At 41.2% G+C, this 288,358-nt stretch overlaps 1 protein-coding gene across 2 annotated transcripts; it reads right to left on the bottom strand.

Annotated features, from left to right (window-relative positions):
- Positions 1-59,760: 59,760 nt before the first annotated feature.
- On the bottom strand, positions 59,761-248,778 carry LOC132816009 (rap guanine nucleotide exchange factor 5-like). Of its 2 annotated transcripts, XM_060825412.1 has the most exons (26): positions 248,530-248,778; positions 229,621-229,677; positions 227,624-227,730; positions 224,685-224,806; positions 214,523-214,694; positions 208,890-208,974; positions 207,356-207,404; positions 205,702-205,778; positions 194,546-194,695; positions 138,989-139,104; positions 138,561-138,649; positions 126,127-126,205; positions 117,418-117,565; positions 117,237-117,334; positions 112,523-112,553; positions 103,776-103,848; positions 101,828-101,977; positions 100,807-100,904; positions 98,343-98,465; positions 79,559-79,728; positions 74,542-74,632; positions 70,119-70,169; positions 66,994-67,081; positions 63,898-63,962; positions 62,543-62,597; positions 59,761-60,842 (listed from the first exon to the last, which is right to left on the bottom strand). In XM_060825412.1, the coding sequence occupies exons 1-26, from the start codon at positions 248,701-248,703 to the stop codon at positions 60,724-60,726; spliced, it is 2,637 nt and encodes an 878-aa protein (XP_060681395.1). In that variant the 5' UTR covers positions 248,704-248,778; the 3' UTR covers positions 59,761-60,723. The 2 variants fall into 2 exon arrangements, with proteins under 2 accessions (XP_060681395.1, XP_060681396.1); XM_060825413.1 differs by lacking the exons at positions 194,546-194,695; positions 205,702-205,778; positions 207,356-207,404; ... (4 more) ...; positions 229,621-229,677; positions 248,530-248,778 and adding an exon at positions 162,723-162,756.
- Positions 248,779-288,358: the final 39,580 nt, after the last annotated feature.

The following is a 288,358-nucleotide window of genomic DNA, read 5'->3' as shown; positions in this document are numbered from 1 at the left end:
TACTCACTTGCCCAGATAACTCTCCATCTATTGACCAGCACCAGCATTAACAGCGGTGCCACCCGCTTTCATCTCACGCCATCCCTCCCTTTACCTCATTCCAGGAGAAGACAACCCATAACAGGGCAGAAAGAGCCAGGACGGGTGGAGGGGTGCCTGACATCAGACTCCAGGAGAGAATCCTGTCCCTCGCAGCAAAGACTGAGACCTCCCCTGAGTTAATGCCAAGATGACTATATCTTACAAACTGAATAAATATCATTCTTCATTCCACAGCCACTCTCAAATTAACCCTACTCTCAGTGTTATTCATTGTACACCAATTTACATTATTGGCAACTATGCCTTCTCTTCCTTGTGTCTTGCAGATACCAATGAAATGTACATCATCTCTGTGGTGAAACAGTCAGTTCTGCCAGAAGCTATGTCCTTGATCTCTAGGAAAGACAGTACAGGGAAATCAGAGGAAACATTGCATTGGCTGCATCCTGCACCCCGGCCAGCTGAGGTACTGACAGCTCAGGGTGAATGTCATATTGAGAACATTTGGGAGTACAGGCTGGTAAACAACTCACAGCACCAGTTCCACAGCTGGTCGATGCAGAAACACCCCTACTGCTGGGTTTCAGAAGGGTCTCAGAGATGTGACCCCTGCTGAATGCCAGGCAGGAGAGGATCCTGTGGCATCAGCAATCAGGGACCTCATCCACATACACAGGGAGGAGCAGGAGCAGCTAAATGGGAACCAATGGCTCTTCCTGCCAGAAACTGCAGGAATGTAGCTGCCCCATGAAGACCCATCTGCCTCAAGCATTGGCAACTGTCTGGCTGCCTCCATGAACAGGTTGGTGACTACAAGGAGAGCCAGGCCCTGTTGCCTCAGAGTCTGCAGGAAATGTGCTCAAATCTTTATTCCTTCAACCCAACCATTGGGACTCAGGACCGTAGGCATAGAACTTGGCACTCACTCCAGCTGTCCCCTCCTTACAAGCACATGGGCCAATGGCAGGGGATTCCGAGGCTCCCACGCTGGCCCCACAGATTTCTCATCTCTGGACATTCCAGAAGATGCTAGACCATTCACCTCCAACTGCCCTCCCACCCCTAAGCCCTGGAGGTTCAAGCTGAGGACTGTCCACTTGCCCCTGGCAAGGAGACCCTCAGCTTGTCTGGGATGTGCGGACACAAACATCCCTAGGGCTCTCTGACCAAACCTCCAAGGCCAACAGGCTTCAGCAAGCTCCATCAGTTCAAGCTGCAGAACCTGGGACAGTACCGAGAGAGGGTTCTTTTATGGCACTCTACATAAAGTCTCACATTTGCAGAAATCTTATTGGGCTTTGCCAAACTTTGTTTGAGTATCAGTAAAACTGTGCCAGCATGATGTCTAACTTCATGTCCCTAGAGGGTGTACTATGGATCGATATCTATGTTGGTTTTGCTGGCATCAATGTCCCATCTCTATTCTTTCCCTGTGCTCTGTGTTCAGAGGTATTGGTGCTGTGAATGAAATGGGCAGGGAACTGTGCAACACACAGGAAGCCAGTGCACTGAGGTGGCCAGGGTTTGTGGAACCTACAGCTCTGTGTCCTTCACATGGATCCAGGTGTAATTCTCTTGTCCTCTTGGCTTCACCTAGATGGAACTTGCAGCCCTGTCCCTCACAATTTCAGATACTTACTCCATTCGTTTCAAATGTGGTCATAGCCCTTTTCCTTCCCACTGCATAGTTTAATTTCCAGCATGATAGAAGGTCATGGGGAAGGGTCTTTGTGCAGTCATTACCAACTTCGACCTCTTTGTGTTAGTGAAGCCCTGAACATCCAACGCTCCTTCCTTCCCATGTATCCCATAGACTTCACACCTCCCCTGTTTCCCACCCAACCTGTCTACATGGGTGGCACGGTGACTCATTGGTTAGCACTGCTGCCTCATAGGGCCAAAGACCCGAGTTCAATTCCCACCTCAGGCAACTGTCTGTGTGGAGTTTGCACATTCTCCTCTGGGAGCTCCGGTTTCATCCCACAGTCCAAAAATGTGCAGGTCAGGTGAATTGGTCATGCTAAATTGCCAGTAGTGTTAGGTGAAGGGGTAAATGTAGGGGAATGGGTCTGGGTGGGTTGCTCTTCGGAGGATTGAAGGGCCTGTTTCCACACTGTAAGTAATCTAATCTAATCTAAAGATTCAGCAGCCCAATTCAGTCCCCAGCCCTTAGCTTATGAGATGACCACACTAGATATGCTCACTAACCTCTCCCCTTTGAAAGCCAGGTATCCGGACAAACTCTCCTTCCCACATAACAGGGTGACAGGGTGGCTCTGTGATCCCTATGCCTCACAGTGCCAGGGACCTGGGTTTGATTCCAGCCTCTGGCAATTGTCTGTGTGGAGGTTGCATATTCTTCCTGTGTCTGTGTGGGTTTCCTCCGGCTGCTCTGGTTTCCTCCCACAGGTTGGGTGAATTGGCCACGCTAAATAACCCATAGTGCTCAGGCATGTGTGGGTTAGGTACATTGGTCAGGGGTAAATGTAGATAATAGTGTAGGGGAATGGGTCTGGGTGGGTTGCTCTTTGAATGGTCAGTGTGGACTTGTTGGGCCAAGTGGCCTGTTTCCACTGTAAGGATTCTATGTTTACTCCATTCCTATCTATGCTTTATTGTATCCCTCCCTTTCAAGTACAGTTTACCCCACTTCATGTTTTTATTTGTTGCCCATGAATTAATTCAAATGGAGTAAACCCAATCTACTCATCAGGGAGTCTCTGGTATTGAACAAAAGAAAATCTAGTCTTTTTATCCCAGTTATGGTGGTATTCATGGTGGTATGCCCTGACCATTGTTTTCAGAGTCTGGTGGTTCCATTCCACTACCCCATGTGACTACAACAATGTGCTGAAGACATTTGCTGTCATGTCCAGGTTACCTATGGCTTCCTGGAATATGTTAGCATAAATTTTGAGCCCTACTCTGACTCTATATGGATAGACAGACCACACCATGTGAAGATTTAGAACAAATCACTCACCACTGCTTTGGCAGCAATGATTTTCAATTGACCATCCTGTGCACAATGGTTAGCCACATTCACGTGGTGAGGATATACTGGAAGGTCCTTTTCTGATTCGGGCAGGGCTCCCATACTAACACTTTCTTGAACAGTTTCCCAAACACCTGGATGGGAAACCTCAGTACAGGTTTTATTGCAGGTAGGTCAGGTTGTGCCAATATCATTGTGGATCCTGTGGTCAGTAAAATACTGGCTGATACAGCTGATGTGATTTGGAGATGCCAGTGTTGGACTGAGGTGTATAAAGTTAAAAATCACACAACACCAGGTTATAGTCCAACAGATTTAATTGGAAGCACTAGCTTTCGGAACACTGCTCCTTCATCAGGTGGTTGTAGAGTGGCTATCCGAAAGCTAGTGCTTCCAATTAAATCTGTTGGACTATAACCTGGTGTTGTGTGATTTTTAATTTGATGCAGCTGAAATATTGTGTTTATTGACATCCCAACCATTGGTATGTCATGAGCTAACTGCAATACCTCCTTGTAATACCTTGGCTGCACCACTCCCTGTCGGTTACTGTCCACACTTCACTTTCAGGTTTGTGAAGAAATCCCTGTTTCCTCATCAGCACCTCAGTTTGATTATAGGAGCATTCCATTTTCTGCCTCAGCTTCAATGTGAGCAGTCTGAGGTAGTGGTTTAATAGTGGGTCAGTTTTGTTGGGCTGCTACCAAGGAAATCCTATTTGCCACATCTTTGGAGTCTTCTAGACTACTGAGAAAGGTTTTAGATGTCTGCACCAAAGGGTTTTCTGTTTGCAGTGCAATGTGGGCCTTCACTTGCTGAGCTTGTCGAGACATGGACTATGTGCCTACACAGTCAGGGAAACCATCAGATACTTCCTGCTGCAGCAGTTTAGCCTCCTTGATCTCAAAGGATTTTTCCTGGAGATGCTATTACCTTCAATGTCGCCAGGTCATTATTCAGGAGTTGGTCAATCTCCTCCACAAGGGGAGTGGGAAGGACTGCTGCAGTCACAGGTCTTGACATAAGACACTTGGTAAAGAGGAATGTGCACAAACCCTTCTTCAATCCTTTTTATCAGCATCTTGACACTGACTCGACTGTCTGGTGGGAAAGTCATGCTTTTTCTCAGCAGTAGACTTTCACCGGTCCCAGTCTCCCTCAATATCACCTCTCTCTGGAGAATTGTGGTCAGCCTTCCATGTAATTACTGATGCTCACCGATGTCCTCTCACAGTTTGTGTGTTACACTGCCTATCTTACAGTAAAAAAACAAGCGTCACAAGTATCTTACCACACTTATCAGTGGAGTGGCCATCTCTGTCCAAAGCTCGGATGACCCTCATATGAAGTGTGCTGACAACCATACCATATGTGCCAAGTGTAGCAGATATGCCTTGTGTCTGTGAGTGATCATTTCCTTAGACTTGTACTCGATCCCTCAATCTAGCCATGTCAAACTGAATTTTGTGGAGCTGATTCAAGACCATACAGAGTTGGTGGGATAACAGAAAGGCAGCTGAAACTGGGATCTGGAAGTTTTGCCTCAAGTTCCATCTCCATTTGTTTTCAGAGGTTTGGGAAATGGGATGCATTGAAAACTCCACACATGGCTGTTTGAAAGATTCGAGCACCATTGTAGAACTGGACATTTTAGAATATCTATGATTTTCATTGTGCTCAAGTTTTGGAAAAACTTTAATAAAGTGAATTATGGCAGTACTCTGATTGGAAAAGGTGAAAAAGCAATACATCGTGCAGTTTCCAGATTGGACCTTTGACAACAAGTAAACTACATTGGAAAGGACAACATTGAATGGACTTATTAAGGATAATCTTTGTGTGGGGGAGGTCTTGCCTCACAAATGTGATTGAATTTTTGAGGAAGTGATAAAGGTGATTGATGAGGGTAATGCAGTAGATGTTACCTACATGGACTTTACTGAAGCATTTTCCAAGGTCCCTCGTGATGGATGGTCCAGAAGATTAAGTTATGTGGGATTAATGGTGAGTTAGTAAGGTGGACTTTGGCTTGGTCATAGAAGGTGGAGGAAAGTTCTGGAGTGGTATTTTTATGACTGGAAGTCTGTAGGATATAAATCAGTTGGAAGTTGGGAAAATGGCAAGAGAAATGGCAAATGGAGTTTAATCCAGACAACTGTGAAATGATTCTTTAGGAGCACTGATATATGGAGAAACCAAGGGGTGCAATCCATAGCTCGCTGAAAGTAGCAACACAAATGGATAAGGTGGTAAAGCTAACGTAAGGCATGTTTGCCTTCATCAACTGGGGCATTGAGTTGGCAAGTCATGTAACAGCTGTATAAGACTTTAGTTAGGCTACATTTGGAATGTTGTGTGAAAGTCTGGATACCACACTTCAGAAAGGATGTTGAGGCTTTTGAGTGGGTGCAAAAGAGGTTTACCATGATTAGAGTGTCTTAGCTACTTGGATTGTTTTTATGAGAGTATCCGAAGCTGTTGGGCGACTGATAAAAGTATATAAAATTGAGAGGAACGCGTAAGGTGAATAATCAGAGTCTTTCTCCCAGGGTGGAAATGTCAAATACTAGGGGCATAAGTTTAAGCGACAGGGAGAAAGTTTAAAGGAGTGGTGCAAGGTAAGTTTTTCACACAGAGGGTGGGAGGTGCCTGCAACGCGCTGCCAGAGGAGGTGGTAGAAGCAGATATGATAGCAATGTTTAAGAGGCATTTTGACAGACACATATACAGGCAGGAAATAAAGGTATACAGATCACATACAGGAAGCTAGGATTACTTTTGAATGTTATCATAGTCGATACAAACATGGTAGGCTGAAGGGCCTGTTCCTGTGCTGTACTGTTCTATGTTCTATTGTGAAAGCGGCATTAATAACATGGAAGGCATGGCCCAGTTAGCAGTAACATAGCTAATTGTTTAAACTTTTCTTATGATTTTCAAACATTCTTTAACAGTTACTCAGCATCCACTTGACTGCTGGAAGTGTTAGCATATGACTGAGCTTTTGGCTATCTTCCAAACCGGTTAATTCTGTACTGTAGGATTTCTCTAAACATCTTCCCAGGATCATGGAGTTTGTTTATTTTGACAGATTTATGAGCTTCCAAAATGATAATGGATTTTCAAATGCCTGTTAAACTTACAAAATTCTTCCAAATGTTTTGAGGCTTGCGAGTTTTATATTCTATTTATAAAGTGTATGAAGGTTCACAGGACTCATACATTGACTGCTATCTCTCCACAGGTTCTGCCTGATCTGCTGAGTTTCTCCAGCAATTTCTGTTTTGTAAACCTACTTTGTACTCTGTCTAAGGCCAATATATACTTTCTAAAGTTTGGTGCCCAGATGTGCTCTCAATACTCCAAGTGAGGCCTAACCAGGGTTTTGAATAGTAGTATAACTTCTGAGTCCTTATACTCCAGTTCTTTTGGTATAAAGGCCACTATTACACACCTTTGGGGCAGGTTGCACTTGAACCTGGGCCTCTTGGTCCAGGGGTGGGGATGCTATCACTCTGGATCAAGAGCAGTGTGAAAATGAGGAACAATTTGATGGAAGAACTTTTATACTGGAATGTTACAACAACGGATCAGAATCTGAGAACAGTAGACCAGAAAGTTCCAACAGTGGATCAGAATCTGAGAACATTATACAGGAATGTTACAGCAACGGATCAGAATCTGAGAACAATAGACTGGTGTATATTCAGGTCAAGTCAACAACCAATCAAATTAGTTTTACTTTGGTGTTTTTCTGTTCATCGATTTACATTTCTGAGCCTGCCAGCATTCCATTGGCTTTCTTAATTATTTTCTGTACTTGTTCATGGCATTTTAAAGATGTATGCACCTGAACGCCCAAATCTCTTTGGACATCCATGGTATTTAACTTCATACAATCTCAGAAGTACTGTTCCTTTTTTAAAATCTGCTCACCTCAACTTTGGATATTTTCAATAACCCACTTCCACAGCCCTCTGCACTAAACAATTCCATAAATTCTCTTTGTCCTAACGGGGCAAACCTTTCCTCTGAGATTATGCCCTCTGTTTCTAGACTCTCCCACAAGGGAAAATAATTTCTACACATCTATCCTGTCAAGTCGCTAAGAATACTGTATGTTTCAATAAAATCAACTCTCATTCTTCTAAACTGCAATGAGTACTGGCCCAATCCACTCAAACTCTCAACATAAGAAAACCCCTCCATACCCAGAATCAACTTTGTAAACATTTCCAGACTGCCTTCCTTACTTACCATGATATCATTACTTAGGTAAAGGGGCCAAAATTGTTCAATGAATTCCTGGTATGGTTTAAATAATGCTTTATGTGGTTCTAGTAAAACCATCTAATTTCCTTTTGAAATAAAGACCAATAGTTAATTTGCTTTCCCAATTACCTACTGAAGTTGGATAGTAGCTTTTTGTGATTCATGCATGGAAACCCCCAAAATCCCATTGTGCTTAAGCTTTCTGCAGTCTTTCTCTATTTAAAATAATATTCAGTTCCTCCTGCTAAATGCATAACCTCATAATTTCACCAATTGTATTCATACTGTCAAGTTTTTGTCAACTCATTCAACCAGTATTTCCTTATAGATTCTTTGTATCATTCTACATGCCTTCCCACTTATTTTTGTGCTATCTGCAAACTTGGTGACAGTATATTCACTTTCATCATACAAGTCATTAAAAATAATTTTGGCCACATCCCTAATAATGGGTCACCATCCTGAAAATGCCCTCTTTATTCCAACTCTCTTTTTCCTATTAGGAAACCAATCCTCTATCCAGGGTAATATACTATCTCCAATATCATAGCCCCTTATTTATTAAATAGCTTTATGTTCAGTACCTTATCAAACACATTTTGAAAATCTAAATATGTTACATCTACTGGTTTCCTTTATCTATCCTGCTTGTTACCACCGTAAAGAACTACAGTCAGTTCTTCTATAACACGACAGTTGCATTTTTGAAAAATTGAATTATAGAAAAATTGCACTTAAAGTGTTGGCGCTATAATCACATTACAGACAACACAAGTTTCCAAAGTTTGTTCTGTAGAAACAGCATTCCCAATTCATCAATAGCGTTACAGTGATTCCGCATTGAAGAAACACACATTATAACAGAACAATCTGTATAACAAATTTGTCAGGCATTATTTCCCCTTCACGATGCCATGTTCACTCTGCTTGGTGACATTAGGTATTGTTAAATATTTTACTTTTGCATGCTGACATTTTCCCAATGACAGATATTAATCTTCTGTGTTCAAACAAGAAGAAGCCTAACTTTTAAATTATTTATTGGTATTTCTTCATACCACTTAACAAATTTAGGCTGTAAACTTTGTCTTGCCTCAGAATTATTCCTTTACAGTTCAGCACAAAACTGCACAAAGTACTCCAACTGTGAGCTTTGCTAAGATTGTATTAAGATTCACTATTGTACATTGCTCTTGATAAAATTCTCTTGACAGAAAACCAATTTGCATCAATACATTATTGCCTTTTCCAATTAAAGTTATGATTTTAATGTTTTTCTGCACAGGTGCTTGAAACCCAACTCTTTGGTCAATTAAACCAATCAAAAGTATATTTATTTGATTTGTGAATTTAGATGTATTCCCTTAAATGTACAGTTATAAGTATCAATTACTCTATTTTATTTCTTACTGTGTTTTATCAATACGTATATCAAGCATCCTTTGATCCACAGAGATATTTAGATAATATTTCTATTTTAGTATTGCCTGCTATTGTGGACACCAGTCCCTCTGGCCCTATTTCCAAATAATTAATGTTATGTTCTGCTTGTTCCCAGTTGTTTATTCCCTCTGGTTATGTATCATGAAAAAAACATGGAGTGCCTTATTGCTGTGCCCTGCCCAGGTCATTAGTACGTATTGGAAATAATAGTGGCCTCAAACTGATTGCTGCCCACCCTGGCAGTTACCCTGTCCTTAAATGTCACACACAGTGGTAACGTCCAGCTGAATAAAGAGTAGGATTTGACCCATCAATTCTTATCATTGGCTAGACATCATTAAATCCCAAATTGCAACAGGACCTAACATGTCTAAAATCAGGAGAAATATTCAGCATAAGTACATGGATTATGCTTCTTATCCTGTTGACTGCTGTAATATAGTTGGTCATCGGCCTCGAGTTTGTGAATTCTTTTTTCAGATTAAATGTGTTTACATAAAGAAAAACACATTTTCTGTTAAGTGAGTCTTCGAAGAGTTTGACAGAAGAATAAATAGCAAATCATAAGCATCCATCTGATATCGAATACAAACCAAGGTGCCAATTGTTCTAAGTCAGGATAAAGACAGCTGAATACTTATCCTGTGAATCCACTGTATAGATGATGGCTCACGATGAGTATCTTCTTGCACAAATAACAGTTTTTTATACTTAATTTTCTGCTAAATTGGAAGCTAACTACTTCCCACATTGTTTTCCGAACACCTGCAGCTGCACTGAATCTCTGTGTTCTGTTCCTTTTAGGTAAAACAGCATTGCACTTCCGTCATCTCTTTATTATGCTTATCTCTTCTTTTCATTACACTGCGGAGCTAATGACTCAGACAGAATGGTCAGTCATTAAGTGACAGGCAAATGATACCATTTGCATGCGTGACTAATCGGTCTGAATAAATGAAATCACAGACTTTCATTCTCATCATTCATTTTACAAACATCGGCATAGGCGCACAGCAGGTAGTTTGTTCGAGCCAGCCTTGTAAAACAAATTTGTTGCAGCTGCTTAAGCATGTTAAGTTTGATTTGTAGGTTTAGGGTATTTTTTTCTCTCTTTTAAATTATAAGCTGAGTACTCAGGGAAAGAAGAACAATGCAATTGCGTCTTTGGTTCTTAAATACATCTTTTATATAATGTATTTTTAAATTGTTTCTCGTAATAAGGGACACTGTGTATGATCCTAAGTTATGCAAGATCAACATGTTACAATTTTTTTTAAAAGGAACCGGCATTTTTGGATGCATCTTTGTGTTTCATATCTTTGGGACCTGGCTTTGGCTAACAGTCTTGCCTCAATGGGGTCACTCTTATCTCTAAATCAGATAGTTGTGAGTTCAAATCTCACCCTGAAACTTGAGCGTGTAATCTCCATTGAAACTCCACTGCAATACTGAGGAATTATTGCCCGTTGGGTGAGATCTGTGATTAAAATATGCAAAAAGCTGAATGTATAATATGCCATGGCACTATTCTAAAGACGCAAAAGAATTCTCCTGACTGGTTAGCGCAGCTGCCTCACAGAGCCAGGGACTCAGGTTTGATTCCACCCTCGGACAACTTTGTGAAGTCTTCACATTCTCCCAGTGTCTGTGTGGATTTCCTCTGGGTGTTCAAGTTTCCTCCCACAATCCAAAGATATGCAGGTTAGGTGGATTGGTCTTGCCTAATTACCTATAGTGTCTAGGGCTGTGCAGGCTAGGTGCATCAGCCATGGGAAATGTAAGGTCACAGGAATGGGTTGGGTCTGGGTGGGATGTTCTTTAGAGGATTGGTGTGGACTCAATGGGCCGAGTGGCCTGTTTCCACACTGTAGGGATTGTATGATTTTTTTAAGATATGTATCACTCAGCTAATAGAATCATAGAGTTCAAATGGTACGGAAAGAGGCTGTTTGAACCTTTGAGTTGATGTTGGTTCACTCTAAAGCAATCCAGTCAGTTGCATTCCTATTCCCTGTCCAGCAAGCTGGACAGCCAGTATGAAGCAAATTGGTGCCAGGAGAAGGGAGTTTTATTCCCATTCTGACAGGCTGGATGCAGGTTCTGGAGCAGGAGAATCGACATTTCAGGCATGAGCCCTTCTTCATGCCTGAACATCGATTCTCCTGCTCCTTGGATGCTGCCTGACCTGCTGCGCTTTTCCAGCGACACATTTTCAGCTCTGATCTCCAGCATCTGCAGTCCTCATTTTCTCCTGGATGCAGGTTCTGCCTCCTATCCATGGTGGAGATCTTATTGTTGTGGGTCACACCTACCTTCAGACTGAGCTCTCAAGAAGGATCTCTTTATTGTTCCCCAGTGCAGATTGGCTACTATTTTTCCTCACCTTACATACTGACTATGGTATAAAAATATTTAGTTGCCTGCAAATGGGATGTCCTGAGGTCTTGAAAGGTGATAAATAAATGCATTTCTTTCTTTCTTAATTTCATAGGAGCTATTTCACGTGGAGCACTTAAACTTTATGTACAGATAAACATTGGCATTGGAGGAGATGCAGTGTGGATTAACCAGAATGATGTGAGGATGAGAGAATCAAGTTATACCGATAGTATGCACAACCATATCTTGTGATGTCATGACTATGCAAAATTGAGGGGTGATCTGATAAAGTTGTTCAAAATGAAAGCAAGATTCAATAGAGCAATTACGTAAAAACACTTCCTTGGGCAGGGGAATCAAAATCAAGGGAACATAATCTTAAACTTAGAACTGGGTCAGTCAGGATTGAACTAAAGAAGCATTTTCTTTTACCTGGAGTTTAACATTAATCTGGAATTCTGGACAGTTGGAGTTATCATAGCTGGGATAAATAGCTTTTATAGGGTTACAGTTGTTGTGGGATATGGAACAAAGGCAGAAGAATGAAGGTTTAGAGCTGCTGTAGTCTAATTAAGTCAAAGGCACTGAATGGGCTGACTATTTTGTAATGTTTTTTATGCTTCTAAACACAGGGACCCTAATCAAAATATAATGGTTAAATACTTAGCAGCTTCTAGATTTCTGGAGTTGGAAGTCAGACCCATTATCACTGCGGACTGATGGATTGGGATTTTATAGTTGGAATGCTAATTCCTGAGGTCAAAGAGAAAATCATTGAATCAGTTTGAAATCAACTGCTATGCAATACTGTAGATTTTTCAATCATTGTTATTACTTATCGAAATATTGAGTGTCACATCTATTTTTTTCAATCCACATTGACAGTGAGCCAGTCTTGGTTCTAAGAATGGAATCATATAAACATTACCCTCTAGTGTTTTGCACAGTAATTGGTGGCAATACTGTATTTGCAAACTCTCAGACTGGAAAATAGAAAACACAAAGTCAAATAATACATTTATAATAAAATTATGCTATAATATTGGCACACATTTCTTTTGTACTTATAAGGCCCCTGTTCTATAATATCATCGAAATTCTGCACCTTCTAAATATTTCATTTTTCATTGAATTTGACAAGAAAAATGTACAAGTGCCATCAGTGATACTTTTACTTTTTTTAAAAATATGTTTTTATTAAAAAAGGAAATTATTTTCTTTTGAATATTACAACAAATATAAAACCAAACATTTCAAAAAATGTTAAAAAACAAACCCACTAATTACATAAATAATAAATAATAACTAAGGTAAAAAAGGAAAATCTTAACAATAATAATAATGATAATAACCATAACACAGCTCAGCAAAACAAAGCAATAGCCCTCGATCATTGAACCATACGTTTATACATATTCTTAAGTTCACAGTTCCTCCCCTCTGGATACCAAATCCATTACAAAGAATTGCCATGGCTTTATAAAGGCTCTTATTAGTATGGTGGAAAAATCTGTACTCAGGTAGTCCAAAAAGGACGGTCACGTCTTATTGAAATTCTCAGTTTTATGGTGCACCATACTCGTAAGAAAGTCCAAGGAGATGTGCTCCATGACTTGCCTACGCCAGCCCTAGGGGATTTTCGGAAACCCACCTTAATAGAATGTTCTTTCTGACATAGAATAGTAAAAGCCTTTTTTTTGTGCATCTAATGAAAGAGAGTTAACAAAGCGAAGAAGAAGAGATACTGGATACACCTCCATCTCCAAGGCCTTCTCTATTTTGCCCAACACAGTGCTCCAGTGTGCCCACAGTCTGCGGCAGGACCAAAGACAATGAGTAAGTGTGCCCATGTTCACTTTATATTTAGGACACATTGGAGATGCTCCTGCTTTAAACTTAGTGAGGCGGTCTGGGGCCAGATGGACTCTGTGGAGGATCTTCAATTGCAAGGCATGGGTCCTGTTGCAAATCGAGATCCTACTTGCATTTTCCCCAAAATCCTCCCACGTTTCAGAAGAGATCTTAATGTCCAACTCCCTCTCCCATACCTTACAGAGCCATTCAGTCTCATCAGAGTAGATGATAAACATTGCTAATAGATAATGTACCCTCAGTATTCAACACTTTTTTCTCATGTTGGACCTATAAGAATCAGTTAGAAGTTGTGGTCTGTTTTTGTATGAAATTTCTAATTTGAAAGAAACAAAAGAAGTCCCTACTAGACAATTCATATTTCTGAACCAGCTGGTCAAAGGACATCAATATGTCCCCTTTGAATAAATCATCCAGGCAAGACACGCCCCCTAGCTGCCCATAGTTTAAACCCAGAATCCATCATCCCTTGCTGAAAGCCAGGCGTACCAACAATGGGTGTCAAAAATGATGTTTTGGCAATATTGCCCTCACCCTGATGCATTGCCCTCCATGCCTTGAAGGTATTGATGACTACTGGGCTATTGCAATACTCCTTAACTGTTCTCATTTTGTCTAAGAACAGCAGACTAATAAGGGGGGCATCTTGCCTGAGATGCTTCGATGTCCAACCAAAGTGAGTGAGGGTCCCCCCAGGCCCAATCATTCACATAAGATAACAACAGGCTTAACTGATAGTTTTTGATATCTGGGAAGCCCACTCCTCCCAGTCTGTAAGGTAACTTAATTTAGTCAATTTAATTAGGGGCCACTTGTGATACCACATAAAAGAACTGAACCAGCCATTCAGTCTTCTAAATATTTGCTTAGTAAAAAGCAGAGGAAGCATTCACATAGGATACAACAGGTGGGGCAGAATGTTCATTTTAATGAGGGCAATAAGACCTAACCAAGAGATCGGAAGCACCTCCCATCTACGAAGGTCCTGCATGATTCTGTTGAATAAATGAGCAAAATTGGCTTTCAATAGCCAATCAAAAACGTGAATAATAAATATACCTAAGTAGAGAAAGCCGTCCTGCATCCGCTAAAAGGGAACTTTAGAATCAGGTCCTCTCGGGAGGCCACCCATGGGCATTGCATCTGACTTCGCAAAATTGATCATATAACCTGAGACACCACCAGAAAACTGATGTATTGTATCAGGTGTGACACTGAGACTGTTGGGTTTGTTAAGACGAGAAGAACGTCATCCACATACAGTACGGTCTTAGTGACTTTGGCCCCACTTCTGGAGCAGTTATATTGGGATCCCAACATATTGCGTCCACCAATATGAAAAGCAATGGTGACAAGGGACAGCCCTGTCGACTGCCCCTACAAATATTAAAATCACTTGATCGTACACCATTACAGAGGACTGCGGCAGGAGAATCACTATACAAAACCTCCACCCACCTGATGAAGATCTCTCCCAGGCCAAACCACTTCGAAATATGAAAAAGATATGGCCACTCGACCTTGTCAAATGCCTTTTCTGCATCTAAGGAGATCTCCAATCCCTGCATCGATTGCTGTTGACTTACTTGGATCAGGTTAAGTAATCTCCTGACAGTAACTGTGGCTTTGCAACCTTTTATGAACCCTGTCTGGTCCTCCTTAATGATGGAGGGCAGTACAGTTTCTAGCCTTAATGCCAGAATCTATAGCGATACCTTTTCAATGTAAAACAGAAGTTCCTTATAGCTGAGTTGGGAGTTATTTGAAATCCAAGCCAGCACTTGATTCCTACCATCAAAATTGTTCCTCAACGCCCACTCTATGCCAGTTCAGACCAGGATATGACTGCAAGTCTTTCTAAATATACATGGAATTACTTTGCAAAGAAAGGGACTTTATAAAGCCTCAGTGTCTGGGTATTAGAGATGGTTTTGGCCCATTGCACTATTTACACATGCTTTCATGGATTGTAGGCAAACATGGAGAGGCCTTCAGTTATCCTGGGGGTACCACGGGTAAGGTATTTGGAGTGATAACTCATCTGTTCAACCACAAACTTTTTAATCAACCTCCATCCTCATGCCAGAAAGCTTGCTGGCCAGACTGCCACAGCAATAATGGGAAGATTCAATCTATAGCATAAAGCCCTCACAACCTAAGTTCTAAAAGTCAATGACAACAGTCAGTTGAATGGCCTGCATTGTAGTCTACACAGCCTTTCACCTCCCATGTTGAAGTTCCCAAAGTTGCAACATGTAGCAACAGCTGAATTGTTAAAGTTGGGGACAACAACCTTGAATCAAAATTATCGTTGAGTTTTGGCTATGTTAACATTCATTATTGTGGAATTTTACAGAATTCAAAGGTGTTTCATGTTTATAGACTGGTCAATATTATCTGATTGAAAGATCCATGCTGCTGTTGAAATTGAGGATTGTTCTAAAGACAGTGGAGATACTAAGGCTGACTGAATACTTACATTTAGTATTACCAAGAGATTATTCTGCTAATTTGCAGCAGTCACTTTAACATTAATATAAGCAAGGTCTTGGCAGCTACGCCAAATGGTTTTTCCAGAAGACTAGAAATGAATTTATTCATTGTAGGCAAATAAATTATTATCTTTGCACACTTCAATGACAAATGTCTTTTGTTGATCATGATGAAAAACTAGTAAACTATGGATGGACGTAGTTGATCCCTTATGATCCATTATCATGACTGTTAGATCCAGGGAGCTACATTTGCAGAGAGGTAAATATAAGCCTGGCACCAAGTCAAAATAGGAAATTCCAGCAGAATCTCAAATTACAGCTTGTTCAATTCATTCATTAATTGTCCTGTTTCCTTCTTCAATCTCCAATAATAATTCCCATCATCATTGTTTAGAGAGAGAAGGTGAATGAAAAAAATGGTATTTCAGATATACCATTCCTTCCATCCAACATATCTAGTTTCTTCAACAATTATTCTCCCAGTGATCATATGAAAGCAATATAAAGTAGCCAACAAAATGCGGCTGAAGTTTGATGACCTTTGTGTATTCTTACCGTTGCTATTTTAGCTCCTAAGACTTATGGTGTAAAATTACAAACCTGGAGATGGATAATTTATATCCTGTTGTAATTCATTGAGATACTTTCTCTCGTATAAATTCCAAATCAAAGCCACTTCACAGCTCAGATCAACTTCAAGGGCAGAGTGTTGAGATAATTTTGCAATAAAACTGGAATACTGTGTTGATTAGAAGCAAGGATATTCAGCAATTGATCTACAAGTCTGCAACAAATGTGCATTTGCATTTTAAGTACAAATCCAGTTTCTTACAATTTGCATAGATTGATGATAAATAGCTCTATTCTTTAGGGCAATTTATGAACAACACACTTAAAGGGAAAAAGATGAGAAAACTCATGAACCAAATAGTCATCGCTGTAATAATATCTAAAATCTATGTACTATTTTTCTCATGGTAAACACTGTAACCTATAAATATGTACTTGGTATAATTTTTGTTAGCAAAACCTAGTTTCAAAAAACATGCACTTTGCAAACAAATTTTAATTTGATGACTTGCAGGCAGACATCTAGTGGCATGTATTTAATCTGATAATAGATGCTGGCAGGATAATGAGCATTTAGCCATCTGAAATGGGCACACTGAGTCATGGTGCTCTATACATGAACAGATTTTTAAAACTGTTTTGTTGCCAGGTGTTGAAGAGGTTGTTGGTAATGGTCCAAAAACAGTAACCCTTTATATAAATGGAGAATAGCATTTATCCTAAAGAGATGGTGTCTCTGTTCTATACAAAATGCAATAAGGTGACAATATCTTTTAAATATATGAATGACCATTGAAGTGGTTCTTATAAGTATCTAATCATGCGATAATGGAATGTGAGCAACTGCATACCTGATTGAAAGGGGAAGCTTTAATGTCCTTTTGTCATTCTTTGTTGTTAATCTCAGCATAATCCAGACCTGCACTCAACATTTCTGGATAAATTAGAATTACGTTTATCAGGATTCATTGAAGAATAGAAATAATTGTTAGAAAGTTTTCTACTTAATGCCACAGCCCTATTTATTATTCTGTTTCCTTAATAGGAAGGCCTACATTCAATAGGTTGTGCACTGGTGTTGAAGGTTGGTCAATATTTTTAAGGAAGATGGTCCTTAATGAACAGAGTACACATTTGATGAAGGGATATATTTGGCAGTTTTCGACTGCTTATGAGAAATGAATTTCCAATTCCAGTTCTTGGTGTTTGTAAAGTAACAACACTTACATGCTGCACTTCTCGATGGGAAGAAAATTCAGGAACATCGCTGTAGAATGCATGCCACCTTGTGGTGCACTGAGATCTGATGTAGGCTGCCAGAGTTTCTACTTTATTGGACTGTGATGCCTTGCATGTGAACATCTTAGAAAGGGGACTCAGAGACTCATGAGGCTGTTAATTGAACAGAGAACAATAAAGGTTTCCAACATAAAGGAAGGGAATTTAGCCAATCACCCTTGTGCAATTTTTGAAAAATTGATTTTGAATGGATCTCAATGTTCTATAATAAAACAGAAAATGCTAGAGAAACTCAGCAAATCTGGCAGCATCCATGCAGATAGAAGTGGAGGTAATGCTATAAGTCCAATGTGGTTCTTGTTTGTAACAGTTTGTGAGAACTTGTGGTCCCTCAGCCACCCACAAAGATTTATTTTTAAGTTTCATTTCTGTAGAATTATGAGAGGCAGATATATAGCTCTTCTGGCTCTACAAATATGCTGATGTCTCTGCTTTGTTTCTTCCTCCTAATTCAGAGATAAAATTGGTATGATAAAATAACAAATTACTCTATTCTAAAAGAAACCAATCATAGACATTATAGGTTCCACCTACCCTCTATGGAGTTATGACAATCCAGGGTACACCCATCAAAATCCACATCACTTGAAGACCAGGGATAACAGCCAAATAAGAGAAGAGCAGGAGAAATACACAAACAAAAGTGTTTTTGTTTACATTTTACACAATTTATGTTCCTAGTTAAATGTTGAGACATTTGTTATTATCCTACTGAGAGTACAGGCCTTATTTCCAAGGTAAAAATCCAGGATGATATGTTGCCTCCCAGGTCATGGATCTCTTGATATGGCTACAAGACATTCTGGTTTGGGAGGGTGAACAACCTGGAGTCATGGTACACATTGGTACAAACAACAAAGGTTAAAAAATAGGATGATGCCCTGAAAGCAGAACATAGAGATTTAGGGCTCAAGTTATAAAATAGAACTGCAAACATGGTGATTTTAGGATTACTACCTAATCAGATGAATATGTTGCTGGAGAAATGGTGCAAGGGTGAGTTTCAGATTCCTGGAACAGTGGGATGGTTCTGGGGGGAGTGGGACTAGTACCAGCTGAGTGGATTGTACCTGGGCAGGACCAGACTAATGTCCTCGGAGGAGTGTTTGTGAAAGTGGTTGAGGAGGGTTTAGACTAAAATGGCAAGGGAATGGTAGACTGAAGAGAAGGAAACAAAGGCAAAAACAGAATGGGAAATAAGAAAAGTGATTGGCAGTGATTTCATGAGCAAGCATCAAACAGGACCACAGTCCAAAATAATGCAACTGGTCTAACAATGTTAAAAAGACAAGCCTTAATGCTTAAGCATTCGCAATAAGGTGAATGAGTCATGCAAAGAAATCTGATTGGGAATGATATAGTTAGAATTATGGAAATGTGGACACAGGGTGACAGGGGATAGGAACTGAATATCCTTCCTTTTAAGGAAGAACAAATGAAAAGGAAAATGAAGTGAGGTAGCATTACTATAAAGCACACCAACTGGTTGTAAAAAGCTTCTATAGGTATGTGAAGATTAGTGAAGACAAATGTTGGTCCCTCAGAACCAGGGGAAGTTCCCATGGAAGGCAAAGACATGGCAGACCAATGAGATACATGTTTTTGGCTCTGTCGTTACAAAGGAGGATTCAAATAATATCCCAAAAATGTTGGAGAAATGAAGGCTGTCGTGAGAGTGAGGAGTTGAAAGAAATCATTATTAATAGGAAACGATGTGATGTGTAAAACCCCAAAGCACAATAATCTACATCCCGGAGTACTTAAGGAAGTGGCCCAAGAAATAGTGTAGCATTGGCGATCATTTCTCAAGATCCTGTAGCCTCTGAAACAGTTCCTACAGATTGGAAGATAGCTAATGCAACCCCACTGTTTAAAAAAAGGAAGTATAGAGAAAACAGAATTATAAACCAGTTAGCCTGATGTTTGTGATGGGTGTAAATGTTAGCGTCCATTATAAAAGGTTTAATAGCAGAGCACTTGGAAAGCACTTGACAGGTTTAGACAGAATCATCATGGATTTATGAAAGGGACATCATGCTTGGTGATACTACTGGTATATTTTGAGGCTATAATAATATAAGCAGTAAGTGGAAGCCAGGGGTGTGTGGTTCACCTGGACTTTTGGAAGGCTTTTGACAAGGTCCACAAAAGGGATTCGTATGTAAAACTAAAGTTTGGACTTGGGGGTAATGTAATGACATGGATTGAGAATTGGTTGACAGATAGGAAATAAAGAGTTAGAATAAACAAGCCTTTTTCCAAGGGCCAGCCGATGACTAGTAGAGTACCCCAAGGATGAATGCTTGGACTCCAGCTATTCACATTAATGATTTAGATAAGGAGACTAAATGTAGCATTTCCAAGTTTGCAGAGGGTAAATGTGAGGAGGATGCAGAGATGCTTCAGTGCGATATAATGTGGATAAATGTGAGGTTATCCATTTTGATAGCAAAGTCAGGAAGGCAAATTATTATCTGAATGGTGATTCATTGGTAAAGGATGAGGTGTCGTCAGACCTGGGTATCCTTGTTTACCTGTCACTGAAAGTGTACATTCAGGTGCAGCAAGTGGTGAAGAAACAATTTTTTTTAGTTATGCATGGATATGGGCATCACCAGTTGGATCAGCATTATTGCCCGTCTCCAGTTACCCTTGAGGATGTGATGGTGAGCTGCCTTCTTGAATCACTGCAGTAAACATGCTGTTGTTGACCCACAATGTCATTAGGGAGGGAATTCCAGTATTTTTACCCAGCAACAGTGAAGGAAGGACAATATATTTCCAAGTTAGGATGGTGAGTGACATGGAGAGGATCTTGAACGAAGTGGTGTTCCCATGTATCTGCTGCCATTGTCCTTCCAGATACAAATGGTTGTTGCCTTGGAAAGTGCTGACTAAGGATCTTTGGTGAATTTCTGCAATGCATCTCATAGATAACACACACTGCTGCTACTGAACATCAGTGGTGAAGTGAATGGATGTTTCCTGATATGATGCCAATCAAGCAGATTGCTTTGTCTAAGATGGTCGAGGAGAAAGTGAGGTCTGCAGATGCTGGAGATCAGAGCTGAAAATGTGTTGCTGGAAAAGCGCAGCAGGTCAGGCAGCATCCAAAGATCAGGAAATTCGACGTTTCGGGCATAACCTTCCTGAAGAAGAGCTTATGCCCGAAACATCGAATTTCCTGTTCCATGGATGCTGCCTGACCTGCTGCGCTTTTCCAGCAACACATTTTCAGCTCTTGTCTAAGATGATGTCAAGCTTCTTGAATGGTGTTGGGGCTGCACCCATCCAGGCAAGTGGAGTATTCCATCACACTCCTGCCTTATAGGTGGGGTGAACAGGCTTTGGGAATTAGGAGGTGAGTTAGTCACTGCAGTATTCCCAGACATTTTCTAGTTCTTGTGTGACTCAATTTATATGATGACTCAAGTTGGGTTTCTGATGAATGGTTGATAATGAGAGATTCTGTAATGATGATGCCAGTGAATGTCAAGTGGCAGTGTGTAAATTGTCTCTTATTGGAGATGGTCATTGCCTGACATTTGAGTGGCATGAATGTTACTTGCCACTTTTCAACCCAAGCTTAGATATTTTCCTGGTCTTGTTGCATTTGGACATGGACTGATTCAATATCTGAAGAGACCTGAATGGTGCTGAAGATTGTGCAATCATCGGCAAATATCCCCAGTTCTGACCTAATGAGGAGGGAATGTCATTGATGAAGTAGCCAAAGATGGTTGGGCCTAGGACACTACCCCAAGGAACTCAGGGTGCACTGGAGCCAAGATGATTGACCTTCAATAACCACGACCATCTTCTTGCTAGGTATGACGCTTGGTACGGCAGCCTTCAAAGTGAGAGGATTCAAGTACAGGAGCAGGGATGTTTTGCTACAATTGGACAGAGCCTTACTGAGTCCACACCTGGAATATTGCACTGAGGAAAGGTCACTGGACCCGAAATGTTAACTCTGCTTTCTCTCCAGAGATGCTGCCAGGCAATGAACTTGTCCAGCAATTTCTGTTTTCATTTTTAATTTCCAGTATCTGCAGTTCTTCCAGGTTTTTACCTGGAATACTGTGTGCAGCTTGGTCTCCTTATCAGAGGAAAGATGTCTCCCTATGGAGGGAGTGCACCAAGAGTTTATCATACTGATTCCTGTGATGGCAGGATGGATGTATGAGGAATGTATGAACTGTTTCAATGGAATTTAGAAGAGAGTGGGAAGATATTATAAAAACCTATAAAATTTTCACAGGCCTAGACAGGGGCAAATGTAGAAAGGTGTTCCCAAAGGTCAGGGAGTTCAGAACTAGGCTACAATCTAAGGATATGGGATTGGCCATTTAGCACTTAGTCAAAGAGAAATTTTCTCACCCAGGGAGTGGAGAGCCTGTAGAATTCTGTGTTACAGAAGGTAGTTGAGGCCAAAACTTTGAATGTTTTCAAGAAGGAATTCATGATAGTTCTTTACGCTAAAGGGATCAAAGGATATGGAAGAAAGCAAGAACAGGTTACTGAGTTGGATGATCAATTGTGGTCATACTGAATGGCTGAGCAGTCTTGATGGTTTCAATGGCTTGATGGACTCCTGCTCCTGTTTATTATGTTTCTATGGCCTTTGAAGAGTTTTAATGTTGCTCTCAGACACTGTTGCCAGTTGGTGTTAGATCATTCAAATGACAAGGTAGTTCAAAATATTAATCATTGGAGATTTATTTGTGCAGTAGAAGACAGCATCAGTGAAACACTGAAAGTAAAGAAAAATATCTTTTAAGATTTTGAAGATGAAGTAGTGAACATTTAGCTTTTAAGCAAATAATAATAAAGCATAACATTACAACATTCAAGTGAGCATTGCAATATGAAAATAGAGTGTTTGGGATGATAAAAACAAATTTACTAGCATTGGCAGTAAACTTCATAAAATTGAAAATCACACAACACCAGGTTATAGTCCAACAGGTTTATTTGGAATGAATAGCTTTCAGAGTGCTTGATGAAGGCACAGTGCTCCGAAAGCTAGTGCTTCCAAATAAACTTGTAGGACTATAACCTGGTGTTGTGTGATTTTTAACTTTGTCCACCCCCGTCCAAAACCGGCACAACTGATTCATAAAATTGTAGGGAAAGAGTTAAAAAAGGTGACAATTATCTGTGTCAGTATAGTGTATCAATTTTGTCAAAACATACTTTGAACATAGGTACTTCAAAAAACCTGGTAGTAATGGTTGGCCAACCTTATTTTCCTTTGTTTTGATTTCACTGGATAAGATTTGTGCGCTGATCATTAGAATTGCTCCATTTATTCTCTGGTTGGGAAAGCCTCAAAATTTTGATAATATGGCACTGTATACTCTTATATATTTAACATTAGTAGCCACCAGTTTCATAAAGTGTCCTTTATTGGTCATGACAGTTATACCAATTATCTTTTGTAAAACACAAGTCGACAAAAATTCATTTTCTATGCTTCAAGTGAATTAATTAATTCTTGGTTCTGTAATCTGATACATGCCTGCTGTTAGAAATATGCAAAGTCAGTTAATGCAAAATGATTTCATATCTCCACAACTGATTCTTCCTTCCAGTCTTTTAAGAATCACGCCAAGAGCCCTTCACCATCTTTGTTAGACAAAGAAAGAAAGCAGTACTAACACTGCAGAGCCATTCTTCTGTTGTCATAAAACAAAAAAAATGGGTGAAATATGGAGCAGGTCAATCATGTCTATTGAGAGAAGATTCCAGTCTTGCTTTCCAAAAGGGCAAAATTGCCAGCATTTTCAAATTCTTGCATTTTGATTCTGCATTTGCATTATTTTCAAAAGGATCCTTGAAATAATACTATTTGTGGTACATGTTATCTTTCATAACATCAAACATCATTCCTCAAGTAAATTAATGATCAAAGTTGCCAATTCCAAAACCAAGCTAATACATTGCAGGGATTGATTTCTGGAAGATGATTAAGAGAACGCTGAATTCATCTGGTTTACAAAGAAAAACCTTGCTGCCACAGGAACATCTCTAGTCTTCAATTAACAATATCCTTCCAGTTTATGGGGAATTTATTGGTTACCGCATTTGAACTGTGCCATTTCCAGTTTTGTTTCCTAATTGTGGTGAGGGGTAGAATTTTATTTATTCAGAATCTTGTGTCAACTCATGAAAAAAGTAATACAAAATAGTCTTGTTTCAAAGCAGTTTAGTTTTAATTTATTAAGATGACACAAAACAAAAGCTATGATTATGTTTCCATACCAGGTAGAATTTTATCTAATATTCATGTATATAATTGGCCTTATTTAGTATTTCGTATTTCTGGTTTCAATTTCTAATGTCATCATGTGTAAAATCTTTGAAAACATCACATGACCACATTATCATTCTACAATAAATAACTTCAGATAAACATTTACCTGATAAAAGCATAATTTAGCTTTGTATTTAGAATAACAATGTACTAATTCACTTCCATTTCATTTCCATTGTTGAGAATTCATGATCAAAGTTTAACATTTAAATATAAGATCCTGATCTCAGCACACAATATTCCCAATTATCCAGATTTTAAAGCCCCCTGCCAGATACAATTCAGAGACAATAGCAAACGTCTAATCACTTTCTGTCGAATGTATAGCCTTTGTTAAGTATTTTCTTTTGGATTTGTTTGAATCAAAGTGTTAGATAAATATTCAATGGGCTGTGATAAAATTATGTGCTATTTTTATCTGCAGTTTGTAGATATTCTGAACCAACATCTCCATTCAAGCATACACTGTCTCTGCAAATTAGTTATCTGTTTGTCAGAATCTAACTTTAGCCATGCAGGGTGCAAAGGCAGAACAATATGAAGAAGATCCTTATGTAAGGACTAACCAAACCTTAATTTAACCAATACACTCAAGGCAGTTTTAATTCTCATTCATCAACAAGATCTTGCTGTCAAAATAAAAGTGAGAATAATGGCGCTCTGTTATTATTGCGTAGATGGTACAGGAACATCAGGAAAAGGACAGATGTACAGTTAATGCAAATATAAGAAAGCTGCTTTCCAAGATGTGATGCTCTGCTGTTAGTTTCATGTAAACGGCAGCTTACAGTCTGCCTTATCACTGGAAGGCATGAAGTAATATGAAGTTCATATATTTTTAACATAGATACAAGCTAAACCAGTCATTGATACATAGGGCATTAACTTTAACAAAATTAGCAATTGTCAATGAACTATTCTGACGCAAAACTTAATATTGGAAGTGTGGTGTTTAATTTGTTTTGGTTTTAAAATTTACAGAATGAAATTGAATTGATTTTTTTTCTTACTTTTCATTTCTGTCTTTTGTTTTATCTAATTGTTATTCCCCTCTGTTTATTCCTATTTTTGTATCTGATTAACCATTTAATTTGTCCCGTTTAGTTTACTTTCCTGTTCAGTCCTTCAACTGTTTATTCCCCAATCTTTTAGGTTAAGGACTACATAATTGGTTGCCCTCTTCATTACAGTTCTATCAGTGAATTTATCAAGCAAACATTTTGAACTGTTCAGTACAAAGAAGTCTAAATAACAGTGAATCAGGCAGATGACCTCCTACAACAAAAACTGATCCATTAAATCTTAGTTTATTTCATTAAATTGACTTTCTTGTTCAAAATATTCTGAAGTAATTTTGCCTCACTATGAGCACAAACTTTTAATAAAGCAAAGTAAGTGGTATGGTGATCCTAAAGAGAGAAATAAACCAATATGCTTTAAACATGGGAAAGAAACTTTAATCTTAAAATTCAATCCATTATATTTGCGTCTTTGAGACTGATTTTCAATCTGGAGGATATCAAACAGGCTTATCTCTTTTGGATCCCGGTGCCAGATATCATTATGTGAGGATAAACGACATCCTCTAAGTCTTCTGATATTATAGTTCTTGAATCGATCACTGGCAGGCACGTGAAAGCGTCATAGAGTGACTCACCCTATAATTTTTTCTCTTTCTCTGTCAGAAACCCTTAGTCTCCACTCAGCATGTCCTCGCATAACACAGCTGACATCTGGAGTAATATTGCAATTCTGCCATTAACATTCTGACAAATTATAATATATACACATTACAAACTATTGACCTTTTTAAATATAAAAAAAACTGATGCAATTCTTCTTCCCAGCCTACATCACCGTTTCCCTGGCAGATTGAGTAAAAGAAGTGTAACAGCAGAATTTCAGCTGCTGATAGTCTGATCCAGTTACCCAAATAAGCTGTGGCACAGGGCCAGATGTCTAAGAACAGAGTGGTATCTATCATTCAATCTGATTTGTAGGTGTGACAGAATTAGATAAGACCTGTTGGATCACATCCACTAATGTAACAACTTTAAAAAATGATTAAACCCCAAGAGATGTGGACGTAACTGAAGAAGCAGTTCTGTGCCATTGGTTCAAATATCCCTTCTGACTGGTGTGTGAAATTGATATGGTTTGAAACAAAAGTGAGATTGAAAATCTTTGATGTTGCACTATTGTTGTAACAGTGATGAAGCAGGACCTCAATTTCTCTATTGTAATTTTAGGAATCAGATCAGAAATCATATAATGAGTGCATTACCATTAACGATTTGGAGATGCCGGTGTTGGACTGGGGTGTACAAAGTTAAAAATCACACAACACCAGGTTATAGTCCAACAGGTTTGATTGGAAGCACACTAGCTTTCAGAGCGCCGCTCCTTCATCACAATCACCTCGTGTTGTGTGATTTTTAACTTCATTACCATTAACAATATTGTTGCCGCTGAAATATTCCCACGATCAGAAAGATGGAACATATGTTGAGGCAGAGCGAGACCCTTTGTGTCCAATGCCAACAGACTTGCTAGAAGGTAGAGGAGATACACACCACCCAGAGTTGCTTTCAGCATAGGTAGCTCCAAACAGCAATGAACTCTCCATCAGTCCTCACACTGGCTTTCTTCAGTATATATCTTACTGACCTCTCTTCCACAGCATCATATCTCTTTGCATATGATGATGACTTGGACCTGGTTTTTCCAGGCTAAAGAGCTCCACGACTTTGAGGAAACATTAATTGAAGATGTGTCTTCTCTGGAAGCCCACTACAGAAAGTGGAGACCAGGGAAGAACTTTTTGATTAGTTCTGTGATTGATGGCTCAACCCCCAATCTAATGCTACAATATCTTTTCAACACTTTTGTCCACACATTGACCTGCTTAGTACTAGGCCCAATATCAAGATGAATGTAAAATCTCACATGAAAACTGAGGTTTATTACCTGGAGCAGCAGAGCCAACACATTGTGCATTGTTTCATCTGTCTCTGAGTACGCAACAGCAAAGGAGTGCTGCTTAACCCATTTCAGGAGCCACTATACGAACCTGGTAGATAACCACTCTGAAAAGACATAAGGTCTTTTTCTGGGAAGTTGAGATCTACACGTTTTGGATGACTTGCTGCACTAGTACATATTAAATCTCCAGATGCCTGCAGGGAATGAGATTCCTCAAAGTACACCGATGGCTGACAGCTAACTATTGAGATAAGACCTTAACAAAGACCGACAACTTGCCTGATGTTCTATAGTCCCTTGTGGAACACATCCACATCATAAACACAGACGACATTTCAACTTTTCAATGGTGCACTTTATGGTTAACTGTAAAAATCAACAACAACAACCTGGTAGTTGATCTGTATAAAGTGCTAGATTTCAAATTTTCATGGAAGGTCTGGACAACCCTCAACACTTGAGGAAGTGTTAAAGATGATATAGTCATCTGCTCCATAAATGCAACATGCGAAACAGCTCAAATTGTGACTGTGATCATTCATGAGAGAGTCATTGCTCATGGCAACAAAACCAATCCCCTTGCATCAGCTACAGTGTTGAATGGATTGTCAAACTTGAGATCAAATATAACTGATTTCCCAAACCTACAAATTAAAAAAAAAGCTCCAAACATTATTCACCTTTGAAGACCGAGCATTTTTAGCTTGAGTGTGGCTCAAAAAGATATACAAAAATAAATAGTTACCTATAAACAGAGTCAGTCATAAACATAAGTGAAAATATGGAGAAGGTGTGAATATAGTGCATTAGAGAAAGGAGTTGTTACATTTTGCCTCCATTACCTGTATTGGTTCATGGAAGCTTGAAATTTTGCCCACTGCTGTGGTGCATCCAAGAAAAAAAAATCTTCTGATGGACTGAAAAGTTATATTTTTTATAGTTATTTAGTAAGACACCATTGCAAATTGCTACAGGAAGACGCATTTTATCAAAGCTGCATGCATGCATTCCTCAGGACAAGAAACACTAATAATAAGGGAAAACAACATTTTTATATTATTTGGGAAGAGAAGTTAGTAAGTTCTCTGTGTTTGAATGTACATGGCTTGCAGTACACACAAGTGTACCATGCAGTGAGCCTGACGGACAATCTCAAGAGGACTTTTAATTGTGTGATTTAGTTTCCCATCAGACCCTTATGGAAAACCAGAACAGGAGCCTGACATGATATCAGTTTTAGGGAGGGTTTACTGTCAGGGTGCATTCTCCATCTCTGCTTGGCTGGGGAAATTCCCATGTAAGATTCAAGATTTGGGAAAGATTAAATTCAATGTGATGAAGAGAGACTGGTTAAATCTGTTGTGGATAAAACAGCAGAAGGTCAGTCGAAGGTAATCAAAAACCAATTAATGTGACACAAACCTGATAAAAACCCTGAGGAATAAGTCATCTATTTGCCAAGAAAATAACAACCCTGGATAATTAAACAGACCAGAAGATCTGGGTCAATATTTTATTCAATTGTGTCTCAACTCTAATGGAAAGAGTGTGCTGGAAATCAAGGCTTATCATTCCACAAGTCATCACAAATGTGAAATACAACAATTTAAGCTCTCGGATGGGAAATGTCAGAATGTGACCACTATCTAAGATAAAAACAGCTCACACCAGGTCTAATTAATACACAATAGAACATAGAACATGGAAAAATACAACGCAGTACAGGCCCTTCGGCCCTCGATGTTGCGCCGACTGAAGCCTACCTAACCTACACTAGCCCAATAACCTCCATATGCTTATCCAATGCCCGCTTAAATGACCATAAAGAGGGAGAGTCCACCACTGCTACTGGCAGGGCATTCCATGAACCCACAACCCGCTGAGTAAAGAATCTACCCCTAACATCTGTCCTATACCTAGCAACCCTTAATTTAAAGCTGTGTCCCCTAGTAACACCTGACTCCATTAGCGGAAAAAGGTTCTCACTGTCAACCCTATCTAAACCCCTAATCATCTTGTACACCTCTATCAAATCTCCCCTAAACCTTCTCTTCTCCAATGAGAACAGCCCCAAGTGCCTCAGCCTTTCCTCATACGATCTTCCTACCATGCCAGGAAACATCCTGGTAAATCTCCTCTGCACTCGTTCCAATGCCTCCACATCCTTCCTATAGTATGGCGACCAAAACTGCACACAATACTCCAGATGAGGCCGCACCAGAGTCTTATACAACTGCAACATGACCTCAGGACTTCAGAACTCAATTCCTCTACCAATAAAGCCCAGTACACCATATGCCTTCTTCACAGCACTATTTACCTGGGTGGCAACTTTCAGAGATCTGTGTACATGGACACCAAGATCCCTCTGCTCATCCACACTACCAAGTAGCCTACCATTAGCCCAGTAATCCATCTTCTTGTTACTCCTACCAAAGTGAATGACTTCACACTTAGCTACATTGAACTCCATTTGCCACCTTTCTGCCCAGCTCTGCAACTTGTCTATATCCCGCTATAACCTGCCACATCCTTCTTCACTGTCCACAACTCCACCGACTTTTGTGTCATCCGCAAACTTGCTCACCCAGCTTTCAAGCCCCTCCTCTAGGTCATTTATAAAAATGACAAACAGCAATGGTCCCAAAACAGATCCTTGTGGAACACCGCTAGTAACTGCACTCCAAGATGAACCTATACCGTCAACTACTACCCTCTGTCTTCTTCCAGCCAACCAATTCCTAATCCAAACCTCTAATGCACCCTCAATGCCACACCTCCGTAGTTTTTGCATTAGCCTGCCATGGGGTACCTTATCGAACGCCTTGCTAAAATCCATATTCACCACATCTACTGCTTTACCCTCGTCCACTTCCTTGGTCACCTTCTCAAAGAGCTCAATAAGGTTTGTGAGGTACGACCTGCCCTTCACAAAACCATGCTGACTATCCTTGATCACATTATTCCTATCCAGATGTTCATAAATCCTATCCCTTACAATTCTCTCTCAGACTTTGCCCACAACAGAAGTGAGACTCACTGGTCTATAGTTACTAGGAAAACTATAGTTACTACAATAAAAGGAAAGTTAAAAATCACCACAGCAGGTTATAGTCCAACAGGTTTAATTGGAAGCACACTAGCTTTCGAAACAACGCTCCTTCATCAGGTGATAGTGGATGAAGAAGCATTGGTCCAAAAGCTAGTGTGCTTCCAATTAAACCTGTTGGACTATAACTTGGTGTTATGTGATTTTTAACGTTGTACACCCCAGTCCAACACCAGCACCTCCAAATCAATAAAAGGAAACATACTGATTATGACAAACTTGTCTTTTAACACGTGGCAGAAACAGATTATTAATGACTGATGTGCAAATTTAAACTACACCCCTTTAAAGTCTAATTGCACACATATTTATTTGCATGTAGGATGGACAGAACAGAAAAGACAAACATTTTTATCATAGGTGAAAAATAAAGACAAGTAGATCAGAGTCCAATCCAAAAAGGATGGGATGAGCTGACTTTCTCAGAGTTGTGATTTTGTTTTTAGTGAAATATCATGTTGCTGACTGCAGTGATCCTCAAATCGGTAACTAGTCAATTGGGCCTCCTCAGTCTGGCTTGAGTTAGCAGTTCTTTCTTGATAGAAAGTCTTTGAGTATTTTTGTATTTCCACTCACAAAAAACGATCTGACTTTTGGAAGTCTGAGTTTTAATTGCTCTCTCATCTGACAGTGCTGTGACAAACTGTCATTTACAGCCAATCTGTAAACTGTTGCTGGACAGTGACTTTATTTTTCTGAAAGAAACCTGGTGTCAGCATGTCTCCCAAAAGTAGTACCAAATTCAATTTCAGCAAAAGAACACCATACAGATAGAATTTCTTTGTGAACTTGTAAATTAGAAACTAATAACTCAATTTCCATTTTTATATTTCCAAACAAAATATGTGTAGTCCTCGTAATAACTTTATGGAAGAAGTGACTTGAAATTATTTTCCATTTATTACTGTCTTATCGGGATCTGGCTGACCTTTTGTGAATCATGCAGAATGCTGTTGTGGCAGCAATGAGTCTTTGCTGATTTTACCAAGGGTTCATTGATATGGAGGGTTCACTTCACTTTGGCAATGACCAAGAAGAGAGAGAGAGTGTGTGTCTGTGTATGTTTGTGTCCATGTTCATGCAGCTGAGTCTGGTCTCCAATTATCTCAGCTATTCCAGCTATTGGACAAAGCCTCCAACAGGACCATGTGGTCGGCTTTTAAAACAAAAACCTGTGTACAGGTATTTTCCACTTCCTCAAAATGAAGTTTACAATTTGGAACATCTGGACCATCACAGGCAACCCCAGCAGTGACAGACCTAAATGTTTCACTGCTATTTTAACCTGGAATCAGATTATGTGCTGGTGCTATGATATTGATATCACTGTCCTGCGTGAAACATGATGGGCAGAGGATAACTTTAAGAACAAGTAGGTAGTTTTACCTTCTTCTGAAATGTAAATCTGAGAAAGAATGCTGACTCCATGGGATTGGTTTTACCATAAGAAAATAACAAGTTGACGGTCTCAGTGAGACCTCTTGTGGGATGATTGTGGAATGACCCTCATCCTCACCCTGAAACCATACACTACCTTCATCAGTGCATGGAGGAATGGGTGAGATGAAAGAGGAATTCAGTTCTAGCCCTGATCAGGGTGGCTCAGTGGTTAGCATTCATGCCTCACAGGGACCCAGGTTCAATTCTTGCCTTGGGCGACTGTCTCTGTGGAGTTTGCACATTCACCCCTTGTCTGCATGGGTTTGCTCCGGTTTCCTCCCACAGTCCAAAGATGTGCAGGTTAAGTGAATTAGTCATGCTAAATTGCCCATTGTGTGAGGTGCATTAGTCAGTGGTAAATATAGGGAATGGGTGCAGGCAGGTTACTCTTTGAAAGGTTGGTATGTACCTATAGGGCCAAATGGCCTGTTTCCATAATGTAGGGAATCAAATCTAATCTCATCACTTGCTGTTCTGTGTCCCATAGAGAGAGAAGTGGATTCTTGTCAGTGACCTCAATGCCACAGTTACGAAAGACACAGAGCTCTGGAATTAGGTGTTTAGTAAGGAAGGCATAGGGAAGGTCAATCCCACCCTCTTCACTGAATGCCTTGAGCACAGCCTGGTCATCATAAACACCCTGTACCATCAGATAGACAAATACAAATGTCACAGTAACATCCTTGTTCTGGACTTTGGCTCTTGCTTGACTCTATCATCATCTTGCTGAAGGACCACAAGACTATTCACATCATCTGTGCGATAACAGGTCCATGAAGTGCTGAAGAAGGCATATGGGATACTTACCTTAGTTGAGGCATAGGGTTTAAAACAGGGTGGTTATGCTGGAACTATATGAAACATTGGTGAGGCTGCAGCCGGAGTATTGTGTGCTGCTCTGGAATCCATATCAAAAGAGGGATATGGTAGCAGGGAAGATTTACCAAGATGTTGCTTAGGCTGGAGAGTTTCAGTTATGAAGAGAGGTTGGACAGAATGGAGTTGTTTCTCTCAGAGCAGAGGAGATTGAGAAGGGAGATGACAGGGATATATAAAATTATGAGGGGCATGGATAGAATAGACAGGAAGAAATGTTTCCCCTTAATGAAGGGATCAATAACTAGGGGGCATAGAGTTAAAAGTAGGGAGCAAAATTTTTCAAGGAAATGTGAGGGGAAATGTTTTCACCCCAAGAGTGGTGGGAATCTCATTCTCTGGAAGGGTGGCAAAGACAGAAACACTCTATATTTAAGAAGCATTGAGATGCGCACTTGCAATATAAAGCTATGTGCCAAGTAAAATGGATATAGAATAGTTAGGTGGTTGTTTTGACTGGCGTGGACACTGTGGGTCAAAGGGTGTTTTCTATGTTGTAAATCTCTATGACTCGGTGGGAGGGCATTTCAGTGATAGTGATCTTTATTACACTCATGGAGCGGCTTAGGGGCAGACGGAATGGGGAAACATTTAATTGGGAGAGGAGGAACTACAATACTATTAGGCAGGAACTGGAGCACCTAAATCAGGAACAGATGTTCTCAGGGAAATGCATGACAGAAATGTGGAGGTCTTTTAGGAAGCACTTGCTAATAGTGGTGGACAAGTTTGTCTCACTGAGGCAAGGAAGGGATGGTAGGTTGAAAGAACCTTGGGTGACAAGGGATGTGCAACATCTAGTCAAGAGGAAGGAAGCTTCCTTAAGGGTTGAGGAGGCAAGGATCAGATTGGGTTTACGAGAGTTCCAAGGTAGCCAGGAAGGAACTAAATAATGGACTTAGGAGAGCTGGAAGTGAGCATGAAAAAGCTTTATTGGGTAGGATTAAGGAAAACCCTAAAGTGTTCTACATTTATATGAGGAACAAGAGGATGGCCAGAGTGAGAGTAGTGCTGAACAGGGTTAGTGGAGGGAACTTAGGCCTGGAGTCGGAGGAGGTAAGGGAGGTCCTTAATGAATACTTTGCTTCAGTATTCACTACCGAGAGGGACCTTGTGGTTTGTGAGGACAGCGCGAAACAAGCTGATATGTAGAACAGGTTGATATTTGGAAGGAGAATGTGCGTAAAATTTTGAAATACAGAAGGATAGCTAAGTCTCCTGGGCCAGAGAGGATATACCTTAGATTTCTATAAGAAGTGAGTGAAGAGATTGCTGTGCCTTTAGCAATGATCTTTGCATCCTTCCTGTCCATTGCATTAGTGCCAGATGATTAGAGGATGGCAAATGTTATTCCCTTGGTCAAGAAAGAGAATTGGGATAATCCTGGGAATTATAGACCAGTCAATCTTATGTTAGTGGAAGGCAAATATTATTGAGGATTATGAGGGACAAGATTTATGATTACTTGAAAGACCGTAGTTTGAGAGGGCAAGTCATGCCTCACAAACCTTATTGAATTCTTTGAGGATGTGACAAAATGCATTGATGAAGGTAGAGCAATGGATGTGGTATACATGGATTTCGGCAAGGCATTTGATAAAGTTCCATATGACAAGCTCATTCAGAAACTAAAGAGGAGCTGGATACAAGGAAACCTGTCTGTTTGGATGCAGAATTGGTTGGCTCATAGAAGGCAGAGGGTGGTAGTATATGGAAAGTTTTCAACCTGGAGCTCAGTGACCCCAGTAGTGTTCCATAAGAATCTGTTCTGGGACCTCTACTGTTTGTGATTTTCAAAAATGACTTGGATGAGGAAGTGGAAGGGTGGTTTAGTAAATTTGCTGATGACACAAAGTTAGTGGATTTGTGGATAGTGTGGAAGGCTGTTGGAGGTTGCAACAGGACATTGACAGGATGTAGAACTGGGCTGATAAGTGGTAGATGGAGTTCAACCTGGAAAAGTGTGAAGTTTTTCACTTTAGTAGGTCAAATTTGAATAAAGAATACAGGGTTAATGGCTGGATTCTTGGCAGTGTGGAGAACAGAGGGATCTTGGGGTCCATGTCCATACAACCCGCAAAGTTACCACCCATGTTGATAGGGTTGTTTGGAAGATGTATGGTGTGCTAGCTTTCATTAGCAGGGAGGTTGTAGCTCTATAGAGTCCTGGTTAGACCACACTTGGAATATTGTGTTCAGTTCTGGTCACTTCATTATAGGAAAGATATGGAAGCTTAGAGAGGGTGCAGAGGAGATTTACCAGGATGCTGCCTGGACTGGAGGGCATGTCATATGAAGAAAGGTTGAGGGAACAAGGGCTTTTATCATTGGATTAAGAGGATGAGAGGTGACTTGATAGAGGTGTACAAGATGTTGAGAGGCATATATAGAGTTGGTAGCTAGAAACTTTTTCCCATTACGGCAATGTCTATCATGAGGGATCATAATTTTAAGGTAATTGGGGGAAGGTTTAGGGGAGATGTCAGAAGTAGGTTCTTTACACAGAGAGTGGTTGGTACATGGAATGCACTGCCAGCAGTGGTAGTAGAATCAGATACATTAGGGACACCTAAGCGATTCTTGGATAGGCCCATGGAAGATGGTACAATGTAAGTTAGTCTAATCTTTGAGTATGAAAGAAGGCTGGCACAACATCAAGGACTGAAGGGCGTGTACTGTGCTGTACACTTCAATGTCTATGACTGTATATTTCTCGCCTCGTTTTTTCACTGCTGGACTCACAGTATTATTTATCTCTAGTCTCCTATTTGCAGTTAAATTTACAGTTTGGTCTGTGTGAGTTCCCTTTGCAGACTCACTTCAACAAACACTAATAACCTGAGTTTCTTTTGTAATTCCCAATATTCTGAACAAAAGAGACACAATTCTTATAATTCTTAGGCCTTTGATTTTCCAAATCACCCTTACTACCATCCTTTCTGACTGGAGGGAGAGATCTTATGGCTTTTTAGCTGCTTCCATTTTTTTTACTTGTCTGTTTCTCACTGTCTCATGTACCACCATTGTTGGATTTATGGCAAGCCATGGAGTAAAATGTTTACTGTAATGGATCAGCTCACAATCATCAGCTATTATTGCTGCCTTTCTAGCAGTTGTAACCCTTTGCTTTCAACATGGGTCCGAATTACAAGATAGGGAATGTGTTACAAAAATCTTCTAAGAGAACTCTAAAAAGATTTTTACTTGGTTTCAACTCCTAATGTTTATATCCACCTGTCAAAATTACCTTGGTCAGAAAGTAAGAAATTCTTCTGACAGTGAAGCATACATTTCCTGTGCTTTACCTACCAACAGGTTTCCTGTGACCACTCCATCTGGTTCACAATTTTCTCGAATGACATAAAGAATGCTTCCACAACCTTCTTTTCCAATTTTGACTGGGTCTGTAGCAGTACACACAACTTACGATGTGCTCCAGTTTATAAAGCTGCAAAGAGCTTCTTAAGCAGTATCTTTGGTTTAAAGCAGAGTCTTTTCCTAGTTTTAGTCTCCAGTCCAAAAAAAATAGTGATCTTTACTCTGGGATGAGAAGTTGTCTGACAAAGAAATATTAAATAAACTGGGCCTATGTTCTCTGGCATTTAGAATAATGAAGGACTTTCTCATTTAAACAAAGTTCATTCCAGGCATCAGCAGGACAGAAGCAATGATTTTTCTTCTGGTCTGTGCGGGTGGGGGTGGATGTGGGTGCTAGAAGCATGGAACACAGAATAAAGAGCAGACCATTTAGGACCATTGAATAGAAATAGCTCCACTCAGAGGACCTTTGGAATTTTCTTCTCCAGAGAGCAGTGAAAGCTCATTGTTGAACATGTTCAAGACTGAAATCGATAGATTTCTACATATTCAACACATCAAGGAATATGAGGACTGTGTAGTAAAATAGTGTTGAAACGAAACAGCAGTCAAATTCTCACCAATTTGTGGACAGGCTCAAAGGACTAGATGGCCTACTTCTGAACTTATTTCTTATGTCTTATGGTCAGAGAGAAAAGGAAAAATAGAAATGAGGAGCTAAGAGAGAATATAGAATAGACTGATGGATCAGTAAAAAGGGGATCCAAAAGTCAGTTAAAAAACGAGGGTAAAAAGAGGAGCTCCTAAGTAGGGACCAAAGCAGGAAGGTGCGAGTGTTAGTAACAGCTTGTGTGGAGAGAAAAAAATGGACACCATTTATGGAACATTAACATGGTGCATGGATACAAAATGACAGAAGGATGAGGGCACCACTGAGTGAAACATCAGTGGGCACATTACAAAAGGAGTCCATTTGCATGTGTGATAGCTTGATTTCTTTTTTCAAAACTGTGTTTGGTAGAGTTTTGTTTCATAAAAGGTTATGAAAGGTTGGTAAAATGCAGAAAATTTTTACAACATGGATAAATGGGAATTGATCAGCCATAAATGATAAAATTAGAACAGGCTTGAGGATCTGAATAGCCCATTTGTGTTTTTCTAAAATATATCTTATAAAGGACCATCGTCCCTTAGTAATGTCAGAGACTGTAATGTGCTAATGTTATTACTGTTGAATGTTGCTGTGGCAGTAATGACAATAACTATGTCTGTGTGCTATCAATATTGTCTATTTGGGTCGATTGCACCCTCACCACCAACACCCCCTCCCTCATGAAACAAAATGCATTATGTGCATTGAATAAGTCACCATAAGTCTCTGGTGAATATTCTGGAATGACTGGAAGTCATCAGGGAGGAAAGGGAATTAAATTAAAGAGAACTTACACCAAAAATCTCTGAAAATCTCTGCTGTTTCTGGACTTGCAAGACAACTTTCTTAGGGATGAAATATTTCCCCTCACTTACGAGCTAAATGAGATGAATGAGCTTGGTCAGCCTCGGAGTAAGATGAACCATACTGAAACATAAAAACCAGATGCAACATTAAAGCCATGCAGTCCTTCAGGTCTGCTCCACCGCTCAATATGATCATAGCTGATTCTCTATCTCAATACCAAATTCATGCTTTCTCCCCATACCTCTTGACACCTTTAAAATTTATAAATGTATCTATGTCTTTGTGGAATATATTCAGTGACTTGGCTTCCACTGCCTTCTGTGGTAGAGAATTCCCATATGTTCACTATCCTCTGAGTGAAGAAAGTTTTGTCTTCTCAGCTCTAACATTCCTAAATGGCCTACCCCATATCCTGAGACTATGTCCCTTGGTCCGAGACTCCCAACCAGACCTCTGGACAGGCAGTGGTACATTCTTATAGGAAGGGGTGGGAAAAGGAGAAGGGAGAATGACACCAGGGAAGCATCAGATATCCCAAGAAAATGGCATGATTGTTTCAGAAATGAATGTGCAGCAGCTATTTATACAGAGGATCCCAAGAGGCTGCATGGAGCTGGTTGGATGTAACTAATGAAATATAGGTATGTAGGAGGTCTGATAGGATGATGCAGAATCATCTCCAATATTACCTTGACCCCACTGCCCCTACTCCACTTTGTCTAAGGAGTCTATTCAATTATCTTCATTCCTCCATCTGTTAGAGCAGTTGTGACAATGCAACCTTCCAATATGCTCACCATTTTTCCCTCAACCAAGGATTCCTCCCACCATGGTTAACAGGGGCCTAGATTATATCCTTCACATTTCCTGTACTTCTGCTTTCACCCCTTCCCACCCCCTTCCTTAAACCCCAATAAGATACCCCTGGTCCTCACTTTCTGCCCCATCAGCTTTCAACAGATTATCCTCCACCATTTATGCGGAAAGTCAGGAGGCATGGGATAGAGGGAAATTTGGCCAACTGGATAGAAAACTGGCTAACCGGTCGAAGTCAGAGAGTGGTGGTAGATGGTAAATATTCAGCCTGGAGCCCAGTTACAAGTGGAGTGGCACCAACGATATAGGTAGGAAGAGTGGTGAGGATGTCAGACAGGCTTTCAGGGAGCTCGGTTGGAAGCTCAGAGTTAGAACAAACAGAGTTGTTGTCTCTGGTTTGTTACCCGTGCCACGTGATAGAGAGTCGAGGAATAGGGAGAGAGAGCAGTTAAATGCGTGGCTACAGGGATGGTGCAGGAGGGAGGGATTCCGGTTTCTGGACAACTGGGGTTCTTTCTGGGGAAGGTGGGACCTCTATAAAAAGGATGGTCTACACCTGAACCTGAGGGGCACCAGTATCCTTGGGGGGAGGTTTGCTAGTGCTCTTTGGGAGGGTTTAAACTAACTCCGCCGGGGCATGGGAACCTGGACTGTAGCTTTAGGGTACAGGACCTTGAGTGTAGGGAGGTTATGAATAATGCAGCGATCTCGAAGGAGGGTGCCTCTAAACAGAAGGGTGGATTGAAGTGTGTATACTTCAATGCCAGAAGTATAAGAAATAAGGTAGGTGAACTTGCAGCGTGGGTTGGTACCTGGGACTTCGATGTTGTGGCCATTACAGAGACGTGGGTAGAACAGGGACAAGAATGGCTGTTGCAGGTTCCAGGGTTTAAATGTTTTAGTAGGATCAGACATGGGGGTAAAAAAGGGGGAGGTGTGGCATTACTTATCAAAGATAGTATTACAGCAGTGGAATGGACGATGGAAGAGGACTTGCCATCTGAGGTAGTTTGGGCTGAGGTTAGAAATAGGAAAGGTGAGGTCACCCTGTTAGGTGTTTTCTACAGGCCTCCTAATAGTCCTAGAGAAGTAGAGGATAATATTGCGAGGATGATTCAGGAAAAGAGTGAAGGTAGCAGGGTGGTTGTTATGGGGGACTTTAACTTCCCAGATATTGACTGGGAGAGCTATAGCTCGAGTTCATTAGATGGGTCGGTGTTTGTCCAATGTGTGCAGGAGGGTTTCCTGACACAATATGTAGACAGGCCAACAAGAGGTGAGGCTATACTGGATTTGGTTCTAGGTAATGAACTAGGCCAGGTGTTAGACTTGGAGGTAGGTGAGCACTTCGGGGACAGTGACCACAACTCGGTGACTTTTACTTTAGTGATGGAGAGGGATAAGTGTGTGCCGCAGGGCAAGAGTTATAGCTGGGGGCAGGGAAATTATGATGCAGTGAGGCATGACTTAGGATGTGTGGATTGGAAAAACAGGCTTCAAGAGAAGAACACTAATGAGATGTGGGGATTGTTCAAGGAGCAGCTACTACGTGTCCTCGATGAGTATGTACCAGTCAGGCATGGTGTAAAGGGCCTTGTGAGGCAGCCGTGGTTTAGTAAGGAATTGGAATCCCTTGTGAAAGGGAAGAAGGTGGCATATGTAAAGATGAGGCGTGAAGGTTCAGTTGGGGCGATAGAGAGTTATAAGGTAGCCAGGAAGGATCTAAAGAGAGAGCTAAGAGAAGCGAGAAGGGGACATGAAAAGTCTTTAGCTGGTAGGATTAGGGAAAACCCAAAGGCTTTCTATAGGTATGTCAGGAATAAAAGGATGACTAGGGTAGGTATCGGTCCAGTCAAGGATAGTAGTGGGAAGTTGTGTGTGGAGGCGGAGGAGATTGGAGAGACACTAAATCAATACTTTTCATCAGTATTCACTCAGGAACAGGACACTTGCTGATGTGAATATGGAGTCACAAATGATTAGAATGGATGGCCTGGAAATATGCAGGGAAGAGGTTCTGGGAATATTGGAGAGGATGAAAATAGACAAGTCTCCTGGGCCTGATGGCATATACCCTAGGATCCTATGGGAAGCTAGGGAGGAGATAGCAGAGCCATTGGCCTGGATTTTTATGTCATCATTGTCAACGGGAATAGTACCAGAGGACTGGAGGATAGCGAATGTGGTCCCCTTGTTCAAGAAAGGGAGTAGGGATAGCCCTAGTAACTATAGGCCAGTGAGTCTGACTTCAGTGGTGGGCAAAGTCTTAGAGAGAATGGTAAGGGATAAGATTTATGAACATCTGGATAGGAATAACGTGATCAAGGATAGCCAGCATGGTTTTGTGAAGGGCAGGTCGTGCCTCACAAACCTAATTGAGTTCTTTGAGAAGGTGACTAAGGAAGTGGACGAGGGTAAAGCAGTAGATGTTGTGTATATGGATTTTAGTAAGGCGTTCGATAAGGTTCCCCATGGTAGGCTAATGCTAAAACTACGGAGGTATGGCATTGAGGATACATTAGAGGTTTGGATTAGGAATTGGCTGGCTGGAAGGAGACAGAGGGTAGTAGTTGATGGACTATGTTCATCTTGGAGTGCAGTTACTAGCGGTGTACCACAAGGATCTGTTTTGGGACCATTGCTTTTTGTTATCTTTATAAATGATCTAGAGGAAGGGCTTGAAAGCTGGGTAAGCAAGTTTGCGGATGACACAAAAGTTGGTGGAGTTGTGGATAGTGAGGAAGGAAGTGGTAGGCTACAGCGGGATATAGATAAGTTGCAGAGCTGGGCTGAAATGTGGCAAATGGAATTCAATGTAGCTAAGTGTGAAGTCATTCACTTTGGTAGGAGTAACAAGAAGGTGGATTACTGGGCTAATGGTAGGCTACTTGGTAGTGTGGATGAGCAGAGGGAACTTGGTGTCCATGTACACAGATCTCTGAAAGTTGCCACCCAGGTAAATAGTGCTGTGAGGAAGGCATATGGTGTACTGGGCTTTATTGGTAGAGGAATTGAGTTCCGAAGTCCTGAGGTCATGTTGCAACTGTATAAGACCCTGGTGCGGCCTCATCTGGAGTATTGTGTGCAGTTTTGGTCGCCAAACTATAGGAAGGATGTGGAGGCATTGGAACGAGTGCAGAGGAGATTTACCAGGATGTTGCCTGGAATGGTAGGAAAATCTTATGAGGAAAGGCTGAGGCACTTGGGGCTGTTCTCATTGGAGAAGAGAAGGTTTAGGGGAGATTTGATAGAGGTGTATAAGATGATTAGGGGTTTAGATAGGGTCGACACTGAGAACCTTCTACCGCTAATGGAGTCAGGTGTTACTAGGGGACACAGCTTTAAATTAAGGGGTGGTAGGTATAGGACAGATGTTAGGGGTAGATTCTTTACACAGCGGGTTGTGAGTTCATGGAATGCCCTGCCAGTAGCAGTGGTGAACTCTCCTTCTTTATGGTCATTTAAGCAGGCATTGGATAGGCATTTGGAAGTTATTGGGCTAGTGTAGGTTAGGTAGGATTCGGTCGGCGCAACATCGAGGGCCGAAGGGCCTGTACTGCGCTGTATCTTTCTATGTTCTATGTTCTATGGATCAGTTCTGGGTCCTCTGCTGTTTGTAATTTTTATTAATGACTTGGATGAGGGAGTTGAAGGGTGGGTCAGTAAATTTGCAGATGATACAAAGATTGTTGGAGTTGTGGACAGTGAGGAGGGCTGTTGTCAGCTGCAAAGGGACTTAGATATGATGCAGAGCTGGGCTGAGGAGTGGCAGATGGAGTTCAACCCTGCCAAGTGTGAGGTTGTCCATTTTGGAAGAACAAATAAGAATGCAGAATACAGGGTTAACGGTAGGGTTCTTAGTCAGGTGGAGGAACAGAGGGATCTTGGAGTCTATGTACATAGATCTTTGAAAGTTGCCACACAGGTGGATAGAGCTTGTAAGAAGGCCTATGGTGTATTAGCGTTCATTAGCAGAGGGATTGAATTCAAGAGTCGTGAAGTGATGTTGCAGCTGTACAGGACTTTGGTTAGGCCACTTATGGAGTACTGTGTGCAGTTCTGGTCGCCTCACTTTAGGAAAGATGTGGAAGCTTTGGAGAGGGTGCAGAGAAGATTTACCAGGATGTTGCCTGGAATGGAGAATAGGTCGTACGAGGATAGGTTGAGAGTTCTCAGCCTTTTCTCGTTGGAACGGCGAAGGATGAGGGGTGACTTGATAGAGGTTTATAAGATGATCAGAGGAATAGATAGAGTAGACAGTCAGAAACTTTTTCCCTGGGTACAACAGAGTGTTACAAGGGGACATAAATTTAAGGTGAAGGGTGGAAGGTATAGGGAAGATGTCAGGGGTGGGTTCTTTACCCAGAGAGTGGTGGGGGCATGGAATGCGCTGCCCGTGGGAGTGGTAGAGTCAGAATCATTGGCGACCTTTAAGCGGCAATTGGATAGGTACATGGATGGGTGCTCAATCTAGGATAGATGTTCGGCACAACATCGTGGGCCGAAGGGCCTGTTCTGTGCTGTATTGTTCTATTTACACCTCATCCAGTATAATCTGACTGCCAAACATATCTCTCTCTTGCCTTCCCTTTGAATATTCTGAAGCGGTTCTTTCCACTCTGACACTGTGGTCCACTTCTAAATCCAATAATACTCCTCCCTTCCAATGTCCCCTCCCCAGGCAAGGTGGAAGATACAACACCTGCCTTTTTACCTCAATCCTTCACATTGTCTAAGGCTCAAAGCATTTGTTTGAAATGAAATTTCAATTTATTTGTACTTATTGCAACATAGCATACTGTATTCAGTACTGATATTGTATTGGAATTCTTCCAGTTGATGGAGCCCGAACAGAGAACGAGTGATTTCTTCAGTAAACAGACCCGTTCAAATGCATAAATGTGACTCCTTGTTGCTGGTTTCCTGTCATTTTAATTCTTTGCTCTGACCTCTCTGTCCTTGGCCTCTGCACTGTTCCAATGAAGTTCAATGTAAGCTCTAGGCACAGCGTATCATCTTCTGTTTCTTTGTTTGTCCCTTTGCCATGTCCTTTGGTTTTGTAATTTACTGCTTTCCACAATTTAATTTCTCCTGGCTGATCAACTAACATAGATCTTACCATTTGTTAAAAGTTTTGTTTTGCAAGCAATACAGTCAAATCATAACAATCAAGGAAGTACATATCCTGCATGCCCTGTCTCTGTATTTGGATAAAAATCTATCCCTCTCTACCCACGTTTTTCCAGGTCAGATCATCAACCTGAAACATTAGACAAACTCTTCCTGGTCCTGTAGTGGTGGGTTTGAAAGCTGGACTGGATGAAAACTTGGAGATTAGGTCATCTCCATGGAGACAGATAACCATGCAAAAGTCAGCAGTACACCCTCTGATGCCATCATTCAGGAGACAGCCACTTAATTGGCTGCCACTTTGTCTGTCATCTAGTTAAAGATGGCAGATGGGTTCAGAGTCAGAATACAGAAAGGAAATAGAGTGCAATGATAACAATTTCGCTCTCAGTGTCAGCAAAACAACAGAACTGATCAGTGACATCAGGAAGAAAGGGAGAGGATAGGCCCCTATCTACATCAATGGAGCTGAGGTGTAGAGGATCAAGACCATCAAGTTCCTATGTGTGACGATCACCAATAATCTGTCCTGAATGTCCCACGTAGGTGTGACAGTCAGGAAGACACAACAAAACCTCTTCTTCCTCAGGTGGCTTAGGAAATTCAGCATGTCCATCAACTTTTACAGGTTCAGCATCGAAAGTACTCTAGCTGGGTGTATAATGACCTGGTACAGCAACTGCTCTGCCCAAGACTATAAGAAACTACAGAAAGTTTGTGCACAGCTCAGACCATCTCGGAAGCCAATCTCCCATCCATGGACTCCGTCTACATTTCTCGTTACTGCAGAAAGTCTGCCAACATCTACAAAACCCCTCCCATCCAGGTAATAGTCTCTTCCAATCTCTTCAGTCAGGCAAAAGATACAGAGGCTTGAATGTGTGCACCATCAGGTTCAAGAACAGCTTCTTCCCTGATGTTATTAAACTGCTGAATGGATCTCTCTAATTTCAATCTAATGTTGACTCTGCTTTTTTTGAACCTCCTATGTAGTTGAAATCTTGAATGCCTTGCTCTACCTAAGCATCCTATGATCGATATTTCCTTGTTTGTTATGATCTGACTGTATTGCTTGCAAAACAAAACCTTTCACTGTACTTAGGTACATGTGACAACAATACATCAAACCAAATCAGATTTGTGGCCTACCCAGTGAACAACACTGCAGAAGTGGGGAGGTGGAGCGGAAGTGAGTGGCAGGGAAGATTTGCAATAGAAACAAGAAATGTTGAAGAAACTCAGCAGATCTGGCAGCAACTGTGAAGAAAGAAATAGTTAATATTTCAAGTTGAAAATTACTTTTGATTAGATTCCCTACAGTGTGGAAACAGACCCTTTGGCCCAGCAAGTCCACACCAACCCTCCGAAGAGTAATCCACCCAGACCCATTCCCCTACATTTACCCCTGCACCTAATACTATGGGCAATTTAGCATGGCCAATTCACCTGACCTGTACATTTTTGGACTGTGGGAGGAAACCAGAGTACCTGGAGGAAACCCATGCAGACACGTGGAGAATTTGCTAACTCCACACAGTCAGTCACCCGAGGCTGGAATTGAACCCAAGTCCCTGGCGCTGTGAGGCAGCAGTGCTAACCACTGAGCCACTGTGCCACCCAGAACTTGCCTCTGTTGAGACCTTCTCAGTATCAGAACAGACTCCACCGAATGCCAAGTGTAGCAGGTCAATGGAGGACCTTCTCATGGCAGGCTGGGTGCCCATCAGGGCTTAAGGCACCAGGTCTCAATGAGAAGGAAAGATTAATTACCAGAGGCGTTTTCCATCCAATCCAAGGAGATTATCACCTTTGTGTCACCTCTGTATTGAAGGACGCTCAATCTCTCCATTCTATCTGGGCAGTGCCCAGCTTTCCCAGTAGGCCTGCCAGGTTTCCATAGTCTAGGTTTTCTGATTGGGCCTCTGGCCTCAGGAACCCATCTGCTAATTCTAACTCGACGGTGGATGAGGTGGCTGTCTCCTGGACGATGGCTCCAGAGTGTGTACTGCTGACCTTTACATGGTCAGGACTTGGAGATTGTCAGCCAGGAACTGCTCACATGTGAAAACAGCGCATGTGGACTGATATAACCCAAGCCCCAACCACTGGCTTGGTCTGGCTGGAACTTGTTCAGCTCAGAGGGAAGCAAGGAAAGTGACATAAAGTACAAATTCTTATTTGATGAAAGAGTAATGAGGTAATGTTAACGGTGTCCTTGGCCCAGAGCCTATTATGAAAGGACACAGGCTCACCAGATGAGCCAGAGCCAAAAAAAGGCAAGGTACCACAGTTTGAGAAGGTAAGGAAAAAGGATAAAGATGAAGGATTTTGGCCATGCAACCAGCGAAAACTCTGCAGGTTAACTTTCACAGAAATGGAGGACCCTACATTGGAAACATGGACCGAGGGATCACCTGGCCAGTGTGAACTCCTATTCTTGGGTATTAGCCTTTATGTTCTGTGACTGTTCAGGGAACGTCAGAGAAACTTAGTGGGTGTGATCATAGATTTTACTCTTGTATGAATTACCTGCCTGCTTTTAACCCTTTCTTAACCAAACAGGGTGAATTGTATAGGAGAAAGTGAGGACTGCAGATGCTGGAGATCAGAGCTGAAAATGTGTTGCTGGAAAAGCGCAGCAGGTCAGGCAGCATCCAAGGAACGGGAGAATCGACGTTTCGGGCATGAGCCCTTCTTCAGGGTGAATTGTATGCCTGTTTTAAATAAACTAATAAAGTTGGTTTTTAGTTGATACAGATTTGCCTCTCTTCCTCTTTGTGCCGAGCCAATAATTGTTGTCAAGGGTGGTAACCAGGCAACAAAGTTTACCTGAGTACTAAAAGAAAGCAATCACTTTAATGCTCCCATTAACTCTGTTTCCCTCATCGTAGTTGCTGTCTGATCCAAAGCATTTTCTGTTTTCATTTCAGATTCAGTGATAGCTGCTGAATACTCTAGAGGGCACTGATGAGCACAATTCCAGTATAACCACCAGGATACTGTCTGGTGGTTTTCGAAGACTCATTTTTATTATTTCTGAATTAAGCACTAGATGGTGCTACACTTCCCCATAATAAATGCATTTTGGGTGACACATTAGGCACAGCATGATGTTTAATTCAGCCAGGATTCTTTTACTAAATAGGCTGATGGTTGGCAGAATGCTTGGGTTCTCAATCTGAGAGACACAGCGAGTGGTCCAAATTATTTCTTGCTTTTATTTAATGAGAATATAAGCTATTAGAGCTTTCTGTTGCAAGTTAAATTAAGGGATGAGAGGGATTCTCACAGCCATTTAGATTAAAGGGTGAACACGGAAACTATGTGGAATACCTCCAAGAGGCTGGTATCTATCACCAAGTCACCCTTTATTTGCACATCAACCTTTCATCAACCTTTGTTGGCTCTGGCCCATCTGGTGAGCCTGTGTCCTTTCATAATAGGCTCTGGGCCAAGGACGCCGTTAACATTACCTCATTACTCTTTCATCAAATAAGAATTTGTACCTTATATCACTTCCCTTACTTTCCTCTGAGCTGAACCAGCTCCAGCCAGACCAAGCTATTGGCTGGGGCTTGGGTTACCTGCACATCCACTAATATCATTTATTGTGTCCATTGCTCCCGATGCAGTCTCCTCTACATTGGGCAGACTGGATACCTCTGAGCAGAGCGCTTTAGGGAACACCTCCGGGACACCCGCACCAATCAACACCAATGCCGAGAGGCCCAACATTTCAACTCCCCCTCCCACTCTGCCAAGGACATGCAGGTCCTGGACCTCCTCCACCGCCGCTCCCTCACCACCCGATGCCTGGAGGCAGAACGTCTCATCTTCTGCCTTGGAACACTTCAACCCCAGGGCATCAATGTGGACTTCACCAGTTTCCTCATTTCCCCTTCCCCCACCTCACCCTAGTTCCAACTTTCCAGCTCAGCACTGTCCCCATGACCTGTCGTACTGGTCTATCTTCCTTTCCACATATCCACTCCACCCTCCTCTCTGACCTATCACCTTCATCCCCACTCCCATTCACCTATTGTACTCTCTGCTACTTTTTGCCCACCCCCTCCCATTTATCTCTCCACTCTGCAGGCACCCTGCCTCTATTCCTGATGAAAGGCTTTTGCCCGAAATGTTAATTTTCCTGCTCCTTGGATGCTGCCTGACCTGCTGTGCTTTTCCAGCACCACTCTAATCCAGACCCTGGTTTCCAGCATCTGCAGTCCTTGTTTTTACTCAGTCTTTGACTTTAGTACTGTCTCTCCAGAGTCAGCTCTCAGAGTGTCAGCATCTCTGACACTTCCTTTTTAAATCTGTCAGCCAGGGATCCCTCATGGACCAGATTAACAGGCCCAATCAGGGGACTCATATTCTAGGTGATCAAGCTGGTTGACCTCGCTACAATCACTACACTGTGTGCTTCCACATCATCGCAATGATTCTAGTGCTGGCCTATGAGGTTTCCACACTGCTTCCACTTCTGAATGCAGGCTGTGACCCCTGTGAAAGGCAGGACGACCTGCCAGCATTGTTCATAGATTGCGTGATACACCTGGCCTTCTCTTCTTAAAGGCTGGCTGTATTGGAAAATATAACCACATGAACATTGTCTTGTAGTGTACATAATTTTAATAGAACTGTTCAGAGATGTTCTTACGCACCTCTGGAGCATGTGGAATTAGAACAAAGGCCTCCTGACTTAGAGCTGGAGACACTACCATTGTGCCATAAGAACCACAATGTAAACTACTACAAAGTGAACACCAGGCCTGGGGATTCCATAGTGATGGACGTAGTTCAGGAGGCATTAGTGGCGCAAATGAGCAGGAGAATAAACATCACCAATCAGGAGAGTGGTAAGTGCCTGAAGGGCCATCCTGCGAAGGGTTTGGAAGTAGGTGATCAGCAAGGTTAAACTGCCGAGGCTGGGTCGGGAAATGTGACAGCACTGCCACGATAGTCCAAGAATCTCATTTGGATGGGGTACAGGTCTTCGCATGACCTCCCCAACAGACCAGGTTTCTCATGGCTTAATGCAAATGTAGCTCCAGAGTAGCAGTCTCCAGGAGTACAGGGTAAACACCTAACATGACATTCTGCCTGCTCTCTTGCAAGATACACTTCCACCACATGGTGACGTTAGATATGATAGGATCTGTGGCATCCACTGCCAGTGAGAACGTTCAGAAGAACATCTGATTTTCTGCTTTAGCCCCTTCTTAACTCTTCATTTATCCTGCTATTACAATCAGACATATTAAGCAAGCTGCAGACGGTGTGACCAATACCATCCCACCCCCTCTGTTCCTTCACATAAACCTTTCCCTTGCCCAGACACAGTTCCAGGAGTGCAGATAAAGAGCTCCTGTCATGGATCTGACACCTTCAGCCACCAGCTCAGACACTAGCACTGTGATTCCCTTGAAGGCCAACGTAGAGATGTGGTCAGCACATGATGAGTCAGTTGGCCATGAGTGGACTACAGGCAGGCCAGGTGCAAAGGATGGTTTATTTGTTGCTCACCAGAGGGTGAGGTGGCAGACAAGTTCTGTTGAAGAGCACTCAATGGGGCAGCATACTGGAGAACTTTGCTAGCCATTCACATTAGGTTGCTAGGCACATTAGATGGGCCTAGGCAAAAGTGGGTACTGCAGATGCTGGAGAATAGAGTCAAGACTAAAGTAGTGCTGGAAAAGCACAGCAGGTCAGGCAGCATCCAAGTAGCAGGAAAATCAATGTATCAGGTAAAACCCCGATGGCCTGTCAGATGGCTTTCTGTCAGTATCAAAGAACATGGAGTATCCTCATATCAATGTCGGAGAGGGCATAGTGTTGTGCTTGCTCTCTCTGCCACCTTTGCTCCATTTCCCCGTTGTGTTGCAGATGCAGAGGCAATGCAATGGAGCACCTTTCCCCATTTTTCACAATCAGATTGTCTACTGCCCTACCCTTACTCCTCTGACCCTGTAACCCATTATCATTAGGACATGACCATACTCTGGAGAACTCTGGAACTCACCACCACACCTGCAGAAATACTGCAGTCCCCTCACAACTGAGAACATTGTGAAATAGTAACTTCCCTGCAGTCAGGGAACCCAGCCCATTAAATGACACTACTGCAATGCCCATCTCGTAGACATGCATGACCTTGTTTGTGTAACTAACAGACACTGATGTCAAGACATAGAATCAGGTTACCACATCAGGTAATTGGGTTGTGTGACTGCATACGGCAGAACCAGAGTCTTCTGGTGCATTCAAGAGGGGCCTCTGCATGTGTCTGTATCCTGGAAGTGTCAAAATGCAGCACAGGCTGAGCAGGAAGTGACCAGTGGCATGAGACAACACAGTTGGGGAGGTGCAAGGGATCCGTAGTGTAGCTACAGGTGGTGATCTGGGAGAAATGTCCTTGCACCCAGTTTGTGCTTAGGCCTCAAGCCATTGATGATAAAACATTGATATGAAGGTTCCAGCTGTCTCCAATTCCAAACAACCTTCCTAAACAATTCTCACTGGCTTCTTCCAATTTCCCATGCTAAGTTCACAGGAATTAAAGCCATGAAAAAAACCTACAGAAAAATGAGTTCCTCTTTGTGCCATTTTCTCTGGGCTTTGTTAAGAATTCTGTATCTACTGTCATCGTTTGCTCCAGTTTGCGCTACCTAAGAGTTGGTACAACTTTTCTGCTGGGTCTATTGTTCCCAAGGGTAATTCAGTCCCAAATTCAAGAACAGTGCAAGGAAAGGCTGAAACTGTTTTATGTAGCCTTTTACAACCTAATTTGACTCTGTCAACCTCTGAAGGATAATGGATGTCCTTCACAAATCTTGCTCCTGTCAAACATTTCTCACCATGCTCCTCCAACTTTCCCACTAAACTGCACAACCACACAGCCACTGGGGAGATCCATGCACATCAGTTGGCATTGCTTCCACTTCCAGAAGCTGCTGCTGTGTCCAGACCTGCAAGAAAAATGACAGGGAACGTCACATGAAAGTCAGGAATGTCACAAATAGCACGACCAGAGCCCTTATCTCGGTAAAAACCAGCTTAAACAACCTCTGTCATTGTATGAACTGCATTCTCCCTCTTTTTCCACTCCAATACCCCTCACCACCAGCAAATTATCCACACTCAAGGAACTGCTGTAAAGAATAGACGTACAACAAAGGTTTGGGATTGAAAATGTTCTATTTCCAGCTTGAACTTCAGGATGCAAATGACATTTGTGTGTGCACTCTGTCAGAAACAGAGCTCTAGTTCATTGTCAATTTTTTTCTGCAAAGCAAGGGAATGAGCATTCACTGAGCAGCCTGAAAATTGGTCCCCTTCCAAGCAACTTCCACAGAAGAACATTCACCCTGCTGTTACAGCAAGGTCGATGTGTGGCCTTCTCGACAGAGGACAATCTACAATCACATTAGTGAAAATTTACAATCATAGTCAAATATCGATTGTATGTTTAATCAAATTGACGTTAATGCTAGCCCAGCAATTTGTTGCCCATTTTTAATTATCCAGCCATCTCAGAATTCATAGAACTGGAGAGGAAGCAAACCATGCTTGATCCTGTGGCACTGCATAGGAAAGGGATAGGAGCCCAGAGGAGAGTGCTTACCTACAAAAATTCGTCAAGATTCGATTTTTTTGTTAAGAAAACCTCTTTCCTTGACTCAACAAATGATTCCATCACTCCCAGTGAAGTGGGAAACTTGTTGCTCTGAGTTTGTATCAGCTTGTTGGGGAACAATGTTTCCGATCTGCACGTACAGGTTTGGAAAACCTGATCCAGTGATTAAAATGTCCTCATCCCTTGGTTTTAGTACTGATTTTATTTCCCACTGTCATGATCCACTGAGATAATGCATTGGAACTCAAGACCCACTCTTCCCAGACTCACAATATGTGCAAAGTTTTAAGGAAGCTCCCAAATATCCCAATTTGCCTCTGACTTATGCTAACCAGGATAAAAGCAAACCACACCAGTTTTTTTCAGCAATTAAAAATCTCCATGTCGTGGAACATTCTTACTGGTGACGATTTGTGCTACAGTTGTCCAGACCAATATAACTAGTTGCTATCATATGACGATATGGAGTTCTTCTACCGCAGCCTCTACCTCTGTGCTTTCTCCTTTGACAATAGCTCCCAACCACTGCCCCCATCCTCCAAGCACTCCTTCTCCTGACTCCAACCTTCCTCTTCCACTCAGAAACCTCCCGCCAGCCTCTTACCTGCCCTAGACCTCTCTATTGCTGACTGCTGAAGTGACATCGGCTGCCTCAATTTCTCCAACCCCCTCACCCACTCCAACCTCAGCCCCTTTGAATGTGTAGTGCTCCACTCCCTCTGCACCAATCCCTGGTTCACCATCAAACCCACTGACAAAGGTAGGGGAGTGGTAGTCTGGAGGCCGGACCTCTATGTCGCAGAGGCCGAACACCAGCTCTCCAACACCATTGACCACAACCCTACCGTGACCCATCACTCACACTATCCATGACCTCATCACCTTCAGTGACCTCCCCTCCACTGCCTCCAATGTCATAATTCCCCAGCCCCGCGCTGCCTGGTTTATTTGCTCCCCAAGATCCACATACCTAATTACCCCAGCCAACTCATCATCTCCGCATGCTCCTGCCCCACCAAACTCATTTCTTCCTATCTCAACTCCCTCTTGGTCCCACTTCCCACCTACATCCACAACACTAACCACACACCCTCTATCTCTTCAGTAACACCCAGTTCCCATGCTCCCAGCGCTTTATCTTCAACATGGGCATGCAGTCCTCATACATGTCCATACCCCACAAACACAGCCTTCAAGCCCTCAATTTTTTCCTCTCCAAGAGATCCATCCAATTATCTTCCATCAATATCCTCCTCCACCTCACCGAACTAGTCCTCACCTTCAATAACTTTTTCTTCAGCTCTTCCCATTTCCACCAAATCCAGGGGTGACCATGGGCACTCAGATGGGCTCTAGCTATGCCTGCCTGTTGGTCTGCTACGTGGAACAGTCTCTCTTCAGTACCTACATGGGCACTGTGCCCCAACTCTTCCACCGTTAGATTAATGCCTGCATTAGTGCAGTGAACCGGACACAGGCTGAACTGGAGCAGTTCATTGACTTCACCCACATCTTCCACCCTGCCCTTGTATTCACTTGGTCCACCTCGAACACCTCCCTCCCCTTTCTTGATCTCTCCATTTCCATCTCTGGCAAAAGTCTCCAGACAGACATTCATTATAAATCCACAAACTCCCATAACTACCTGGACTACACCTCCTCCTACCCAGTATCCCAAGAACCCCATCCCATTCTCCCAATTCCTCCATCTCAGTCGCGTCCACTTGCACAAGGAGACATTCCACTCTCAAGCATCCCAGATGTCCACCTATTTTGAACAACGTGCTTTTCTGCCCTCTGTATCCCAGACAGCCCTCCATCGCACTGTCTCCATTCCCTGCTCCACTGTTCTAAACCTTCCCACCTCTAAACATAATAAAGACAGCACTCTCCTTGTCCTCACCTTGCATCCCTCCAGTCTCCACATCCAATGTATCATCCTTAAACACTTTCGCCAATTCCAACTAGACCCCGCCACCAAGAACATCTTCCCTTCCTCACCTCGCTCTGCTTTCCAAAAGGACCGTTCCCTTCGCCAATCCACCCTCCCCACCAACTCCCCTGAATACCCAGGTACCTTCCCCTGCACCCGGTAATCATGCAAGACCTGCCGTACACCCATCACCTCCATCCAGGGCCCCAAACAACAGTCCCTCCAGGTGACACAAAGGTTCATCTGCTTCTCCTCCAACCTACTTTACTGTATCCGATGCTCCCGATGTGGTCTTCTCTACATCGCTGAGACAAAACGTAAACTATAGATACATTTTTCCAAGCATCTCAGCTGGGCCTGCATGGGTTGACCTGACCTCCCAGTCACCACCCATTTTAATTCCCCTCCCCATTCCCTCTCCAACATGACCATCTCAGCCTCCTTCATTGCCACATTGAATCAGATCACATCTTTCACCTGGGCAGCCCACAGCCCAGAGGATTCAACACTGAGTTCTCCAATTTCAAATAACCTTCCCATCCATCCCCCAATTGCCTTACCAGCTCATCCTTCTCCCTTCCCTTCTACTTACTGACCCTTCCTTCCAGCCGCCAACCAGACTCATTCCTTCCATCGACCAATCAGGCCATACCCTTTACATGTGTTCACCTATCACTAACTCATGACTCTGCCTCTCTTCCCACCCAAAACCAATCTCCCTCCACCTTTATCTGCAGCTTCCCTTATACCCACCCCAGTCCTGATGAAGGGATACACCCAAAACATTGACTTCTCCACCTCTTGATGCTGCCTGGCTTGCTCTGTTAGTCATAGTCATTGACGTACAGCACAGAAACAACTCATCTATGCTGACCAGATATCCCAACCCAATCTAGTTTCACCTGCCAGCATCCAGCCCATATCCCTCCAAACCCTTCCTATTCATATACCCCACTCGGATGCCTTTTGAATGTTGCAATAGCACTAGCGTCCATCACTTCCTCTGGCAGCTCATTCCATACATGTAACACCCTCTGCATGAAAAAGTTTCCCCTTAGGTCTCTTTTATATCTTTCCCCTCTCACCCTAATCCATGCCCTCTAGTACTGGACTCCCACATGGCAGGGAAGAGACTTTGTCTATTTACCCTATCCATGCCCCTCCTGATTTTATAAACATCTATAAGTTTTTGTAAAGATGTATGAGTGCATTCTCAGAATCTCGTCTATGCTGAATTGCAGTACGTTAAAAATAATGCTGAACACAGAAAGTAAACATTTCTGAGCACATGCAGCTACGGTATAAATAAACACATTGTGCCTATTAACTATTTATTTGACAATGTCAAAGCATCAATGACATACACAGATTAATATAAAATAGAATCATAGAAAACCTACAGTGTAGGAGCAGGCCATTTGACCCATCAAATCCACACTGACCCTCCAAAGAGCATCCTACCCAGACCTACCTCATCCCTACAACCTTGCATTTCCCATGGTGAATCCACCTAGCCTACACAGCTTTGAATTGTGGGAGGAAACCAAAGCACCCAAAGGAAACCCACACAGATACAGGAGACAACACACAAACTCCACACAGTCACCTGAGGTTGGAATCAAACCAGGGTCCCTGGCACTGTGAGGCAGCAGTGCTGACCACTGTGCCACCCCAGAATATGACAGTAGTGCTTTTATTATTCATTATTACAGCAGCAAACACAGGTGTATCATTGCCTAAAATTTCACTTTTTAATTTAGGAACTGGTTAAAATATAATGGAAGCATTTCAGTTAATGTGTAAAGATTACATGTGACAAATTGCATCAAAGCAGACATAGCCCGGATGAAAGGTTATTGGCCAGCTCAAATCATTCTTGATGGTGCCTATTTTCAATTTATTATTAACTTCTTCAGATAAAAAAATAATGTTTTCCACTGGTAAAGGACATATTTAAGATTTTGCTACAGTTGTGGAGATCAAATCATCCCCAATTACATTATTCTGCTCCTTATTCCTTTAGTGGATAGAGACTTTTCAATCAATTGCATTCAGAAGTGATTAATTTGCGGAGTCAGTCATTGCAGTTGCTATTCTCCTTATGAAATGAAGCAACTCTATTCAAAAATGTTTAATAAAACATTATGCCTTGATGTTCATCACAAACTTTCAACTTAGTACCCGTATGAGGCAGAAACAAGTTGAATTTTGTCAGATCAATACCGCCTTGGCCATTTCCCATAACCACACCATGACTAGTTGGAATCAGCCAATTAACTAACTGGCTAATGGCTCCTGTCCCTTTCAGAGCAGAGATCATGTCTCCAAGAACTACCAGGCAGTTAGAGGATCAGAAGCTCTTTAGTACCAACAGGATTGATGTCCACTTTTGGGACTGCAGCCAGCCAGGAGCTTCAATGTGAACTTGAGGGTATTTTAAGGAGGGTGGCCTTTGGCAGAGTAGAGAATGGAGGTACCAACTGTAGGCTGTAAAGTGTCCAATCACGAAGGGCTTTGTCCAAGCCTGCAGGGAGTTTTAAGATAAAGACCCCTCTAAAATGGTAGGAGAACCTCCACTACTGGTAAAATGCCAGTAGCAGCAGGAAGAGGCCCTTAAGTGGTCCTTACTTATCATATAAGAGCCTCAGTTCATCCCCAGACAAAGATTGCTCTTGACCTGCGCTGCCTTTGAGGCAATTACAAAGCATTGGGAAGTGGCAGGCACATTCCCCTCACCCAACTTCCCCACCTCCCATTGCACTTCCAAAAGCACCAATACATTCCACTCAATTTTCTCCATAGCGAGTGACGGTAGTGAATATGGCTGTGCAGTGTAGAAGTTCTAAATAGGACTGACAACAAACTAAGTATTCAAAATTGGGGTACAAGTGAAGCATTGTGAATTTGCACGGTCCTTCTAAAATGTTAGAATTTCACAAAAGCCAATAATACCTCACCATTGTGCGCAAAATGAAACAAAAATGTATTTCTTCCAAGTAGGAGCAGGTCTTTAAAAATTGTTAAGGGTGAACGTTTCGCACGTACGTGAAGGAGGACAATATGAGAGTGGTGTTGGAAAAGCACAGCCAGCCAGTCAGGCAGCATCTGAGGAGCAGGAGAATTCATGTTACTGATGAAACGTCAACGCTCCTGCTCCTCGGATGCTGCCTGACTGGCAGTGCTTTTCCAGCACCACACTCTTCAAATGATTAGATTCCCTACAATGTGGAAACAAGCCCTTTGGCCTAACAAGTCCACACCAACCCTCCGAAGAGTAACCCACCCAGACCCCTCTGATTGATGCACCTAACACTACGGACAATTTAGCAAACCCAATGCACCTGGCCTGCACATCTTTGGACTGTGGGAGAAAACCTGAATACCCGGAGGAAACCAACGCAAACACGGGGAGAATGTGCAAACTCCACACAGACACAGTCGCCAGAGGCCGGAATTGAACCTGGGACCCTGGTGCTGTGAGGCAGCAGTGCTAATCACTGAGCCACCATGCTGCACTTACAGGCAGCCAGGAATCTTCCCAGGCCACTGAAAGACATGAGCTATGGCAAGAAATTGGGAAATCAGGTGACATGCCCGGCAAGGTTCTTCTTGACACTCAAGAGCAAAGAAGTCCTATTTTCTAACCAATTCTAGTTAGGATTCTCGAGGCCTATTTACAATGATCAATGCTCATTGAGCTGAGAGGAAGAAACAGTGATATGCAATCTCCTATTCTCCCACCTGCTAGCTAGAAACTAGAAGCCAAGAATTCCTGATATGAAAGACAGAGTTCCTCAAGATCTCCCCCACAGGACCCCCTCCTTGAGCAGTCACCATACGCTACCTCCATGTTCACAAACACTGGCATCTGGTACATACCAATCTCGCCATATCATCATGGCACAGCCCCAACCCAGTTTCTGCACTGCCATGCTGCATTTTGGAGTGCAGTGTTATGTCAATCACACGCCTACAGTATACAACTGCATACAATGTGACAAACACACTGCACATGCATCACGAAATAGCCACATCTCCAAGTGAGGGGAGAGTGGGCCTCAGTCAAGGGAGGTGAGGCTACCATCAGTCCTCATGCAAACAGTCAAGGGCAGCATCTGCAATCAGTCCAGGGGCATGGTCATGTTGAAATGATTAAGTTACCTCACTAAAGTCTGGAGATTACACTATGGTCAGCCCCCTAGTTCCAGCAGAAATAGTCAGCACTTTCATGGGTCAATCAAGAGAAACACAGATCAGTCAAGGGTTCGTGCAGTCAACTGTAAGGGCTGCCTGTTCAGCTTGGTTGGCTGTTGGGGGGGGGGGGGGGAGCGGGGGAGGTGTTGTGAGTCACAGTCAGCTCTAGGACTCAGTGGAATGAAACTCAAGATGGGATTTCAGGCCAAACTGTGGTGTAAGGAGATGGTGATTCAATGCTGGGGATTGGATTAGCAGAATTGAAGTGCAGAGGGGAGAAAGGTAATAAAGGAAGGAAAATTGACAACAAGTGTGGGGAGCTGGTTATATTTGGATGAATAGGGATGCAGTGGGGTGGGGTGTTGAGATATAGGCACTCAGCATTGTGGCCTTGATGGAGGGATGGGGGTGTGGCATGAAGGGTAGTGTGGAGCACTGGGCAGGACCAAGCTATGGGCATGGGGGTCAGGAGAAGAGGATGAGAGTTGCAGTTATAATTCCAGGTGGGGGTGTGAAAGAACATAACGGTGTTCAGGGAATGCCAGATAGAAAAGGACATCAAAGTCGAGGAGGAGGGTGGCCTGATGACCAGGCTGACCCTGGAAAACTTGGTGCCAAACAGAATCTGCATTATCTTTCATCATCTCAATATCCCTTAATACAACCTACAAATGGAGACTGGTTCAGATCAGAGCCAGAATGGGTGGACTTGGTGTTTGTTTGCTGCCCATAAAAGTGGATGCCATTTTGAGAGATTGGGGAGTCTACATGGGACATTTTCAACAATCATGCTTCTGCAGAGTCCAGGTTTAAGCCTTTTTCATTCATATCATAGCGCATGGGAAATGCAAGCTGTGTACCATATGTAAGGTGCAAATACTGGCTGCAGCCAATCTTGACTATGTCATTGGTCATTGTAGATTGCAGAGGATATCAGATGTGACCTTAAAAGAGTACCTGTGAGCCACAAAACATAGTTAGTTAATGCAAGGCCTCATCACTGAAAACTGTCAATATAATGCAGTATGCTTTCACATGCAATATCTTTTGTGGGTGATGTGGGCTGGGTGGAGAAGGGTTCAATACTCAGTACTTACAATCGCCACTTGCCACATTGCATCATGACTGCTGCTACGCTCATCACAATGAGATGCAATGCCAAAGTAACAAGTAGATTCACTCCATGGTGCTCCTTGTCTGAATGTCCCACATCACACTGTGAAACAGTAATTGAGGTAGGAATGTGCAATTGTATGTACAAAAGTGCCAGGTTTGTCACCTAAGTGTCAGGAGGAGCATTGCTTTGTGGCTGGCGTGCCACATACACAGCAAAGGGTAACTTTGGACTGCCAATGCATAACCACGGGTATAGCTGGGTTCCAACATGGAGCGGAGCCTGGGATACCCCTGCAGTAGTGAGTACTTCTGCCAGTTAGTGAAGTAAGTGGGGAATGATCACAAAGAAATATTAAGGGCATTAGTGAACCAATCTGAGTTTACAACAATTGATTATAGTTTCATGGTTACTATTACTGAGACAATACTTTCATAGTTGAGACTTAATAATTTAATTAATCAGCTGCCATTGTAGGATTTGAACCCATGACCCCAGAGCATTAGACTCTGGATTATATCAGAATAGCATTGCCATCTCCCTCAATGACACCAGCATATTCTTGCCTTGAGGTATCCACTGTTTATAACATCACCACCTGCTGGTCAAGGTACAGTATCACAAATGTGGGTCTCCACCATGAGATGTATAAGGGGTTTGGTGATAGTATGTAGTTATTTGCTGTTTCTGCTCTGGAGCTCTTTCTCCCAAAGGTGAACATTTGTCTCCATAGACTCATTTCTTCTTAACATGAACCCAATAACTCCTTGCTTTAAATGTTGTTACATGAATTACCCAAACAATACCAACAAGGTTAAAGGCAAACATTCATTTGTGAATGTTTGTTGAAGTTGCAGAAGTTAGGAAAAGTCTGTTACTGCAGGAATACATTTCAGTCTTGCCCATACAATGGAATACCTAGTTACTGAATTTAACAGACACCACAGTAAAATTATGGGTCTATTCAAGGTCTGGAGAGGTTAACTACATTGAATGCCCTATTTAAATCATATTGGGCTGGAACGTGCTGAAAAACACACCAAGCATGCCATTCTAGTCTACAACTTTGTCGGAAGTGCAAGGATTAAATGACTCAGTGTTTTCTGAATGACCAGAATTTACTGGTTGATTTATGCCCCCCTATTGTTTGTTTTGCACAAATGGCAATTTATCCTTGGGTTCCTATTATTCAAAAAAGGCTTCTGGATCTTCATATTAATTGCATATTAAATGCCACACAGAATATGGTGTCTAGTGATTAATAACATAAGCACCTTCCCAAATGTGATGATTATTAATTAGTGACAAACATACATGTTTGGCCCAGAAAGTATTTAACTGTCGACTTTCCTTCCTTCAGGTGAATTCTTGTCGGAGGTTTAAAAAATTTTTAAATTTAAATTATCTTTCTGTTTTTCACCCCTGTCTCATTTAATTTAATCTTTAATTCCCTCTTTTTATTTCTCTCTGTTCAGATTTGATTTGTATCTATCCACTCCAATTTATCCTTTTAAAAATAGCTCTGTTGCTAATTTCTCACATTTTAAAACTCATTGATCAAAGAAGGACACTGTTAGCACTATTGTTCACTCAGGTTCTAAAAGCCTGGTTTAATTAACTTACACTTTCAGCTAGTCAACATACAAAACCTTTTCAACTGAAGGTGCTGTGCAACAAATATCTTGATTAGTAACATGCAATGTGTGATGCCTTATTCTAACATATCCTGGCTGTTTAACTTTGCTGGAAATCTTCTGTTTAAATTGCAAGTGAAAGTTGGAGTTCTGAAAAATGGTGTAAATTGCATTTTTTAAAAAAGTTATCAATAACATTTTTCTGTGGCATCAGCTGGTCCCACTACAATATCTCTGGCAACATAACACAAGAAACCTGAAGAATTTCAGGGCCACTAATTCTATATACAGACTTTACAAATGTGTTTTAATTAGTTTAATTCACAAATACTCTTGGTACTGTTTTGACTATGGGACAATATGCTTCCACATCAAAGGAAACTGTACCATCATTAGGTATAAAATTTACTAAAATTCTTAAATCATTGGATGCCTTAAACTGCTTACTTAGCATGACATATGCTTTAGCACTGTAATACAGACTTTTTAATTCACTGAATTCTTCTCAAGAAGAAATACATTAAAAACCACTAAAATATCAGAGAAAATTTTCTTTTTCTGACTGCCCAATGGTGCCAGGTCCCACATTTCAATACTCATTAGGTTTTCAACATCACTGCTCCTAGAAACTTTGGCCCTGAAAAATAAATGGTGTTCGCTATTTATATAAGGTGATAACTTTAACATTGTCCACCACTTTGACAATACTGATTGCTGGAAATGCCTACATTCAATGGTGCCCAGTATTGCTAGGAGAGGCATAGCAAGTAACAAACACTTTTAAGCATAATGGGCTGCCAATTCTTATTGATAGATTTTGCTACCTTATTAGACCAAGGGCATTTGATTTTATGTTTAAAAACAACTGCCTAAGTTGTTATAGTTCAATGTCTTTGAAAAGTAGTCACCATTTCCTACTCTCTTCAAGCAGGTCCATTTCTGGATACTTTTCGAAGGCCAGTGGCAGTTTCATTCAATGGCTGCATGGTCCAATTGCCACAGGTCAGGGTAGAGAAGGTGGTCTTCTATCTCTGCTTTGAAAGTTTGGGACAAAAAAAGTGCATGAAAAATTGTCTTCTGAAAAATATGGACAGAATTCTATTCTACTTAATTTTAACAAACAGTTGATTGTTTCTTAGTATGTTCCCTGTTGAGTGCCTCTGCCAAAGGATCTTGCAACACGGCCTCTCAACAGACCACCACGAAAGTGCCTCATTAAACTCATTGTTGCTTTCGCACCATCTTGTGTCAAATTTGTATGTAAACTGTGCTGATGATTTCACAAGAGGCCGGTCATGTAGCACAACAGTCGAGTCACTTTGCCACAGTTGCAACTGCAGTTCTCTGTAGCTTTAACTCAACGTCAGTAGAGTGATCTTACAAATGGATGGAGCTTTGGTTAAGTTCTTGGCTCAAGTCTGTGAGAAAGCTGGAATAAGGTCTCTTGGTTTTCAATAATGTGCAAGTAGTGAACACAAGCTTTCACATCCTGGTGGTCTTTCTGATTATCTTCCATACCTAGAGTAAGGGGAGAAATCACTGAAATTACTGATCCAATGAAACTTTCTTACGAGTCTTCTAGTTGTCATTTCTGTGTGAACTATCATTGTGGGAACTTTGCTCACTTACATATCTATCTATATCACTTTGCGTAGCCTCCTTATGTCACCTTCATAATTTCGGTTCCTACCTATAGCCTGGCCTGTTCACACAGGCACGCTACAGCATTCTACAGAATTTTTTTTTAAAACTTCACAAAAACTGAAGTAATGTCTCCTGATGGAAGCAGGGTAATTTCTCTAGCAAAAGGCAGAGAGTCGAAGATAGTAACATCCCAATTCTCTGTTCTCTCCAAAAATAATTTCAGTCACTTGCAAACATGTTGAATGAGGAAAATTATCATTCTCCCATTCTGGTCAGGAGTACTGTTGTCACTATGAGCAGCTGATAAGTTTATATTTGCTTGAATTTCCATTTTGTTCTACAGTGCAGACTCTCACTCACAAGTCATACAGACCCTTCAGTCCAACCTGTCCATGCCGACCAGATATCCCAACCCAATCTAGTCCCACCTGCCAGCACCTGGCCCATATCCTTCCAAACCTTTCCTTTTATTTACCCATCCAAATGCCTTTTAAATGTTGCAATTGTACTAGCCTCCCCCACTTCCTCTGGCAGCTCATTCCATTCACATACCACCCTCTCCGTGAAAAAGTTGCCCCTTAGGTCTCTTGGATATCTTTCCTTCTCACCCTATACCTATGTCCTCTAGTTCTGGACTCCCCCACCCCAGGGAAAAGACTTTGTCTATTTATCCTATCCATGCCCCTCATAATTCTGTAAACCTCTATAAGGTCACCCCTCAGCCTCCGACACTCCAGGGAAAACAGCCCCAGCTTGTTCAGCCTCTCCCTATAGCTCAAATCCTCCAACCCTGGCAACATCCTTGTAAATCTTTTCTGAACCCTTTTAAGTTTCACAATATCTTTCCAATAGGAAGGAGACCAGAACTGCACGCAATATCCCCACAGTGGCCTAACCAATGCCCTGTACAGCCGCAACATGACCTCCCAACTCCTGTACTCCAGATCAAAGGTTTATAGGGATCCTAAGGGAAGCCAAATCACACCGGAGTATTCCTTAATGCATGCTGTATGTGTTGTGCTGAGCTGAAATTCCCTCAAATATGAAGTGAATTGGAATTTGCATTCCTTCTAGATAATAGTTCTCTTTGGAAAGCCTGAATTAAAGCTTTACACTATCTGAATTGGAGAGGGTAGCGATGGCTGTGGAAAGAAAAAAAGCTGGAATTAGATTGTGACTTCACAATCCTAAGTAAATTTTGATCAAACGTTAAAATTTAAGATGAGGATTTTTCATCAAGTGGTAATTTTTACTGTTTTTAACCCTGTTTTTATAAAACTAAAATGTTAAGGAATTAATTTGCTCTTCCATAAAAGTCAAATCCTTTTTTCACATGCAAATGTCCACAAGAACTGCACTAATGGTCAATTGAGGGGGAGTAGACTATTTTCGAAACAATCTGCTCCAAGATGTTAAGACACACTTCTGGAGCAGGTGGGACTTGAACATGAGCTTCCTGGTCTAAAGGTAGGGACACTATCACTACAATCCTTTTACTTTCTGCTTGCTGGTACTCTAATTTTTCCCCATTCCATGTCGCCAGCACTAAGTGCGCAATCACTGCTGATACTCACCAATCTGATTACTTCTGCAGTGTCTCAGCAACCTGATGGAGTCTGCAATCATGTGCTGGGAACAGAGAAAAATTATGAAAACACCAGCAGAAACTGTAAACTAGCCTGAAGTAAGACAAGAATTATTTTCAATATTTTTCCCATGATGACCATTTGATTGAATACTGTTTCAGCAGCAAACTTTTCCATTCGAAAAAAAAATGTTGAGCTTGCCAATAGAATATTAACAAACAACAGGTTACGTATGTTGATACAAAGATAAACTAGCTAAATTTCACTAGATATTGTCTTCATTGCCTGGCTACAGGTAAGATTAACAAAATCCTTGGAGAAACTGTATACAAAGTAATATTTAGATATTTACAATAGTCACTCAGGAGTTCTGCTGATCTCCCACTGAAGTTATAATGGCAGATTTCAATAACTAATTTAGAAATAAAATTAAGCCTGAACTTCTGAATGCAGCAGCAACTCCCCCTTCAAGTAAAGTAAACAAAACTCCAAGGTGTTGATCTATGCACCAGATACTAGTAAGTAGTGTTAGTGTAGCAGACCAACATTTAATCTACCTGTTCCAGTCTTTTAATGCAATTGAATAATTGTATTTTTACAGATATTCAACTTTGAGTTCTGCCTTTATTGGTGAACTACATACATTGGAATTGCTGATGAGAAAGTGGGAAAGTGCAGTTCACAATTCTTTGCCAACTGAATTAGGTAAAAAAATCATGTATTACCATTCCCTAGATTCTCACCATGGGTTGTTGGCTAGATGGCTTCCCATAAAGTAAAATAATATATTTTTAAATTAATCAATTATTGTGACCAAACAATAAATTTTAGTAAATTCACCTTTCACCCCCAAGCTGAACTGACTTTGCCATGATATTCTCAACAGAAGTAATCTAACATTGTTCAGATAATGTGAAAGATGGGACATTCCCCACTTGCTACATTATTTTTTACTAAAAATTAGATTGCACAAACATTCTTTATGGAAGGAAATCTATCATCCTTACCTGGTCTGGTCTACACGTGACTCCAAACCCGCAGCAATGTGATTGATTTTTAACTGCCCTCAGAAATGGACCTAGCAAGCTAATTACTCATGTAGCAATTAGGGATGGGTAATAAATGCTGGCTCGGTCAGTACTGCACTCATTCCATGGACAAATAAAAGAAGTAGCCAAAAATAATTTCTTAATTATGAAAAGACGACAACTGTTGATTGATAAAATTTAAATCCAATCGTCTTTGGATCTACTGTAGACTTATGCATACCAAATATTTAAGCATATTGCAAAGTGACAGTTGGCGGCAATCATTTGGGGAAAAAAAAAGTAAATTGTACATACCAGCTTTTCAAAGTTGACAAGGTTGTCCAGAAAGGTTTTGTTTCCTTCATGGATAAATGTTACATCTAACAGAGTAAAATAAAGAATGGAATAACAAAGTCACCAAAACAGTTAAATGCAGATTAAATTGACAAGGTCAAATTATGACTGAACACAGCAGAGAAATCAATACGATCTGCAGTGTTGATTGGGAAAGTTGTTACAACTCCAACTATTCAGATATCACAAGATGTAAATCAGGCATATACAATTTAATTAAAATATTTGGGAAACTTGCTTAAAGCACAATGAAATTAAATTGCACAACATAGATGTTTTTCTTAATATTCTGCACTAATTTTGTCAATTTCTATGGATAATTACACATACAGTGCTCAAGCATATTTTCATTTTCACTGCCCGGGTGATAATCTGATTAAGCACATCATCCAGCTTCTACAGGACCAGCCTGATTTTGAATCTATTTAATTCATGGTAATCAAGGGGATGTGTACTGGGTTGGTTCAGTTATGAGCTGAGATTAGTTATCTAAGATGATATATTAATAAAAGGCATTGAAGAAAACCATTGGGCTCCTGCAGCTCCTCTAAAGAAGAAGAGGATGCCCTCAGCAGGGGAAAAGTTCATTTGTGAGAGTGTGGACAAAGAAATGGTGAGAAAATAAAAAGTAGAAAGTTCAATAACACCAGAAATGTTAAGTTTGATTTTACAGAAAGTTCCGATGAGGTTCTTTTTTTCAAAATCGTCAGTTGAGTATCGCTGCAGAGGCCAATACTTATTGCCCTTTCTTAATTGTCCTTGGGTAAGCGGTGGTGTGCTACACTCTTCAACTGCTGCTTCCTTTGTGGTGGACATACCACCTACAATGGCGTTGGGAGGGTGTTCCAGGATTTTAACCCAGAGACACTGGAGGAACAGCAATATTGAACCTAGTCAAGATGGTGCGAGGCTTGGAGGGGAATGTGAAAGTGACGAAGTCCTCATGCCTCTGACTTCTAGGTGGTTGATTGAGTTTGCAGGTTCAGAATGTGCTGCTGAACAAAGCTTTACAAGTTTCTATAGCGTGCCTTGTACATGGTGCACACTGATGTCATTGAGCACTCATGAAATAGGGAGTAAATGTTTCTTAGCTGGTAATTAGGATACCAATCAAGTAAGTGCTGACCAGCTTGAGAGTTGTTAGAGTTGCACTCATGTAGGCAAGCAGAGAGTATTCCATCACAGTTCTGACATGTGTTATAGATTATGGAAAGGAATTGGCGGATCAGGAGCTATAGGACTCCCTGCAGAATCCCCACACTGGCTTGCTCTTGTAGCCGCTTATTTTTAATGGCTGGTTCAGCTAAATTTGAGTCAGGAGTGACTCCCAGGATGTTTATTTTGGGGATTCCATAATGCTAACACCACAGAATGCCAAGAGGTGTTATTAGATTTTCTATTGTGTAGATAACCATTTCCTGGCACTTGTGTGGCACAGATGTTACTTGCTACTTATATAAACACAGGATATGAACAGAATAATTCAGAATTGAGGTTAGAATGATGCCAGCTTTTGACATTAAAACATTTGAAGTGCCATGAAGGAAGTATCAAAGATCAAAAGCAAAATTGAAGTAATTGAGAATCAGAGGGGAATATGGCTAATTAAATGGTTATCTGACATCAAAGTAGATCAATTTAATGTAATTTACTTCAGCATTTTTTGATCTACATATTGGAAAATATGTGGAAAATCAAACTATAAAACCCATCAAGTGGGCACAGCTTCTCTCAATGTCTAAAGAATTGCAACTGGTGTAGAACACTGTGCAATTATCAATGAATATCCTCATTTTTGACTATGATTGAGGGAAGACCATTGATGAAGAGCTGAATTGGGCCTAGGCTGCTCCAATGAGTTCCTGCAGCAATGTTCTGGAACTGAAATAATTGACCTCCAACAATCACTTTCCCTTGTGCAACCAGCAAAGAAATCCCCACTGATTCCCATTGACTTCAATTTTGCTTTGGATCTTTGATACTTCCTTCAAGGCACCTTCAAATGCCTTAATGTCAAAAGCTGGCATCATTCTAACCTCAACTCTTCAATTCATATCTGGACCAAGACAAAAATGAGATCTGGAGTTGAGTGGTTCAGTTGGAATCCAAACTGAGCAGGTTATTGGTAAGTAAGTATCACAAGATGGCTTGGAGAATATTTTCTAGTACATTGCTGATGATTGAGAGTAGATTGATGGGTGGTAATTGGCCAAAAGGGATTTGTCCAGTTTATTGTGGATAGGATATGACTAGAGGACTTTCCATACTCTTACACAGTTGTAGGTTTATTGGACAGGGGTGAGGCTATTTCTGGATGACAAATTTTCAGTACCACGGGATGTTGTCAAGGTTACTAGCCTTTGCAGTATGTGACGCCTTCACCTGTTTCTGGATATCACATGGTGAGAATTGAATTGGTTGAAGATTGACATCTGTAATGCTGAGCACCTCAGGAAGAGGCAAGATGGATCTTCACTCAGCACTTCTGGCTGAGGATGCTTAAAATCCAAGAGCAATAGGAATAGAACAACATAAGGAGGGCATGGCAATTGAGTGCAATAGAGGTCAGATTCAATATTTAAATTGTTTTTATGTATTTTGTAACTGAATGTGATCTACGGTACATGGACAATCTTAAATTTTTCAATTGTTAAGCAGAGTTAAATACTGTCATTAGTGTACTTCTGATATTTAAATAAAAACGTAAGGTCATATCAGTAAATATCTGGCAATCTTTACACCTGCTCACTCAATCTAACCTTTGTAAATTATCTGTGGGCCTTGGTTACTGTGCAAATCACTTCTGTTCGAGAGGAACTCGCTTGTTTTCCATTCATAGGATTACGTTGCCTTAGAACCAAACATAAAGGGATCTATTGGCCCAGTAATAACTACCTGAAGACCCACCTGCTCCAAAGGTGTGTCATAACATCCCTAAACAAGTTGATTAGAAAATATGTAGATCAAAAAAAGGCCAAAGTAAATTATATTAAATTGATCTATTTTCATGTCAGTTAGCCATATTCAGTCTTAGGGAAGTGCCCAGTCTGAGATTACCTTTCAACAGCAGAGGCATGAAGGGAATCTTTGGTGGCTGCATCTTCTTGAAAGCATCTCTGTATGCTTTATGATTCAGCGATGGATCCTGCAAAATAGTCAGATGTTTAACCTGCCTAATATCAAAAAACGAAACAATAACCACACGCTACTTTTACAAGAATAACATTTTGACATTATCTGATTTCAGCACTTTTTTAAAAAAAAATGTTTTTACCAGTAATTTCCATGCTAGTTTCTTCATTGCCTGCACTAGATTCAAAGCAAACTCCAGAGAAATAACGGTAATGGTTATGTGCATTTTTTCCCTGGGATTTCTGCTGGTTTTCCAAAATGGGGAACAGCCATGGAAATACTATAAGAATGTAGGATACAGGAGTAGGCTATTCACCCTGCTCTGCTGTTCAATACCTTTTACTATACTAACCCTATAACTCTTTATGCCACTAATAATCAAAAATGTATCAACCTCTGTTTAAATATACTCAAAGACTAAACTTCTTTGCCCTCTGGGGTCAAGAATTATAATGATTTGCAACCCTCTGAGAAAAACATTTCTCATTATCTTGGTCCTAATGGCACCTTCCTTATTGTTTATTGTGCCAGAGTCTAGACTCTTCCACCTGAGGAAACATCCTAGCTGCATCGAACTTATTGATCCCTTTTAAGTATTTTGTGTCAATGAGATTCTCTCTCATTCTTTGAAACTCCAAAAATACAAGCCCAGTTTGCCCAATCTCTTTTCAAACAGCAGTCCCGTTATCCTGGGAATAAGTGTGGTGAATGCTTGTTGCATTCATCCTCTGGCAATAATACCTTTCCTGAGATAAGGAGACCAAAATTGCATACTGTACTCCAAGTGCAGTCAAACCAAGCTCCTATACAATTGAAGCAAGACTTCACTGTACTCAAATCCTCTTATAATAAAGGCTTTCTAATAGCCTGTTGCACCTGCATGTTAGCCTTCAGTGACTTGTTGACAATGACACCAAAGTCTCATTGTACTTCTACACTTTCCAAACTCTCACCATTTAAGAAATAATGTACACATGTTGTTCCTAGTAAACTAAATAGCCTCACATTTCCACATCATATTCCATCTACCATGTTTCTGCTCTATCACTAAGCCTGTCTAAATTCCTGAAAACATCTTTTATCTTATTCACAACACACATTCCAGATTAGTTTTGTATCTTCTGTAAGTATTTTCACATTAGATTCCCCATAAAGGAAGTGAGAAAAAAAATAAAATCTTTGCACTTATCAGAGCAAGAGACATTTATGTTGAGGACTGAACAACTTTCATTGTCAAAACCCAATTACTTCCAGGTCAAACCATTGGTGAATCAAAACTATTCCAACCATTCTGATGTCAGCCAGTGTGGGTTTGGAGTTCCACATCTGTAATGCCCCATTTGAGTCTTTTCTACCTGTCTTTAGCTGACAGGTTAAGCCTGCGTGGTTTGCAACTTAGTCATCAAGTTGGCTCACTTCAGTTCTCAGTTAGTCCCCCTTCCTGCCAAGCCAGTCAAATCTTGATTTTAGCTCCTCAGTTAACCAAACATCTCACCAGTGGTTCAAACTGTCAGGTTAGTTTTAAGGATAAGCTCTTGATACTTGATATCAAGAGCAACTTTAATGTGGATAAATGCTTCAACTTCACCCAATCATGCCTGAATTCCAAGTTAAAGGGAAGTGCACTGTTTTAGTAGTCTCCAGTGAGAAACTTTTCCATTTTACCTCTTTAACCATTCTTAATTTCACTGTCTGTGACTGGATGGTTAGAGTCATTGGTGGCAAATTGTATTTTTGTGTTGTGCTAATAAATCATATAAATAAATAGGAATGAGGTTGAGATTGCCTGTGTTTTGGAGCCAAACTGAAACATAACATTTAATCCTTGTGGTAGTGAATTACAGTTACAAATCATGGCCTTTTTATCAACAAAAGAAATTTTACAATGTGTTTCATGATTGTAAGATTGAGAGACATCATACAATCAATGACATACTTTTGATGGGTAACATTGTTGTAATGATGGAAATACAGTAGTCATGGCACAGTGGCTCAGTGGTTAGCACTGCTGCCTCTCAGTGCCACGAACATAATTAGATTAGATTACTTACAGTGTGGAAACAGGCCCTTCGGCCCAACAAGTCCACACCGACCCGCCGAAGCGCAACCCACCCATACCCCTACCCCTACATATACCCCTTACCTAACACTATGGGCAATTTAGCATGGCCAATTCACCTGACCCGCACATTTTTGGACTGTGGGAGGAAACCGGAGCACCCGGAGGAAACCCACGCAGACACGGGGAGAACGTACAAACTCCACACAGTCAGTCGCCTGAGGTGGGAATTGAACCCAGGTCCCTGGCGCTGTGAGGCAGCAGTGCTAACCACTGTGCCACCGTGCCGCCCTGGCACATTCTCCCAGTGTCTGCGTGGGTTTCCTCCGAATGCTCTGGTTTCCTCCTACAGTCCAAAGATGTGCAGGTTAGGTGAATTGGCCATGCTAAATTGCCCATAGTGTTCAGGACTGTGTAGGTTAGTTGCATTAGTCATGGGAAATGTAGAATAATAGGTTAGGGGAATGGCTCTGGGTGGGATACTCTTTGGAGGGTCAGTGCGGATTTGTTGGGCTGAATGGCCTGTTTCCACATTGACCAAATTATTAGTTGGAAGGATAAAATTGGCTAAGAGACTAAGAATTTCTCTGCTTTTCTTCACACAATGCTGTGGAATCTTGTGCGCCCACTTGAGATTGGGGGCAGGACCCAAAAGACAGCACCTCCTACACTGAAGCATGTCATGAGTACAGTACTGAAATGTCAGCTGATTACATGATCACGTCTTTGAAATGAAATTTGAATCCTTGATCTTCTCATGAATGTTCTACCACTAAACCAAAGCATGAATTTGTAAACGTCCAAGGAGCTCCACCCATTAATGCACTCAGGAAATTGGGCAGGGAGCATAGTGAACTCTGCATGATTCACCTTCAATTCAACCTTGGCAAAGATATCTGAATTCCCAATGTATGAAACTTTGAATGTAAATTTATGAAATTACTCTAGAAGTGATGTTCTGAATATTTTAAGTAGGTGTATAGGCACTTACCGTTAAATTTTCAAGTTCAGAGAATAGCTTCTTAAATTTCCCAGGCACTTTCTAAGGAAATAGTAAACAGCATAAATATGTCTAATGTGATACTGTCTTACAAGCAAAATGTTTACAACAGGCAGCTGTTTTCTCTCATGATTACTTCATAAATGGTGAAAATTTAAAAAAAAATCAGTTGAGATCCAACACATAGACACTGTGTTCAAATGAAGCTAATATAGCAGTTATTCAATATAGGGGTCTGCCCAGCAAAGATAAGTTGATTTTTACATTTGTCAGCATTGTACAGTGCTTGTCATATATTTCAATATTTTTGCAAATGTCAGTGCTATAATGCATAGACAATGGATAAAGTCATCCTGTCAGGCTCTACTGTCATGCTTTGCATGCGATTTAAATCCGTTCACAACTTTGGCTGTTAAAACAAGCCTTGCTTTTAAAATAAAAAAAAGCTATTTCAATATTTGCTCTCTCCATGAAGTACAGGCACTTTGCTTTGAAGTTGAAATAGGATAACGATCTGTTCTGTCAGTTTTTGGCAATGCAGCCAGATGTTTGTTGTTATATCAATATCCAGTGTGAATGCTTGGATGGATGGATGGATGGCAAAGTGATTAATCACTTTAATCATTAGGTGGCCTACTCCTTTATTAATTGTAAAGAGATTTAATAAGTTTTAATAACAGATTATGCATTGAATATAGTTTCCTGTTTGCTTATAATCCTAAACAGCATTTAAAGGATTACAATTTTTACATTGGAGAAGGATTTTTTCTTTACCAATGTAATTAATGTATTTAAACTCAGAGTTTTATTAGATTTTTAGAAATTTAACTTATTCTAATGATTCCAAAGTGATTTCCCACTGCATTTCATGGATTGGGGGACACTACGTAGTGGATACTGGAAGAATGGCTCTGGAGGGTACATAGCAGGCATTGAGGATTTCTTTTTATTTGTTTCCAGGGTATATACATCACTGACTAGGCCAGCATTTATTGCCCATCCCAACTGGAGTAGTGAACTTTCTTGGCCTTGTCCTGATCAACAATTGGGTGGTAAGCTGCCTTCATGAACTGTTGCATTACTTGGTTTGTAGGTTAATGCACAATGCTGTTTGCGGGGGAAGGGGGGGGGCGGGGTTGCTCTACAATTTTGGCCCAGCAACAGTGAAAGAATGGAGATTTTGATCTAAGTCAGAACGGTCTGTGACTTGGAAGGGAACTTGCAGCTAGTGGCACTAAATTAGATCTGCTGCCTTTGTGCTTGTACATAATGGAAGGTGTGGATTTTGAAGCTGCTGTTGAAGTATTCTGGATGAGCTATTGCAGATGATGGTACACACTGCTGCCACTGGGCGCCAGTGGTGAAGACAGTCACTGCCGTAGATGATGTGTGGGGTGCCAATCAATTGGTTTGCCTTGTCCTGGATGGTGTCAAGCTTCTCAAGTGTAAATGATCACTGGGGAGACTCAAGGTAAGTTATTCACCACAGAATTCCTAGCTTCTGATCTGTACATGCAGCCACAATATTGGTTGAGTTCAGTCTGTGGTCAATGTTAACTCTCAGAATTTAAAGGTGAATGAACCAGTGGGGGCAATGCCACTGACTATCAAGGCAAAATGATTCGATTCTCTAGTCTAGGAAATGGACATTGCCTTCCTGACTCGACCAGCTGTAAGTAGTGGTGAACGACTTTGAAGTTCCCCCACCCAAAGTACATTTGACACTCTAGCAATGCTCAGTGCCTCTTCCAATTTTTGTTCAACACTAAGCTGTACTGATTCATCAGCTGAGGGAAGGTGGTAGGTGGTAACCTGCTGGAGATGGTTGACTTTTTGCTATAATATATCATGGGGTCTAGAGTCAAGTTTGAGGACTCCCTTCAACTGTAAACCACAATGCAACCACCAGTGGGATAGGACATGCCTAGAAATGATGATCATGTTGTCTGTAATATTATAGATAACATTTTGCTGTTGCTTACCCAGTCTGTGAGACAACTCTCCCCACTCTGGCACAAGCCCACAGATGTTATAGAGGAGGACACTGTGGGGTCAAGTTGGCTGGATTTGCTTTTTCTCCAGCACTTACATTGTTGCTTGGTAGTCCATGAATTTAATTATTTTTATTGTACTTTGTATCAGCTTGATACAATGGAATGACTTCTGGAGTCATATTAGAACAGATCAAATGTTAATGGCTGATTTTCTTCTAAATTATATGAATGAATCAACAGGGCATGGTGTGTTGTAGGTGAGTGTCTGTGTTGAGTGGGCATGGGATGGTAACATGGCTGTGAGCAGTTGGGGTGGTATAAGTCATGGATGAGGAGTGCACTTTAGGGAACCTTCAAACAATGTTGGGAGATGGGCTACTGTTTTGGAGACCTGACACCTCAGTGCTGCGATTCCTGGAGCAATACATCCTTGTTCACAAAGCGCACTGTGAATCAAACCAATCTAAACAGACATAAATCCCTTAGGCAAAGGCACACATTGATTGGGTATTTGGATTTTCCTGAGACCATACAATAACCTTGTCACTGGACTCCAACCGATGTCAGGAGATATTACATGAACTGGAATTTAACAGGTTAAGGGAAACTTGATTTAAGGTACTGAAATATTAATTGAAATAAATGAGGTTATTTGGGATATGATTTTTCCTGTGTTTAGGAAGCCTAGAAATAGGAAGCAGTGTCTAAAAATGAGAGCTAGGATTGACAGGTGTAAACGTAGGAAGCACTTCTACCTGCAATAAATGAGTGATTGGAGTTGGAACTCAGAAATAACAACTACATTAATTATTACTATTTTTAAAGCTAAGATTTTTTTTGTTAACTAAAGGCATTACAGGATACAGGGCAGAGGTAGCTCTATGGAGAGGAGGTACAAATCAGGCACAGTCCCATTTCTCACTGGCGCAACAAGTGTAAGAGGCTAAATTACTTGATTCTGTCATGTTTCAAATGATTTATGGACATCTGAAGCCTGTTATATTGCCTCATATTCACAAGTTCATTATTTCATCACTAAGAGTTAAAAGAAATTAAGTGTGGGTTCAGGTAAAATTCTATTCAACCAAACAACAATTTAAATGTGGATTACTAAAACGCAAAGTCAATTTTGTGGTATCTCTGTGCACATGCTGGGGAGAGTTATTTTATTCTGGTGGTTTAACATCTGATATTATGGTCTCAATATTTATGGAGGGTCAAGGAGGAGCTGAATGAATGCGGTAATATGTCTGAAGTTTGAATGCTAAATGGATAGAGTCATAGAGTTGTACAGCAGAGAAACAGACCTTTCAGTCCTACTCATCCATGCTGACCAGATATCCTAAATTACTCTAGTCCCATTTGCCAGCACTTCACCCATATCTCTCTAAACGCTTCCTATTCTTCCAGATGCCTTTTAAATATTATAATTGTACCAGCCTCCATCTCCTCTGGCAGCTCATTCCACACATGCACCATCCTCTGTGTGAAGAAGTTGCCCCTTAGGTCAGGTTTGAATCTTTCCCCTCTCACCTTAAACCCGTGTCCTCTAGTTTTGAACACACCTACCCTGAGAGAAAGACCTAGTCTATTCAACCTACCCATGACCCTCCTGACTTCATAAATCTCTTAGGTCACCCCTCAGAGGCTCCAGAGAAAATAACCCCAGCCTATTCAGCCTCCCCCTGTAGTTCAAACTCTCCAACCTTGACGAATTGCATTTTGCCTCCTATTTCTCAACCATTCTTTGCAAGTGTGATCTAAATTGGCATTAAAGTGTTGAACCTCACCCAGGACACAGGCACACTTCCTGATCCAATACCACAAAAATGTAGGCTTGTATGCAGCATGTTCAGCTTACATTCCTGGATTTTAACATTTTGATGAGGTCAAGGTAGCACTTTAGCATCAAAGCCAAAATCCCAAATGTGATAATAAATTCAAATTATGATTGTTCTCACAACAGTCCACAAAACTTTATTCAATTGCCCTGACATCCTTTTGAACCGATCTATTAAGTATGTCTTCTTTTGGTAAAAAATATTTAAAGGATTGCAAAAATTAGTAAACTAATTACAGGCAAATGGTAAAAATATTACTATATTTCATTAGCAAATAGAATTCCAGAAATTATTTAAAATTTAGACACAAAGTGTTGCACTTCCAACACTTGAGACGCAGTCTAATGTATAACTCATTGCTGCTGGTTCATACCTCTCCAGGTCTTTCTGCCATTAAGCAGAGGGTGTGGTATAACTCCACCCTCATTGATGGTATGTCCCAGCATGTTAACTGGAGTTAATACTGACACCCGTCTCAAACTCTCACTGTCTTTCCATAATGTTGCATGGGTTTGTACATGATCATTTGGTTGCACAATGAGATTGCAGATCCCTGATGATAATAGTTTGAGTGCTTACCTCCCAGGTCTGAGAGAGTCGGCAGACTGCAGCACTGTTGAGACCCATGATTATGGCGAAGAAAGAGTTAAGGTTCCTCAATGCCCTGCAGCTAAGAAATGGAAGATGACACACATTAAACTGTGAAATTTGAAGTCTAGTGTCACGTACAAAAATTGTTATATACTGAAATGCTGCGAACTGCTCATGGATTAAGGACAGCCATCTACTGTCCAGTATCTTACTGTCACACATTGGCAAATTAAATTTAGATTTCAATTTAGTACAGATTTTATTTTCCTATTCCAACTTTCCTGTCACAATCACATATCTTGATAAATACAGTATGGGTTCATGTCATTCAGTCCTGCAGGATTCTTGATTAGTTTAGATAGGGTACAAGAGATTGACTATGCTATTATCAATTATTTTACCAATCTTACTATTCAACCTGATCTCTAAAAGTCACATCCCAAAGGTCAGGTCATATATAAGTTCTGATCTGCAGTTACCCCACAGTTACATTTGACTACATAATAGTCACCTCTGACTACATAATCATCACATCTTCATTTGTACCACTGTCATCATCCTAATGCAACAAAGGCTTTGCATGTCTCATTAGTGGTTACTAGCTATCGAAATATTAAGTACATAGATTAAAATGTGCTAACTGTAGCAAAATGAAAAGACAGTGATGGAAGCAATTTCTGTTCATAAGTTTCTAACTCTTCTTTGTCAGCATTTGTTACTTTACAGAAATGAGAGTTAATGCATGTGAAAGTTAAAGGTAACGGCAATACTTTGCAATGTATTCTTTATTTTGTAGTGCATGTGAGATTGAGTTAAGTACTTATTATGCATGCTTGGGGCTTATGTGGAGATTTTTGGGTTGTTGTGCAGCCACAAGGCCAAGCAACTTAAAAGCAACATTCCCACTTAGCATTAATAATAATCATCATAAGAAGGCACCCATCCAGAAACTAACCAGCTCCACAATATTGAGGATTTTGCAAAATCATGCAGAGTGTAAATAAGTTCTGCTAACCTACTGTTACATTTTAACACTTCCTGATGAATGTTATGAACGTTCTGATCAATCCCAAAAGCTTTAACTTTATTTCTCTTTACTGTTCCTATTCTGTTCCCTGAATTTAATTTTGGACTTGGTAAATGGTGGATTGTCATTTGAATTTGGTCACTTATTTGCAGGGTTGAGGTGATGTTTCCTTTGGTTGGGTTCTGTTTCTATTTTCACAGAGCTCATTTCTTTAAAAAAAACTACAGATTTTACTGCTAGGATTGATGGCTGGAGTGTTCAATTGTTTGGTGTTTGATTGTGTGTGTCTTTGGTAACTGTTTTGTGTCAGATTTGTTATTCCTGGATGTGGCAAGTTGGAAAGAGACTGACAGCACAGTAACAAACATTTCAAAGCACTGAATAAAAATCATAATATGGAGTGTATCATTTGCGTTATTTTGCACAAAAAACTCAACTGTATCCTCCTGACAGCTGACTTCTTCATTTTACATTATTCACCTTCATTGATCTTTGGTGGCATTTCTGCATTTAATATGTATGATGATGAATATTATCCACACAAACGGACATGCACTGCTTTTTATACTAAAGTAGGACCATAATTTTATAAAATGGTCCATCAGCACAGTTCCAGTTTTTAGTCTAACCTGAGCTGACTTGAATAATTTTAACTCCCTAGGCCCAACGCGTCAGGGAAGGGTAGTTCATAAGTCATAAAACCAACCCCAAAAAGTGTTTAACATCCACTTTCTGTTTTAATGGTGGACAGGTGGTAGAGATAGGTGTGGCAACTAACCTGCTCTCCAGAGAAAGGCCCGCCATATTAAATACAATTACTGAGGTAAAAAGTAAAAATGGTCTATAATGGGTTGGGGGAAAAAAATGAAGGGATAAGCCAGTGAATAAAGCAGAAGCAGACATTTTTTCAGATTTTTCATAATGGTCAGCAAAAAAAAAATTCCAAAAATAGTGGAGGCATCGACTGAAATATTCTAGACAGGATTCTGGAAAGGTTTCTGCAGAAAAGAAAATAATTAATATTGCACCTCTGTACAAGGGAGGGAGACTGAAAGCAGGATACTATGCACCATTTAGCCGCTCAAGTCTATTCATTAGGGAAGAAATAGCAGGACACTCAGAAAAGCTTCAGTCAAACAAAGTCAATATGGCTGTCTGAAAGAGAAATCATTTTTGATAGGTTTGATAGATCTCTTTGAGGGTAGAACAAGCAGAGTTGATAAAGGGGAAATCAGTAGATATACTGTTTTTGGATTTGCAGAAGGTATTTGGCAAGAAACCACAATTATTGCACAACATAGGGGCACATGGTATTGGGGGTAATGCAGTTAACACACAGACAAAGTTAGGATTAATTGGTGTCTTTGAAGATGCAAAGCTTTAAGTCATAAACTGCCATTAGAATCAGTCCTAGGGCTCAAATAATTCATTATCTACTTGTACTCCAAGCGACTTGGATGAGGGACAGAGTGTTACTTGTCCAATACTACTGATGATTCAAAATAGATGGGAGGACATGATGATGGAAGGAATTTGCAAGAAGATACAGCAAGGTCGAGTAAGTGGGTAAGAAACTTGGGAGATGGATTTCAATGTAGGAACATGTGAGGTCATGCATTTTGGTAGAAAGAATCAAAAAGTAGATTATTCTTCAAATGGAGAGAAAGACTTCAAAAATGTGCATCATAGAGGGATTTGGGTTTTCTTGTGCATGAAACACTAAAGGTGAATATTCAGATGCAGGAAATCATTAAGAGGTGTGATTTAGACTATAAGAGTTATAAATATAAGTAGGAATTACACAGCACGGAAACAGACCCCTCAGTCCAATTAGTTCACACTGACCATATTGCCAAACTAAAGTAATCTCACCTGTGTTTGGCCCAGATCCCTCCAAAGTTTTCTTTTTCATGACTTTTAAGTGTTGTAACTCTACCTGCATCAACCATTCTTACATTCTGCAAACAAACCATTGCATGAAAACGTTGCCCCTCACGTCTTTAAAACTTTCTTCTCTCACCTTAAAAAAAAATGCCCCCTAGTTTTTAACTCCCCCACTCTAGGAAGTCCTTTGCTATTCATCTTATCTACACCCCTCATGATTTTATAAACTTCTAGAAGGTCACTCCTCAACCTCCTATGCTTCAGTGACAAAAAAATCCCACCCTATTCCAGTCTCTTTCTCTAACTCAAACCCTCCATTTCCAGTTAACATCCTGGTAAATCTTTAATAATATCCTTCCTGTCATAGGGAAACCGGAACTACATACAGTACTCAAGTGACTTCAACATGATGTCCCAACTCTTCTACTCAGAACACTGTATATTAAATATCATTTCTGTAAAATTGGGCTTTTGAGTTAGTAACCATGGTTTTTTTGTGTGCCTTAAGTTTATAGCTTATAAGGATTTCTATAGCCATAATTTCTTTTAGAACAGTTCTAGAAGCCTTGCTTTCAAATTATTGTGTTTTTATATACATTAGGAGAGTAGATAATTACTCTTTTCTCCACCCATCTATACATTATAGTCTTTGGCTTTCATGGAAAGTGATAGTCAATGAGCAGGATGCTTTCTCCTTAATGCTTGATTTTATAATTTTTTTCTTCCAAACATGAATACAATGGTATTGAGCAGAAATGCGACTGCGGGTCTTTGTGCTTCATTAACACACATTTGCAGCTCTGATTTTCTGGTGACAGTCTGCTTGCATATATGATCCTTTGACTGAAAGTAAACAATTAGTGTTGCATAACAACAGAAGCCAAATAATTTCACAAAGCAAATTAACATTTAAACCCTTTCACCTCCTGCAGGGTACCTTATCTGCTACACCTTTGGAGAATGCAATTCTATTCTGCAGGATCTTAACAAAAGTGTGTTTTCTGGAGATTTTCATATTCTATAATTAGGCAATTAAAAATAAACATGCATTTGCTTGTTTTTCTGTCAAAATAGGATGCTCAGAGTAAATGAAAAAATCGTGGGAGTAGGCAATAATATATTTCCCCATTGGATGGTAATTCACACCAACAAAATATAAAACAATAATCTATCCATGTAATGAATTATCACCTGAGAATTGTAGTGTTCCAGTAATAAATCAAATGTTCCCCTAGCATCCCAGGGCTCATTTCTGTACATAGTGTAAAACAGAATTGCTCTCAGATGGCCATGAGTTCCAAATGTTCTTTTACTTGAGTTAAAGAGACTATTATAACTCATTCAGAACATTCCTCCAAGGGCTAATGCCAAGGCCCATGGCTGCTAAAAGAAGCCTTATCATCAGTATAATTAACTCTTAAGGTTCCAAGTTACAAGGAAGAACATTGATCAAATTTGCTGTACAGTAGTTTTCTGGTTTTTTAAAAATATTTTTCTACAGGGAATGGGTGATGATGACATCATCACTGAGGCTGACTTGTAGGAGCGACTAACCCAACAGGAGGAGGGAGCAGAATTAGCAAAGATATACTGATTAGCATAATAGCCTTCAGGACCCACTAGCTCAGTCAAATGCTTGTTAGTTACACTTCTCAGTGCTACAGTGCTCAGTAACTCTTGAGACAAATGCCCTAATTAGCTAAGGAGCTTTCTCTTTGCAAATAGAAAGTATGGAAAGATAATTATATGATGGTTCATTATTTTTCAGCAGAATTTTAAAAACGGTTCCCTCATTTTGGAAAAAGATGTCAAATCACCACAAGTTTCTCCACTACTCAGCATCAAAGTCAGCATCTTACAAATACAATGCAACTATGTAAATTATACCAAACTGCATTATTAGCGTAGGATATTATGAAAATGCCGAACAGTTCCTGCTTCCTAGCACCACAGAAAAGCTTCATCAAACACAGACGTCAATGACATATCCCTTTCAGAGCTGCAGATGTGTCCTGGAAACAGAGTGACCTTGGGTCGGCTCTTGTTTTTAAATCCATTTATGACCTATTTGTACAAAATGCTTTTTCCACTTACTGAGCAGCAACCTTTATGAACTTTTTGACAAGTTGCACCCGTTTGGATAGCTGACTACAGAGGAGGATTTCAGTAGCGACCCATAGTTGAACCTCATTGCACCGCTGCAACAGAAAGTCAAGGTTGGCAGTAGTGTTCCCTCTGTGGAACGTGTAATAGATCAGTTCCTGCTGCAAAGGGAACATAAGGAAAGAAAATCAGTGAATATCCTGATACGTGTACGGAGAAAGAAAATCTTTTATCGAATGGAAGAGGTCCACTGAACCAAGAAATATCAGCGTATTCACTCTCCTTTAACCAAAATGTTTGACTTCTTTATGTGTTAAAGCAAATTGTCCCAAATGACATTGTAAAACATAATTTGATGCTCATTTAGGCAGCAATCATGGCTCACTGCATAGCACATTCACTTCTGGCACAGGAGGGTATAGACCATGTCTTGCTGTAGACTGCTGAGCACAAAATCTAAGCTAACAATTGATGACAGTACAGTGAATGCTGAACAGTTGGCAGTGCTGTCTTTTGAATGGGATATCTAAACAATACTTCCACTCTTTCAGGTGTTCTTTGTTCCAACGTCTTGGCCAATATTTTGATTCCTTGAAGATTTTCTGGTTATTATCTAATTTTTCATGAACTCCCACTGCATACAAACTGGCTGCCATTTTGATATATTGCAATGTTAATTACAATCCAAATGTACTGGGATGTTGTGAGGCAATGAAAGTCACCAGTACTTTTTTCTTTATCTACTTTATAGAATTTACATGGTTCAATGTGACTGTAAGTAGAGTTTTCATTGGCTTGATTTGTAGAAAAGCCTCAAGATCAAATCTAGAGATGTTTCTTGCAGAGTTATTACATGAGCAACTTTTTTTTGGCTTTATATTAAATAACATTCTCTTTACATAAATGACGTTCTTAAATAATTAGGTCTAACATCCTAATGGTTCAGTAATATCTGGATTATGTTTGACTACAGAATTACTGCAACCTGGTTAAAGCCCTCCGAAATAACCTAGTAAGCCATTCAGTTCAAAGGAAACAAATGCTAGCCTTGACAGCACTGCCCATACCCTGTATACCAATAAAGAAATGCTACAATAATGAAATAGGGCAGAATCCCAGAGCCTGGATTGCTTGACCCTCCTCACCATGGGGAAGGATAAAAATAGTTGTAGGAAATGGCAACATTGATATCCCAGAGACATTCATAAGTTGAGGAATGAGAGATGCAACATAAGTCCCCAGTTCCTCCTTAAACTGAGCCACTGGCGTAAAGATTGAGGAAAGCTGTGATCATGACAACCACAAGAATATAGTTGTCACCACTCATTCTGAGCATAAGTCCCTGACCAATAGAAGACACATTTTGGTGATGTTGGGCCTGGATATCCTTAAATTGGTGCCTCCACCATCTTTCAGTCAGTTGAATAAAGTGACAGTGAGGCCTCTAGAAGTCTCATCATTCCCCTCCACCTCTTGGTCATTCACTTGCTCCTTCTCCCTCTGAAAGCTGTGCAGCAGCCAATGGAGGTATTTATTCTTGCTGAGCTTGCAGAAGTTGTAATTACAGTCTTTTTCAATATTGCCTACAGTATAGCACTAAGACCACATGACCTCCAGCAATGGTGTTATCCATGTGAGATCCATGAACACCATTTGTGGGTCATGTTACAAAAATAAAGCAATTTTCATGAACAGGTTCCATCACAAAGCCTCATGTCATGCTTTCGCAAAGTATAGGAGAGAAGCTCCCAGAGTTCATTGGCATGCCTCCATAGGGATCTCGGAGGTATGTGGCGTTCTCCAATTGTACATTATGCACCAAAGTTTTCATACAACATTGTGAGTAGAGATTCTGCTAGTAAGCCACAATGATAGTCCCTTCTAATACTTGCTGTGGATGTGACTGGGAAATAGGAAGTTAAGGTTTTTTTAATGACTGTTTTTAATACAGTTGTTTAGCTGATAATGACCAGAAGGTAACTAGTGCACACAATATAATTGATTGATGAACTTGATTGCCGGTGATCATAATTTCTTAAGCTGAATTTTTAGGCACCAATGTGCCAATAAAGTTCAAATTAAAGATAAATGGAAGGCACTTCGAAACCAATGGGCACTTGAAAACTGCAATTACCCCAGGACAAAATCCAATTCAAGGGTTTATCGGTTCCTCAAGAAAAAAAAACAGTAACTTACTTTGCCCACTTTGCATGTGGTGTCTGCCAGTTTGCATAGTTATTGTGCAACTGACTCTTAATTTGATATTGCAAGGTTCCAAATTTGTTTCAGAATGAGTAAGTTGCAAGCTTCACCAGTGATACTCAAACTTCCTTCATTCTTCATGTGTCTTTTTGCCATGCTGTTGCTTTGGCCCCTTTGGCTGTCAGTGTATCCCCCACTTCTGTTGTCTCCCTTTACATAACCATCAAGGTCCTCACTTGAACTACAGAACCCAGACATCGGAAATTCCTATGCCCATTTTAGCCCAACACCTTCCCCATGTAGATGCCAGAGTTACAGCGACCTGTTTGAATACCCTTGTCTGAACTCCCAGTTCCCTCCCACTCGCTTTGAGGCATCACCCGATACCTACAATCATCCCTTATTGTTGTCACAATTTTTTCAGTGGCCCAGTATAACAAAGCCTAACTAAAATTCAAGGATGTCTTCTTGCTCCAGGAATATTCCTCATAAGGATACTCACCATTAATGGGCCATCCCCAGGACTGACTTGGCAAGACAGCTGGGAATAAGCACTGTCCACTCCCTAACCCACCTGTAACAACCAGAATGTTTGCACGCATCCTCCAGGATTGACAGATCTCTGGGCCCCAGTAGAAACAAGCAGATGCCTGACCATGACCAAACCCCCGGACTGATGGAACACCTTTTGCCAAAATTGGGTAGAAATGAAACTTCAGAGTTTCTAGCATGGAAACTTTGCCAGCAGCCAACTATTTTTCAAAAAGGGTGTAATGAAAGAAATGTTCAGCAATTTACATGAATGTTGAGCCAGGAGAAATACTCAGGTCATTGTTAGTTCTCATTTGCCTCCTTTCGACCCTGTCCTAGCCAACTCCGCACCGCCCCACAACTGCAGAATGCCCTGCTGGGTGTGACAACTGCAGTCAGAATTTTGGTTACCTCATGATGACACAGGAGGATCAGTAGCACACCCTTATCTCTTCCATTTAATCAGTTAAGTGTTGTGCTGCTTGATCCACATCCAAAATTGGGCTCTGATAATTTTCCAGGCCGCTAGACTTTTAATTCCCTCAGCAGAAACTCAGCCCACTTCTATCATTTAATAATTAATTCACATTTAGTTGTAGATATCCTCAAAGAATGCCAAGGATCTAGTTTATTTTTAAAATGGAATCTATTTGCTGATACAGAGCAAAATGAGCTCATTTGCCAACATGGAGAAACCATTGGTCAATTATGGACTTGTGGGTGGGATTCCTTGAACAATTTTGATTGTGTTGTAACGTCAGGAGGAAGGACAGAGAAAAGACTAGTTTATATTCCCACAGTTTACAAGAGGAAACTGGAAAATGAGTCAGCTCAGATAAACCAACTTGACGTCTGTAAGGAAGCTACCGAGCAGATGAGATTGTACACTCACTGTCTCAGACAGAGAATGTACTATGGAATGGGGGAAGCCATTTAAAAAGCAGCAGTGGAAGTAATTATCTTCTGTTCCCTTTGAATTATTTCTCTTTGGCACAAGTGAATCATCTGGAGTTCAGACATTAAACATGGATCTAAATCAAGTCAAAGCTATTGAGTTAATTCTTTTTACTATAACCACAATGACTGCATCTTTATTTAAAAAATCAAAAAATGAGTTGAATTTTCCCAGCTCCTGAGTAGCATGGCCAATGGCTAGAAATGTGGGAAAATAAGGCGAATTTGAAATAATCTGAATCTCAATACACAGAAAAAAATTCTGATTTTTCCAGGTGGGCCAAGTAGTGGCAGATGAATTTTAATTTCGATAAATGTGAGGTGTTGCATTTTGGTAAACCAAGTCTGGGCAGGCCTTACATAGTCAGTGGTAGGGCCCTGGGGAGTATGAACAGAGAGATATTGGGGTGTGGGTTCACAGTTCCTTGAAAGTGGAATCACAGGTAGTTGGTGAAGATGACGTTTGGCATGCTTGCCTTCGTTGGTCAGAGCACTGGGTATTGGATTTGGGATGTCATTTTGCAGCTGTACAGGACATTGGTGAGGCCACTTATAGAATACAGCACACAATTCTGGTCACCCTGCTGAAGGTGAAACTTGAGAGGGTGCAGAAAAGATTTACAAGGATGTTGCCAGGACTGGACGCTTTGTTATGAGGTATGACTAGATACTTGGTGATATTCACAGTCAAAATGAATTGGCTGTATGGGAACATGGGGAGCCTGAAAGCTGATGGGGTTGACAGGCATGTAACACAAAATGGAACATGAAGAATTGTGGGCTGACTGCCAAATGGAGCATGTAACTCATCCACAAGAGCACAAAATGAACAGCGTGCCACCTGCAACCAAATCTCACCTCCACAATACATGGCTACTGGTCCATTCACAATGGAAGAGCAAGTGTAGTTTTTTGGTCTGTGGGAGTCGGGGCAGGCATAGGGATGGACGTGTTTGTGATATAAGACCTATCAGGGGACAATCACATGAATCACTCTATAGGTTCACACACTTGCTACAAATTTGCATTTCATTTGCAGCGCATGCATTAACCAATAATGCACAATACCAATCCTGGCCTCCAGCAATCATGACCATTTCATTGCTTATAATAATTCAATCCTTAACTGTAGTATGTGGCCAGAAAACATAGGAGGCAGTAATTACATCTCCCCTAGAGATGTGTGTACTCATGAATGATCACAGTGATACATGCAAGGTAGCAGACAATGTGCAAAGCGAATGGAGGCCTCGTCCTATTACAATGCAGGCACATTATCTTTGGCCTCAGTGATCTCTTTGTTAAAGTGCAAGGTTATGCACTCATGAATGTAATGGTTGCAGGATCCCTGATAGCATTGGTTTTTTTGGATTCATGCCAGAGACCACCAATAAAACGGTCATCTTCGGGATATAGGAAGATGTTCTTAACTCTGATATGATGGCCATGTAACCAGGTTCTACAGATAAAATGACAATCAAACACATGAAGATTGATAATGTTGTACATATGAACCAAAGTGAAAGGCTCTGTGCAATTATTCGCCTGCCCTATGTGCTCCTTAACCCTCCCATAATATCTACAGCTAGGGACCCTGCTCTGTGCTGGGGAGGATTTGGGTGGATAATCTTGGGGGGGGTCAGAAATCCTACCCAACTACAGCCTCCCCACCAGCTGTCTGGTGATACCAAACTGCCTCCCTGAGATTGGGGACCGTCATGCACCTCTTGCCTTTTTATTGTGCAGATCTGCGAGCATTCCCGGCAGTCACTGAGCATTCCATTGGAGCTAGGTTTCCATGACATCTGCCAGCCTATTCATGGAGACAATCAACCACATATACCCTGAAGCCAGCACATTACTGAGAACGTTAGTCGATTCGGACAACTATCAATGCAGTTTACTCTGACAAACTGGCCTGGTGTTCCTATGCCTGTCTGTGCACTCTGGCCAAAACCATTCTGCTTGGGTCTGAGCAGGTGCCTGGTTTTCAGCTGTTCTAAGCTCCAGTTACTGGCACATTGAGAGTCAGAGTCATAGAGATGTACAGCATGGAAACAGACCCTTCGGTCCAACCCGTCCATGCCGACCAGATATCCCAACCCAATCTAGTCCTACCTGCCAGCACCTGGCCCATATCCTTCCAAACCCTTCCTATTTATATATCCATCCAAATGCCTCTTAAATGTTGCAATTGTACCAACCTCCACCATATCCTCTGGCAGCTCATTCTATACATGGACCCCTCTCTGCATGAAAAAGTTGCCCCTTAGGTCTCTTTCATATCTTTCCCCTCTCACCCTAAACCTATGTCCTCTAGTTCTGGACTCCCCAATCCCAGGGAAACGACTTTGTCTATTTATCCTATCCATGACCCTCATAATTTTGTAAACCTCTATAAAAGGTCACCCCTCAGTCTCCGACACTCCAGGGAAAAGAGGCCCAGCCTGTTCAGCCTCTTCCTGTAGCTCAAATCCTCCAACCCTAGCAACATCCTTGTAAATCTTTTCTGAACCCTTTCAAGTTTCACAACATCTTTCCGATAGGAAGGAGACCAGAATTGCACACAATATTCTAACAGTGGCCTAACCAATGTCCTGTACAGCCGCAACACGACCTCCCAACTCCTGTACTCAATACTCTGACCAATAAAAGGAAAGCATACCAAACGCCTTCATCACTATCCTATTTACCTGCGACTCCACTTTCAAGGAGCTATGAACCTGCACTCCAAGGTCTCTTTGTTCAGCAACACTCCCTAGGACCTTACCATTAAGTGTATAAGTCCTGCTAAGATTTGCATTCCCAAAATGCAGCACCTCACATTTATCTGAATTAAACTCCATCTGCCACTTCTCAGCCCATTGGCCCATCTGGTCCAGATCCTGTTGTAATCGGAGGTAACCCTCTTTGCTGTCCACTACACCTCGAATTTTGGTGTCATCTGCAAACTTACTAACTGTACCTCTTATACTCGCATCCAAATCATTTATGTAAATTCCAAAAAGTAGAGGGCCCAGCACCGATCCTTGTGGCACTCCAATGATCACCGGCCTCCAGTCTGAAAAACAACCCTCCACCACCACCCACGTCTTCTACCTTTCAGCCAATTCTGTATCCAAATGGCTAGTTCTCTCTGTATTCCATGAGATCTAATCTTGCTAATCAGTCTCCCATGAGGAACCTTGTCGAACGCCTTACTGAAGTGCATATAGATCACATCTACTGCTCTGCCCTCATCAATCTTCTTTGTTACTTCTTCAAAAAACTCAATCAAGTTTGTGAGACATGATTTCCCATGCACAAAGCCATGTTGACTATCCCGAATCAGTCCTCGCCTTTAATGATGTGCTCACCAGATTGTGCTCTCAAGTCTAGATTGCATCTCAAAAGAGAACTCGCTGAGATGATGGTGAAGGGTGCAGGTGAAAGCCTTGCTGAGCATTGTCTGAAGGTTCAGAGCTAGGGGAGGGGCTGACATACTCACACTGGCCCTTTCAGGGTGGTGGTTGCATGGGCACCTGCACAACAGAAGAGAGGTTGTTTGTTGTGCAATTGGAGTAGGAGTTGGAGGATTTCAAGAATGAATGAATTAATGCTGGTTGTTGTGGGACAGCACCGCAGTACATTTATTGGGATGCCGGCAGATGGAGCTCACAGTGTCCCTACATGAACAGTGTAAATACTCCTCAACCTCATTCAGGATCTTCTCCACATAGAAGGTGATCAGCCAACTTTTGAGGAGTCCATCTTTGCTCCCTTGACTCAGTGTCTCTTCCAGTGGGATGAAAGGAAAGAATAATTGTGACGGAAGTGGATGGAATCGCTGTCAATGGTGCTACAGAAGTGAGAGAGGTGGGGAGATGTCCCTTGTTAAGTGAGTAGGAAGCACAGAAGATAGGAATGTTTGTAATTTGGGAGGATGAGGTTGGAGAGAAGAATGCTGTTGAGTGGAGATGCTGCATGTGACGGTGTAATAATAATACAACTATTATTAATAATCTTACATTTGCTCTGCTAGTGCGCAGTAAGTGTGAGGCAGCAGAGAGATGTTGGCAGCATTTATCCATGTGGAGCACAGAAAATCACTGGCCTTCATCCTGCACAGCCAGACTTTTACTTTTAAAGTGAGATTAAGCACTGTATTGGGCAGCTACCTTGGTCCAAGGCTGGCTTCATGGCCTTATTTGCTGGTCTGGAGGATAAGGACAGATCTCCGCCTCGCACCATATCTATCAGGTAGGTCCCTGTCTGAAAAATGAGCTCTCACTTCCAGGCCATGTCTGTGATAATGCTGGAGCAGTGTACAGCTGCGATTTAAATTAGTGCCAGCCATGTGAGATGTACAAGGTCCTGGCAGCAGTGAACTCTTTCACCTTTGCTGCCACCTGATTGCACAAGATGGGTACCATAAGAGCCTATAATTAATCAAACAAGGAGAAGGTAGCATGAGAAAAGTCGTCATGAGTCATGATGAGACAGACACCATGACACTCTTTGGAAAAGAAAACACAAACCTAAAATGGAAAAATTGAACTCAAATCATTCCTCCATATACCTGGGTCATACACTCAGATATTAACAAAGTTAAAAATCACAACACCAGGTTATAGTCCAACAGGTTTAATTGGAAGCACACTAGCTTTCGGAGCGATGCTCCTTCATCAGGTGGTAGAGCGTCGCTCTGAAAGCTAGTGTGCTTCCAATTAAACCTGTTGGACTATAACCTGGTGTTGTGTGATCTTTAACTTTGTACACCCCAGTCCAACACCGGCATCTCCAAATCAAGATATTAACAATGTTTAAAGCCCCTGTTAATCTGGGTGATGATAAGTGTTGGGGAGAATCTGCTATCGGGGTACCTACATTGGGGCTAGGGAGGGGAGCACCATTATTAAAGGAGACACTGTCAGATACCAGCTAAAACACAGCCATGTAAAGTAAACCCAGCCACTGCAGGACTGTCTGCCTGGGGCCACATTCCTGGGGGATTAGAACATGTCCGTCAGTTTCAGATCATCCTGTTACACTCTCATTGTTAATAAAGGAAACCGGTAACTATCGAATAGTGTAAATCGCACCGATACTACACTTGATTGATAAAGTACTTGCTAATGCCTCCGCTGACGTCAAACTCATTCGGGTCCTATGTTAAATGATAATATCTGTATATTCAACTATGGAGAACTATTGTGAACGCCCAGACAGCCAGACGCATGGCAATGAGGAAACCCTTCCAAACAATAAACTTTTAATTTACAAGATCGGAAACTGCCGAACCCAGGATGTCTACCCATTGTTCAGCACAGCAGGAGTTGGACAGGTATCTCGGGGCAGCCAATAGAGACACTAATCCATTCACAGACAGGTGAACCGACCAATGAAAGAGACGAACGAGGGGAACCGGACCGGGAACTCGAGGAAGCGCGAAGTATAACTGCACCAGATCCGAAGGGAAAGACAGAACGCCTTCTCCAACGAATTTGCATGCTTTTGAATTCGTTGTACAGTTTGCCAGTCTTGATTCTGTAATAAACGGTGTTTTTTGCTCCAAACTCTATACGGTCTGATCTCTCCTTCCAACGAACACGTGGAGACGAGACCATACGGTTTCCGTCCCAACAGATGGTGAGCCTGACCGTGGGAAGGGAAAGAGACGACCGCAAGTTGGCCACGTTGGCGGACCGGAGGGCAGACAAACTTTCGGCCGAACTTTTAAAAGGTGAGGAAGCGCCTGTTAAAGCAAAGACTTCCAGTAGGTAAAATTTTTTTTTTAGTTAGTCAGTCTTTGTCTGCTCCCTGATCCTCACCAACACAAACAGTACTTTTAAATGAGTTTGGCAGCAACGTTGCAGAGTCCATACTGGTAAGCTATTTTCTCACTTCTTCACTAATACCTGTCTGTTCTCGCGGTACTGAAGTGACTAATTGATCCATGGCTAGCCTTAAGTTAATGTGTGCTTTTTGAATTAAGTTAATGCGTGGATTTCGGATCCTGGACGCGGTTTTTTGAATTAAGTTAATGCGTGGATTTCGGATCCTGGACGCAGTTTTTTGAGTTCGAGTTTTACGCGTGGATTTCGGATCCTGGACGCGGTTTTTGAGTTAAGCTAATGCGTGGATTTCGGATCCTGGACGCAGCTTTCTGAGTTAAGGTAAAAGCGTGGCTTACGGAGCCTGGACGCTTTCTGAAATTAATTAATACAGCGCTGACCGCACTTGACTGATTGGATCCTTTCTTTTTTAATAAGCACTTCAGCTCTGACAACTATCGATAGACACACTCGCTGCTAGCATCCTAAGGGGACAGAGGGCGGATCTCATCTCCTGGATAGGGTTTACCTGCACAGGCGTTTGCCTTAGACCGGTTGTTAAGAGCAGAAATCTGCCACGCGAAGGTCAGGCTTTTGAAAAACGCACTGGTTTTAAAGCGATACCCACCAGGTGAGATCCGTCATGGGGGACTTGAACTTTGTACCACCAAAACTGACCCAATTTCGACCATTACGCCCCGGAGTGCCCTGGTGGCACCTCACGGTCGGCACAGACGTAACTTGACATGCCCAATTATTACTGGACAGTGTAGCAGTGCACAAGACAGCACTGGATCAAGTGTTTAACCAAGCGCCCGCCCAAAAAGACCTGATATTGACGAGACTAAAACAGACCTTCACAGATACGGCGCTAATGACCAAAATTTTAAACGGTCTCCTACTCTCGCCGCAGTATTCAGTGCGGCAAACAATAGCCCTAGGGGAACCCCCTACTGATTGGGCACCACCGACCGCCGATAAGTCCCTGGGGTGGAAGACGAAACTGTTAGTCACATTCAACCCGCAGTGGCAAGGGGGCCACTGTACCTCCACCACGGCCCCAGTCATCTCGGACGCCCCTGCCCGAGATTTGCACCACCTCACTGCTGCTGTTTCCATTCCAGCCGATGCACACACCACCGAGTACACCCCACTCCCGAACACCCCGGCACCTCAACCCCTTATGGGAAAGGTGCTAGACGGGATTCATGCACAACTCAGAAAACAACACCACCAAAGAGGCTCAGTGGACACTCCGCTACATCGACAACAACCTCAATTTGTGGTGGCGCAAGGGCTGCTTCCCTGCTGCTCACCAGCCCTTTTTCACACCAGTACATTCTGAAAACTTCCAAACCAGTCTCCACACCTACTTACATGGGAACAGAGATGGGAAGAAGGAAGTTCTTTTCAATCTGTCAAAACCTTCTGCTAAGGCAGCTGACGAATCTGTCTCCCTACGGGAGCTCGTAGTAAGGTCTCTGACCCATTTGCCAGCCCCGCCCGCAGAGACGCCGAGTCAGAGCGAACACGACCCCCTCCCGGAGTATGAACCCGAGTGGATTCCCCACCAGACCCCACTTTACCCCCTTCCCCACCACACACCCTCAGTTCTACAATCAGCTCAGGCCGAAGTGCACAACATCAGTCCGCCGTCCCCTTCTCTGGATGCGCTGGGCACCCTCAGGCTAAAGGTCGGGGACGGTGTACATGAATATCTTGTGAGGGCCACAGACCTCTGGGAGACTGGCACAAGGGAAAGGCCCAATGGCTCCCCCTTGCCAATAGCACGTTTTCAACGGGGGGTAATGGAGGAACTTCCCGCCCCAGTACGGAGCAAATTGAATGACCTTGTGGGGGTACACTCAATGCTGGAGGACCAGTGCAACAAACAGGCACACCACTATCTATCCAGGTACCGAACATCAGAAAAGGCAGAAGCTGAGAGACAGGCTTCCAAACTGCCTATGCAACTTATAGAGCGACTCGAAAAGGTTCTTTTACTGTTGGAGATGAAGGGCGCAGCGCAGGGGCCTATGCCTTCGGCTCCACAGCCGTGTAGTTCCCCTTCGTCCTACGCCCAGGGTCTATCGCCCTCGCCCTCCCTTAGCAGGGCGGGCAGTCCTCAGTACCACATGCCTGCCCGCAGTAGACCGACCCGACCGCCCGCTGGGATACGGAAGGGGGGAAGGAGAGATCCATTACCCGGGCGTTGTTGGAAGTGTCGCGAAATTGGACATAATTCTTATAGATGCGATATGGAGACAGATGACTCATGCTGGATTTGTAAAGGGACAGGACATAAAGCCCGCCACTGCGGCAGGGAAAGGGTGCAACAAGCGGGGTCCACACTCCCAGCTGACTCACCCTCTTATAGACACCCTGAGTATAGACGTGTCAAACCCCGACAACGGGGGGAAACAACCAAGGGATTATGGAAAAGGGCCCCAGGACGCGGGATAGACAGGAATGGGTGGATGGGTCTTGCCTAAGAATGGAGAACCACAAGGGTTACTTGACGGGCCCATGACAGATGGGGATAGCATGGTGAGCTGCGCAACTAGTAACAGCAGTTTTACTGGGGATCGACTGTGTAAGTTTTCCTCCTTGCACCTCACGGTCCGTCCCTGGTTCAATTTGCACTTCCCTACAGTCTCCCATTGATTTGTTTTAGGGTTGCTAACTTCTGTCCTCCCACAACTAAAAAACTGCTTCACTATCAGCCTTTTAATCAATCTTTTGCCCTTTCACAACAACAACACACAGGAGATTATACATCATGCTTCCAATTACATCCTTCCCAACAGGTTACTTTTTACTGAACACCAAGCAGCGACATGTTTTTGTACGGTCGACTTTATTCGGGATTATAAAAACCGGTATTACGCTACGATTTCACACAGATTGTCAGTTTCTGCGAGGATGTAATGCCTCGAAACATGTCACTAAAACTGGGGACAAGGGACTGCGACAGGCTGAGACGAGAGTACGGACACACCGACAGTATGCGTGGATTGGCATGTATGTGGATGAAAACCAGTGTGGGGCCGGCCCAGTGTGAGAGGGAGTGAGTGAGTGAGTGCAGTGATTTTAACAGACGTAGCGAACGGAGGTGTCGCAGCAAATGTTTCATCCCAGGTCTCGGTGTACAGTGAACCGGCGCCGACAGCCTGACTGACGGAGACGGCCCGTGGGAAGCCGCCCGGCAGCCGAAAACAGCTTTACAGGTGTCGGAGTACGTGAGTGTTGTTCTATACACTTAGCGGTTTGGGATTGATCACTTAACGGTCTGGGATTTTTCTCCATAGTCTCGTCTTGATTTTTAGGATTAAATACCGCTTGTCCCCCACTATCACTTTTAATTACTCTTATACTTGGAAAGGAATACCTGGATGTAGGGAGGGGGCGCAGGGAGGGATGGTGGAGCTTTTTATTTTAATAACACTACGGTTGTGGAATCCTAAGACGGTAGATCCCGGGGTGTCCCGTGCTCACCCTAGTTTTGGCGGGTCACCCTTCTCTGGGCGGGTCACCTTAGTTCTTGGCGGGCTTTCTTGCTTTTGGCGCGAAGGCTCAGCTTGGGCGGGGCCAGCTGACTTTTGGCGCGAACGCTCAGTTGAGGCGGTGCCCGTTCGCTTTTGGCGCAAATGCTCACTCTTGGCAGGATTGCACAGTCTAGAAGGGGCTGCCCGCCTGCGGACGTTCCGTGACCCTATTAGCTCAACTACCGCGCCACCACTACACCGATGGGTCTCTCAAGCATCACTGCCCTACTCCATGGCATTGCTCGATGAACAGGTCCTCTTCAGTTACTGGGATGTCGATATGAATCATGCCTCTAACCACATTTTGTTTGACAGGTTGTACCTTTCACTATTAACTATAACGTCCCGACCAACAACATGCGCATTGCCGTATCGCCATACTGTGCGTTCTCATTTACAATGTTTTGTATGTCCAGTGTTTGGCCGTCCCACTGCCCAAATATCCCCCAACCCACTTATTTTTGTCTCTCTCTCTCTCTTTTTCCCCCGCTGGTCACAGGCCTCAGGCCTCCAACTAGGACCTGCTACTCAGCACCCAGCAGGGTGCTTGGCCCATCTCTCTTCCTCGCGGCCGCTCACTCATCTTTTTGTCCGCCGACATGGGTGTTTAGGCCATCCCTTCTCCCCTTGTGTTCGCAAACTGCCAAGAACGAGGGGAGGGCCCACCTACTCCTTCTTCCGTCTATGCCCTCCAAATTTTTCTGCCCCTTCTCACGAACCCATTTTTATCCTTTCTCCCAAGTCCACAGATTTTTCTTTCGCTAAAGCATTATGGACGCTCATTTTAAAGCAATTTCCTCCTGCTACTTGTCCCCCCTCCTCAACTTTGCGGCTAGGGAGGGTTGAGCTACTGCTGCCACAGACACTGCCATTTCCAGTCCCTAAAGCGGGTATAGGCAACCATGCGGGGTGAAGATGCCAGCCAGTCTCCCTGGCTGAGGCTACACTCTCCAATGCTTTGAACATGCAACCTGTAACTACCAGTCAGTACCAAACCTTCCCATCGAAATCTTGTACAGACTCCTCTTGCCGATTGTACTGCCCTATCCTACAACCCCGCTCCCCATTCCCCACGTTATAGTCACCCCCCTTCATCGTTTTCTCCCAAACCCACACACTTTATGTTCACCGCCGGATCTGAGGTCGTCTTAGTTCTGTCTTTCATTCAGCTTGCATGAATTCAACTGGGTCTTGCTGAATAGAAGATCCGCGGATCCTTACGCTCTATCTCTTTTAAGGTTTTCAGCTCCCTGAGGTTTTCTACCAGGACACAATAACTCATCTTCTGGCCTCATCTCTCCATTAGGGCATTTCACTCACTATGCTTCCACTGCCATACTCTGCGCCCCATCTTCTTTCCAAGGTCTTATGCTCTCTGAGGTTTGCTACCAGGATTCATCACGTCATCTCCAAATAATAAATGGTGCCACCGCCACTGCAAACTTAAAGGTTCCCGACCCCTCTGTTGCACTGTGGGCGCTCACGCCTGCCTTTCATTTTTCTCTGTTACACTCCTGGCCAACGCTCTCTTTTGTCCTCCACCACACCTACAGTATCGGCAGCACTTTGCCGTCGCCTTTTGCTTGAAGGCATTATACATACAATCGCCTCCCACAGGGATCAATACTCAGCTCCTGCCCAAATCCTTCAGTCTCTTCAACGGCGAGTAGTCCTCTCCAACTCATCCGTTCGTATCTTTTGCAAGGCGCTGGTTCGCGCTGACAACAGCAGGGTCACCAGGTTCCTTTATGATTCTTTTCCCGGGGTATCTTTTAAAGGCTGTTGCTTCCCTCAAACTGATCAAATCCTCAAGTGTCAAACGGAGGGAAGTGCTACCCAGACAATTTCTGTCCTGACCTGTCTGACCATCCTTTTATGATTCTCTCTCTCTCCCTCTCCTTTACACAGGGATGAAGTCCGATATGCCCGCAGCACCTGCGCATTCTCTTTTGGCTATGACACACGGCCCTTCACACACACAGATTCTTGCATACACAAGGATTATACTTGCACCTCTCGTTCTGTATCTCGTTTGGGGGGTCAAGTCCCCTCAGGCAAACAGTCCAATTTCGTCCCACCGCAAATCTCCTAATTGCCCAGAGTTTTACATTGTCCCCCTCTCCATAATCATCATCATCATCATCATCATATCTTATACTGAGCTGGCTGGAAACACATAGGCCACCGCATGCACCACTTCTCTCATTGCTCCAGGTCAGCACAACCTAATATATCCCTAAAGTCACTCGATGAGACGGGACCTGACGGGGAGGTGCAGAAGGAGAGGGGATCATGCAACCCCACCATGGCACGGTTTCTACGTAGAGTTTGGGTTGCTGCCCTTCTACACCGACATAGGTCTGTTTCACTGATATCTTTGCTCTTCTTGTACTTTATTCTGCTGTCTAAACTCTTCATTGGGCCTTCTCTTGGGAGGTCCACCTTGTTAATCATGGACTCCGCTGTGAGCAGGCAAATAGCCGCCAGGATAAAGGTTGTGCCCTTTAGCAGGTGGCTCAACCCCTTTTTGTCCACATTGGTCTTTCTCCATTGTATAGGCGCCTTTCCTGATGGTACCAATACTTTCTGCCTCACAGTCGCGGATCGCTCCAATATCCTACCCAAGGGTCTAGGGGCGACAATCCTGCCCTGCCTGCTAAAGGGGGTTCCCGGCTACCTTGCCGCTTATTCTGCGCGCCCTGTGAGGCTAGGGCATCTCCTGCGCTTTGTCTTCCCTAACCACACACTGGAATTTCACCTGCTCTATTGTCCTATTACCACAGAGCTGATGGGGATCCTCATCATTTCCACATTAATGACCCTTATCCTAAACGGTCTCCATGGGTGGCTCATCAAACGGTAGTCCTACGACAGCCCCACTGGTTGCGCACCCCGAGCATGGGCAGTTCCCCACGGTACAAATCGATACTACTTGTGCCCCTTACCGTTCAGTATCAAAGCCTACCGTTTGCCTTCCCCTATGCAGTCTACTGTGGTCCCCTTCTCACTATCACCAATCCCACTTCCCTCTCGAGGGACTTACTCTATTTTCTCGACACAACTCTTGGCCAAATGTTTGTTACTCTTCAAACATTGCGTTTTTAATACATACAGGCGTCTGTGCTATCTCTCCGGTGCGTGTCGGCTCCCTCAATGGCTTTCTTTCGAATTTGCCTGATCCTGTTATACTCATGACTAAATTTTCACCTTCATGTACATTGAATGAAGCCTGGTTGTCCAAAGAGCCCCTACTCATTTATTTTGCCCGTCTAAATTGGGGATATGTGAATTGATCCTTCCATAACAGCAGGTAGGGGAGATGTACTGTGCGCCCTGGCAATCGAAACACTGCTGTTTTCGCAAGCGGCCCTTGCAGACTGTCCAGTATTCCTGACCGGCCTCAGCCACTCTCGGAGGCCACTGACCATGCTACTGAGCTGCCCACGTCTGTCCTTGTGGCGGTGACATGAATGTCGCCATCTATTACTCAATGCAGCACGACTGGTTAGCCAATGACGGGTAAGATCCCTCGGGCGAGGGACAACCTAAGACAGGCACAGTCGCGCATTGACATCGGAACGGGTGGCCTCCGTTCGTCTCCATTTAATGAGATTTCTGCCTGCTTGCATCCGTGTCGGACGGTTGGACAGCACTGCCGCTCTCTGGAGCATACTGATCTACGGGACCACCGGGGACAGTACAGTTTCACACTGGGTTTCAGATCTCTAGCGGGTACCTAACTGCTGGTACCAGGCTGTTCCTACTCCCTTTCCAAACTTACAACGCCTATTTACATTTGCCGGCTCTTTGGACTACAGACTTGCGTTTACTAAAGGGCTTACTCATTCTAACGCACTAGCGTACAGTTCGCCAGCTCTGAATGACTTATTGCAATGCTTGTCTAATCCTGTGCTTTTCGTTATTTCTGCAGACACTGCCTCAATTACTTCAACTATTAGTTTAGCTTAGCATGCACCTGTGACCATCTATTGCTTAATTGTGTAGCGGCGCGTTTTTCAGGGCACCCTTCATCCCCACATGACTGTCTCCTTAGAACCGGTGAGTCTGGTCGATACAACACCGGACACCGGTCGCCTCGTGGGGTTGCGTTCCTTATGGGATAAGGGGGTGTGGCCTCTTTCGAGGCCAAGGGAGGGAATGTTGGGGAGAATCTGCTATCGGGGTACCTACATTGGGGCTAGGGAGGGGAGCACCATTATTAAAGCAGACACTGTCAGATACCAGCTAAAACACAGCCATCTAAAGTAAACCCAGCCACTGCAGGACTGTCTGCCTGGGGCCACATTCCTGGGGGATTAGAACATGTCCGTCAGTTTCAGATCATCCTGTTACACTCTCATTGTTAATAAAGGAAACCGGTAACTATCGGATAGTGTAAATCACCCCGATACTACACTTGATTGATAAAGTACTTGCTAATGCCTCCGCTGACGTCAAACTCATTCGGGTCCTATGTTAAATGATAATATCTGTATATTCAACTATGGAGAACTATTGTGAACGCCCAGACAGCCAGACGCATGGCAATGAGGGAACCCTTCCAAACAATAAACTTTTAATTTACAAGATCGGAAACTGCCGAACCCAGGATGTCTACCCATTGTTCAGCACAGCAGGAGTTGGACAGGTATCTCGGGGCAGCCAATAGAGACACTAATCCATTCACAGACAGGTGAACCGACCAATGAAAGAGACGAACGAGGGGAACCTGACCGGGAACTCGAGGAAGCGCGAAGTACAACTGCACCAGATCTGAAGGGAAAGACAAAACGCCTTCTCCAACGAATTTGCATGCTTTTGAATTCGTTGTACAGTTTGCCAGTCTTGATTCTGTAATAAACGGTGTTTTTGCTCCAAACTCTAGCCGGTCTGATCTCTCCTTCCAACGAACACGTGGAGACGAGACCATACGGTTTCCGTCTCAACATAAGACGTGCTTATTAAAGATAAGCCTTATTAAACTGTGTCAAAATCGTACCTAAACATTCAATCTGCTCAACTCAAGTCACTTTGTTTTTCTACTAAATTTGAATAACAATTTCAACAACAACAATTTGGATTAAATATAGTGACATTAAAGTTGAAAAACTATGAAACAAGGAAGGAGTTATTATGAGAATTGACAAAAGGCTTCGCAGAAGAGAGGGGTCGGTTTCAGTCAAGTTTATAAGTAGGAAGAAAGTGCAGAAGTTCAAGGTTTTTGGGTCGAGGCAATTTTACAGCACAATGTGCATTGGTGAGTGAACACAGACAATTGTGTTAGAAAACATCGCCATCAGAGGAATGGGAATTTGGCCTCAACAGCTTTGTATAATCAACAAACATTTCTGATCAGACATATCCAATGGTACACATTTTATTCAAATACAGAATGGTTGACAATTTTTATTAATCATGAGATAGAATTAACTTTAACTTACTGATAATAGTTGAGATTGATTTACAATCATCCGTAAATGAAAACTGGACAAATTGCTAACTAGACCACTTGTCAGTATTCTGTGAGAAGCTAGTTAAAGGGAACAAACCTGATTGGTGGCTCTCTCAGGTACCCTACTTGGTATATATTTAATCCAGAGGTTGTTGAGAGAAGTTCAACCACCGCACAAAATGTTCACATACAACAAATGTAGCTGCTGAACAGAGCAAATAAATGCTTTGACGCATACATGTAAATTACTCTGTAGCATGTTTAATGAAAACACTTACTTCACAAATGCAGTTAAACAAATCCCAATCAAAATTGGTTAATTTGTTGGCCAATTGCCAGGTATTCATTCCAAGCATTTGGATAGTTCGTTGTAGTATTTCGTCATTTTCTGCTGTAAGAGTCTGGAATAGATACACAAGTATCTGATTAATAACCGTATGTGTGACTTCCCCTGGATACATTATGAAGAGGTTTCATGGCCCTGGAATGTTGCTAAGGGACAACTGATAATATATATAGATTTTCTGATGGCCAGACAGTCGTTATTCCAGCATGAATGGGAGTTGTGCCTGAGAACCCTCCAAATCCCCAACAAGGCAGACTCACAACAAATTCAATGGGAAAGTGAAGAATCTGTTGGCAATTCCTCTACTGTCTGGAGCTTTCAGGAAATCTCCATTTAAAATCAGAGGGCTCTGATGAAATTAGATAAATAACTACCAAGAAAAGTCAGACTATCTATTTAGTGGTCTAACTCCTGAGTAACTGTTTAACTGAAACACAAGTTAACCTGACCTCCCCAATTGCACCTCCCCCAGATCACACAAAGGCCCAGAGCCTGATCTAGCAACATCAGGACCTGATACTTCTGAATCACTTTGCACCTGCCACCATCACTCCCCATCTTCCCATACCCCATTGCTGGACACTGCCTCCATTCTCCCAGCAGCCCTGGATACTTCTTCCCCATCAGGCCCAACCTGAACTGGCCAGAATCCTGTCCACATTGCCAAATCAGACCACAGCCAACCTTTCACGCCCTCAATCCCTGCCGAAAAGGTGGAGTTCAGACCTCCTGTGCTCAAACTCACCCGACCCAAAACCTCCCCCCCCCCCCCCCCCCCCACTAGACCTCGGCATCACCCACTACACCCTGCCATACAGCACCTAACACTGCCCTCCCACCCGCATTGCCAGAACTGACCAATTCCCTCCCCACACAGGTCCCAACCCAATTCCACCATCACTAGGCCAGGACTCCCCACCCTCAAAGACAGACAGACAGACACCCCATCCCTCAATGGACAGATTTCTCTCAGCTACACCAACATACCCTGAATCCTGCATCACATAACCTTGTTCCTTTCGCACCAACAACTTTGCATTCTACCCCTTTTTAACTTAGCATCCCACTCCTACCCAGCTGAAACCTTCCTTACCTAGTACTTTGCCATTATGGCATTCTATCCCCTACCCATCTGGCATCCAATGCCCTCCTCCACCCTCCATTGTCGCTCAACACCCGACACCTTTCTTAAGTGGATACATTTGACAGCAGACGTCAACGTTGTTGCCTGGACCTTTAAATGACAGAACATTGCAGCTGATGGCTGTGAGAAAGGGATTAGGGTTTGCCTTCCTCCCCATCAGTTCTGCTCATATGACAGAACTATCATAATGGGAGTGTGGCTCCACATTTCTGAAGGAGATCGGAGCAGAATCTCCCCTCAGAAATACGGAGCTCTCTCCTTTTACAAAAAAAGGGAGGCAGCAGCAATCTGTGTCCATTTCCCACTGTTTGAAACACACAGCCAGATAGGTTTGATTAAAATTTCAGTCTTAGGCGATACATTAGCTCATTTTGCAGAGACAGCTTCCCCACAAAAGTAGCAAAGAATAGAATTTGAAATTCTTCTTACAGGTATTAAAATGCTGATGTGATGTCACACTGTTGCAGGCAGCACAAGGAAAGAACTATATAAACTTGGCAAAAAAAGGATAATATTGAGGTGGAAGGATATTGAGAAACTTGAAAGGGGTCAGAAAAGATTTACAAGGATGTTGCCACGGTTGGATGCCTTGAGCCATAGGGAGAGGTTGAGCAGGCTGGGGCAGTTTTCCCTGAAGTGTCAGAGTCTGAGGGGTGACCTCAGAGGTCTATAAAATCATGAGGAGCATGGATAGGATAAATAGACAAAGTCTTTACCCTGGAGTGGCGAAGTCCAGAACTAGAGAGCGTAGGTTTAAGGTGAGAAGGAAAAGATATGAGAGACTTAAGGGGCATTTTCTTCACCCAGAGGGTGGTACATGTATGGAATGTGCTGCCAGAGGAAGTGATGGAGGCTAGTACGAGTGCAACATTTAAAAGGGATCTGAATGGGTATACGAATAGGAAGGTTTTGGAGGATATGGGCCAGGTGCTGGCAGGTGGGACTAGATTGGGTTGGGATATCTGGTTGGCAAGGACAAGTTGGACCGAAGGGTCTGTTTCCGTGCCGTACATTTCTATACTCTTATACTATAACTGGCCTTTACATCTGTTATCCTTCAAAATTGATGAAGGGGTCACTGCTCAAAATTCGTCCCGTTTGTTCTTGATTGTGTTATACAGTCCAATACCCAGTGCATTCGTATCTGCCCTTCTACACTTTGACAGCACTCAGCGGAAATCACAGAGTAGTGAGAGAAACAAAAAATGCTGATATATGGTATACTGCACAACACTGGAAAATTGTTTCTTACCAAGAAATCAGTAGGATCTTTTTTACAAACAAATATGCGAGTAGTGGGATCCAGTGATGTAAAAAGAGACACATCATTAGGTTGAAGAATTTGCCTTTCTGGAAACAGGAAAATTTGAATTAAAAATCAGGTGAAACAACCACACTTCTACTTAAAAACCTGTTAAAACAGTAACTGGTGGACTCACTTATCATCTGCATCAAAGGAATCAATGGTTTCAAAATTAGGAACATCAATGATAATTGTATCACCATCATTATCAGTATGCTACAACAAAATATTATAACACTACATCACTTCAACATTTGGAGTTTTAACTACAGGGTGTATTTCTTGTCATGTACTAGACTAGGTTTGAGTACTGGTATCCTGTAAAGGTCACAGTCAAACCATTACCCCAGTCACTTTAGTTAAAAATATCCTTTTGCTCCAAGTGCTAAAGCCAGTCAGCCAGTAAGCCATTCAAAAGGAAACAAGACAAAAAGGAGGATTGACTCAGTCTGATTACTGCCACCAAACAACTGTCAAAAGGAAACAGTATAAAAGAATTTCAACGAACCTGCAAAGCCAAGAAACCCATAATAGACTATTTAACTATCAAAATTCCACTATCTACTCTTCATGAATCATCCTTAGAGATTGACCCACATATCATTTAACTTATTTTTGGACTTGCCACTCATTTCAAAATCTGTATGTATGCATTGTATTATTATTTCTTCTTGCACTTTGTATCTAATAAACTCATTTCACGCTTAACTCGAGGAAGTCTGTTAAATTGGCTCCTATTAAAACACAGGATCATTTGGCCTGGAAGAAAGGCATTTGTAAAGGAGAGAGACTTTCTAAATTGATCTTGTTGTGACCAGCTAAATGGATGGCCAAAGACAGAATGGGACCCAGTTCATGCCACCTCAACTGAGGGCTTGATATTTTGGGGTATCCTGGTTGGAACCTCACATGGACCCTGGTCATAACATGCGACAGATTCTTCCAATTGATAAGGCAAGGAGGAACTCACCCTCAGTGGAAGTCACTGCCATGAGTATCAAATCTTCATCACACTGCTGGAATTTCTCAGCCACAATGTGGAGAACTTCCTGGGCTGACATTGACGTCTTCGTTCGGATACTGACATAAGAATGATCTGCCACATAAACACGGCAGAAAACTGCAAGGAAATGAAAGAAACATTTCAGGATGATCTAATTCTCAGCATTTTTGAATATACGGGTAAAACAGACAGTATGAAGGCATTGATTATTTAACTTGATGAAGAGACAATCATCACTCTCTAGTGATAGCATGTTATAGGTATTTGTACTTTCCATAGCAAACAGTAAAATGATACAAGAAATAGGCAATTTCAAAACATCACCTTTCTGTAATTTCACATTCTGCTTGATGAGTGTGGGTTAAGGTCATAGTGAGTTAATTGTGCATCTTGCTTTCCAATAGGACTATTCTAAGTTTATAAATCACTATCTAAGATGAAAGAAAAACAGAAATCGCTGGAGAACTTCAGCAGGTCTGGCAGCATTTGCAGAGAGAAAGCAAAGTTATAATTTCAAATCCAGTGATCCTTCTTCAGCAAGTTCTGAAGCAATTTCTGTTTTGTTTCAGATTTTCAGCATCAACATTTATTTGTTTTATTTTACAGTCTAATTAAGTTACATTCATACAAATGTAGCCATTTCTTATACATGTGAAAATGCATCAGTTATACTGTAATATTTATCAAGTTTGGATTGTGTTTGCAGGCTGAGGGATGTCACTGAAACTACATAAATTCTTTGATGACTCAAACTGTGCACAGAGTTCAGAACAGAGAGGCCCAAGGACCAAAATAAATTTGCCCCCAGGCCTCAATCGAATAAATCAGGTGAACTACAGGTTCCACTCATTGTCTTATGAAAGTCAGTCTCTGTCAACTTAAGACTTAAGAGGTAGTGATCATAAGAGGGGGCAAATGTGGGACACAAAAAATATAGTTTGTCATTGCTTTGTGGAACTAGAAGGACATTCCTGCTGTGTCAAATGCCAGAAATCATTACTGTTTTGTGGCTTTTTTTTTAAAATAAGACTTCATTTAAGTTTAAGCAGTTCCAAACCTGAAAATGTTACAATCTCCCAACTAGACCTAAACAGGAGTCTCATTTCATCAAGTCTGGGCAAAAAAAAAAATGCTCCGGTGCAGAAAGCATAGAGACCTTCTTCCAAGGAAAGCGATTATTGTTGTGACCAGTTGAGGTCCATAAAACAATAAACATTATGTTAAATTTAGAGTCAAACAGAAATTGCTGGAAAAGCTCAGTGGGTCTGGCAGCATCTGTGAATAGAAATCAGAGTTAACGTTTTGGGTTCAGTGACATTTTCTCAGTTCTGATTTGGCTCCATAGATGCTGCTGGATCTGCTGACCTTTTCTGGCAATTTCAGTTTTTGTTTCTGATTTACAACATCTTCAATTCTTCCGCTTAAATTTAGACTCTTATATTCACTGCAATAACATCAGTCATAAAGGTCAGTAGCATTGGCTCAATGATGCGTCTAATGTTGCTGAAGGGAGCATTTGGTTTACTTTAGTTTTCAATAACAACATCCGTCTCATTTTAGTTACTAAACTCAACATCTTCACTCATGCTTCCTACAATGAGTTTGACATCGTAAGTCTATTCCGAATGCAAACCAGAGATCTGATCAGCTACAACCAATGAGTTCATAAATATTAAGTCCTTCTCTCCAGACTGCACCATTGGAAGACTGCAGGCTGACTTGTTATAAAGGGCTGAAATTTAAACAAAATACTGTGCAATTGGAAGATCTTCAATTCAACAGGAAAGCTTGCAAATATTTATTCCAGAGTGTCAGGGAGACCTAGCTGATTTAATTTAAATTCTAGTGAAATGAACGCATAATAAAGGAGGCTGAGGCAGATCCTTTATCCTCAGATTTCTCTTCCAAAACTAACCTTCTTCAGCTTCACATCCTTTAGGTTGCAGCCACTTCTCTCTGCAACTGAATTGATGGAAATTCGTTGTATTCTGTAAATATATAAAAATATATAAATATTGGCAAGAGAAACTACAAATATTGCTTACTAAACACAATTATGCAGATTTGTATCTTTGCAGTAATCTTACACATTTGCTATGAACAGACATTACAAATGTTTGGCAGGCATATGCATAGTCAGTTCACATTATATGATCATCACATCATTACTTATGAATTCCTATCTTACAGATATATAATGAACGCTCTTGCAAGGTCTTAAGTAGTAGGCAAGCATCAAGCTCGAGAAAGTTAAAAATAATTAAAAATAATATAATCAATTATCTTAAAAACGTCTCTAAAAATAGATATAAAGGGATTTAGATATTATGGTTTTCTGTGGAAGGTCAACTTTTCACAGAAGGTTAAGAGTAAGCTGAACACCACAGGGGGAAAAATGAATGCTATATGGACACCATGAATGGTACTGAAATAGTTTTCAAAGCTCCTTAACATCCATTAAAACTCCTTCTAGACTTCCCCCATTCTAATGAAATTGCAGTATCAAAACTGTGTTCTTTATACTTCAAGGACAAAGGTGGGAGGGAACAATTACAGTATAACATGTTATACGATTACAGGCAAAATCCATATTGAGCGTGAATACAGGAAATCATACAAAACAGCTGTCACAAAAGAGAAAACAAAATCATAATAACATGAAATCAAAGTAATGCAGCTGAAAAAAGTGAAAACCACAGTTTTTTTTAAATGCATAATTATTTATCATCTCAGCATCTGCACATTTTGTATGGATATCTTTTACACCTAGTTTCTTTATATTCCGAGACCTCACCTCATAACAGAACGGTGCCATCCTCTCCTGAATTTTTTTCCCCTTTTTGGATGCTGATAAAAGCCCTTATTTCCTTTTATATGATCAACTAGCATTTGTTCATACTCACTTATAGCACTTAGATGTTCTTTGCCCTCCTATTACATTTTCCATATTCCTTATAATTTCAGTGTTTGCTGCACCCTTTTCATATACTTTTCCTTAGGTTTCAATTTTAATTTGATTTCAGTTAGGCAATGAAAATATTATTTTTTGTAGAGTACTGCTATATGCTTCTTAGGAATATGCTTATTTTGTTTGCTATCCATTTGCTATTTGAGGATTTCCTGCTGGTGATCTTTATCACACTTGTTATCTTGCCTGCTCAGTAACTTTTACACAGTTCACTTCTTATCATGCAGAACTTTGTAACTTCTATTCCATTTCTAATCTATTCAGTGCAGGATTTCTTCAGGGCAGCATCCAAGGTTCAATCTTCTTTAGCTGTATCATCAATGACCTTCCCTCCACAAGGTCAGAATGGGGATGTTTGCTGATGATTGCGCAGTACTCAACATCATTCACAATGACTTGGATACCGAAGCAGCCCATGGCCAAATGCACCAAGATCTGGACAATAACTAGCTTGGGCTCTTAAGTGCAAGTAACATGTGCACCACACATGTGCCAAGCAGTGACCACCTCAAACAAGACAAAATCTAACCAGTGCCCCTTGACATTCAATGGCATTACCATTGCAGAATTCCCCATGATCAATATCCTGGATGGGTATCTTTTAACTTCCATAATACCTAAAGCCCTTTAAGCACTTTTTTTTTTTTAAAGATATCAACAGAATGGACTACATTATGTTTTAATTATTCTTGATTTTCTCAAGCATGATGCTTGCTTATCACTTAAGGACTTGCAGGTGCATTCATTATATATCTATAAGATAGGAATTAGTAAATAATGATGTAATGATCATATTGTGTACTGATTTTGTATATACCTGCCAAAAAGTTTTAAACTGGTTGAGTCATATAAATATTATAATTACAACAGCAGATGAGTGGCTAGGAACCCTGCAGCAAGTAATTCATCTCCTGACTCTCCAGTTCACCATCTACAAGTCAGGAGTATTATGGAATACCCTCCAGTTGCCTGGATAAGTGCCACTGAAGAAACTTTACAGCATCCAGATCAAGGTAGCCCTCTTGATTGGAATCACACCCACATTCACTTTTCTACAACAGGCACACAGTAGCAAAAGGGTCTACTTCTACAGGACGTACCAAGGACTCCTAAATGTTGGCTTCCAAACTCCTAACCATTACTATGTAGAAGGACAAAGGCAACTGAGGCATTGGAAAACCACCACCTGGTGGTATTATTGCTAGACTATTAATCTAGAGACTCATGTAATATTATGGGGACCTGGGTTCGAATCACACCATGGGACAGACAGTGGAATTTGAATTCTATAAAATCTAGAATTAAGAGAAGAATGACGATGATGAAACCATTGCCATTTGTTAGAAAACCCATCTGGTCACTAATGTCCTTATCTGTTCTGGCCTACATGTGACTCCAGACCATCAGCAATGTAGTTGACCCTTAACTGCCCTCTGGGCAATTAGGGCTGGATAATGAATGCTGGCTAAATTAGCGACACCCACATTATGTGAACAGATAAAAGAAAAGCCATTCATTCTGGCTTGGAAAGATAACCTTACCTGGTCTTTTACTGGGTCAAATGCTGGAACTCCCTTCTTATGAGCACTGAGGGCGTACCTACACCAAACGGAATGCAGCAGTTCAAGAAGGCAACTCACCTTCTCAAGGGCAATGAGGGATGAGGAACAAATACTTACCCAGACAGCAAAGCTCATATCTCCTGAATTTTTTACTTAAAGTCTTAAGCATGCTTAACACTGACTTTTCATAACTTTTTTTTTATTGGTATGTTTAACTTAAGAATGATGTGCTCACTATTTCTCAGCTGTTCTCCCATGATCAACAGTCACTTGGCCATTTCACAAAATCAAGCAATTATTCTTTCTTTCCTGAACTATAGTATATTCATCTAAGTTGTAGTCCTGGATACATTCTGAAAAGCACTCCCAGTCTAACTAGGAAAATATAAAATCGTTCCATATTATTTCCTTTATGTTTTAACACATCAATGTGAATTGTCTACAAATCCTCTCCTTATCATTTATCGGTGACCTGTAGTACACAACAAGTACTGCTTCCTTTCCTATACAGTAAAGGCAACTTACATCATAAAAGTTGGAGTTCAGCCCATTGTACTGTGTTAGCTGTGAGTGTTATCCCATTTGTCCTCGCACTGGATTGTTTATTTTTTTGAAAAAGTATAACATTTTCTTTTGTACGTTAGCAAATGAAGAGCGATAAATATTACATGATAACACTTCATGTAAACCCCAAAACAGCCATGAAATTCCTACAAAGGCAGCAATGGAAAATACATTGCCAAATCTGAGAAGGAGCAGTGAAAGATTTACTACATCTGAGAACATAAACCAATTAAATACATAAGAAGGTGGACCACAACCTGTACACCAACAACTAAATAGCCAAAGGCATTTAAATCATCCCTGACCGGTTCATTATATAGGCTGTACAGCACAAAAACAAGTCATTCAGCACAACTGGTTTATGCTGGTATTTATCCTCCACGTGGATTTCCAACTGCCCCTCCATATCTAAACCTTTCGACATAATTTCATAATCCTCTCGTGTTTATCTAACATCTTAACTGTACAGTGCATTGCTCTTGTGTAACATAAATCATTGTAATATTAGTGATAAACAATTAGATGAGATTACTTACAGTGTGGAAACAGGCCCTTCGGCCCAACAAGTCCACACCGACCCGCCGAAGCGCAACCCACCCATACCCCTACATTTACCCCTTTAGCTAACACTACAGGCAATTTAGCATGGCCAATTCACCTGACCTGCACATCTTTGGACTGTGGGAGGAAACCGGAGCACCCGGAGGAAACCCATGCAGACACGGGGAGAATGTGCAAACTCCACACAGTCAGTCGCCTGAGTCGGGAATTGAACCCGGGTCGCTGGTGCTGTGAGGCAGCAGTGCTAACCACTGTGCCACCATGCCACCCACAGACAAAGACAAAAAAACTATGTTCCACACCACTATTATCTACCTGATACCCTGTAATAAATTCCAAGTCATTACAATGATAATAATGATCAGTGATCACTTAACCCAGACCACAGCATGATCATGTTCAGCCCGCAAGGAAAAGCCTCGGTTTTACTATTGCTTAACTTTAATTATTTAAGTCAGTAAAATATGCATCTCAAGATTGGTGTGTGATCTTTAATGTACTCTAATGACTCACACATATTATGCATACTTTGCAGTTAATGATGTCATTAGGTTGTGCAACAATTATTGCAGGAACTTGAATTAGCACGAACTAAAAAGCTGATGATCATTGAAGCTGTATGCCAAAATAACCTTTGAAATAATAAACTATAGATGTGGAAAGGCTACAACAATGTTGTGAAAACGAGTAATCAACTGATGAATTAACAGTTGGGGGATAACCTGCAATTCACAGATATCATTTTATTGAGAAAAGCATTAATTTGTTCACCAAACTGAGCATCCTGAATTTTAGTAAACCTGAAGTCAGCAGACTGAAATTTCTGAAGTAATTAGCTTTCAGGAACAGTAGGGTTCTGCAGGTCTACATCAGCAGTAGCTGCCTGCACTGATTTCTCCAGATTTGCAATTATATTTGTTAGTTAATCCCTTGATTGGCTCTCTGAGGTTTTGCCTGACAGTAGGCTCATGGAGGCTGTAATGCACACACTAATATGGTGCTGGATCATACAGTCATAGAGTGAGACAACACAGAAGAGGCCCTTTGGCCCAGGTCTGTACCAACCTATCTGCACTAATCTCACTTCCCAGCATTTATCTCAAAGTCTCTAATGTTTTGACATTTCAAGTGCTCATCCATGTATTTTTCTTAAACGCTGTGAGATTTCCAACCTCTACTACCATCCCAGATTCCCATCATCTTTCGGGTGAAATAAATTTCTTCAAGTTCCCTTTAAATCACATGCTTTTCACATTAAAATCAACTGAGTTGAACCTGTTGATTTGAATGTTTTTGCCCCTTGAAAATGTTAAAGGTCAGTGTTTAAATGTAAACATACAGTATCCCACTTTTTCTTTTATGAATAAACTCTAGCTCAATGCTTTTCCTATCTCCAGTATGCTGTTGTGTAATTATTTATGAATAGTTTAAACTTCTGGATATTTTAACTTTTACCTCAGGCGCTGTGAGGCAGCAGTGCTGCCTCACAGCGCCTGAGACCCAGGTTCAATTCCCGACTCAGGCGACAGGCTGTGTGGAGTTTGCACGTTCTCCCCGTGTCTGCGTGGGTTTCCTCCGGGTGCTCCGGTTTCCTCCCACAATCCAAAGATGTGCAGGTCAGGTGAATTGGCCATGCTAAACTGCCCGTAGTGTTAGGTAAGGGGTAAATGTAGGGGTATGGGTAGGTTGCGCTTCGGCGGGTCGGTGTGGACTTGTTGGGCCGAAGGGCCTGTTTCCACACTAAGTAATCTAATCTAATCTATAAAAGTAATGGTGTCCCTAATTAACTTTCGGACTTGGATAAAATTGATTAAATTTCATCATAATGGAGATAAAATGTCTGAACGCAGTAACATCTATTCATTTAAGCATGAAACTAGTACATTCACATGCATTTGACATACATTAGTTTTGGTTATCATTTGAAGGTGTATTCACACTATAACAAAAAGCATTGGTGAAAATCTGCCTTATTCCACTATGATGCTACTCCTTTATCAAGGTTATGTTGTTCTTGTCTTTTTTCCAGAGAGATCGTAAAAGATACAGACTCTGAAAAGTCTAAATTTGAAGGGTTTTAGGGCCAATTTGATTACAGCTAACAGATACTGCCTCAGGCAAAAGGCTTTTAAAGTTTTTTAAAAAAACACTTGTACAATGAAAGAGGGGTGACCAGTTCTCCCTGTTCAGCTTTTCTCTGGTTTGATTTGGTTTTTGGTTTGGTCTGGCTAGTCATTGAAAGCAGTCAGGCAGTTGTAAAGGTGTTGGAACCAAAGAAGCAGGTCCATGCTGGATCTCTCTCTCTCTCTCTCTCTCTCTCTCTCTCTCTCCCACCGAGTTCTCTCCTGTAAGATTGTTTGATTTTACCTTTTGTGTGAAGGGTTGTTTATGGGGATTTTTGCAAATATTGGGCACAGCATGATCATATTGATAAGGCAAAAGTAGGACTGCAGATGCTGGAAACCAGAGTTTAGATCAGAGTGGTGCTGGAAAAGCACAGCAGGTCAGGCAGCATCTAAGGAGCAGGAAAATTGACATTTCGGGCAAAAGCCCTTGATAGTCCATTGGTATTTTTTCAGATAGGTTAAGTTATTCAGAATTTTGTTACCTTTTGTTCGTGTTTCATTTGGTAATCTTGTAAATGAGGTCTGTTTTGTTTAAAACGAAGTGGTTTAACCAGTGCATCACTCCTGGAATATCTGCATTACAGATATTGCTTAAAACAACTGGCAAAATTAGTGTCTGGGAGACTTTCTGGAAATGTTTTGAGGCCCTTTGGCCTGGTCTGTAACACTACTTTGTTCTTGAATCTGGTTGGGCAATATCACTGGATGAACTCTATAAAATGTTAACATGCCTACAAAGCATCCCTAGACTAAACTGTAACGGAAAAGCAGCTTAATCTCATTTCACTAAAGCAGCAACAGAAATCTCAGAACAACGAGTGGATTATTGCACTACAGGGTGGAATATTTATTTCGTACACACAAGCCAGGCTTCAAAGATCGAAGGTTAAGATAAGTTAAACCGAGACCTGTGTTATGCATAGTTTTAGTCTTGAGATTAGTTTCCCATATATTTAATTCAATGCTTGGCCTTTAGAAGCAAATCCACTTCAAAACTGGGATAATTCTCCTTCCATGACCTATTTTGTTGTAAGGCCATACAATGCTGCAGATGTCACTTACTGCATAAAGCAAACACAGCATATTTAGGAGCAATGTGTGAACATATTGGCACAATTGTCAGCAGATTTTGATTGATTACAAGTGATTTGTATGTCAGCAATTGCCCAGATTTTACAGTCAGTGGCATCTGATCTCTGTGGCGTGGACTGCTTCTTTTCAAATTGCTGTTTAAAACTAACACCAAGATAAGAGGATTTTCAGGCATGCAGCGGCTGAGATGTCAATAAATTGATTAAACAGCCATTCACGAGGAAGCATCTAGTTAAAATTGCTTGATCTGTCAATTTTAATTTACATTTTTACATTGTAAAATATGAGGTGATCATGCTATAATTTAGGTATGTCTTCTTGACATTCAATGGTATTATCATCTCCGAATTCCCACACCAAAATCCTGGGAAGTTACCATTCAGGACAAACCAGCTATATAAAGGCCATGGTCAAAAGAGCAGGTCAAAGCCTGGGAATTCTGCAGCAAGTAACTCACCTAACTCCCCAAAGCCTGTCCACCAACTATAAGGAACCAGTCAGACTTCTCCGTAGAATTCTCTCCTATTGCTTGGATGAATCCAGCTCCAACAACAAAAACGTTAACACTATCCAGAACAAAGCAATATGCATTATTGTTACACTGTCCACCATCTTCAACAATCACTACTTCACTGCATCATGGCAGCTTGGTCTACCAGTTACATGGCGCACTGCAGCAACCCTCAAGGAACCCCTTCACAAGCAGCTTTCAAACCTGCTCCCTACATCACACACACGAGGACAAAGGCATCACACGCATTACAAACACCATCATCTGCCAATTTCCTCCAGACGACTCACTATCCTGACTTGATACTATATGGCTGGTCCTTCCCTGTCACTGGGTCAAAGTCTTGAAATTTCCTTCATAACAGCACTCATATTCATCTTTACTCCAATAACTGCATCAAATCAAGAGGGAGCTTGCAACTACCTTCTCCAGGCCAGTTCGGGAATGATAATAAAACACTATCCTAGTTAGTAATGCTCATATCCCATGAAAGATTAAAAAAAACACAGAAATATGGACTTTTTATTATAATAGAAAATATGTGCCCTTCTTCAAATATAGACAACTTTCAGGGCCAGTGAGGGTGCTTAGGGCAATTATGAAAACCAGTTCCATTGCATTCAACAAGCTGTAGTTTTTTCAAGGATTTATGCAACACAATTAACAGTATTAGAGTGGTAGTTCCAATTAGTTATTTCCTTTTGGCTGCAATTTGGTGTTGGAGAGACTTAGTCAGCATCTTCGGACAGCAAATTCTGGATTTCCGAATTATTCTGTGTATGTAAGGACTCCACAGGTTTCTTTTTGTTTAGGGGGAATAATGACAGCAAACGCTGACAGCTTAGTTGCCTTTATCACTACAAAATTCGGACCATGAAGTAAACCTACCTGCTAAGGAAGCCTGCAACAGAAGATGCTAGCCAACAAATATGACATGGTTAGAAACATAAATTCAATGTGCTTGGAGATCATTAATTAAAAACTGAAGCAACATGCATGCAGAGATTTAACACGGAAATTATCTGCTGCTAGATAAAACACTTGTTTGAAAATTACAACTGAAAGACATCAGTTTGACACCTAGTAGTGATACCATTCTGTTCTATTTTGTTTCCTTCTGGAACCAAAGGCTATGTTTAACAAGTAATGCCTCCTGGATCACCACAATCACTATACAAGGCAAATTTACCTTTGGAATGGAACACTGAAAGTTTCATGGTTATATGCAGGAATGTTGAAAGTAACAGATCTTGAATTAATTTATCATGAATATATTACCTTTTTGTGTGGCGAATATTCATCGATGGTGCTGAAACAAAAACAAATCATTTCTGATTAAATGCAATGTCAAATATGTCATCCCTTTCGTTTCTCTTTCATTGTATTTGATAATGATTAGAACACAAGCAAAAAGAAATTGCACAATTGTCCTGCAGCTTTGAAATAACTCACTGGGAAATGTGCCAAGATTAAACTAATCCTCACTCCTGCACCGTGCACAAATATCAAACATATATTGGCTAAATAGGCCAATATCAAAAACTTATTTCATTGGATTACAGGTGTGAATTCATCTTTGCTGTTGGCATCTGCATGAACATTTAGCTTTTTCAGTCCTGACTCATGTTGGTAAAACAATTGATGGGAAGGCAGTGGAAAGTGGGGCGGCACGGTGGCTCAGTGGTTAGCATTGCTTCCTCACAGCACCAGGGACCTGGGTTCGATTCCTGCCAGTCCGTGTGGAGTTTGCACATTCTTCCCCATGTCTGCATGGGTTTCCTCCGGGTGCTCCAGTTTCCTCCCACAATCCAAAAGATGTGCAGGTCAGGTGAATTGGCTATGTTAAATCACCTACAGTGTTAGGTGCATTAGTCAGGGGTAAATATAGGGCAGGGGAATGGGTCTGGGTGGGTTTCTCTTCGGAGGGGTGGTGTGGACTTATTGGACCAAAGGACCTGTTTCCACACTGTAGAGCGTCTAATCTAATCTCATCATAATACATACCACCCTCGCTTGGAATGAAGCAAAGACCATCTGTGCAGAAGGAGGGATGAGGTAGGGAATTTTGAGAAACGTCATCAAGGGTGGGCTGTGTGCTGAATCTGGAAAAACTCAGGGTTTGAGATTCTCACAATTAGATTTTCTTTTTTAGAGGTAGGATAAAACCAGAGATAATGAAACGTGAAGATTTGAATAATCAGGGAATGTGTCAAAGAGAGGGCAGAATATAGCAGTCTGATACAGAAAATCTCTAAAACAAGAGAGCATGATGCCCAGGGCGAGTTGCATCTGGAAATGTCCAGGGTTGTCCTAGAGTTTGGCTTTCTGTCCTGTGTCTGATCTCCCCGAGATGCCATTGTCCCTGATCTCTTCCCATGTGTACACTTTTGGAGCCTGAGCCCACTTGGTGATGAGAGCGCAGAGAGATTCTCTTCTTGGTGAGTTGCTTGGCTTTGGAAGATGGATGTTTTTTGGGAGACCGTTCCTAGCAGGTGGCCTGGGAGTGAAATCCCAGTAATCTCCTCCCTGACATAGGGTGAGGTGTGAGTGGCTAGTGCTTCCATAGTTGGTTTGGAAAGGGAAGGAGGTCATAGGCTTAAATCCCAACACAAAATCACTAGCCTCCCCCAACCCCTGCCAACACCAAACCATGCTGCTACGATATGGACAAAAACCCATTAATCTCACCCTCCCTACTCCTATGGTCTCAGCAACACCCCTGATGCATCCCTTTTGTTTTTCTACGAAATGAAAGATCAGAAATCATGGGATGATCAGAATCAAAGATCTCAGAGTAAAAGCTTTAAAGTCATTCCAAACCTAAAGCACATTTACAACAAGAAGCAATGAGACACAAGGAGGGTACAGGCAGTCAGACTCTCTGACTTGTATATTGGACAGCTTATTAATCTTTCTACTTTCTCTCATTCCATATTAAGACAGGCTGGAGGTCAGAAGTCTGATTTTTCAGGTAAAGAACAATGTGTCTGACTTCGCAGGTTTGAAGGTTCACATAAGTGTTATTTTCCAACACTAAAGCTGATAATGGGCCTCTGCTCTCAATGATATTGAGAGAATGAGTGAAGGTTGTTGGGATTTAATTATTGACTAAGTTCTTATTGGGACATTGATCTCATTCACGTTTTGCACAGACAAATTGATGTTTCAGGTGTTTACTCTGGGCCAGACCTCAGCTCTTTGTCAACTTACATAGTTTGTCAACTGAGATGCATTAGTGCTTGAAACTCGGACATCATTACTCATGATTTAAATGAGTGTAAAGCACATTACAAGATATATTCGGAGCCAACTGTAAAATTTTAGTAGCGAAAAATTAATGCCTGGGACCTCACCAAAACCTCAAGCTGCCATTCACTGCCAAAAGCGAGCAAAATATCTACAAGGGGTATAATGCTTGCTGTGAATTGTAACTCCTCTGCTAAGTTTCACCCGTTACTATTGTGAATGTGGAACTACAATTTCCAGCAACGTCTTGAAAGACGACAAAAGGTAGTGTGGTGGAAAATTAAATGGCAGAGCTGGTGATAATAGCTTGAGATCGGATCAGAGCAGGGCATCTGTTGTTATTAGATCTGTGTCTACATGAATCACTACAAAGGACTTTGTCCCACAAAGACTGTTACTTGTTACATATGAACTGATATCGGCACGGCAAACAATTTTGGACATCTGTAAGCTTACCAGAAAAACCCATCAGGGGTTGTCTCAATTACAAATCAGATTAAAAGGACTGGGAAATAAATAATGGAAGGAATAAGAATTAAATGAGGTGAATTCAGTATCCAGTGAAGAAAGGAAACGAGAGAGGAGAAAAGAACACCTGGATTAAGACAGAGGAAAACTATGCGGAATGGAATTATGAGAATTTTTAAAAAATGATTTTTAAAAAAAATTTCCTAAAACAATTCATAATTTTAAGGAATAAGGCTTATTGTTTGTAATAGTTTGGTTTAGTACCAAAGGGATTGATTGGTAGTCATTAACACTTATCACCATTAAGTCGGTGCTTGCATACTTCCCTAAATGTCAGTCAGGGTTTGGGCCATATGTGCTGTGCAAACACTGCAATTTGCATTGTCCAATCTATGGCAATGGTGAGGCATACAAAAATATACTATTTTGTGAAACTAGTGGTGAAGTAGCACAATTCAGCCAGTAAGTTATGGATATTGTTGTTCATATTTAATGATGGGGCTGCCTGACTGAACTATACTATTGACACATAAGTAATAGTGAACGCCATTAGTCTATTATTTTGATGGTTTGATTAGTCTATGATGGTTATTTTGAACAACAGCTTCAAAAATATTGTCATCTATCACCTGATGATCGGAGGGATTGGGTCGGCCATTAATAGTAAATTGAGTTAAAAGAACTGAATTCTCATGATGCTATATAGTATTTCCAAACCTTTTCAATATAAACAATGTTCTGCAACTTTGAGGCTAAGGGAAATCAACAACAATAGGGAAATCAATTTAACAATTGTGAAAGCTTTTTGAATTCAACTTCCAAGCCTCAACATTATGTGAATTAAAGTGCAGGAGTTCATTACTGTCTTGAGCATAATCGAGTAGAACCCATAAATAATTAAGCCTTGTTTTTCATGAGAGAACTGGAACTGTTCATATTTTCACTAGACCTGAAGCCACTTACTGAGCATTACTAAATGACACTTTGATATAATGACGCAGAGATAGGTCTTAACCTCTAAACCTGACCCAACATACATTATAGTACCATCCGTGTCTGGATTAAAATAAAGACATAATGCAGAGGCTAATTTTCACATTTTAGTTAAAGATGTATATTCTGCTTCTTAGGGTCATGAACCAGACTTATAACTTAATCCATTTAACGAGCTTTGTATTAAGTACCAAATATACCTGCTCAGTGTAAAAGTGAGCTTCAAGAATCAGGGAGGACTCAAGCTCTATGCCTCATTGATCATGAATTAAATGGTATCAACCTCTGTTGCTACAGTTGGTTTCCAAGTCCTTGGACTAGTGAGGGGGAAGAGAATCAGCTAGGATTCTACCTTCTGGTCACTTATAGTTAAAGTCTGTGTGTGGATGCCTGGTTGAAAGTCTATTGTGCTTGATCATGTAACCTCACAGTCCACATATCCTGTTGACCCTCAGGCCTAGACTTTTCTGGAGAAGCCCTTCCAATTTCAAGGAATACAAACATACTAGGAAAAGGAAAGAACATGATCAGTCATTCTGTGACTGCCTCACCATATTTAAATAGCAGCAGGAAGGCAGGGCCAAGGAGTTTGACTGACATCCCCCCACTGTCACCAACACACTCCCTTAGGAAATTTCAGGAACCAAATAGTAATATTTCATAGAACACTACTGGGAATCCTGCTATTCTTTGCAGTTTGAGCAGTAAACGTTTGGCACTTAATTTTTAGACTCAAATAAATCAATCTCAATTTAAAAGGTTGTTGAAATCTATCCAATAATGGAAAGTGAATTAAACTAAGGATTGGCACACCAAATGGGGAAAACAGACTTTCGAGGAGGTCTTTTTAAAATCAATTTATCACTACTGGGTACAAAACACTCATTTATGTTAACGAATTGACAAGTTTCAAAATTGGATCAACACAATAGAAGTTTAGACAGTGATGGTAGTGTTTCATTTAAACAAAGTGAATATTCAGGTCACAGCTGCAAATTTTTTGTCAGCTTATGTAACACCACTTGATATTATAGAAGAATTAAAGGTCAATCTCGGGAAATCTTTACCAGTCAGTGGATGATAAAATGTTATAAATGGAAGTTATTACCATTCTGTTGTGGAACGTACTCACGAAATGAATCATTAAGGAGTGCCTCATGCACTATGCCCCTCCCCTTGAGCTGTCACCACAATGAATGATAACAGTGTAGCCAGAATTCCAGAAATATTGAAAGCAGTAAACAGCACAGTTCCAGGCAAGAAATGTTATGTTCATTGTACTCACTGCCTGCGTGGAATCCAAAACAGGCTCTGAAGTTCTTTCAATCCCTTTTCCAAACTAGGATATTCATAAAGATCGTCAAGTACGCACCTGTAAAGATTCTGTAGCACAAAAATTAAGATGTATGTACTGTGAAGACTTTCTAAAAGAAAGATTGAACTTTATCCTTTTAAAAGTACTGTACCTTGAAAACAAATTTAGTATTTTCATCTTCTCGCAACAAAGTCCTGTAAAGATATACCCACTGTGTAACAATGCGTAACACTTTGCGCTTTCGATACAAGCCATTATCTGAGCCTTCTTGTTTGTCTGTAAGTGTCTTTGAACAATAGGTAGCACTTGGTCAAGGAAAATTCATTTGTGATTAAGACAAAAATAATATCTTTAATGTAATGTACTTTTGGTCTGCTTGCATGTTTGTGAAAGTCAGAATAGGTTTTATATTCTGGCTCAAATAGTTGGGAGAAGTTGATATAGGAAATCAATCTTTATGTACATGGATTATCAGTGGCCAACTCAAATGGTGGTGACAGTCATGAGCTTACGGGGCTGCTCCACTGTTTCTACCCCTATAAGTGCTGGAGAAGACCAACAATCAATACTTAATGCAATGTGTCTGAACAGCAATGACAGCATGCAGAACTTAATGAAAACTCAGTCAGCTCTAATTCATGTTATCACAATGGTATTGTTACAAACATTGTCCATTGACCCTTAGTCTGTGTTCTAGATTTTAACTTAAGGTTTCAGACTCTCAATGATATTCTTCAGTATAAAAGTTCCTCACATAGAAATCATGTTTAAAACGTTCGCCCATTCTAGGATTTATGTTCATCAATTCAAATTAATGGTTTCTAATTCCTAAAGTAGCATTGCGATCACTTTCTAAATCGTTGTCATTTTGCCTGCTGCCTATTAGAACAAAATCACAATGTTTTAATTCAGCAATCCTTATTGGTTTGTAGCTCCTGTAACTACATCCCTCAATGGAGTACAGGAATTATCAGTGGACATGACACCAAAACAATCAAAATGACCAGGAGATTCACAAAGAACTTCCCAATTAGGGATGGGCAATTAGTTTGCTAATGATGCCCATGTCCCACTTAAAAATGCAGAGCGGTTGTCGGAATCATGCAAAAGGAGAAAAATTCACAAAATTTTAATCAGTGCCCTTTAAAATATGAATTTGGTCAAAAAAAAATGATCTCTCCTTGTACTACCCAGTACCCAAGGGCAAACTGGTAGAGCCTATAATTGCATCTGCTAAGAAATACCTAACCATGTTGTCCTAAATTAACGACATTGACTTACTTTGTGCTAACTGCAGGAATTGTAGCCAGTTACACTGTATATTGTAACAAGGTTTCCACTAAATGCAATCATCCTCTTTACACCTGGAGAAGGGCTCAAGTTCAAAGACCTTGCTTGTTGGAAACAAAATGATTTACTAACAACACTGGCAGTTTCTGGGTATCAAAGAAACAACATGTTTCCTGCCACTAATTTTGCTGTCTCTTACCTTTTCAGAGGATATTAGTTTCCAAACTGTATTAATGCAATGAATGTGCAACCATTCTGCAAATACTAGGAGTTTCAGAATGTAAATTTGGTCTCTGTAATTCTTATCCTGAATGTATTAGCTTATTTCATTCACTACACAGGGATTTGGCAGCACTGAGTTTACAATGTTAAACTTTGGAATTAGACAGGAGTTCAATATTGTATGCTCTCTTGGCCTTTACTTTTTCTCTTAAATGTGCTGAATCTTAGTGAGTTAATGATCCACTAGCATTAGCCACACTGTGGTACCTAAAATAAATAGCCATCCTTCACATAGCCAAGTAAACAAGGAGTGATACAGACTCAACAATCACCAAGAAGCATCCTAGCAAAGCCAACCCAATTCTCACTCAAACATTCACACTTTCTGACCAGCAATCACTTATGTTTATGGGGAACAGAAACCTTTTGGCACTTAGATGAATGTTGGCACTGATGAAGATTAGTGAAAGAAGCATGGGCTAAGGAGATGATCTGGGACTCTCCTGGTCAGAATTTCACACTGTGCAGTGCTTTCACCATCTCAGTTTGCCTGAGTAATGTGGGCTATGGTGAGACTTGCCACAGAATTGGACAAGTCGATAAGTGATGACCATCTCAGTGTTGGAAGCCTCTTGTTCCACCTTTCATGGTTTAAGAGTTGTGGTGTGTTTCTTGCTAATTGTCAATTGAGTGGGTATTATTGCTTATTAAACACTTTGCTGAATACACTTCATGAATATTCAGCTTCCTATCTTACAAAATGTGTTAGAGTGCTAGCATCAAGAAACTTCAACATGGAAATAACAGCACATATATGGTGAATCCCACTTGCCCCAAAGAACCTCTATTTTGGACACCAACTGCCAACATCTCAGTGTCTGCTCCACAAGCACTTGCCACATACACTCCATGTGCACAAACATTAGCAGTTGGCATTTGCCTGCCTCTAGGAACCCTCATGGCATATCTCTGATCACTTACAGGAAGTTCCTGCACTTTGGACTGCACTGGCAACTGCGATGTAATGCTACTGCATGGATACTGTGCTGTCGGGGGCACATTCAGCTCACGGTCTGGACCAGGTTGTATCTCTAGACTCTTCACATGTTCTCATAGCACTCACTCAATCTGAGCCGACCTGGACGTTCGCAGCATCTCTGCCTTGCATTGCCTTGCCTTTTTGCACATTGTCCCATCATTCAAAAATACAAGGCTCACATTACTTGAATCTTGCCTTTCCATTTAGCACAGACATGGAAGCAGGAAGCTGGTCTTGGTTGTCAGCAGGCCTCAGTCAAGTCAAAGGGGCGATCTGCATTCAGGGGGTCCTGACACAGTAAGTCAATGATAGCCTTTGATACCACTCCAGGAAGTTGGACTGGTCAGTCAGCCAATGGAAGATGCTCAAAGTCAGGATGGCCTCCCAATAAGGGGTGAAGGCCATTCACCTTCTTGTGCCAGTGCCGAGCATTCCTCTTCTGAATCCGGGTGGCAACCTCAAACCAGCTTGGCATGGCCTAGAGTCACGGACTCTTTTCCTGGTCCTGAGGGAAAGAGGAAATCTCAACTCTGCACCATCCCAGACAACATGAGGTTCCAAGCCCCTGCCCTGGTGAATGACAATTCCCCCCTGTCTGCGTATGACAGAAACTGTTTAGCTCAATAACCTAATAGCAGCAGAGAGTTGAGAAAAAGTGGCAAGGTAGAACAGAATGTCATGAGCATAGCTGTGAAAACTAAGAACACTTTCAGAGGAGGGTGCCATGGGCTTGTATGTGGATGGGAAATTCAGAAGGCCAAGGCTGGATCCTTGGGAATAACATGGGAACAGGAAGTAGTGTGAACGCTGACTATGACTGAAAAGATAAGAATGGAATCAAGCAAGATCAGCCCCAGTCAGTTAGTCCACAATGGTGAAGCACTGTAAAGAATGGCGTGGTCAACTGTGTCAAAGGCTGTCAATAGGCTGAGAAAGGCCAGGAGTCACAGTTTATTTTTGTAATAGTCACATGGGATATCAAGAGCCATTTCATCTTGATGACAAAAAGGGAGGCGAGAGAGGGGAGTATATCTTGCAGCAATGACAGACCCTTGTGGCTTCTTGTGGAGTGCAATCACAGCCGATTTAAGAAAGACAGAAACAGCACCTAAACAGAGGGCACCATTAACAATATTAACTAACATGGGGACCAAGAAGAAAACATGGGTTGACAGATTAGTGGAAATATTGGTACAAGATGAACACAGAGACGTCATGTGGGCAGGCAGGAAAAAGGTAGGCAGGAACCTGATAGAGGTGTATAAGATAATAAGAGACATATTTCTGGTAGACAAGCAGCAGCTGTTGCCCTTAGATGAAGGATCAAGAAAAGAGGATGCCTATCTAAATTGAAAAGCATTAAAGTTGAGAGAGGATTCGAGGAGACCATCTTTTCACCCAGAGAATGGTGGGTGTCTGGAGTGCACTACCTGGGAGGATAGCTGAGACCAATCTTTTAATAGGTACACTTGAATTGTCATAACAATCAAGGCTATGCATCTAGCGTGGGAAAGTGGGATGACTAAGATAGTTGGGAGTTTTTGGTGGTACAGACTCAATGGGCCGAAGGGTACTGTATGATTCTATGAACTCAATGAAATCATCCTTGTGCCCACCACAGGTTTAGCCTAGGTTAGACATATCTACTCAATACAGCCAAGTGACCAGATTAGTGAGAGTTCAATTAGACTGACTGATACACCTTGAAAACCTGTGAATGCAGTAATAGACTATCATTCATGGGGGAGACAACAGCTAAACAAAACAATACTTATGATAAAGGTAGTTGAAGATCCTTACCCTGGAATTCTATGAGAAGTAAATAATCACCAGTTAGTGGTTGGAATGATATGTGTTAGAAAACTGTCTTTAAGTCATGCTTATGACACTGAATTCAAACCAAATAGATGGGTTGGAATGTTTTGTCTCTCTAACAGTTCTTAATGGCCATCAAATAAAATCTAGCTAGGAGACATCCACTATTCTGGAGTCCACAATTCTAAACTAGCTATGTGTGTGTTTTGTTTAACCAACACAATTAAACACACCCGGGAAAAGAAAAGCAGAAAGAACTGAAATAATGGGGTGAATGAAATTGTTGCTAGGATTATGAAAACCATTAGAGAAGTGAAATTTAGCAATTTGAGACAAGTTACTTTCTCAATTTTCTTGTTTGGTTTCCCCTCTGCCTTCCACCTCCATTTAAAAGATTTATTGTGCGTGAGTTTCTCATGCCTGCTCTCTGCACTACCTAATGATGTTCAAATGACTTTGTTCCTTTCATGTCTGTTCATTACGTTCTTGAGTTGATTTTATAACAATGTAGTGGTGTTGCCAGCCTGCTAAAGCCTTGTTTGATGCCCAGTTACTAACAAAAACAATTCACATTTATACAGGGCTGTGAATATAATTAAATGTTGTAAGGTGCTTCACAAGAGCTCCAAACAACATTTGACACCAAGCCACATAAACAGACATTAAGACAAGTAACTAAGCTACCTTTTTAACAAAGTTTTTAAAGGAGGGGAGAGAGGTAGAGGTGGAGGGGTATAGGGAGGTAATTCCGGGGCTCAGGAGGTCTAGACAGCTGAAGACATGGTTATCAATGGGAGAGTGAAGGATTGTAATGGCCAGAGTGCAAGAGCACAGATATTCTGGGAGGTTATTGATCAGGAGGAGGTTACACAGTAAGTGAGAAATGAGGCTATGATGAGATTCGAAAGCAATACGAAGAATCTTAAAATAAGCCATTACTCAACTGGGAGCTGTAATGTGTAATTAGGCAAAAGAGCGAAATGTGAACAGAACTTGGAGAAAGCTAGGACATGGGCAGAGTTTTCAATAAGCTCAGTTGCTTTGTTTTCCATCTGGCTGGCATCAACGCTATCCATCTTGTCTATTACTCTCCCACTTTCCCAATACTTCAGTGAAATTTTAAGGCTGGATTAGATGCAAAGTTTCTCATGTGGGGCTGGCTCTAACTCAGGCTAAAGGTATCACCATTAAACTTTGGCTGACATCTTAACCAGGTAATAAAGATCTGTTACATGTCACCAGTATTTTCTTCTTTTAACTCAGGTTTCCAGAATTTGGAAGTCTTTTACTGCTAACTTTAAAAGGCCATAGGACTGGTTAGCATGGGAAGAACATCAACCATATTCATCTCATGGGAAATCCATAGTCAGGAACAAGAAGCAAAATTGTTGTGGTTGTGTTCGGCGAGCTGAAAATTTGTGTTGCAGACGTTTCGTCTCCTGTCTAGGTGACATCCTCAGTGCTGGGGAGCCTCCTGTGAAGCGCTTCTGGTTTGAATCTGCCACTTCCGGTTGTCAGTTCCAGCTGTCCGTTGCAGTGGTCGGTATATTGGGTCCAGGTTAATGTGATTATTGATTGAATCTGTGGATGGGTGCCATGCCTCTAGGAATTCCCTGGCTGTTCTCGGTGTGGCTTGTCCTATAATAGTAGTGTTGACCCAGTCAAATTCATGTTGCTTGTTATCAGAGTGTGTGGCTACTGAGGATAGCTGGTCCTGTCGTTTCGTGGCTAGTTGGTGTTCATGGATGCGGATCGTTAGCTGTCTTCCTGTTTGTCCTATGTAGTGTTTTGTGCAGTCCTTGCATGGGATTTTGTACACTACGTTGGTTTTGCTCATGCTGGGTATCGGGTCCTTCGTTCTGGTGAGTTGTTGACTGAGAATGGCTGTTGGTTTGTGTGCTATTATGAGTCCTAATGGTCGCAGTAGTCTGGCTGTCAGTTCGGAAATGCTCTTGATGTATGGTACATCAAGAACATTTCCGAACTGACAGCCAGACTACTGCAACCACTAGGACTCAAAACAGCACACAAACCAACAGACACTCTCAGGTAACTCACTAGAACGAAGGACCCATTACCCAGCATGAGCAAAACCAACGTAGTGTACAAAATCCCATGCAAGGACTGCACAAAACATTACATAGGACAAACAGGAAGACAGCTAACAATCCGCATCCATGAACACCAACTAGCCACGAAACGACATGCCCAACTATCCTTAGTAGCCACACACGCAGATGACAAGCAACATGAATTCGACTGGGACAACACTACTAGCATAGGACAAGCCAAACAGAGAACAGCCAGGGAATTCCTAGAGGCACGGCACTCATCCACAGATTCAAATCAATAAGCAGATTGACCTGGATCCAATACACCGACCACTGCAACGGACAGCTGGAACTGACAACTGGAAGCGGCAGATTCAAACCACTACAAATGCTGGAGGAAAGATCACAGAAGCGCTTCACAGGAGGCTCTCTAGCACTGAGGATGTCACCTAGACAGGGGACGAAACATCTGCAACACAAATTCCCAGCTCGGCGAACAGAAACAATGAGCCCCGAGCTACAAATCTTCTCCTAAACTTTGAACAAGAAGCAAATGCCAGTAACATACCTTGAGCTGTAGAATTCTTCTTGAATGAATGTTTCTGTATTATGAAGCAATTGTATTTTTTGTTAACTTTAATTTTAGTGTCCCACTTTATTGACAAGAGAAACGTAAAACAAAACAGCAAAAGGGAATCTCGATAGTAAGTCTCCTGCTTCCTCATCACTTGATAAACTTGCATTGCTTAGAGTCAGTACTAAAGGACAATACCAAGTCAGTTCATGTCCATAATATTCTGCTGAGACTGCATGATGCATTGTGTCAGGGAGTTACAGCAGCTTTCAAAGATCCCTGGTCAATATTAAAGATAGTCTACTACAGACAGTTTGAAGTAGGCAGGAACAGGAAAACAAGGCAGTGTGGATTGTATTTCAGGACGCAGCTGTGGAGTCCTACAAGGAAGTGTGCTTTGTTTTGGAGCTGAGCCACATTCTCCGGTGAACTACAACATGGAAGGAAGTGGAGCAAAGAACCATTATTTGTGTGCGGCAAGAGATTGAGCAGTAGATCTTTCCTTATCCAATGTGCAGAGCAATGGACCAGAATGGTGCTGTCACAGCGACAGCAAAGAGTGTTTGAATTACCAGCTTAGAAATTATGTAATTCATAGCTTCACATTTAAGATGGTTATTCTTATTGTTATTGATCTGTGAGCATTTGTTTTGACACTACAATATCCAATGTTTGGCCTAGAAAGTCTTGTGGTCAGATAGTTATTGAAACAGTCTCGTTTGAAATTTTATCTAGTCAATGCAGAATCTGTGTCACTGCTTAGTCTGTGGGAATTGCCCTGGAAATTGAAGATTTTGTTTGGCATCTCCCTTGAGCGTGGAAAGGCCTACTAAAGTAAGAGAATTCTGCCTCACTCAAGATAATAGTTAATCCTGAAAAGTTAGGGGAATTAAAAAGCTAGTCCAACTCCTTAAGTGATCCTGCCAACCAGTTTGCCACTGATCTCCCCTAAGACTACAACTCCCCTGACCCCTACATCTTTCAGACCCTCTGACAACTACTTCCCGACCTGACACCATTGTTGTCAATCCAACCCACCTATATAAGCCCCATCAATCCATCTCCAGGGCCAACACTCAGAAGCCCAATTTCCCCAGGCCAGCCTGAATCCCCTCAAAGCTGACTCAACACTGCCTACAAAGCAACACTGCTGCTGCCCCAGCAATCCGACCCACATCCAAAACTCTGAACCCACCTGAAGCACTCCATCACATACCTGGCATTTACCACCTGGCATCCTGGAAGCCTACCTGTCTGGCAACCTACTCACCTGACATCTTGGCACACTACCCCTTACCAATCCACCTGCCAAATATCTCCTTACTCACTTACATTTCCTCAGTCTCTACCAGAGTCTCTTTGCAACCATTAACTCCTGAAATGCAGCAGAGTTTGTAAAAAGAGGAAGTCGGCCTGTAACTCTACTCTTGCACTGAGTGGATTTCCCTTGGCTATTTCTGGCAAACATATTTGGGATTTTGGCCGGATAGATCAAAACTATGTAGGGGCAGGTTTTTAAAACTACCCACAGAAAGCCTAGCTGCCATTAGAATGTAGGGCCATTAATTTTCAAGTGTAAAACATGTAGGAAACTACACTTGTTACACTATAGGTTGGTTCTATGAATATTATTGTACTGTATAAACTACCAAAAACATAAAATAAATTAAACATAAATGATACAAAAGCTCTATTTTTAGGTTTCTGACTTAATAATGCACATTCAACTAAGGTAAATATTTCAATCCCCTTGAGGGATTGTGGTGGTGCCTGTCCCTGTGGAAAGATATTTGACAAATAGCTTCATAACTATAATCATTCTTAACTTATTAGTTGCTTTGCAGTTTCGGCAAAAACCTGAAAGGATATTGTCTCAGTAATGCGTGACACAAGTCATTGGTTGACATGAAGACTGTGTATGTGAGAAGGAAATCATCCAGCAAGATATCTGCAAAACAAAACTTTGTTAAGCTGAGGTATCAGAGTATTAAATCTTTGAATGGTGAATTATTCTGTTCACAAAATATCTGAACACCAACATTTCAATGACTACTTCCTTTTCCTGTTCTTCAGCAGACTAATTGATCACGACTGACTTCTCACAAAACCATGTATAATAACTGAGAAATAAACTCAGAAGTCTCTGTTTTATGTACTTTTTAACCTAAAATCATACACTGCTCCAAAATATTATCTGGCACTCAAGTGCACCTGTAAACTTCATTTCATATTGTGACCTATTTTTCCTCTTATGAGCAACATGTTTCTATTAAAACTAATAGCCTCAACCTGAGTTTATCATTTGGTCATTATCTAAATATTTTGCAGAAATTGGCAGTTAAAAGAAAAATTTTAAAGAGGTGCAATGCCTACTTTAAATTAAAACAAATTTCTTGGAACAACACACCTTAATAATTAGAGTCAACTCCTAATAAATGTGGTGGATATTTGCAAAAGTAAATGACATGCATACTTGAATTACAAAACAGCTTCAATGATATTTTACAGGGAAGGCTTCTTAGCCCCGTGTTGTGACTGCTAACAGGTCATGGTTGACTACAGCTAAGTAGATCAGATTCCCTACAGTGTGGAAACAGGCCATTTGGCCCAACAAGTCCACACCAACCCTCCAAAGAGTAACCCACCTAGGCCCATTTCCCTGCATTAACCGCTGACTAATGCACCTAATGGGCAATTTAGCATGACCAATTCACTTGACCTACATATCTTTGGACTGTGGAAGGAAACCAGAGCAACTGGAGGAAACCCAGGCAGGATTTGAACCTGGATCCTCGACACGCTGAGGCAGCGATGCTAGCCACTGAGCCACCGTGTCAAGTGTCCATCAAATTATTTTACAAGAACTTTTGTTTTTGAGTCCTTTATCATAAACTGTTTGCTAGCTGAGCCAGCTAGAATGAGAAATAAGTACACCATTATTTTGTTTTCACTGAATGCTAAGAGAAGTTTGTATGAAAAGCACTTGTTGAATATACTGCTCAAATATTTGTTCAGTTTCTATGCTTAACATTTTGGGAAAATTGATTTTTACTTTATTCATTATGGAATTGGGCATCACAGACCAAGTCAGCATTTATTAGTCATCCTCCATTTTCTCAAAAGAGGAAGCAGTGAATTGCCTTTTTGAACTGCTGCAGTCCATGAGATGTAGGACAGCCACATTGCTGATAGGCAGGATTTTGCCTCAGCGACATTGAGGGAATGGTGACATAGTTCCAACTCAGGATGATGTGTGGCTTGGGCAAGAACACTAGGTAGTGGTGGCCCTTCTAGATGGTATAGATCACAGGTTTGGGAAGTGCTGCTAAAGGAACCTTAGTGAATTACTGCAATACATCTTGTGGATGGTACACACTGCAGCCAGTGCTGAACGAAATGAAGCCAAGGACCTCAAGAGATGTTTCGATTATCCACTTGACACTTCTGGCTAAAGATGAATGTCTTTTGCACTGATGGGTCAATGGGGCTGAAAAATGGCGGATGAAGCTTAATTTGGATAAATATGAGGTATTGTATTTGGATAAATATGAGGTATTGTATTTGGATAAATATGAGGTATTGTATTTGGATAAAATAAACAAGGGTTGACTTATAAAATTAATGGTAGGTCTTGGGCAGTGTTGTAGAAAAGGGACCTATAGGTACATAATTCTTTGAAGTTTGCATTACATGTAGACAGGGTGGTTAAAAAGGTGTTTAGCACACTTTTCTTCATTGCTCAGTCCTTTGAGTATAGGAATTGAAAGTCATGTTGAGGTTGTACTGGATATTGATGAGGCCTCTTCATCAGCACTATGTCCAGTTCTGGTTACCCAGTTACAAGAAGGATATTATTAGAGAGGGTTCAAAAGAGATTTACAAGGACGTTGCTGGGTATGGACGGTTTGAGTTATAAAGAAAAGTTGGATAGATTGGGACATCTTTCACTGGAGGATAGGAGGTTGAGAGGTGATTATATGGAGGTTTATAAAATCATTAGGGACATAGTTTGGGTTAATGGTAAGTGTTCTGAGGAAGGGACACAGGACTCGAAATGTTAACTCTGATTTCTCCTTACAGATGCTGAAAGACCTGCTGAGCCTTTTCAGCAATTTGTTTTTATTTCTTTAATCTAACCTGTTGGTTGTGTGATTGCTTAGTCCGGTCTTTTGCATGCCACTTCCACTGTTAAGCCTGTGTTAATATAAAATCAGTAAAATCAAAAGTCCCAATATCTACCCTGGGGAACTCCTCTACAAATCTCTCTCCAGCCTGAAAAGTATCCATTAACCATTACTCTCTGTATCCTATCACTGGGCCAATGTTGTATCAGGTTGCTACTGACCCTTTTACTCTGAGCTATCCCTTTTCTCACATTGCTTTTCTGACAGTGTACCGAAAGTCATTTGAATGTTCACGTATACCACTGTAATAGCTTTGCCTTCATCAATCCTCTGTTACCTCTTCATAAAACTCCAGCAACACAGCTTTCCCTCAAGAATCCATGCTGGCTCTCCTTGATTAAGCCACAAATTCTGTGTGACAATCAATTCCATCTCAAAATTATTGTTCCTAGAAGTTTCCCCACCATTGAAGCTGAACAGACTTGTCTGTAATGGTTGAGCGTATTCTTCTAGTTTTGGATAAGGCCGTCAGGTTTATGATTTTCCAGTCCTCTAGCACCATTGCCTGAGCTCAGGGAAGACTGAGGGATTATGGCCAGTGCCTCTGCAATTTCTATTTTCACTTCCTTCAATGGTCATGGATGCATCTAATCAGCGCTGGCCAATAGCTTATCCAACTTCCTCCTTCATCAATTTTGAGTTTCCTGATCTAACACTGGGGTCTGGGGAACATCTGTTTCTGTAGTAAAGACAGATGCACAATCTTCACTTTGTACCTCAGTCTTTCCCCACCTCTATGTGGAGATATTGTTGCTTGTTAATCAGCCCTTCTCTTCCTTTTACCATCCTTCTACTGTTTATGGGCTTACAGATGTAACTGATGTAATAGAGAGAACATGGCAGTATGTGATAACGACCAGATGACCAGTTTATTTAAAGATAAATATTATTCGATGTTTTGGAGAGAACTCCTCCAATATTTATGGAATCATTAATGCTCAGCTAAGAGGGCAGACAGAACCTTGATTTATTGTCTGGTTCAAGTGTTGCATTGAAGTAGCTTAGCATGAGACATTTTCTTCATAACGCTAAACTGGCTGTTGGCACCAGAATAAGGTATTGATTTCTCTGCTAGTTCAATAATGAAATTAATTTTTTTTTACTGCTTTGAAGCTGAACATTACTGAAAGCTGACAGTATGATGAAAACACCTTTTTTGAGCTTTACTTGTCTGAGAGAAGAAGCATCATTTCACTACAAGTAGGAATTTGATTCTTAAAACGGTTTCTTTTCCAAATAGTCGTTAAATTCAAATAGGTTAGATTGTTGCAAGACATTGCTTGAAAGACATCTCTTGACAGAAGTGCCATATACAGTTTTGACCAGACATACCATCACTTCTGCTGCGTATGCATCAGGTCTGTCCACTTAAACCCAATTACCTTTTCTACACAATTGCAAAATGTTATCAGTCTGCCCAGGACTGCCTGAGGCAAATACACTCCATGAATTTCTTCTGTGGGCAACCAAATGTGACAATTAGAACTTTAAACTCTTGTCGATGATTCATGTACTTGTACACTTTGCAATTATAGTTACTATCATATAAGCTATTGCAAAATTAACAAACTGGGTGTGCCAAACTGTTACTAAAATGGTTTCCAAAAATGAAATACTGATCGTTGCTAACAGGAACAACAGAAAAGGGACAATTCCCTTTTACAATCAAACACAAGTCCAAAAATGACAGATGGAAAAAGAACAGTTAAGTCTTCCAAGCTTGCCCCACCCATAACGACTAAACCTTTCTCACCACTCTCCTAGCAGAGGCAAAAAAAAGCAGAAAAGCCTATTATCATAAAGGGAAAGCTTACTCTCGAAAATTCCCCAAACTCCTCAGGCACTCAACTTGAGGTTAGGACTGACAGATATTGGTAACACTGCTTCAAACACAGATCAGCAAAATCCTAGGAAAACCAGGAATAGCCCCGCAGAAATTTACTTTCTAAAACTTAGAACATCTGGAAGGCTAATCACCCATAGTTCTAAATGATTACTTTGTTTTTATATTCCCCTTCTTTCAATCATTTCTTTTCTCAAGGTGTTGCCAGACTACAGTAGCACACAGGTTGTGAATCATTCTCCAACATTTTACGAATGTAGCCTCAAGTGAGCCTGGATGATGAACATCAGCAGAATACTGGACTATGGATGCATGAAAGCTTAGCCTAATCCTCACGTGATGCCTATCACGTGCTGGATAATGATCAGGATCAGGAAGTATGGTTAATATCTACCCCAGGGTGACTGAAACAAGTTTGGGCACCTAGTCCAACCAGAATTAAATGGCTGAATTCAGGATAGATGATGGATTCAATTTGCCCTCAATGTATCAGTATCCCATTGCTGAGGCGGCCCTGGAGTTGAAAATGTAACACATTCAATCTAGTCCAACATAAGCAGACCTGAAAATGTGTTGCTGGAAAAGTGCAGCAGGTCAGGCAGCATCCAAGGAACAGGAGATTCGACGTTTCGGGCATAAGCCCTTCTTCATTCCTGAAGAAGGGCTCATGCCCGAAACGTTGCAATTCCTGTTTCTTGGGTGCTGCCTGACCTGCTGTGCTTTTCCAGCAACACATTTTCAGCTCTGATTTCCAGCATCTGCAGACCTCACTTTCTCCTCCAACATAAGCAGACCACATGCACACTGAGTACTTGGCATATTGTTAGAATTTGTGAGGCCAATACTGTTGTCATGTTTTTATTCATTCAATTAATCTCTAATCAGCTACTATTTATCAAAACCAAATCTGAACTGTTAAACAGTGGTGTAGTTATGAAGATTTTTAATCACTTAACTGTAATCATTATTTAGGTCTGAATGAATGAAACTACGTTGTCAGCTTACGCAAGAATATTTCATAAGTGTGGAAAGTTTTGTAAATGAAAATCAGATAATATTTAATATGAATTATGGCTAAATAACAACATGGTCATAACAGACCAGTAAAGGTCACATTAGAGGGTTGCTTTTCAGACTGGAGGCCTGTGATCACTAGTGTGTCTCAAGGAACAGTGGTGAGTCCACTGCTTTTTGTCATTTATATAAATGATTTGGATATGAACATAAGAGGTATGGTTAGTAAGTTTAATGATGATGATACCTAAATTGGCGGCATTGAAGTAACCTTCTTCCCTTTGCACAGAGTACAATAGGACCTTGACCAGATGAGCCAATGGGCCAAAGAGTGACAGGTGGAGTTTAATTTAGATAAATGCAAGGTCCTGCATTTTGGTATGGCAAATCAGGGCAGGACTTGTACACTTCATGGTAAGGTCCTGGGAACTGTTGCTGAGCAAAGAGATCTTGGAGTGCAGGTTCATAGTTCCTTGAAAGTGGAGTCCTAGATAGACAAGAGTGAAGGCGGCATTGGGTACACTTTATGTAATTAGTCAGTGCATTGAACATAGGAGTTGGGATGTCATTTACAGATCTACAGGACATTGGTTAGGCCACTTTTGGAAGGCTGCATGCAATTCTGATCTTCATCCTATAGGAAGGATGTTGTGAAACTTGAAAGGGTTCAGAACAATTTACAAGGATGTTGCTAGGGTTGGACCTATAGGAAGAGGCGGAATAGGATGGGGTGGTTTTCCCTTGAGTGTTGGAGCCTGAAGGGATGACCTTGTAGAGGTTTATAAAATCATGAGGGGCATGGATAGGGTAAACAGACAATCTCTTTTCCCTGTTGTGGTAGGAGTCCAAAACTAAAGGGCATGAGTTTAAAGTGAGAGGGGAAAGGCTTAAAAAGGACCTAAGGGACAACTTTTTCAGCAGACAGTGGTGCGTGTGTGGGATGAGCTGCCAGAGGAAGTGGAGGAAGCTGGTACAATTACAACGTTTAAAAAGCATCTGGATGGGTATATGAATAGAAAGGATTTAGAGGAATATGGACCAAATGCTGGCAAATGGAACTAGATCAGTTTAGGATATTAGGTCAACACAGAGGGTCTGTTTCTGTGCTGTATATCTCTATAACTCTATATAATGGTTGCTAGGAAAAGTACTAAAGAGCTCCTGGTGTAATGGAACTGAACCATAACAGTGAACCAATATCCAGGGAGAAAAGTTCAGGAGAAAAATACACAAAAATACTTCCTTCAAACCTGGCAATAATGTATTTGAATGTTAGCATATTAATGAAATAAGAATATGAAAATGAAAAATTACAAGATATTCCAAAGAAAAATAGGAACAGCCAATAAATTAGACCATATTGTTTCCTTTTTTAATTAGTCATACTCATAGGTTTAAGAGATTGCCTTCAGTTCGAAGGTACCAGTACAATAATTAGAAGGCCTGAACTTAGGAGAACTGAAAATGCACCAGAACACTACATAAAGGCTGAAATGTTGAATGTGTGGTACAGATTAATGCTTCTGAAACCACTGTATAAATAAAGTTCTGACAACGAGGCATTCTTTTGATTTACAGCAGTTACCCTCTAACAGTAGATTAATTCACCCACTAAAGATTTCACAAACCATATTGATGTGCGATTATTTAACTTAATGTTTAATGATCATGCAATTCAGAGGCTATGCTGTAGTGTAGAATGGAGTGAAAAACATGTTGGCAAAAGCCCAACTGTTCTTCATTGATCGACGAGAAAAATGCTGGTTGTGCCTTGAGGTATTAATAGTTAAGTGAAGAGTTTGAACTCTATATTCAGGACTGTTGGATTATTCCTGCTGTAACCTGCAAATCCTCTGAAGATTGCATTGTATTATAAACAAGTTAAAACATATACCAATATGCTCTGGTAAATTAAATATTAGGTTAGATAGGCCAAACTAACATATTAAGATTTTACATCCTACTGCTTTTGTTAAACACCAAGCAAACATAGTAATAAAACATGCTTCCATCTCAATCACTTAATATTTTTCACTGTTTCTTAAAAAGATCAGCTCCTTATCCATAAATGAAAAATTCACATGACTGTTTTGATGCAATATCAAATCAAATAATGAGCAATAAAAATCTTTCTAATTGGATGCTGCAAATACAAATGGAAGTTTTGTAGACAGTCATTGTCTCATCAAATTTCCATAGCCTTTACCTGGGTTGTCTATGAAGGAGGTGAACAGGGGTGAACTGTTTGCACAGCAGAGAAGAAAAGAAAGCTGAGAAAGACTTCTGTGGTACAATAGTCATTAGCAGTTTAAACATTATGAATTCAAATAAGATTATGGCAAAATATAATTTAACTGGCTGTAGGGAAAACCTGTACAAACTAGAATCCCAATTTGTTTACTTGTAGCTTATAAGCTCGACCTGCATTTGACTCCAGTCCTCCACTACATGGCACAAAAGCAGCAGCAGCAGCCATTAATACAACTTGGAATAGAAGGGCACATGGTGAGGAATATATGGCATTGAATGAATTTAAGACGGAGATGCCTAGCTTCTTGATTAGTAAGCAGATCAAACTTTACAGAGAGAGTGTAGGAGAATGCGCTTAAGAAACATCAGTTGTGATCAAATGGTGGAGTAGACTCGATGGGCTGAATGGCCTAATTCGGTTTCCCTATTTTGGTCTTATAAAGGAAGAATAGTTAAGAATATACATTGAAATATACAAATAAACAGAAGCATAAATGAATGGATTGTATTCAGATATGAATAAAACAGGAGAGGAACAAGAAAAATTCAGGCAGGTTTGTAAGCTCCTTTAAATTTGATTGCCCAGCTATGACATAGGTGTCATACAATATGCTTAGTCAGAACAAGGGAATACAAAACAATGGAAGCAACTTATGAAGTGATTAAAATTTGCAGATATATGAACTGTCTTGCATGAATTCACTAGATATGTGAATATCACCATTAATTATATTTATAGTAATCTGAAAAATACATTCATAATACGTTCATAACTTATAACTAAATTAACTCTCTGGGGACACTTTTTAAGTGTTTATTTTTAGCCTTAATATCGGAGAAATCAAGGAAATCAGTAGATACCAGTAAGTAGAAGTACTTTTAACATTATTAGACGTCTAGAAAAAAAAAGAAACTGATTGAGTTAAACTAAATGAAAATGTACAGATATTTAAAAATCATTTGGGGGGGCATGGTGGGGGGGGGGGGGGGGGGAAGGTGAAATATAAATGTGCAAAAAAATCAAATAATAGAAAGTCAAGTCCACCTAGAAATTACATATCTTATGTGCATAACCTAGAGATTAAATTAACATGTGTTGGCTGCTCAGTTGCTTAGACACTAATCTCTGTGCCCTCCCTACACCTCTCGTCTCTCTTCACATTGCACATTAATTCTATAGAGCCCTTTAATGTAAGTTATGTTTAGCTCACATACCTCTTTAATTTCTCTCAACCTATCATTTTATCTGTGTCAAAAGCATATGAAACTACTTGAAACTCTGAATTCACACTATCAGTACAACCATATTAAATCAACAGTGTGCACTAACAGTTAACATCACGCATATTGTTTCCACTTGTTATAAAGCAATTCTTGAATTATACCACAACGTAGCTTGATTTCACCACAAACTTGGAGCTATGGAATGCAGATATCTCCATATAGAAGCAGATCAGCACTTGGCAATGACTTTGGAAACACTGCAAAATATGTATATCTTGTTCAAACCATTAACGTAATTATACTGAAGGCACAAATAGCTTTCAGAACTATGGTTCAGAAATGAAGTTTGACCACGCAAATCAAGTACTCTGCTAATGACAATGTGTTATACGTTCACCTATTTCCCATACCAAAAAGGGCAGACAGGCCACGGAATGATTACACTTTATACAATTGACTGAGCTTGAAAGCATGTGTCATTCAAAAGGAATCACAATCACTCAATTTGTCAAAGTGTAGTCTAGTTTAAAGATGTTACTGTGGAACAAAAACCTTTACGTTTTTCTAGGTTTCTTACTGAGCTCAAAATATCACCTTGTTATTGATAATACAGCAACATCTCCTAGAAGTGAAGGTAAAGAGATTAGAATAATTAAAATGAACGGATTTGATATCATAGGTACCTAGGTGAGAGTTGTTTTCAATTTGCATTTGATTGATACAGTATAGAAATTTGGTTAACAATATCTGAATTTCTACATTAGGTAACATCATTTACTTACTTCCCCAGTCTTTGAAATTCTATTAATATCGCTACACTTATATTTTCTTTCAGTGGTGATTTTACTGTCATGATCTAATATTGATTGGCATCATTGCATTCCAATGGGAAATATATGATAGAATTTCAGTGGTATAACTACAAAATTGTCTTATGGGAATAAACTTGCAGGTTAACATTTTGTAGAAGTTCTCTTAAGTATTTGCTTATCATTGTATAATATAAATTAAACTACTTTAAAATATTCAACTGGAAATGTAGAAAACAAAAGGTGGATAAATTTCCAGGACCTGATTTAATGTATTCCAGAACATTATAGGAAGTATTGGAAGAAATTGCAAGGCCCCTTGTAGAAATAGTTGCATCATCTATATCTACGGGTGAGGTTCTAGATGACGAGAGGGTGGCTAGTGTTGTGCCTTTATTTAAGAAAGGTTGTCGGAAGAAACCAAGAAATTGCAGACCTGAGAATCTGATTTCGGGTGTGGATAAATTGTTGGAGGTGATTATAAAAGATAGGATTTATGGACATTTGGAGAGGCAAATAATGATTAAGGATAGTTAGCTCAGTTTTGTGAGAGGAAAATCATGCCTCACAAACTTGATTGAGTTCTTGGAAGAAGTTACGAAAAACATTGATGAGAGCAGAATAGTAGAAGTTTACTTGAACTTCAGTAAAGCCTTTGACAAGGTTCCGTTTGGTAGACTAATTAGTAAAGTTAGGTCACATGAGATTCAGGGTGAACTTGCCAATTGGATACATAGAGCAGAGATGTACAGCATGGAGACAGATCCTTCGGTCCAATTCATCCTTGCCAACTAGATATCCTAACCTAATCTAGTCCCATTGACAGAGAATAATGGTGGGGGGTTACTTTTTGGACTGAAGGCCTGTCATCTGCAGTGTTCAACAGGGATCGATTCTGGGTCCTTTTTTGTTTGTCATTTATATAATTGATTTTGATGAGAATACAGAAGGCATGGTTAGTGAGTTTGCAGACCACACCAAATATGCTGGCATAATAGACAATGAAAAGGGTGGACTGAAGGGTCTATTTCCACGCTGTGTGACTATGACAATGCACAAAACAAAACAGAATATAGAAAACCTGAGCTAGAAGCAATTATGTTAAACACAATTTAGTTGTGCTACTTATAAACAAAAACATTTCAGTAGAGAACAAAATTAATTTGCTTAATCCAAATGGCAGAATGTAGTAGGGATATTATATAAATTTTATTCAATGCATTAATTCTGTGCCTGTTTCCTGCAGGAGGCTCCCTTGCAGAATTTACATTTTTTTAAACTCAAAGACAAAGTTCAAATTTTTAATTCCCAGGTTTCATTTCGATAAAGGAACCCTGACTCCAAAGTTCAAACTGTGCTGTCAGGTTTGGTGGACAAGAGTAGCAATTAGCAAGAGGAGCTCCAGGGCATTGTGGATGCAGAAGAATACCTGCCTTCAAGTTAGTTTTAAAGAAAGCAACCAACTAAAAGAGAGAGAGAGACCAGCATGAGACTGTTTCTCTTAGTCCACAAAATATTCCATTCGAGAATATGTGTCGACTCTCATGCTGTTCTCCTCAGGCCATGCAATGCTTTCCACCCAGGTTTGGCTGCCTTATTTGATGTCGTGCAATCAATAAGCAGCAGATGCAGCAAACCAAGGAATACAATAAACCATATTGCCTTATGGAACTCTACAGGGCCACCAATATAGCAACACAATGATTTAAATACATCTCTTTCACTATGTCATTATATGATCCCACCAAGCACTGCTGTCTCACAGCACCAGGGTCCCAGGTTAGATTCCAGCCTCGGGCAAATGTCTGTGTGGAGCTTGCATATTCTCCCCGTGTCTGCGTGGGTTTCCTCTGGGTGCTCCGGTTTCCTCCCACAGTCACAAAGATGTGCAGGTCAAGTGAATTGGCTATGCTAAATTGCCTGTAGTGTTAGGTTCATCATTCAGAGGAAAATGGGTCTGAGTAGGTTACTCTTCGGAGGATTGGTGTGAGCTGAAGGGCCTGTTTCCACACTGTAGGGATCCTAATCATAACCAAACAGTTTTATACCTTCTATAAAATCCTATTGGCATGATTATAAATTTAAAATTTAATATGGTTTTCCATCAAAATTTTAATAATTATCAGAAGTATTTTTATCTTTCAGTTTTAAGTTTCTTCACTAATTGTACTAGGCCCTCTGCTTGGCTCAAAAGTATTTCTTTAATAAGGCTAATAATCAAATTATTGTCTTGCATAAAATTCATCATCATTCACCAGCAAAGAATGACTTGCATTTCCATTAATTCTGAACCCAACTTCTTTCAAAGATGCACACATAACAACGAGACACAAAACGTTATAGTAATGCAGTTCACAATTTGACCTAAAGAATTGTAGGGTTAATGTTGATGTTTAAAGGTCCATAATAGCTTAGAAGCTTTTACTCTCTTTAATGGCACTAAAGTACCATTAGGTTTGCAATGCTAGTTTAATTCCACTCTCTAATTATCACTGGATTACAGCAATGCTTTATCTCTTAATGCAACATGACAAAATCCTGAACATCCTAATTCATTCATTTTTATTATCAATTATACTGATACCCTGTCTCCTGAGTGTGATGCATGATTTAGAACCACATTCCCTTAATTTGCTAAGGATTTACAATATGTATCATGGGAAGGAAGCAATGGTAACAGTCAACTAACAGAAAAAAAATCATTTGAGTTTAGCTTTGTGCAAATGCTGAAACAAAAATTTGCTTCCAACAATATAAAACAGTAAAAAGGGTTAACACCTCCAACTTCAGTAAGACCTGAAGAGCTGGTTAACAATCCTTACAATAAAATGTTCCACTATATATATATATACTTAAGCAAATAACAAAAATATTTAAAGAAAAAAGGAAGAGCTTGAACTTCCAGCATTATGAATTCAAACATATATCTCATCATATAAATGTATCCCTTTGACTTTAATAGCAAGATAATGATCATACCTGCCTCTTTGCATTCACCTTCCTCCAAGTGCATACCTTTGAGCAAATGCTCTAGAATCTTCTCAGGAGTTCCAGCCACCACCTTATACCTATTAGAGAGTAAAGATTCGACTGAGTCATCTTCTGCTGAAGATTGTGAAGGATTACTCCATTCATCTTCTGAATCCTCATCAATATATTTAAAATAAGGCACATCAAAAGCTGGCAAAGTCAAATCAGTGCTATCTTTAAAGATTTCAGAAACACTTTTGTTTTCCATATAGGGATCAAAAACTCCTAATACTGAACTTCCCATTCTGTTGCCTTGTTATTTTACTTCTAACTACCAGTGCATTATATAATTTCAGTTTTGCCGTCTCACTCAGATTCCAACCGATCTGATCCATCCGGCTGCTGAGTGCTCTGCAGAGTAGAAGTGAACCACTTACCTCCAATCATTTTGGGCACTCCCTGCAGTGGGGGCTGGGCTAGATGACGACATTTTTTTCAGGATGAGTACATCTTGGCCTCGTTCTTTCACTCGAACTGTGTTTACTTCATCGTTCTGTCACATGAGAAAAGAAACACGTTTTAGACTTTCAAGGGCTTTGAACAGGAGCTGAGAGGACAGATTCATCAGCTAAGAAATAAACTACTAGCTTATACAATATTCAGTAGAAATCTTCTTATTTTCCCTTCCGTTTGTGCTGGCGACTCACAGCTAAATGTCATTTAATTGTTCACACACAAGGAGCCAGTAGGCTAGATGGCTCGCGTATGCTTCAGAATAATACGAATAGCAAAGGGTTCAATCCCAGGGTGACCCTTAAGATTTCAAGGAAGCTAACTGGAGGAATACATGTAAGCTCATTTTGTGTTTTGTTTATTCTCTTTTAAAGCCAAAATCACTTTTTCCCAATTCACTTATGTGTTCAGATTTAAACGCAAGAGATTAGGAGACAATATTCCAACTCTCTCGAATTATGTCAATTTACTACAAAGGAAAAAAGACAATGACTTTGATTGGTATTAACATGAATTTGCATATTTTTGATTTAACAGCTAAAAATAATTTCTGCCAGCAGGCTAAAAATAACAGGCAATTTATGAGGTGGCAGATCCAATCAATTTAAGTAGCTCTGTATATTTAAATTAATGACTTTGTAGGCATCATTCTAGGTTCAGCAGCAGCACACTTTATTCTCAGTTACAAAGTTAAAGTTCAATTTCCACTCCAAAAACTTGAGTACATCATCCGAGGGGTTACTGCAGTGTCAGAAGTGCTACAATTTCGACTTCCTTGAAAGCGTCATCGCTAATTTGTTAACCCGCAATACACCAATGAAAATGCTCCCATGTCTTGGCTATAGAGCCTGGAGAAATCTCAGCTCCGCAAGCACAAACTTTAAAGTAGTCTCCCATACTTCTCTTATTGACCGACGGCTGAGGAGGCTAGTGATGGGCTGGATTAGGAGTGAAACCAGAGCAACTGAGAAAAGCCCAAGAGGTTGGTGAGTTCCCGAGGTGGGCTAGTCAGAAAATCTGCCTGAGAACTCTGACAATGTCCACAAAATTAAAAAGTTAAAACAGAAAAAAAAAATTCCTGCCCTCAACTCCTCATCCTTTAAGCCCCATCCATACTATTTTATGTCACTGCAGTCACCCTATAGTCCTTCATACACCATGTGCCACCCTATGGCCATCATCTTTTGCCCCTCATCTGCCCTCTATCATTCGCATGGCCCATTATATTACACTTCTGACAACTCACTATAAACCAATATCTCTCACCCACTATCCTTTTCAATTCCCTCACCATGCCATCTCACTAATTATCCAGCATGCCCATTAATGGAAGCATCAGGAAGTGTACTGGTTATGTCATTGTTGAAAATAATACAATCTCATTGGTACAATCTAAACATCCATATTCAAATCCCTTATGAAACAAACATCTCACTTGAGGTTTCAATTAATTTTATTAGCAAACGTTTCAGTTAAGTGGTAGGACCTTACGCCAAAAATCGTCTTACTCAGGTTCTTAAAATCTGATGCTAATAAATATTTCTGTTCAATGAGGAGGTGGAGCTGTCAATCAATAGGTTTTCACATTGTTAAATTAATAATTTGGGAAATCAGTCATGCAGCACGAATCCTATAAAGGTTTTATTTAAGCATACACTTTGAAATACTTTTCTTTTAGACTCAATATCTTTTTAGCAACCTCTTGGCAACATTGCAAGTCCCAATGAGTCTCTCATTTTTCGGCACAGGCATGTTTTTTCACATTTCCCTTGCCTTATCTCTACCAGAGGTGTTCCAGGACCACAACCAAAGGGTTAACCTACCTCTCCAAAAGAGAAATAGTAAATGTTCCACCAGTCCTTAACCTTCTCATCTCACCAGCACACACTTCCCATTACCAGCCTATGCAAGCTAATATTCTGTGACCATCACATATGGCCCCTCATACCTCAATCCAACTTACCATCTATTTTCACAAACTAACATTTCCCTCTTCACCAATGCATTGCCAATCGGTTGAGCATCCTGGATGAGTGCAACTGCAACAAAACTCAAGAAGCTCAATACTGTCCAGGACAAAGCTGCCAGCTTGATTGGCAACCCATGTAATATCTTCCTTCAATCATTCCCTCTCATGATGGCCTACAGTGGCAGCAATGGGTATCATCGACAAGTTGTACTATTACAACTCATCAAAACACTGAAGCATCCTCCAACCCTGAAACCTTTCTGCTTAGAAAGACAAGGACAGCAGGCACATGGGTTCACCACTACCTATATGTTTTCCTCACAAGCAACCATCCTCAGTTGGAGTAGTATCACCCTTCCTTCACGGTCACTGAGTCAAAATTCTTACAATCTCTTCCGAATATCATTGTGGTGTCTTCAGTGCACAAGGACTGCAACATTTTCACTGATAGCCTCTAGAGGGCAATTAGGGATGGGAAATAACTCCTGGTCTGACCAGCGATACCCATAATCTTTGAATGAATAAAAAATATTCCATAAGTATCTATACATACAGGACAAAAAGTATAGTTCTATTTCTTAAATTTCTAAGCTGCAATCAACACTCTATTGAGAAAAGCACTAGCAATTACAGCTTTAGAATGCAATCAAGGGATGTGGGTCGAGAGGGCCACATCATTCCAAGGCCAATATTTATTACCCATCTCAAAATGCCCTTGAGAAGATGTGGCAAGCTGCCTTCGTGAGCTGCTGCAATCAATGGGATGTAGTTGAGAGTTCCAGAATTCTGACCCAATGATGGTGAAGAAATGGTAACATTAGATTACTTACAGTGTGGAAACAGGCCCTTCAGCTCAACAAGTCCACATCGACCCGCCAAAGCGCAACCCACCCATACATTTACACCTTACCTAACGCTATGGGCAATTTAGCATGGCCAATTCACCTGAATCTGCACACCTTTGGACTGTGGGAGGAAACCGGAGCACCCGGAGGAAACCCACGCAGACACAGGGAGAACATGCAAACTCCACACAGTCAGTCGCTTGAGGCAGGAATTGAACCCGGGTCTCTGGCACTGTGAGGCAGCAGTGCTAACCACTGTGCCACCATGCCGCCCACAAATGCATTGTTCCATATCAGGATGCAGTAGAGGGGAATTTGCAGAGGAGCTCCTGACTTGGGTCTTGTAGATGAAGGCAGGTTTTCAGAAGTCAGGAGGGGAATTATTTGCCACAGAATTCCCAGTCTTTGGCCTGTTTTTGTAGCCATAGGATTGACCTGGCTGGTCCACTTCTGCTTCTGGTCATTGGTAACCCCCAAAGTTTGAGACATCTAGGTATTTCTAAACAGGTCTGGATAAATTGCACAGTTCCAAAGGGTATATGGTTGTTGGGGAAGCTTTAAACTAGGTTGGCAGGGATGTGGGAATCTGAGTGTCAGGTCAGAAGATGCAGCAGTTGGTGTAAAGGTAGATGCAAAGGTAGAAGCAGAGAGACTGTGAGGAAGGATAAACTAAAATGGCAAGAGGATGGGAGTCCAGGCAGAAAGGCAGAAGGAAGCAATGAAGAGACCAGAGCAAACATTAGAAAAGAGAAAAGTAAAATTGGGTGACAGAATCATATGCAAAAGACAAGGAGATTGCTAGATTCAAAAGGGACAATGAGGAAATGGGCACTTTATCTGAATGCCCATAGTATTCGAAACAAAGTTGACAAACTTGTGAAAATCAGTACAAAGGGGTATGATTGAGTTATCATTACAAAAACATGCTTGCAGGGTGGTGATGACTGAGAATTAAATATCCAACGGTATCAGGTAATTAGGAAGTACGGGCAGGAAGGTAAGGGAGGTGGGATCACGCTCTTAATTAAGAATGAGATTAGGGTGATAGGGAGAGCCTGTATAGGATCTAAGCAGCAAAATGTTCAATCCATTTGGGTAGAGATCAGGAATAGTAAGGGGAAGAAATCGTTGGTGGGAATAGTCTATAGGCCACCTAATACTAATGCTACAGTGGCACAGGTGACCAATTCAAGAAATATTTGACACATGTAAGAATGGAATGGCAGTAGTCATGGAGAACTTTAACATGCACATTGATTGGCTGAATCAAAGTCAGTATAGGCACTCTTAAGAAAAGTTCATGGAACTCATCCATGATAACTTTCTTGAATAGCATGTGACCAAACGTACAAACGAGAGTGCAATCTTAGATCTGGTCCTGTGTAATGAGACAAGAAAAATTAATGATCTCATAGTTAAGGAACCTCGAGGAAAAAGTGATCACAGCATGATTTAATTTTGGATAGAAATGAAGGGGGAAATAGCATAATCTAAAACCAGGGTGCTATGCTTAAACAAGGGAGACTATAATGGGTTGAGGAAGGAGTTGGCTAAATTAGACTGGGAAAACAAGTCATATGGTGGAACAGTGGAGGACTTTCAAAGAGATTTTTCAGAGTGCTCAAGGAAAATATATTCCAGTCAGAAACAAGGATAGCAAGGATAGGAAGAGCCAGCCTTGGATAACCAAGGAAATAAAGGAAGGCATCCAATTAAAAGCTGAGATTAAGGAAGTAGCCAAGAAAACTGGGAAACAGGAAGATTGGGAAAACCTTAAAAAGATGCAAAGGACCATAAAGCAAGCAATAAAGAAAGGAAAGAGATTATGAATGCAAACCAGCACAGAATATAAAAACAAGAAGGAAACATTTTTATAAATGTATAAAACAGAAAAGAGTGGCTAAATTGGATGTAGGTCCCTTGCAGGATGAGAAAAGGGAATTAATATTGGGTAATGCTGAAACGGCCAAGACCTTGAATAACTATATTGTGTCAGTCTTCACAGTGGAAGATGTGCCTAACGTACCCAAGAATGATTTTAAGAATACGATGGGAGGTGAGAACCTCAATTCAATTGTTATCTCTAAAGGGGTAGTGTTGAGCAAACTTGAGGGTGTAAAGGTAGATAAGTCCCCTAATCCTAATGAAATGCGTACTAGGGTACTGAAGGAAATGGCGGAAGTTATAATAGATGCATTAGTGGTAATTTACCAAAATTTATTGGACTCCAGACAGGTCCTGGCAGACTGGAAGACAGTGAATGTCACACCACCTTTATAAAATGGTGTAAGCAAAAGGCAGGTAACTATAGGCCAATTAGCTTAATATCTGTAGTCAGGAAAATGTTGGAGGCTATCATTAAAGAATAAATAGTGAGACATTTGGATGGAAAGGGTTCCATCCGGCAGATGCAGCATGGTTTCAGGAAGGGAAGGTCGTGTTTGACAAACTTACTGGAATTCTTTGAAGGTGGAGGGGAACAGGTGGATGTTGTAAACTTGGATTTCCTGAAGACATTTAATAAGGTGCCACATAAAAGACTAAAGGTAGATAAGACACATCCATAAGAAAAAGATGCATGAAGTTGCGAGGAATGTATTAGCATGAATAGAGGATTGGTTAACAAAGAGAAAGCGGAGAGTTGGGATAAATGGGTGTTACTCTGGTTGGAGCAGGGTGCTGCAGGGGTCAGTGTTGGGCCCACAATGGTTCATTATATATATATATATATATATATATATATATATAACTGATTTGGAAGAGGAGACCAAGTGTAACATATCCAAGTTTGCTGATGACACTGAATTGAGTGGAAAGGCAAACTGTGGAGGATGTGGAGGGTCTGCAGAGAGATTTAGATTGGTTAATTGCATGGACAAGGATCTGGAAGATGGAGTACAATGTTGGTAAATGTGCGGCTATCCACTTTGGTAGTAAACCTTGGAGGTCAGGGTACTATTTAAATAGTAAAAGATTGCAGCATGTTGTTGTGCAGAGGGAGTTAGGAGTGCTCGTATACGAATTGCCAAAGGTTGTTAGCAGGTGCAACAGATAATCAGGAAGGCAAACGGAATATTGGCTTTCATTGGTTGAGGGACTGATTTTAAGAGCAGAGAGGTTCTGCTGCAATTGTACAAGGTGTTGGTGAGGCCACACCTGGAAAAATGAGCATAGTTCTCATCTTCTTAGTTGAGGAAGGATATACTGGCTTTGGAGGTTCCCCAGGTTGATTCTGGAAATGAGGAGGTTACCCTATAAGGAGAGGCTGAGTCTCCTGGGACTGAAAGAACGAGAGGGGAAGTTATAGAAACATATAAAATTATGAAAGGGATAGATAAGATAAAGGCAGGCAAGTTGATTCCACTGGTGGGTGAGACTAGGACTAGGGGACATGGCCTCAAAATTAGGGGGAGTAGATTTAGGACAGAGATGAGGAAGAAACTGCTTTTCCCAGACAGTAGTGAATCTATGGAATTTTTTGCCCCAAAAAGCAGTAGAGGCAGCTTCATTAAATATATTCAAGACACAGTTGGATGGGTTTGTGCATGGTAGGGGAATTAAGGGTTATGGGGATAATGCAGGCAGGAGGAGCTGAGATGATGAATAGATCAGCCATGATCTTAATGAATGGCGGAGCAGGCTCAATGGGCCAAATGGCCTACTCCTGCTTCTATTACTATGCAACTATATGCACCATTCGCACCCAATCCTCTTCACAGTTAACTGTCCCGAAGGATAGCTGACTAGCCACCCATCCAAAAAAGACCCTATCCTGGGACCATATCTGCAATGGTTCCTCAGCTCTCCAAAGGGGGCCATAAATAGCCTGAAGAAATGCACTGAAAACAGTCCTGTTCTTAAGTTGAACCTCAGTAAACCAGGGACTCCAAAATCCTATCTCACTGGGGACAGCTGGTTAGTATTTGGCCAGCTGCTTCCAGGAACAGTGCATTTGTGAACTATGGTACATATCATTCCTTTCCACGTGGAAACTAGAGGGGCAGATTTGGATGTAAGAATTGCAATTCCTGACAAATTTCGTCATTTTCAACATGGCAGCAATGCTGTCTTTCCTGGAGTAAATCAGGGCCAATATTTCATCAGCTGTTAATGGCTTAAGGATATGCTGAAATTATAAAATGTGCTATATCAGCAAATTTCTTTTTTTTGTATTTTAGACCAGAATTTTAATTTACACTCGGCCAGACCTAAATGGCTCTAACAGACAATGGACCAGTGCCTAATTTATTTTTTGACTATCTTGCTGACTAATTTGATGCACAAACTAATTTGGACATTTCAAAATATTATTGCACAGTTTCAATGGCTATGTTGAAAATACATTCAAGCACATGTTCATATGGAGCAAATGAGTTATTGTCACAGTTCCAAATTCATATAAAAAATGTGAGACCATTCCACAAGCTCTTGTTCCTTACTATTAGCCTGATTAAATGTGCTGAAGACTTGAAAGCAGATTTGAAATTCGATCAATTCATTAATAAAGAGGTTAAAAAGGTTTCCAATGTAAAAGCAAAGGGAGGGGAGGATAAGTCCATGTAGGTCTGCTCCTGAGCCTGACCAAAGTAGTCATCAACAAATCCAGGCAGCAGGCCATGGAGGGAGATGTGGTTCCTGATTATCTATCCCTCTTCCGCAGCTCTGTTCATGCCCAGGTGTCCTTAGAGATGGAGCACACAGCACACTAATACTCTATAGGCCTGCAAAGAGTGTTGGGCAGTGCAGTGGGTGGAGTACCCCATTTCCCTTGCCAACTCCATTTTAGTTTAGTTCCCCCTCCCCCCCTCCCTTGGATTCCCTCATTTTGGTGTAATTGCACTGGCCTGGACAGGGCTTCACATGTAAGTTGATCATTGGTTCGGGTACATGGGTGATTCGTGGTGGTGGATAAAGGTGAAAAGTAACATGGGTGACTTGGTGGTGGAAAGAAAATCATTCAGTTTTGTGTGAAAGCATTTCTGGAGATAGAACAGAGGAAAAAAGAACAGCAGTGAGATAAATAAACCCTTGGTGGAATTTAGTGCTAATAGCATGGGAAGGATTTAGCCTAAAGACATGGAGGAGGTTTGCAGTTGGTGAATCCACTTCAGCAGTCAATGGGACCCAGCATAGCATCTTCCCAACTTGGGTGGTCAATGAGAGGGCTGCTTGCTCAGCAGTATCATTAGGAACAGTGCCAGGCTAGGACTGAATCTGGAGGAGAAGAGTGCACCAGTGATAGTGGAGTATGGGCACTGGGAGGTGACACTGTCAGTTGGTGTGACGGTGATGGTAGGGTGGAGAGACAGTGATTTTGTGGTGTGTGGGTCAATGAATGGCCAAATAAGAAGATGTTTCCCCTACAAAGCTTGGAGTCTGGCAGAAGGTCGTAGGATTTTAAAAGTTATCTCTCTATGCACAAAAGATCTATTCATCACTGGTTAGATGCCAGTTGAAGCAAAAATAATCCATTAATTGACTACTTAAAGTCTCTCAATTGGGCTCTGGCCCAGAAGGTTCCTCCCCAGAAAATTCCAGCCCTAGTATTTCAAAAACTGATAAAACAGTAACGGTAGATTTCTAAAATAAAACAAGGAACTGTGTATTCTGGAGATTTGAAACAAAAGCAGAAATTGGTGGCGAAGCCTAACAGGTCTGATAGCATATATGAAAAGAAAGCAGAGTTGATACTTCAGGTCCAGGGTTCTGATGAAGAGTTGCTAGAGTCGAAGTAGTATTTATTAAAGACTTTACTTATTGCAGACTCTCAGCTCCTCTAAGCTGACCTTTCCAGGTCTTCTCCTTGAACTACTGCAGTCCTTGTGGTGATGTACCTTCAGCTCTAGTGTTAAGTTCTTTCTAAGACATTGATACACCAATGATGAATAACTGGCAGAGCCATCTGAATTGAAAGTTCTGTGATGTAGATGGGTACTTTGATTTGATAGTGTTCCCATAATATTCTTGTGATGGCGGAGATCTTAGTGTTCAAAATCAAGGGAAATAGCAGGACTTTCAGTGGCAGTAGTCATTACCTGCTGATGTATGATATGAATGCTACCTACCATTTCACAGCCCACATCTGAATGTTATCTGGACCCTGCTATGTATTGTAGAAGGTAGTAATGCCACTGCATTAGTCATCCAAAGGCCCAGGAGTCTGGAATTAAAACCTAACCTAAAGTCAACAATGTAATGATTTTTGTAAAGTGCCATCTGGTTCACTAAAGACCTTTAGGGAAAGAAATCTGTCATCCTTACATAGTCCAGCCTACTAGTGACTCGAGAGCCACAGCAATGTCGTTGGCTCTTAAGTGCCTTATGAAGTGACTTCAGCAAGCTACTTAGTTCCAAGGGCAATTGTGGATGGGCAATAAATGGTGGCCCAGCCACATTTCATGAACAAATGATCTTAAGAAAAGTCAGCCCAGGCTACTTCATTATCAGAGAGACTGTGGATAGAGCTATAAGCTGAAAGAACAGCTGCACTCCTCACAATATGACAGAATGAAGGTGTTTGATGGAGCAACCGAAGATGGATGGGCTGCTGACACCTCCCTGAAATACTTCTGTAATTACACACTCTGTCTTTGATGATGTGTCTCTGCTAACTGCAGTTATTTTGCTATCCATCATGTTGTGACTCTCGCCATTGAAGGGATTTCTACCCGACTCCTCCTGAGTTTGCTAAGGCATTTTGATGTGATATTTATTTGGCTGCTGCCATGAAGTCCAAAGCAATTACATTCACTTCCATAAAGAGAAAATACTGCAGATGCTGAAAATCTGAAGCAACCACAGAGAATGCCAGAGACACTCAGCAGGTTTGGCAGCATCTGTGGAGACAGAAACAGATTTCAGTCTGCATGATTCTTTGAACGTGGGACTCTTCAGAAGAACCATATTGAATTCAGAACATTAACTTTGTTTCTCTATCTGTAGTTGCTGCCAGATGTGATAAGTAGAAACTGCTACGTTTCTACAGCATTCTCCGTGTTACACTCACTTCCACATCTGGATCCAATCTGTGACAAGGTGTGGAGCAGAATGGTTTGAGCAATCTGAACCATGTATCTGTGAACAGGTTAGAAATGAGTAAGTGTTGCTTGATGGGACAGTAGATGACTTTATCTCATCACTTTACTAATTATTAAGTCGGACTCTGTAAAAATCATCAACGCAAAACTGTATCTCACTCTCATCAAGAAGACTCCCGAGGACACATAGAAAAGCTTGTTTTTGTACAAGCATCTTTTTTCAAAGAGGCAAAGCATTGCACAAAGTGGGATAGAAGGCTGTTCAGAAGGTTAGGAGATACAACAATTATTCCTTTCAAGTAGTAGTTCAGGTTGTTTTCAATTTTATTAGCATTTAATTCCAACACCAAGCTATTACAACTGCAAAGCCACTGATAATGTCATTGACAAAGGACAGAGTCATGAACTCTCCATGACTATCTAACATATCACTGAGTGAACAGAAGGCAACTTGTGTTAAAAATGTAGGACCCACTGTTGTAAGGCTTCAAGAATTTTCATCTAATGGCACAAATGGAAATTAACAAAACTGAGAAAGGCTTTTATTACATCAGATTATGCTTAAGCCAATATAGGAACTCAAGATTGTTAACATGACTGGTGAGAAACTACGGTTTAAACTGTTGCTTCCATGATATTTCCAATTCATTCTATGTTAAATAAAGTTGATCAGTAGGAGCAATATTTCTATTCATACATGGTGGGACAATTTGCAGCAATTTGTTCAAAGATCCTCTGAAGTAGTCAAGGTAGGGTTTTGAGCTGAAAAGTTAGTTTAGCCTGCTTTTGGAGCGAGACACCATTGTGGTAAAGAAGTTACATTTGTCAGTGAATGGTCATCACAAGGCTTATTAAGAAGCTGATTGCACTTAAAAGTGCTGCCTAAGCAAGGGTCATGCCAACATGATTCCTAACACTTGTTCTATTCTCTCTATATAAAGAGTGCACACTATTTCACAATCGATTCCATTGATACTGTGCATAGGAGCTTTAAAACACATGGTGGTTTTGTGGAAGGTTTAATCAAGAAATTCACCAAAACTTCAAAATAATTATTCTGCAAATTCTCTAAGAATTTCACCCAAAAATGAATGAGCAGTGTCCAACTCCATCTTATTGAGCCCATAACAGGAGGGACCATGAGAAAGGGAGTACTTGCTCAAGAGCTTCTTGCTTAAGTCCTTTCTTCATCTGGATGAAGACAGGAGGAGGAATAAGGCCGGGCAGAGCAGCATCATTTGCAGGAGGGAACATTAATGGTAGAAAACGGACCTGAATCATGGGGCATAATCTTGTGGGACATTTAATGAAGTGGCAACGTGCCAACTTCTACCTTCATGCTCATCAAGTCTGTGGCAGAAAGGGCTGTGAGTAGTTTTCTGATCCCACCATTACAAAGTCCCACAGTGGGCAATTAATGCTGACTCAGGGTCTCCTCTCACTGCATTAAGTTAGGTTAAGGAGTGGAGTCACCATAGGGAGAACATGGCAGGCAAACTCAGGAGTGTTTGACTTCAGTTCCCTGGGCAGGTCATAGAAATCATAGAACAGTACAGCACAGAACAGGCCCTTCAGCCCACGATGTTGTGCCAACCACTGATCCTCATGTATGCACCCTCAAATTTCTGTGACCATATGCATGTCCAGGAGTCTCTTAAATGTTCCCAAAAACCGTGCCTCCACAACTGCTGCTGGCAACGCATTCCATGCTCTCACAACTCTCTGTGTAAAGAATCCACCTCTGACATCCCCTCTATACTTTCCTCCAACCAGCTTAAAACTATGACCCCTTATGTTAGTCATTTCTGCTCTGGGAAATAGTCTTTGGCTATCTATGCCTCTCATTATCTTGTAGACCTCAATTAGGTCCCCACTTCTCCTCCTTTTCTCCAATGAAAAAAGTCCGAGCTCATAAGATAAGCCCTCCCCTCCAGTCCAGGCAGCATCCTGGTAAACCTCCTCTGAACCCGCTCCAAAGCATCCACGTCTTTCTTATAATCGGGCGACCAGAACTGGACGCAGTATTCCAAGTGCGGTCTAACCAAAGTTTTATAGAGCTGCAACAAGATCTCACGACTCTTAAACCCAATACTCTTAAACTCAACACCATATGCTTTCTTAACAACCCTGTCCACTTGGGTGGCCATTTTAAGGGATCTATGTACCTGCACCCCAAGATCCCTCTGTTCCTCCACACTGCCAAGAATCCTATTCTTAATCCTGTACTCAGCTTTCAAATTCAACCTTCCAAAATGCATCACCTCGTATTTATCCAGGTTGAACTCCATCTGCCACCTCTCAGCCATCTCTGCATCCTGTCACTGTCCCGCTGCAGCCTACAACAGCCCTCTATACTGTCAACGACACCTCCAACCTTTGTGTCATCTGCAAACTTGCTGACCCATCCTTCAATCCCCTCATCCAAGTGATTAATAAAAATTACAAACAATGGTGGCCCAAGGACAGAGCCCAGTGGAACACCATTCACCACAGACTTCCAGGCAGAATATTTTCCTTCTACTCCCACTCGTTGTCTTCTGTTGGCCAGCCAATTCTGTATCCAGACAGCTAAGTTTCCCTGAATCCCATTCCTCCTGACCTTCTGAATGAGCCTACTATGGGGAGCCTTATCAAATGCCTTGCTGAATTCCATATACACCACATCCACAGCTCGACACTCATCAACTTTTCTAGTCACATCCTCAAAGAACTCGTAAGGCTTGTGAGGCATGACCTGCCCCTCACAAAACCATGTTGACTGCATTTAATCAAGCCATGCTTTTCCAGATGGTCATAAATCCTATCCCTCAGAATCCTTTCTAACACCTTGCAGACGACAGACGTGAGACTTACTGGTCTGTAATTGCCGGGGATTTCCCTATTTCCTTTCTTGAAGAGAGGAATTACATTTGTCTCTTTCCAGTCCTCAGGTATGACTCCAGTGGAAAGCGAGGATGAAAAGATCTTCGCAAGTGGCAAAGCAATTGCATTTCTCATTTCCCAAAGCAGCCGAGGACAAATCTGGTCTGGGCCTGGCGATTTGTCAATCTTAATGTTTGACAAAATTTTCAGCACATCAGCTTCCTCTATCTCTATCCATTTCAGCATGCACACCTGCTCTTCAAAGGTTTCATTCACTACAAAGTTTGTTTCTTTCGTAAAGATAGAAGCAAAAACTCATTTAGGGCTTCCCCTACCTCCTCAGACTCCATTCACAAATTCCTTATGCTATCCCTGATCGGCCCTACTCTTTCTTTGACCATTCTCTTATTCCTCACATAAGTGTAAAATGCCTTTGTGTTCTCCCTAATCCTCTGCCAAGCCTTTCTCGTGCCCCCTCCTGACTCTCCTCAGACCATTTTTTAGCTCCTTCCTTGCCTGCCTGTAATCCCCTAGAGTTGAGCTTGACCCTAGCTTCCTCCACCTTATGTAAGCTACCTTTTTTCTTTTGATGAGAAGCTCCACCACTCTCGTCATCCAAGGTTCCTTTATCTTACCCCTTCTTGCCTGTCTCAGAGGGACATATTTATTCATCACTTGCAATAACTGTTCCTTAAACAGTCTCCACATGTCTATAGTGCCTTTATCATGGAACAATTGCTCCCAATCCATGCTTCCTAACTCATGTCTAATCGCATCATAGTTTCCTCTTCCCCAATTAAATATCCTCCCATTTTGCCTAATCCTCTCCATCTCCATAGCTATGTAGAATGTGAGGCTATTGTGGTCACTATCACCAAATTGCTCTCCCACCACAAGATCTGATACCTGCCCCGGTTTGTTTCTGAGCACTAAGTCTAGAATGGCCTTCTCCTCGTCGGCCTGTCAATGTACTGAGTTAGGAAACCCTCCTGAACACACCTTACAAAGACAGCTACATTCAAATCTTCTGCTCGAAGGAGGTTCCAATCAATATTGGGAAAGTTAAAGTCACCCATTACAACAACCCTACTACGTCCACACTTTTCCAAAATCTGCCGACCTATGCTTTCTTCCATCTCCCTGCTGCTATTGGGGGGCCTGTAGTAAACCCCTAAAGAGGTGACTGCTCCCTTGCTGTTCCTAAATTCCACCCATACTGACTCGGTAGGCAAATCTTCCTCGACCATGGAAGCTTCTGTAGCTGTGATACACTCTCTGATTAGTAGTGCTACACCCCCTCCTCTTTCTCCCCCCTCCCTATTCTTTTTAAATGCTCTAAACCCTGGAACATCCAGCAACCATTCCTGCCCCTGAGAAACCCATGTCTCTGTTATGGCCACAACATCATAGCACCAGGTACTGATCCATGCTCTAAGTTCGTCACTTTCATTCCTGATATTTTTTGCGTTAAAGCAAACACACTTTAACTGATCCCTTGGTTCCTTGCCAGGAAAATCCTTCCCCTAGCTGGTCTACCTCTTGCTATTGCCTCATCTGTATCAACTCTCACCTCCGGTATACAGCTTAGGTTCCCAACCCCCTGCCATATTAAATTAAACCCTTCACTCAAGGTTCTTCACTCAAAAACACTTGGTGCTTGATGGAAGGGCACAGCATCATGAAAGGGAGTTCCCAATAAGAGCCAACACCAACCCTTGCTGCTCGCAGCTTCCTTCTCACCATCTTCCACCTCTGGTCTAGGACCCAGTGAAGATGCTAGGCCTGGGGTAAGTGGAGTGCGAACACCAAACATTACCTATTCAACGACACTGTTGGGGAACTGTGTTGCCCGCCTCAGATTGGCCAGCAGTGAGCAGTATGCTGCCCTCCCCAGGGGCAGTGTTGATCTTGAGGATGACCTGCTACTGGGCCGTCAGATGCCTGAGTGTAAAACAAAATGTAGTAGGCCTTCCCAAGAAGAGGAGATACAGAGCTCTCACTGGTTCCCTCACCGGAGGCTGAGAATCTTAACAAGGTTCTGCCCTTTGGGTCAAAGATCAGGGAGCAAAACATCTGCGGTTGGAGAATACAATACAAAAAGTCAACATGGATTTCAAAAAGGAAGATCAACTCCCCATGGGGGAGGGGGGGAGCAGTGAGGCTACTTAGCACTGGTAGGCCATGCCCAAGGGCTGGGGCTGCTGTGTCTGTTCACTGCCAGCTCTGACTGATGCCCATGATTTACCCTCAATGTGATCACGCACAGGACTCTCATTTCTGACTTTCCATTGTTTCTGTGACATCAGGTCATCACGGAGCACGTGCGTGCCTTTTGCACCATCTAGTTGTAGCTTTCACGACAAAAAACGGCCAAGAGATAATGCAACACTAAAAGGTGGCGGAGGCGGCAAAGTAAGAGGTGTTTGGGCTTCCAGTTCATCCACTCCATCTCGCATGACCCACAGCATCCTTCTTTCTTTTATTATTTTATTTTTCTTCATTTAACTTTTGAATCATATTCATCTTTTCTTCTTTCCGCGGCTGTGGTGCTGGAGTGAGGTCGCAGGGAGTTATTGAGAGGCAGATCCAAACCGTTCCTCGTGGCCATGACATTTGCGGCTTGAACAATTAGGGGAGAAAGTGAGGACTGCAGATGCTGGAGATCAAAGCTGAAAAATGTGTTGCTGGAAAAGCGCAGCAGGTCAGGCAGCATCCAAGGAACAGGAGATTCGACGTTTCGGGCATAAGCCTTTCTTCAGGAATGGCTTGAGCGATGCTTGAGCAATTATTCAAGCATCGATGATTTGGGGTCCATTGTTTCCTCTGATGTTTTGGCAGCATCTGCAAAGGCCGTGGAGTGAATTATGTCTCTGTCCTCAGGAGTTACTTTGGACAGTCAGTCGGTTCTCTGAAGCTGAGATGGGATCTGGTCCTTGAGAGTTGGGATTGTGTCTAGCTATGGCGGTGGCTGGAGTATCGGTGACAATGAGGTGACTTTGGCAGAGGCAACATTCTGGTTCCAGTCAACGGCAGTGAGGGCTGCTTCAACGTGCTTCCTCCTTGGTGTTGTGTACTCATTGAATGGTTTGGTAGCTGCGGAGTGAGGTGGCATTCTGTAGCCACTTAGGAAATGAAGAAGTCAAATATGGAATGAGAAATGAAATTTGACCTCACTTTGTATGCTTCTAGTTTCTGGTTCCAGTTGTTCATTGTAATGGTCGGTATATTGGGTCTAGGTCCATGTATTTGTTGGCTGGAGTCCGTGGATGACTCATCCACTCATCCATGGACTCCATCAACAAACACATAGACCTAGACCCAATATAATGGCCACTACAATGACCAACCGGAAGCAGCAAGAACGGAACCAAACAAAATTCCAGAAGACACAGTACAGCAGTGCTTCGCAGGAGGCTCCAAAGTATTGAAGATGTCACCTAGGGCAGGGGATGAAATGTTTGCAAATCAACCTCTCAGCTCAGCAAATATCCTACAACTACAGCAACTGGTATCCGAGCCACAAATCTTTACGCAAACCTTATATATGGAACAATAACTTACAATTATTATCATTTGAAAGAAAATTTCGCCCAACAGACATAAGAATTAGAATCTCAGCCATATTGCTTTGAGATATTGCTCCATATGGTAGGGTTTTTTTCATGTAAACAGCAGTATGGTGGTACATTCAGTATATGATTTCCGCTGGGCACTTTCGAACTTTGAAAGCTTCTGAGGTGATTACAATAAAGTCTGGAGCTGCAATGCCAGTTTCCACCACCACCGACATAAGACCTGCATTTTTATGAGGCATTCAAAATTTGCACTAAGAATGACCACATGTCGAATCATTGAGCTCTAACTGACTTAATTCTTACAATAAAAACAGAAAATGCTGTTTCAAATCTGAATTAACTCTTCTTCAGAACTGAGATGACTAAATTGATTACTGAACTGAACTGAACTAAATTACCTGTTAGCATAAATTAAAGAGGGTCAATAGCAATTTGCAGTTAGCTCTGTAATTAACAGTTCTCTCCTAACAGTGATCAGCCTGAATGGGGGTACAGGTAAAGAAGTTGTTGATGAGGATTATGAACAATATTCTTTCCAAACTGTGAGATTGTATCATCCTACTTGGGGCACACACAATTTGACCCCATAGTTACCACACATGCTGAGCTTTGCAAAATAAAAGTGAAATGGGCGGCACTCTTAAACAAATGACTTCTGCATACATTAAAAAAAGAAGAGGGTATGTTGATTGTAAGCATTAGTTGAGAAAGTTTCACTTGCTGTTGGGAATCAACTGACCAAATAGCTTTTTGAAGACAGTTTTGGAAATGCTTCAGAAGACTTTCTGGGCCATGCCACCAAGACTCTGCGAACACTCTACCGACATCTCTCCTGGAAAACGTCTAAAATCATCACCCTAGCAGAAGAACTATTGTAGATATTAGACACGAAATACAAATTACCAGGAGAACATTAGGGATGGGGATCACATGAGTGGATCCCAGTCATCAAAATGAAGATTAGGAAGAAGACATAGGGCTATTAGAAATGCACCATGAGAGAGCTACAAATAGGACAGCTTGTTGGTACAGAATAATTTTCTTCCTCCACCAGATCCTTCAGTGGTGCATCGAAGGACCTGTATGGCCTCCCTCTCAATCCTAGAGTAATCCTGAAATGTCCCACAGGAGGTTAGGCAGTGCATTCCACACCCTGAGTGAAAGTGTGCCCATGAAGGCAAAAGATCTGTTTCAGGACAATTGCTTCTTGCCAGAACTTGAGTGCTAAATGTGCAGGGCTCTGTTTTAGCACCTGCAGGCACACTTTAATCATGGTAACCAGCCACAAAATTACATACTGAAACCTGATATTTAAGTAGGCTTGTCATTTATCCCTTAGCATTAGTTTCCACCCTTTCCTCAATTCCCATGTTGTGAGATAACCCAAGTAGAATAGTACCTGGCAAAATGTGCCATAACAAGTCTATCAAAATAGAATTCTGTGAATGTATTTGTAATTCTCAACTGCTTTATCGTTGAGTCATTTGACTGAAATGTGATATTTCTTGGACATTGAAGCATCTAAGAAATAAACTCCATATTCGACTCTCTCATTTCACATTCATTGTCGAAATCAATCAAAGCAACCTTTACATCTGAAGAACTGAAAAACTGAAGCATCTTTCTCAAATGGCTTAATTGATGTTTAGACTGACTGCCCTTCACAGGAAGGCAGCACGTGGCACCACAGAGCCGAGCAAAACCAAAATCTTTGGGAACCGGGGAAAGCTCTCCACTGGCAGGAGGTATTCCTCTCACAACGAAATATGTTACAACGCAAGGTTAGACCCCTCTGCTAATTTAAACCAGCAACACAGAAAAGATTCACCCTGCGCTGTAATCTGTTAAAATTCGAAAGACAAAGAACTATCCCAAAAGTCACTATTTAAAGTAAAAATTAACGACTATTTTTTAAGTTTAACAGAGAATAATTAACTACCAACTATTTACAACTCCTTTCTCTAACCTATCTTTTACTTTCCCCTCTACAATAAAACCCCCGATTAAGATTTACCAAAAATTCAAATTTCAAAACAGACAGCTGTCAAATCTTGTCTTGGTATCTTCAGCTGTACATTTGTTTTCCAGGTCAATGCTGATTTTTTTTAGGCAAACCCTTTCTCCAGACAGGTACCTCTCTGAAAGCTCTTACTAGCAGCTTACATCTGTGGTCTTTTGGCAGTTTTCTCCCAACTATTCAATCTTTTCCAGTTTTATACCCCCAAAACATTGGATTATTTCATTCATTTTAATTTTGTCAAAATACCAATTCAAACTTGATTGGAATTTGGTATCTTGGGGCATAATTTAAACTGAAAATGTGTTGCTGGAAAAGCGCAGCAGGTCAGGCAGCATCCAAGGAGCAGGAAATTCGACGTTTCGGGCATAAGCCCTTCGCCCTAAACGTCGAATTTCCTGCTCTTTGGATGCTGCCTGACCTGCTGCGCTTTTCCAGCAACACATTTTCAGCTCTGATCTCCAGCATCTGCAGACCACACTTTCTCCCCGCATAATTTAAACTGATTGGCTGAATTTGAATTCGTTTTTGTCTCACAGCAATCCAGCCAGTGCTAGCTGTTCTGACCAAGCATTACATTGTTACCTTGTTCCAGACTCTCTGTGCCTGTCCAAGTCCTTGCTAGTTTTCAACTCTCTTAAAGGTACAGTACCCCTTACACCTTCATAACAATATTGAAGACCAATCATCTCAACCCCAGGACAAAATCACAGGAATTCCCCCGGGTAATGTCCTAGTCCCAGTTACATTCAGCTTCTTCATCATAGTGTCAATACGTGGGATGTTTGTTAATAATTGCACATTGTTCAGAATAATTTGCAACTCCCCAGGTAAAGAAGCAGAGTGTCCATAGGCAACAAGACTGAGGCAACATTCATGCTTGCCTTTGATACGTAGTAGCATTTAACATTCACACCTGAAAAGTTCCAGGCAATGGCCACTTGAATCTAAACACATTCCTATGACTCTCAATGGAATTACCACAACTGAATCCTCCACTGCAACGCCTTGGAGGTTACCATTGGCCAGAAACTGAACTGGACCAGCTGCAAACTTTGTAGCTACAAGAGCTGGCTAGAGGCTTAGGATCATGCAATGATTAAGTCACCCCCTGACTCTCCAAAGTCTGTCCATTATCTGCATGGTACAAAGCTGGCGTTTAATGGAATATTCCACTTGCCTGGACAGGTACAACTCTGACATCCTTTGAAGATGTTTTCACCATCCAGGACAAGGTAGATTGGCATCCCATACATCATTTAAAACATTCAGGCCTTCCTCCACTAATACATTGTGATAGTATTGTGAACACATAGAATATGCAGTGCAACAATTCACCTTGGCTTAGACAGCACCATCCAAACCTGTGAACTTTAGAAGAACAATTGCAGCCGACACATGGGAACATCACCTGCAGGTTGTCCTCCAAACACATAAAATTCTGTTGCTGGATTAAGATTCTGAAACTCCATTCCAACAGCACTGAGGGTGTACATACACCACAATAATTCAAGATAGTAGCTCCCCATCAAATTCTCAAGGAAATAAACGTTGGCTTGATCAATGACGCCCATGTTCCTTGAATGGTTTTCCTGTGTCGATAACCTTCATCACATAATCAGCATGGGTAGATAGTAGGATTTCCTATGTTTACTTACACAGATGTTGTCGGTAAAGCCATTCACTGAAGGAATTTTCTTTACCAAACCAGGAAGCATTCAATCATCATTGCACTCAACCTGATCAACAAGCCTTTACTGTTTGGGTTTGTAATATTCCCAGCACATCCTGGTGAATCTCCTCTCAATCACATTCTTCCTATAGTGTGGCAGCCAGAACTGCACACAGTACTCGCTATGACCTAATGTTATATATAATTCCATTCAAATTCCCACTCTATTCTATTCAGTGACTTGACTATTAAAGCAAATATCCCATGTTCCTTCTTCAGGATCAATGGACTTGCACACCAAGGTCCTTCTGATCCTTTGTACTTCCTAGGGTCCTACCATTCAACGTGTATTCCCTTGTTTTGTTGTTCCTCCCAAAATCCAACACCTCATACTTTTCAGAATTGAATTCCATTTGCCACTGTTGAAGCCCATCTGACCAGCCTGTCCGTATTTTCCTGTAATATTTTCCTCACTATTTACAACAGCCAATAGCATTTTTCTAAATGCTGTCCCACCAAGTTCTCATCTGAGTCCTCTGAACTCAGGTGCAGTCTTGACATCCTAGGAGCTAGCACCTTATGATTCTTTCTTCCTGACCTATTTGCTGCCTATTCATTCCGAGTGACTCACCATGTGCATTGACAGTACATCCACGTGCCTAACGCGACCCCCCCCCCCCAACAACCCCCTTTGGGGCTGCCATCTCCAAGTTGTGTAGACTTGTACATCTACAGCATTTGGGTTGGTATCTGTGTGACAACTGACAGTGTTTATTCCTCCCTCCCCGTATTTCACACCTTCAGCTTTCAGCCTGCTGCAGCCTTGGCAGGGCAAGTGGCAGTTATTGGGCACCTGATAGGCAATATTGAACAAAGGAAACAGTGGGTTATGGAAGCAACAAGTATAAGGTATATGGTTAGACCATCTGTAACTTACACATCCTAGACTGCAGTGATTTGGGAATTGAGAAGGTGTATTAGACAGGAACATATCAACATCCCGATTGCTTCAATAGTGTCACAGGCCTCTGTGAGAACTGCTCCAATTATTCCCAGCACCATCTCATCTACGGGGATGAGCAAATGAGAGTTGCTCATCTCTCCCAGCTCCCCCACTCTCTCCTCCTCAACCACAATTTCCATTAGCTGCTGGTTATTGTGGGTCTACTGGCCTTGCAACAGAAATGGAAACATGTCAGTGAATGTACTGCAGTGGGTTTATTGATGGGCCTGCCATTACTGAATAGCTGGCCATGTATGCAGGCTGATAGATGCTGCTGCGAGGTTTAAAGTGTGGATGGGTGGAGTGAACAATACAAATGGCAATAAGATTTCAGTTGTTGTTGACAGAGATTGTTGGCAGGTGAATGAAGGAGCCATGGTGCAATGAACAATGTGAGGTGACTTGCATCATTGGTGGAATATGGAATCTGAGAATGCACTTACTGATCTTGATCATCTATGTGAGGTCAACAACAGCCTGTAGTTATATAGTACCTCTAATGTATCAAACATCCCAAAAACTTCACAGAGCCTTAGGAGATAAAACATGACATCAAGCCACATCACGTTTTATTAAGGCAGATGATAGTTGCCAAGCAGAGGGATGATGTTGGTGACTATGGCACAAAGTCTATTTAGGAAACCAAGACAATGGCCTGGATTCAATGCTGGCACAGGGTCACGAGGTAATGGTGTTGGCAGGGAGGGACAATGAAGAGAGAGGGAGCGGGAACTGTGGCAAAAAGAGGTGTCCTTGCTTCAGCAGTCAGCAGGATCTATGGCCATATCTGGTCAGGAAGGCCAAGATCAGCAGTACCACTAATCAAAATGGCTATACTGGGCCTGCACCTGAAGGACCAATGTATATTGTTCAACACATGCTTTCATAGACCCATAAATAGTTAACTGGGATCTAGACGCAGCAATGCCAACTGTGCCTGAATTGTAGACACCTCCCAGAACCCACTGGGAGGACTACCATTTACCAAAATGGCCACCAACCTCTGGTTAAATGCCATTAACTTGGCTTAACTTGGCTATTAAAGAGGGTCAATTAGCCTCTGGACAGGAAGGCCATCTTCCACATTCCTCATTGCAGTGAGATGGTATGGCAGTCAAACAATAATCAGCAAATGACTCTTACCTTCTCACACCATTTTGCTCTCCCAAATATTCTCCCAAACACCACACTTCTAACCCTACTATAAAAAGCCCAGTAAAACTTCTTGCCAATGGCTTCAGACTGCTCAGTATTAATCAAAGGAACTTCTGTTCATCATGCTCATTGGATATCAGTCAAGCAGTTTAATAATTTAGAGTCAGTGTTGGGGTCAAGCCATTGATGATAAGTTAAAGCAGGGAGCCATTAACACATGTATGGAGATTGACAACATCATTGAAGGTCAGCATGTAGAAAGGAAATAGGAGGGCTTCCATTGATTGATTGGTGGGATTACCACTTAAAGCATAGTAGAAAGGGGAAGAGGGGTTATTGATTATTTGGTCAAAAACACACAGGATGCAATTTGCAACTTTGGTAAGAGCTGTTTCAGAACTGTGGTGGAAACCAAATGACAGAGATTTAAACACGGATAATATGGGCAAAATACAGGCATGAATTTGGGAGGTGACAACATAGTCAAGAAACGTGGAGAGGAAAAGAATGTTTAAGACGGGGTGATATCTTGCAAAGACAGAGAGGTCAAAGGCATTTTTTTTTAGGAGACTTGATGATGGCAAAAAGAAAAAGAAAAGAGGAACAGAATCTGAGGAGAGAGAATCATTAACAATGACATGAGAGCCAGGCTGGGAACTCATGTGTCAATAACGTAATGGACAATTGGACAGAGACAGCAGGAAGTGGGTCTCATGGACAACGTGTGGTCAGAGAGTGTATCAGTGGAGGTAGGTGTAAATTTGGCAGAAATGGAAGTTTAAGATTAAGGTGGGGGGAGGTCAGGGAGGAAGCTTTTCTGAGCTGGCTAGCAGTAGGCAGGCACTAAATTGATGAAAAGAAATCACTTATTGGAGGTGACAGTGGAGGAGATTTGGAAAAGAGGTTCAAGAAAGTTTGCAGCAAAGATTCTGGGGATTATCTTTGATAAGTCTGGAGGAGTTAATGTTTATGTTAAATTGACTGCATGGATTCCATTGATTTCACAAACAGCCTGTGAGTGGAGACAAAAAGTTCTATTTCAGATTTCCAAGGGAGCAGACACAACTCGACCAGTTCCTCAAATTCCTAGCAATTATCTTGACCAAATGCAGTCGTACTTATTGCCATCATGCAATAACCTCCTTGTTATCTATGAGCAATATTTCTTCCGTAGATACTCTACAGCAATGTATTCTTTATGTCCAGTCACCAGGTAAGCCAAGGCAAAGCAAAGACAAAGGAGGACTGGTGGCAGTGACTATCTTAAATATCGCTTACTCTGTACCACAGACTGATAGAGTTCGCAAATAACCACAAGGTAACAGGAGTAGTCATTTGGGAAATACCAAAGGGATCTGACCTCCAGCATGAGGAGAACAAATCTAGAAGACCCAGAAAAAAAGGAAAATATTCAAGCAAGAGATTTTATGACTTTAACAACATTATAGCTTTTAGGAGAAACTGAAACAGTATTACAGAAAGAGAGAGATTGCAACAGTCCTGGAAGCGGTGAAACAGCTTACCTCAATCTAGTCACCTTTCACTCTTCAGAACTCCAGATCCTCTGTTTGATTCACTTATTCTACTATAGCATTTTACCAATACATCATGTGTTTAAAAGCACCCGATCAAGCTACAACTTGACTCAGACCAAAACATGACGTGATGAGCTTGTGTCTAGACACAATTTTTATGTGACTAAATTGGGTGCAAACATGCTCTTCTGAGACTGATTTGTCAAACCAAAGACTATTGGAGATAAATCAAAAAGCTTGGCTGGAAAATTTCTTTTAATATTGACTGCAGATATACAGGAAAAAAGAAATCATATTTTAAATTTGGGAATCTAAGTGAGATTTTAACCAAAACTGACCACATTTTATATTGTAGACTCACAAAGACAACATCAATGCCAGCAGAATTTGGCACTGAGATCTACAAATGGTCAAGCTTTAATATTAGAATCTTTACTTAAGTTTAAGTTGGCAAAATCAAAGAAAATTCAGTTGTTTTGCACAAATATGATGGAACCATACTAAAAATATGACAATATCTTTTTCTTTATGATAATACCAAGGGCAGCAACAGTGGCTCAGTGGTTAGCGCTGCTGCGTCAGAGACCCAGGTTCGATTCCAGCCTCGGGCGACTGTCTGTGTGGAGTTTACACATTCTCCCCGTGTCTGCGTGGGTTTCCTCCGGGTTCTCCGGTTTCCTCCCATGATCAAAAGATGTGCAGATTAAGTGAACTATCTTATGTTGAAAGATTGGAGCAACTGGGCTTGTATACCCTTGAGTTTAGAAGACTGAGAGGGGATCTGATTGAGACGTATAGGATTATTAAAGGATTGGACACTCTGGAGGCAGGAAACATGTTTCCGCTGATGTATGTGTCCCGAACCAGAGGACACAGCTTAAAAATAAGGTTAGGCCATTTAGGACAGAGATGAGGAGAAATTTCTTCACTCAGAGAGTGGTGGGTGTGTGGAATGCTCTACCCCAGGAGGCAGTGGAGGCCCAGTCTCTGGATTCGTTTAAGAAAGAGTTGGATAGAGTTCTCAAGGATAGTGGAATCAAGGGTTATGGAGATAAGGCAGGAACAGGATACTGATTGAGGATGATCAGCCATGATCATAATGAATGGAGGTGCAGGCTCGAAGGGCAGAATGGCCTACTCCTGCATCTATTGTCTATTGAATTGGCCATGCTAAATTGCCAACAGTGTTCAGGGATGTCTAGGGTAAGTGCATTGGTCAGGGGTAAATATAGTATGGTAGAGGAATGGGTCTGGGAGAGTTACTCTTCAGAGGGTCGGTATGGATGTGTTGGGCCGAAGGACCTGTTTCCACACAGTAGGGATTCTAAATCCACTCTTTGAAATAATAAGTGATATACAGAGATGCCTGATCAATGTGTTCCATTTCAAGCTGAGGCAAACTGTGCAAAACTATTCAGGTTCAGTTAACATAAATGCTGACTGCACAAGAAATTTTCAATAATTATATTTCACACACCTGTAATAATACATAAATGATAACAGCCAGTCTTACTGAACTAACCAATGAGTCAGACCAACAGTTTGATTAGTATATGTGTACTCACATATTTGGAAAATTTGAATGCATTTTACAACAATAACATTTATCTGTAAAATGTAGCCGGCACTGAAGGCTGAATGGCCTGCCTCTGCTCTTTTGTTCCCTTAAACTCAAATGTTCCAGAAATTTATAGTAAGAAAACTGTGGCAAATTTAAATTAAGAGTACATTGGCTGCCTAAAGAAAATCTTCCAACTTCATGAAAAAGGATATTAACTGAAACATTATTGTGCATACTATTCATATATAAATACTACAGGCTTTTTTTGGTGATAGTACTTTATCCAACATTTTAACAGTAAATCTCAGGATGCAATTAGCTGTGATCGCTGCCATAAAAATGCCTTTTAAGTTATTTTAATCATCCTGTAATTAAGGTCCACTTTCAGGATCTGAACAGACAATTTTATTTTCTGCCTAAGGGATTAACATTTTGTGATGGATATATATTTTTAAGAACATCTTACTTCAATGAACATGACATACAGCTGTCTGCCTTGGATATGCTGCCTATTAGCATGGCAATATGTTGAATCTAATCATTTTCTGTTTGAAAGTCTACATCTTAAAGCAGGTCTATTGGACTAGTCAATGCTCATACAGAGCCTTTCCTCTGCCTGGATCTTAAAATATACTGCAAATTAAGTAACTTATAAAAAACTAATGAAGACTTTTACTAGTACTGCATCTGTCACATAATTGTACAATCTTTATTTGTATAAGAAAGATTGCACTGATCTTTTACTTAGTTCAGTTCATTACAGTGCCCTTTTAAAGACATAAATCACCTTTAAAATCTCTGCTGTTCTTTTAAAAACATCAGCTCCTAATGGACAGAACCTATTGTCAGTCAGCTCATGTTCACTGTTAGCATAACACTTATTTGGTAATTAGTATGTACTGAATGATCTGACATGTACAGCTCCAATCATCATGCCAATGCCACATATAACAATCTCCTCTAACAATGGCCCTGACTGGGTTCACAGGGTCACAGGGAAGGTACCAGTTAACACAGGGCTGGAAGGCACTAATATTCATACAAATGGCACCTGCTTAATCTTTCCTGTACTTAACTGCCTTGACAGGGATGTAGCGTTCAGGAGGGGTCTAAGAGACCTTACCAAGTTTCTTCTTGTCAGTGACTAAAGAAGGAAATCCTGATTTGTAATTTTGTTTTCTGAGACAAATTCCATGCCTTATCTTTGAAGTTCCAGCCTACTTCCCTTCTTTAGACCTTCAGCCCTTTGGGACACAATTGTATTAATCTGGCAGTCGATAATTCTCATTTTTCTTGGAATATTCAACTCCAGTCTTATGCCTGGAGCCTTCAGATATGGTAGAGCGAGAAGTTCTGTGGCTGTTTGCGATGCAGAGTGACGACAACAGTGTGGTTTGAATTCCTGCACCAGCTGAGATTCCCATGAAGGTGCCACTTTCTCAACCTTACCCCTCACCTCAAGTTAAACTCACCACCAGTCATCTCTCATCTACGAGACAGCAGCACTATGGCTCTCTGGGACCATGGCAACTTTACCTGTTAAGGTGAATCTCTAGTTACTGGCCCCTTGTTATGACTGGACTTGCAAGGACCACGCAGAGACTTAAGCCCTCACACTCTGGGAGTCTGTCAGGCCCTGGGATATGTGGGTTTTTGTCTTCAGAGAGACTATGCAAAATGGTCTAATTTCAGCAACATAAATCAAGTGTACAGAACAACATCTACAGTGACCTGTTACCAATTCCGTATAACTGATAACTAGCATGTTTAAATTTGTAACTCTGGTTCCATAATCTCAGTGAGAAGCTGCATTCACAAGAAACTCAGGTTACTGTTTTAGGATCGGAGTCTTTAGTCACACTTCTGAGCAACATGTTTCATTGCTGAAAGCATGGATTTGTTCTCTTAACCTTGATACACAATATTTTTGTGACGAAATTAGAAACCTCAACACAGCAGTTATAATTTCTTAACTCCATTCACTACATTTTTTTTCATAAAATGCAAGCTCAACAAGATGATGCATGTCATGGTTAAAGGCAAGAATACTTTTCTGACTAACATTCGCATCAAGCATTCCCTAATCAAAGAATGAACTGGGTGCAGAGTAAACTCATATAATTCTGTCCCAAAAGGAGATTTTATTTTAAACATTATCTCAGAGAAACAGAGGATTTGACATTGTAGCATAAAACAGGTTTAATTTATGTATAGTTTTATGCTGCATATTAGCGTGGCAATAGATACATCTACAGTGAATTTCACCATTTCCTTTTTGAGTCAGCTAATTATCTCCAGCCCCATAAATCTCAAAGAATTCTGCACTCCTTTCATTCTGACCTGTTGTACATCCTCAATTATTAGTTTTAGTTGCTCCACCATTGCTGGCCCAGCTGCCTAGGCTCCAAGCTCTAAAATACCTTCTCTCTACACTTTTCTGTCTCTCTCTACCTCACTTTGCTCATTTAACTAAGTCCCTAAAAGTTCTCTCTTTGCATAAGCTTGAGGCCATAGAATCCCTACAGTATGGAAGCAGGCCATTCAGCCCAACATATCAATACCAGTGAAGCAGCAGTGATAATCATTCAGTCACTGTGCCATCCAGGTCATCTGACCTAAGCCCAGAGTTTCACAGTCTCCAAAGACCTTTAAAAACTGGTGGGCGGGACTCATTACTGAGTTCACATAGACACCATTTTCTGTTGTAGCAAAGCCCTTAACCCACAGTGTGGGAATTGTCATCGTTTTTAGAATAGATGTAATGAATGGCAGATGATACCTGTAAAATTATGATTTGACATTATTTAAATCACTGGTTCTTAAACAATTAAATTAAAAAAATATAAGCTGTGTTAGGCAGAGTTGAAAAAAATGCAATTACATTTGCTGTTCATTGAATTTTGCTCCAATGACTTATACTGATGTTATCATGAATGCTTTTCATTGACAGCTCAAAGAAGTTATTAAATGCTTAAGAGTATTTGATGGGGTAAGGTAGAAATAGGAATAGAAATTCCTTTTTTAATGAAATTACATGATTGAGAACATAAAAGTTTTGAATGTGCTTTCATGAATGGGAGTGCTTTTTATTAAAACAGTAATATGTATTTAGACTATTAAGTTAGTTTGTTTCAAGACAGCTGAGGTCTTTGTGTGGTATATACTGGGTGACCTGGTTAAAGGGTGCAAAGCCAAGGATGGTAGATGAGTTGGCAGAAGCTTGCATGTAGGCTACAAGAAACTTGGAAATGGGCAGTATCATGGGTTGGCATGAATTTGTATTATGTTGACTTTGGCCATAGGTTGGTATGGAAGAAGATTTGGCAGTGGGTGAGAAGGAGATGATGGTCTAAGCAGGATGAAAGCTAGACAGCCTAGTATTAAGCAGAACTAGACAGCGATAGTTAAGGGGACCTTTTAAATAAATCACCTTGGCACTTGACAGTGCCTGTGGAACACCTACATGATGCATCTGCAAGCAATGGACTCAACTCTATGTTACAACTGTCCACCATCCAACATTATTAAACCTCACCTACCAAATGAAGATTGTGTCATTCAGGAAGTTTCACCCAAGGCTGCTGTACATCAGCAGCAAAAACATCTCCCTGTGAGATTTGTTGTCATAATTTATTTTATAATGGTCCTGTGAAGCATCTTGGGATGTTTCATTTTGTTCAGGCACTTTGCAAACATAAGCTGTTGTTAATCCTAAATCGTGAATTTGAAACCAAGAATAATTCAAGTTACCTGAATTTTGATACATAAGCAAGTTCAGCTGAGATCAGATAAAGCATAATTCAATGGAGATTGGAATTGGGTGGGAGTATTGGGGTGAAAGAAGGTCACTGTAGAAAATCATTCAATATTTGATAAATGTTTCTATAGTTACACAAACCCCTTTAATAATTCCAGGAAAATATGTACGCTAAAACAACTGAAGTAACAATTGAAGCAAATGTACTTTGGATGAGCAATGAGAAAACATTCATATGAAGCTGCACAATACAGATTGATATCTACTGGGGCAAAGGCATGACCTCAAACTATCTAAATAATTAAATGACCCATTCATGAACTATAAGTTAGGCTAACATTTAGGGTTAGGCCGTAGGAAATATTTGGCTGTTCTGAGAAAAGTAACAACAAAAATCTTCCCAAATAGCAGAATGGGATAATAATAGTTTTGAAACAGTTCTTGGTATGCAGACATATCTCTTATGTTTTTGGACCTAAATATTTCATATTTATTTTCAGCTTTTAAAACAAAGATTGCAAGCATTATTCTGGTGTGATATGGTGTAAATCTGGACCAATAATCACCTACATTGTCCACTTCTCCCTCGGCTTTATTACTGGATTGGAAGAGGCAACTTTCACCTCAGTGCTACTGTTGGTTACCTAATAGGCACAGTACACAATGCCTACATTCTTCATGACTTATGCCATCGTGATATCTGGACAAACTGCTGGGCACCATCTAACAGTGCCTTGCATTAGAAATTTGTGGGTGGGTGGGTTGAGGACTGCAATAGAAGAATTGCAAAAATGAGAATAGATGAACGCTTGATGACAACAGTGAAAATGACCTGACACCTAAAGATTATGCTGGAACTGGGGAGAGTTAATTAATACAAAAACAATATAATGCAGATACTAGGATTCAGAAATATGAATGAATAATCTCTGTAGAGAAAGGAACAGAGTCAATATTTCAAAGTAATGAGTTTTCATCGGAACTGGGAAAAGTTAGAAATGTACAGGAATAAGTACAGGATCTGCAATTTCCTGAAAATCCTTGATTTTCCAAGGCTGCCTAGCACCTTTGCCTATGTCTCTTGCATTGATTTCAATGCTGGAGACTTTGGCCAAAGAGATGGTATCCACCTGGATACTCAGATTGTTAAACAGTTTAAACTCTGGTGTAACTAAATAATTAATGGCATAACCTCAAACATATCCTTCTCACACTCCCAACAATCAGTCCTGGCCTAATGTAATTATTGACCCAAACCTGTATACCTGCCCCCTCACCCATAAAACCCAACTCTTGGCCTCGCTCTAACCAGACCAGCTATCTCCTGATTGACGTGGAGGAGTGTACAGAAGATGAAGGCTGGGTGGATTTGTATTTTGATGCTTTGAGTCAGGTTGTTGCACTCATACACTTCCTCAGTTTGGACCATATGAACATACAAATTATGAGCAGCAAGAGGCAATCACCACCCAGTGCTTACGCCACAGTTCAACAATATCATGATAATCGGATTACTTCAAATCTCCATCCACACTGATAACCTTTCATCCCTTGTTTATCCCTCTGCCTTAAAAAGATTCAAGGCCTTCCCACATATTCTTTCCCCATTCATTCTGTCAAGACCCCCTCAGGATCTTATACCAGCTGCAGTTTTTATCATGAATTTTATCATCACCTGACAGATTGCTGCTGAATGTGGAGGAGATATGGGAAGCTTTCAACAATCTACCAGATCATGGTGTCAATGCTGATAGATGACAATATGGCAACATCCTGGAACATTCCACATATCACTATCAGTTAGAAGTAGACAGTAAGTTGTTATATTGCAGTTGGTTATGACGACAATCCAATTTCTACTGGTATTGGTAATCACTATCAGTATAACTTAGTACTGCTAGGCACAGTGGAATCAAAACTCCCACTGCCCAAAGGGAAGTCATATCGGACTCAAAACATTAAATCTGTTTCTCTTTCCTCAGTTGCTGCCAATGCTGCTGAGTTTCTCCAACATTTTACATTTTTATTTTCACAATTTTCAGTTTCTACTCTTCTCACCTTAGTCGCCCCTCTTTGCCTGCTGATGGTGTCCTGGTTCTGAGAACGTGACACAACTGCTACTGGTGCAAAACCCCATCGGTCAAAGGATTACATTTTCATGGCTAACCATCGCAAAGTAAATGCAATAATATGTGTAAAAGTCTTGAGAGCTGGCGCCATATAGTTAGATGTCATGGCTACAGTGTCATTAACTGTTCCTTCAAACAGTTGACGACTGCACATGGCTTCCATGTTCTCTGTAAGTGGCTGAATCAGCTCTGACTGAATAATTAATTTAAATGAGGGAACTGAGAAAATATCAGTGGTTCCCTGCATGCGCTTGCACTGCAAGAGGTGCCCATTCTGCTGCATCACATGCATTAAGTTAAAGATCTTCTTTAATACAAACTGAAAGAACTACAGATGCTGGAAATCTGAAACAATAACAGAAATTGCTGGAAAAATTCAGCAGTTCTGGCAGTATCTGTGGAGAGAATTCAGAATTAACGTTTTGGGTCTTATTCTGAGGAAGAGTAATCGGACCTGAAGCGTTAACTCTGATTTCTCTCCACAGATGCTGCCAGACTTGCTGAGCTTTTCCCAGCAAGTCTTGTTTTTGTTAAATATCTTCTTTAATCTGTTTCCTAGCTGGAAAGCTAATAAAAGACAAGATCCCATTTAAAAATATACTTTGAACATTGAATTATTCAACATTCATTTTGAAAGCATGAAATCAAAGATGAAAGGTAATACAAATCTTTAGAAGTCAAACTATTGTTTTTCTGAGCATTGAGTCTGAGCAATATGTGTGTGCTATTTAATCACTTCATCTTTAAAATTCTTTAAAATGAAAAGAAAACAAGTTGGCTAGAAAAACTCCACTAGATGGAATCTCAAAAAGAGCAACAACTTCTGTACCTCTTCATATCCAAGTATATTATGCCATTGGGAAATCTGATGATTATGTAGTTCTAAAACCCCAACACTAACCAGCAGGAGTAATACTTGCAACCATCTGAAAAGTCATAAAAGTTATAGTACAACCCACCCCTATATATCAGCTTTGCAGGATATAATGTTCTTCCTTGCTAATTTGATTGGTTCAGATGGTTCTATTTGATTCAGGTATACTTATACAGCTTACAAGTTATTTATCCCAGGAAAACTTGCATTTCCAAGTGAGTATTTGAACTTCATCTGAATTTGAAACTAATGAAGCTAGTAATCTATATTTTTTCTTGATTACATAAGTGGTTTGCTCAGTGTGATTAAGCACTTTAAGCTGATTAGGTTGTTTAAAAACTGTTACCTTCTGATTAATAATCACATTCCAGGATCCAAACTGTTGGACACTCCACTGAAACCATGTAAACTGATGATTTGTAGGTTTATCTCTCAGCAAGTGAGTACACTGTAATATCTAATATAATCTGCTCCAGTGACCATCTGAAGCTACGAAAGAGCAATTGTTGAAGCCTTTGTCAAAATGTACCAGTTTGAAAGGGAGTTATTTGTAACATATATTGTTTTCTCATTTCCCATGTGAAATAGCTCCACAGAGACCGGTATCCTGTCACCAAGTTATCCTTTATTTACATGTGGAAAGTCCTTGACACTGGTCCAACTCCCTCAGAGCCAGCTCTCAGAGTGTCAAAATGTCTGACACTACTCTGTTTCTCTGTCAGTCAGTGCTCCCTGATTGGACCAGATTAAAAGCCTCAATCAGGGAACTCAGATACCATGATGTCCACCTGGCTGACCTCATTACAATTACTACACCACATACAGCAAACTTCTGATGCCTAGAACATCAGAAAGAGAGGCCAATATGTCACTTGAGGCTGCTCCACCATTCAATATGATCATGTCCCGCCTGGCTGTAGTCTTTACTTATCTGGTTATCCCTATAAGCCCCTGCTAGATTCAAGCTTTTTCCTCATCTGCACTCAGGTCTTTGGGGTTTTGAACATGCTGTTGACTCTGAGTGACAATTCTTTACATTGTTTCACAGTAATCTTCACAGTAGGTTGGATTGTGGAATGGGACTTTCAAATGCCAAACAATATAACTTCAATTTCATGCAACCTTTGTGGCAATAACTCCACAACTGGATCAAGTAATGAAAAAAAAATAGACAAATAATGCTGTACTAAATAAATTCAAGCAGTTTCTCTCATCTGAGATGCAAAGTGTGCTACCCTTCAATGCTTAGCGGCAGCTCCTGAAGAAATGTAATACTTCTCAACTCATTGACCCCATCAGTGGGAGCTACAGCTCCTAATCCACCTGGGAGTTTTATTCTTCTGTTCAACCTGAAAACATGGTCTCAAGTTTTCAAGTTGTCTGTAATTTTAATTCTCAATCCCACTTTAACCTCTCTGTCCTTGACCTCCTGCAATATTCTGATGAAGCTCAATGGAAATTTGAGAAACAGAATCTTAACTTCCATTCAGGCATTATGCAGCCTTCCAGCCATTGCATTGTTTTCAATGATTTCAAATCATAGCCACTGCTCCCATTTTCTTTGGGACAGCAGCCAATGGTAAACATTCTGCTACTTTCAATTACGCCTCCTCTATGTCCATCTTTTCATTCTTTACTTGTCCCATTATCATCCCTTCATTTTAGCACCTCATCATCTTTTTTGTCATTTAATCTCTCCCACCAGCCACCTTATCACAATCTTTCTGTTCTTCTTTCCCCTTTGAGTGTAAAACGTACAATGTTTTGAGCTTCTGCTGAATGAACGTTGACTTGAAATGTCAACTCTGGGCTGGATATTTCAGATCCCTACAGCTGTATTTGGTGGGAAGGGGAGGCCCATAAAATGGATGGTTTCCCAAGCCACCACAATCCCACCCACTCCGAAGCTTACATCAGTAATTAAATTGGTGGTGCATGGATAATATTAAATTAAGAATTAGGTCAATTCAACTTGTTACTCTTCCTTCACGATAAGCTGATTGGCAATGGGTAGGCAAGCAATGGTGGGTATTCTGTTTTCTTCTTAAAGCTTTAAAAAGGGTGGGGAGGAAAAGGGGTTCAAACTTCAAAGGGTGCCCCTTACACATAGAGGAAACACCCTTCATAAGAAAGTAAGAGCCTGTCCTTCCTGCATGGACTTCCCTCCTGCACCTCTTACTCCCACTTCCTAAGTTGCTGGAACCCTTTCCACCTAACACCCCTTACATCCCTGGATCTGGGATCCATTGGGACCCTTTATTCAGGGACTGCTGCTGTCCCAGCCAAGTCCACTACCAATTTCATGTCACTGCTGCCGCTGATGGATGAACATCTCGCCAAGATCATCCCTACACCTCCACTACTCACCTTGAAACAACCACCAAACCTTAAACAGACCATCGTTCACAGCAAACTACCCAGCTTTCAGGACAATATTGAGCACAACACTACACAACCTTGCCATGGCAACCTCTGCAAAACATGTCAGATTATCCACATGGATGCAACCATCACACGTGGGAACACTACCCACCTCGTACATGGCAGATACTCATGTGACTTGGCCAATATTATCTATCTCATATGCTGCAGGCAAGGATGCCACACGGCATGGTATATTGGCGAGACCATGCAGATGCTACAACAACAGATGAATGGACACTGTGCAACAATTGCCAGACAGCAATGCTCCCTCTCAGTTGGGGAACACTTAAGCAGTTATGGACATTCAACTTCTGATCTGCAGGTGGCCTTCGAGATGCACAACAATGCAGAGTCGCCAGACAGAAACTGATAGCCAAGTTCCATACCCATGAAGATGGTCTCAACTATGATCTTGGGTTCTTGTCACACTCCATGTAACCTGATCACATTGTTCTGTATCTGTAAAATCTTCCTTACTAGGAGAAAGTGAGGACTGCAGATGCTGGAGATCAGAGTCGAGAGTGCGGTGCTGGGAAAACACAGCAGGTCAGGCAGCATCTGAGGAGCAGGAGCATTGACGATTCAGGCATTAGCCTTTATTGCATTCCTGATGAAGGGATTTTGTCCAAATCTTTGATCCTCCTGCTCCTCAGATGCTGCCTGACCTGCTTTGCTTTTCTAGCACCACACTCTGGACAAATCTTCCTCACTGTCCTGCTTTGACACCATCACCTTGATAAATTGTTATGATCTCTCTACCTTAATTAGTTTGTACAGTTTTGGATTACTTATTACTTTAGTTAGACCCTCGGCATGCAACCCTTATACCTATCAAGTTATTCCAGTCAAATAAAAACAGAAAAAACTGTGGTTGCTGGGGGTGCTCAGCAGATCTGGTGGCATCTGGGAAGAAAAATCGGAGTTAATATTTCGGTGACCCTTCCTCTGGATTTCCTTCGCAGAGGCTGCCGGACCTGCTGGGCTTTTCCAGCAGCTTCTGTCTTTGTTCCGTATTATTCCAGTCATTTGGTTTGTCTCCAGCACCACCTTATATTTAATTTTTTGTAATTATCTCTCTGCCTCATTTAATCGGATGTAAGTCATCCCTTTGGTTGTTATTCAGCTGTTGACACTTTACTCACACCATCTAACACTCTTGGTCATCTGCAGACACTCCACTCACACCATTTCTATGATCTTTTAATCTCTCTGCCCATACATTCTGTGTTCTGTGTGCATCCCTCTCACTTCGCCTGACAAAGGGGCTATGCTCTTAAGGCTTGTGATTTCAAATAAACCTGCTGGACTATAACCTGGTGTCATGTGATTTCTGACTTTGTCCAATCCAGTCCAACACAGGCACCTCCACATCATGGCCACTGTTAGAGCTGCCGGCTAAGTTAGTCCACCATCAGCACATTAAGGTTTTGAGACTGGCTCAGTTTGTTGGCTAGCCAACCTTTCTTCCGGGAGTTAAGGGGTGAAGTAGCAGTCTGCTACCATCATCAGTGTCCCTGGTCACCTGTAAAATTCTTCCTGTCCTGCTAAATACTACTACTAGTATCTATAATAGTTTGCTTTTATTCAATCTCCCCAAGTGAATAAATCACCACCGGATTTATTATGGATGAATCACTATAGATGAATAATCTCATTAATTTGTAAATATCCTAACTGATTGTAACAGGACTGGGATATCTGCAGACCATTAATGGGAATTTGCTAAGAGTGGTAAATCATGAACCAATAGAATGTAGACCATGTTTTCATCGTACTGAAATTTATCTTGCCTTTCCTACTTTAGAATTTTCCCTAACTGCTGCTGACTTGCAATTTTTAAACAATTAGCTGTAAGTGATATTTAACTAGCTGTTAATTGTGGCTGGCTGATGTCCTGTTGTAACTGGTACGTTTTGTAAAGTATATATCAGAGTCTGCTAAATGTAACGCTGTCTGGGATGGAGTGTGAAACATGTGTTGAAAGCAGTGGTTTACTAAAGAGAGTGGCAATGGGACCCTGGGGAAAATTAGTTTCAATGCAGCGGGGAAGAAGGAGCTGTGTATTTTAAATCAAGAGGAAAATGTAAATATATAAATAATCAGCTAGGAGTACTTATAGATTGTTCGTCTTTAAAAAAACACAAAATGACAACTGTACAACTGAGACCCATTGTCTGCAATGGTGCCCTGTGGGAACTCCAAAAGCTTCGTATCTTTTGGACAAAGACTTCTGCAGGAAGTGCCTGCAGTTATTCAAACTTGAACTTGGCTTTTTGAATTTGCGGAGTGGCTGCACCCACCACAGAGCAGATAGATGGCTCTAACTTTGCGCAGCACATGTTCGAGGAGGTGGTCACCCTGCAGCCACAGTGAGATGGCCATCATGGAGGGGAGAATGAAGCAGGCAGGACAGGAGCCTTCAGGGGTGTGGAATTCTCAAACCAGTCTTCAGTGCTCAATTCCAGTGGGGGATGATGCAATTTTGAGGCAGAGGCGTGCATGGTGTAGAGCATACCACAAACCTATAGTGCAATCCATTGCTAAGGAGGTGCAGCAAAACTGAAATGCCATGATCATAGGGTTTTCAAATAGTTGGGGAGAGACAGGCATTTCGACAACTGCTGTGAATCCCTCATGACATGCTGTCACGTCTTCCCAGAGCAAGAGTAAATGCAATCACCCAGAGGGTGCAAGACCCTCAGGAGCAAAGAGGAACATTATTATGAGCCATTTGGTCACCAATGATGTATGGTGGAAAAAAACTGTGGCCCTGCAGTCAGAGTTTCAAGATTTATGGTAGAAGTTATAAAGAGTTGAATAGTAGAGATTGCTGGATTTATTCCCAAGTAAGATGTGCGTGTAGGAATATTAAGATAAAACAGGTAAATGTTTTGTTAGAGAAATCTGCAGGACAGAGGTATCCAGATTAACTCCAGTCATTGTAACTCATCTCCTGACCTCTGAAAGTCTGTCCACCACCTACAAGGCACAAGTCAAGAGTGTGATGGTATACTCCCCACTTGCCTAGATGGGTGCAGCCCCAGTAACACTTATGAAGCTTGACACCATTCAGAACAACCAGCCCAATTGATTGGCACTGCATCCACAAGCATCCACTCCCTCCACCACCGACAGTCAGGAGCAGCAGTGTGTACAATCTACAAGAAGTACTTCAGAAATTCACCAAAGATCCTCAGACAGCATCTTCCAAACCCAAGACCATTTCCATCTAGAAGGACAAGGACAACAGATATATGGGAACACCACCTCCAAGTTCCCTTCCAAGCCACTCACCATCCTGACATGGAAGTACATCACCGTTCCTTCATTGTCACTGGGTCAAAGTCCTGGAATTCTCTCCCTAATGGCATTGTGGGTCAACCTACACCAGGTAGACTGCAGCAATTAAAGAAGGCAGCTCACCACCACCTTCTCGAGAGCAAGTAGGGACAGGAAATAAATGCTGAGTGGCCAGCAACGTCCACATCCCACTAAAAAATGAATGGATAAAAAGAAAGATTCCTCAGGCATTGGGGTGAGTTGTGGGACAGGTGGAACCTATAATGGTGTTAATGAAGCTTGGTAGAGCTGAGGACAATGTCATCAGATGAAGGATAGCTGAGCTGAAGGAGTATTAGAGAGGGGAATGCAAGTGCATAGAGGATGGGAGAGAAATATTAAAGGGCAAAGTGAGGTCTGCAGATGGTGGAGATCAGAGCTAAAAATGTGTTCCCGAAAAAGCACAGCAGGTCAGGCAGCATCCAAGGAGCAGGAGAATCGAAGTTTCGGGCATGAGCCCTTCTTCAGGATTCCGAAACGTCAATTCTCCTGCCCATTGGATGCTGCCTGTCCTGCTGCGCTTTTCCAGAGAAATATTAAAAGCTAATTCAGAAATAGGAGGGTGCAGACAAGCTACTTTGTATTTATCTCACAAGGTGGGGTTGGTGAGTAGGTATGTATGCATACGGTGAATGGTGAATAAGGTTGGTGAGCTGCAGGAACAAGTCCCACATTGGAATATGTTATTTTGGCAATTACATATACACAGCTTAAAGGAGGAGAGCATTATGAACATAATATCGCTCGCTACAGGGTATTGAGGAAACATAAAGGAAAAAAATACAGGGGGTATGCCTGCATTAATCAAAGAAATTTTATCAGCACTGGAGACAAATGATATAGCTGAGAGGTCAAAGCTATTTAATTTAATTAGAATTATGGAGGAGATATTCTGGGATTGAAAATATAGCATCATCCTACAAATTTTGTGAAGGCGATATTTTTGGGGCAAATTTCTAAATGATGCGTGAACTATGAAGTCGAAATATTAGGAGACTTTAATTCCTGAATAAAAGCTGGACTAATACCCATGTAAAGGGCAAAGAGGTGGATCAGAACTTTCTTCCAACTCAACAGGAAGTGAAGAGATGCTGAATCTAGTTCTGAGGAATGAGCTAGAACAAGTAGACTATGTTTTGGGTAGAAATCACTGAGGGAGCTGCGATCGTAATATCACCAGGTTTAGAATAGCTAAGGAAAAGAACAAATAACACTTAAGCTCAAAAATACTTGATTAGATGAAGGTTTACTCCAATAAGTTAAAAAGTGATTTGCCACAGGTAACTTATGATCAAAGATCAAGAGGCAGAATATAATTCTACTTAGGTAGTGCTTAAAAATCAAGGATGATTTCTTCCACTCAAGTGTTGTGGGTGCAGAAACGTCTAAACTGTCCAACACTGGATTCTTACACCCATTGGAGGAGGCCCAGAGTCTAATTGATGAGACGGGTAGGTGGGACATCTGGAGTTCACATGCTCTTTCTTCTGATTCCACTTGACCTCTATCTGGACCTGTCAGAGATATTCAGAATTGTTGGCACCTTTGAGAGTGCTAATCTTTTTCAGATCTAGTATCATATGCTGGAGATTTCCATGTGTATTTGGGGTATTGCATTTTTTTCTAGATATAGAATCATAGAATCCCTACAGTGTAGAAGAAGGCTATTCAGCCCATCAAGTGCACATCAACCCTCTGAACATCCCACAACACGCAGCACCTACCCTATCTCTATAACCCTGCATTTACCAAAGCCAATCCAGTTTGCCTGCACGTTAGGACCAATTTAACAAGGCTAATCTACCTAACCTGTACAACTTTGGTGTGTGGGAGAAAACTGAAGTCCATGCAGACATAGGTAGAACGTGCAAACTCCACACAGACAGATGCCTGAGGTTGGAATCGAACCCGGGTCCCTGGTGCTTTGAGGCAGCAGTGCTAACCATGCCACCATACAGGACAACCTTGAAGTACTTCCTCTACCTTCCTGGTAACTGCTTGTTGTAACGAAGCTCGGAGTAGAGAGCTGGTTTTAGAAGTCATGTACCAGGCATGTGGCCTGCCCAATTATAGCTGCCTGATCATAATCAATGACTCGATATTGGGAACATTGGACTGAGCAAGTACCTTGATATGAAGCATCTAACCTGGCAGTGAATTTTCAGGATTTTGCAGGGTGACATTTTTCTAATGGTCTCGAGGTATCTGTTGTAGATCATCTCTTTCTCCAATGCTTACAGGAATCCAGTAACACTGATGACCCTATAGACCATGAGTTCAGTCCAGATGTGAGATGTTTCGCGTCAAACCCTTTATTCCTCACATAGCCAAAGGCTGTACTGGCACAATAAAGGAAATGTTGAATTTCATCAACAATGTCTGCACTTGCTCCCTTGGTATAGGAATTGATCCACATTTGCTGCAGATCACAATTGTTGGTGGACTATGTTTTTCTATTGGAGTTGGTTGAGAGAAGATATTGACCTTAGGCTAAATATCCAGAGGTCTGTGCACACACAAGCAGTTTCTGCTTTCTACAGCAGAAGTTGGAGTGGTCTTGGTGCTGGACTGGAGACAATACAGGTTTAACAGTTTTCCCTTTATCCAAGAGGTTAACTCACACAAACAGGAAGCTTCATGGATCTAGGATGGAACATTCTGACAAGGAAGACGGAGAAGAGTTTTGGTGTGGAGACAGAGGTTTGCTTGACCCAGGTTTGCACAAATATGGAGTCAGTGATGGAGCCATTACTGAGCATCAGGTTTGCATATTGTCATGCAGCAAGCAGATAATACTGATGACTTTCTGTTGGCAACCAATTTTGAGGAGGAAGCTCTATTGTTGCTCCTGGTTGACAGAGTTGAAGGCAGAGAGTAACTGAACAATGAGAAACATTTAAAAGACTCCTTTAGTAGAGAGTAGACAAGGTTTTATTTTAAATATCAGGCAACTGACTTGCAATTAAGACAATTTAGAATAACTTCTGCAATTGAAAAGTCTCTGGAAGTGCTGCGGAGTGATTGGTATTCGTAAGTATCTTAGAAAACTACATCCATAACTCCTTTCATGCCTTCTGACACACTAAATGTTTTCAATTTCCTGGGTGTTTCTGTTTCCTCTTTATCAGGAACACTCAATCTCCCTACATCCCTGATGAGGGTGGTCCAAGGGCTTTCCATTTCTTTCTTGAATGGAGACTCAACCAGTTTCCATCAATCACTACATTCATCCATCCGGCTGAACATGTCCTTTTATTGAACAATTTTCCCCATAACTCATCTCAGTTCCTTCAAGTTCATGACCTTCAATGTAATTTCCTTATATTGGGGAGATAAACACAGATTGGATGATTCCTTTGTGGAACACTTCTGTTCACTCAGCAAGCATGGTGCGCTTTTTGTGGCTGATCGATTTTATGTTCCCCCTTGCACTCACACTGATATTTCCCCAAGGCCTAACAGCGCCTCATTTATTGATCAAGCACTTTGTAGCCTTTGGAACTCAATCCTAACTTCAAGAATTTCAGACCATAATCTCAGTGCACATTTTGGATCTTTTTTCTCATATTGTTCAATTTTTCTCTAATTTTGTGTTTGGAGTAAGTATCCCACTTGCATTAGGCACATCTTTTGATTCATTGTTTATTTTCTTACCTTATCATCATTCTCCCCAACCCTGGATGAGTAATTCTTCTGACATTCAATTTCTCCTGACAGTTACCCTATCACCTTTTGTCCTTGCCCTACCCACCTTTGATGAAACCTATTACATATCTAATCTCTATTCCTAGTCTAATGGAAGGTTATAGACCTAAAATGTTAATTCGGTCTGTTGTCACATGTATTGCCATGACCAGCTGAGTACTTCAGTCATTTTGGGATTTTGTTCAGACTTTCATCATGTGCTGTATTCTGCTTTTCAAGCTAACAATACTGGCCAGGAAAAATGTAAAATTTCCAACTGTAAAACTAATCACATACATTAGGAACATCAAAAAAGTGAAAGACCTGGGCTGAGTACGTATGATTCCTCAGTATGTGCTCCCAGCATGTATGGGAATACCAATGGAAAAAATCTTCCTTGTTAGTTTGAAGATTGATCATAGAATCATATAATACAGATGAGGCCCTTTGGCCTATCAAATCTGTACTGTCAAAAATAAACTGCTACCTCCCCTAGTGCCACTTTCCTGCACTAGTTTTGCCACAAGTACTCATCCAAGTATCTTTTATAGGTCGTGAGGTTTCCATCCCAGGCAGTGAATTCCAGATCCCAACCACCCTCTGGGTGAAAAAAGTTTTTCCTCCAATCCCCATTAAACCTCCCTGCTTTTCTATTTAAAATTATGCCTGCCTCTAAAATAAAATACACCAACATTTGTTTCTATTTTGGATTTTCTGCACTCAATTTCGAAAAAGAAAATTTGTACTATCCTGGTGTATTTGGCATTCCTTAGCTCGGATAACTGTGTTTGTAACTGCTTTATCCTTTGTGGAAATGAACAAACGTGATTTGGAATGTCTCTGGTTCAAGCCCCATTCTGGACCAACCTGCACCAATTCTGTGGTATCATTTGGCCTCAGGGAGCTGGGTTATGACTTCCCACTCCATTGACTGATGCAGAAATGTGCCCCTCTGTGTATGTTCACTGAGGACAGGATTGGTCTCCTCAACTTGGTTGAACAACCTGCCAAGTTGTGATGGTGAAGCCACATCCAGGAAATCTGATGGCCTTTATGAACTGGTAACAAGGAGGGTCAACGAAGCATGGTAGCATTCTTAGCAAGGTGCTTGGTATGGTCCCACGAGGCAGACTGTTCATGAAGGTAAAAGCCCGTGGGGTCCAAAGAATATGGCAAGTTAGACTCAGATTGGCTCAGAGGCAAGATGGTAAAAAGCAGGTGGTTAAGGCAGCACACTGGAAACCACGTGTAGAATGTAAGAACTGGGCAGTTAGGTCAACCTTGGCTTAACTGGAAGCTCTCTCCCCTCAGCATTACAAAGTATCAAGTTCAAGTCAAATTCCAGTGCTTGATCATAATAGTCAGGATTGATATTTTAATGAAGGAGCACTGCACCTCAGGTAAGACATAACCGAACCTCCTCAGCCTGCTTGGGTGGATGTAAAATAAATTCAATGGCATTATTCAAAAGAAGAGCAGGGGAGTCCTCTCGCTGGTCAATATTTCACACAAATATTTCAGGTCATTATAATATTGCTGTTTTTGGCAGCTTGTTGTGTACATATTGGCCGTTTTATTTCATGCATTCCAGCAGAGGTTAAGCTTCAAATAGTAAATAACTGGCTAAAGAAGTTTGAGACATCTGGTGATCACAAAAAAACTGTGATATAAATACTCTGTTTTTTTTGAAAGCTATACTAAATATTGGGTAAGCCACAACAAGAGTGCTGCATGTAGATCTGATCATTACACTAAAGGAAAAAGGTGCTTCCTCAACAGAGGGTACAGAGGAGATGAGAGATTTTTAATTATGATAAATTATTCGATAGGCTCTTTGGACATGGGAGGCTGAGGGGAAATCTGATTGAAGTGGATAAAATTATAAGGAGCTTTTGTCTATTTCAGTTGACGCTCTGTATCAGGTGACATAGATTGAGGATAAAAAGGAGGTGGTTTGAGGGAAAAATCTTTCAGCCATAGGGTGTAGGGATATGGAACTCATTATCTGAAAGAATAGTAGATATACAGTCCACCCTCATCACAATTTAAAAAGTACTGGGATGTGGACTCAATGTGCCATTACCTTTGGGCTATGGATCAGAAGAGCTGGAGTGTGGGATGAGGCTGCTTGCCTGTTGATGTGGCCAATGATGGATCAAACAGACTCCCTGTGTAATGTAAATTTCTATGATGTGTACAAATAAAAAAGAGTCATTCAGGAAGCTTGTTGAGGACAACGTATTCAATTTGACACAGAGCTTTTGCAAAGAAGGGAGAATGCTTTTAACAAATTTAATCCAACTCACTTTACAGTTACATCTAATGCCTGTTAAAGGCACTATGTTTATCTTCACTGATAGTCAGATAATTGTACACAGTACATATGCGTACATGGATGTGAATGACAATATTGTTTTAAAGATACAATTTATTAAATATGGTTTGCTAAATTCATATGATTTAGTCAAAAATGCTTTGCACATAATAAACATATTTTTGGCTGAATCACAATTTGTGCTTTGCACATAATAGTGAAGACAGTGGCCTAATGGTATTATTGTTGTACTGTTAATCCAGAGATCCAGCTAATGTTCTGGGGACTCAGGTTCAAATCGCCAAGGCAGATAGTGGAATTTGAATTCAGTAAAAATCTGGAATTAAGAGTCTAGTAATGACCATGAATCCATTGTCAAGAGTTGGAAAAAGCCATCTGGTTCACTAATGCCCTTTAGGGAAGGAAACTGCCATCCTTACCTGGTTTGGCCTACATGCAACTCCAGACACAGAGCAATGTGGTTGATCCTTAACAGCAATAAATGCTGGCCCAGCCAGTGATGCCCTTATCATAGAATCCTTACAGTGTAGAAACAGGCCATTTGGCTCAACAAGGCCCCACCAACCCTCCAAAGATTATTCCACCCAGACCCATTTCCCAACCTGTTACTCTACATTTCCCCTGACTAATGCACCTAACCTACAAATCCCTGAACACAATGGGCAATTTAGCATGGCCAATTCACCTAAACTGCACATCTTTGGACTGTGGGAGGAAATTGGAGCACCCGTAGGAAACCCACGCAGACACAGGGAGAATGTGCAAACTCCACACAGACAGTTGCCCGAGGCTGGGATCAAACCTGGGTCCTTGGCGCTGTGAGGCAGCAATGCTAACCACTGAGCCACCATGCTACCTTATCCTGTTAGTGAATTAAAAAGAAAGCCTTTGCATCATGTTTTGGAGACTAATCATTTTCCATTGATGGGGTTGGGTTGATAGGAGGTTAGCATTCTCTCCTTTGCTGTCTCTGTAAATATGAGACTTCACATCATTCAGGCACCAGTACAACAGGTGCACACCATTTTAATGCCAAACAAAAAAGTGAGTCAGATTCAAAACACCCCTAACAGCACCTCCTCCACTTCCTTATAAACACAGGTACACATACCCTCCTGCAGCTTGTAAAACATTGGCCCACCAGTTGGTTTCTTCATGTGGTTTTCATAATTGTAGGATATGCTCAAGATGTGCGTGCTTTCCTCTGAAAGTCATAGATGACTGATATCAGACAGACTATTTATTATGCTTTCATGCTTGTGCCTCAATGTTTTCATTGCTACTGAAAGTAATGAGGTGTTAGCAGGTTGCACTTAAAAACATGATTCAAGTGTAGGAGTGGATGCTTTGCACATAATAATTCTCTCTATCCTGCAGTCGAATGTAAGAGCCATTCTGATTTATTTGGCCCATTTCAGTTTAACCAGTATGAATAATCATTTCTTCCACTTGAACACACAGCAACCAGATAGATGTTAGTCCCAACATATCTGCCACTAATCACATAAGCACTTTTATAAGTTTGGATAGGCTTTGGCGATTCCTGATAACAGAGTGCACAGTTTCTATGCCATAGCTTTCTCATGTAAACAGCAAATGTGAAGCGTTCTTCCTATACTGTGCAGTTTGTAATGGTTGAGCTGCATATGTTGAAATGAAGACATTAGTTAAAACAGCGTAAGATCAAGTGAAAGTTTATGTAAATCGGCTAACAGCAAATCCCAGAAACAAACTGATCATGAACAAACTATACTTCGTGCACCTTGCAGTCATCCTTTACTATAGGCTCAAGTCCGACAGAGGAGTGAAAGGGTTGCAGAAAAGACCAAGGTCAGAGTAAACATTGTCCAGCAGCAAGCAGAAACCAGGTTTGCGCGCGCACACTGTTTGTACTGCTAACCTCGCTTTTTGTACCCTGCCACGGAATACTGTTCCCTTGTCTGGGCAGAAGCAGTTAGACAAAATACCTCGTTAAAAAAAATCACACAACACCAGGTTATAACCTAACAGGTTTATATGGAAGCACCAGCTTTCGGAGCGACGCTCCTTCATCAGGTGAAGGAGCAGCCCTTCAAAAGCCAATGCTTCCAAATAAACCTGTTGGACTATAACCTGGTGTTGTGTGATTTTTAACTTTGTACATCCCAGTCCAACACCGGCATCTCCAAATCATGACAAAATACCTAGCCATTGTTCTCATCATATTGATATGTATAATCAGTAGAGTCATAGAGTCATAGAGATGTACAGCATAGAAACAGACCCTTCGGTCCAACCTGTCCATGCCGACCAGATATCCTAACCCAATCTAGTCCCACTGCCAGCACCCAGCCCATATCCCTCCAAACCCTTCCTGTTCATATACCCATCCAAATGCCCCTTAAATGTTGCAATTGAACCAGCCTCCACCACATCCTCTGGCAGCTCATTCCATACATGTACCACCCTCTGGATGAAAAAGTTGCCCCTTAGATCTCTTTTATATCCTTCCCCTCTCATCCTAAGCCTATGTCCTCTAGTTCTGGACTCCCAGACCCCAGGGAAAAGACTTTGTCTATTTATCCTATCCATGACCCTCATAATTTTGTAAACCTCTATAAGGTCACCCCTCAGTCTCCGATGCTCCAGGGAAAACAGCCTCAGCCTGTTCAGCCTCTCCCTGTATCTCAGATCCTCCAACCCTAGCAACATCCTTGTAAATCTTTTCTGAACCCTTTCAAGTTTCATAATATCTTTCCGATAGGAAGGAGACCAGAATTGCATGCAATATTCCAACAGTGGCCTAACCAATGTCCTGTACAGGCGCAACATGACCTCCCAACTCCTGTACTCAATACTCTGACCGATAAAGGAAAGCATACCAAATGCCTTCTTCACTATCCTATCTACCTGCGACTCCACTTTCAAGGAGCTATGAACCTGCACTCCAAGGTCTCTTTGTTCAGCAACACTCCCTAGGACCTTACCATTAAGTGTATAAGTCCTGCTAAAATTTGTTTTCCCAAAATGCAGCACCTCGCATTTATCTGAATTAAAGCCCATCTGCCACTTCTCAGCCCATTAGCCCATCTGGTCCAGATCCTGTCGTAATCTGAGGTAACCCTCTTTGCTGTCCACTCCATCTCCAATTGTGATGTCACTGCAAATGTACTAAATGTACCTCTTATGCTCGCCTCCAAATCATTTATGTAAATAACAAAAAGTAGAGGGCCCAGCACCGATTCTAGTGGCACTCCACTGGTCACAGGCCTCCAGTCTGAAAAACAATCCTCCACCACCACCCTCTGCCTTCTACCTTTGAGCCAGTTCTGTATCCAAATGGCTAGCTTTCCCTGTATTCCATGAGATCTAAACCTGCTAATCAGTCTCCCATGGGGAACCTTGTTGAATGCCTTACTGAAGTCCATATAGACCACATCTACTGCTCTGCCCTCATAAATCTTCTTTGTTACTTCTTCAAAAGACTCAATCAAAGTTGTGAGACATGATTTCCCACACACAAAGCCATGTTGACTATCCCGAATCAGACCTTGTCTTTCCAAATACATGTACAACCTGTCCCTCAGAATTCCCTCCAACAACTTGCCCACCACCGAGGTCAGGCTCACCAGTCTATAGTTCCCTGGCTTGTCTTTACTGCCCTTCTTAAAAAGTGGCACCACGTTTGTCAACCTCCAGTTTTCCGGCACCTCACCTGCGACTATCGTTAATACAAATATCTCAGCAAGAGGCCCAGCAATCACTTCTCTAGCTTCCCACAGAATTCTCGGGTAGACCTGATCAGGTCCTGGGGATTTATCCACTTTTAAATGTTTTCAAGACATCCAGCACTTCCTCCTCTGTAATCTGGACATTTTGCAAGATCTATTTCCCTACAGTCTATATCTTCCATATCCTTTTCCACAGTAAATACTGATGCAAAATATTCATTTAATATCTCCCCCATTTTCTGTGGCTCCACACAAAGGCCGCCTTGCTGATCTTTGAGGGGCCCTATTCTCTCCCTAGTTACCCTTTTCTCCTTAATATATTTGTAAAATCCCTTTGGATTCTCCTGTCGTAACATTAAAATTAGCATCTGTACAACGGCTAACAGTACAGTCTAATCTTGTGCTCCCTGATGTGTGAGAGAAGATAAAACACAGTTTGACTGCAGTGAAGTTGTCATAGACATTCTTATTCATGAAATTCTGCAGAGCTTACTGAATACACGAGTCAAAACTTGCTGAAGGTGCAGCAAAGGGTTTGGCAATGCAGCTTAGATAAGGAAAATGATTAAATTAGATTACTCACAGTGTGGAAACAGGCCCTTCGGCCCAACAAGTCCACACCCACTGAAGCGCAACCCACCCATACATTTACCCCTTCACCTAACACTACAGGCAATTTAGCATGGCCAATTCACCTACCCTGCACATCTTTAGACTGTGGGAGGAAACCCACGCAGACACTGGGAGAACATGCAAACTCCAGACAGTCAGTCGCCAGAGGCGGGAATTGAACCAAGGTCTCTGGCGCTGTGAGGCAGCAGTGCTAACCACTGTGCCACCGTGTCACCCATGCAATCTCAGGGCTGACAGCAGTTTTGCCAAAGACCTGGTGACCAACCAGACAATCAAGCCTCCCTGAAATTGGTCTGCACTCAACAGATCCAAACTCTCCATAACTGGAATTTCAATGTTGGCTCAGCATGTGATCGCAGCCAACTAGATCAAACTGTTCTGGTCAGTGAGGTAAATATATCACAATTTTCATCTTTATTCGAAAAACTGATTATTTTCTTGGAGCAATCAGCTGGTTTCAGGCAAAGCATTCCTGCTGAATAACTGGCACCAACATCTTTCAATAAATTGTTGCCTTTTTCTAGCCATCTCAAACAGAAGTATTCCCATCATCAGCTTATGATGCTGTGAATAAGTTGGCCCTCATTTTCACTTCATGCATTTTGTAGTTTGGTGCAGAGAATGAAGGTATCTTAAATCAAAAAAGAAACTAACCCTCATACACAAAGATCCATTTTCTTTCCTTTGTAACAGAATCATGGAATGATTACAGTACAAAAGCAGCCCAATTGGGTGAAGTCTTGACCAATTGTGTGTGCAATTGCCACTTAAGGGCCTCATGCTGGCTCAGTGGTATTAACCCAGAGGTGGATGGGGTGGGGGGGGGAGGTGTTGGAGGATGCCACGCGGGGAGAAATCCTAGTTCTGATGGAGATTTTCCTGTGCTTCAAAGCCTGACTATGACTCAATGCTGCATTCTTCTTGTTTCCTGAAAAATGTTTATTAGATCAAGAGTCGTGTAACTCTTGTTTAAGTGTCCCTGGCTTATGACTTCCTAGGTTTCTGCTACTGGAATACACAAGCTTTTCTTAATGACCTCTTCGTGCTAATTTTACAGCCTTGCCTCGTGAAATATCTGCATGCAGGGATACATGATAAAAGCTGTAACATGGCTTTTAAATTACTGTCATTTCACCTAAATTGTTACACCATTTGAGCTTTGCACTTTTCACAAGAGAGTTTTTGCTTCAATTCACACAATTGCCAATGTCTGGTTGACTCACTGACTCAACTCTGACTCGAGATCATTTTCACAGACCCCCCACTTCACTCTATGTTGTGCATTTTTGCCTCGAAGTAGCAGATTGCTGCTGTTCCTGTGCTTTGTCTGTCAGGTACGACATGTTTTCTGTGTTATTCTGAAATATTGCTCTGTGTTGCCATGAGGTTTATGGGATTATGGGATTTATGTTTATGAGGTTTTCTGTTATTAATATACGGCTGTATTCCATTTCCGTCTTCTGGTCACCAGCATGTTTGCTTTCCTGTTTTTTCTTGAAGGTGGGGGTGTGGGGGCGCTTAACTGGGGTGTAAAATGAATATTATTCATCTGTCTTCACCAAAGGACATGATGCTGTGTCAGCCATGGAGAAATGAGAGTTAATTTAGTCACCAGATAATTAGAATTGATAACGAAGAGTTACAGGATAGGCAGGCTGTACTTAATAAAGGCACAGGGACCAGATTAAGTGCATTAAGGATATCGAGGGAAATGAGAGTAGAAATTGCAGAGGCACTGGCAATAATTTTTCAATCTTCCTTAGATTGTGGGCGGGGCCAGAGAGGACAGGAGAATTGCAAAGGTTGCATCCCTAGTGAAAAAAGCTATGAAAAATACACTGCCAACTACATGCCAACCAGTTTAACTTCAGTGATAAGCAAACTGCTGGAAATAATAATTTGGGATAAACTTAATAGCCAAAGGAACAAATGCAGGTTAATTTAGGAGAGCCAGCATGGATTTCAGAAGGAAAATCACGTTTAACTAACTGGCTGGAGTGTTTAGAAGGGGTAACAGAAAAGATTGACAAGGGCAAGGCTGTTGAAGAGGCATATCTGCAAATCCAAAGGCATTTGATACAGTGCCACACTACAGACTGGTAAGCAAGATTATGTTGAATTTGTAGAAAAACCAGTTCAGCCTCAACTGGAGCATTGAATCCAGCTCTGGGTACGACACTCAAGGAAGAATGTGTGTTGGATAGGATGCAGCGAAAAAAAATCACAAGAATGATACTGGGAGTAAAGAACTTCAGATTTAGAAAATAATTTGGAGAAGTTGGGACTGCTTGAAGAAAAGAAGGCCAAGATGAGATCTGATTGAAGCATTCAAGATCATCAGAGATCTGGACAGAGCAGTTAAAAGACAAATTTTCCCACTCGTGAAAGGATAGAGGACAAGAGAACATAGATTTAAGATAGTAGGCCTAGCAAGCAAAAGATATCACACAAGAAAGTAATTGGGCTGTGGAATGTACTACCTGAGGTAAAGGCAGATTTAATCAATGCATTTAAAAGGGAACTAGACAGTTCTCTGAAAAGGGCATGTTCAGAGTAACAGGGAGGTGGAGCAGAATGGCATGAAGTGAAATGCTCATTTGGAGAGCCAATGCATAACTGCTGAACCAAATGTAATTATTTGTGGTATTGCTTTTAAGTGCACATTTACAACTTATTAAACTTCCCTAATGTTACCAAATGCCATTTTCATTCCCATGTTAGGTGCCATTAGCACTGCTACAGTGCCATTTTTATGGCCAGCATTTTTATGCCTACAATTTAGTATTTGTACCATGAACAAAATTACAAGTTTTGTTTTATTCATGGAATGTGGGCATCATTGGCTGGTCCAGCATTTACTGCCTGTTCCTAGTTGTCCTTGAGATGAAGTGGTGAGTTGCCTTTTCCAACCGCTGCAGTCCATGTGCTGTCGATACAACCCAAAACCTTCAAGGATTTTGACCCAACAACACTGGAAGAATGGTGGTATATTTCCAAGTCAGGATGGTGAGTGGCTTGAAAGGGAACTTGCCAGTTGTGATCGTACCATATATTTGCTGCCCCTTGTCCCTCTAGGTAATAGTAGAGTAGCTTTGGAAGGTGCTGTCCAAGGATCAATTGTGAATTTCCACAATGCCCCTTACGGATGATACACACTGCTGTTACTGAGCAGAAGCTGGTGGATGTGGTTCCAATCAAGCCAGCTGCTTTATCCTGGATGTTATCAAACTTCTTGAGTGTTATTACAGCTGCACTCATCCAGGAAATTGGAGAGTATCCCATCACACTCCTGAATTATGCATTGTAGATAATAGACAGGCTTTGAGGAGTCAGGATGTGAGTTACTCACTGCAGGAAGCCACTGACCTGTTCTAAGAGACACAGTGCTGAGGTGGCTAGTCCAGTTCAGTGTCTGGACAAAGGTAATCCTCAGGATGTTGATAGTGGGTATTCAGTGATGGTAATATCTTTGAATATCAAGGGATGATAGTGATATTCTCACTAGTTAGAGATGTTCATTGTCTGGCATTTGTGTGCTATGTGCCACTTGACAGCCCAGGAATTGCATCTAGTCCAGGTCTTGCTGTATTTTGACATGACATTCTTCAATTCCTGAGAATTTGTGAATGATACCAAACATTGTGCAACAACGAACATCACCACTTCTGATGTGCTGGACTCTGACACTATTGAGGATAGGGATATTTATGGAGCATCCTCTTCCTGAGAGTTGCTTCATTGTCCGCCATTATTTAGGACTGCATATGACTTGCCTGCAGAGCTTAGATCAGAATCATTCAATGTAGAATCATGTACCTCTGTCTGTCACTTACTGCTTATTCTGGTATGCAAATTGTCCTGTGTTGTAGCTTCACCAGATTGGTACCTCATTGCTAGGAATGTTGGTGCTGTTCTTGGCAAGACCTTCTGGACTCTTCAATTACCCAGGGTTCATAATTATGATAGAGGGGGAATATGTTGGCCATGAATTACAGATGGTGGTGTATAATTCTGCTGCTCCGATGCCCACCAGCGCCTCATGGATGCCTACTTGTGAGTTGCTGAATAGATAATACTGTTCAGAGTTTTATTCCATTTAGCACAATGACAGTGCCACACAACATGATGGAGGGCAGTCTCAAGATGAAGATGGGACATCATCTGTAAATGAACTGTACAGTGGTCACTTCTGGCAATATAGGAGAAAGTGAGGACTACAAATGCTGGAGAATCAGTGTCGAATGGTGTGGCACTGAAACAAGCACAGCAGGTCAGGCAGCATCCAAGGTGCAGGAGAGTCAATGTTTTGGATGAAGGGCTTATGCCCCAAAACATAGACTGACCTGCTCCTTAGATTCTGCCTGATCTTCTGTGCTTTTTCCAGTGCCACACTTTTGAACTTTTTCCAATATGACAGGTAGATTGGTAAGGATGATGTGAAATAAGATTTTCCTTCTGTTAATTCCTTTACCACCTACCGCAGACCCTGCGTCCTTTATGTCCTTTAGAGTTGGACCAGTTCAATAAGTAGTGACGCGACCACGCCAGTCCAGTGGTGGATGTCAAAAATCCCCCTCCCAGAGTACAGTCTATGCCTTGGCCACCCAAAGTATTCAACATGGAGGAGTACTCCATTCCTCAGCCGAGGAGGACAGTATGTGATAATCAGCAGGATGTTTCCTTGCTCGTGCTTGATCTGATGCCTTGAGACTTTGTGAGACCTGGAGTTAATGTTAAGAATTCCCAGGGGAGCTCTCTCCCAATTGGAAACCGCTGCGCTGCCACCTCTGCTTCTGGTGGGACAGGGCATTCCCAGGAATGGTGATGTTAGTGTCTGGGAAATGAGTAAGACTGTCAGTTCTTTGCTTGATAATTCTGTGAGACAGCACTGCCAATTTTAGCACAAGTCCTCCAGTAAAGATGGTAAGATCGGCAGGGCTGTTTTCACCATTGCCATTTTCAATGCCTTGGTCGATGCCAGGTGGTCCATCTGATTTCATTTTTTTTAACACTAACAGTCAATATACAATCAAGTGGCTTATTAGGCCTTTTCAGAGGGCAGTAGAGAGTCAACCATATTGCTGTGGATCTCATGTCACATGTGAACCAGACTGGGTGAGGATGGCAGATTTCCTTTTCTAAAAAATACGTTAATGAACTAGATGGGTTTTCTGACAATTGACAATGATTTCATGGATATCATAAGACTTTTAATCCCAGATTTTGTTTGAATTCTAATTTAATCAAACCCAGGATCCTCAAACATTATCTAGGTCTGTGGATTGCTAGTCCAGCAATAATACCACTATGACACAAGCTCCTGTCAAAGTAAATGGTAACACATAAAGGACTCAACACCGTATGTAACATATACTGGTTATAATTGTGTAGTTTATAAGAGTGTTATATTTTGGGACTGTGGTGGAATTTTTCCCTCCCTGATGTGGCGACAGTAACAGCGAACAAAGTGACTTATTAGAGTGAATAAAAAAAATCTGATTCTCAACTTCAAGAAAAACTCACTCAATTTTCCCCTCAAACCTTAAATAGTGAGTTCTAAATCTTGCCCTCAAGTGGCACCTAACTGATTTGCATCTCATTAAAACCCAATTCACCGTTTTAACATCACAGATAAAGTTCATTGCTGAGGATTGTAACATTAGTATAAAGAACACAAGTGGACAATACAAAAGGCTGCATTGTAATGTCTGTGCAAGAGAAGAGAGACCAGAGTGCTCATGGACACGAACATTTAAAGGTGGCAGGACAAATAAAGATAGCTGTTGTTTGTATGCTAGGCATTCCTGATGAAGGGCTTTTTACCCAAAACGTCGATTCTCCTGCTCCTCTGATGCTGCCTGACCTGCTGTACTTTTCCAGCACCACAGTCTCGACTTCATAAGTTAAGTACAAGAGCAGGCAGCTCTGATGAACTTATGAAACACTGTTTAGACAGCAGCTACAGTACTGTGTGCTGTTGTGGGTTCCAAGATAAGAGAGGTATGTGTGAATGCATCGGAGAGAGTGTATAAAACATTGCTGGAATGGTTCCAAGGGGACACTTCAGTTTTGAGACAGATTGGAGAAGTTGGGACTGTTTTCCTCAGAGAGGAGAGGAAGATTTGATAGAAGTTTTCAAAATCATAAAAAGGTCTGGGCAGAGTGGATTAGATAAAAAATTATTTTCACTCATAAATGGAGCGAGAACGAAAGAGCACAATTTTAAGATGTTTCACCAAAGAATAAATCGCAAAGCATTTTCATACAGAAAGTAGTTAGGGTATGGAATGAACTGCTTGATATTGTTGTGGTGACTGGTACATTTGAAGCATTAAAGAGAGCAATGCTTCTATTTAGAAAATCATGCAATGTGCTGGGAAATGCTCAGACAGTCAGTTGCAGACATGATGGACCAAATGGCCTCGCTCTGCTCTGAAGCAATGCATTGATTCTATGGACCTTTGCCAGCAGAGATGTGTGGAATTATCATTGATTTCATACTTTGACCGTCTGTACAGTCCACATTGAAGTGCAATGCTTTGGCTTCGGTCATCATCAGAACGGTTCAGCATCCCTGACAACTATTTATTGTCAAAGAGTCAAAGATGACTAAGTAAAGTGAGAGATGTAAGAGATGAGCAATGATTGGTGATTGCATCTTCTCCCGTCCTTGGGATATTTGAAAACACTGCTCATCTTTATCATGGGTATGACTTAACCCAGACAGACCAGTGATCTTTATAGTAAAGCACAGATTGTAATAGTACAAGTAAAAATATATTAACAAAAGTATATACATGTTTACAAGGATGTTTCACCTGTGTCCCCAATGAACATTCAGTTCGTTTTCTTCCCCTCCTGCCCATTATGTCTAGGTGCAGGTCTGATTCTCACAGTTGAGGCGGGCAGAGCCTACTCTCTGGCTTGACCTGTTGATTTGGGTAGTCTGGTGCCTTCTGAGGACACTCTAGATATGTCCTGCCCCTTAACCTCTCTCTGCCTGTGATACCAACGCACTAGCCAAGGAGATGACGCTCCATCTGAGCAGAAGCACTTAAGCAGGTCTGTTCCCTATCAACTCATAGGCTCCTCACAAAAGTGTAAGTGTTTTGGGGAGAAAAAAGACTCGAAAGCTGCATTTAATATTTAGTGTTTTTCAGTCACTGTCTGAGAGTCAAAACAAAAAGGGACATTGTCTTTTTTAATACAGCCTGCAATGACACATAAAGAATTTCCCAGTGAAACAGAGATTACAGTACAGCCCAATGTAATCCAACAAAACTGTACTGTGTTTCAATTAAGCTGACCATGAATAATGTTCACACCATATGCAACTCTAAAAATGAAAATTTAATAAAATCTTACCTTTGAAATTCGGCTGACATCTGCTTGAATTATTGGCTGAATGTGACAATTATCTTCAGTTAGAATGATATGAGCTGCAGCTGAGTGTTTCTGGACTAAGCCAATGCCATCAAAATCATCTTCCTCTCTTAAACTGCACACTACTCCATCCTGGATTGGCATGGGAAAAGCAAACAGATATCTTAATCCACAGTCCCAAGACATGCAGCCTGAGCTCAATTACGCTGTCAGGAATACAGCTTCAGATCACAAGAAAATATCTCAGCACTATCTATTCAGAGCATTTTGCTCTTCTTTGAATATTCGTGGTACTGTCACTCAGATGCTAATTTTTAAAAACAGAAACATTGTCAGTCACATCTTACAATCTAACAGTGTAGCCTGATGCTGTGCTTATTTGGCTTATTTCTGCTGTTGGCAGTATATCACTCAAAACTCCTGGGAAAAGTTGACCGAGTAGCATTTTATGAGAGGGAAATGAACTAAATGTTTTCAAAGTAATTAATTGCTGTAAAAGTATGCCATTTGTCCAGGCAAATTATCTGTGAAATATTTACTCTTACGCAATTCATTTTTTTGCTTCTCACTCTGTCGTTTGGAGTAAAGTAACAGTTTCCAAGGGAGTCAGTTATCATCAAAGCAGTTTCTTGGCATTCATCCAGTCCTACATTGAAAATAGCAGTGTCACAGATCCAGGACTGATTCACAAAGTCATCAGAAGACAATGTGAAAGTGAGACCCTGAAATGTGATAGGAGTTTGAAAACATTGCAATGATCCCTCCCACCACCACACTACAGCCCACCAGAGCAGACAGAACCTGAACAGAAACCCACTCTGCGGCACACCCCTCACTTGCACTGAGACAGTGATAAGGTCAGAGAGTTCAGGGTGATACACTTGAGAGTTAGAATTGAACAAATGTCTCATGCATCGCAGGTGATGGTGAATTCTGACAATAGAATGCAGAGATGATTCAAAAGTCAGCCCCAGGCAAAGATCTTCAGGACTCCAAGATCTGGGGTTCAAAAGGAATGGTAAAAATACATTTCTGGCATTCAGGGGTAGTATGGACATAAATGTTAAGTATTTCTGATGTATTAAATTGTCCCTCCTTCATCTGTCATTTGCAAGCCTTAGATGTGTTGGTGTAGTGGTTGGAAGGAGGGTCAAGGGGATCTCACTGACTATTAGTTCCCTGATTGGGGTTGTTAGCCTGAGCCAGTCAGGAATCCTTGGCTGACCAATATAAACAGGAGCTTCAAAGAGTGTCTTCATTCTAGAGACTGCTCCGAGCTGGCTGGTCAGAGCCCTGTGCACATGTAAATAAAGGATGACTTGGTGCCAAGATACCGGCCTCTGTGCAGTTATTTCAGTTGGGAACTCCAGTTCCACTAGAATTCATAACTTTATTAAACAAGGTAATACTGTGGTATTTGTGAGTTCTGTCATTAATCGGGACCTTGCCATCTCCACCTCACAACCAAACCCTCCCAAAGAAATCCAACAGTTTTACCTCAGAAGTGAATCAATATTTCAATTTGTAACTAAACTAACAATATCATTAAGTATTTGAGAGTTATGGTGTTGCTGTGAGATAGTTGCTAAGGGATAGCTCTTTAATGTGACTTTCACAGCATTCTATTGCCCGAGACCAGGCTAATACTCACAAGGCTGGTCAGTCCTATTCATTCGAGTCAAGATTGCTTTTTCTAACCCTTGTCCTTGTGTATTCTTCAAAGGAAAATACACAAACATTTTGGAATTACCAATTTAAGACGTCCACAGTATTTTGAAGTTCATAGTCATGACATTAGTTTTCTAATATTTCCCACTGTTTCAGAATCAGAGAATAGAAGGAAGAATATTTTAGTTATTCTTTAGGAGCTGTCTCTCACAGTTAATCAGCAAATCTCAGCTGTCAGTTAAAAATGCACTAAGTCAGAACCCAAATGGCAGCTGACTGCTATCCCAGAAGGACAAAGGAAGAATCAACACACAGCTCTCACTGAATATCATGTATTTTAATGAGCAGTGCTATCAATATCTTGCCTGTCTGATCTTGGCCAAGATATGGCGAATAGCAAAGGAAGGGAGGAAAAGAATACATGTCATAAATAAAACTGAAAAATCTCCAATGTATTAAATTCAAGGGAACTTTTCAGGTACAAGCAGAACCCAGTTCATCGAGCTGTGCTGTCATGAGACTGATGATGAGATAGAAAGGATTGAGTAATGAACATTAATTGTTTACATAAAAACCTCCCTGAGCACCACAAATAAAATGATCGATACAATTCACAATTGGAGGCAAAATCCTAACTAATCCTTTAAATGCATCATTCCAGATCACAATTCATATATTATTAGGAATATGAAAATAAGTGATTAATAGAATCAAACAGTTGCATTTAAAATAGAGAACTTGATTCACAAAGTCATGGTAGTCATGACATTCCTCTCCACATCTGTCATTCTGATTGTTTTGGTACAGGACTGTGGGGAGGGATGTTTCTATGTTAATGCTGTACACATTGACTTATTTACAAATAGGAAAGACACATTCCAAGAAACAGAATCATAGTAAGAGTTTTTGAAATCAGCTGTAACTATGGAGCAGAAATTAGATTTAGTTCTATCTGTTTAGCAGGAGCAATGAAGGACACTTTTGGGGATCAATGAGCCGTATTCAAAGGCCCAAGCAATTTGGTTGAGTAGGCATGATGATGGTCCCTAGGGCTTAAGTTAGACTTTACAAATTTCAGGGACTATGAAACTTTCATGTGTTATGGAGTCAGGAGCAGAACAGAACAGACTGATAGAATGAATGGTGTACCTTGTTTCAGGGATGCCTCCCTGGATGTGATTCTGGTTCTGTTTAAGCCCATGAGAAGACTCCGCATTTTCAGCATGCTGGAGTCTTGTTCACTGGGAACTGGTTGCCATATGCCCATCATTGTTGTGCTCTTCAGACTCATTGGCTGACTTTCTCATGAGTACCATCAACCATCCCGTTAAATCAGAACCTCTGGTGACCCAACAGAAAGCCATCAATCCTGTTTCAAGGTGTCACGTAGTAAAGGACAATTCAGATGGGTAAGATAGGCATACCTTAATAACTGCCTAGGGATCTTCAAATCTGGTCTCCTTCCTATCGGAAGGATATTATGAAACTTGAAAGGGTTTAGAATAGATTTACAAGGATGTTGCCAGCATTGGAGGACATGAGCTATAAGCAGAAGTTGAATAGGCTAGGGCTGTTTTCCCTGGAGCATCGGAAGCTGAGGGGTGACCTTATAGTGGTTTATAAAATCTTGAGGGGCTTGGATAGGATAAATAGACAAAATCTTTTCCCTGGGATGGGGCAGTCCAGAACTAGACAGCATGAGTTTAGGGTGAGAGGGGAAAGATATAAAAGAGACCTAAGGGACAACTTTTTCACACAGAGGGTGGTACATGTATGGAATGAGCTGCCAGAGGAAGTGATGGAGGCTGGTACAATTGCAACATTTAAAAGGCATCTGTTTGGGTATGTGAATAGGAAGGGTTTGGGGGGATATGGGTACTGGCAGGTGGGACTAGATTGGTTTGGGATATCTGGTCAGCAACGATGAGTTGGACCGAAGGATCTCTATGAGTCTATCGGTTTGTGATTACACCAGCTGTGCCTTTTGAAATGAGACAAAAAAAACTGCAGATGCTGGAAGCCAAATCAGATAGGCAGTACGCTGGAAGAACACAGCAAGCCAGATAACATCAAGATGTCGAGAAGTCGCCATTTTGGGTGTAACCCTTCTTCAGGACTGGGGGTGGATGTAGGGAGAGCTGCAGATAAAGGGTGTGACAGTGGCAGGGTGGTGAAGTGGGGATAGGTGAAGACAGGGAGTGGGTACGACCTGGTTGGTCAATGGGAGGAACGAATCTGGTTGGTGGCAGGGAGCAGTGGAGGAGATGGGGAGGGGCTAGGAAAGGATTCATGGGAAGGGAGGGAGGAGGTTATTTGAAATTGGAAAACTCAATGTTTAGTCCTCCAGACTGGAGGCTGCCCAGACAGAAGAGGAGTTCCTCCAATTTGCGGTTTGGGGCAATGGAGGAAGTCAAGGGTGTTCACGTCGGAAAGAGAGTGGGAAGGGGAATTAAAATGGGCAGTGACTGGGAGATCCGGTCGGTCCCTGCAGACCCTGCTGCAATGTTCCCTAAGTTTACGTTTAGTCTCCCCAGTGTCGAGTAGACCACATTGGGAGCACTTCTTGCAGTAAACCACGTTGAAGGAGAGGCAGGTGAACCTCTGTCTCAGCTGGAAGGACTGTTTGGGGCCCTGGATGGAGGTGAGGGGGATGGTGTACCAGAAGGTTTTGCATCTTTTTCGGTTGCAGGGGAAGGTACTCCGTCATCCAAACACCCCCCCATCACATTCCCCCTTCCACTGCTCTAAACACCTCCCCCCACCAAACGCAATAGAGACAGGGTTCCCCTTGTCCTCATCTACCACCCGCCAGTCTCCTTGTCCAATGCATCATCCTTAAACACTTCCAGCAACTCCACCTAGACCCCACCACCAAGAACATCTTCCCCTCACCACTCCTCTCTGCCTTCTGCAAGGACCATTACCTTCGACAGTCTTTGGTTTGTGCCGCTCTCCCCACCAACCCCCCTGAACCCGCCCACTTCTGGTCCTGAAGAAGAGTTACACCCGAAACATCTACTTCTCCACCTCCTGATGCTGCCTGCCTTGCTGTGTTCTTCCAGTCTCCTGACTGGCACTTTTTGAAGTGTGCAATCCTTGTAGTTACAAAAGTTCCCTTGGTAATCTTGGGAGTACCATAATTGGCACAAATATGCATTCAACAATGTCCTACTCCTTGAAAAGCAATCAGAGTGACAAACTTCAGAAACAATCAATCAATTCTGACAGGCATCATCAGTAACAAAATTGACATAATTTCTCACTCTGGCAAACAAGCCATTAGTTAGCTGTCTATTGCTTGCCTACCAACTGTGAAATTCTGTAAATGCCTGTAGCAAAGCCCTGAAAGGAGGTGAAGACAAAGAAGCTGAGGTGATGACCTTGAGAGCCACTGGTAATGTACGTCCACCATTTAGCAGCAGGTCTGGTTCCAGGAGACGGCGAGAAACAAAACCAGAATGAGACCCTGAGCATCAGGAGGCACCAGAACTCCAACAAAGAAAAGAAACTAATCCTTTACATGCTACACCATAAGTTGAGGCTGAACCTCATTGCTGAAACCCTCTTTTTTTGACCTGCAGGTTGGCGAGGAGCATGCTGTTATTGCTTTTGTACTGCAATTGATCACCTTGATCCTCAACTGAAGTCCAAAGTAAAACAGTGTAACGAGCACCCATGCTGATCTGATAGAACCGCAACGTGGAAATCAGAAGACACAACCTTCGATCTGTCAGTTACCTCGGTAACAAAATTAAACCAAGTCTTTTACACATACCAGCAAGATATCACCAGCAGGGTTTCAATTCTTAATGACATTTTTTTTTCTGATATATCTTCAGTACACTGCCAGAGACAAAAGGGGAAAGGGGCTGAATTTAAATAATGATTACTTTTCCCCTCTCAGGTCCGATAAGTCACTGTCTAGCCATTCATTTTCAAAGAGAGAATGAACGAGACATAGTGCAGTTCTGAAGAACTGAACTCGACTGTACTGAACTTTCACTCTCCACAGATGCTACCTCACAGACCCACTGAATTTCTCAAGCATTCTTGATGTTAGTTTCAGATTTCCAGCATCTGCATTATTTTGCTTCCATTAGACAAATGAGTTACTTGAAATGCCATTCATTTCTATCTTGGAGTTAAAGGGAGGTGTTAATGGACTAGTGGGCTTTGATTTACAGAAGGTTCGAGAGCTTCCAGGCTAATTCCAATCATGGGATGATAGCAGCAATTTTAAGAGTCTGGCAGTGTTGATTATTTGTTTTTTTTTAAATGGATTTAAACCTGATAATCAAGAAGAGAATATATATTAACCAACACAAAATTATCTTACTTCGTGCCCTCCGGCCATTACATTGCTCATTTACTGCTAATGTATGTTTGCCCTGTTTTTACTGGTATGTTACAGGAAGCCCAGGAAACAAGTGGGTCCAAAGTTTAATGGCAAAGTCTGCATTAATAGCCCTGCAGTTGAAATGAAGTATTCAATTTCAGCCTCTCCTGAAGGGGTTGCTTGATACTGTTCAATGCAGAAACTGGCAGGTTGTAGCCAGCCTCCAGCACACTGTCAATTTCCCCTGTGTTCAATTACCACCCCATTCGCTCCAGAATTCAGCCTGTGCTGCCTTCAGTATGTAAACAAGCTGCCTAATACCTATTTTCAATTCTGTCACAGAAACAGAGAAACTGCACAGTGATGGCCCAGGATTGATCAATAGCTGCTCTATTCAGCAGACAATCACAGGTACATATTGAAATGAAATTCAATGAAAACCTCCTAGAGCTGGGAGGAACAGGCATTTTGTATTATTTCACTCCTCCCTATGCTGTCCATGTCCCTCTATTCCCTACCTGTTCTTATATCTATCAAGATGCTTTTTAAAACTTGTTGTTGAATCGGTCTCTCCTAAACATCTAAATACCAGAACATTAAGCTGTCAGTCTTGTCCCTCCACAATCAAGTTGTAATAGCTACAACTTCGTGGTTATATGGATTAATCCAAGTTCATCTGCCTTGTTTGAGATGTTCCTCGCATTAAAACAAATACACCTTAGACAGCCTGTGCTGCTTTGTTCAGTAATCTCTCCCTGGATGTTCTTCCACTTAGTGTTACTGGCCTTAGTCTCAGACACCTCCTCAGTCATTTTACCTGCTGATGTACTGCTCTGGCTCCCCCCCCACCCCACCTCCCCACCTCCCCAATGCCAAATGAGTGTCTGCCCTGGAAGATGCCCCATGAATCTATATGCCTGAAGCCCTCCCTCCTACATATAGCCATATAGACAATAGACAATAGACAATAGGTGCAGGAGTAGGCCATTCAGCCCTTCGAGCCTGCACCACCATTCAACATGATCATGGCTGATCATTCCTAATCAGTATCCGCTTCCTGCCTTATCTCCATAACCCTTGATTCCACTATCTTTGAGAGCTCGATCCAACTCTTTCTTAAATGAATCCAGAGACTGGGTCTCCACTGCCCTCTGGGGCAGAGCATTCCACACAGCCACCACTCTCTGGGTGAAGAAATTTCTCCTCATCTCTGTCCTAAATGGTCTACCACGTATTTTTAAGCTGTGTCCTCTGGTTCGGCACTCACCCATCAGCGGAAACATGTTTCCTGCTGCCAGAGTGTCCAATCCTTTCATAATCTTATACGTCTCAATCAGATCCCCTCTCAGTCTTCTAAACTCAAGGGTATACAAGCCCAGTCGCTTCAGTCTTTCAGTGTAAGGTAATCCCTCCATTCCAGGAATTGACCTCGTCAACCTACGCTGCACTCCCTCAATAGCCAGAATGTCTTTCCTCAAATATACTTAGCTGTACCATCTTCCTCTTCCTAATCTCACTGGCACATGGCACAGGAAGACATCCCAAGATTACAACATTAAAGGCTCTTCTTTTCAACTGCTGAAAATGTGTTGCTGGAAAAGCGCAGCGGGTCAGGCAGCATCCAAGGAGCAGGAGAATCGACGTTTCGGGCATGAGCCCTTCTTCCCTTCAACTTCCTACCTAACTCCCTGAACTCCCTTTGCAGGGCCTCTTCTCTCTTTCTGCCTGTGTCATTATTAACAATACAGACTACACCTTCTGGCTGCTCACCTTCCCCATTCCGAATATCTTGTGCCCACTCAGAGACATCCTTGACCCTGGTACCAGTGAGCCCCACACCTTCCTGGAGTCTCGCTTGCATCAGCATGGATGCCTATCTGTGCCGCAAATATAGAGTACCTGACCATGACTATTTCCCTGCACTTTGACTCTCCCTGGTGTGTAACAGGGCAGTTCCTAGTGCCACTGCTGCTGCTTTCCCCTGAGAGGCCACACCCTCAGCAGTATCCAAAACAATATGTATGTTTGAGGGGAATGGCCACAGGGGATTCCTGTACTGCCTACCTATGCTTACTCGGCTTCCTGGAGGTCACTAATCTCCTCTCTGTCTGTGGTGGTGTGACCAGCTCACTAAACTGGTCCACAACATTCTCAGCCTCTTGGATACTCTGAAGTAACTCCATCTGCAGCTCTAGGCACTCCATGCAGAAAATCAGGAGCTGCAGCTGAGTGCACCTTCTCTATACATGCTGACCGTGGAGACTGGAAGTGCCTCTGAATGCCTACATATTACAGGCAGAGTATTCCATCGGGCCAAGTCCTCACGCCATTTCGAACCCTATCATCTAAATGAACTTTATTAGCTGCAGACAATAATCCAGGAACTGACTACACAACTTTACCCACTCAGCACTAAACTCAGGTCTCTCACTCCTACTCCCCGTTCCAAGCAGACTGCAAAGACAAAAGAATAAGTACGTTACCTTTGTCCAGACGCCACCATCTCAGTCTGCAAACCTGGTTCTTGAGCAGCAAAGCCTATGTTTATCCTGGTGCCGCTCTGCTGCTCATCATCGGTTCATTCTTCTTCACTCTGCTGCTGCCCTCACTGCGTGGTCTGACCTCGATAGGTATCACATTACCTGATGCTACTGAAAATTAGCTAACCTTGAAATGTAAATCAGTATACCTGGACTATCCATCATCTTTCTACTTTCCTAATTTCTATTAAACAGCAAATCTGGAATGGTGAGCTAAGCAAAACAGTCTTCCATGGGCTTTTAGAGTTTTCTAAGTCAGTGATATTCTCTTGCAATGCGTGCTGTGCCTATGCCAAGAGTGTTATCACTCAAAGTGGTTAGTCCTGGATGTCTTTAGCTGGTGAATTCTTAGCCCAAAAGCAGACTAGACAACAAACACTTATTCTATTTCCCATGTGTTTTCGAATTTTCCAGCATGGAGGAAATCTTAGGAAGACCTACGGTTTCAAAAGTTGAGTTCATGAAATCACCAATATCCTTTTCATCTCCCAATTGTTACTTCCAAAGAGAAGCATCTTTCATGGAACGAATTGCCCTCTGCTCCTTGGGCAATTCCCCATCTTCGGCTTGGCAACCTCAAGTTTACATTTGAATGGTGGGTTCAAGATCTTGGTATACATTAAAGAGAGGGGCAGTACCTACACAGGTTCAGTTTGAAACAGGCAGTGAGCCTCCTCCATGGGAGTTGCCCACTTATGCCTTTGTGGTGACCATGGGCACAGTGAGGTGATGATGATCAATATGATTGGGCCATCATGGGAGTGAATGTCTTCACAAATTCCCAGTTGCGCCTCATAACTTCAATCCTTGTGTCATATTTCCAGACATTTTGCTACTCTTCCATTCAAGATATGCCAAAGGACAAGAAAAAAGGCTCATACAGAAACTCAACCTCATTTTTAAAATTTAATTCACAGGATTTGGGCATCACCTGAGAAGGAGCAATTAGAGATGGGCAACAAATGTTGGTCTAGCCAGCAGCACCCACACCCCATGAATGAATTATGACTATTTAGCCTGAAAATAAATTTTGGTATAATTTACAATTCCTTGGATAGATAGAATAACCTGCTTTTCTTGCAGTGCAATGACAGAAAGTTAAAGGAAATTAAGGCCCAATATTTTTTGATTAACATTTACTTCACAATTTTACAAAGTCTAGCAAAATTTTAAAACTTGCTGGAGAAAAAAAGGGCTAAAGTCATTAAACAAGACTCATGGCATCTCCCAAAAAATGGAAAGCCATCTATCTAAGCTTTATCAGGAGTTCAGTCATTTTGCAGAATGGGCCTCTTGCAATATTTCCATTGCTGTCAGGGAGCTAGTGATAGGGGTAATACATAGCACAATCCTAACTACAACATCAAAAGGAGGAGAAGCTAGCCATCAGAATTGAATTTGCAATATATCCAAGGTTCTCAAAGACGCGATAAAGAATTTGTCCCTCTTAAAATTGCTAGTTTGCTGCCATTGTCCCTCTTCTGGACCTGAATTAGAAAGCAATGGAGACATTCATTTTTCCTAACTACCACCTAAATGCAGCAAAATAATCCAAGATCCCTTTGAGGAGGAGGGAACTTAATTTCACAAGTAACAACTAGAGCTGAGGGGAAGGCAATTCCCTTCTCTTTCTCTCATGATACTACCGAAATATAACAGCAGTATTAGGCAACCCATACTTCATTGTCAGAATCTCTTCATTCCTGTCAGAAGATTGCACTGGGCTGCTTGAATAATTGCTCAACTTTCCACCCTGGACTGAAAGAACTCTGACAGGGTTAGAACCCAAACATCTGACTTCCTATTCTGCGAAAGAGCGGTCACCAGTGTCTGCAAGAGAAAGACTGATTACATCTATTAGAGTCAGATATAATGTGGGGTCTCTCCTTAAGGTTGATGGCGATGTTCAGAAGGAATCATTTATCTGATGATTAGCAACAGTGCTGCTAATTGCTACTCCATTAAATGACTTGCATTTTATAGCTTTAAATGCTTCTGTGATCAATCATACATTACCTGTTGCAAAATAAAGTTGCATTTGGTTTGTAAATTCCCTTTTCTCCATAAAATATTTTCACACATCTGCCTTTCAAAAGCCAGAAATTTTAAAAAAATGGATCCATGCACAACTCTGGCATCCACTTAGTCCTATTACTATTACTTCTTGGATAAGAGACACTGCCACTCAGTTGCTTGCAGAAGAGACTGGCGACACTTAAGCTAATAGCATCTTAGTGTAGATCCGTAAATTGTAGCACAGGTAGACGTTACTCATTGCCATTCTGAGCAAAAGAATAAAACTACCTGGTGTTTACATATCAGCTATTATAGATCTTAACAGAAATGACAAACATAGCTTCTGGCTTTCCTTCTCCCCAGAGATGAAAGAAAAAGTTAAATAGAGTTTTTTTAATGAAGGTAGGATCTCCACCTTTAAAATTTCTAAAAATTGCAGGTGTAGCTCCTCCCACAACATTCAGTATGAAAAAACTAGGTCTGTGTCACTGTTCAATGTAACAGCATATGGTGGCGCATACTGCATTTATTATCTGTTGATAAAGATCAAGCATCTCATTGCTATGCAGTAAATGTACCTTCTTTTGCTTGATATTATTCACTGAGCCTTTCAATTCAACTTGCTTGATGTCACTTCTGTTATCTTCTCCGCATGCTGGGAAAAAAAAATCCATAACTGTATCATTGTCCAAGCAAGAATTGTTTCACAAGATATTTTCTCATTAGGAAAAACACAGGAGATATTTGTGAACCACTTTGCCATTCTTTTCTGAATAGTATACACAGTGGGGAGGTCTCAGATTTTATTGCACATCTGCTTTCAGACAATATGGATCTTGTTTCCACTCAATTCTGTACAAAATTTTATATATTATTGGTATCACTGGCAAGTCCATCAATTAGCTACCAATCTGAACTATTCTTGAGAAAGTAGTGGTGGGTCTTCTTTTAGAATGACTGCAGTCCATGATAGCAATGAGAGTAGCATACCACACTGTTGTAAGATAGGGAGTTCCAGGATACTATCATTGAAGGAACAGTGATAATATGTCCAACAGTTTTGATAAAGGGTCATTGATTTGGAATGGTGACACTATTTCTCTCTCCATTGTAACTGCCTGATTTACTGAGCACTACCGCATTTTCTGATTTTATTCCTAAAGTTTAGTTCTTGTTTATCAAGAACCCCATTGAAGCAAAAAAGATGCTGCCTTCACCTCAATTTTTATTTAATCTTTTTTCCTACTTTTTGATGCTAAAAGACACACTGTGCATTGTAACGCCAGGTTGCACTTTTACACCTTTTTATATGGTAAAGCATCCCAAGATATTCATAGGAACTTTATCAAAGAAGAGTTGACACTGGGCACATAAGATTGTATAAAATGAGGTCTGCAGATGCTGGAGATCATAGCTGCAAATGTGTTGCTGGTCAAAGCACAGCAGGCCAGGCAGCATCTCAGGAATAGAGAATTCGACGTTTCGAGCATAAGCCCTTCATCTGCAGACCTCATTTTTTACTCGAAGATTTTAACCTACTGCGAATCCTCTTACAAGGGTGCCTTCCTTGAAGAAGCTCTCTTCCTCCCTCTACAAGGCTTAGCCTGCTTGGCTCTCTCTTTCTTATTCCTGATGAAGGGCTTATGCTCGAAACGTCGAATTCTCTATTCCTGAGATGCTGCCTGGCCTGCTGTGCTTTGACCAGCAACACATTTGCAGCACATAAGATTGTATGTCAGGTGAACAAATAGTTAGTCAAAAAGACAGATTTTAAGGAGGATCAGGTGAAGAAACAGAGAGGTTTAAGAAAAGGAAAGGCCACAAAAGGAAAGATTAAGGAAATTAGAGATGTGCAAGAAGTCAGATTTGGAAGAATGTATGTTTTTCCAAAAATGTTTCCATATCAATTTCCATCATTTATGGGTGTTTTATTTTCCCCTTGTCATCTCTCAATTTGGTTATTATACATACAGCCCAGTGTGACATATATTTAATTGTGACCTTTTCAATTCAATACAATTCAAATTATTTTTTAAAACTGTAGCTGGTCCAAAGACTGACACCATTGTATGCAGATAAAACCTGGTACAAAGTCCAAGCGGGATGCAAGAGCTATGAGGTTAATCTGTGTTATTCGAAGGATGGTATCAGTCATACATAATAACCTTCCACATTGAGTCAGTGCTCCTGATGAAAAGTAAGTGTGATTTGGAGTGTGATTGAGATACTCACATGGTGTTTCTCCTCTTGCAGCAATAGCAGCAACCAGTTCCTTGTTCACCTATTGTCAAAAAAAAGCAACACAACATTAGAATTGACACTTAGTCTGATTAACAAGCTGCTGTGCTTTCGTAAATGCATTCTGCAGCAAAAGAGGCCGAAGAATACTTGAGCTTTTAAAAATGGGATGAATAAATTATTAACACAAAGATATTTTCAGTCAAAGCTTGCTGTAAATGTCAACTGGCAGCAGCAAAAGAGAAGTTAAATTTATTAGGATTGGAATTATTGAAAGTAGAGTTACAATCCATGAGGGAGCTGTGGCAGCTACACTCAAAGCACCTAAAGACCAAATGTTAACTTAAAGTATTGCTTTGAAAATTAAGACTTCCACAGGTTCAGCCAGGACTCGACACTATAAACTCTTCTCTGGCAGAAATGGTTTTAATGAGGTGATTGCAGTTGTAGGTTTCCTCCCTAAATAAACTGAATGTTTCCTCATATAACTATCAGTCACCAAGTACATTTAAGTGATAAGGTACCACAGAAATACTGCTCTAGTTTTCTCCACAGTGCAAGGAAGCTCTCTCGTTAATCAGGTCTATAACTTCGAATAAAGATTTCAAACGACCACTCACAATCTATTATCACCAATATCATTGAGGTGACCCGGAGCTATCTCGGAATTTCTGTGGTTGCACCATCATAAATGCACCAGCTACAGGTGGATACTCTGTTTACTGTGTAAACCAATTATGTACTTCCAGCACTACCAGCGATGTAGCTATTGCAAAGCTTGAGCATTTCAGGGCCAAATCAACTGAATAAAAAACAGTGGATATTCATTTAAACTACAGTTTGGATAACCCTCAAGGATCAAGTATCCTTTGACGCATTCACGTTCTTCTAGCCCCTGCAAGTTGGTTTGTTCCCTGGATGGGGCAGGAATTAAATCTAAAGATCTATAATATACCTCCAATGCACTCACTTTCCAGTTTATTGGATGAGTTTGAGGGTGACTGAGGAACCTGTTGTCAGGAAAAGATCTGTAATTTAAATATTTCAATGAGGCTGTGTTCCTCCAATCTAACAAGAGTTTTACAGGCCTGGCACCCTGTTGAAAAACTGCTTGGTTTCTGAAAATCTAAGCTTATGGTAGTTGGCATAAATTTCTCGCCAGCAGAACAAAGCCTTTCAGAGATGTTTGGGAGATGAAATCCATATTTGGCTGTTGACAATCCACAGCAAATCCAACCTCTCCTCCAACAAAAAGAGAAATTGCCAGTGATACTCAGCAGGTCTGGCAGCATCTGTGGGAAGAAAGCTGAGCTAACATTTCGGGTCCAGTGACTCTTCATCAATCTCTTCTCTATTGCCTTCAAATCAAGTCAGCCTGGAAACTGGCTGCCAATTCAGTCTCATCCATTTTACACAATGACCAAAGACCACCTTCACCAACAATTGTGGCAACCTTAACAGCTGGTGTTATATTTTTAATGAGAGAGTAGTGTTTCACAGGAGCTTCTCAGTTAACAAGATTTTTTACCGTGGTTGATAAGAGAGCAAGAGCCTGTATTTGGAGGATTTCATCACATGGTGCTATTTTCTCCTCTGCTGAACTTTGCTCTGATCTGAAAAGATAAGAGATTGGAAGATCCATTATTCTTTATTTAATCCAATGTGTTTATTTAGTTTGGAACAGTGTAAGAGATTTACTGCCTGCTTGGAGCAGAGAGAAGGATATCAGCTGGTGACTTTAATTTCCTCATCATAAAGGTCAAAGGTTTAGAAACATTTGTGCTCATTTACTCTTTTTAAGATGGTTATGTTCCAAATGTTGAGCAATACCACACACTTAGAGCTTAATGGACAGATACTCAATAGAGCTCAAAACTAGCAGCATGGATCACAATGCACAAAGGGCTCTTCCAATGAACACAACATACAAAAGAAATGCCACCTCTAACTTAATTGACGGTGGTGCGCAGTCCAGCATTAAATATGCTGGTGAATGGCTGCACATCTCAACAAGTGCTCAGGTTCCATGCAAGACTAACACCATTGAAAGTTAGACTGCACTAGATAGCACCAACCACTCAAAGGGGAAGTTGGTTTTGGCTGGAGTGAGTTTGTTAGTGGCAAAGTAAGATATTCTCAGCAGGAGAACACTGACTAATGGTCAAAGGGAGAATATGTGTTTTTAGATGCAGCACTGAAGGCCTTGGCACAAGAGACAGATTCGAGAATTGCAGATTCACAGAATTATTACAGTACTGAATGAGGCCATTTGACCTTTGTATCTGCATGGATTGTCTGAAAGAACTATTCACTAGTGCCATTCAACTATTTTCTCTAACTCACACATTCTTCCTTTTCAGATAACAGTCAAATTTGTTTTTAAATGGTCCAATTGATCCTGTATCTACCACCCTCACAGGCAGTGAATTCCAGATGTTTTCTTCCATATCACTTTTGTTTGTCTTATCATTCATTCCCTCCCATCCTCTATTCCTTCACAAAAGTTAACAGTGTGTATAAATGCTGGACAGGCGTTGGGGAGTCAAGAGACAAGTTACTTGCTTCAGAATTCCTAGCATCACATCTGCTCTTGCAGTCACAATAATTATATTTCTATCCAGTTCAATTTCTGTTCTTGGGTAATCCTCAGGACATCGAGAGTAAGGGACTCAGTGATTGTAGACCATTGAATACCAAGGGGCGATAGTTGGATTCTCTCATGAGAGATGGTCTTTGCCTGGCGTTTGTATGGCATAAATGTTGGTTGCCACTTATCAGCTAAAGTCTGAATGTTGTCCATGTTTTTCTGTGTATGGATTAAATGGCTTCACCATCTGAGTTGTCATAAATGGCACTGAACAATGATCGTAGATGATTGCACATCAATACTCGATCTTATGATGGAGGGAAGGTCACTGGTGAAGCAGATAAAGATGGTTGGGCCTAGGACACTACCTTGAGAACTACTCCAACAAAGTTCTGAGGCTGAGATGACTCATCCAATCACAACCATCTTGTGCTAAAGTATGACTCCAATTGTAGAGAATATTCCCCAGACTTCCACTGACTCTGGTTTTGATGGATGGGTTGTGCCACACTCAAATGCTGCCATGATGTCAAGAGACAAAAAAACTGCAGATGCTGGAATCCAAGGTAGACAAGCAGGTGGCTGGAAGAACACAGCAAGCCAAGCAGTATCAGGAGGTGGAGAAGTCTGACCACTTCATCACTGAGCAGAGGGACCAAACGTATCTTCAAATATGCACACAAATCTATCTTCTATGGATACCCAGATGAATATTCATGATGCAAATGTGATCAAGGGACAGCCAATTCCTTTAAACCATTTTAAATTGAATGATAGTGCAATGGATGGAACAATTATTTAGGATCTTGGAGATACTGAGAACTGCAGATGCAAGAGAGTCATATTGGATAAAGAATGGAGCTTTTGTGAAGGAATAGAGAATGAGAGGGTATGAATGTAAAGTAATTGGTAAAAGAAACAAAAGTGACTAACCCTTCAGGAAGGGTGTCACCCGAAACAGTTACTTCTCTACCTCTTGATGCTGCCAGGATTGCTGGGTTCTTCCAGCCTCCTGCCATGATGTCAAGGGCAATCACACACTTAACTCACCTCTGCAGTTCAGCTGTTTATTATCCATGTTTGGACCAAGACTATAATGAAGTCAGGAGCTGAGTGGCCCTAGCAGATTCCAAACTGAGCATCAGTGAGCAGGTCTTGGTTGAACAGTGCAAGTTCCTTTATTGATATCCTAAGTAATTGGTGAAAGGTTCCAACCTGAAATGTCGACTCCCCCTTTCCTCCGAGGCTGCCTGACCTGCTGTGCTTTTTCCAGCTCCAATCTTTATCCAGTTTGACACTCCAGCATCAGCAGGTGTCATTATCTCCAAGATCCTAAATAATTGGTCCATCCATTGCACTATCATTCAATGTAAAATAGTTTAAAGGAATTGGCTGTCCCTTGATCACATTTCCATCATGAATATTCTTCTCAATATCCATAGGAGACAGATTTGTGTGCATATTTGAAGACATTTGGTCCCTCTGCTCAATGATGAAGTCACTGGGCAGAATAACAATTATTTAGAAACACACCAGCTCTGGAGTACATAAAGTAATTTGTAATAATTTGAAAGGTCACCCTTGAGTATTTGTACAATTAATTGCAAGCATTGATCAACTATAGATAAATCAAAGACTGTTAAACATGGGTTTGTGTAATTACAATGGAAGTGCAAAAACTGCATTTTATCTTTCATAGTTAAGTTTGTTTGTCACTCATTTCCTGGCAGGTTGAATCGCTTTGTAACATTTTATCTCAATCTTACATCATCCTCAATAATCCTGAAGATGGCAGCTTCAGCTGCGATTGAGTTCTATGGGCACTAACAGTCTCTGGTATGTCACCGGAGAGGTTATGCTGAACAGGCATTTCCAGTTATCTTAGTGGTCACTTTATGAAATCCTGTTTTCAGTGGGAACCTTACCTGCCTGAATCACATTTCAGTTACACTCACATGTTACTAAAATTACTGGATGGAAAAACTACTTTCTAAAATCTAAATGTTGAATACCAGCAGTGAACATCCAACTATTCCTTGAGCATTTTAAATAGATATTTTACAATGATAGGCAGAGTTAACTACATATGTTTTTCAGCGACAGTCATTCAAGCATGACATTCCCAGCTGATGGAAAATATACAAAAAGTCTAGCATAGGAAACAGTAATGATGTTTGAGGAACTGTAAATATAATTTGTTCATGGGTCACATATCCTGATGAAATTTGCTTTTAAATATTCTTATCTATTACGTTAAAATGTGATGTTAGTTCCGTCTAAACTCTCCGCCTCTCTATTTCTCTCTCCTTCTTTAAAACACTTCAAAACCTGCCTCTTCACCAGGTTTTTGGTCACCAGTCTCAACACTCGTTTAGTAATTTGGGGTCAAATTTTGTTCAATAGTCACTCCCATGAAGCTGTTTAAAACATCTTACAATGATTACAGTACTATATAAATGCAAGCTGTTGTTGGTATAGGTGGCATTCTAATAATCTTTTCAATAGTAAACTGATCCTTGGCTATAATTAGTCAGTGTCACATTATCATTACTCAAAGTCCTGTTTGTCAGTTCAGTGGTGACTCTATAATGCTCAATCAAAATGAGTTGAGTCTTCAGTTGACAGTTACAAAACTCCCAGCACTAGTAATATTATATAGCCTCTGTCTCTGGTCCTCTAATTCCACTCCAAATATGGTGCTAAAGGTTTCATTTATTTACTGTTGTTTCATTCTTCAGCCAAGTATTTAAACTTTTTATTAATTCAAGTTATTTTTCAGCTCTGCTCCACCAGTCGCTAAGAAGATAGTTTATGTTCCATGCATACCTGCAATGGAGGAAAAGTTTTAAATTAACTAACCATCACAGTTACTCCCCACCCCAGTTGTAATGCTCAAATTCCTCCTACAGTGGCTCAGTTCAGTCTGCTACCATTGAGCTAAGTGCTCTCATGTTCCATGGAGTAAAAGGGAATTTTATCTTTATCTTGGGTTTAGCTACTGGGCAGTGCAAAAGAAGTTATGTTGTGGAGCTGTGTCTGTAGGTCAACAGATATGTTCTCTCTTACCATTTCTGTAGATAGTTCAATTAGGCCTACCACTGTTCACTCAAGAGTGAAGAATTCACATTGTTATAACCTCATGCTTCCTTTCCCACTTCCTCCCAGTTTGCATCCTCTCTCTACTCCCCTACTCACCTATATAAGAAAGACTTGAATTTATATAGCATCTTTCACAACCAGCAAATGCTCCAAAGTACAGCTAAGTACTTTTTAAAGTGTAGTCACTTTTATAGTGTAAGAAATATGGCAGCCAATCTGCAAACACACAATAGTAGCATCATGATAATGACCAGGCAAACTGCTTTTGTAATGTTGATCGGGATAAATATTAGTGTCATGGAATCTTTCACGTTCACCAGTCAGAGTAGACAGAGCCTTATTTAACATCTGATCCAAAAAGTGGTAGTTTCAGGAAGGTGGTACATCAGCTTTCATTTTTGTGCTCAAGTAGGACTTGAAACTGGAGACTTCTGAATGAGTGATGAGTGTGCTATTCATTCTAACCACTTCGCATTGTCTTTCTCCATGGTTGTAATTATTCGCCTTTCCACACTTGGCTTGTAACTGAACTCTACCTTACTTCTCCCTATACCCCTGGAGTCCACAGCTGCAGTAACCTTTTCAATGGTCACCCTCCCTCTTGCCTTGTAATCCTGAGCTACCTTTCCATAGACCCCCATATGGCTCCCCTAGTTCTAACCACCTTCACTCTCCTCATACAGCAGCTGTTTCCCTTCTCTCCTGCCCCGTTCACCTCCAGCAGTATAATACATACTCCGAGTCCATCCCTCCTCTAACATTTCTTCACCTTCATTATTGCAATCCTCACACACACACCAATCCAACCACCCTTTTTTAAATGCCACTCAAACAAAAGACTGCTTTTGCCTTTTTGCAAGTCACTTGATATACATGTACACTTTTTATATAAGACACATCCATTTCCTGAACTCCAGTTGTCAAATATGTAGTAGCAGCTGAAGCAATGTTCTTCAACAAATATAATTGTTTTGGTGACATCAGGCGGATTTAACTATTGACAATCTTGATTGCAATGTTTGTTTTATCAACATTCATTTGCAATGATTTATTTATAGCTGCCTGATTCTTCTCCCTGGCAGTATTTTAACTTACTCAGTGAACCAGCACATGCAGGTGCAAAAGGTAACTCCAGCCAGTAATGTCTTGAAGATTTTAAGCCACAATGTGGAGCAGCTTATATTTTCAATCCCTTTGAAATCACTCTCTGTTCAGGGCAAGTTGACCCAAGTTAAATAGCACACAAGACTGAGCTTATGGAGCATCCAACACTAAACACTCCATAAGGTTCAAGGGAAGTAAAAAGCAGGAGAGATTTATAAAAAGGCAGTTGATTAGATGTTAGCTGTTTTAAACTCTCACTCAAAGTTACAAATAAACTTTCCTTCTGTTTCACCTCCTTCACCCTGATTGTCGTATAAACTCATTTCTGAAAAGAGGACGGTTATTATGGAAAAGTTATAAGGTATACTAACATTACTTGCAGATTTGTTCTGGATTGAACATAAGGGACAATGTGGCCGAGCAGCCTTACACCATTTTTCCACTCGCCTTCCTTCCTGAAGGGACAGGCCGGATCATCATATTCGTCGTTTAAAAACTGATAGCAGATGTCTTTATCTTGAAAGTTTTCTTGCTTTTCCATCGCTATGAAATAAAAAGATAATTTGTGACATTTTTCAGTGATTTGTGCTGTGAGAATCTCACACTGCAAGCTTTAATGAATTAAATAAACAATCTTTTAAGTACTGTTCTGGTCTGCCGACTGTAGTGTAGAAAGTGGATGGTATGCTATTTTCTTACAGAAAATATAAATGTTTCTAGTTCAGTCAAGTGGAGTATTTAAAGAGGCTGAATCATCTTGGAATAAAACATCTGGCTTGAAAGAAAAACTTATGGGGCTGAGATCAATCTCCAACACAATGATCACATACGCCGCCATTTAATTTAGTTTTTGTAAATATATAGTAGTGCTAGAGATTTAAATAAGATCTCATATCTCCAAGTTAATATGAAATAAGGTGCTTAATGTTCTTTTGTTTTCTGAAAATCCACTTAATTGATATAGTATGATTTCAGATTATTAGTATTGTTGATCTAAAATGATATTCTTTTCACGGCAATAACATCACGTGATAAAGAAATTGTAATAGATATAAACCACATATACATGTTCCTGAATGTGTCATATTTTGAACAAGTGGCAGTTGGAAGGGAATTACATCACCATTTGCAGGGATGCAAATCGAAGACTCAATTTAGTCCAAGTTCTTTTGAAATTCAAATAATAATGATGCTTCTAGTGAATAAAGGCCTGCTGTTCCTTTCCTAATAAAACTTAAGAACCAAGGCATCGCCAACATGAACTACAAACAGTCTTAATACAGGATTTATTCTTCTTGATTGATGAAAGAAATGAAGAAACATTACAGAAATATGAAATGCACTCCACTCTCATTAAAATAACTATTTCCAGCCATTTTATCATTCATATAAAGGAAATGACATAACATTTTGAGCATAAATGAGAGTAGGACAATTAAATTTTGCCACTATTTTAAATCAACACTCTACTTTCTCAGTATTTTGTTAGTTTAATAGATGTAAGACAGTACTGAGACAATGCTACCTCAAAAGGAGCCTATTTTTCAGATGAGATGCTAAACAGAGGCCTTTAGAGACAGACTTGAAGGTCTGTTTACATGCTGTTGTGCTTTTGTACTGTTCTATCTTAGTGGAGGTAATGTGACTGGTGGAAGAATGCTGATTTTGAGAAAGGACGACAACACATGACATTGCAGGACCAGCTGGGCCCTCAGGGCTGAGCTTTAGACTGTATTGTTTTGGCATAGATGGCTGACAGGCTGAGGAGCACCAGTTAAGCCACAAACCAATGGGTAGTGGTCAGAGAATGAATGCTGTTATTTTGTGCTTCTTGGTATCACTACTACTCCCACAAGATAGCCTCTCAGTAATGTGGTGGGAGCACAGTGGTAATGTCACAGGACTAGTAATCAGGGACATGGATTCAAATTCCAACAAGTCATTGATTAATGAATTGAGAGTGCAAAAAGTTAGTCTCCACTAAACTATATCTCTTCGGGTGCACTAATGACCTATAGGGAAGAAAATCTATCCTCTTTTACCTAGTCTCGTTTACTTGTGACTCCAGACTCACAAAGTGATTGCGTCTTAACTCTTCTCTGAAATGCCTAAGCAAGCCAGCCAATTGGTTCGAGGGCAATTAGGGATGAACCACAAATGGTGGCCTTGCCAACAACACCCATACGCCATGAAAATATAAAACAGAGTAATTTGTGTAATCTGCTGCAGAATAGAGAATCATTGAGAGAGCTTGTGTACTCCAATGGGAATCGGTTAGCTCAGTCGTCTGAATGGCTGGACAGAGTGATGCCAACTGCACAGGTTCTATTCCCATACTAACTCAGGTTACCATGAAGGTGTGCCATGAGGACTGGTGCTGAGCCCACTGCTTTTCATCATTTATATAAATAATTTGGATGTGAATGCAGGAGGCATGTTCAGTAAGTTTGCAGATGATCAAATGGCTCAAAGAGCTGAAAAATACTAGATGGAGTTCAATCTGGATAAATGCCAGATATTGCATTTGATACAACAAACAAGGGTGGGACTTATACAAATGATTGTAGGGCCTTGGGTAATGTTGCAGAACAGAGGGACCTAAAGGTGCAGGTACATAATTCTTTGAAGTTTGTGTCACATATAGACAGGTTGGTTAAAAAGGTATTTGACACACTCGCCTTCATTGCTCAGTCCTTTGAGTATAAGAGTTGGGAAGTCATGTTAAAATTGTACAGGACATTGATGAGGCCTCTTCTGGAATACTGTGTCCAATTCTAGTCACCCAATTATAGGAAGGACATTATCCAGCTGGAGAGGGTTCAGAAGAGATTTACCAGGATGTTGCCAGGTATGGAAGGTTTGAGTTATAAAGAGAGGCTGGGACTTTTTTTCACTAAAATGTAGGAGGTTGAGAGGCAATCTGATAGAAGTTCATAAAATAATGAGAGGTATAGATAGAGTTAATGGTAGTTGTCTTTTTCTGAGGATGGAGGATTTCAAGACGAGGCAGCACATTTTAAGATGAGAGGAGAAAGATTTTAAAAAGACATAAAAGGCAAATGTTTTACACAGAGTTTGCATGTGGAATGAACATCCCGAGGAAGTGGTAGATGTGGGTACAGTTACAACATTTAAAAGACACTTGATAGATACTTGAATAGGAAAGGTTTGGAGGGATATGGGCTAGGAGCAGGCAGGTGGGACTAGTTTAGTTCAGGATTATGTTTGGCAAGGACTGGGTGGAACGAAGGGTCTGTATCCAAGCTGTATGACTCTATGACACAAAAATAAGTGGTGTAGTGGATAGTGAAAAGGATTATCTAAGAGTACAATGGAACCTTGCTCAGATGGGCCAAAGGGCTGAGGAGTGGCAGATGGAGTTTAATTTAGATAAATGCAAAGTTTTGCATTTTAGTAAGGCAAACCAGGGCAGGACTTACACTGTTAACTCTGTTACACTTTTAACAGAGAAATCTAGGGGTGCAGATACTTAGTTCCTTAAATGTGGAGTCGCATGTAGACAGGGTATTGAAGGCAGCATTGGGCACATTGCTTTCGTTGGTCAGCACATTGAGTATAGGAGTTGGGATGTCATGTTGCAGCTGGACAAGACATCAGTGAGGCCACTTCTGGAATATTGCACATAATTCTGGTCATCCTTCTATAGGAAGGATGCTGTTACTTTTGAGAGAGTGCAGAAAAGATTCACAAGTATGTTGCTGGGACTGGAGAGTTTCAGAGAGAGGTTGAATAGGTTGGGACTTTTTTCTCTGCAGCATTGGGGGCTAAAGGGTGACATTATAGAGATTTATAAAATCATGAGGGACATGGATAGGGTGGAAGAGCCAATGTCTTTTTCCTGGAGTAGGGGAGTACAAAACCACAGGGCATAGGTTTAAGGTGAGAGGGGAAAGACTTCAGAAGGACCTAAGGGGCAAATATTTCAGGCAGAGAGTGGTGCATGTATGGAATGAGCTGCCAAAGAAGGTAGACGTGGGTGCAAGTACAACATTTAAAAGGCATCTGGATGGGTATATGAATACAAAGGGTTTGGAGGGATATGGGCCAAGTAAGATTGGGTCAGATTGAGATATTTAGTTAGCACAGTCAATTTGGACAAAAAGGTCTGTTTCCATGCTGTATGACACTACTATTAATCTCAAGGACAAGTGTTGTTGTGCAGTGAGTATCATCCCTGCCTTCAAGCCAGGAACTTGTAATGTCAGTCTCACTCCAGTACTTGATGAGCATGGAAGGTGTATTTATAACATGGTCAAACTGTTTGGATACCTACCTGTAAGTCCTTCTAAGACAGCCATGTAGCCAGCAAGAGTAAGAGAAATTTCTGGTTGGCCAGGTGTTGAAAAGATCAGAGAAGCTATGTTTATTATCCACTGCTCCAGACTATAACAGCAACTCGGATTCCCTGTGTAATCTGTAACACTGCCCCCATTACCAACCGCCTCTAAACTATAGTGGTAATTTTTTTTCATATGAATGACAATAATTCAATGAGCAGAAATATATAACAGTCAGCACAATAATAATCATAAAACTCACTTCTCCAAGTATCTTTATTTCCCCAGTCTATGGTGTTTATTACCTGACCATGAACCTCAATGAACTGTGAGGGGAAAATAGACTTAGTATATTAAAAAAATCATTTTTCTCAAACTGGGTTCTGAAAAAAAACACAAAATGCACATTTTCCAGCAAACAAAGTTATTTATTTCTGTTATAAAACTGGACATGTGATTTCTTTTCTCTGTCTCTACATTTGTTTTCCCAGCTTGATAATTTTCAGTGAGCAACGTGGTTTTCATGATTTCTAACTTATTTCAACTTTTTTTTACATGGTTTATTTCTTGGCCCTTTTTAATATGGCTGATGTATTTTCTTTTAGAGATAACATTAAAATGACTCCTTCCTTCACTTGGGAAAAACAGAAAAACACAACTTGTTACAGGCATTTAACAACTTGTGACAATATACCCTGTTATACTCTCACTATAGTGGGTTTATTCTTTCACTTTCCAACACAAATGGTAATTAAATCTTTCATTTTTATCTGAAAATCAGTTCTTTGGCAAATGACTACTTTATACAGGTCAATAACATTGAAGCTCAGGGTCAGACACTCAACTAATCACAAGCTGGGCACTAAAGGTACTGAAGTGAGTTTTTCTTTATAACAGGGTCAGGACAATAATAATAATATGTTCTGGCTCATTGAGTTATTGGCCTTCATAGCTAAAGTTTTAAAAATAATTTACTACACAGTCGCTTTGAGGGTGGTGGTGACGGGTGTTACAGTTCATAGGGAGGCCAGTAAGAGTGGAACTGATGTTCAGCAATTCCTCGACACAGTGTAATAACTCAGCCCTCCCTAATGCTCTTCTGAGCGTTAGATGCCTTCCATTTCTACTTTATCCATTTCCTTTACTCAGATATCATGGCCAGGGGTTCCTAATCTGGCAAGAACAGAAATACCCACTTGCAAAACTCGACAGAATCTGCTCTAGGCTTGAAGCTATTCAATGCCAGGCAGGAAATGCAGCCAGGCAGTCTGTGAAGACTGCATCAAGTGGCCAAGGAGCTCTGTGAGAACCTCAGTTATCCATAAACTCTAATGCCCACTACATATTGTAAGATCCTATTCATATTTGTTACTTAAAGAAAGTATTTGTGCAAAGCTAAGTGTGGCTTGGAGATTGAGAAAAGGTATGTTCATAATAAAGCATTCCTTTTTGATTATTTTGCACTCAGTCCTTCTTGGGGGTTTATTGGGGGAGAGGGTTATTACTTGTGAATTAATTGGGAGGTTCTGTTTGAGGGGTCCATGTTGGATGGGTCACCTGGGAACAGATTTTATATGGGACTTTAATCAAGGCTAGCTAGCATCGGAGGTCGAAAAAACATGGAGCTGGAAAAAGAACAGCGGGTCAAGCAGCATAGAGCAACAAGAGAGTTGATGTTTTGGGCAGGAACCTTCTTCAGGACTGTGGAGGAGGAAAATGGGTTGAGAAATAAATAAAGGCAGGGTGTGGGACTGGGGTAAAGGTAGGTAGGATGGCGATAGGTAGATGCAGGAAGGAGCTGATTGTGGTCAGTGGGAAGGGTGGAGTGGATAGATGGGAAAGAAAATGACCAGGTTAGGTCAGGTCAGGGGGGTGGGGTGGAGAGGGAGGGCTGGGCCTGGGATTAGGTTGGGGGGGCGGTGAGAAGGTTTGGAAGCTGGTGAATTCTATGTTGAGGCCATAAGGTTGTAAACTCCAGAGGTGGAAGATGAGGCCTTCTTCCTCCAGTTTCCATGTGGCCTTATATTGATGGTGGATGCAGTACAGTGCTAAGCACCAAGTAAAGCCTCTCCTCCAGATTTACCTTGTGGGGCTGAGACACAGTGGGGCTGCCTGGAAGAAGCTGGGGCCATAGCAGGGAAACCAGCACAGAGGCCTCAGGGCCAGAGATGTGACCACTTTTGGCAACTAAATGGCTCAGTAGTTAGCACTGTAGCCTCAGAGAGCCCAGGACCTATGTTCGATTCCAGCCTTTGGTGAATGTCTGTGCGGAGTCTGCATGTCTTCCCTGTGTCTGTGGGTGCTCTGGTTTCCTGACCATAGTCCAATGGAGATGGATTGGCCATGCTAAATTGCCCCTTAATGTCCAGGGATGTGCACTCTGTTTCTTTTCCAAGTGGAGAGAGAGCATTGTATATTGCAAGATCTAAACATTTCATTGTTTGCTTTCTCTTTTGGGGACATGGAATTGAACAGTTCGATAATAATTGCCTGCTGCAAGTCCGTATGGTGAGTTTTCTTAATGTAATACACAATACAAAAGTGTAAATTACTGTTAGTAATTTGTCAATTATTTTTCAGAAATAATCCCTAAAATAAAACCAAATTACTTAAACCAGGCAACCACTTGAATGGAGCATCTTTTCATTCAAGTCAGTTACAAAGCTACTGTCTCCAGTATCTCAAGCATTTGGGGTTGAAAGGGTTGCACCTTAAAGATACAATTACTGTCTTCACTTCTAACTAGTCTCAGGTTATAATTTACTTATCACTGCCCACAAATAGTAATATAAAGTTATAAACACTTGTCAAGGTCCAAAGCGTAAAATAACGACAGAGAAACTTTATAACTGCATTTATGAGTAACACCCCACTAGATGGAGCATTGCAGTCCATGTGCGTCAAAGGCAAGGCCTGATTGATTCTGGTAAAATGACCAGGTCTGTTACATCAAAAGTTGCTCCAAGCAGGAAACAAGTAATCACAAAATACCAACTTCTTACATCACATTTTAAGTATTTATAAGATCCAAGAAAACAGAGTAACAGTCCACAGGTACCTTTGCTGACTGTTAAATAGACTGGGCCTATGTGCAGTATCTGACAATTTATCAGTCCTATTTTAATTGCAACCAGGGATTCTCCTCACAAAGACATTTACAGACTAATTATAATTGTTGCTATGCTTTCCTGAGTCCTAAATATTGTTTAAAATTTAATGCCAGCCTAATGTGACTGAGCATATAATGATTGATCATGATGACCATTTTAGGTTGGGAACATTCCCTTTGAAATTCTAATCACTGTTGTAATATTACCACCATTGCTTACCGACTTACAAATCTACTTAATTTGCTAACATTCACTTTTCAGTATTTTGATATCAGAATTCAAGGTACATTCTGAAATATCCAAAATCATCATTCTGGACACAATGAGGTTTGCTGATGGAGAGGATAAACCACCATTCCTACAGCAGATAAATTGAGGTGATACCACTGCACCCACTATGGACATTGTGAAAATTATCTAACATCAACCCTTTTCACCATGATGATGTCTTCAAAAATTCCAGGAGCCGTAATGAGTTTTTAAAAGTTACTGAATGCATGGCATCTGTCAGAGAATTATTTGGATGTACAACATGGAAACAGATTCTTTGGTCCAATTTGTCCATACCAACCAAATATCCTAAATTAAACTAGTCCCATTTGCCAGCATTTGGCCTATATCCCTCTAAAACCTTCCTATTCATATGTGCATCCAGATGCCTTTTAAATGTAGTAATTGTCCCAGCCTCCACCATTTTCTCTGGCAGCTCATTCTATACACACACCACCATCTGCGTGAAAACGTTGCCCCTTAAGTCCCTTTTCAATCTTTCCCCTCTCACTGTAAACCTATACTGTCTAGTTTTGGACTCCCCCACCACAGGAAAAAGGTCTTTTGTATTCAACCTATCCATACCCCATATAATTTAATAAACTTCTATAAGGTCAACCCTCAGCTTCTGACATGCCAGGAAAATTAGCCCCAACCTATTTAGTCTCTCCCTATAGCTCAAACCCTGCTACCCTGACAACATATTTGTAAATCTTTTCTGAACCTTTCAAGTTTCACAACATCCTTTCTATAGCGGGGAAACTAGAATTACACACAGTATTCCAAAAGTGGCCTAATCAGTGTCTTGTACAGCCACAACATGACCTCCTTACTCCTATACTCAATGCTCTGACCAATAAAGGCACGCATACAAAGTGATTTTTCTCTTCCTTTACCAAATTTTTTTCTGCATATATTAGAAGCATGCAACTAATATATCTCTCAAAGTATTTCAAAGGCTGATGCAATACACATCTGTGTAATTTCTGCCTTGACCTTGTGGAAAATAATGCAGTTGCGAGCAAGTGAATTGCAGTTAATCTGGAATAAAAAAGCTAGCCTAATGGCAGCCATGTAACCACTGTCAATTGTTGTGATAAAAAGGACGCAGTAGTACCTTTCTGGGTGGGAAGTTCGTCATCCTAACCAAGTCTGGCTTACATACAACTCCAGACGCACAGTAATGTGGTTGACTCTTAACTGTCCTCCAGGCAATTAGGGATGGAGCAATAAATGTTGGCCTAACCTGTGACACGGATGTCCTATAAATTAATTTTAAACAACTTGTTATCATGTAAGCACACATGATAGTGTAGTGCCTTTCAAACTTGCAGCCATTCCATGTTATATTGTATAAACCTGACTGAACTTGATGATACATTGTAAATAGATGTAAAACCAAAATAGAATCTAATGTAGTGTTCTTATTTCTTTGTATCACTTGTAAAACTGGTGTTGGTGAAGTACTTTGAGAGGAAATTTGTTATTACTGAATCTGTTTTTCATTGTCATACTATGTATTTTTGCCAAAAAGAGGTTAGTGAAGAACGACGTTGGTCAACAGTGGCTGAAAAAGAAAGTGCAGGGTAGTATAAGATTAAAAAAAGTCTTCTAAAGTTATACCTCCCAAAAAGCATCACCTTGCTCTTAACAGGATTAAAAATTCCAGCTGCCAATACTCTGCCCAAGTTACCAGCTGATTAATATCAGACTGCAGTCTGAGATCATCCTCTTCACTATGAGCAATACTAACAATTTTTGTCTCATCTGAAAACTTATTAATTATACCATCTACATTCACATCCAAGTCATTAATGTATATACCAATAACAAGGCACCCAGCACTGATCCTGATGTAAACACTCGTCACAGGCTTCGAATCATAAAAGCATCCCTCTATCACTTTTTGCCTCCTATTTGTAAGCCAATTTTGGATCCGCTTTACCAAGTTATCTTGGATCCAATAGGCCCATTCATCTTTTGGATCAGCTTTCCATGTGGGACTTTGCCAAATGCGTGACTGAAGTCCATGTAAAACACATCAACTGCACTACCCTCAATGTATTTCATCACCTTTTCAAAAAAACACAATTAAATTAGTCAGACATGCCTTTCCATGTATTCATTCTGTACCTCAGAATTTTTTCCCAATAATTTCCCTACCACTAATGTCAGTCTAAGTGGTCGGCAATTACCTGGCCTATCCATGCTGCCCTTTTGAACAAAGGAACCACATTAGCTATCCTCCAATCATCTGGCACTTCAACTGTGGTCAGTGACATATTAAATATCTCCACCAAGGCTCCAGAAATCTCCTCCCTTCCCTTCCATAGCAGCATGGGATACATCCCATCAGGCCCTGGGGATTTATGCACTTTAATGCCCACTAAAACTAAAACATCTAATATATTCTCCTTATTCATCTTAACATGTTCTATAATCACATTATCCCAACCTTCATTGTAAGGGCTGTGAATCCCTTGAATCCTCTACCCCAGAAGGTTGTGAAAATCTACTGTTTGATCATGTTTAATGTAGCAATTGAAAGATTCCTGATTATCAATGGCATAAAGATTTATATGGATAGTGTGCATAAAAGATATTGAAACGCTTCACCAAACAACAAGGTTTGATTTTCTGAATTGTTATTCAGGTTCCCACGTTTCCTACAAGTTGTGCACAATTTCAAACTCAGACACAGAATTAAACTGATTTCCCTCTAGCTCACACAAGTTGTGAATATTTGCCCACTTTTGTGAAACCATGAACTGAAGCTAGGATGAAATTGGTAAGTGAGCATAATTGGCATGTCTCTCAGTTCCAAAAACTATTTCATTCATTGAGCACACTTTTACCTGAAGATAGAATTCCCAGATCTAACAGAATCTGCCAGATGCCTTCCGCCTTGGTCCGAGTGTAGATAAAAGGACATTGATCGATTAACCAGTCCACCATTTCAAAACCCAAACAGCAGCTCCTGGGGATGAGAAATACTGTTATTTCAAATTTAAAGAGGTATATTTCACATGAATGTAGTTGCCTTGTGTCTATTGTGAAAGGTTAGCTGATTTATTCTTCTGTATTTTGCTCATGCCTTTTACATTATAGATTTTTTCTTATTGTCATTCTGAGAATAGAAAAGCACAAAGTGATTCAAGTGTAAACATTTGAATAACCTCAACAGGCCAGATATATTTGCATTTAATTACTCCATGCTGATCCACAAAAGGTCAAAACAGCCTGTGAATTTATACCCTTAGATTAAAGGAATCAGTCGAAACAAAATAATCAATGCTACATTGCTTATCAATGTTAATGATTTGAACTTCTTCCATGGAATAATTGAAAAACTTTGCAACTGCTTTGCTGAATTCCAAAGAATTTTTTTTTTCTCAGTTAGATTGTAGACATAAAGTTTTAAAGTAAATTGCCCCTTGTTATATTGCAAAGTTAAAAGTGTGTACTTTGGGTTATTATAGAGATCTGTTTGAATGCCGCTGTAATCACTTGGAAACTAATTGATTGTTTGCAACATGAAGGCCTAAATCCCAACCACCTCAAAGAGCAAAGAGTTATACAACATGGAAACAGACCCTTCGACCCAACCAGTCCATGTCACCATTTACCCAATCTAAACTAGTCCAACCTGCTTGCGCTTGGCCCATACCCCTCCAAACATTTCTTATTCACATACTTATCCAAATGTCTTTTATCTGTTTTATCTGTACCCTGATCCACCACTTCCTCTGGAAGTTCATTCACCACACAAACCACTCTCTGTGCAAAAAATATTCCCCTCATGACTTCTTAAAATCTTTCTCCACTCACCTTAAAAATGTGTCCCTTAATCTTGAAATTCCCCACCCTAGGGAAGAGGTATCTGCCATTCATATTATCTGTATCCTCCATGATTTTGTAAACCTCTATAAGATCACCCCTCAACCTCCTACACTCTTGTGAAAGAAGTCCCAGCATATCCTTACGACTCAAACACTCCATTCCAAGCAACACCCTGGTAAATCTTTTCTGAACCCCTTTCCAGCTTAATTCTATCCTTCCTCTAATAGGGCAGTCAGAACTGGACAGGGTCCTCCAGAAGATTCCTCATAAGTGTGCCAGAATGGAAAGACTTTAAACCTGCCCTTGAGCCTCATCAGAATAAATCAGGAAAGCTTGACGTGCAAACCAGGCACCCCAACACAGCTTGCATTTGCAAATTTTGCTTTATAAATTTTGGCTCACACTGAGATTTAGAGACAAGTCTGGATAGCGGGCAGACAATTCAGAAAGGAGGTGAAGGCCACTATCATCACCTGCAAGTTCCCCTCCAAACACACTACTCTGACTTTGAGCTATATCACTTTGTTTCTGGTCACAATCCTGGAACTCGCCTCCCAACAGCACTGTTTTTTCTACACGTCAAGGACTACAGCGGTTCAAGAAGGAGCTCTCTACCACTTTCTTTAGGACAATTAGAAATGGGCAGTAAATGCTAACAATACCCATATCCTGTAAACTAGTTTTTTTTTCCAAATGCAGTGAAGGCAGAAGTAAGTCAGCAGTAGCTCCCCTGCTCTGGGTTACCAACCACTGGCAGTTTGTGGTCTCGTGCTGTCAGCAATCATTGTCCCTAATTTTTTAAAATATTGAGTGCAAGAGCCTGGCTAATTACTAGTGATGGAGGCTACACCACTGCTGACTCTCAGCAAGAGGTACTTGCCTTACATAATAAGATGCAGTTTATTGCACAAGAGCAATAGGTTCAAGTGATATTGACGATTTAGACATAATTACTCAAAATTAACAAAAGCCAGTGCTGACATGCCTGATTATAACATGTGCTTATGTTAAACTGCTTGAGTATTCACCCAAAGATGTCATCATATATATTGGTTTCTCCTGCTCATTCACTTCTTATTAAAGTATCCACTTACACAATAAAGTGTTTAATTGCTTGAACCTCCATGTTTTCACACATTGTGACGAAATTTTGGAAATAAAGATGAAAATTCAGATTATGCTAGACATAACTTCATCCTTCATATTCCGTTCTTTTGCACTTGCTTGACTGATTTCCACCTCTTTTGTGATAATAATATTAATAAAATCTCGCAGAAAATATGTCGCAGCTACTTTACTGCTAATGAAATGTGGCATTTTGAACATTTGCATGTTTTATGTTCACTAGGAGTTGAGTTAGGGTTGTATTTCTAAGAAAGTATATCATTTAGAATGCTGGTCTGAATAAAGCTGACAACATATTTCTTTGGGTTCGATTGAGTTCAGGATGCAAAGGTATGTTATCAGTTTGATTATACATAATTGCTCAATTGCTTTTGTTAAGTCTACTTTTTCACTCTCAATTTGTTACAATCTAAAGAAATGACAATTGTGACAAACCCCAATTTTTAATTTTATCACAACTTATGATTATTTCTTAAAAACTGAAAGAACTGCAGAAGGTATCAATTGGAAACAAAAAACAAAATTTGCTGGAAAAGCTCAGCAGGTTTGGCAGCATCTATGCAGGGAAATCAAGTGTTAATGTTTCAGGTCCAGTTACACTCCGGTTCTGAGGAAGAATCATAGGAACTGAAACGCTAACTCTGATTTCTGCAAAGATGCTACCAGGCCTGGTGAGCTTTTCCAGCAACTTCTGTGATTATTTTTTCCTCTACTGTAGATGTTGCAAAAAATGTGGGAAATGTATTTATTATATTTTGCCCTAACAAATGTTTAACTTTGACCTTGACAGCCATCTCCACAGAATGATTTTCCAAAAAAAAACACTTACATGCATTTTCCTCCAATGGTTACACGATCTTTTACAAGATGAGGTGCCTGCTTCAGAAAGTTATTTCTCAGTGCTTTCCCTGCACAGCAAATGATTTCAGAATATATCTACGATAGAAAGAATTGAAGAATTTGCTATGGTGGCAGAACATCATTCACATCTGCAACAAGATGTGGGCGGCATGGTGGCACAGTGGTTAGCACTGCTGCCTCACAGCGCCTGAGACCCGGGTTCAATTCCCGACTCAGGCGACTGACTGTGTGGAGTTTTCACGTTCTCCCTGTGTCTGCGTGGGTTTCCTCCGGATGCTCCGGTTTCCTCCCACAGTCACAAAGATGTGCGGGTCAGGTGAATTGGCCATGCTAAATTGCCCGTAGTGTTAGGTAAGGGGTAGATGTAGGGGTATGGGTGGGTTGCGCTTCGGCGGGTCGGTGTGGACTTGTTGGGCCGAAGGGCCTGTTTCCACACTGTAAGTCTAGTCTAGTCTAAGAATGTAATGTATCTCGGGTATTTCAGAATGTAACATATCTCGGGTATTTCAGAAACTCAAGTATTTGGAGTAAGCCCAAAGTATAAATAAAAATTCTACTCTCCCCCACCCTTTCTATACCCAGTGTCAATATCTGCAAATTATAGTTATTTGTCTGGTTTGTGTAACCACATTCCCAATCTGTTGCAGAAGGGTTTCACCTTCACTCCTGCAGAAGAGCAACATTGTAATAATGTCCACCTTTCATCTCCTGTACAGATAAAAATCCAAAACAGAGCATTTGATGAGCATACAGCTATTGATGGATGTCAATTTCTTCCGGCTTAACACTTTGTGAAGATAATGCAAGATCATATTAAACTTAACATATTTTACTTGTTATTACTAAAGTTAATTCCTCATGAAACTAATTTTTTTTCTAATCACAATTGGGGCTGATATCGATTGCGCGAGTTGTCTAGAGCAGAAGCAGTAGACTCCAGAACTGAAAGAAATTGACTCTCAGCCTCTGCGCAGACTCCCCATCAGCAAGGTGGATGCACGTGAAGTTCTCAAGCTTTTGGGAGAGAAAGTAGGAACAAATCACTGGTAAACAGAAGTCATTTTCAAGACAGAAATAAAGCCCATGGCAAATAGGTTAATCACCCGAGGCCAGCGGTGTGCCAATTACTTTAAACCAATGAGCAGGGTAAGGAGGAGAAATTATTTCACACAGTGTTATTATGGTGAGGAATGCACTATTTGGAAAGGAGGTGGAATCAAATTCCATAAGAACTTTAAAATATATGAGAAGAGTTGGAAAATAACTCTTTTTTGGGATAAAGGAGAGCAAGTCACCATATGGGACTACATTGGACAGTTCCTTCAGATACCATTCATTGCTGTGTTGTAATACATTACACCTGTCTGCTTTTTGGGTGTACAACAAAGTAGACCAACTTATATCTCAGTCACTTTGTCATTGAATTAAGAACTGCACTTCTGTTTACAGATAATGTCAATTAACATTTTTTGATTCAAAGGGAGGTAAAAATCAAAGAGTAAGATTTAAGAAAAGGTCCATATTTGTCACCACGTACATCCAACTAGCTTGATTGTCATGAGTAAACAGCTTGGGGCATTAATCAAGCCAGTCTCCTTTATAAATGCTACACGTGAACACTTCTGCAACAGACATAGAAATTAGAGTTGCACTCTGTCTAATTAATCTTTTTTGGAATTTCTATGGTATCAGTTTAAGACTTAAAGAACTTTAGAATTATATAACTCCAAAGAGAATTAAAACCCATTAGACAGTTAACGAGGTGCTCCATTTTAATTAAAAAAAAATACAAAATACTATCAGCTAAAACAGATGATTGATTTTTGCAGACTTTTTCTTAGCACAAATCGTGTTAAATATTATCATGAGCAATGATCAGCTGATCACCAACTCTTGAACATCTGGAATTCCTCCACAGAAACAGTGAGGAACAGACCTTTTACTGTAAACTTCCAAGATATGTACCTTTCTTCTGGAATTTGTTGGATGATTATCAGCATTCTGCTCCAAGTTGTCCACCTGCTAATGAAAGAATGCACCTATTACCATTATGTACCAGAAAACAAAATTTACACCTGACCAAACAATCAAACAAATTCTGAGTGATGATAGAACCCATCAAAATACCAGTGCACCCTCTTGCCTAAATTGAGCTCCATATTTCAATTTGGTTTGAGATTAAATAAAAGACCCCAAAAACATGTGCAGTGCAAACAGCAGGGACAATATTTCCCTAGCTTTAATAGGTGGATTTGGACTTTGAGGCAGCTATTGGTCAGATGGATTAGCAGTCAGGCCAACGATGTGATATCATTAGGCAGTAACCCTGGTGATTTTGATGACGTGTTCTCACTTACATTTAATTGGTTGAGGGGCTCTTGTGATGCAGTGGTAGTAGCCATATCCTTGAACCAGAAGGCCTGGGTTCATGTCTCACCAAGGTGTATCATAACATATCTGAACGGGTTGATTGAGGGTGGTGGGAAGATCCAAGTTTAATTGACAGACAACACTTGGCATTTCCATTGGTACAGACAGCCCACTCACCTGCATTTCACCAACTATCCACTTTCATATTCACTGAGTTGCCATTTTCTTGCACATTATTCTATCCCCATGCTGCTCAGAGTCACAACCTTCTGTTCCACTCCCTCATCATGTTCATAATGGACTGAAATTTTACCAGCCCTCTGTACTAAGAAGTAAGTAGGCTGAGGGAACATAGGAACAGATGGTGCCATTTGGATCTACCAGGCTGTGGAGGACAGGTTATTGAGTATATTTAAGACAGAAATAGATGGGTTCTTGATTGATAAGGGGATCAAGGGTTATGGGGAGAAAGCTGGAGAATGGGTTAAGAAACATACCAACCATGATTGAATGGTGGAGCAGATTCAATGGGCTGAATGGCCTAATTTTTGTTCCCAGGTCTTATGGTGTAATGTAAAATTGATGCTCAGGAACAGGAAATGATTAAGTTGATCAGGTTATGCTGTCATCACCACTTTCTTGTCTGCAACCCATAAACCCTTGACTCTTTTGCCTATCAAAATTAAAACATCTCCACTGCCTTCTGGGAAAAAGAGATTCACACTAACAACACTCAGAGAATGAAAGTTTCCCTTACTTTGTTATAAAAAACACACCTCTTAATCTTAAATTATGTTCACTAGTTTTAGACTCTTCTCGCAAGAGGATACATTCTCCACTCTATCCAGGCCCCACAAGCTCTTAGGTTTCAATAAGATTACCTCATATTCTGCGAAGCTCCAGTGCTAAACCCAACTTGTTCAACATGTCCTCACACACAAGCCCATCATTCCAGGAATGAATCAAATCAACTTTCTTAATATCATTTTTCCAGTAGAGATTAAAACTGTATAGCTCCGTACAGCTATAGAAAAACCTCCCTCCTTTCATCTTCCATTCCACTCACAGCAAACAACAACATTCCCCTTACCTTCCTAATCAGTTGCTGTACATCAGTATTAACTTTACATAAGACCATAAGACATGGAGTAAACATTAGGCCATTTTGCCAATCAAGTCCGCCCCACCATTCAGTCATGGCTGATAATTTTCTTCAACCCCATTCTCCTACTTTCTTCCCATAACCCTTGATCACCTTGACAATCGAGAACCTATCTATCTCTGTCTTAAATATACTCAATGACCTGGCCACCACAGCCTTCTGTGCTAATGAATTCCATAGATTCACCACTCTCTGGCTGAAGAAGTTTCTCCTTATCTCTCTTCTAAAAGGTCTTCCCTTTACCCTAAGGCTGTACTCTCAGGTTCTAGTCTCTCCTGCCAACAGAAACGTCTTCCCAACTTCCACTGTCTCCAGACCGTTCAATTATGCTGTGAGTTTCAAATAGATCCCCCCACCCCTATCCTTCTAAATTTCCTTGAGAGTAGAACAAGAGTCTGCAAACGTTCCTCATTTGTTTAGCCTTTCATTCCCGGGATCATTCATGTGAACCTCCTCTGGACCCACTCCAGGACTAGTATATCCTTCCTCAGGTATGGGGCCCAAATTGCTCACAATACTCTAAATGTGGTCTGACTAGAGCTTTATAAAGCTGCAGAAGTACATCTCTGCTTTTATATTCTAGTCCTCTTGAAATAAATGCCAACATTGTATTTGCCTTCCTAACTGCCAGCTCAACCTGCAAGTTTACTTTAACAGCATCCTGGACTAGAAATCCCAAGTCCCTTTGCACTTCAGATTTCTGAATTTTTTTCCTCATTTAGAAAATAGTCTATGCCTCTACTCTTCTTACCAAAGTGCATGACATCAAACTTTCCTACGTTGTATTTCATCTTCCACTTCTTTGCTCATTCTCCTAACCTGTCTAAGTCCATCTACAGCTTCCCCGCCCCCTCAATACATTCCTGTCCCTCTATTTATCTTTGTATCATCTGTAAACATAGCCAGAACACCCTCAGTTCTTTCATCTAGATCATTAATGCATAAAGTGAAATGTTGTGATCTGAACACCGACCCTTGTGGAACACCATTAGTCACTGTCTGCCATCCTGAGAAGGACCCTTTTATCCTCACTCGCTGCTTTCTGCCAGATAGCCAAGCTTCTATCCATGCTAATATTTTGCTTCTAACACCATGGGCCCTTATCTTACTCAGCAGCCTCCTGTACAGCATCTTGTCAAAGGCCATCTGAAAGTCTAGGTAGATAAAATCCATTGGCTCTCCTTGGTCTAACCTACTCCTTACCTCCTCAAAGAATTCTAACAGATTTGTCAGGAGAAAGTGAGGACTGCAGACGCTGGAGATCAGAGTCAAGAGCGTGGTGATGGAAAAGCATAGCAGGTCAGGCAGCATCCGAGGAGCAGGAGAATCAAGGAGGCCTCATTCCTAATGAAGGGCTTATGCCCAAAACATCAATTCTCCTGCTCCTCTGATGCTGCCTGACCTGCTGTGCTTTTCTAACATCACACTCTTAACAGATTTGTCAGGCATGACCTCCCCTTACCTACGACTGAGATCAGGCTAATTGGCCTGTAATTTCCCATCTTTTGTCTTACTTCCTTCTTAAACAGGGAGATTAAATTAGCGATTTTCCAGACCTCTAGGATCCTCCCTGACTCCACTGATTCCTGAACAATCACCACTAACATCTCCACTATCTCTTCAGCTATCTCCTTCAGCCTCTGGGGTGTAGTCCATGTGATCCAGTTGATTCATCCCCCTTCGGACCTTTCCGCTTTTCTAGCACTTTCATCTTGGTGATGGCCACCATATTCACCTCTGGCCCCTGACTCTCTTGAATGTTTAGGATGTTACTCGTGTCTTCCACCATAAAAGACTGACGCAAAGTACTTATTCAGTTCCTCAGCCATTTCTTTGTTCCCCACTACTACATCTCCAGTGTGATTGTCAAGCGGTCCAATGTCCACTTCCCCTTTGCCCTTTATGTATCTAAAGGAACTGTTTCAATCTTCTTTTATATCGCTGGCTAGCTTATCCCTGTATTTAATCTTCTCCCTCCTTATTTCTTTTTCATTATTCTCTGTTAGTCTTTTTAGGCTTCCCAATCCTTTGGTTCCCATTGCCCTTCGCCACATTACATGCGTTTATGTTGTCCCTGACTTTCTTTGTCACCATGGTTGCCTCATCCTCCCTTTAGTATACTTCTTTTTCTAAGGAATGAATTTTTGCTGTGTCTCCCAAATTAGTCCCAGAAACATGATTCATGTCCAAAAAACTTAGATCTCTCTGTACCACCAACTTCTGCAATCTCTTTACATTTAAATAATATTATATTTTTCTATTCTGTAAGAATATAAGGTATTGGAGCAGAATTAGGCAGTTGGCCCATTGAGTCTGCTCTGCCAATCATGACTCATATGCTTCTCAACTCAATTCTCTTGCCTTCTCCCTATAACCCTTGATCCTCTTATAATTAAGAACATGTCTAACTTTATTCTAAATACACTCAATGACTTGGCATTCACAGTCCTTGCGGCAATGTGTACCACAGATTAACCACCCTCTTGCTGAAGAAATTTCCTCACCTCGGTGCTAAAATGTGACCCCTTCCCTCTGAGGCTGTGCCCTCAGGTCCTAGTCTCTCCTACTAGGTGGAAACATCTTTTCCACATCACTTTATCCAGGTCTCTTAGTATTCTGTAAGTTTCCATGAGATCCCCCTCATCTTTATAAATTCTGAATACAGACCTAGAGTCCTCAGCCACTCCTCATATGACAAGCCATTTGTCCCCATGATCATTCTTGTAAACCTCGTCTGGATCCATTCTAATGCCATCAGATATTTCCTGAAGATACTGAGCTCAAATTTGCTCACAATATTCCAAAAGCAGTCTGATCGGACTCTTATACAGCCTCGTAGTACATCTCTGCCCTTTTGAAATGAATGCTAGTATTGCATTTACCTTCCTACTGCCAAACAGGATAAGTCCATATTTACTTGAGTTATGCCCAATCTGCCGAAATTTTACCCACTCACTTAATCTGTCTCTATCCCTTGACGGAGTCTATACGTTCACTTGACAACTTACTTTTCTATGTATTTTAGTGTATTAGGCAAAATTAGCAACTGTACATATGGTCTGCTCATAGTAAATTGTTGAAGCCCCAGCATCGATCCCTTTGGAAATCCAGTCGTTACAGCTTGCCAACCTGAAAAAGACTCATTTATTCTTCTCTGCTTCATGTAAGCTAACCATCATTTATCCATGCTTAACATATACCATACGCCATTTGTTCTTATCTTACACAGATGCAGCAGCTTACCAAATCCTTTTTGGAAATCCAAGTACACCACATTTACCAGTATCCCTCTATTGACTGAATGATACTTTGTCAACAAACTCTAAGAAATTAGTTAAATATAATTTCCATTTCAACAAACCATGTTGGCTCTGCAGGACAATTTTGTAATTTTCTAAGTATCCTGCAACAACCTCCTTTTAATGAATTTTAGCATCTTCCAGATATAACGTATTAGGCCAGTTAATCCTGTAATTTCTGGTTTTCTGCCTCCTTCCTATCTGAATAAAGGTGACACATTTGCTATTTTCCAATCTGCTTCCAGAATGTATGGAATTTTAAAAGATTACAACCAATGCATCTTCAATCTGTGCCACCACTTACGTGATGATCCTTGGATGCAGGCACACCAGTCCGGGAATTTGTCCACCTTTAGATTCCTCTGCAATGTTTCCCTTGTGATGGTGATTGTTTTAAGTTCATTCTTCCATAAAAACCTTTGGCTTACAATAATCTTTGGGAAATTTTTAAATCTTCTACTGCGAAGACCAACACAAAATACTCTGCCTACAGCTCTGCCACTTCTTTATTTGCCATTATCAATTCCCAAGATTAATTCTCTAGAAGACGAACACTAGCTTTAATTACTGTTTTCCAAATCAAATATTTGTTGAAAAAAAACGTATTGCCTGTCCTTTTTTACTCATGAGCTTTCTCTCATAATCTGCCTCCTGCCATTCTTTACTGGCTCTTAAGTCTGTTTAATTCATTGACCTACAATTAGTCTTTGCAGATTTACACAGTTCTTTTTTCAATTTAATACTTTCCCTATCTTCCTTACATAACCACGAATAATGTATTCTTCTCACAGAATATTTTGCTAAGGACAAAATATTCAGTTTTTCATTCAGTTTTTACATTGTTGTCCAATACATATGCAGGTATTCATTATCTTTATCATTAATTTTAAGAAATATAAATATAAATAATCTTAATTTTTATAAAGTAAACCTTTATTCTTATTTGACTTTAAATATAACACTTCCGACTGACTCCTTTGGCAATGATTCTTTATTAATTGCAATAATTTCAACTCTTTTAAATTGTAGACAAGGGTCACTGGATTAATGTGAAATACAAATAACTTGTCCATATTTAATATTATTTTTGGAACATACTGAAGACTTTGAGAAAATCTTGATAGTAGGTATTTGAGATTGTTATCAATGCAGTTCATGATTAATAACTGCATGAAACCAAAGTAAAACAAAGTTAATTGCTAAAGGAAACAGCAGATGTGATCATAATTCAAACATTTGAACAATTTTCTATGACATGTCTTGCTAAAAGCTAGGACTACATCTATTCATCATGTTTAAGGCTAGTTTTATCTCATTAATTATATTGTATATTAACTTTATATTTACATCAAGTTTTGCAGGGAAGTTCTAAATATGTATGTGAATTGTTTAATGAGTTTATACCAGCAAATTCTTAATTACACTTTCTCCAAGGCCATAATCCCAAACTACCTGATGAAGGTGCAGCGCTCCGAGAGCTAGTGCTTCCAAATAAACCTGTTGGACTATAACCTAATGTTGTGTGATTTTTAACTTTATAATCCCAAACAATATCTTGTTCAAAGGCTACTCACAGATGTACTCCAACTTTCAAATGTAGCATCGCGGACAATGAAATTAATTCTTAACAAAGGAATGAGCTGCTCAGAAACCTATAAACCTGCAATCTTATAATTTTAAAGGCTTTCATTTACTTGATAACTGGTTGCTGGGATAGCATTGATTTACTGATTAATTTCCTTATTTGCTCACAATGGACTGCAAAACAAGGGTGAATGTTGCTGTATCAAGCATCTAGCATCTACCCAGCAAGAACAGTTCGAGGCTCAGAAGCACTTTCAATTCTGCAAGGGCTACAATTAACAGTATGGAGGATTGTGGAGGGTAAATGCAGGTAAATGCAGGGCTCAGAGCTTTCTGTCTCCCAGATTGACATATTCACGAGAACCACTCATGACCTGGCATCATACAGGCAAAAGAATTCTGATGCCTTGTGACTTAGCAGCCCAGATCAAACATGAGTAAAGCAGGTAAATCACAAGAGAAACCCATTAAAAGGTACCTCAGCCATCAACACAAAGCCATTTATTCATTTTTGCAAGGGTTTCTTAATACATCACAGCAATGGTAATTACTTGGATACATTTTAAACTATTTTGTTCAGATTTGAACCCCATGGATGTGGTTAATTTTTTTTAGATAAATGTTCTTTCAAGGTAATAATGAAATCCTTATGGAATTCTCTTCCCCGACCAAATGAGGCATTTCCTGGTCCTGCTAATATCTGAAATAATCAATGTTCATTGACAGCATTCATTATTTATAAATTGGTAATTAGCAATGCCAATTTACAAAGTGGAAGGATGCTCTCAGAGGCACTGGGGATTCATTATTAGAGTGTTTCCATTTTTACTGTAACTTTGGAATAACAGTGTTCGTGTTCAATTATAGGTCATACAAGATTTTGTGCAAATGCTTTGAATATTTCATTTTATTTTGTACCTTTTGTACAATTAATAAATAGAAATGTTGAAATAATTTCTGGAAGTTTTCCCTTCCTGTTGAGACTGCAGTCCTCCCATATGAAAGATATGCTCAGCTCATGCCTTGGCATTCCACAACAATGGAAGGATTGAACAGAAAGTGTTCCCTTTCAGAAGTAGGAATATTTACACTAATCTAAACCACACTAAAAAATGATTAGTTAACACAATGCAGACCACATTTAAGTGACCAGTGAATCTAATTGCATGATTTAACATTTTTGTCAAAGTATCAGTTATAAAATTTAAGGATACAGTTAAGATTTTTAAAAAGAGGAAGGAAAGATTCCTTACAGCATATTTTAATTATAATAGCTATCAGTTAGAAAAAGGTTAGGTATCACTAGCTGTTGAGTTTATAAAATTTGAAAAGCATCAGGCAAAACCAATTTATGTTTGATCAGTAGATATAATGTGATAAAATGTCCCAGAGGTGGGAGATTTAAGCATGAAATTAGAATTCCTACAGTTTGGAAACAGGTGCTTCAGCCCAGCAAGTCAACACCGACACTCCAAAGAGTAACCCACCCAGACCCATTCCCTTTCTACTCTACTGACTAATGCACCAAACCAACACATCCCGAAACAGTATGGACAATTTAGCATGCCCAATTCACCTTACCTGCACACCTTTGGACTGTGGGAGGAAACTGGAGCACCCAGAGGAAACCCACTTAGACACAGGGAGAATGTACAAACTCCACACAGACAGTTGCCTGAGGTTGGAATCGAACCCAGGTCGCTGGGGCTATGAGGCAGCAGTGCTGACCACTGAGCCACCACACTGCCTTTAAACACTTATTTTACTGACTGCAAACATGGAGGGAATGTGCAAACTTCATGCAGACAATCACCCAAGGTTGGAATTGAGCACGGGCTTCTGGTGCTGTGAGGCTGCATTGTCAACAGCTGAGCCACTGTGCTGCCAAATTCTACAATTTAGAGTCAAGACGGCTGAAGAACACTAGCCAATGGAATATTGAAGGAGTGAGGTAGAGACTGAGATATTCAAGCATTTACCTTTTTACCCAACCACAACTTTCACAAGAACTTTCGAAAGCTGATTGGAGGCAGGTGTTCGCAGGTAAAGGGATGACTGGAAAAGGGAAGCCTTCAGAAGTGAGATAACGAGAATCTAGAAAAAATGTATTCCTGTCAGGGTGAAAGGAAAGGCTGGTAGGTATAGGGAATGCTGGTTGACTAAAGAAATTGAGGGTTTGGTTAAGAGAAAGAAGGAAGCATCTGTCAGGTACAGACAGGATAGATTGAGTGAATCCTTAGAAGAGTATAAAGGAAGTAGGAGCATACTTAAGAGGGAAATCAGGAGGGCAAAAAGGGGACATGAGATAGCTTTGGCAAATAGAATTAAGCAGAATCCAAAGGGTTTTTACAAATGCATTAAGGACAAAAGGTTAACTAGGGAGAGAATAAGGCCCCTCAAAGATCAACAAGGCGGCCTTTGTGTGGAACCGCACAAAATGGGGGAGATACTAAATGAGTATTTTGCATCAGTATTTACTGTGGAAAAGGATATGGAAGATATAGACTGTAGGGAAATAGGTGGTGACATCTTGCAAAATATCCAGATTACAGAGGAGGAAGTGCTGGATGTCTTGAAATGGGTAAAGGTGGATAAATCCCCAGGACCTGATCAGGTGTACCCAAGAACTCTGTGGGAAGCTGGAGAAGTGATTGCTGGGCGTCTTGCTGAGATATTTGTATCATCGATATTCACAGGTGAGGTGCCGGAAGACTAGAGGTTGGCAAACGTGGTGCCACTGTTTAAGAAGGGCAGTGAAGGACAAGCCAGGGAACTGTAGACCAGTGAGCCTGACCTCGGTGTTGGGCAAGTTGTTGGAGGGAATCCTGAGGGACAGGATGTACATGCATTTGGAAAGGCAAGGACTGATTAGGGATAGTCAACATGGCTTTGTGCGTGGGAACTCATGCCTCACAAACTTGATTGAGTTTTTTTGAAGAAGTAACAAAGAGGGTTGATGAGGGCAGAGTGGTAGATGTGATCTATGTGGACTTCAGTAAGGCATTCAACAAGGTTCCCCATGGGACACTCGTTAGCAAGGATAGATCTCATGGAATACAGGGAGAACTAGCCATTTGGATACAGAACTGGCTCAAAGGTAGAAGACAGAGGGTGGTGGTGGAGGATTGTTTTTCAGACTGGAGGTCTGTGACCAGTGGAGTGCCACAAGGATCGGTGCTGGGTCCTCTACTTTTTGTCATTTACATAAATGATTTGGATGCGAGCATAAGAGGTACAGTTAGTAAGTTTGCTGATGATACTAAAATTGGAGGTGTAGTGGACAGCGAAGAGGGTTACCTCTGATTACAACAGGATCTGGATCAGATGGGCCAATGGGGTGAGAAGTGGCAGATGGAGTTTAATTCAGATAGATGCGAGGTGCTGCATTTTGGGAAAGCAAATCTTAGCAGGACTTATATACTTAATGGTAAGGTCCTAGGGAGTGTTGCTGAACAAAGAGACCTTGGAGTGCAGGCTCATAGCTCCTTGAAAGTGGAGTCACAGGTAGATAGGATAGTGAAGAAGGCATTTGGTATGCTTTCCTTTATTGGTCAGAGTGTTGAGTACAGGAGTTGGGAGGTCATGTTGTGGCTCTGCAGGGCATGGGTTAGGCCACTGTTGGAATATTGTGTGCAATTCTGGTCTCCTTCCTATTGGAAAGATGTTTTGAAACTTGAAAGGGTTCAGACAAGATTTACAAGGATGTTGCCAGGGTCGGAGGATTTGAGCTACAGGGAGAGGCTGAACAGGCTGGGGCTGTTTTCTCTGGAGCATTGGAGGCTGAGGGGTGACCCTATAGAGGTTTATAAAATTATGAGGAGCATGGATCGGGTAAATCGGCAAAGTCTTTTCCCTGGGATTGGGGAATCCAGAACTAGAGGGCATAGGTTTAGGGTGAGATGGGAAAGATATGAAAGAGACCTAAGGGGCAACTTTTTCACGCAGAGGGTGGCACGTGTATGAAATGAGCTGCCAGAGGAAGTGGTGGAGGCTGGCACAATTGCAATATTTAAGAGGCATTTGGATGGGTATATGAATAGGAAGGGTTTGGAGGGATATGGGCCAGTTGCTGGCAAGTGGGACTAGATTGGTTTGGGATATCTGATCGGCATGGATGCGTTGGACCCAAGGGTCTGTTTCCATGCTGTACATCTCTATGATTCTATGACTCTATACTGCCCATTGTTATAGAGTCAAACAGCATGGAAACAGACAGATCAGTCCAATCAGTCCATGCTGACTATAATCCCAAACTAAACTCATCCCACTTACCTGCACTTGCCCTATATCCCTCCAAACATTTCTTATTCATGTACGTAGGGGTGCGTAGGTTAGATTATTTTACTTTACATTAGAATTAATCCTCGGTACAACATCTTGAGCTAAAGGGCCTGTTCTGTGCTGTACTTTCCTAAGTTCTATGTACTTATCTAAATGTCTTTTAAATATTGTAATTGTACCCACATCACATTGTGTGCGCTGACACTTTTGGGGATAATTGGATTTTACTTAATTTTAGCCATGTGTCAATTCATTTCTGCATCTAATTGTTGGAGTGAAAAAGTCCCTATAGAGGTAACTGCATCTGTCACTGGCTTTTCTTACGCAGCCACTGCATTAGCATGCAATTTTCATGTTTCCTAATTGATTAACCTGACCAGATATGATGACAACCCAGAATGACTTGACTTCAATTCTAGTTTCAAGGTATACCCCAAATGTGGAATTTGACAGGATCGGGAGTTGGGAACAGGACGGTATGAATTGACAGAATAAAGAGTATGTGGTCATAGGCTACGCACATTTTAGGGACATTTTCCTGTTTGTGATGCTTGGGTCCAACTGCCCAAGGGGTGATAGCTTTCTCTACCATCAGCAATAATAAAACAAACCCAAAAGGTGTGGCTGGACGAAGTCAGAGACTGACATGTGGGACCATGCTCTCGATTCAATGCCAAAAGCTGTTTAACAATATTATCAGGGCAGGATGTGTGACAACAATGTCACATACAATGTCATCCTGAGCTAGTATTTCATGTACACTGTCTTGTCAGGGCTGGATTGAAATGTGTGGGGCTCATACAATTGGCTGCCATGTCAGCAGTGTCATACCCATTTCCTACCATTACTGCTGGGACTTTATTCTTGGCAGGAAAAGTTGACCCTCCCCTCACCCATGATGAAATTAAGGGACACTTCCCCTTTGCTGCTGGGATTTTACCGATGGCAATAGATACCAAGGTCTCAGCCTTTTGCTTCGCACTCTCCTTCGCAGAGGTCTGTCGAGACTGGGTTGTTAAGTACATTGAAGGATGAGATCAATTTTTAATCAGCAAATAAAACAAGAGTAATGGGGAAAAGGCAGGAAAGTGGTGCTGAGGATGATCAGATTAACCATAATGTCATTGAATGGTGGACCAGAGTTGATGGGCTAAATGGTCTAGATTAGATAACTTAGAGTGTGGAAACAGGCCCTGCGGCCCAACAAGTCCACACCAACCCACCGAAGCGCAACCCATTCAGACCCATTCCCCTACATTACCCCTTCACCTAACGCTACGGGCAATTTAGCATGGCCAAATCACCTAACACCTGCACATTTTTTTGGTCAGTGGGAGGAAACCGGAGTACCCGGAGGAAATCCACGCAGACACAGGGAGAATGTGCAAACTCCACACAGAGAGTTGCCTGAGGTGGGAATTGAACCCGGGTCTCTGGCGCTGTGAGGCAGCAGTGCTAACCACAGCAGTCTACTTCTGCTTCTAAGTCTCAAGATCTTATGCTCTAAACTGAAGATACTAGACAAATGGAAAAAGGCGGTGGTGACACAGATAAGAAACCCAAAATTGTGTTCTTGTTTGGTATCACCAAGGGACAATCAGCAGTTGGGACTCAGGAGAGAACCATAGATAACTCTCTGGGGATTCCAGAACTGACATACAGGAGTGGAAAGATAAACCGTTGTAAAATATTGTTACGACTGAAAACCAGATAAGTACCACATATTCCATGTGATCTCAAAATAAACTATATTAGTGATACAGGTTAAACTTTAATGTCCAAAATGGCTGAGTGAAAATGTCATCCTTATCTTGCGCTATCTAGGTAATCACTATTGCTGTGTGATGCTGTTAATAGTTTTATTCATTTGTATGGCAATTCTCATCAAAATTCCAACCAATCCTGCCTGGTCTTCTACAGTTTCTAGCCAGTGGAGAATTCCTGAATTGAATTTTCCCAGGCCATGCTGACAAGCTTCGATGTGGGGACAGAGAGAGCAGGAAGAGATGGAGGTTCACGTGGTGAGGTGAGTGCAGCTTTAAAAATGATGGAAAACACACCAGCCTCCATGGAGCCAGGCATTGTAAAGGACTGGAAAGGTTAGCATGAAGGACTCCTGTTCTCAACCCCTCCTCTTGCATGAGGCACGGTGACCCTCAAGTTAAACCACCATCTATTGTCTCTCTCCCTCTAACGAGTGAGCATTCCAATGGTCTGGTAAGATTATGGCAAATTTTCAAGTTGCAGCTACTACTTTTGTTTTCATTAACATAGCTAATAATTAGCAAAAAGTAATATCCTATGACAATAGTTTTAAATTCTGTCACAACATTTTAAAAGTTGCCTGCCAGCAATGCTTTTATACCTTTCTTGTAGCAATAACAAGCTTTTGACTTTTTAATCTAGAGTTTTAATCTAATGTTCAGCATTTCTCGGCAGCACCCAGTCATTGGACCTCCGATCCTCTTGGAACCATGCTGCACAATCTCTAGATAAATTGAATAACAACAGTCCAAAGAGAATCTTTGGGCTAGATTTAGTCCTACCATCACCAATAGTGCTGCAAATAGTTGAAATCTGACACTACAAAGATATGGTCACTCCAGCCCATTACACAATGGTAAGTTCATGAATGCAGGTCATATAGGCATTCTGCCAGATCACGTAATGGGGAGGAGTCTGATGTTGGGAAGGCCTCGTCACCTATCTCCAATCCAGGATCTGGTGCCATATTTAACGAGTCAAAAAGGGTGGCACTGGAAAAGCACAGCAGGTCAGGCAGCACTCGAGGAGCAGGAGAGTCAACGTTTTGGGCATAAGCTCTTCATCAGGAATTTGGATGGGGAAGGGGAATGAAAGAGACAGACAGCCCTATGTTACAGCTGCAATTCAGAGTATATAAATTGAATTGTCCAACTTTTAAATCTCAATTGCTATCAAAACAAAACATTTTCAAAAGTCCAAGTGGAAGAGTCCTCTAGCTTTATACAAAGTTCCATCAGAGGTATCAACACTTTTCCAAGATGTCTCCATCCAGCCAACTTGTCATCTCATGGTTTTGCTAGCTGCATGACCTCCTTCAATCTGCTATCTGCTGATGGGCACAAGGGACCATCAGATATGGTCAAGGTAGTGTGCAGAGGACAGCAGGTGTGACCTTCATCTGAGGCACTTGATCCAGCTCTGATAAAGGATCAGTGACCTCCTTCGTACTGTGAGAATGCATTTGAGAGCCAGACTACCAATAAATGTATGTCGGAGAAAGAGGGGACTTTTATTTGAGTGCTATCCTTTAAAATGAGGTGTGATAAAGTTTTAATTGTCAATTAAGTTAATTCTTTTTTTTCAAATCAAGTCAAGTTGGTCAACAAATGGCAATTAGGAGGAGGTGAGGACTATAGACGCTGGAGGTCATAATCGAGAGCGTGGTGTTGGAAAAGTACAGCAGGTCAGGTAACATCCAAGGAGCAGCAGAATCGACGTTTCGGGCATAAGCCCTTCATCAGGAATCATCCTGACAAAGAGCTTATGCCCAAAATGTTGATTCTCCTGCTCCTTGGATGCTGCCTGACCTGCTATGCTTTTCCAACACCACATCATTGACAACAAATGTCAATGTATGAATTAAGATTTTCAATGCAACTTTGAGCGATCCAAATTGCTTCAAAAGACAAATTATGCATATGATGTAGAATACGTGAATAAGGTCTAGTCAATAAGAAGGAAAAATCTCATCGTAATCTATTTGTACTTTTATAATACTCACCCAACTCACTGTATGACTTGTCCAACCATTAACCAAATCTCAGTGAGATGTTTACACAAGCTCGAACCCTAGTCTTCAGGCATGAATGGCAAAACATTAACGTATGGTACAAATTTGGATCCGTGCGTTTTTTGTTTCCTAATTTCAATTTCTATATTTAGACAACTTCCGATCACACATCCCGAGGAGACTGGATCACCCTGTCTTCTGTGGCATCGCAAATACCATTCCTTTTTTAGACAATAGTGAACATGAAATGCAGGGGGAGGGGAACTGAAATGAACAGTTCCTGTTTTGAAATTCTCAGCGCAGTCATGCGACCACACTATACTCCATTTAGCTGAAAGCTGATTAAATCCACCCAAACAAGACAAGCAGGTTAGTGTGAACGGCTGACTACCCTAAAACTGGAGTCATGATCTGGATGGTAGTGAACATTTGTTGTTCAAGCTTGAACAATCAGGAATCCCTTTTTATGCATGAATTCAGTGTAATAATAGCCCATTTAAAACCATATGACAAAATATTGGAAGGAAATTGTATTGGATATTGGTACATGTACATTTTAATGGACTACACTGAAATTGACATTTTCTTCTAAACAGAAAGCTGCAGAGCCAGTAATTTGACCTCATACATACAAAACTTCATGAAATGAATGTTTCTAATGCTAGTATATGACAGATGATTATAAATACAGTCACAAGAACATTTACTGACAATTTCAATGAACTGATCCATCCAAGGAGAAGAAAACTTTAATTGATCATTTTTAATTGTTTGAATACAAGTATTGCAGTCAATAATAAATAGCCAATCAAGATATTTTCCATGAAATAAATCTGTTCAATAAAATTGCTTACTTGTCAGCATTGATTGCATATTACAGCACCAACAGTCTAACAATAGATGTATTCTACATTGTGATGATAAATAAAAATGAGGGAACAACAACTAAAACAGTGGCAAGTGTACAAAAGGCTTTTCACAAGTTTCCATCAGCTACATAAAAGAGAAACTTTCATACATCCTGCATGAACAGATATATGAACTAATTAATAAAAAGTAATTAATGCTGAAGAAACATATTTTGCCAACATTATTCATCTCACACTCAAAGAGAAATAACATTTACACTGTATGAGTGGAGAGTACTGATTTTGTTTGAAGTCTGTCTATTGGGAGATTGTATGACACCTTTCCATAGCCTTCCCATTCTGAGGTGGGATTTAAACCCAGCCTTCCTCGCCCAGAGGTAGAGACATTACCACTGTGCCACAAGACACTCAGAACTCCTTGTATATTTTTTTAAAAATCTACCTATTTGAATAATCAATGACACATTTTGTAACAGCTGAGACTTGATGCTGTATTTTCTCTCCCAAAGGTAGGGCCACTACCACACTGCACAAGAACACTAACTTGGAACGTGCTGATTGATTGACAAGTGGACTCTGATTGGTAGAGATATTCCCATGGAGAATGCACAAGTTGTAAAATGACTGACAGAGACAAATGTATTTTTTAAGCAATAATCAAGTTCTTCTTGATCAAATGATGTAAATAAGTGGTTAGTAAGGGATGCTACCCAAAAGTAAAATGGTCTCTTTTATCTAAGCTGTATAGTATTGGTTCAGTGCTGTGTGATAGTGTTTCATTAAAATAGAAATATTGCATTCTCAATTATTTTCACTTAGCCTCTTTAGGACCCTGACCACTGAAGATAAGCAGAAGGTTATAGGCCAGACCTTCTAGCTTTTGGTTCACAGAGGTTGGATGAATGGCTGAAGACGTACACTAGAATCCTTAGGAAGTCCTGACACACAGCCCTATGTGGAATGGGCAATTCCTTTGCTCCACAATGCCCTCCACAACTACATCTAGCTCGGATTTAGAATTTGAGAGTCCAAACAGACCCATACTATTTACTGGAGTAGTTACCAAGGAACTGTAAGACCGATTATAACCTGGTCTGTTTGTAGGGTAACTACACAACTGACACCAAATATCCTTTCACCCTCCAATAATCTGCCAAACCAGAACTGCCTCACAAACATCAGACCACTGTGCTAATTACCTCTCAACTAAGCCCACAACCCGATGAGATTAGCTTGCTAACCCATTTATACCCCTTTCCTGGACCATGGAACCCCCATGACCATAGCAAACTACCCAATCCCCTGAACATTTCATCAACCTGACTACCCATCCCAAAGCACTCATTCATCTACCAAACCACTCACATAACTATCATCCATTCACTCATGTTAGAACTGAGTGTTTAAACCCAGCATGTCCAATCTTATACCAGTAGAGCATCCCAAAGGATGCTTCACTGCACGTTTCTGTGAAAGCCATGCTCTGAAGATCCCAGAAGAAAGGAACATCAGAAATAACTCAGTTAGCATGTCCCGAGCAGCAGCAACACTTTCACCCTGTTTGTTCATCTGTCAACATTACATTTATGGAGCTGCTGGACAGATCCCAACCAAATTTGGCACACACATTGGATAGTGTCCTCAGCGACAGTCTGGTTAGTTTTCTAGGTCCAAATATAGATCCGGGAATATTTTAAAGAATCCATTAACATTCAGAGATAAGGTGAATTGACATTTTTAAAATTAATATGATGGGCTGTTTTAAGACTTTGATCACTGAAGGCAGACAGCGGTAATATTTTCAACCAGCTTGTTAATCTAGAAACAAACTCTCTCAGAAACTAATAAATGATTTGTATACAGCTAGACTATGGTTCAAGAAAAAAATTGTTACTTTTTATTTCATAAGCAAACAGATTCTGGAAATATTTAAAAGATATCCAGAGAAAAAGTGATCTGATTTTCTTTTACAAGCTGGGGGTTGTTTCAACTGTTGTAGTGGAATTTATCACTGCTGACAAACAGAGTCTTTTTAAGACAGATTGTTGGATGTGATTCGGTCAGTAGCCTCCACAGTGCGATATATGTTCATAATAAAAGTATTCCGTTTTGCCAGCTTTGTAGTTGTAGAATATTAGCTAAACAGGGAACAAGTCTCAGGAAGAACTGCATATGTATAATAAATAGAGTTAGCACAACATAAAGGAGAGTGGTCACGACACTTGTTAGGTAGCTAAATCGAAGCTAAATGAATACTTGACAGAATTATTACTAGTTTGAAATTCTAGCATTTTTGACAATTATGAAGGCATTTTTAAAATTAATATAGTTTTGTATTTTTTGCGTTCACAGTTAACAATGTCAGTGACATTCAGCATTTAGCCCTCCTCTCTCCCTCAAGAGTACAACACAGGGTGATATTTTATTCTGCATTAACAACGTGTTATAGCCTTGAGTTTTATATTCCTCACACCAACCAGTCTCCACAAGTGAGGTAGCCAATTAGTACAGCAGCAAACTTCGCCATCCAATCAGTTTGCACTGGATTCAGACCAATGACCCCAAGGTTGAAGAAGTCTGTGCAATTACATTTTGCCACTCAGTCTTTCACCACAGAATTTTAATATATAAAAATGTGATAAGGATTGTAATTAGTCTGTAATATGCTTTAACCAAGTACATATTACTAGCATTGTGTATTTAATTTTGATCTGCGTACGATGTCATATTGTTGTTGCCACCTGTTAAAGGAATTGTAACATGCAAGTACAGTATTTGAGCAAAATATTAGAGCTTTTGTAGTTGTAAAAATACTATACATGCTGACATAGAGAAGGCTGTTGCAATTTTGCAGTAAATAGAAAACCAAGGACACTTCCCACTCACGGGACCGCTGCTATTATTTTTAGATACCAGAAACTGTGTAATGTTGTGGAACAATCTAATAGTTCAGACAACACATGTTTGAGTGACCTTCAATTTTATCATCAAAATCCCTTCAATTTCAAACTGAGCTCTATCCCAGACAATATTTTGCGAATATATTTTTGCCTTCAGTACTGAGCTACCAATTCTGCTGAGCAGCATGCAAAACTACAAAGTTACATTTTGTTTTAAGCAATTAAATTACCTTTACGATGTTTATCACAAGGTGCAAGGTATGTTTCAAACTAATAGAATAATCAAACTCTCCTGACGGATTCAAACAATAGTAATAAGATTGTAAACTTTGAGTTTTCCTCAAAACATTTCCATACATCACTGGAGATTAAAACAGTTTTTAAAAAACCTCTTTATTATCTGAGCCTGTATTTATGTTCCACCATCAGTAGAAAACAATCTACTTGCAAAGACATGATACCTGCCAGCAAATTACGACTCCCTGCTTCATATTATGCTGTTCAATGTAATGTTGCCTCTTGAATATTGTAACAGAATACTTAGTAATATAATGATCACATCTCCTCATAAATGTGAAGCATTTTTGCCCTGTATTGTTCTATTACAGTATGAATTGTAGAATTGTACAATTACCACATCAGCCTGCTTCTTCTTGAGGTTCAATCCATTTTTCAGAAGTGCAGGTAGGTCTTTTATCTTCTGCTTTAATTGTCCTTGCCCCTTTACATTTCTGCTCCATTTTAAAGCAGCTAAAAGTCCAACTTCTGGGACACAGAAACTGCCAGGAATATCAGTCGGTTGAGCCATTCTCTCACAAACTGGCACAGATACTCATTTTTCCTGTACTGCAATGTAGTTCAGTTTGCAGCTGAGTCCACTGTGTTCTGTTTGATAAGCTGCAGTTTTACGTACTCCACCCAGCCATTTGCCTTCTGCTGTGCATATAATCTGCATCTGCATTGTATATCGCATACTGAATGAGGTCATCTACAGGTGCAGGATATCCCATTATGCAATGTTTCCTCTTTTCCATTGTAAACCTCCAGTGCTCCAGAAAGCTGGTTTCTGTCTCAATTTCTGTTTCATACAAACCTGAACATACACAATTAATAATTAGATTGTCACAACTGAGGCTTTGCAGTTGAAAACAATGTCAGTGCTTTTAGACAATGCAGTGCAAACTCACAAAAAATTAATCTGTAAATATTGAAATTTAGGTTATATTCCTGTTAGCAGATACTTAAACAAATGAATTTCTAAACTGCAATCCTTTTGGCTATGTTTTGATCTTTAACAGAGTTCTACAATCTCCAGAGACCACATTTAATATTTTTTGTGTCTCAGATTTATCTTCCTTTATTAATTTATTACTTTAATGCAAATAATTAAACAATAGAAGTATTTAACAATAATTAATGAATATTCAAATGCTTCATTTGCTAGTTACACAATGTACATTTCTTCCTTCTGTCAACAAAATAATAAATCCTTTGCTCTATTATTTTGAGATTTTAAGACCTCTGTTTCAACGACAACATTCATTTATATAATACCTTCAATAATAGCTATTACTGTTCTTTGTAACTTGTGCCAAGTGAATGTTCTATTACTTAATGACAAGCAACATATAAAAAATCATTTCGACACTTCACTTCTTATACAGGTAGACAACCCTTTATCCAAAATTCCGAAATCGGAAAAGCTCTGAAAATCCAAAACTTTTAGTGGTATGTGGAACATCATTTTGGCGTGCGAACAGGTGACCCAACTCCAAACCCATTCGAACCACGTCACACAGATGTGACACGGCTACATGGCCCAGCACTGGCAGGCATCAATTTTGTCTCAGTGCTCATACTATTCATACGTGTGTCTGCTGTTAGGTAATTTTTTTTTGATTTCACTCTGAAAATGTCATTTTTCCCGAAATCCAAAAAGTTCCGTATTCCGAAAAACAACTGGCCCTTGAGGATTTTGGAAAAATGATTGTCTACTTGTACTGTTTAAAGAATGAGTTAAATGCAACAGGTAATGCATGCCACAACATTAGTCCTTTGTATTCTCAAATACTTGTAGGGTAACACAACATCTACAATTTTGCAAAGGTAGTAATATGTCAGGATTCACCATGTCCAAGCAACTTTGGTGGCAGTGGTGGTGATTCATCCAGTGTAAAGCCAAGTTTTTTAAAAAGGTTACTAGGTTTTTGATGGACTTTAGAGAAATGTTTCAAAACTGATTTTTAAACAAATCAGTACTGGCAAAGAAGTTAACTATTCTGTCAGTTTTTCATTAACATTGAGAAGCAATGAACAGAGTACTGTGTGTGTACACAATAAACAAAGCCCCACATTTTCTGGCCAGATGGGAGGCAGAACTAGCAATATGTCACAAGGTGGCTGGATACACATTAATTTCCAAAAGGTATAATTCTCAAAAATGAAACTGTTGTATCACAGCAACAGCGGTGATGATCACTCAGCAATTTCTGTTTTAATACTGATGCTCACAAAAATATTGGACGCACTACTCTAGGCCAGGGTTTCTCAACCTTCTTTGAGACCACTCTCGATGTGATACCAAAAACAAGACCTTCTGTAAAACTGTCCACCCCTAAAAGAAAATTAGTTGAACACTTGTTTAAAAATTACACAATGGACCATATTATTCTATGAAAGCTTATCCATCACGATGGTGCTGCTTGAGTCAAAATAATATCATCCATCTAGCGGTTCAACAGAGGAAAGAATTCCTCAGTAATCCATATAACAGTATCATGAATCCATTTATAAAGACTCAATGTTCAACTCGGAAATCTCTGAAATACCAAAATGGAGAATGAGACGCTATTACTCCAGTTTGCATTGGGCTTCACCAGAACAGAATAACAGACCGGGGAAAGAAATGTGAGCATAAAAGCAAGATGGTGCATTAAAATGATAAGTGACTGAAGGTCAAGGTCATGCTTCTGAGAGTGTTCCGCAAATTGATCACTTGTAGTTGAGCACCATAATACAGAGGAGACTGCATTGTAAGAATTAAAACAGTAAACCGGATTGAAAATAATACATGTAAAATGGCTGCTTTGCCTGGAGGATGCCCTGAGCCGTTAACAGTGAAGAGATAAAAGGGCAAGGATTCCCACCCTGCAACTGCATGGGAAAGGTCTGTGGGTGAGGCTCGGGCCTACAGTGGAGCAGGAAGGAACAAGCTGCTTGCAAAGCTGATGGGCGGGGAAAATGTGTTTGGTGAATTCAGGATGATTAGAGTCATAGAGAAATACAGTACAGAAACAGACCCTTTTGTCCAACTTGTCCATGCCGACCAGATATCCTAACCTAATCTCTTCCTATTTGCCAGCACTTGGCCCATTTCCATCCAAACCTTTCCTATCACATACCTATCCAGATTCCTCTTAAATGCTGTAATTGTACCAGCTTTCACCACATCCTCTGGCAGCTCATTCCATACGCACACCATCCTCTGTGAGAAAAAGTTGCCCCTTAGGTCCCTTTTAAAATCTTTCCCCTCTTACCCTCAACTTATGCCCTCCAGTTCTGGACTCACACAACTCAGGGAAAAGAACTTGACTATTTATTCTATCCATGCCCCTCATGATTTTATAAACTTCTATAAGGTGACCCCTCAGCCTCTACAATCCAGGGAGAACAGCCCTAGTCTGTTCAGCCTCTCCCTATGGCTCGAATCCTCCAACCCTGGCAACATGCTTGTAAATTCTTTCTGAACCTTTCCAAGTTTCAAAACATCCTGTAGAAGGAAGACCAGAATTGCACACAATATTCCAAAAGTGGCCTAACCAATGTCCTACAAAACCGCAACATGACCTCCCAACTCCTGTACTCAATACTCTGACCAATAAAGGAAAGCATACCAAACACCACCTAAACACTATCCTGTATACCTGAGCCTCCACTTTCAACGAACAATGAATGTGCACTCCAAGGTGTCTTTGTTCAGCAACACTCCCAGATTCTTTGAACACGGGTGCCCATTTGGTAGAGAGTGAGGACAATTCCAGGAGGAAGAGGGGATACCCCAAGTGCAGGAAATGTGAGAGACTCACATGGTAAATTCTGTCCAAAGATTTAGGGGGAGCTTAGTTGAGGAAAAAAACAGTTCGGAAGCACTATATGGACATGTTATGAAATTTGTCAAGATCCTTAAAGATATATTATGAAAACAAAGCAAGCAAGCAACTAATGAAAATCGAATAATAGTGATAAGAAAACATTGCAATTATTGTAAAAATATCATCTGATTCACCAACCTTCTTTGAGGGAAGGAAATCTGTCGTTCTTCTTATTCCATGGGTCCCCTGATCTGTAGCAAGATGGTTGACTCTTAATTGCCCTATGAGTGGCTTCTGAGCCACTTCACTTGTAATAAACTGCTACAAAATCAAAAAGTGAAATGAAGCTGGAGACAGCACCCTGTAGGCTTTTATTCCAACTTCCGCTGGTCCATCAGGCTTTCTTAGGATATCAACGACAAAGGTAATCCTAACAAAGGAATATACCCAATGTTCTTTATAAAGGCAAAGCACATGACAAAGTACTTCAAAAATCTTAACCATACAATGCTTATAATCACAAGTGACCTGTTTTACATGGACTTGTCCAAGACTCGGACTGAAACAGATGAGCACAATCCATCTCAACCTCTAGTCACTGATTAGATGCTCTCATCCTTAGCTATCAATGACACAAGATTTCTTACCCTTGTTCTCCATACAAGCAAGTCAATGTATTCTAACTCTGTGGACAGTCTCCAGCAATTTGATCAGTTCAACCATGAGCAAATATTACTAATGGACCATGCTTTCCATGACAGGTTTGATCAATTATTTATTAGGGCTTGCTTGTTTTGCCTGAAACGAGGCTTATGTCTTGATATTAATCAACTCAGACGTAGCTTGGACAGGCTGTTGTCGTATACATGTCATCCAAACAACTATATGATATTTACACGGGACAATTTTCTTATCAAGTACTCTGCTAAGCTGATAAATAGTCACATTACAAATCTGATATCCTGATCTGTTTTACATCAAGATTCCTGCCTTTCAAACATTTAAGGAGAAAGTGAGGGAACTGCAGATGCTGGAGATCAGAGCTGAAAATGTGTTGCTGGAAAAGCGCAGCATTCAAGGAGCAGAAGAATCGACGTAGGGCTCATGCCCGAAACGTCGATTCTCCTGCTCCTTGGATGCTGCCTGACCTGCTGAGCTTTTCCAGCAACACATTTTCAGTTTCAAACATTTAGTCCAGTACTGTCGAGTTACAGCATTTAATCAAAAGACACATTCTTTCAAACATAGAAACACATTAAAACCAGTGACCTTTCTAACCATGAGGTCATCATCTAACATTAACTTTTCAGTACAAACTGGAGGATAGCAAACGTTGTTCCTTTGTTTAAGAAGGGGAGGACAACCCTGGTAATTATCGGCCAGTGAACCTTACTTCAATTATGGGCAAGATGTTGCAAAAGGTTATCAGAGATAGGGTTTATAATAATCTGGCAAGGAATAATTTGGTTAAGGTAGGTTTTGTGAAGAGTAGGTCATGCCTCATTAACTTTATTGAGTTCTTCGAAAAGGTGACAAAACAAGTGGATGAAGTAAGGCAGTTGATGTGTTGTATATGGATTTCAGTAAGACATTTCACACAGTAGGCTATTGCACAAAATACGGAGTTCTGGGATTGAGGGTGATTTAGTGTTTGGATCAGAAATTGGCTAGCTGAAAGAAGACAGGGAGTGGTAGTTGATGGGAAATGTTCATCCTGGAGCTCAGTTACCAGTGGGTTGCCGCAAGGACCTGTTGTTGGTCATTTTTATAAATGGTCTGGAGGTGGCCGTAGAAGGATGGGTTAGTGAATTTGCGGATGACACTACCGTAGGCAGAGTTGTGGACAGTGCCAAAGGATGTTGTGGGTTACAGAGGAACATAGAGCTGGGCTGAGAAGTGTCAATGGAATTTAATGTGGAAAAGTGTGAGATAGTTCACTTCAGAAGAAGTAACAGGAATGCAGAGTACTGGGCTAATGGTAAAATTCTTGGCAGTGTAGATGAACAGAGAGATCTCGGTGTCCGGGAGCATAAATCCCTGAAAGTTGCCACCCAGGTTGAATAGGTTAAGAAGGCATATGGTATGTTGGTGTTTATTGGTCAGTGGATTGAGTTTCAGAGCCACAAGGTCATGCTTCAGCTGTACAAGAACACTATTAAGGCCGCACCTAGAGTATTGCATACAGTTCTGGTCACCGCATTATAGGAAGGATGTGGAAGCTTTGGAAAGAGTTCAGAGGAGATTTACTAGGATGTTGCCTGGTATGGAAGGAAGGTCTTACAAGGAAAGGATGAGGGAGCTGAGGCTGTTTTCATTGGAAAATAGGTTGAGAGGTGTCTTAATCGAGACATATAAGGTAATCAGAGTGTTAGATAGGGTGGACATGAGAGCGTTTTTCCACGGATGGTAAAGGGTAGCAAGAGGGGATATAGATTTAGGACATACCAGGAGTAGTTTCTTTACTCGGAAAGTACTAGGTGGCGTGGAATGCCATGCCTGCAACAGTAGTAGACTTGCTGATGTTTAGGGCATTTGGACATACATATGGATTATAATGGAACGGTGCAGGTTAGATGAGCATCAGATTAATTTCACAGGTCAGCGCAACATCAGGGGCCGAAGGGCCTGTATTGCGCTGGAACATTCCATGTTCTCTCTCCAATCCATCATCATCTTAGGAAACAATGATGGCAAAATCCTTCTTACTAATTTTTCAGGGCTTGTGCCACGATTGGAATAGCTGTCCTACAGACTCATCAAATAACAAATAAAAGCAAGGGAGAGTGGATGCTGGAGATCTGAAAATAACAAAGTGCTGGAGAAACTTAGCAGATCTGACAGCATCTATGGAGAGAGAAAGTGAAAGAGAGACAGAGAAATTGGTTTGAGTGTTATATGACTCTTCAAAACAAAGGAGCAACAGCCTGATGCAATCAAACTCTCAGTCATACATTTCAGATAATCCTAAGACATTACCGCACTCCCAATCAATATCATCCTATATGCCCCATCCCATAAGTAAGTCAGAGCTACCAGAGATGGTGTCAGTAATGCAAAATCAGGAAGGAGTTATCCTGGGAGTCTGCAACATTAACTTTGAATCTCATGGACTCTTGTATCATCAGGTCAAACATGAGCAAGCAAACGTCTTTCTGATTACAAGCTACAAATCCATGCACCAGCCCACCCCAGCTGATGAATCCACAATAACCACCTCCTGGAAGAAACAGAAAGTGTCAAGGGCACAATGTACTCATGGTTGGGAGCTGGAACTTCAATGTCTATCACTAGGAGTAGCTCAGCAGCAACATCTTTAACAGAGGTAGCTGAGCCTTGAAGGACATAACTGCTGGACTATGTCTGCAACTTGCAGAAAGAAAATCAACAAAAAAAGTCTATGTGATATGTGACACCTACACAAATCAGTTACAGTATTTGAAGTGACCACGAGAAACCCTGTGGACCACATCCCATTTTCAAATTGAAGATACCCTGCAACTTGTGTGGGATTTTCACAGTGCTAACTAGTTTAGATTTTAAACAGGTCTTGCAACACAAAAGTAGGCACCCATAATGTGTTGTGGGCTATCAGTAGAACTGCATTCAGCTACAAACTGTAATCTTATGTCCTGACATATCCCAGACAGTGACACTCACATCCTGTCTAAGAATAAGAAAAAATACACACCTCGAATCTGAAAATTTGCTGAAATGTCAAACCAGGTGAATCAAACATTAAATGTCAAGATTTGAAAGATAAACAGGATGATGTAAAATTTCCATTTACCATTTGAGGCTGTGGCAGACTTAAAACACAAAATGTTGTTTAATATTTTCAGCCTTCCATCTATTTAACAAGACTTGCGATGCCATTATTCCAGCTGTATTGTATTTTTACATTGATCACGCTCTGGAGATGTTACCAAACAGATTACACTCTAATGTCTGTCCTCACATAATCAATAACCAGACGTTACAATCCTATTTAAAGGCAGGAAGCCCACTTCTGCATTACACAGGCTGTCTGGCAAAGCATTTCAAGGTCATTAGCCTGGTGCGTAGAATTAAAATGAATTGGAATACAAAAATACACACAAAAAATCATGGTATTTGTCAGTGTAAGATATTCATCAATTTTCTTTCTATTGCTATGATACATTGAGGTTTTAACCATTTCATTCAATAAACCTATTATAAAAGCAGTATTCAATGCCCCTCAAAGTCTGTCAGGATGCTGCAAGACAAAAGTGTGGTTGAACAAGCAATATTTTGTCTTTTATCCACCTGGACAGCAGGATGGCTTTGGGCAAATTGACTTTGTCCCTGCTATGCACATGTAGTAAAATTTTAAACATTTATCTTTCACAGTGGTTTATCAATCCTACAAATCCCATATTTGTCCACAGAAAATTCATTATTGCTAAGGAACTGGGTCATCGATAGTAACACAGATAGTGAACATCAAAATTAAAGAAATCAATGTAATATATTTTTAGAAACAATCTGTAGATTTGTTGGATTGCATGTAACTCAATCTCAGACCCTTAATGGATCTGAGATACCTCATTAAGAATCCAAACTCCAAACATTTGAATGAGAAATGTTCTTTCAATTCTTTTTAAATATTGCATCACTAAACAAGTTGGAACATTTAGTCACAGAATGCCAATGAAAACATTTCAAAGAACTATTTGCTTCTCTTTTGTTTGACACAAACAAAAGAGTTTTATAGAGTAAATATTGAAAGGTATCACCTTAAACATAAATCATAATGCAGTGCCATCCCTGTTGGAACATGCAAATATTTAAATACAGGAAAAGGCTTTCCAGCTGGGGACTTCACCAACCCTCTCAACCTTCTGCTCTCTGAAACTGAACGTTCTGTACTCAGCAAAGATCTTAATTATTCCTCTGCATTCCCACCTTAATAAACTTTGGGCACGACATGCCATCGAACTCTTCTTCTGTTGTCTTCACCACCCTTCCCATTTCTATGGACAATAGTCCTCTCCTTGTCCCACAGACCCCTTCACCCAGCTCTAACACTCTCCCTCCACCTGAACCCCTCCCTCTGCCTTTTACCTGCACTCAACCTGACTATTGAGACCTGTTGACATGATATTGGTTACCTCAATTCCTCTGCCCTGTCACCCAATCCAATCTATCTCTGCCTGAACTGACTGCACTCTGCGTGCTCACATCCAATGCTGACATTGTTATTAAACCTGCCAATCAAGGTGGTGATGTTGTAGTCTGGGGTACTGACCTCCACATTGCAGAGGCTGAGCACCAGCTCTCAGAAACCTTCTCCAAACTCCCCCTAGACCAAGTCCCTTCCCTTGTGATCACTGAACATGTAACATCTGCCCATTTACTTGAAAGTCATTGTTTGAAGTTACATGGTGGATTACCAATATAAAATGAGGGTGGCTCAGTGGTTAGCACTGCAATCTTACAGTACCAGGGATCTGGGTTCGATCTCAGCCTTGGGTGACTGTCTATGTGGGTTCCCTCTCACAATCCAAAGGTGTGCAGGTCAGGTGGATTGGCTATGCTAAATTGCTTCGTCATTCACAATTTTTTTTTGCTGCCTGACCTGCTGTGCTTTTCCAGCAACATGCCCTCAATTCTGATCTCCAGCATCTGCAGACCTCACTGTCCCCTGTACTAAATTGCCCTATAGTGTCAGGTGCATTAGTCAGAGGGAAATGGGTCTGGATGGGTTACTCTTACAAGGATCAGTATGGGCTGGTACAACCCAAAGGCCTGTTTCCACACTGTAGGTAATCTAATCTAATCAAAAAAAGTTTGTATCAATTTCTATTGACATAGGATGGAATCCTTATCGTTAATTCAGAATCAAGCTTTGACAACGGCATAAGTGTTTTCTTGCCAGAAAATATCATTCAATACCGCTCTTAATAGTTCTAGATAAGTAATTTGAGCAATTATACAAGATCGGATTAGTGCTGGATGCTGCATTTGGCATCAATATGTTTGATTTAGGCAAGAGGAAGCTAATGAAGTAACGAAATATTATTCAGTAATGCTGTAAGAGTCTGCACGTGCATACATGTCTCCATAGTATACATTTACATGTGCATCTCATGTTGTTTGGGAGCATACTTCCTCATGTAAGTGCTGTGTACTTGCTGATTGTGTGAATCAGCCTGCTGAGGTCAGTATAACTGAAAGGGTTTGGAGTGAGTGGGAGGCTGGTTTACAGGGAGAGGTCTAATGTGTCCTGAGGCTTTTCCAGTATGATATGCAGCTTCAATATTTGCACAGATTTGGCATTTTGTTGGTATGTTTTGTCTTCATTGGTAATTGATTTTGCCACAAGAAGCGTGGAAAGCCATTTTGCCCTCACAGGAACAGTGCAATTACACATGGGTTCAAATCTGAAGAGATTAATTGACCAGTCATGACTTCAATTATTGCCAAGTCCAAGAAGAGTTGAGAGTAGAACAAGTTCATTCACGGTCAGATCCAGCTGGACCACACAAAGCCAGGTACTGCTCTAAATCTTCCAAAACTGCTCTTCACAAGAATAACTCTTGGCTCTGCTGACTTACTGCAGACCAAACTGCGGTCAAGCAACATCTACAGAGGAATTTCGATTATCCGGCATTCAATTATCTGAATATCAAATTATCCAGCAAGATCGCAAGGTCTCAATACTTAGCTAAACTATGTTGACTGGCATTTGATTGTCTGGAATTTGATTAACCAAACCAAATACTCCCCGCCCATGTCCTTTGGATAATCGAGGTTAGTCTGTATTTTATTATTTTTTTGTCCTGGTTTCCAAATCCCTCCTCAGACTAGTCCCTCCCTGTGTCTAACACTCTCCAGCCTCACAATTCTCCAAATGTGGCCTCTTGGAAGCCTTCTTAAATTTAATCACTCAAACAGTTATACATTTGAATGCCAAGGCACTAAACTCTGGAATTCCCTCCTTACTCCTCTCTGCCTTCCTTTTTTCCATTCTTCCTCCTTTAAGTGCTCCTTAAAATCTGGCCATCCACAAACTTACATACTTATGTGTCTGTGTGAAAATTAGCTGGAAACTTTCATGCCTTAAGATATTTTACAGCATTAAAGCTGCTATGTAAATACAATTTGCTGTTGTTGTTAATCGTAAATAGCTTGATAACAAAGGAATCTGACTGCAGATTCTCAGCACTCGAGCTAAAGAAAAACTTCCAATTGATGACCTGAATGCAGACATGAAACTGAATTCAAAAGGAGAAAACTTTACAACTCCCAATGCAATGAGGACAGGAATCTATAGGAATCGTTCAGCCTTGACATTTCTCCAGGCTTGGCTGACCCAAGAAAAATGACTCCAAAGTGATGAATTTTCAGTCAACAGGGCTCCTTTGGAGGCAGACTGGGTAATTCCCAAAGGAGACTGGAGTCAACTGGCTATGGATGTGAGCTGAGAACATGAGCTGATTTGGACATCAGAACTCAATTGCTGTCTGATAAAAAAAGAACAAAACCAAAGTCATCTTTCCAGCTATCAGCCTCACACCCCATGCTCCCCACACATTCTAAATGCCCTGTTCATGCCAACCACATGCTACCTCATACCCTTCCATGTCATCTTATTCCCCTCTTCTCACCCATGCAGCCCCTTATATCCCCTTTGCTAACCGATGGCCCCATACCCACTATTCTGGTACTTCATAGCCCGAATGTTAATTTAGGGCCAAATCATGTCCCATTATCAATCCACCACCATTTGCCCTCCCCTCTCCATGCCTCCTCACCATGGGCAAACATCAACAGCCACACTGACACATAGTAAAGTTGTTGAGGACATCATTAATCAAAAACACATTCATCGATAACAAACATTCAATACATTGAAATTTATTCAACTAGTCTCTTAGAAGATGCTTACTTGCTTTTAGAATTTCTTTGACAGTTTCAATGAGTTTATGGACATTCATTTCTCAGTTTTGGATTCTTAGTACCCCTCTCCAAAATGTCCTGAGACTACATCCACCGGGGTATGCTGACAATCCAAAATAAATTTATGCAACTGACCTGCTCTGATCAAAGGCAGCCAGTGCCTGATCAAAGAACTGGACATCAGTGAGGGGAAGGAGCTGACTGCTTCAGAACCATCTCCTGCTCTTGCCATCAATCCCTCAACACCTGTCTTCCTACAACCCACCCCCTTGAGATTTCTCACCCAAGACCTTGGACACAGTCATCCTGGAACTCTGGGTAATTTTTTATCCCCCCTGTGGCACTCTCTGCAGAAGAAGCCAACAGCTCTTGGACATTTGAGACTTTTACTATCAGGGGCTTGATTCCAGGAGAAAGCCTGCCTCTGACCTCACCTCCTGGCCTGTGGGTCTCTCACCCACTCTCTAAACACCAAACAAAATCTGCCCTAAAGTTTACTGTAATCTGAAGCCGACTGTGCAGTGTTGCCAATAGGTTTGCCTAATTCTCAGGACATCTGCAGAGAGACCAGAGTTCTATGCAATCTTCATTTCCTCTGGCAATCATAACAACGGTATCTTGCTGCCGTGCCACAGCCTTCTGTTCTTTTCTCCCCCACAGTTGCTTTCTGAATTGCAGCAAACTGTAATATCTAGAGACCAAGAAGAAACCATGCCCTGAGCTGTGGCTCTACTGGAGCCTGGACTTCTATATTTACGAGCAAGAGTTTCCATGGCACAAACTGTCTTTACTTCTGTTTGCCTGCTCAAACAATACCAGGAATGCACTGTTCACAAAGTCCCTCTCTGATATGAAAATCATGATCCAGCTGCAGTGTTTCAGGTAGGACTCCTGATTTAAATCCATTATTTTCGGTTGATCAATGTTGCTGACTCACTTCTGCTATGCTGTATTATCTTTCAAAGCTGATACAAATGAAACTAAAGGCAAACCATAAAATGTTAAATGTAAAAAGTTTCTTCAAACTACTGCTCACTATATAGAGTAACTACTAAAATGGTTGGTGCATCACATGACATTGCATCACTTCCTGTGATGACATATTTATATTATCTTATACTTTAGTAAGTATATTTTTATTAGCAAGCACACCATCACAACAATTACCATCTTCTTGCAGATGTTCAACTAATCTTATCCAACCCCTGCTATAAAGGTGACATTGACAAGTATGTAAATTTACAAATGAACAATGAAAGTAAGGTGCTCTACCTTCAATACACTGTTCACCACCCCTGACAGCTCCCTGTAATTTACATTAAAACAGTTTTGCAATTTGCATGACATATGAAGAGCTCAAGAAAGCCAGTGCATCGACATGTACCGTGTCGCATCAGTATCTCCAAATCATTGATATATAAGTTTGTATTTTTTTCTTTGCTATCACCTGAACAAATCCGATTAATTTATTGTAATTAAAACTGCTGATAAAAATGTCTCCCCTTTAATAGCTATCTGTGTCTTTTTACAAGTTGTCGGATTTTTAAAAATTTGTTTATGGGATGTGGGTGTGGCTGGCTGGGCCAGCATTTATTGCCCAGCTCTAATTGCCTAAGGCCAGTTAAAAATCAACCACATTACCGTGGAGTCTTATGTAGGCCAGACCAGGTAAAGAAGATAGTTTCCTTTCCTAAAGTGCATTAGTTAACCAGATGGGTTTTAATCCAACAATCAGCAACTGATTTGTTATCAGATTCTTGATTCCACGCTTTTTTTTGGAACTTGAATATCATCAGCTATGGACAGGATTTGAACCAGGTCTCTAGAGTATTACCTGGTTCCCTGGGTTACAGAGGAGCCGCGATTATCCAAATGACACAGACGTGGAGTATTTTGTTTGGATAATCAAATGCCAGTTAACACAGTTTAGCCAACAATCAGAACCTTGCGATTTTGTTCAGACAATACAAAATTCTGATAATCAATATTTGGATAATTGAGGTTCCTCTGTAATGGGCTAGCATTAAAACCACTAAGCCATTGTCTCCCCAGTTTTTTGCCTGTTTGTTTTGTTAACAGCTAATTAGCAACGAGACCTGCATCCCCACACAATTACTGATTCAAATGAAGATACAAAACAGTGGTCTGAGAATCATCTCAGGTCAGACCAACCTACACCATATACAAATGTTTCAAGACTCTCAGAAAGATTTGGCATATTGTTACAAACTGCAATAAATAATCGAAATGATTAGAAAATCTTTGTTTACAAATATTAATTGGCCCATCAAATTGCTGAAGAAAAAAATGAAGACATCTTTTACTATACTGAATTGTTACATTAGAGTTGGAAGATATTCAAACATTTGCCTGTATTGAATGCAGCACTATAAGTGGATGGAATTTTCTCAGTTAATAAGACTAGATGCCCGCATAGGTTAACTCTCGAATCAAAGTAGTATTTCTTTCATTTAAATAATTTATTCTATGCGAAAATACTTAGTGTTTCAGAAGTATTTACTCATGTTTCAAACAAATCAAGTTCATATTATTGCTAAAGTAGAGTAACGTGAATGCACTTTTCCGAAGCTCTAAGGAGAAACAATACAGTTTACTTCAATTATCAGGTTTTTCTCTGTAAAATAGTTTTCATCAAGTATATTACAGCTGAAAGTGTCAGAGTAGAAAAGCTTCGTAAGCATGTCACTCACACTCTTATAAATAGTCACCACCTTATAAGCAGCAATGCTATTGCATCTAAGGTAGCACTACCAACATACCATTTTTATTCGTTGCATTATACCATATATGTTCATGTTAAAAAGTTTTTTGAATGACTCAATGCATAAATGTATCAAGCTACTCAGATCAGGAAGTTACTAGCTTGGTGCCTTACTTTGTGCCAAGTCTGTTCAAATCTTGGAGAGAGGAAACAGATTAAAATTGGTTGACTGATAAGTTAATGCAACCACGAAAGGTACGTGTGTGCTCACTTTACAGACATAGTGAGTGAGAGCAATGTGAACAAAGGAGTTTAAACTACAAGTTCTCATGCAATAGGTGGCAGCTATCCTTTGACCCTTAAGTGACAAAAGCCCTTCTCGTACACATCTTCTCAGTACAGTGCACTGATTTCATGTTCGAAGGATACAGTAATTACTGGTAGGTTGTATCCTCTTTAAATGCTGTCTGCTTCTCTATGTTTCTTCCTGTGGTCTTCCTCATCACCATAATATAAGGTTATTCCCATAATTGTTCTTGAGAAGCCCTAACATCAGGAGGGGCATGTTGGATCAAACTTTGCCAATAAGAGGCAGAGAAAAATTCAGAATGTGTTGAATTATCTGTTTCTAGACTATTGTAAACAAAGCTGAAGGCAAGCAAAGAAGGTGAATAAAGATTTTTATTGATGATTTCTTACTGATAAGACAAAAGCTACACTCGCAATGCATACACATTATTTAAGGTAGCTCCTATCTCACAGTATTATGGGAGGGGAGACTAGGACAAAAGGGCATAGGTTTAAGGTGAAAGGGGAAAAATGTAAAAGGGACCCAAGGGGCAACTTTTTCATACAGAGTGTGTGTATGGAATGAACTGCCAGAGAAAGTGGTGGAGGATGGTACAATTACAACATTTAAAAGGCATCTGGATGGGTAGGAAGGGTTTAGAGGGATATGGGCCAAGTGCTGGCAAATGGGACTAGATTAATTTAGGATCTATAGTTAGCATGGACAAGTTGGACTGAAGGATCTGTTTTCGTGCTGTACAACTCTATGACTCTATAACTCCTGTTATGCTGTAACTATAACTAGAATCATACATTTTAAGTATGCTTTGTATATTATCACAACAGGTCAACAGGCAAACTGGATAGAAAATGCTTCAAAAGGCATTTTCCAACTGCAGAATTGCCAATGAAACACTCCAAGACATTTCCATAAGACCATAGGACTATCAGACATAGGAGCTGAGTTAGGTCATTTGGTCCATTTAGTCTGCTCCATCATAGCTAATCTGTTTCTCAACCCCATTCTCCTGCCTTCTCCCTGTAACCCTTGATCCCCTTGACAATCAAGAACCTATCTATCTCTGTCTTAAATACAATCAATAACTTGGCCTCCACTGTCCTCCATGGCAATGAGTTCCACAGATTAACCACCTTCTAGCTGAAGAAATTTCTCCTCATCTCAGTCCTAAAGGGTCATCCCTTCACTCCAAGGCTATGCCCCCGAGTCCAAATTTCTCTTACTAATGGAAACATCTTCTCAATGTCTACACTACCAAGGCCTCTCAGTATCCTATAAGTTTCAACCAGATTCACCCTCATCCTTCTAAATTCCATCAAATGCAGACCCAGAGCCCTCAGCCCTTCGTCATATGACAAGCCCTTCTTCCACGCATTCATTCTTGTCAACCTCCTCTGGACTCCTTCCAATCCCAGCATATCTTTTCTCAGATATGGAGATCAAAACTGCTCACAATATTGCAAATATGGTCTGACCAAAGCCTTATACAGCCTCAGCAGTAAATCTCTGCTCTTGCTTTCTAGCCCTCTTGAAATGAATGCAGATATTGCATTTGACTTCTTAATCACCAACTGAACCTGCGTGTTAACTTGAAGAGAATCTTAAACTAGGACTCCCAAGTCCCTTTGCGTTTCAGATTTCCAAACCTTCCCCTATTTAGAAAATAGTCTGTGCCTCCATCCTTCTGACAAAAATATATAACTTCGCAGTTTGCTACGTATATTCCATCTGTCACTTCTTTGTTCACTTGCCTAGCATGTGCAATTCCTCCTGCAGCCTCCCCACTTCTTCAACACTACTTGCCCCTCCACCAATTTGTGTCATCTGGAAATGTAGCACAAATGCCCTCAGTTCCTTCATCCAGACCATTAGTGTACAATGTGAGTAGTTGTGGTTCCAAAACTGATCCTTGCAGAACTCAACTGCTCACTGGCTGCCATCCTGAAAAAGACCTTTTATCCCTACTCTCTGCATTCTGCCAGTCAGCCAATCGTATATCCATTCCAGCACCTTGCTCCTAACACCATGGGCTCTTATTGAGCAGCCTCCTATGTGGCAGCTTGTCAAAGACCTTGTGGAAATCTGAATAGATCACATCCACTGGCTTTCCTTTGTTTCACTTACTCAATACTTCCTCAAAGAATTATAATAGATTGTCAGGCATAACCCCCCCTTGATTAAGCTGTTCTGACTCAGTCCTATTTTACCAAGTACTCTGCAATCTCATTCTTAATAATGGACTATAAAATCTTACCAACAATTGAGCTCAGGCTAACTGGCCTATAGCTAATTAGCTTCTGCCTCCCTCCCTTCGGAGATAGGGTGTTACATTAACCAATTTCCAGTCCTCTGGGTTCCCCCCAACTCTAGTGTTTCCTGAAAGATCACCACCAATGTCTCCACAATCTCCTCAGCTATCTCATTCTGAACTCTGGGGTTTAGTCCATCTGGTCCAGGTGATTTATCCACTTTCAGACTTTCCAGTTTCTCCAGCACCTTCTCCTTGGTAATGGCCACTACACACACCTTTGACCCAGACTCTCTTGAAATTATGGGATGCTGCTGTTGATGAAAACCAATGCAAAATACCTATTCAATTTCTATGTATTTCATTGCTCCCCATTACTACTTCTCCAGCCTTACTTCTCCGTCCAATTTTCCAATGTCCACTCTTGTGTCTTTCTTATCTTTTAGATATAGTAAAAAAAACTCTCAGTCTTCTTTCATATTGCTAGCTAGCTTAGTCTCATAGTTCATCTTCTCCTCCTCTGCTGTTTTTGATTTGATTTATTGTAGTCACATGTACCTAATTACAGTGAAAAAGCTTTATTTTGCAAGCAGTATAGGCAGATCATAGCAAGCCAGGACATACAGATCATAGGGTGCTTAGACAGAGTGAGGCGTACAAGTTTATGGCTGCACAGGAGGTGCACAAAGCAAGATCAACATTATTTGAAGTTATAGAGTCCATTCATTAGCGTAATAACAGCAGGGAATAAACTGTTCTTGAACCTGTTGGTGCATGTGTTTAAGTTTCTTATCTTCTGCCTGATGGAAAAGGTTGGAAGGAAGTATAACCGGGTTGCGATGGGTCTTTGGTGATGTTAGCAACCTTTCTACAGTAACAGGAAGTGGAAGTGGTGTCCATGGATGGAAAGTTGGCTTCAATGATGGTCTGGGTTGTGCACATAACTTTCCATAGTTTCTTATGGTGCTGGGCAGAGCAGTTGCCGTATCAGGTTATTATGCACATGATCTTTGGTGCATCTATAAATATTGGTTTTTAAAGGCTTCTCAATCCTTTGGCTTCCCACTAACCTTCACCACATTACGTACTTTAATGCTGTCCCTTTCTTCTCTCACCAGCCATTGTTGCCTCGACCTCCCCTGAGTATGTTTCTTCTTCCTTGGGATGAATTTCTGCTGTGCCTCTCAAATTATCCCCAGGAACTCCTGTCATTGCTGATCTACCATTTTCCCTGCTGAGTTCCCCTTCCAATTAACTCTGCCCAGCTCTTCCTCATGTCTACATTGTTACTTTTACTCAATTGTAATACTGTTAATTCTGATTCAACCTTTTCCCTCTCAAACTGCAGGGTGAATTCAATCATATTGTAGTCACTGCCCCCTAGAGGTTCCTTCATCTTCAGCTCCCTAATCGAGTCTGCCACATCATAGAGTCATAGAGATGTACAGCATGGAAACAGACCCTTCAGTCCAACACGTCCATGCCAACCAGATATCCCAACCCAATCAAGTCCCACCTGCCAGCACCTGGCCCATATCCTTCTAAACCCTTTCTATTCATATACCCATCCAAATGCCTCTTAAATGTTGCAATTGTACCAGCCTCCACCACATCCTCTGGCAGCTCATTCCATACACGTACCACCCTCTGCGTGAAAAAGTTGCCCCTTAGGTCTCTTTTATATCTTTCCCCTCTCACCCTAAGCCTATGCCCTCTAGTTCTAGACTCCCCGATCCCAGGGAAAAAGACTTTGTCTATTTATCCTATCCATGCCCCTCATAATAAGGTCACCCCTCAGCCTCTGACGCTCCAGGGAAAACAGCCCCAGCCAGTTCAGCCTCTCCTTGTAGCTCAAATCCTCCAACCCTGGCAACATCCTTGTAAATGTTTTCTCAACTCTTTCAAGTTTCACAACATCTTTCCGATAGGAAGGAGACCAGAATTGAGGCAATATTCCAATAGTGGCCTAACCAATGTCTTGTCCAGCTGCAACATGACCTCCCAACTCCTGTACTCAATACTCTGATCAATAAAGGAAAGCATACCAAACGCCTTCTTCACTATCTTATCACACACCACTAAATCCAGAATTGGCTGTTTCCTAATTGGCAGTACCACAAGCTGCTCCAAAACAAAAGTCTCATGTATATTCCCCAAATTTCTTTCCTTGAGGTCTGCTACCAACCTGATTTTCCCAATTCACCTGCATATTGAAGTTTCCCATGATTATTAAAACACAGTGTCTTTCTTACATGCCTTTTTTATCTCCTGATTTATTTTCTTCCCCACATCCTGACTACTGCTGGGAGGTCTGTACACAACACCCATCAGGTTCTTTTTTAACCTTTGTTGTTCCTCAACTCTACTCCACAGCTTCTTTGCCTTCTGACTCTACATCACTTCTGACTCTACATCACTTCTTGCTATTGATTTAATTTCATTTCTTACTAACAAGACAACCCTACTCCCCTGCCCATTTTTCAATAGGACACATATCCTTGGACATTTAGTTCCCAGCCCTAATTCCCCTGATACCCACAATCAATCTTCACAGAGCCACAAGCTCATTTTGCTGGAAAAGCGCAGCAGGTCAGGCAGCATCCAAGGAACAGGAAATTCGACGTTTCGGGCATAAGCCCTTCATCAGGAATCATTATGCCCGAAACATCGAATTTCCTGCTCCGTGGATGCTGCCTGACCTGCTGCGCTTTTCCAGCAACACATTTTCAGCTCTGATCTCCAGCATCTGCAGACCTCACTTTCTCCACAAGCTCATTTTACTTTGTTTCGAATGCTGCATGCATTAAGCACAACATCCTCAGTCCTGCATTGACTGCCCTCCGTTCTCATAGCTGTCCCCTCATCTGCAGTGAGATTCCTGAACATGTCCATACTCTCTATCCTATTACTTGTTCTGGAAACTTTAATCTCTGCTCGGTCCTCTCCCCATTAACTGTTTCTATAATTTTTCATGCAACTGAAAACCTCAACCCCTAACTATTTAGTTTAAAACAAAATTCAAGTTAAGATACTTCCAGCTCAGCAGCAAGGTATTATAACTGTCAGTCAATGTTAGTCCAGGCAAACTATTAGAGTTAAAGCAGGAAACTCAAAGACTCGGTTTTTATTCAACTATTTGTAAAGAATGATAGATGGAACTCCGCAGGTGGAATTGCAAAATGTGTGAAGAAACTTACAGGGCCCATCTGAGAAAACCCTGAGCACTGGTGATCCTGTGTGCACATGTCACAGACCCGAATGCTGACACTGACCCCTCACACTCGTCCCTCACACTCGTCCCTCACACTGCCGTGTTGCCACCACCCACTATATGCCTTCTTTCTCCTAAAAATCTCATTTCCTCCCCAACTCCACTGTTTAAGGGGCTGTGACGTGTGCTGTCTCTGCTCACCACAAACAAACTGGATATAAAACACTTCACTTTCCTATGTTTCTCTTTAAGACAAGCATCAATTCATGTCTTAGTCTTTGAAATGAGTTGGAAGAGAGGAACCCCTAGAGTGTGGGCCTTGATGATTTCCAACTTGTGCTACCTTTCTCCAACGCCTCGATGTTGGGTGAACCAGTTTATGCCAGTCAAGTCGAGGAGCTTTTGCCCAATTTTTCTGAATCAAAAAACATACTTGCCTCAATTAGGTACCATCAGTAAATCAAAAACATAGAATTTCACCATCACCATCTCTCCCCGGAATATTACAGATTCAGTGGCTTTGAGAACAGTTGTGTGTGAACGTTCTATCAAATGTTATGAGCTTTACATTACCTGTGGTAATGCCACCTCAGAAACCATCCACAAACAAAATGATAGTGGTAGCATGTCAACACTTGGCCTTTGGTTTGGACATTGAATGAGTTAAAGACAGGAATATTCACTGAATAAAATGGAAGCATTTTTGAATGGAATAAAGTCTCTGTAAGCAACTGTATCAGGAGGGAATCATAATATGGCAACATATCATTCATTTTACAGTGACACCCTGATTCAATATTTTTTTCAGGTGAGTTAATAAATTTAGCCCGTTGCTAAATTATAAAAAATATTATGTAGAGAATATGATTAATATTTTCTTAAAACGTTTATTCCTCCAAGCTAATCTTTTAGTTGATCTCCTAAGGTTTAGCCATTTCCTCTACTCCTCAGAGTAGATGACATTAAGAATTTCATTTGTGGCTCACTTGACCGCATTATTTTAATTGTCCATTAATTTTCTTAATTGTTTTTACATTTATACATTGATAGAAATTTGTAAAAAGGAATTCAGTGCATCCATTGTGAGAGACATGTCAATTTGCCAAAAATGGAAAATGGTATCAAAGCACTGCAGGTGGGTAGCTTCAGAAAAGGAAAGTGAGATTAACATATGAAGTATAAGCTTTCACTTTGAAACATTAATAATGACAGTTAATAATGGTGTCACTAATGAATCTCATTAACACAATTAAATTGTTACTCCTGCATTATGGGTATGCTGCATAGTTCCTCCAAACCAAGCTGGCTTACTCAAAATCCTATTTATTCTAGGTGATGATTTGGGATCAGAATAAATTTCAAAAAGGCTTCTCTGCACTCTTTTTGAAGCTTGCAGTCTGCCCTCAATCCCAAACCACTAAAGTGCATAATGCTCAGTTATTACAATCTTTCATTCTGAAATGCCAACATGAATTTAGATATAATGCAAGGGCAGCCAGAAGTGAGTGTGCTGTCAGAAGTGGTGTTTCTGTTTACATTACAATTTTATGAATACCTTATTAGGCAGAGCAATAAGGGTCTGTTGCTGAACTGAGGGAAGAAAATAATATTTGCATGAACTGTCCCACAAAATTTCAAGGAAGGTGCATCTTCCGTTGGCAGGACACAAAACATTGCTATTTTAATAAGGGAACAGATCTACAAAGAATTATTGACAAACTAGATTCCTTACAGTATGGAATCTTCAGCCCAACAAGTCCACACTGACCCTCCGAAGAGCAACCCACCAAGACCCATTCCCCTACATTTACCCCTTCACCTAGCACTACAGGCAATTTAGCATGGCCAATTCACCTAACCTGCACATTTTTGGATTGTGGGAGGAAACCGGAGCACCTGGAGGAAACCCATGCAGACACGGGGAGAATGTGCACACTCCGCACAGACAGTTGCCTGAGGCTGGAATTGAACCCAGGTTGCTGGCGCTGTGAGGCAGCAGTGCTAACCACTGTGCCACCGTGCCACCCCTTTAGTTAAACAATGCTTAGAATATTGTGTGAAGTTGTTTCAACATTACAGATAGGAAACTGAAGGATTGAAGTAAAGATTTACAAGAATATTTGAACCCTCAGCTGCGTTAATTTACCTGAGTTTAATTGGAACAGTTTTTCTGTACCACTAACTTCATTTGTGTTCAGCAGTCCCTGGTAGAATGCATATTGTATACACATTAGATGATTTCAAATAAGGCGTGACTGTGAACCTTCAATGGTCACATGATTCACTGTCCTTTCAGGATGAAAGTCAGCCTTGCCTATTTGGTTTGGCTGACATGTGACACAGTATTGCTGTTGATTCTTAACGGTCTTCTGAAATGGCCTAACAAGCCACTCAGTTGTATTAAACCTCTATAAAGCCTCAAAGGAAGGAAAGAAAATGGATGATCCATCTGTCATCAACCAAGATTCCAAAAGTGACAACAGTGCCATTGATCCTGTAAAGTCCTCCTTGTTCATACCTGTGATCTTTTGCTAACATTGGGAGAGCTGGCCAATAGACGAGTTGAACCACAACCAGGTATGGACATCCAGCATTGATAATAGACAATGTCCCAGACACCGACATCAATATCCCTGGATGTGTCCTAACCCATTGGCAGGATGGACCAACCAGAGGTGGTGGCACAGTAATATACAGTCAGGACTGTCCTGATACTCATCAACATTGAGTCTGGATCCCCATGACATCTGACGGCAACAGGTCAAACATAGACCAGGGAATCTGCTGATTACTGCTTCCTCCAGCTGATGAATCTGTGCTCATCCATGTTGAATACATCAGTAATGCAGAGACTCAAACAAACAGTTCTGCCAACCATCCAATCCAAACTTTGGGTCCGCTACGTGGATGACACCTTTGTTATCACTAAACAAAACAAATTAGAGGAAACCTGCAAGACTGTCAATAATACCCTTACTGGCATAAAATTCACCAAAGAGGAGGAAAACAACCACAAACTGCCATTCCTAGATGTCACAATAGAGCGAACAGCCAATGGGGAACTTCAAACCAGCATCTACAGGAAAACAACACATACTGACCAAATATTGAACTACAAAGCAATCATCCCAACATCCACAAATGAAGCTGCATCAGAACATTATTTCAACAAACCAACACATACTGCAGCACAGAGGAACTATACAAAGCAGAAGAAAATCACCTAGACCAAGTATTCAAAAAGAATGGGTACCCAAGGAACACAGTCCACTGATTTCTCAGCAACAAACCCAAACAAGCAAACAAAAGATGTCCAGAAACCCTAACTACTCTCCCCTACATCAAATACATCTCGGAAATAACTACCAAACCCTTTGGCATCATGGTAGCCCACAAACCCACCAACACACTAAAACAGCAGCTAATGAACTTGCAAGACCCTATACAGACAACAAGCAAAACTAATGTCATTTACAAAATCCCGTGCAAGAACTGTAACAAACACTACATTGGACAAACAGGCAGAAAACTAGGCACCAGAATACATGAACATCAAATAACCACAGAATGACCTGATCCTCCCTTACTAGTACCCTTACATACAGATAAGGAAGGACACCACTTCGACTGGGATAACACATCCATCCTAGGACAAGCCAAACAGAGACATACACAAGAATTCCTAGAAGCATGGCATTCCAACCCGAACTGTACCAACAAACACATGGAGTTAGACCCCATCTACTGACCCCTGAGAAAAAGAACAGGAAACTACATCAACACAGGAAATGACAATATCACCGGAAATGACATCACCACATGAAATGACATCATGGACCCAAAGAAACCCAAACCTATAAATAGAAAGCAGGAATCATCAGCAGTGCTTCGCCCAAAGGCCCACTGAAGATGTTACCTAGTATGGTGACAAAACATCTGGAAATGAACCTTCCAGCTCAGCAAGCAAACCTACATCCCTGATAGAATCAGCTGGAATGGCCACCACACAGTGCCTGCATAGATGACATCTTCACATTGAGAATACCCTCCTTTCTGTTGTTTGGAGCTACCATTATGCAAGGTGCAATAATTTTTAACTGAACTAGCGCGTTCCCATCAGAACAAAAGGCTGAAACTTTTGAATCATCTTCTCTCAGAAGTGCCAAGTGGATAATTCAAAAGGTCACAGTATCACAAATGCCAACCTTCAGCCAATGAGATTCATATCACATGAAGGAGCATATGTCAGGTATAGACAGGATAGATCAAGTGAATCCTTAGAAGAGTATAAAGGAAGTAGGAGTACACTTAAGAGGGAAATCAGGAGGGTAAAACGAGGCCATGAGATAGCTTTGGCAAATAGAATTAAGAAGAATCGAAAGGGTTTATACAAATACATTAAGGACAAAAGGGTAACTAGGGAGAAAATAGGACCCCTCAAAGATCAGCAAGGCGGCCTTTGTGTGGGAGCGCAAACAATGGTGGAGATACTAAATGAGTATTTTGCATCAGTATTTACTGTGGAAAAGGATATGGAAGATACAGACTGTAGGAAAATAGATGGTGACATCTTTCAAAATGTCCAGATTTCAGAGGAGGAAGTGCTGGATGTCTTGAAATGGATAAAGGTGGATAAATCCCCAGGACCTGATCAGGTGTACCCGAGACCTCTGTGGGAAGCCAGAGAAGCGATTGCTGGGCCTTTTGCTGAGATATTTGTATCATCGATAGTCACAGAGAGGAAGACTGGAGATTGGCAAACGTGGTCCCACTGTTTAAGAAGGGTGGTAAAGACAAGCCAGGAACTATAGACCAGCAAGCCTGATCTCGGTGGAGGGCAAGTTGTCGGAGGGAATCCTGAGGGACAGGATGTACATGTATTTGGAAAGGCAAGAACTGATTAGGGATAGTCAACATGGCTTTGTGCATGGGAAATCATGTCTCACAAACTTGATTGAGCTTTTTGAAGAAGTAACAAAGAGGGTTGATGAGGGCAGAGTGGTAGATGTGATCTATCTGGACTTCAGTAAGGCATTCAACAAGGTTCCCCATGGGAGACTGATTAGCAAGGAATACAGGAAGAACTAGCCATTTGGATACAAAACTGGCTCAAAGGGTGGTGGTGGAAGGTTGTTTTTCAGACTGGAGGCCTGTGACCAGTGGAGTACCACAAGGACCAGTGCTGGGTTCTCTACTTGTTGTCATTTACATAAATGATTTGGATGCGAGCATAAGACATACAGTTAGTAAGTTTGCAGATGACACCAAAATTGAAGGCGTAGTGGACAACGAAGAGGGTTACCTCAGATTACAACAGGATCTTGACCAGTGGCAGATGGAGTTTAATTCAGATGAATGCAAGGTGCTGCATTTTGGAAATGCAAATCTTAGCAGGACTTATACACTTAATGGTAAGGTCCTAGGGAGTGTTGCTGAACAAAGAGACATTGGAGTGCAGGTTCATAGCTCCTTGAAAGTGGAGTCACAGGTAGATAAGATGGTGAAGAAGGCGTTTGGTATGCTTTCCTTTATTGGTCAGAGTATTGCATATAGGAGTTGGGAGGTCATGTTGCAGCTGTACAGGACATTGGTTAGGCCACTGTTGGAATATTGTGTGCAACTCTGGTCTCCTTCCTATCGGAAAGATGTTGTGAAACCTTAAAAGGGTTCAGAAAATATTTACAAGGATGTTGGAGGATTAGTGCTTTAGGGAGAGGCTGAACAGGCTGAGGCTGTTTTCCCTGGAGCGTCAGAGGCTGAGGGGTGACCTTGTAGAGGTTTACAAAATTATGAGGGGCGTGGATAGGGTAAATGGCAAAGTCTTTTCCCTGGGGTCAGGGAGTCCAGAACTAGAGGGCATAGGTTTAGGGTGAGAGGGGAAAGATAGTGGGTGGCACGGCGGCACAGTGGTTCGCACTGCTGCCTCACAGTGCCTGAGACCCGGGTTCAATTCCCGACTCAGGCGACTGACTGTGTGTGGAGTTTGCATGTTCTCCCCGTGTCTGCGTGGGTTTCCTCTGGGTGTTCTGGTTTCCTCCCACAGTCCAAAGATGTGCGGGTCAGGTGAATTGGCCATGCTAAATTGCCTGTAGTATTAGGTAAGGGGTAAATGTAGGGGTATGGGTGGGTCGCGCTTCGGCGGGTCGGTGTGGACTTGTTGGGCCGAAGGGCCTGTTTCCACACTGTAAGTAATCTAATCTAATCTAATAAAAGAGACCTAAGGGGCAACTTTTTCATGCAGAGGGTGGTACAGGTATGGAATGAGCTGCCAGAGGAAGTGGCGGAGGCTGGTACAATTGCAACATTTAAGGGGCATCTGGATGGGTATATGAACAGGAAGGGTTTGGAGGGATATGGGCCGGTTGCTGGCAGTTGGGACTAGATTGGGTTGGGATATCTGGTCGGCATGGACGCGTTGGACCGAACGGTCTGTTTCCATGCTGTACATCTCTATGACTCTTTATCAATAAATGGCCAAAGGCAATGAATTTTGCAAAGGCTGTAAGCCCTGACAGCAATCTGCCAATAGTACTGGAGACATGTGCTCCAGGACTAGCCATACCCCTAGCTAAGCTGTCCCAGTACAGTTACACTAGAATCTATCTGACAGAGTGAAAAATTGCCCAGATATGTTGCCAATTACCACTGCATCAGTCTAGTCTCAATCATTAGTAATGTAACAGAAGACATTACTAACAATGTTAAGCAATCTTATGCTCAGTAATAATCTACTCACTGACACTCAGTTTGGTTCTGCTAGGGCCACTCAGCCTTGGACATCATTGCAACCTTGAGTAAAACATGGTCAAAAATGTAGATTGCAGGAGGTGAGATGAGAGTGACAGCCCTTGACACCAAGGCCTTATTCAACCAAGTATGACATCAAGGAACCCAGGCAAAACTGAAATCAGTGGGAATCAGTGGAAATAATTTACGCTAATTAGATTCATACAGAGGATAATGAAAGATGGTTTTATTGTTTGAAGATTAATCATCTCAATTAAAACATATTGCTGCAAGCATTCAGTGGTGTGTCCTAGGCCCAACCATCTTCAGTTGCTTCACCAATGGACTTCCGTCCATCATAAAGCCAGGAGTGGGGATGTTCCCCAATGACTGCACAATGTTCAGCAGTAATATTCTTAAGATAGTGGAACATCCTAAGATCCAAACCTAGATAATATCCAGGTTTGGGCTGATAAGTGGATTTGGACCACACAAGAGTCTGTATTGACCATCTCTAACAAAATAGTATCTAAACATCTCCTCTTGATGTTCAAAGGCATTACTATCTCTGAATTCCCCATTGTCAAGAAGGGTTTTACTGGGCCCAAAAAGTTAACTCTGTTTCTCTCTGCACAGATGCTGCCAAACCTGCTGAGGTTCCCAGCATTCTTTGTGTTTGTTTTAGATTTCCAGCATCTGCAGTATATTTCTTTTATTCATATGGCTGGTCCAGCTCAGTTTCTTGTCAACGGTCATTTTCAAGAAGTAAAATAAACACAGAGAATGCTGGAGAACATCAGCAGGTTTGGCAGCATCTGTGCAGAGAGAAACAGAGTTAACTTTTTGGGCCTAGTATGACCCTTCTGAATGCTGTGCCATATGAAAGCCATATGACTACTGTGGCTACAAGAATAGGTCAGAGGTGAGGAATCTTGCAATGCTAACTCCCTTCCTGATTCTTCCAAAGTCTTCCACCAACGAAAGAGTGGGATAAAATAATCTCCACTTCCCTTGATAGGTGCAGCGCCAACAACACTCAGTTCAGTTCAAAAAACATCCAGGATAAAGCAATCTGATTCATTCACAGCACATACCCCACCTTTAATATTCAACACAGTAGCAGCAGTTTGTGTCATCTACATGATGCACTGCAGTAATTCACCAAGACTCTTTTCAACAAGATTTTCCAAACCCATGAGTTCCACCACCTAGGAGGTCAAGATCAGCAGTGACAGGGGAACACCACAACTTGCAAGTTCCCCTCCAAGTACACACCATCCTAACTTGAAACTATCATTGCACCTCCACTATCACTTGATGAAAATCCTGGAAATCCCTTCCTAACAGCACTGTATCACAACAACTGCAGCAGTTTAAGAAGGCCACTTACTTTTTCCAGAGTAATTAGGGATGACAAATAAATGTTGGCCTCAACCAAGGAAGGCCACATCCTCTGAATGAATTTCATAAAATTGCCTTTGAAAACTAAAATTCTCTTCTTCACACAAGTATTCTTAAAATTTCCCTTCCTGGCAAACACTCAAAACATAACCTCATAGAATGGGGAGAACTTAGTCCCAATACAATTCATGCACTGAACTGTCTCAACTATAAAGGCGACAGTGAGGACTGCAGATGCTGGAGATCAAAGTCAAGATTAGAGTGGTGCTGGAAAAGCATAGCAGTTCAGGCAGCATTCAAGGAGTAGGAAAACCGAAGTTTCAGGCAAAAGCCCTTCATCAGGCCCGAACCATCAGTTTTCCTGCTCCTTGGATGCTGCCTAAACTGCTCTGCTTTTCCTGCACCACTCTAATCTTGTCTCAACTATAATTATGTCATGTCTGTGAGAGGCAGCAATGGCTCAGTGGAGGCAGAAAGGCAGGCATTGGGAACCTAATCATGAAATTGCTGAGCTCTGAAGAAGTCATGAGAAGTTGAGGGAGTCTCAGAGGCATTGAAAGGTAGAAATATCTCTGCAGAACTGAATGACTGAAGAGAGGATAGTGAAGCTATGGTGCATTGGATGACAGTTCACATTATTCCAGTGTTTCTATGATACCATCAAAGATTGTCAAGATCATCCCTTCCTCTGATAAACCACACACTGATCAACAATGACATCTAACCTTCCCTATACCCAGTCAATTCCCTGGCAAGTGATTGTCATATTGTTCCTACAGCAGTTGAGTATATTTTTGGTGATTGTGATAAATTTATTTGCTATTGTGAATGTTTGAGTTGGATCCCATTTAACCTTCAGCCATGGTACATTTAGAAGCATGTTGTGGTTCTGTTCGCCGAGCTGGAAGTTTTTGCTGCAAACGTTTCGTTCCCTCGCTAGGGAACATCATCAGTGCTGTTGGAGCCTCGTGTGAAGCGCTGCTTTGATGTTTCTTCCGGTATTTATATTGGTTTGTTCTTGCCGCTTCCGGGTGTCAGTTTCAGCTGCAGTGATTTGTATGTGGGGTCCAGGTCGATGTGTCTGTTGATGGACGTTCTTGCCGTTTCCGGGTGTCAGTTTCAGCTGTAGTGGTTTGTATATGGTGTCCAGGTCAATGTGTCTGTTAATGGAGTTTGTGGATGAATGCCATGCTTCTAGGAATGCCATGCTTCTAGGGAAGTGGAGATTATTTTATCCCACTCTTTCGTTGGTGGAAGACTTTGGAAGAATCAGGAAGGGAGTTAGCATTGCAAGATTCCTCACCTCTGACCTATTCTTGTAGCCACAGTAGTCATATGGCTTTCATATGGCACAGCATTCAGAAGGGTCATACTAGGCCCAAAAAGTTAACTCTGTTTCTCTCTGCACAGATGCTGCCAAACCTGCTGATGTTCTCCAGCATTCTCTGTGTTTATTTTACTTCTTGAAAATGACCGTTGACAAGAAACTGAGCTGGACCAGCCATATGAATAAAAGAAATATACTGCAGATGCTGGCCAAAAACGGATACCCACGCAACTTTATCACCAGATGCCTAAGAGATAGACCGAGGAACGAGGACATGCCACAACCAAAAGGACTAGCCACTCTACCATACGTCAGGAGCGTCTCAGAACTGACAGCCAGACTACTGCAACCCTTAGGACTCATAACAGCACACAAGCCAACATCCACGCTCAGACAACAACTCACTAGAACAAAGGACCCAATACCCAGCATGAGCCAAACTAACGTAGTTTACAAAATACCATGCAAGGACTGCACAAAACACTATATAGGACAAACAGGAAGACAGCTAACAATCCGCATCCATGAACATCAGCTAGCCACAAAACGACACGACCAGCTATCTCTAGTAGCCATACACTCAGACAACCAGCAACATGAATTTGACTGGGAAAACACCACTATCATAGGACAAGCCAGACAGAGAACAGCCAGAGAATTCCTAGAAGCATAGCATTCATCCACAAACTCCATTAACAGACACATTGACCTGGACACCATATACAAACCACTACAGCTGAAACTGACACCCGGAAACGGCAAGAACGTCCATCAACAGACACATCGACCTGGACCCCACATACAAATCACTGCAGCTGAAACTGACACCCGGAAGCGGCAAGAACAAACCAATATAAATACCGGAAGAAACATCAAAGCAGCGCTTCACACGAGGCTCCAACAGCACTGATGATGTTCCCTAGCGAGGGAACGAAACATTTGCAGCAAAAACTTCCAGCTCGGCGAACAGAACCACAACAACGGATACCCGAGCTACAAATCTTCAATCAGATTTTAAATTTAGAAGCATTTTCTCTATTGTAGTTAGAAGCTTCACGATTTAAGAGCTATTCCAATGCTAGAGTACAAAAATCAAGGAAAACATTGATTAGAGTGGTGCTGGAAAAGCACAGCAGGTCAGGCAGCATCCAAGATGCAGGAAAATCCTGCCCGAAACATCGATTTTCCTGTGCTTTTCCGGCACCACTCTAATCTTGACTATGATCTCTAGCATCTGCAGTCCTCACTTTCGCCTAATTGAAAATATTGGAATACTCAGCTGTCTTTCAGATGAGGTGTTAACTGGCGGTGGCTGCAAAGATCAGGCGGCACGGTGGCTCAGTGGTTAGCACTGCCTCACAGCACCAGGGTCCCAGGTTCAATTCCAGCCTCGGGCGACTGTCGGTGTGGAGTTTGCACATTCTCCCTGTGTCTGCGTGGATTTCCTCCAGGTGCTCCGGTTTCCTCCCACAGTCCAAAGATGTGCAGGTCAGGTGAATTGGCCATGCTAAATTGCCCAAAGTGTTAGGCGCATTAGTCAGAGGGAAATGTGTCTGGGTGGGTTACTCTTCGGAGGGTCAGTGTGGACTTGTTGGGCTGAAAGGCCTGTTTCCACACTGTAGGGAATCTAATTTAACCTATGCCATTGCATTATTTAAAAGGATTACAGGGCTGTTATCCACGGTATAAAATCATGAGGGCCTGCATAGGACAAGTAGGCAAGGTCTTTTCCCTGGGGTGGGGGAGTCCAGAACTAGAGGTCATCAGTTTAAGGTGAGAGGGGAAAGATTTAAAAGGGATCCAAGGGGCAACTTTTTGACTCAGAGGGTGATGCGTGTATGGAATGAGCTGCCAGAAGAACTGGCACAATTACTACATTTAAAAGGCATCTGGATGGGTGTATGAACAGGAAGGGTTTAGACAGATATGGGCCAAGTGCTGGCAAATGGGACTAGATTGATTTAGGATATCTGGTTGGCATGGATGAGTTGGGCCGAAGGGTTTGTTGCTATGCTGTACATCTCTATACTCTAGCCAAGATTTATCACCCACCCAATCAACAATACAAAACCTAAATTCAGTTCATTATAACACGGCTTTTTGTGGGAATTTGATATGCACGTATCGGCTGCTATGTTTGTTATATTATAACCATGATCACACGTCAAAAGTATTTCATTGGCTGCAAAGTAGTTTGAGACATCCAGTGGTCAAGCAATGTACTTTACAAATGTAAGTCTTTTTCTTAATCTTCCCCTCTTCTTGGAACTTGAGAAATTCCACAATTCACTTCCTGTTTAAGAGATATTGGCTGGGATGGTGAATATATTAAATATCTATTTGTATTCAACATATTAACTGGATATGTCTTATATCTCATGTGGAAAACAATTTTTCCTTGGACAGTTTAAATTACATAAATCCAAATGTTGCTATTAAATTCAATGACCTGAAACAGCTTATAACTGCCAGTTTTAGAATAACCTATGGGGTCATTAAACATAATACATCATATTAAAATGTAAAAATATGACAGGCTGGAATGTAGAATAATGATTATTGTCACTATTGATCCAACCACAATGTTTTTGCTCAGCCTACTTTCAATGTGATTTGAAAATATAATTGTGAAATACTCTGCACACTCCAGTCATTAGTATTTTTCATGTAAAATGCATGGAGTTTGCACGTTCTCCCCGTGTCTGCGTGGGTTTTCTCCAGGTGCTCCGGTCTCCTCCCACAGTCCAAAGATGTGCAGGCCAGGTGAATTGGCCATGCTAAATTGCCCGTAGTGTTAGGTGAAGAGGTAAATGTAGGGGAATGGGTCTGGGTGGGTTGCTCTTCAGAGGGTCGGTATGGACTTATTGGACTGAACAGCCTGTTTCCACACGAAGTAATCTAATCTAGGTTTTAGAATTAATCAAAATATGTGTTTCAACCATTTCAGTCCATACTTATTATTTTCTCTGAGCCTCTATCTCAAACCCTCCCTAGCAACAACAAATTCCTGGACAAGAACAGAGAACTGCACATAAGTGGAATATGCTGGGCATGTTATTCTGTGAAGCTAGTTTATGAGTAGACACATCCCTTTTAACAAAGCGAGACATTTTCCCCCCCAATTTAAAAACAGCTACAATACTTCAAAGTCCCCATCAGTTGTAGCACAGACATTATATGAAAGGTCACTGAACTGAAACTTTAACCTTGTTTCTCCCCACGGATGCTGCCATAACCTACTGAGTCCTGTCTGCATTTGTTTTGAATATCCAAACAGTTTAGTTGTGTTCAACAGCACCATCAAGAGGCTTTGATTGGTATTTCAACCTGATCATTATTAATAATAACTGCAAATGTGTTGCTGGTCAAAGCACAGCAGGCCAGGCAGCATCTCAGGAATAGAGAATTCGACGTTTCGAGCATAAGCCCTTCATCAGGAATAAGAGAGAGAGAGCCAAGCAGGCTAAGATAAAAGGTAGGGAGGAGGGACTAGGGGGAGGGGCGATGGAGGTGGGATAGGTGGAAGGAGGTCAAGGTGAGGGTGATAGGCCGGAGTGGGGTGGGGGCGGAGAGGTCAGGAAGAGGATTGCAGGTTAGGAGGGCGGTGCTGAATTGAGGGAACCGACTGAGACAAGGTGGGGGGAGGGGAAATGAGGAAACTGGAGAAATCTGAATTCATACCTTGTGGTTGGAGGGTTCCCAGGCGGAAGATGAGGCGCTCCTCCTCCAGCCGTCGTGTAGTTGTGTTCTGCCGGTGGAGGAGTCCAAGGACCTGCATGTCCTCGGTGGAGTGGGAGGGAGAGTTAAAGTGTTGAGCCACGGGGTGATTGGGTTGGTTGGTTCGGGCGGCCCGGAGGTGTTCTCTGAAGCGTTCCGCAAGTAAGCGGCCTGTCTCACCAATATAGAGGAGGCCACATCAGGTGCAGTGGATGCAATAGATGATGTGTGTGGAGGTACAGGTGAACTTGTGGCGGATATGGAAGGAATAAGTCATGATTTGGAGATGCCAGTGTTGGTCTGAGGTGTACAAAGTTAAAAATCCAACAGGTTGATTTGGAAGCACTAGCTTTCGGAGCACCTCTTCATCAGGTGGTTGTGGAGTATAAGGTCGCAGGACACAGAATTAATAGCAAAAGATTACAGTTCAAAGTTTGTGAGAGGTTACAGTGTGATGTAACTGAAATTATATATTAAAAAATACTTTGATTGTTTGTTAAGTCTCTCATCTTTTAGAATGATGATGTTGTTTTCAGGTCTTTCATATGTAAATCCCAGAACTTTTTTAAAGTTACATTCTCAAGTGAACTTTAACAATTGGTGTCATGTCGGCCCAGATAATACATTTAAAGGTGTGAGACTGTCTGTGCCACAATGTTCAGACTGATTCTAATCTAAAAAAACAGATTTACAGAATCTTACATGGATTCATGCACTTTTTGAGCAAAGTAAAGTGTAATTCTGCAAGGACAAATTCACCCCACGAACTTATATGTGTGTGTGTGTGTGTTTGTGGGGGGGGGGGGGCGCAGGTTATGAGTGTCTGTGAGATAGTGTGTGTATGTTTGTGAGTATAATGGGGTATAAGTCTATGAGAGGGTGTGTGTGTACATGAGAGTGTGGGAGTGAGTGAGTGAGTATATGAGAGACTCTGCAGCAGTGTCGAAATGTCGGTAGGAGTGTCGTAATGTCTGTGACTATGCATCTGATAGAGGGGTCACCTGTACTGTGACATGAACCCAAGGTCCCGGTTGAGGCAATCTCCATGGGTACCGAACTTGACTATCAGCTTCTGGTCGGCCACTTTGCGTTGTTGCCTGTCCTGAAGCCCGCCTTGGAGGATGGTCACCTGAAAGTCTGGGTCGAATGTCCCGTACTGCTAAAGAGTTCTCTGACTGGGAGGGACTCTGTTGATTGTTGTGAGGTATCCATTCATCCTTTGCCGTAGCGTCTGCTCGGTCTTGCCAATGTATCATGCCTCAGGGCATCCTTGCCTGCAGTGTATGAGATAGACAATGTTGGCTGGGTCGCATAAGTACCTGCCACGTACACCGTGGGAGGTCTCACAGACTTATACCCCTTTACACTCACACAATCCCCCACCCACTCAACTTTGTGGGGTAAATTTGTACTTGCAGAATTAAATTTTATTTTGATCAAAAACTGCCTGAATCCATATAAGATTCTGTAAATCTATTTTTTAGATTAGAATCAGTCTGAACATTGTGGCACAGACAGTCTCACACAGGGCACCTCACACCTTCTGGGCCGGCATGACACCAATTGTTAAAGTTCGCTTGAGAATGTAACTTTAAAAAAGTTCTGCGGTTTATATATGAAAGAACTGAAACCAACATGTTCAGTCTAAAAGATGAGAGACTTAACAAACAATCCAAGTCTTTTTCAACATATAATTTCAGTTACATCACACTGTAAACTTTAGCTATGAATTCTGTGTCTTACAATCTTATACCACACAACCACCTGATTAATAATAAGGTTATGCACCCAGTCATCTAGAAAATGATTTGCAACATAACCATTTTGGTTGGATTAGACAGATTGACAGCTTCAAAAATACAGCAGCAGATGTTAGACTAAAGGTTGGTGGATCAAGTGTTTTAAAATGTTGTTGTAAATTACTTGATGGAAGAGTTTCTTTCCGTACTGAAAGAGAAGAAAGTGGGTTGGAATTGAGTAAGTGGGAAATAAATTGTGAAGGACACAGAAGTGATGGGAATCCAAATGTCTGTGTTGCTGTTGAAGGGGGTCACGAGGCCAGGTAAGAATCTAAGTACAATGAGCTGAAGGTGTACGCGGATTAGGAGGGCTTATATTAAACACAAGTTGTGAAGGACAGGAGGACAGTGAAATTTAAGAACAGAGGGCAACACAAGTTAAACTATTAAGGATCATATCCGAAAACTAGAAAAGATTGTTTTGATCCACCTACTCATTTCCAACCTCCCATCTCAAAGTAAACAGGTGTGTGAACAAACCAGGAATTGTTTGAGTAGATATTTGAAATATTGACATGGTGTTTTAATTTCCTGAAATAGTTAGATGGATTTAAAGTGTATTCTGGTGACATTCAATGAATTAGAATTATGTTTATTGTCACATGTAGTCAAGTACAGAAGTACGGTGAAAAGTTTACAATGTCACCCCACACAGTGCCATCTTTGGTACAGAATATCTAGATACAAATCTAGGTACAAAATGGAGAAATAAAGATAAAGAAGTTACATTACCTTGCAGTTGTTCATAGTACAAGATGGTAGCTGTGCTGCCTCCTGCCCTGAATTGTTATGTGAGGAAGTCTCATCAGGTAATTGAATGGACAACAGCAGAAACTCCTGGAGGAGCAGATTTTAAAATAACGCAACTTCAATTCAGCAGCAGAATAGGTGCTTCAGGCAGAGGGCCAGGTACGTGATATAGGGGCAAGTTTCATCAATTGTACAGTGAGCTTTGTTTTATTACATAGAATAAAGCACATGCATTTCATTTCATGGTTTGGACATGATTTACATGCTTAATATTTTGCATGAGTGATTTTCCCTTTAGTAAACTGTGAACTTCAGTGCCTTAGTTGCTCTTCTCTGTTGAAGTTACTCACTATTCCAGATCTCCTATTATTTTCTGTACTGTAAACCCATCCTAAAACTCGTCTCCTCGATCTCCTGACATGTGTGAAGAGTCTTTCTTTGTCATCAAGATTGAGACCAGCTGATCAGATCCCTCCCCACCCCCGCCATTCATCTCTCCACCCCAGTGGCTCCCTGCCTTCATTCCTGATAAAGGGCTTCTGCCCAAAACATCAATTTTCCTGCTCCTCAGATGCTGCCTGATCTGCTGTGCTTTTCCAGCACCACTCTAATCTAGACTCTGATCTCCAACATCTGCATCCACACTTTTGCCTAGTTGATTTTAATCTTACTGCAAATCCTCTTGCAAGGATGCCTACCTTGAAGAAAGTTAAAAATCACACAACACCAGGTTATAGTCCAACAGGTTTAATTGGAAGCACAAGCTTTCGGAGCGCTGCTCCTTCATCAGGTGGTTGTGGAGTACACAATTGTAAGATACAATATATAGCATAAGTTTACAGTGTGATGTAACTGAAATTATACATTGAAAAATACTTTGATTGTTTGTTAAGTCTCTCATCTGTTGGAATGACCATGTTAGTTTCACTTCTTTCATATGTAAATCACAAAACGTTTTTTAAAAGTTACATTCTCAGGTTAACTTTAACAATTGGTGTCAGCCTATTCAATATGTGGGCCCCCTGTGTGGTGCTGTCTGTGCCATAATGTTTAGACTGATTCTAATCTAAAAAAATTAGTTAACAGAGTCTTACATGGATTCATGCAGTTTTTGAGCAAAGTATAATGTAACTCTGCAAGTACAAATTCACCCAACAAACGTATATAAGTGCGTGTGTGTGTATGTGTGTTTGGGGTGGGGGGTTCTAAGTGTCTGTAAGAGAGAGCGTATGTGTGTGTAAGTGTAAAGGGGTCTAAGTCTGTGAGAGGACATGTGTGAGTGTGGGAGTACATGTGGGTGTCTGGGATGGGGGCTTGTGAGTGTCTGTGAGAGAGAAAGTGGGTGTGCATGTGTTTGTGTGTAAATGTGAAGGGGCCTAAGTCTGTGAGAGGGTGAATGTGTGAGTGTGGGTCTCTGTAGGACTGTGTGAGAGCATCTGTGTGTGTGTCTGTGTATAGGTGTGTGAGAGCATCTGTGTGTTTCTGTTGGGCAATAGTGGTCACCAGTAGTGTGACATGAACCCAAGGTCCCACTTGAGGCCCTCCCTATGGGTACTGAACTTAGCTATCACCTTCTGCTCGGCCACTTTTCGCTGCTGTCTATCCCGAAGTCCGCCTTGGAGGACGGTCACCCGAAGATCCGAGATCGAATGTCCTGGACCACTGGTGTTCTCCAACTGGGAGGGAACACTCCTGTTGTTGATTGTTGTGTGGTGCCCATTTCGTCCATTGCCATAGCCTCTGCTCGGTTTCACCAATGTATCATGCCACAGAGCATACTTGCCTGCAATGTATGAGATAGACAATGTTGGCTGTGTCGCATGAGTACCTGCCATGTACATGGTGGGAGGTGTCCCTACCCGTAATGGTGGTATCCATGTACACACTCTGACACATCTTGCAGTGCCTACCGTGACAGGTTTGTATGCAGTTGTCGTTAAAGCTGAGCAGTTTGCTATGAACAACGATCTGTTTGAGGTTTGGTGGTTGTTTAAAGGTGAGCAGTGGAGGTGTGAAGAAGGTCTTGGTGAGGTGCTCATCCTCACTGATAGTGTGGCAAAGTACATGGCGTAGTTTTTCAGCTCCTGGGAAGTACTGAACAATGAAGGGTACCCTGTCAGTTGCAGCACGTATCTGTCTCCTGGGGAGGTCATTACGGTTCCTTGCTGTGGCACGTGCATTACACGTGGGTACACCTCCCACCATGTACGTGGCAGGTACTCATGCAACTTAAATAACATTGACTATCTCATACACTGCAGGCAAGGATTCCCTGAGGCATGGTACATTGGTGAAACCGAGCAGAGGCTATGGCAATGGACGAAATGGGCACCGCACAACAATAAACGGACAGGCGTGTTCCCTCCCAGTCGGAGAACACTTTAGTGGTCCAGGACATTCGATCTCGGATCTTCGGGTGACCGTCCTCCAAGGCGGACTTCGGGATAGACAGCAGCGAAAAGTGGCCGAGCAGAGGGTGATAGCTAAGTTCAGTACCCATAGGGAGGGCCTCAAGCGGGACCTTGGGTTCATGTCACACTACTGGTGACCACTACTGCACTACAGACACACACACTCACACACATTCCTACAGAGACATACACTCCCACACTCACACATGCACCCTCTCACAGACTTAGACCCCTTTACACTCACACATACACATACATATACACTCTCTCTCACAGACACTTAGGAACCCCCCACCCTAGACCCAGACGCAGACACACACACACCACATACACACACACACGTTTGTCGGGTGAATTTGTACTTGCAGAGTTACATTGTACTTTGTTAAAAAAAAAATGCATGAATCCATGTAAGACTCTGTAAACTCATTTTTTTTAGATTAGAATCGGTCTAACCATTATGGCACAGACAGCACCACACAGGGGCCTAACACCTTCAACATATTGTCTGGGCTGAGAACATAATTTTTTTCAAACATTTTGTGATTTACAAATGAAAGAAGTGAAACTAACATGGTCATTCTAACAGATGAGAGACTTAACAATCAAGGTATTTCTCAATGTATAATTTCAGTTACATCACACTGTAAAATTTTGCTATAACTTCTGTGTCTTACAATTGTGTACTTCACAATCACCTGATGAAGGAGCAGCGCTCCGAAAGTTAGTGTTTCCAATTAAACCTGTTGGATTATAACCTGGTGTTGTGTGATTTTAACTTTGTACACTCCAGTCCAACACCAGCATCTCCAAATCATGACTACCTTGAAGACATTCTCCTCCTCTCTCTACAAGAACCTCAGTGAGTCTCTCTCTCTCTCACTGCAACCCCCAAGGTACCTATCACCTTCATCCCCACCTCATCCACCTATTGTACTCTTGGCTACCTTTTCCCCAGCCCCACTCCTCCTCCCATTTACCTCTCCACCCCGGTGGCTTCCTGCCTTCATTCCTGAGAAGTGCTTTTGCCCAAAACGTCGATTTTCCTGCTCCTCGGATGCTGCCTAACCTGCTGTGCTTTTCCAGCACCACTCTAATCTTGACTCTGATCTCCAGCATCTGCAGTCCTCACTTTTGCCTACCTGATCAGATGAATTGTTAATTCTCTCCTTTCTGAGGAGAAAGTGAGGTCTGCAGATGCTGGAGATCAGAGCTGAAAATGTGTTTTTCCAGCAACACATTTTCAGCTCTCTCCTTTCTGACCAAACCTTTTAAGACTGCACCTTTCTGTAGTCCTAAACTCAGATCTTTCATTTCCTATTTCCTCTCATATTCTCACCATCTGGTCCATTGTTCCCTCAATCCTCTTCCGACCCAACTTCTCATGCATCATCCCTTCTTGAGCACAATTCTACATAATGATATTTGGTTCTTTTTCCTCAGCTTCTTTCCCACTCTCCTTCAAATCTCTAATCATTCTTGGCTCCTTAAAAAAAATATAAGCCATGGGACCGCCAGCCCAGCAAAATACCACCCATCTCCAAAAACTCATTCCTCTTCAAAGTTCCTCCGTGCTTAGTGACATTTGAAGAATCCATTTTTCCTGGAATCAAATCCCTACAAACAGGTTTGTGTCCCTGCCACCATTACAAAATGTTTTATTATTAAAGTCACAAATGACATGATCAACCATCTTGCTCCAACACCAATGTCATCTTGTTTGGTGGGACTGCAATCATCTGGTTCCATTCTTTTCTGTCTAGTTGGAAGTACTGAATTACCATCCTATGGTCTCTCCTGCCATACTAGTGTTCCCCAAGGACTTATCCTGGG

The sequence above is a fragment of the Hemiscyllium ocellatum genome, chromosome 5, assembly GCF_020745735.1.
Source record: "Hemiscyllium ocellatum isolate sHemOce1 chromosome 5, sHemOce1.pat.X.cur, whole genome shotgun sequence".
NCBI lineage: Eukaryota > Metazoa > Chordata > Chondrichthyes > Orectolobiformes > Hemiscylliidae > Hemiscyllium > Hemiscyllium ocellatum.
This window is presented reverse-complemented; position numbering and strand designations above follow the sequence as displayed.

Excerpts from the sequence above, each read along its gene's own strand:
- LOC132816009 (XM_060825412.1), bottom strand. The coding sequence starts at position 248,703 with ATGGCTCAACCGACTGATATTCCTGGCAGTTTCTGTGTCCCAGAAGTT. Across the intron at positions 224,807-227,623 it reads ACCATTGGAGGAAAATGCAT|GAGCTGCTGTTTGGGTTTTG; the intron begins GTAAGTGTTTTT and ends TCTCATCCCCAG. Across the intron at positions 117,566-126,126 it reads TGTCACGCATTACTGAGACA|CTATTGTTCAAAGACACTTA; the intron begins ATATCCTTTCAG and ends ACCAAGTGCTAC.